The sequence below is a fragment of the Jatropha curcas genome, chromosome 10 (genome assembly GCF_041381405.1).
Source record: "Jatropha curcas cultivar XTBG-Jc1 chromosome 10, XTBG_Jcur_1.0, whole genome shotgun sequence".
NCBI lineage: Eukaryota > Viridiplantae > Streptophyta > Magnoliopsida > Malpighiales > Euphorbiaceae > Jatropha > Jatropha curcas.
In genome coordinates this window covers 862,863-1,133,299 of record NC_143160.1, presented here as the reverse complement: position 1 = coordinate 1,133,299, position 270,437 = coordinate 862,863, and the positions used below count along the sequence as shown (strand labels likewise).

General features: G+C 34.9%; 48 protein-coding genes, 1 long non-coding RNA gene, 1 other non-coding gene and 2 pseudogenes across 74 annotated transcripts; 23 read left to right on the top strand and 29 right to left on the bottom strand.

Moving 5' to 3' along the window:
- Window positions 1-312: 312 nt before the first annotated feature.
- EMB2738 (GTP-binding family protein) lies at window positions 313-6,256 on the top strand. 2 transcript variants are annotated; one of them, XR_005178753.2, is made up of 13 exons: window positions 313-781; window positions 880-944; window positions 1,202-1,285; window positions 1,454-1,747; window positions 1,879-2,018; window positions 2,703-2,790; window positions 3,071-3,253; window positions 3,596-3,757; window positions 3,927-4,120; window positions 4,337-4,487; window positions 4,787-4,952; window positions 5,297-5,470; window positions 5,801-6,256. XR_005178753.2 is itself a non-coding variant. In XM_012234602.3 (12 exons), exons 1-12 carry the CDS (start codon window positions 427-429, stop codon window positions 5,341-5,343), a joined length of 1,929 nt encoding a protein of 642 aa, XP_012089992.1. In that variant the 5' UTR covers window positions 313-426; the 3' UTR covers window positions 5,344-5,718. The 2 variants fall into 2 exon arrangements, 1 of the variants encoding a protein (XP_012089992.1); XM_012234602.3 differs by lacking the exon at window positions 5,801-6,256 and having other exon boundaries at window positions 5,297-5,718.
- Window positions 6,257-6,408: 152 nt separating this feature from the next.
- LOC105648270 (aldehyde dehydrogenase family 3 member F1) lies at window positions 6,409-9,398 on the top strand. Of its 2 annotated transcripts, none has more exons than XM_020684964.3 (10): window positions 6,409-6,539; window positions 7,072-7,140; window positions 7,286-7,382; window positions 7,479-7,685; window positions 7,789-7,913; window positions 8,068-8,172; window positions 8,250-8,422; window positions 8,558-8,648; window positions 8,726-8,875; window positions 8,980-9,398. In XM_020684964.3, exons 2-10 carry the CDS (start codon window positions 7,126-7,128, stop codon window positions 9,229-9,231), a joined length of 1,215 nt encoding a protein of 404 aa, XP_020540623.1. In that variant the 5' UTR covers window positions 6,409-6,539; window positions 7,072-7,125; the 3' UTR covers window positions 9,232-9,398. The 2 variants fall into 2 exon arrangements, with proteins under 2 accessions (XP_020540623.1, XP_012089991.1); XM_012234601.4 differs by lacking the exon at window positions 6,409-6,539 and adding an exon at window positions 6,602-6,988.
- Window positions 9,399-11,030: 1,632 nt separating this feature from the next.
- Window positions 11,031-16,560, top strand: LOC105648269 (origin of replication complex subunit 1B). The gene is made up of 16 exons (XM_012234600.4): window positions 11,031-12,032; window positions 12,119-12,254; window positions 12,685-12,837; window positions 12,941-13,081; window positions 13,170-13,321; window positions 13,402-13,501; window positions 13,600-13,722; window positions 13,808-13,966; window positions 14,066-14,123; window positions 14,237-14,415; window positions 14,595-14,709; window positions 15,045-15,115; window positions 15,569-15,664; window positions 15,901-15,977; window positions 16,088-16,171; window positions 16,265-16,560. Exons 1-16 carry the CDS (start codon window positions 11,170-11,172, stop codon window positions 16,326-16,328), a joined length of 2,571 nt encoding a protein of 856 aa, XP_012089990.1. The 5' UTR covers window positions 11,031-11,169; the 3' UTR covers window positions 16,329-16,560.
- LOC119371192 (small nucleolar RNA snoR28) lies at window positions 12,745-12,822 on the top strand. The gene has a single exon (XR_005178759.1). It is a non-coding gene; the product is annotated as a small nucleolar RNA snoR28 (small nucleolar RNA).
- A 325-nt stretch (window positions 16,561-16,885) lies between the features above and the next one.
- LOC105648268 (RNA-binding (RRM/RBD/RNP motifs) family protein) lies at window positions 16,886-21,245 on the bottom strand. Its single transcript, XM_012234598.4, has 8 exons — window positions 21,030-21,245; window positions 19,787-20,270; window positions 18,953-19,026; window positions 18,745-18,875; window positions 18,293-18,377; window positions 17,762-17,914; window positions 17,408-17,499; window positions 16,886-17,323 (listed from the first exon to the last, which is right to left on the bottom strand). The coding sequence occupies exons 1-8, from the start codon at window positions 21,168-21,170 to the stop codon at window positions 17,233-17,235; spliced, it is 1,251 nt and encodes a 416-aa protein (XP_012089988.1). The 5' UTR covers window positions 21,171-21,245; the 3' UTR covers window positions 16,886-17,232.
- A 199-nt stretch (window positions 21,246-21,444) lies between these two features.
- LPAT3 (lysophosphatidyl acyltransferase 3) lies at window positions 21,445-25,851 on the top strand. Its single transcript, XM_037640872.2, has 11 exons — window positions 21,445-21,987; window positions 23,568-23,690; window positions 23,803-23,842; window positions 24,113-24,186; window positions 24,273-24,332; window positions 24,425-24,502; window positions 24,598-24,756; window positions 24,848-24,973; window positions 25,081-25,173; window positions 25,345-25,434; window positions 25,524-25,851. The coding sequence occupies exons 1-11, from the start codon at window positions 21,679-21,681 to the stop codon at window positions 25,728-25,730; spliced, it is 1,359 nt and encodes a 452-aa protein (XP_037496800.2). The 5' UTR covers window positions 21,445-21,678; the 3' UTR covers window positions 25,731-25,851.
- Window positions 25,852-26,374: 523 nt separating this feature from the next.
- Window positions 26,375-36,921, top strand: LOC105648267 (xanthine dehydrogenase 1). Of its 3 annotated transcripts, none has more exons than XM_012234597.4 (14): window positions 26,375-26,683; window positions 27,656-27,755; window positions 27,841-27,949; window positions 28,815-30,323; window positions 30,621-30,863; window positions 31,171-31,485; window positions 32,169-32,408; window positions 33,146-33,430; window positions 33,534-33,755; window positions 34,266-34,427; window positions 35,158-35,292; window positions 35,555-35,791; window positions 36,001-36,174; window positions 36,519-36,921. In XM_012234597.4, exons 1-14 carry the CDS (start codon window positions 26,545-26,547, stop codon window positions 36,759-36,761), a joined length of 4,113 nt encoding a protein of 1,370 aa, XP_012089987.1. In that variant the 5' UTR covers window positions 26,375-26,544; the 3' UTR covers window positions 36,762-36,921. The 3 variants fall into 3 exon arrangements, with proteins under 3 accessions (XP_012089987.1, XP_020540685.1, XP_020540686.1); XM_020685026.3 differs by lacking the exon at window positions 26,375-26,683 and adding an exon at window positions 26,729-27,533; XM_020685027.2 differs by lacking the exon at window positions 26,375-26,683 and having other exon boundaries at window positions 27,650-27,751.
- Window positions 36,922-39,563: 2,642 nt separating this feature from the next.
- LOC105648808 (Proline-rich extensin-like family protein) lies at window positions 39,564-40,540 on the top strand. Its single transcript, XM_012235316.4, has one exon. The coding sequence runs from the start codon at window positions 39,643-39,645 to the stop codon at window positions 40,303-40,305; it is 663 nt and encodes a 220-aa protein (XP_012090706.3). The 5' UTR covers window positions 39,564-39,642; the 3' UTR covers window positions 40,306-40,540.
- A 2,270-nt stretch (window positions 40,541-42,810) lies between these two features.
- On the bottom strand, window positions 42,811-44,279 carry LOC110010964 (uncharacterized). Its single transcript, XM_089715332.1, has one exon. It carries the CDS (start codon window positions 44,238-44,240, stop codon window positions 43,047-43,049), a length of 1,194 nt encoding a protein of 397 aa, XP_089571458.1. The 5' UTR covers window positions 44,241-44,279; the 3' UTR covers window positions 42,811-43,046.
- Window positions 44,280-46,326: 2,047 nt separating this feature from the next.
- On the bottom strand, window positions 46,327-51,398 carry LOC105648265 (E3 ubiquitin-protein ligase BIG BROTHER). 2 transcript variants are annotated; one of them, XM_089715334.1, is made up of 9 exons: window positions 51,343-51,398; window positions 50,434-50,521; window positions 50,172-50,326; window positions 49,763-50,000; window positions 48,480-48,514; window positions 48,106-48,150; window positions 47,502-47,629; window positions 46,633-46,741; window positions 46,327-46,542 (listed from the first exon to the last, which is right to left on the bottom strand). In XM_089715334.1, the coding sequence occupies exons 3-9, from the start codon at window positions 50,310-50,312 to the stop codon at window positions 46,492-46,494; spliced, it is 747 nt and encodes a 248-aa protein (XP_089571460.1). In that variant the 5' UTR covers window positions 50,313-50,326; window positions 50,434-50,521; window positions 51,343-51,398; the 3' UTR covers window positions 46,327-46,491. The 2 variants fall into 2 exon arrangements, with proteins under 2 accessions (XP_089571460.1, XP_089571459.1); XM_089715333.1 differs by having other exon boundaries at window positions 50,430-50,521; window positions 51,343-51,392.
- A 3,646-nt stretch (window positions 51,399-55,044) lies between these two features.
- Window positions 55,045-57,387, bottom strand: SLO1 (SLOW GROWTH 1). The gene has a single exon (XM_012235314.4). The coding sequence runs from the start codon at window positions 57,091-57,093 to the stop codon at window positions 55,045-55,047; it is 2,049 nt and encodes a 682-aa protein (XP_012090704.1). The 5' UTR covers window positions 57,094-57,387.
- A 56-nt stretch (window positions 57,388-57,443) lies between these two features.
- On the bottom strand, window positions 57,444-59,509 carry LOC105648264 (ADP/ATP translocase 1, mitochondrial). Of its 3 annotated transcripts, XM_020685002.3 has the most exons (5): window positions 59,425-59,509; window positions 59,155-59,203; window positions 58,520-59,035; window positions 58,038-58,409; window positions 57,444-57,938 (listed from the first exon to the last, which is right to left on the bottom strand). In XM_020685002.3, the coding sequence occupies exons 3-5, from the start codon at window positions 59,003-59,005 to the stop codon at window positions 57,642-57,644; spliced, it is 1,155 nt and encodes a 384-aa protein (XP_020540661.1). In that variant the 5' UTR covers window positions 59,006-59,035; window positions 59,155-59,203; window positions 59,425-59,509; the 3' UTR covers window positions 57,444-57,641. The 3 variants fall into 3 exon arrangements, with proteins under 3 accessions (XP_020540661.1, XP_020540662.1, XP_012089981.1); XM_020685003.3 differs by lacking the exon at window positions 59,425-59,509 and having other exon boundaries at window positions 58,520-59,025; window positions 59,155-59,317; XM_012234591.4 differs by lacking the exon at window positions 59,425-59,509 and having other exon boundaries at window positions 59,155-59,314.
- A 269-nt stretch (window positions 59,510-59,778) lies between these two features.
- LOC105648263 (ADP/ATP translocase 1, mitochondrial) lies at window positions 59,779-61,551 on the bottom strand. Of its 2 annotated transcripts, none has more exons than XM_012234589.4 (3): window positions 61,335-61,551; window positions 60,413-61,227; window positions 59,779-60,327 (listed from the first exon to the last, which is right to left on the bottom strand). In XM_012234589.4, the coding sequence occupies exons 1-3, from the start codon at window positions 61,339-61,341 to the stop codon at window positions 60,031-60,033; spliced, it is 1,119 nt and encodes a 372-aa protein (XP_012089979.1). In that variant the 5' UTR covers window positions 61,342-61,551; the 3' UTR covers window positions 59,779-60,030. The 2 variants fall into 2 exon arrangements, with proteins under 2 accessions (XP_012089979.1, XP_012089980.1); XM_012234590.4 differs by having other exon boundaries at window positions 61,376-61,551.
- Window positions 61,552-62,464: 913 nt separating this feature from the next.
- On the bottom strand, window positions 62,465-65,189 carry LOC105648262 (uncharacterized). Its single transcript, XM_012234587.4, has 2 exons — window positions 64,882-65,189; window positions 62,465-64,359 (listed from the first exon to the last, which is right to left on the bottom strand). The coding sequence occupies exon 2, from the start codon at window positions 64,313-64,315 to the stop codon at window positions 62,948-62,950; it is 1,368 nt and encodes a 455-aa protein (XP_012089977.1). The 5' UTR covers window positions 64,316-64,359; window positions 64,882-65,189; the 3' UTR covers window positions 62,465-62,947.
- A 344-nt stretch (window positions 65,190-65,533) lies between these two features.
- LOC105648261 (copper-transporting ATPase HMA4) lies at window positions 65,534-71,575 on the bottom strand. Of its 2 annotated transcripts, none has more exons than XM_012234584.4 (9): window positions 71,277-71,575; window positions 70,407-70,696; window positions 69,475-70,214; window positions 68,854-69,325; window positions 68,583-68,750; window positions 67,554-67,808; window positions 66,852-66,974; window positions 66,180-66,665; window positions 65,534-66,093 (listed from the first exon to the last, which is right to left on the bottom strand). In XM_012234584.4, exons 2-9 carry the CDS (start codon window positions 70,689-70,691, stop codon window positions 65,683-65,685), a joined length of 2,940 nt encoding a protein of 979 aa, XP_012089974.1. In that variant the 5' UTR covers window positions 70,692-70,696; window positions 71,277-71,575; the 3' UTR covers window positions 65,534-65,682. The 2 variants fall into 2 exon arrangements, with proteins under 2 accessions (XP_012089974.1, XP_012089975.1); XM_012234585.4 differs by having other exon boundaries at window positions 65,534-66,081; window positions 71,277-71,573.
- Window positions 71,576-72,897: 1,322 nt separating this feature from the next.
- OEP80 (outer envelope protein of 80 kDa) lies at window positions 72,898-79,813 on the top strand. Of its 2 annotated transcripts, XM_012234583.4 has the most exons (16): window positions 72,898-74,033; window positions 74,365-74,458; window positions 74,788-74,870; window positions 74,997-75,094; window positions 75,212-75,281; window positions 75,458-75,551; window positions 75,957-76,038; window positions 76,161-76,196; window positions 76,579-76,732; window positions 76,826-76,966; window positions 77,092-77,162; window positions 77,302-77,380; window positions 77,477-77,592; window positions 78,534-78,681; window positions 78,864-78,933; window positions 79,388-79,813. In XM_012234583.4, exons 1-16 carry the CDS (start codon window positions 73,362-73,364, stop codon window positions 79,540-79,542), a joined length of 2,163 nt encoding a protein of 720 aa, XP_012089973.1. In that variant the 5' UTR covers window positions 72,898-73,361; the 3' UTR covers window positions 79,543-79,813. The 2 variants fall into 2 exon arrangements, with proteins under 2 accessions (XP_012089973.1, XP_089571704.1); XM_089715578.1 differs by lacking the exon at window positions 72,898-74,033 and having other exon boundaries at window positions 74,369-74,458; window positions 74,780-74,870.
- Window positions 79,814-84,381: 4,568 nt separating this feature from the next.
- Window positions 84,382-87,071, top strand: LOC105648259 (zinc finger protein WIP2). The gene is made up of 2 exons (XM_012234582.4): window positions 84,382-85,292; window positions 86,440-87,071. The coding sequence occupies exons 1-2, from the start codon at window positions 84,681-84,683 to the stop codon at window positions 86,884-86,886; spliced, it is 1,059 nt and encodes a 352-aa protein (XP_012089972.1). The 5' UTR covers window positions 84,382-84,680; the 3' UTR covers window positions 86,887-87,071.
- Window positions 87,072-92,237: 5,166 nt separating this feature from the next.
- On the bottom strand, window positions 92,238-97,041 carry LOC105648258 (ZIP metal ion transporter family). The gene is made up of 12 exons (XM_012234581.4): window positions 96,509-97,041; window positions 96,037-96,095; window positions 95,615-95,707; window positions 95,399-95,488; window positions 95,209-95,287; window positions 94,987-95,042; window positions 94,300-94,356; window positions 94,172-94,212; window positions 93,402-93,469; window positions 93,252-93,308; window positions 93,053-93,170; window positions 92,238-92,557 (listed from the first exon to the last, which is right to left on the bottom strand). Exons 1-12 carry the CDS (start codon window positions 96,570-96,572, stop codon window positions 92,512-92,514), a joined length of 828 nt encoding a protein of 275 aa, XP_012089971.1. The 5' UTR covers window positions 96,573-97,041; the 3' UTR covers window positions 92,238-92,511.
- Window positions 97,042-97,195: 154 nt separating this feature from the next.
- On the top strand, window positions 97,196-98,528 carry G1 (transmembrane protein G1P-related 1). The gene has a single exon (XM_012234580.4). The coding sequence runs from the start codon at window positions 97,417-97,419 to the stop codon at window positions 98,203-98,205; it is 789 nt and encodes a 262-aa protein (XP_012089970.1). The 5' UTR covers window positions 97,196-97,416; the 3' UTR covers window positions 98,206-98,528.
- Window positions 98,529-100,953: 2,425 nt separating this feature from the next.
- On the bottom strand, window positions 100,954-104,140 carry NEK5 (Serine/Threonine kinase catalytic domain protein). Its single transcript, XM_012234579.4, has 13 exons — window positions 103,558-104,140; window positions 103,397-103,463; window positions 103,184-103,249; window positions 103,036-103,082; window positions 102,904-102,949; window positions 102,708-102,788; window positions 102,585-102,627; window positions 102,455-102,504; window positions 102,286-102,367; window positions 102,139-102,188; window positions 101,981-102,054; window positions 101,832-101,883; window positions 100,954-101,740 (listed from the first exon to the last, which is right to left on the bottom strand). Exons 1-13 carry the CDS (start codon window positions 103,674-103,676, stop codon window positions 101,021-101,023), a joined length of 1,497 nt encoding a protein of 498 aa, XP_012089969.1. The 5' UTR covers window positions 103,677-104,140; the 3' UTR covers window positions 100,954-101,020.
- A 706-nt stretch (window positions 104,141-104,846) lies between these two features.
- LOC105648255 (A20/AN1-like zinc finger family protein) lies at window positions 104,847-109,769 on the top strand. The gene is made up of 3 exons (XM_012234577.4): window positions 104,847-104,926; window positions 105,062-105,127; window positions 108,831-109,769. The coding sequence occupies exon 3, from the start codon at window positions 108,835-108,837 to the stop codon at window positions 109,348-109,350; it is 516 nt and encodes a 171-aa protein (XP_012089967.1). The 5' UTR covers window positions 104,847-104,926; window positions 105,062-105,127; window positions 108,831-108,834; the 3' UTR covers window positions 109,351-109,769.
- On the top strand, window positions 104,856-108,427 carry PDE247 (Tetratricopeptide repeat (TPR)-like superfamily protein). Its single transcript, XM_012234576.4, has 3 exons — window positions 104,856-104,926; window positions 105,062-105,127; window positions 106,331-108,427. Exon 3 carries the CDS (start codon window positions 106,420-106,422, stop codon window positions 108,004-108,006), a length of 1,587 nt encoding a protein of 528 aa, XP_012089966.1. The 5' UTR covers window positions 104,856-104,926; window positions 105,062-105,127; window positions 106,331-106,419; the 3' UTR covers window positions 108,007-108,427.
- A 415-nt stretch (window positions 109,770-110,184) lies between the features above and the next one.
- Window positions 110,185-112,006, bottom strand: LOC119369046 (MSF1-like family protein). The gene is made up of 2 exons (XM_037640868.2): window positions 111,846-112,006; window positions 110,185-111,017 (listed from the first exon to the last, which is right to left on the bottom strand). Exon 2 carries the CDS (start codon window positions 110,997-110,999, stop codon window positions 110,442-110,444), a length of 558 nt encoding a protein of 185 aa, XP_037496796.1. The 5' UTR covers window positions 111,000-111,017; window positions 111,846-112,006; the 3' UTR covers window positions 110,185-110,441.
- Window positions 112,007-112,391: 385 nt separating this feature from the next.
- Window positions 112,392-115,682, bottom strand: PLT1 (Integrase-type DNA-binding superfamily protein). The gene is made up of 10 exons (XM_012234572.4): window positions 115,389-115,682; window positions 115,073-115,283; window positions 114,585-114,960; window positions 114,405-114,487; window positions 114,251-114,259; window positions 114,070-114,158; window positions 113,896-113,969; window positions 113,749-113,799; window positions 113,589-113,665; window positions 112,392-113,418 (listed from the first exon to the last, which is right to left on the bottom strand). Exons 2-10 carry the CDS (start codon window positions 115,218-115,220, stop codon window positions 112,667-112,669), a joined length of 1,659 nt encoding a protein of 552 aa, XP_012089962.2. The 5' UTR covers window positions 115,221-115,283; window positions 115,389-115,682; the 3' UTR covers window positions 112,392-112,666.
- A 7,088-nt stretch (window positions 115,683-122,770) lies between these two features.
- On the top strand, window positions 122,771-124,411 carry UCNL (AGC (cAMP-dependent, cGMP-dependent and protein kinase C) kinase family protein). The gene has a single exon (XM_012234571.4). The coding sequence runs from the start codon at window positions 122,775-122,777 to the stop codon at window positions 124,173-124,175; it is 1,401 nt and encodes a 466-aa protein (XP_012089961.2). The 5' UTR covers window positions 122,771-122,774; the 3' UTR covers window positions 124,176-124,411.
- A 6,983-nt stretch (window positions 124,412-131,394) lies between these two features.
- LOC105648250 (uncharacterized) lies at window positions 131,395-138,506 on the top strand. The gene is made up of 12 exons (XM_089726814.1): window positions 131,395-132,582; window positions 133,321-133,523; window positions 133,613-133,810; window positions 134,124-134,195; window positions 134,875-134,970; window positions 135,480-135,559; window positions 135,751-135,826; window positions 136,126-136,336; window positions 136,565-136,761; window positions 136,937-137,042; window positions 137,197-137,286; window positions 137,376-138,506. The coding sequence occupies exons 1-12, from the start codon at window positions 132,078-132,080 to the stop codon at window positions 138,122-138,124; spliced, it is 2,583 nt and encodes an 860-aa protein (XP_089582940.1). The 5' UTR covers window positions 131,395-132,077; the 3' UTR covers window positions 138,125-138,506.
- A 113-nt stretch (window positions 138,507-138,619) lies between these two features.
- On the bottom strand, window positions 138,620-141,253 carry LOC149492892 (UPF0481 protein At3g47200-like). Its single transcript, XM_089726815.1, has 2 exons — window positions 140,146-141,253; window positions 138,620-139,982 (listed from the first exon to the last, which is right to left on the bottom strand). The coding sequence occupies exon 2, from the start codon at window positions 139,975-139,977 to the stop codon at window positions 138,673-138,675; it is 1,305 nt and encodes a 434-aa protein (XP_089582941.1). The 5' UTR covers window positions 139,978-139,982; window positions 140,146-141,253; the 3' UTR covers window positions 138,620-138,672.
- Window positions 141,254-143,229: 1,976 nt separating this feature from the next.
- On the bottom strand, window positions 143,230-145,322 carry LOC105648804 (UPF0481 protein At3g47200). The gene is given in 2 exon segments (XM_089726816.1): window positions 143,230-144,646; window positions 144,777-145,322. A coding segment is annotated over 1 exon segment (1,278 nt). The 5' UTR covers window positions 144,777-145,322; the 3' UTR covers window positions 143,230-143,368.
- Window positions 145,323-146,362: 1,040 nt separating this feature from the next.
- Window positions 146,363-149,076, bottom strand: LOC105648803 (UPF0481 protein At3g47200). 2 transcript variants are annotated; one of them, XM_089726671.1, is made up of 2 exons: window positions 148,842-149,076; window positions 146,363-147,839 (listed from the first exon to the last, which is right to left on the bottom strand). In XM_089726671.1, exon 2 carries the CDS (start codon window positions 147,693-147,695, stop codon window positions 146,610-146,612), a length of 1,086 nt encoding a protein of 361 aa, XP_089582797.1. In that variant the 5' UTR covers window positions 147,696-147,839; window positions 148,842-149,076; the 3' UTR covers window positions 146,363-146,609. The 2 variants fall into 2 exon arrangements, with proteins under 2 accessions (XP_089582797.1, XP_012090700.2); XM_012235310.4 differs by having other exon boundaries at window positions 146,363-147,894; window positions 148,842-149,075.
- Window positions 149,077-151,772: 2,696 nt separating this feature from the next.
- LOC149492891 (UPF0481 protein At3g47200-like) lies at window positions 151,773-154,562 on the bottom strand. Its single transcript, XM_089726540.1, has 2 exons — window positions 153,447-154,562; window positions 151,773-153,283 (listed from the first exon to the last, which is right to left on the bottom strand). The coding sequence occupies exon 2, from the start codon at window positions 153,276-153,278 to the stop codon at window positions 151,974-151,976; it is 1,305 nt and encodes a 434-aa protein (XP_089582666.1). The 5' UTR covers window positions 153,279-153,283; window positions 153,447-154,562; the 3' UTR covers window positions 151,773-151,973.
- A 1,939-nt stretch (window positions 154,563-156,501) lies between these two features.
- LOC119371189 (UPF0481 protein At3g47200-like) lies at window positions 156,502-159,263 on the bottom strand (annotated as a pseudogene).
- A 525-nt stretch (window positions 159,264-159,788) lies between these two features.
- Window positions 159,789-161,305, bottom strand: LOC105648798 (UPF0481 protein At3g47200). The gene has a single exon (XM_012235308.4). It carries the CDS (start codon window positions 161,303-161,305, stop codon window positions 160,028-160,030), a length of 1,278 nt encoding a protein of 425 aa, XP_012090698.1. The 3' UTR covers window positions 159,789-160,027.
- A 2,440-nt stretch (window positions 161,306-163,745) lies between these two features.
- Window positions 163,746-165,132, bottom strand: LOC105650467 (Leucine-rich repeat (LRR) family protein). The gene has a single exon (XM_089715787.1). The coding sequence runs from the start codon at window positions 164,966-164,968 to the stop codon at window positions 163,874-163,876; it is 1,095 nt and encodes a 364-aa protein (XP_089571913.1). The 5' UTR covers window positions 164,969-165,132; the 3' UTR covers window positions 163,746-163,873.
- A 7,206-nt stretch (window positions 165,133-172,338) lies between these two features.
- FBH3 (basic helix-loop-helix (bHLH) DNA-binding superfamily protein) lies at window positions 172,339-175,202 on the top strand. Of its 2 annotated transcripts, XM_012237377.4 has the most exons (7): window positions 172,354-172,523; window positions 172,798-173,462; window positions 173,879-174,147; window positions 174,214-174,384; window positions 174,486-174,551; window positions 174,632-174,700; window positions 174,799-175,202. In XM_012237377.4, exons 2-7 carry the CDS (start codon window positions 172,892-172,894, stop codon window positions 174,850-174,852), a joined length of 1,200 nt encoding a protein of 399 aa, XP_012092767.1. In that variant the 5' UTR covers window positions 172,354-172,523; window positions 172,798-172,891; the 3' UTR covers window positions 174,853-175,202. The 2 variants fall into 2 exon arrangements, with proteins under 2 accessions (XP_020541449.1, XP_012092767.1); XM_020685790.3 differs by lacking the exons at window positions 174,632-174,700; window positions 174,799-175,202 and having other exon boundaries at window positions 172,339-173,462; window positions 174,471-174,551.
- A 2,716-nt stretch (window positions 175,203-177,918) lies between these two features.
- Window positions 177,919-182,121, top strand: LOC105650470 (inactive rhomboid protein). Its single transcript, XM_012237381.4, has 8 exons — window positions 177,919-178,531; window positions 179,117-179,329; window positions 179,469-179,612; window positions 180,254-180,373; window positions 180,463-180,549; window positions 180,882-181,076; window positions 181,158-181,426; window positions 181,877-182,121. Coding segments are annotated over exons 1-8 (1,410 nt in total). The 5' UTR covers window positions 177,919-178,150; the 3' UTR covers window positions 181,878-182,121.
- A 1,657-nt stretch (window positions 182,122-183,778) lies between these two features.
- LOC105650471 (uncharacterized) lies at window positions 183,779-187,021 on the top strand. Its single transcript, XM_012237382.4, has 4 exons — window positions 183,779-184,536; window positions 185,304-185,587; window positions 185,918-186,145; window positions 186,251-187,021. Exons 1-4 carry the CDS (start codon window positions 184,098-184,100, stop codon window positions 186,758-186,760), a joined length of 1,461 nt encoding a protein of 486 aa, XP_012092772.1. The 5' UTR covers window positions 183,779-184,097; the 3' UTR covers window positions 186,761-187,021.
- Window positions 187,022-187,365: 344 nt separating this feature from the next.
- On the top strand, window positions 187,366-188,031 carry LOC105650472 (histone H3.2). Its single transcript, XM_012237383.4, has one exon. It carries the CDS (start codon window positions 187,454-187,456, stop codon window positions 187,862-187,864), a length of 411 nt encoding a protein of 136 aa, XP_012092773.1. The 5' UTR covers window positions 187,366-187,453; the 3' UTR covers window positions 187,865-188,031.
- Window positions 188,032-188,624: 593 nt separating this feature from the next.
- LOC105650473 (Transducin/WD40 repeat-like superfamily protein) lies at window positions 188,625-195,292 on the top strand. Of its 4 annotated transcripts, none has more exons than XM_037640876.2 (18): window positions 188,625-188,809; window positions 188,900-188,996; window positions 189,146-189,199; window positions 189,335-189,387; window positions 189,718-189,751; window positions 190,426-190,528; window positions 190,756-190,847; window positions 190,969-191,043; window positions 191,417-191,508; window positions 191,785-191,914; window positions 192,266-192,355; window positions 192,691-192,756; window positions 192,843-192,934; window positions 193,652-193,717; window positions 193,818-193,884; window positions 194,006-194,094; window positions 194,515-194,641; window positions 194,971-195,292. In XM_037640876.2, exons 1-18 carry the CDS (start codon window positions 188,751-188,753, stop codon window positions 195,019-195,021), a joined length of 1,437 nt encoding a protein of 478 aa, XP_037496804.1. In that variant the 5' UTR covers window positions 188,625-188,750; the 3' UTR covers window positions 195,022-195,292. The 4 variants fall into 4 exon arrangements, with proteins under 4 accessions (XP_037496804.1, XP_037496803.1, XP_012092774.1 ...); XM_037640875.2 differs by having other exon boundaries at window positions 190,753-190,847; XM_012237384.4 differs by having other exon boundaries at window positions 188,627-188,809; window positions 190,438-190,528.
- Window positions 195,282-195,980, bottom strand: LOC105650474 (histone H3.2). Its single transcript, XM_012237385.4, has one exon. It carries the CDS (start codon window positions 195,883-195,885, stop codon window positions 195,475-195,477), a length of 411 nt encoding a protein of 136 aa, XP_012092775.1. The 5' UTR covers window positions 195,886-195,980; the 3' UTR covers window positions 195,282-195,474.
- Window positions 195,981-201,285: 5,305 nt separating this feature from the next.
- On the top strand, window positions 201,286-204,168 carry LOC105650475 (DNA double-strand break repair RAD50 ATPase). Of its 2 annotated transcripts, XM_089715771.1 has the most exons (3): window positions 201,286-201,876; window positions 202,440-202,719; window positions 202,855-204,168. In XM_089715771.1, the coding sequence occupies exons 1-3, from the start codon at window positions 201,628-201,630 to the stop codon at window positions 203,958-203,960; spliced, it is 1,635 nt and encodes a 544-aa protein (XP_089571897.1). In that variant the 5' UTR covers window positions 201,286-201,627; the 3' UTR covers window positions 203,961-204,168. The 2 variants fall into 2 exon arrangements, with proteins under 2 accessions (XP_089571897.1, XP_089571896.1); XM_089715770.1 differs by having other exon boundaries at window positions 201,288-201,876; window positions 202,440-204,168.
- A 622-nt stretch (window positions 204,169-204,790) lies between these two features.
- Window positions 204,791-206,657, top strand: LOC149492890 (UDP-glycosyltransferase 92A1 pseudogene; annotated as a pseudogene).
- Window positions 206,658-207,781: 1,124 nt separating this feature from the next.
- LOC149492889 (UDP-glycosyltransferase 92A1-like) lies at window positions 207,782-209,673 on the top strand. The gene has a single exon (XM_089726673.1). It carries the CDS (start codon window positions 208,037-208,039, stop codon window positions 209,510-209,512), a length of 1,476 nt encoding a protein of 491 aa, XP_089582799.1. The 5' UTR covers window positions 207,782-208,036; the 3' UTR covers window positions 209,513-209,673.
- A 525-nt stretch (window positions 209,674-210,198) lies between these two features.
- Window positions 210,199-214,868, bottom strand: JMJD5 (2-oxoglutarate (2OG) and Fe(II)-dependent oxygenase superfamily protein). Its single transcript, XM_089726674.1, has 6 exons — window positions 214,276-214,868; window positions 213,829-214,038; window positions 213,266-213,400; window positions 213,012-213,155; window positions 211,039-211,131; window positions 210,199-210,794 (listed from the first exon to the last, which is right to left on the bottom strand). The coding sequence occupies exons 1-6, from the start codon at window positions 214,735-214,737 to the stop codon at window positions 210,606-210,608; spliced, it is 1,233 nt and encodes a 410-aa protein (XP_089582800.1). The 5' UTR covers window positions 214,738-214,868; the 3' UTR covers window positions 210,199-210,605.
- Window positions 214,869-215,540: 672 nt separating this feature from the next.
- LOC149492887 (uncharacterized) lies at window positions 215,541-216,868 on the bottom strand. Its single transcript, XM_089715622.1, has 3 exons — window positions 216,178-216,868; window positions 216,051-216,097; window positions 215,541-215,856 (listed from the first exon to the last, which is right to left on the bottom strand). Exons 1-3 carry the CDS (start codon window positions 216,329-216,331, stop codon window positions 215,725-215,727), a joined length of 333 nt encoding a protein of 110 aa, XP_089571748.1. The 5' UTR covers window positions 216,332-216,868; the 3' UTR covers window positions 215,541-215,724.
- Window positions 216,869-217,949: 1,081 nt separating this feature from the next.
- On the bottom strand, window positions 217,950-220,789 carry EIL3 (ETHYLENE-INSENSITIVE3-like 3). Its single transcript, XM_012237391.4, has 3 exons — window positions 220,485-220,789; window positions 218,324-220,086; window positions 217,950-218,223 (listed from the first exon to the last, which is right to left on the bottom strand). Exons 1-2 carry the CDS (start codon window positions 220,517-220,519, stop codon window positions 218,355-218,357), a joined length of 1,767 nt encoding a protein of 588 aa, XP_012092781.1. The 5' UTR covers window positions 220,520-220,789; the 3' UTR covers window positions 217,950-218,223; window positions 218,324-218,354.
- Window positions 220,790-221,753: 964 nt separating this feature from the next.
- On the bottom strand, window positions 221,754-230,208 carry LOC105650488 (uncharacterized). Its single transcript, XM_089726675.1, has 7 exons — window positions 229,530-230,208; window positions 229,241-229,443; window positions 228,703-229,150; window positions 228,264-228,623; window positions 227,992-228,170; window positions 224,912-227,887; window positions 221,754-224,498 (listed from the first exon to the last, which is right to left on the bottom strand). Exons 1-7 carry the CDS (start codon window positions 229,729-229,731, stop codon window positions 221,904-221,906), a joined length of 6,963 nt encoding a protein of 2,320 aa, XP_089582801.1. The 5' UTR covers window positions 229,732-230,208; the 3' UTR covers window positions 221,754-221,903.
- Window positions 230,209-231,590: 1,382 nt separating this feature from the next.
- Window positions 231,591-235,042, top strand: LOC119370913 (uncharacterized). Its single transcript, XR_005178464.2, has 3 exons — window positions 231,591-231,911; window positions 232,922-233,108; window positions 233,177-235,042. It is a non-coding gene; the product is annotated as an uncharacterized LOC119370913 (long non-coding RNA).
- LOC105650489 (uncharacterized) lies at window positions 232,082-239,962 on the bottom strand. Its single transcript, XM_089726546.1, has 6 exons — window positions 239,474-239,962; window positions 238,931-239,378; window positions 238,491-238,850; window positions 238,221-238,399; window positions 235,139-238,114; window positions 232,082-234,809 (listed from the first exon to the last, which is right to left on the bottom strand). Exons 1-6 carry the CDS (start codon window positions 239,960-239,962, stop codon window positions 232,215-232,217), a joined length of 7,047 nt encoding a protein of 2,348 aa, XP_089582672.1. The 3' UTR covers window positions 232,082-232,214.
- A 1,497-nt stretch (window positions 239,963-241,459) lies between these two features.
- Window positions 241,460-244,716, bottom strand: LOC105650480 (multiple C2 domain and transmembrane region protein 5). The gene has a single exon (XM_012237392.4). It carries the CDS (start codon window positions 244,077-244,079, stop codon window positions 241,770-241,772), a length of 2,310 nt encoding a protein of 769 aa, XP_012092782.1. The 5' UTR covers window positions 244,080-244,716; the 3' UTR covers window positions 241,460-241,769.
- A 485-nt stretch (window positions 244,717-245,201) lies between these two features.
- On the bottom strand, window positions 245,202-249,117 carry LOC105650481 (multiple C2 domain and transmembrane region protein 5). 5 transcript variants are annotated; one of them, XM_089726644.1, is made up of 2 exons: window positions 248,865-249,117; window positions 245,202-248,072 (listed from the first exon to the last, which is right to left on the bottom strand). In XM_089726644.1, the coding sequence occupies exon 2, from the start codon at window positions 247,657-247,659 to the stop codon at window positions 245,338-245,340; it is 2,322 nt and encodes a 773-aa protein (XP_089582770.1). In that variant the 5' UTR covers window positions 247,660-248,072; window positions 248,865-249,117; the 3' UTR covers window positions 245,202-245,337. The 5 variants fall into 5 exon arrangements, with proteins under 5 accessions (XP_089582770.1, XP_089582768.1, XP_089582771.1 ...); XM_089726642.1 differs by having other exon boundaries at window positions 248,869-249,117; XM_089726645.1 differs by lacking the exon at window positions 248,865-249,117 and adding an exon at window positions 248,557-248,819.
- A 1,719-nt stretch (window positions 249,118-250,836) lies between these two features.
- On the bottom strand, window positions 250,837-255,155 carry LOC105650482 (NAD(P)-binding Rossmann-fold superfamily protein). Of its 3 annotated transcripts, none has more exons than XM_012237397.4 (13): window positions 254,693-255,155; window positions 254,483-254,614; window positions 254,257-254,397; window positions 253,837-253,885; window positions 253,471-253,488; window positions 253,245-253,360; window positions 253,057-253,170; window positions 252,590-252,640; window positions 252,247-252,335; window positions 252,095-252,155; window positions 251,940-252,017; window positions 251,655-251,765; window positions 250,837-251,276 (listed from the first exon to the last, which is right to left on the bottom strand). In XM_012237397.4, exons 2-13 carry the CDS (start codon window positions 254,603-254,605, stop codon window positions 251,151-251,153), a joined length of 1,077 nt encoding a protein of 358 aa, XP_012092787.1. In that variant the 5' UTR covers window positions 254,606-254,614; window positions 254,693-255,155; the 3' UTR covers window positions 250,837-251,150. The 3 variants fall into 3 exon arrangements, with proteins under 3 accessions (XP_012092787.1, XP_012092786.1, XP_012092785.1); XM_012237396.4 differs by having other exon boundaries at window positions 250,837-251,279; window positions 254,483-254,621; window positions 254,693-255,143; XM_012237395.4 differs by having other exon boundaries at window positions 250,837-251,279; window positions 254,693-255,137.
- A 147-nt stretch (window positions 255,156-255,302) lies between these two features.
- TOP6B (topoisomerase 6 subunit B) lies at window positions 255,303-261,067 on the bottom strand. Of its 3 annotated transcripts, none has more exons than XM_037640009.2 (19): window positions 260,727-261,059; window positions 260,596-260,648; window positions 260,378-260,475; window positions 260,085-260,190; window positions 259,642-259,779; window positions 259,448-259,499; window positions 259,263-259,327; window positions 259,041-259,147; window positions 258,654-258,756; window positions 258,463-258,548; window positions 257,991-258,187; window positions 257,714-257,829; window positions 257,475-257,548; window positions 257,276-257,348; window positions 256,854-256,945; window positions 256,605-256,743; window positions 256,436-256,530; window positions 256,179-256,353; window positions 255,303-255,639 (listed from the first exon to the last, which is right to left on the bottom strand). In XM_037640009.2, exons 1-19 carry the CDS (start codon window positions 260,821-260,823, stop codon window positions 255,493-255,495), a joined length of 2,013 nt encoding a protein of 670 aa, XP_037495937.1. In that variant the 5' UTR covers window positions 260,824-261,059; the 3' UTR covers window positions 255,303-255,492. The 3 variants fall into 3 exon arrangements, with proteins under 3 accessions (XP_037495937.1, XP_037495936.1, XP_037495938.1); XM_037640008.2 differs by having other exon boundaries at window positions 257,471-257,556; window positions 260,727-261,056; XM_037640010.2 differs by lacking the exon at window positions 255,303-255,639 and having other exon boundaries at window positions 256,180-256,353; window positions 256,440-256,530; window positions 257,471-257,556; window positions 260,727-261,067.
- Window positions 261,068-270,437: the final 9,370 nt, after the last annotated feature.

Sequence of the window (270,437 nt, the reverse complement as noted above, 5' to 3'; positions counted from 1 at the left end):
AATGTGATAAAATAATCACTGGAAAAGGAAAAAAAAAAACACCGCTGAATTGTCCATGTGATAACGTGTGGCCAAGCTACAAGTCGTTTCGTGTATAAAAACAAGCGACAAATTATTTCCTAAGCGATTGCTCTTTCTGCAACGACACTAATATTTCGTAAATTATAGCTTTTTTTGGGTAAACGACCGACATTACAATCAGTATTTCTTTTTCTCTTTTACATCCTAGAAAGAAAAATAGATTATTTGGCTAAAACGATTGTCGTTTTTAGTCTACCAAGTCAAAAGTCAGAACTCGGAACCAAGAAACTAAGCGAAAAAAGAAAACCCAAAACCCAAAGAAGGAGATAAACCTCCCGTTCCATTAACCGCCAAACCTTCCAATCTACAGAACAAACTGAAAACACAACCTCAGTATCAGCTCTCATGTCAACTAGCAGTAACTTCTTCTTCCTAAAATCCTATTCTCCTCCTTTTCTCTTCTCTCCCATCCCTAAAATTTGTCTTTCCTTTCTCTCCCCTCCACTTCTCACTCCGCTCGCATTTTCCCTACCAAATACCTCCATTTCTCTTCAAACTCCTCGCTCTTATCTCTCCCTTTCCAAGTTAACTGCTCACAAATACGAAGTTGAAGAATTCGAAGACGAGGAAGAAAATGAAGAAACAGAGATTGACAAATCTGACAGCGAGGATTACGCGATTGATGTGGATGCGCTCGAAGAGGAAGCTGAAGACGCTGTTAGAGAGTACTCTAGCTCCTTATCTCGCCAATTGAGAATCGGTTGTGTTTATCTTTTCCAATTTTAATCACATTTTACTTTTCTAGAACAAGCAATATTCTTTAGTTTTATGTGGCCATTTGTCGTTGATTGTTTGCAGATGATGAAATTGACGATAAAAAGGAAACCAGAAAGCATAAGAGGCAAAAAGCAACTTCTCCAGAAGTTAGTCAACTGATATTTTAACTATTTTCCTGTTCTTTAATGTTTTATGACTCTTTTATTACCGGAGAAAATGGAAAACTCCCAAGTTCCTAGCCAAAAAGAAATATAAAAATTTTGAAGTACAGAGTATTACAAATGCTGGAATTACCAACATCTAACTGGTTCTAAGTTTATAATGACTCAGTAGGTTTGATACTTTTCTGAATTATACAATTGGGGACTGTACTTATTCAAAATGTTAAAACTTCTACCTGCAGATCCCTGACCATCTCCTTCCTAGGGTTGCAATTGTGGGGAGGCCAAATGTTGGCAAATCAGCACTCTTTAACCGGCTTGTTGGAGTAATAATTATCATCTCTATTGGTCCTTTTATTTGTTTCTAGTTTAGCAATTTGATTAAAGATCAGTTTCGCATATTTAGAAAACAGATTCTGGAAGTCATACGTCTGATCCTTATCAATGGTACGTCCATGTTTTAAGAGTATAATTTTGAGCATTATGAATTGTAGGGGAACAGGGCAATTGTGGTCGATGAACCTGGTGTTACTCGTGATCGTTTATATGGTAGATCCTTTTGGGGAGAAAATGAATTTATGGTTGTGGATACTGGAGGTGTTCTCACCGTATCGAAATCACAGGCGACTGTCATGGAAGAATTGGCTATAAAAACTACCATTGGCATGGATGGGATTCCACTTGCCTCCAGGGAGGCAGCTGTCGCCAGGATGCCCTCAATGATTGAGAAACAAGCTACTGCAGCTGTGGAAGAATCATCTGTTATTATATTCCTTGTTGATGGTCAGGTACAACCATTATTCTTCTTTGGCTACTACTACTACCATTTCTGTTGAATTGGATATGCTGTCAGTTCGTATGTTCTTTTCTATTCATCCATGAGAACTTTTGAGTTATAACAGTGAATAGGTTTGAACAGGCAGGTCTAACAGCAGCTGATGTGGAGATAGCAGACTGGTTACGCAAACACTATTCGGATAAATATATCATTCTTGCAGTTAACAAATGTGAATCTCCCCGTAAAGGAATCATGCAAGCATCAGAATTCTGGTCATTGGGGTGAGTTGATCTTTATTTTATTTTATTTTTTATTTTCAATCTTTTTGTATCTCTTGCTTAAATTTGTGGACCTTTAATCATTGGTAATGCATACAGGTCTTATCTTTGATAGAATGAGTTATCTAGCAATATAACATATTTAATTGTTATTAACATTTTTTTTTTATGGCTTGTCTATGTCTCTCGTGGGATTGATATGTAGGGGGTTTCTGAGCTTCATAATGCTATGATTCTTAGAGCACCGTGTTTTCAATTGTGCTATCAATTTCAATCACAAAATTTGAGGATATTATTATTGTGATAAAATTCTTCATGTACATAGTTGAAATTGTTCCAAATATGAGAATGCCATCTTTATTTTGAATGGCATTATTATCTATTCTTTAATTTCTAATGCTTATGTGGCAAATATAAATGCAATCCTCATTGTTTATGGCAATTTTCTTGGAAATTCTAGAAATTTGACCAAAGCAGGGTGGAATAACTCATAGGGAACATAATTTCTGAGATTATGGAACCTTCTCTGTTTCTCTCTTTCTCTGGCTCTTTCCTTGTTATAATCATACATAACAATTGGTTCATACAGTTTTTATTCAAGTTCGTATGTGTTAAGCCTAGATAATCTGTTTTTCTGCATATTTGATTTTGATAAACAGACCATGCACTTTTTGGTTGGTCAACCAGGTTTTCACCACTTCCCATTTCTGCCTTATCTGGAACGGGGACTGGGGAGCTTTTAGATCTTGTATGTTCCCAGCTGGCAAAAATAGAGGTTAGTAATTATCAAATTTATTACTTAAGGTCTTCTATTGTTCATATCAAAGAGCCAGTCAACCTAATTATTTTCCATCTATAATAAGATTGAATATATTCAAATCAAGTATCATTCTATCACTTAGTCAATGCCTATCACGTGCTGAAATTCGCATATGCACAAACTTCAGTCTTTTTTTTGACATTGATGCATCAAATATATATTTTACATATGATCTCCCACAACCACAATTCTCTTGTTTGTTGAATATACTAAGTTCTATAATTCTTTTATGTAGGATCCACAAGATCTTGGTGAAGAGGAAAATTATATTCCTGCAATTGCAATTGTGGGCCGACCTAATGTTGGTAAAAGCAGCATTTTGAATGCATTATTGAGAGAAGATAGAACAATTGTCAGCCCTATCAGTGGTACTACTCGTGATGCTATTGATACTGAATTTTCAGGACCAGATGGCCAGGTTTGTGCAGTTCAAAATTAGGATTCTTTATGTTGCTAGGCACTGTGAATTTAACAGCCTAGTCTTCCATCCTTGAGCATGATTTATCTGATAACTGAAGTTTTAACTTCATTTTGTGAAAGTAAGGAATTTTAGTGAAGGATTAGGAGTCTGACCGAGCAAATTCCACTTCCCCTCTTGCAAGAAGTAATGGAAAGACTATCAATTGTTCTTAAGATAATTAGGGATCAGAACAAAAACAGCTTTCCGTCAAAAGTTAGGGACTTGTGGTTCACAGGCTAACTGTTAGATGCTCCCAAATTATGGTGCAAATTCAATTGAATAGTATCTGTTTGTCTGCAGAAGTTCCGGCTTATTGATACTGCTGGTATCAGAAGAAGGGCAGCTGTGGCTTCATCTGGTAGTGTGACAGAGGCTCTATCAGTGAACCGAGCATTTCGTGCTATCCGCCGTTCTGATGTTGTTGCTCTTGTCATAGAGGCCATGGCTTGTATCACAGAGCAGGTACTTCATCTGTACCCTTTTTATGGAATGTGCTGTTATGTATTTTTCAATCTTCAATGGCATGCTGAGGCATTTCGCTGCCTCGTTGCAAATATTCTGTTTCTTTTCTCACCACTTTAATTGCTTCCATGTAAATTTTTGGTTCTCCTGGTATGCCTGAATGCTCTAGGATTATAGGATTGCTGAGAGGATTGAAAAAGAAGGGAAGGGCTGCCTGATTGTTGTAAACAAATGGGATACAATACCCAATAAAAACCAGCAAACTGCAATGTATTATGAACAAGATGTTCGAGAGAAGCTTCGTACTCTTCATTGGGCACCTGTTGTCTATTCAACTGCAATTGCTGGTCGTAGTGTTGAAAAGTACGCTCTCACCTGCAGTTTCCTTATGTCATATTGTTTATTTGATGTTTGGACAGATGTTTTCCTTCAACTTTGAGAATTAGTTAGTCTTGATCTTGAATAAATTTAATTTTCTGTTAAAAAATCTTATTTCTCTTGTTCTCTCTGTGTGCATGAGAGAGTGTCTGTGCAAGGAGCTTTAATCTTGGCTAAAAGAATCGCTTATCCCGGTTTCAGGATCATTGATGCTGCTAGTGCTGTTGAAAAGGAAAGATCTAGAAGGCTAAGTACTGCCATACTGAATCAAGTGGTGGGAGAAGCATTGGCTTTCAAATCACCTCCAAGAACCCGAGGTGGAAAGAGAGGACGTATTTACTATTGTACTCAGGTACTTTTGAGTTGTAGCACTATAGTGACTTGTTTCTGGCAAGTGCTTCTGTGTAGGGACTTGTTTCTTTCTTTTACCTGACTACTCCAATTAGTTCTGCTCATCTAAAGCTTGGGTGTAGAAATGATTTGGCTTTTACTTGATGCATTTCCTATAGTGCTACTGCAGGAACTTTATTTCCAGTTTAAACATAAAATTACCAAAAGTCTGAATTCTTTTTCTATGTTTTCTTCAGCAGATGACTTTTAGCAATTATTTGCAGTGCATTGAATGTCCTTTTTTTTTTTTTTTTTGGGCAGGCAGCCATCAGACCACCTACATTTGTTTTCTTTGTGAATGATGCAAGCCTTTTCCCTGAGACATACCGGCGCTATATGGAGAAGCAACTGCGATCAGATATAGGATTTTCTGGTACACCCATTCGGCTACTTTGGCGCAGCAGAAGGAAAATGGAAAAAAGCGAAGGTCAGTACACAACTTGGATTCTTGATAAAGAATTTGCAATGTTCTTTTCATGATAATGTGGGGCAATTTCATTAACATGAGAAGCCAAACCCATTCCATTTGTTCAAAATAGATGCAACTTAGATGATTCCAAAATATTAATGATTTGAGTTCAGGCATAAGCCTATAACACAAGTTTTTACTTCAGTCTTCATCTACCCCTTCATTTCTTGGAAAGGATGAAGCCGATCAACATATTTTTAGTGCTTTAGATTTTCTACGTATGATAAGATTGTCTGTATAATGTATTTGAAAACAATTAAACAAACAACTGATCTACATAGTTTTGTTTGATTCATTTTCAGTTAAGGGTACAACACGTCCACAGCTTAATATTGTACAGCGTGGCTGAAAGTCAGCTCTAATGCATGATATATACAAGACAGTTGGGATTTCATTTTCCGTCCCAAAACAAGCTCTTCGTAAGTTTGTGCAGACCGGTCCATATCGAGCCCAAATTGAAGAATGGTGGTGGAGAGGTAGTACTCGTGTAATCTTATCATTTGCCCTCTCATGGAGAGGCCTATGCCATGCCATGTATATTTAAGATTGATAATAACTGATAACTGCGATGATTAAACACTTACGTATCTGTTTGGACAAAATAATTAACTTAAAGGTCCGTGTCGTACGGCTTCTCACTGAACATTGAACAATTGAACACGTGGCACTACATGTTGATAATATACTATTAAATTAATTAAATGGGGTCAGCTTACTTGATTAAGTTATGGAATCGATGTTATTGACAGGTAGTAATATTTATTGTAATTTTTTATAGTTTATAGTATTTTTTTTGTATGATTCAGACGCAAGTTTGTCGTTCACTTCTCGTTGTCCGCCAATACAATAAGGGGAGCTTAAAGTCATTGACGGAGAAAAGACGGTGCACCGCCAATAATAGTCCAACTAACACTCGGCCTATGTAGGGGGTCCATATTCTTTCCATTAAAATGGCAATTTTACTAACGTGTCTACCAGCAGTGCTGCATCAAACATCATCCATCCTATATCAGATGAACAAGATTAGAGGATTTTGAATTTTAAATACTTAATCTAGTAAGTAGTTTTAAAAAACAAGCAATTATTCAGTAATGAAATTGGGTTGGGTTGGGTGGTTGAAGATTTTATTGCGAGGGGAGGGTTCCAGATTCCAAATTCATTTAGCAAAAACTATCATTTATATCTCTTATTTCGTCCTCTTCTTTGTCAACAGTATCAGATTACTGCTATGTGGTGTTGCTAGCGTCTCGAATTCATTTGCCTTATTCATACACACACCAAACCTCAACTACTTTTCGTATGTTATAAATGGCATCAAAATGTCAATCAGCCTTATGTTTCACACACACACCAAACCTCAACTGCTTTTCGTATGTTATAAATGGCATCAAAATCTAGTCTAGTTGGTTTTATCCGTTGTAAAAGTAACGAGAGAAATTTGCGCGTTGTTCTAACAAAGAAAGGCCCCTCCAGAAAGAGTTCCAAATTTGAAGCCCAAGAAAGGAACAATGCTTCTTCTATTTATGATTGACAAGCACAGAACAGGTACACTTGTAGCCCACATCATTAATTATCTTGCAAATCTCTCTTATTAAATAAATAAATAAGTAGGAGCTAAAAATAAAATAAAAAAGGAAAGAAAAAGAAATGTCTATTATCTGAGACCAATTAATGCATGTGATGTGAAGAAGCTTTACATCAAATTGTGAATGAGGAAGTTGAGCAAAAAAACAGTATAATTGGGTAATAGCTCAGCTCAGTTCAGTTCAATAGTCCATAACATTGCTTCGTAGTTTCTTTGTTGTGAGAGCTAAATGGAGAGTGAGTTAGAAGGAATGAGAAAATATTTCAAAAGTGGAAAGACTAAAGATGCTTCTTGGAGGCTCTCTCAGCTCAAAGGTTTGCTTTCTTTTATCAAAGAAAAAGAAAAAGAAATATTTAAGGCTCTGAAGGAGGATTTAGGGAAACATCATGTTGAGGCTTTTAGAGATGAGGTACATATATTTATATTTATATATATATTTTTTAATTTAATTCACTAACTTAAAATTTTCATGATGGATTTCTTGTATTTCAGGTAGGAACCGTAATAAAATCCATTAATTATGCTTTGAAAAATCTGGAAAAATGGATGTCAAGTGAAAAGGTAAATTAACTAATTAAAATTATTATCATTATTTTACTTCACAAGACGTCTGTAGTTCGAGTTCAAAATGGCCCAACTATGTCAGGAAAAAAAAAAAAAAGAAAAAGAAAATTTCTGGCCTCGCCTTAACTGATAATTGATGTAGGCTCCGCTGCCGAAAATTGCACTCCTCTCGTCGGCAGAGTTGGTTCCTGAGCCTCTCGGTCTTGTCCTCATCATATCATCCTGGAATTTTCCTTTAGGTATCTGGATTTGGAAGATTTATACATGATAATTATTCCTTTCAAACACAGGAAATAAAAAGCTGTAACCAAAATGGTACTGATTTTTAATTGCAGGACTGTCCTTGGAACCACTTATAGGAGCAATAGCTGCAGGAAATACAGCGGTTTTGAAGCCATCGGAATTGGCTCCTGCTACTTCTTCTCTTCTGGCAAATACTCTGATCAACTACCTTGACAATAACGCTATCAAAATCATCCAAGGAGGATCATCTGTCGGTGAACAACTCCTCCATCACAAATGGGACAAGATTTTCTTTACAGGTATCTATACTCGCCATGCTAATTATAAATTCATGTAGATGACAATATGAATTAATTATAGATAATACTGTTTTACTGATTTTTTTTTTTTTCTGGCTTTAAGGCAGCGCCCGCGTCGGTCGTATAGTGATGTCAGCAGCTGCGAAGCATCTAACACCAGTTGTTCTTGAATTAGGTGGGAAATGCCCTGCTGTTATTGATTCCTTATCGTCTTCTTGGGACAAACAGGTAATCTTGCTTCAATCCTGTAAAGGTAAGAACACAGGTTCGATATCCGGAAAGTCCGATATCCGGAAGCTACTGCGTCGAGACACTTGAATATTGAATTATTAGTTGTATGATAGTGTCTAATTTTAAATTTGCTGTTTTTTTTAATCAAAAGGTGGCTGTGAATCGAGTTATTGTATCAAAATTTGGGAACTGTGCTGGTCAAGCTTGCATAGCAATTGATTATATTCTTGTGGAGAAGAGATTTGCTTCCACTTTGGTATGGAATATGGATTTTGAATATATATATGGATATACAGACGCATAATATTGAAATGGTGTTTGGTCTATGTTCAGGTGGAATTAATGAAGGTTGCCATCAAGAATGTGTTGGGGGATAATCCAAGAGAATCAAATACCATTGCAAGAATCATTAACAAACAGCAATTTTTGAGATTGAAAAATCTTTTAAGCAATTTGAACGTTCAAAAGTCTGTTGTCTATGGTGGTTCAATGGATGAAGAGAATCTGTAAATGATCCACTCCTTTTCTTCTTCTTCTTCTTCCCCATTTCCCTTTTCTTGCCAATATATTTAAAAATAAAAAATTAAATTCTTAAAGTTTTCTAATGAATGTGTAATTAATTACCTAAACTCTTTTTGCAGGTTTATTGAACCGATAATCTTAGTAGATCCTCCCATTCAATCAGAAATAATGACAGAAGAAATATTTGGTCCACTGCTTCCTATAATTACAGTGAGTATCACACTGATCACCATTTAATATGTTATAATAATTATATTAATTGTTGCTGTTATTTTTTGCTTTTACAGTTAGACAAGATTGAAGACAGTATTGAATTTATAAATTCAAGGCCTAAACCACTTGCAATTTATGCCTTCACCAAAAGTGAACCGTTTAAGAAGAGAATGATAGCAGAAACATCATCAGGAAGCTTAGTATTCAATGATGCAGTTCTTCAGGTACCTAATCAAAAACTTTTCTAATTATTGTTTTCCATTTCAATTTTATTTTTGTTTTTGTTCAAATGGGCAAGTTTTGATGAGACTGATTAACTAAATTGCAGTATGCAGCTGATAGCTTACCATTTGGTGGGGTTGGTGAAAGTGGAATTGGAAAATACCATGGAAAATTCTCCTTTGATGTGTTTACACATTACAAGGGAGTTCTTAGGAGAAGCTTTTTAACTGATTTCTGGTATAGATTTCCTCCATGGAATGACCATAAATTGTTGCTGTTTCATTATTCTTACAATTTTGATTATTTTGGGTTGCTTCTTGTCATTCTTGGCTTGAAGAAGTCCAAAGCTGGGACTTAGAAGTTAGCAAGGCAACTCGCAGATTCTGAAATAAATTGTTTTTCTGTATTGATATTGTCGTTAAATAAATTGATTAGGGTAATTTCATGTTGAAGCTTCAGTTAAGTTTGAACGAGTTCACTGAATTTGTGAAATTTTTACTGTATAAAGTTTTTGAATTTAAGGCATTTCATTTCTTATGTACTTGAAATTATGTGAGAAAATCAATCAGATTATATTTGATTGGTTATTTCAAATAAATTTGTTATTGAAAGAACATTATATCAACAAATTTAAGATCATGTAAATTTTATTATAGGTAAATTGAATAATATATGTAGGATAGCAATAGGTAGGATAGATGGATCCAAACCCATACTCTACCGTTACTCTATCAAGTAAATAATATTATATCCATTTCAAATTCAATGCGATTGAGTATATTCATATATACCTATCTATTCGCATACTCATGTTATTATATTACATTAAGTTTTAAAAAATATTTATCTAAATAATTTATATATTATATAAAAATATGAAAATAAATCGATACAAAATAAAAATTTTTATCTAAATAAAAATGCTTGAATAATAATAAATCAAAATTTTAATTACGAAGTTATTTTTCTTATCATATATGAAAACTAAAGTGCATTACAATAAAAATAAAATTTTAATTTATATACATATACAAGTATCTCAATTTATTAAAATTTTTATATTTTATTTAAAAAAATTAAACTTTATAAGGTTTAGACTTTCGGATTGGATTCAAGCTTATAATAATAATATCTGTGTCCTATCCATATCTAAAATAAAACTTTGAAATTTTGTCCAAATTAGGTCAAAACTTAAAATTTAGATTTGACTAGATTCGGGTTGGATGAATTACCTATCAGTCGGATTGATTTCGCTATCAATAAAAGAAATTACCTATTACTTCTTTTATAAATTCTTTATATATATTCAAAAATCTACATATTAAATTTTCCAAAAAATAAAAATTAACTGTATTTTCGCCTATACGTTATCTAAAATTTAATTAATTCCATAACTAGGACCGACATTATTTTTCCTATGTTTTAATTTTTTTCCCACACTATATGCAAATTTCAGTAGTATAATCTATTGATGAAATCTAGGTAAATATATGGATGATCTAATGTCTCTCTAAGACACGTTATGGACACGCACACATAAGAAAAAACTTACAATTTGTAGATTTTTTTTTTCTCGAGAAAAATTACTAAAGAAAATTTATTTGCTAAGGATTAGATTGGTTTTATAATTTTCATTAAATTACCAATCAGATTCACAATTTAATAAACATACAAAATATAAAGTTTTAGTGATAGTGTTAGAATATAATATTGTGCACAGTAAGCGTTCATAGTCCACTGCTCAAATGATTAGTTTTAGTTATTTGATAATGATAAATTTTCATTACAAGCATTCAGTTCTTAATCCCTAATTTATGTATTACTCATGGTATAAATTCAAAATAAAATTTAATAAATAGGAAATAATTGGTATTTTTTTTTTTCTAATTATAGTAGTGGGAATTTTGAAAAGGAAATAATTGAATCCTTTTGAATTATAATACAAAATCAGTTGAAAAAAAATATTTATTAAGGAGATGATTAGTTTTGATTAGTTAAATTCTAATATTTTTTTCTAAAAGAAAATATTATCGTTGTCGTAAAAAAAAAAAAATCTACCTTAAAAAAAAAAAAATCTAGGTATACGGTTAGAAGTTGCTACAGTAATGGCACTTAACGATTCATGTCTTTGCAAAGGAACAACGTGTCTAGAGTCAAACGGTTCGGCGTTGAACACAAAAAGGGTGGGAACGTTTCCCGCCAGTTCTTCCCAGCCTCCACACACTCTAAAGCTTCTCTCTTTGTCCTACCGCCCTCTTTTCCTCTCTTCTCTCTGCAAAACCCTCACGAACACACAATGGCAGATTCTCCGAGGATAACCCTTCGATCCCCATCGAAGAAGCCCAAACAAACGCCTCCTCTTTCCTCAATCTGTCTCACCCCTCGAACCCCACAAGTGGTTGACCCTCCTCGCCGATCCTCTCGTCGTTTGTCTCTTAAGCTCGACCAAATCACAACCCCACAAAAATGCGCTTCACAACTCAAAAAACCTATCGAGGTTTCACTACTTAACGAAACTCCAGAAAAATTAGTACAGGATTCATTGAAAATCCGAAGAAATTCGAGGAAAAATGGATCTATTAAGACCCCAGAAAGCAAAAGAGACACTGAATCCACAAAACCCCCGAAATCGAAGTCCAAAGTGGTCAACATCGAGGTTTCATTCTCTCCTGTATCACCAGATCAACTGGATACCAGGAAGAGGAAATGGCGTGAAGAGAAAGAGAGGAAGATGATGACTAGAGCAATGGCATCGAAGAATGCGAAGAGTGAACAAAAAGGTAATAGGAAGAGAGTTTATTACAAGAAAGTGGTGTATGATGGTGGTGAATTTGAGGTAGGAGATGATGTGTATGTGAAGAGGAGAGAGGACGCCAGCTCCGATGATGAGGACCCAGAAGTGGAGGAATGTAGAGTATGCTTCAAAGCAGGGAAAGCGGTAATGCTTGAATGCGATGATTGTTTAGGTGGTTTTCACTTGAAGTGCTTGAAGCCTCCTCTGAAGGAGGTCCCTGAAGGGGATTGGATTTGTGGGTTCTGCGAGGCCAGGAAATTAGGTAAGGAGGTTGAGTTGCCAAAGTCGCCTGAAGGGAAAAAACGTTCTAGAACCTTGAGGGAGAAACTTCTTTCCAGTGACTTGTGGGCTGTCCGAATTGAGAGGTTCGATATTTAATTTTGTTTTTGATGTATAGTGTTTTATTGGCTTTTTATTTCTGTACATCTTTTTTTCTCTTCGTTGAGTGCAGTTTGTGGAAGGAGGTTGATGGTAGCTATTGGTTTAAGGGGCGATGGTATATTATTCCAGAAGAGACTGCTGCAGGAAGACAGCCTCATAATTTGAGGAGGGAGCTTTATAGAACTACTGATTTTGCTGACATTGAGGTAATGGTCGTTATCTTGTTTTATTATTGATTGCTGAATTTGATAAGTGCTACTATAAGTGGCATTCTTGATAAATATATGATCTCGCCGTAAGAATTTTTTCCGATTCACTTAGCTTATCAATAGTGACACTTAAGACGATCAGTTTCTGTTCTAGAAGGGATTGCTTGCTGAATTGCTTATTTTTACAGTTGCATTAATGCCAGCATGTATGCATTTGCTATGTTGATGTTTTATTTATTTATTTTATATCCAACCATGATTAATTCTTGAAATGCCTAGATATTTAATGAAAGTGGACCCATGCCTCACAGTGCCGTCTGTTAACTTTTTGACCTTCTTAATGTTCTCTAAATTCAACTTTGCCATGTTGGAGGTTAAATTCTTGCATTGAAGTTCTTAATCACGTGAGTGTTTTTGATGATGCCAGATGGAATCTATTATTCGGCGTTGTTCTGTTATGAACCCCAAGGAATATGCAAAGGCAAGTAATGAAGGAGATGATGTTTTCTTATGTGAATATGAATATGACATCCATTGGCACACTTTTAAGCGTCTAGCTGAGGTTGATAATTGTGAAGAGGTAAGCAAATAAAAGCAACATTTTTGGTTTACTGTCACATTAAAATGGAATTAATCCTAGATATAAGTTTGAGGAAGATGTTCAAACACTATTTATTTGGTAGGATGGTGAAGATGCTGACAGTGATGAAGATTGGAATTCTTCCAAGGACGCAGAATCTGATACAGATGAAGACATTGAGTATGAAGAGGAAAGTGTGAAGAACTTACAAGCCAAAGCATCCTCAACTCATGTCTTGGCTGCTGTAAGGATGTTCTTGTGTTTGTGTATTTGTAGCTTTCGCTTGGTGGGGGTTCACTACTTTTAGGTAACCAATTATTTTATGATGTTAGAACTTACGAAAAGGTCAGTTCTTCGGGCTTCAAAGGATAGGGGTAAAACGAATCCCGGAACATGTGAGGTGTCACAAGAAGACTGAACTGGAGAAAGCAAAGGCAACGCTTCTGCTGGCAACATTGCCCAAGTCTCAACCTTGCAGGAACAAGCATGTGAACATGATACCTTTTTTGTTTTTTCCCTGTTTTCATTTATTATAGTTTCTAATGGAGGACACATCTGATATAGGGAAATGGAAGAGATAACTGCATTTATAAAAGGTGCCATCTATGATGATCAATGTCTGGGTCGTTGCCTTTACATTCATGGTGTTCCTGGAACTGGCAAGGTAACATCTGTTGGCTTTAGTCAATCAAATTTGCATCATGTCAACTATGCCTATACAATGAAAACTCATCAAATCTTTTTTTGGGAATAAAATTGCAGACGATGAGCGTACTTGCAGTAATGAGGAACCTAAAATCTGAAGTTGATGCAGGGAATATGCGACCATACTGTTTTGTGGAGGTCAATGGTCTAAAGTTAGCATCACCAGAAAATATTTATAGGGTAAAGTGTTTGTAAAGTTTTCAAATCCACTGCAATGACTTAACCTCTGGTTGGCATGCAATGTTCATTCTCTTTGTTCTCTCAGGTTATCTATGAAGCATTAAGTGGACATAGGGTTAGCTGGAAGAAGGCTCTTCATTTGCTGAATGAGCGATTTTCAGATGGCAAGAAGGGAAAAGGGGATGACCGGCCTTGTATTCTACTTATTGATGAACTTGATCTGCTTGTAACCCGAAATCAGTCGGTAACTTCTCCATTTCATGACATGACAACTTGTTGCAGTTGTTTTATATTAACGCAATTGTAAATGTTAAGGACTGGTGATATTTTTTATTTTTTCCAGGTTCTATACAATATTCTTGATTGGCCTACTAAGCCACATTCAAAATTGATTGTGATAGGTATCTCTTTCTCCTTCTCTATCACATAAGGCACTTCCAGATAATCTTTAGTTATGATTAGATGGCGATGATGGTGTTCTCGTTTCTCTTACATAATATAATTTGCTTTTCAGGAATTGCCAATACTATGGATCTTCCAGAAAAGTTGCTTCCTCGTATTTCAAGCCGTATGGGTATCCAAAGGCTTTGCTTTGGACCCTATAATTATCAGCAGCTTCAAGAAATCATTTCCAGTCGCCTCAAAGGAATTGATGTATTTGAAAAGCAAGCTATAGAATTTGCTTCAAGAAAGGTTTGTCCCTGTAATATTTCTTTTGCCAAAGATATTTCAATATGCTATTCATTTTTATTTGCCAGTCTTTCTGCACTAATGCATAATATCCCAAGTTGAAAAGTTTCACCTGCATCAACTTGTCAAAAGGTTGAGCTAGCAGCTATATCAATTTTTTTTTTTTTAAATTTGGTTCCCAGGTAGCAGCTATATCTGGAGATGCACGTCGTGCTCTAGAGATCTGCAGGCGTGCAGCAGAGATTGCAGATTATCACCTTAAGAAATTTAGTCCATATTCTGATTCAGGGACTGCAGGTACATAAACTCTTTGATAAAATAGAGCTCGAGTATGATTAGGCAAATAATGAATTTGATCATATCCAATGGTTAGGAGTGGCAAGGCCATGAAATTCCAAGCAGCATCATATAGTTGTGCCACTTTAATAGTTTTGAAGATATTTCATTTGCCTTGGGGGGGGGGGGGGGTGTCATTCAGCTCTTGATCCTATATATTGCACAATTTAGTATGGTTCAGATACTATTCTATTAAACTGCTACATATCTTGTTTGGTAAGCAGCAAAGCTTCCAAACAATATATTCAGTCCCTTCTGAATGCACTAAAATACATCTACATTTCACCACTTAACAGGAAAAGGCCTTGTTGGTATGTCCGAGGTTGAGGCAGCTATTCAAGAAATGTTCCAGGCACCTCATATTCAAGTGAGTTGACTTTCAATTATAATCATAGAAACTGTGTGTAATTGATTTCTTGTGATACTTCCACTCCATTGTCTCACAACATCTTGGTAGTTGCATCAAAAGATAAATATATCTCTGCTAATACAACTGATGCTTAGAGATTGATATAAGTAGTTGAAGAAATTGTCTACTTTATTTAATCATTAGCTCTATAAATTAAGCTTGGAGGGACTTATTTATCTCAGTTACATTATGGAAATTGATGGCAATCTAGCGTTTCTAGGGCAAAATTAGGTCTAGCCGAATCTGCTGTTCCACAAGTGCCATTCATAATGTATTGCTTTCTGGATTTTGCTCTGACATTTGTCCTTGGGAAATATTTCAGTTTCAACTTTGATTTACATATCCTAGTGAATAACTGAGCTTTTCTTGTTTTGCTTATCTTTTTTTCCCTTTTTTTTTCTCCTTTTACAGGTAATGAAAAATTGTTCTAAGCTCAGCAAAATTTTCTTGGCGGCTATGGTGTATGAACTCTATAAAACGGGGATGGGGGAGACAACCTTTGAAAAGGTCAAAATCTCAAGCACCTACTTGAACATATATTATTGTTCTTTCTGGACTGGCAGCATTTTGAATTCTGTGCCTCTCTTTTCTTTTTGAAATTATATATTGACCCCAATCCGCACTGACCTGAAGTGAACCAGCTGGATCCTGTATCTACTTGTATCTCTAGTACAAAACCATCTCAATTTTAGAATTGTAAGGTCAAAGACTTGCTGATTTTTGAAATGTTGTTTCGTATACAGTTGGCAATGACCGTTTCATGTCTCTGTACAAGCAATGGAGAAGCATTTCCTGGTTGGGACACTCTCTTGAGAGTTGGGTAAGTTATCTTCCTTTATTGCCTCATTAGTTGAATAAAAGTACTGATTAAATTTCTCCTTAAGGTGTATGAACAATCAGCTTTTCTGATCAAGTGCTTTGCTTTTGTAGATGCATGCTAGGTGAAAGCAGAATAATTCTATGCGAACCTGGAGCTAGGCATAGGTTGCAGAAATTGCAGCTCAACTTTCCAAGGTAAGTCCCTCCATGGTTCTGCCTCAAATAAGCCCCCATTACTGCTGCCTCAAATAAGCCACATAACCTGACCAACTGCTTTACTCCGTGCAGTGATGATGTGGCTTTTGCACTGAAAGGGAGCCAAGAGTTACCGTGGCTGGCCAAGTATTTGTGATTTAAGACCAAAGAAAATTGCATTCTTCTTCATTTATTTAAACAATTTTGACTCAGTTTCTCATTTTTCGCAATTTTTCATTCCTGTCTGCTTCGACTCTTGGCTGTCAAAGTAGAACTTTAAGTTATAACTCATTTTTTTGATTTCAACTCCGGCAACATACTGTACTCTATGAGACATTGCGTATGGAAATAATAATAATGAGAGAGGATCTCAGGAACATCATATATAATTGTTTCTTATTTTAATCCTTTATTTTTTGGTGAAATTAATTAATAGTATCCTTGTGGTTGACCAAGACGGAATCTTTTCTTTTCCCTTGTTTGTTCTGCAGAGGATGGTAGTCACATGATGGAAAATTTTCCTTGTTTAAAACGTTTTCTAGGTTAAGTGCAGGGCTTTTTGGCTCAGTTGACAACCAAATAAGTCCTTTGAAAGACAACGCCGTCTATGGAAAGAAACTCTAGCTTGCTGCTCTCTCTGTTTTTGCCCAGTGAATTAAAATTCACAACATTGTCTTTTTCTTTGAGAAGGAAAGGAAGATAAAAAGGGAAATATTAGAAAAAGAAAAACGCCATTAATACACCAGTCTTAAACAAGAATTAGTTAAACAAGAATTAGTTAATTACATTAAGGAAAATGTGTTGAGGCTCTACTTTTCATTTACAAAAGAAAAAGGAGCCAACAAAACTCAAATCGGAAATGAAATTATTAACTAAAAAAGCAATAGAGCAAATTGAATGTTCTCCCTCTCCAGATTGCACTTCTCTGTCCTGTGCAGTGAGTGAGCTAAAAATGACAGATCTTGAGCTATTCTGATTGTTTTCCTTCCAGGCACTTCATTTCCCATATTTAAGGATACTCTTCAGAAAATATTAACAAGTTTCATAACATGTATAGATGCCTAAGCTTGTTGGGAAAGTGATGATGTTTTCATCCAAAAGGGCCGGCCTAATATGGCGTTTCCATGAATAGAAACATAAGCAGCATTTAACCTGACAACAAGAAACAAAATAATTAACCAACAAACAGAAAATATGGATCCTAATCACAAATCATAAAGCTGGTAGAGACTTCACTTGTCAACATCAGGAGCAGCCAAGGGATCATAAAGTTCCTCCCTTTGTTCTACAACCGGAACAGCACCAGTCATATCCTGGACACCATCAACCTAGAATCGGGCAACCCAGATACAAAATGAGTTCAAAACTATCAATCATCAATTCATTTGACAAAGCATTTATCTTCCTCAACTGTATTCAAAACAGTTACGAGTTCATGTTATGAATTAGGATAATTAAATTTTAGCTGTATGTGATTATCAAACAGCTGTATATAGCTAAACAACCAAAAATTATCCTTCAAAGTGATTATAGCTTTCCTTCCAGTAAAATACTGGGACAGGCATGTGCTGCCAGTATTAAGATACTCACAGGTTGAGGATACTGTGGGTAACCAGCATATGCACCATATGCATATAATGATGGATCTTGTGCAGCCCCATAAGCATATGGGTCATAACTTTGTCCATAAACATAATAGGCACTCCATTGATCTACTTGCTGACCCCAACCACCAGGTGTGTCCTACAACAAGTCAAATTCCAAATATAACCATGGCTACTGCAAATAGAGGATAATAGGACTTCAAAATTATTCCATAATGTCAATTGTACACGTATGATTCTATGCATATTGACAATACCCTCAGTCACACCCTATCCAGATAAACACTGGTGGTAGACAATAGCATTTCACCTCCATAAGAGACAACAATGATAAAAACAATAACAAAACAAAATACTCAGAAATACACACAACATTCCACTGTATCCTTCACCTTCCCAGGGCACTAAATACTTGGAAATTTTAAAATGCTGTTTCTGGCTTTGAAGTCAAGCACAAGATCTTGTGGGATGCAGATGAAAAGAATATTTGCACAATGCATATCAAAATGAAACATGCCTGTTTCCTGCCCCAATGAATTCGCACAGGCTGTTGACCAATCACATGCCCCTGCATCCTTTGTATGGCTTCTTCAGCAGATTTCCTGTAAAAACAAAACTGGTAGAGGTCAGACGCATCACATAACAGAAACAAAGTATATGAAAACAAGGACTATAACATATTATTAATAGGGGCCAGCTCCTGTTTGACTTTCTCCACAAGAATATAATTATCTGTCTCCTTCCGTTCTTGGTTTCTATGCTTTTCTCTCCACCTATTCCTTATGACAACGAGCAATACAAATAAGTTAACATAAGCCAACCTTCTAACTCTACCGAACCCTTAATCATTAGTAAATGAACAAATAAAAATAATAACACAGATATTACTCCCTGCATGATGAAACATTATAAAAGGAATGGGAATGTGGGAAGAATAACATTTGTTTATTTTCTAGAGCATAAGCAAACCTAGTTCCGAATTGTACAAAACCACATCCTCGACCCACAGGAATCTTGACATAGACAATCTCCCCAAACTGCAAAAAAGTCTGCCTCAGCTCCTCTTCTGTGACATTGGGATCCAAGTTACCAACAAAGATCTGCAATAAGAAAAAATATTAAGAGAAATTTCCAAGATAAAGAGAATCACCAAAATACCAACATCTGGATGACTTACAGTGGTATTGGTGATGTCATTATCAACTGGAACCACCTGGACTGGAGTAGTGTATGCTGGAACTGGATACACGGCTGCAAAAGAATTGATTGATCAGCAAAATTCAGTCAAAGAAGCATCTGAAGCATAAATTTATGCCGTTGAATGCCAGATAATCCCCCTTGTAAGACAGGATATAAATATTTAGAATTCAAACATTGGTTCATTCGCAATTAAAGGTCCTAGAATATATTTTGTTAATAGTACAATCAGTCCTGCCTTTCTTCTCAATTTGTTACATAAAATATTAGTTCCTGGATTTCCGACACATCCACACCCTCCAAAATAATCACAACAGACAGACTATCTTGCACCATTGCAGATAGTGAAAGCAATAACAGTTCAACCATCAATATGTTTTCCAAAACTCAAATTCCAAAATAAAGAGTTAAATCAGATAACCAAGAAAATTATATTATGGACTTGGGAGCAATTTTCAGAATGCTTATTTTCTATTTTTCACAGCCTTGTGAGTGATTGTACCATCATAATTGCATCTCTTCGTCTTTCACTTGTGTATGAGAATGCATGCAATGCACTTCAATAGGGTGGAAATGTTCACATGTTAAACCCATTGTTTCGTATTTTGTGTCAGGTAAATTCTGTCTCTTATATTAACCACAAATGTAATGTAAGAACAGAAAGATCAAGGATGGAGAACTGTTAACTGTGCCAAATGAGGCCTCTAGGAACAAAAATAAACCATGATAGCTTGTTCAAGAAAAATGGAGAAAGAAGAAATGGAATATACAAAAGAATTGGCAGAACTTGAAAAAAAAAAAAAAAGAATATTACCTTTGGTTGCAGCATATTGCAGTTGGTAACTAGTGGTCTTCTTTGGTGTTGCTGCACTAATACGCATTGGTCTAGTTGAGCAATACATACCATTCATTTCACTCATAGCACGGTTTCTTTCATTCTCATCACCAAATTTAACAAAGCCATATCCCTTAGAACGTCCAGTGTTTGGGTCAGTCACAACCTTGGCACCTCTAACTGATGGATAATGAGCCCGAAATGTCTCTTGCAAGAGATAATCTGTAACATCAGGTGCCAAGTCCCCAACAAAAATAGAATGCTCAGGCCCAGCATCAGGACGTCTTTCCCCAATGCCAAAAGAAGCCCAATTCAGCCTAAAAGTTTGTTCAGTTCCAGGCATTTGTGTCCCATTGTATGTCTGTAAAATCCTTTCAGCTGCTGCATGGGAAACAAACTCCACAAATCCATAACCTTCAGGCTGGCCAGTGATCTTGTTGCGAATTATTTTAATTGTAACTACCTGTATTAAGCAGAATGGATTTTAGAATTGCAATGCACAAAGCATTAGAACTACAAGTTTGCATGAAAACATTACAGTCATCAATGTTGTATAACCATTATCATCTAATAATAATTGAAGTCTTAAAACCAGCTAATAACTATCAATCAATAAATCTAAAAATTAGAATTGCAAGGAGAAAAACCATGTACGTTTGAATAAGTCCGTTATTTTGGTTCTAGTTTAATGCCCATTAACAAAGTGAATTGTTCACAAACTGAAAAGAGTAAGAACTAAAGGCTTTTTGTTCAGGAGTAATAAATCAAACAACACTTTTAACTGGTCTCTCATTTTTAGATTTTGTGGATTTCATACAGAGGCCTAAAAAACTTAATTGCAATCCTAGGTCAGCCAAAACTGAAATACAGTTCGAGAAAAAGTTCTCTCCGGTGTTTCCTTTTACCTAAAAAATCAGAATTCCATTTCTAATCGACGAAATCAAAACTGAATTGCAGTCCCGTAAAGTTTTTCTTTTTCTTTTTTTTCTTTTAATATCAAGAAAATCAATTGCTATGCTCTACATAGATAACATCCAATCCCAAGTCATTTATTATGTTCCCTCTCAAAAACGGAAATCAAAAACAAACCCGTAACATTCGCTTACAAACAACAAGTAACATCTAGAAAATCAAACCCCAAAACAAAACAGCTGCAATTCAAAACGCCCACCAAAATTTATACATATATATTGAGAAAAAGATAGAGGGGGAAAGAGAAGACCTCGCCGGTGTGAGCGAAGCAAGAACTGAGGTAGTTTTCATCTACCCAATACTGTAAATCACCAATCCAAAGGGTTCTAACTTCTTCTAGTGTGGCGGGTTGATGGTACCCTCCTTGGCTCATTGCTGTTGGCGCTGCCATTAACGGTTAGCTCCTTAATCCACTGCTGCCTCTCTCTCTCTCTCTCTCTCTCTCTCTATGCTTTCTGATTCTTTCTCCGTATTCAAAGGTTATATCAGCGTGCAGCTGGGCCTGCAACATTTTTTTTGTTGAAACGATGTCGTACCATCAAAATGAGAATTAATAGTTTTTTTATTAATATATTTTTATTTTACAAAATAAAATAAGATTTGAATTTAGGTTTTCAAATTACATCAACCGTCATTGATTTCCTAGAATTATCCTCAGTGGAAATGGTTGGTCGTTCGAGGACCGCATATGCCGTTTCTAAGCGTTATGGCATTGGCATCGAAAAATACCAGACGCGAGTGCTGTGCCGTCTCCTACAGGGGCTGACGCAATTATCTAGAGGAAACGGTTGGTCGTTCAATGACCACCTATGTTTTCGAAACTCGCGTAGAGCAACGAGCAGTCGTACATCTAATTTTACGGTTAATTTCTCGTTCTCTCAAGTTCCTTTTCCTTATTAATGAAAAAAAAAAAAAAAAAAAAAAAAAAAGAATGGAAGGAAAGAGAGGCACCTGTGCGGTCCATGCATGCAATGCAACGGCGGAAGCCAAGGCCCGTTCGTTTTTATCAGAATCCCAGACGCTCGCTTTCTTCGTTGACTGATACTCATGAAATCGCCAAATCCAAAACTTTAGCTTTTTCTTTCTCGATAATTTTGATTTTCTCTCTACAGTTTTGCAGAGTGATAATGGCGGTCCCAGCTGCACTGGCTATCGTCTCTATTGGAGTTCTCTTCTTTGTCTCTGGCCTTATTGTCAATCTTGTCCAGGTGTCATTAAAACCCATTCCCTTTCGTTTTCTATTTTGTCAATCTCTGGAATGGATGACATAAAAGGGTTCAAAACGTGTAATTTAGAATGTTACAATTCGCTTGCTAATTGTCCATCTGAATTTGGAAAATAAGGGCTCGTTTAGGTCATTTCGAATAATTTAATCCATTTCATATTTACATCATCAAGTTTTGAATCATAGCTACCTTTATTTATTTAAACCAGCTTATGATTATGAAGTTCATAGCCCTTTTCTTACAGATAAATTTGCAAATTAAGCGACATTCAATGCAGGAACTTCCATAAACTGCTGAAGCCATTGCACAATTGTGCAAAGATATATTTAGGGCCAAAGTATGAAGACTATTTTTTTTATTTCCTGATTTTATTTAGTGTAGGAAGAGGTTGTATGCTGAAGAGTCTGATACTGTTTTTATGAGCAGTTTAGGAATTATTTAGTTGAGTCTGATACTGTTTTTATGCTACAGGAACCATTAAAGTTATTTTTTTTAAAGAAGGCCTCCAATTAACAGCAGAGCTGATAGAGAAAAAAAAGGGAAAAAAAAAAAAACGAGAGACAGAGAGATGATAGAAAGCTTAAATATGCGTATTAAAAAATGATTTTAAATTAAATTACAGTTTGTCATCTTTGTCTTCTTCTTTTTTTTTTTTTCTTCACTCTGTTCTCTCTCTCTCTCTCTCTCTTTAAAAAAAAAGTAACAGGTTGTGATGTCCTGATCGAGTCTTCTTATCTGTGGCATTGTCAAGTCAATCCAATGGTCAACATTCCTAGACTCATGGGAAGTGATTTCATGTTCTCTGATTTTTTTACTCCTCGTTACAATTGTTATGCAAATTCTGATCCATTCATCTAAATCAGAGCGTTCTACTCCTCCACCCAAACAAACATGTCTGATCAAATGACAGAGAGGTTTCTTCAGAAATGAGCCGAGAAAATATACAAATTTTGGTCATAATATTGAAGCCCGGAAATTTTTGTTCATGACGATTGATTGGTTCATTTCATTGGCTCTCTGTATATTATCCTCAACGCAACTGAACTATTACGGTTAAATTACAAACTACCGGGAACTCCTCATTGGCATATTGCCTCGGCTACTACTGGGTTAATGCTGCTAATTAGTCCACTTCAAAGATAGCATCAGGCATTCATTACAGTCACCTAACTTTAACCTAACCTTAACTAATTTCGTTGTGGAAAATCAAAATGCTTGGAGTGTCTTGTGTTTGTGTAATTAATAAACTAGTTAGCTTAAGGCCCCAAGCTAGCTTAGAGGATCCAAACTAGTTGAACAGTGCCAAACTTCACTTCTAAATTTAAATATAATGATATCCTTCACTTTATCAACCGATCACTAATTCAGTTCTCCCATAAAAATTGAGCAAGCCATGGAAATTAAAACTATACTTTGCAATATGCCTTTTGCCTTTATTTTTTTGTCCTCTGGCTTCATCGTCAATATAATCCAAGTAATTAATTGATTAGTAGCAAGCTTAATCATGTTTTTTTTTTTTTTTACTTTATAATTTAATATATTTATTTAATTTGAACTTGTAGGGATCTTGTTTCCTCCTCATACGGCCTTTCTCAAAAAGTGCATATAGAAAGATCGTCGGAGTGGTGACAGAAATTTTATGGCTTACATTAATATGGCTCATGGATTGGCGGGCAGGCCTTGAGGTGTTACCATATAAGCATTCTTGGTTATTTATATATATATATATATATATATTCACTTGATTATGTAAATTTTAATTAATTTTTCATTTTGATTAAATTGTTCCGTTTGCAGATTCATCTCTTTACAGATTCAGAAACTTATAAATTAATGGGTAAGGCACACCACCAACTTTGTAGTTCATGTTTTATCTTGTTATTGGTATTTGCACGCAACCTCCTAGTCAGTAGCGTTTCCGCATTTTGGAATCCATATCCATTTTCCATATAAAATACAGTTTGTCCGTGTAAAATTACATTTTAAATATTATTCCCGTTTTGTTTCCGCATTTTCATGTTTTGTCAGTTCCATTTCCGTTTCCATACAACATAGTTGGTACTTATATATTGTAGCAAGAAACAATATCTGTTGAATAATATTTCAGGTAAAGAACATGCACTTGTAATGCCTAATCACATCTCCGATGCTGATATATTCATTTTGTGGCTTTTGGCTCAGGTGCTTAACCACCTTCGTTATTCAACTCTATTTTCTTTTTTTAAACGAAAGGTATTTCCATGAACATCTGATGTTGTTTCTTGCAGCGTTTCAATTGTCTTCGCAGTGCACTAATGGTGGTCAAGAAATCTTCAATGTATATTCCAGTGAGTTTTAGATCTAAACTCCATTTAGTTTCATTGTCATGTCGATTACTTGAGGTTTGGTTAACTTATCTCTGAGATTAAACATTTGCTAGATTTTTGGGTGGGCAGCTTGGTTCATGGAGTACGTATTTATGAGTAGAAGTTGGGCCAAAGATGAAAAGAACCTAAAGGTACGTACACATGAACTTTGAAAGCTTACCAGCTGCCTGCATGGATTTGAATAGATATATATACTGAAAATCGAAGGTTGGTTGGTTGTTTTCAGTCACGTTTGATAGGGCTCCAGGATTTTCCATGGCCTTTTTGGTTGACTATTTTTACAGAAGGAACTCGACTCACCCCTGATAAACTTGTAGCTTCTCAAAAGTTTGCAATTTCTAAAGGACTGCCTGTTCCTAGTAACGTTCTAATCCCTCGTACTAAGGTAACATTTTTTTTTTTTTCATTTTATTCTAAGAAATGAATAATATTTTGTACAATTCAATTTAGCTTTTCATCTTCATTGTACCATTCAGGGTTTTGTTGCAGCAGTGCAATATGTGCGTTGGTTCGTTCCGGCCATTTATGATATGACATTGGCTGTGCCAAGAGGTCATCGAACCCCTTCATTTCTGGAAATTTTGAAGGGTCGACCAACTGTTGTAAGTGTGCTAGTTTTAGTTTTCTGTTATTTATGACATTAAAACATTTCAAAACTAACTCTTATACACACACACATATATATTGCTTATATTTGATGAAATTCTAGGTTCAAATTCATTTAAAACGATATCCAGTAAATGAATTACCAGAATCAGAGGAAGGCATAGCACAATGGTGTAAAGATAGATTTGTGGCTAAGGTACTTCATGACTTTAAGTTGTGTCATCGAACTGTAATAGAACGAAATGTAATGTGCGTTTACGCCATAAATGTTTTTTTGATTATATTGCTTTACGTTTTATTGCGACCGAACAAATGTTATATAATGATTTATCCAGTGTTAAATTGTTTTAAGAATTTTTCCTTGCAGGATTCTTTATTGGATGAGTTTCAAGCCAAAGGCAGATTTGAAAGTAATGAAATTAAAAACATTGTTGGTCGGTCAATAAAGACATTAGTGGTAAGTTAATTATAATCAACCTAGCTAAAATAAAATACTACTTTAATATGAATGAATAGTTTTAATTATTTGTTAAACACTTGGAATAGGTATTGGTCTCTCTGGCTTGCATAGATTTTATTGGTGCGATGGCGGTGATTCAACGATTTTCTCTTCTATCGACATGGAAAGGCATCACCTCCATAGTAGCTGGATTGGGCCTTGAAGCACTTTTCCTGCACGCCGTGATTGAGTATACAAAATTGCCACCACAAGCTTCAAAAGCTTCCATGCCAAATGGCTTATCTAAACACTAGTTTTGTCTGCAATTTCAAACTTATCGGAACCTGCTACGCAACGGAGGTTTCTGCATAATATTTTTTTTTTTCGTGCTGTAGGTACATAATAATTAATAAATAAGTTATAGTTAACTTTTTATTCGGATGTGTGGGGCAAGTTAATTTATTATTGGGTTTGTTCGAGGCCCATTGGCCACCTCTGATTAAATAAAAATAATATTCCGGTTATATATCTAATTATGAAAAAAAAAAAAAAAGTAGCTATGAGGATTTGGATTGTTGTTGCCACAATATAAACAAACCAAAAGAAAAAAAAAAAAAGCATTAAGATGAAAGTCCACTGCTTTTCTTTCGATCTAATAACTATTTTAAGCTGTAATTAGGAGTTGCTTAATTCCGATTTTGATATCTATATCCTTGAAAGTGAGGTTTTTAGAATCCGACATTCGGTTAGTATTTATATCTATATTTAATCAAATGTTTGTAAATTGAAATATTTACTAATTACAATTTTATAAATTTAAATAAAAATTAAGGGCGGGTAAGTTTTTGCGGCAAAGTCAATTTACGAATTTAGCCAAAATAGAAATTATCATAGTCGGTCCATGTACCTTGTTTATAAAATTCAGTTACTTTCAGCAAATATTGCCATTTGCCAGTAAAATATTCATTGAATTAAAAAGAAAAAAAAAATTACTAAAAGGATCTCCAAGTGAGCTTCTTACCTTTCCAGCGTATTTCCTAATTAATGGAACCGGTCTGAATTGGATTGGATATAAATATATGATCAATTCGATGTTATTTCCTGCCGGTCCGGAGAAAGGAAGCTGTAATGGGGTCGTTGAAAAACGAGGGAGAAGTGGAGCAGATTGGAGAGGAATCAGCCAAGGAGGCAATCTTGTACGTTAATGGAGTTCGAAGGGTGTTGCCTAATGGATTGGCCCACTTAACTCTACTCGAGTATCTCAGAGGTAACGATTATGTTAAAGTAGCTTGTTACGTTTGGTTGCAAACAAACTGCAAGAAAATGAAAGGTGCGCAGAATAGGACAGGGAGTTTTTGAGTGTTAACTCATCTGAACTAAGTGAAACATGGTCTGGGTTTGGCTTAGTACGGGATTACGATAAAGAAGACCATCTTTCAATGTTAATGCCTTGGTGACTTTTCTAGTATATCAATAAATCGATTGAATCTGCTTGTGAATTTAATTTGGTTTATATGTAATTAATATGAGTACGTGAAAAATGCTCAAAAAAAGTATAATACGTGAAAAAGGAGAAGATGCGAATACAGAGTTTTGATGTCCAAATCTCTGTTCAGTTTGCGATGGTTCTGGGAAGCATAATTATGAAATTGGATCTGCTTGAGGAAGTGTATGACTGAGAACAGCGTATTAATTTATTAGGTTAGAGAAAAGAAGAGAGACTTTTGAATATCTTCCACGTTCTAACTACACTCAGTTGATTTTAGGCAGAACCAGCAAATCAGTTCTTCCTTTGAGTTTGAGAAAATGCTTGATTTTCAAATTCACAGGGAAGATTTCTTGGGTGGTTTTAGATTTGACTAATCAAGCAAACAGTTATCCGCGTTTGCCAGTTGAATCTAAGATTCATCTTAACCAGCTTGCACGTATTCAGAATTACCTATTTCTGGGTTCTTAGTCTTCTCTTTCCTTTTCTGGGCTGCTAAGCTTGGGCTCGTGGTTCTTTTAATTTTGATTTTGGGCGTGTGGTTCTTTTCTTTGGCAGCTAAGTTTGTTTATTGTGATTTGGCTAATGCTTTGTCTCTACTATTTTATTCAGATTGAATGTTTGAATAATGGTAATATGTTGAATTTCTTATTTTCTATATTAGTTAATCTTACATTGTTCAGCATCCTATTTCCTTAAAGTGGCAGAATCTAACTTTATTGCTTATTTTTGCTGTGTGGAGCATGAATATAGACATTGGTTTGTCGGGGACAAAGCTAGGCTGTGGTGAAGGTGGTTGTGGGGCTTGCACAGTTATGGTTTCTCATTACAACAAGAGGCTGAAGAAATGTGTGTGAGTCTTTGTTCATCTCCAGCCCAATTTACACAATTTTCAGCATGTATATGAACTAGATATATTACCCTAATTCTTTTTCTAGGCATTATGCTCTCAATGCATGTTTGGCTCCTTTATACTCCGTAGAAGGGATGCATGTAATTACAGTGGAGGGAGTTGGGAACTGCAGAAGTGGCTTGCATCCAATTCAAGTAATAATTTATATTTTATCATGCTGATTGTTACTACAGCCTTGGGCTTTTTTTTTTTTTTTTAAATAATTCAAAAGCATTACTTTTTATTGCTTGGCACTAGCTACTATATTACACGTTTTTGTATCTATTATTGGGCCCATATTTTTTAAGCTTACTGTTCATTGTTTTCACCAGCTACTGCAGGCATATATAGCTGGACTGAATTTGCTCACTTGCTTATTAGGATTCTACAAGAGAATTTTCCTTCTTTTTTTGTTGTCAAAAGATGAAGAAATTTAATTCTAAATATTTAAGAGCTGAAATAGAGTTGAAATATTATTGCTTAAACTAGTAATCGTTAAAATTTTATGAAATCTGGTTGTATATTATCTAAATATGATGACTGAAGTAGTGTAGTGCCATTGAAAAAATTATAAAGCAGTTAATATCTTAATTGTTGGAAATTTCGGGTATGTGTTGCTGGTTGTGATGGTGATAGTAGTGGTAGATGACAACCATTAGTGGAGGTGATAATAGATGTGGTTGTGGTGGCAACAATAATGCTATAGATAACAGTAGTAGTGATGATACAAAACAACAATGGCGATAGTTGCCAGTGAATTATTATTAGTTTTAAACATTAAGTTTTCACTTTTTATACCAAGTGATGTTTGAAATTAAGAGATAAAAAAAATGTATACAAACCAGTAAGTTCTTCAAATAAATGATATCAAGAACACTTCAAAAACAGGTCACAATTTTATTAGGGAATTAATCAAGTATGGGACAGCACCTAAGTTTATCCATCTTTTGCCATATTCCAAGGCGCAAAATGCATTGATGAGGTTGTTAAGTAAATATGTGTTTCCTTGATTTTCTGCAGGAGTCGTTGGCATGCTCTCATGGCTCCCAGTGTGGATTTTGTACTCCTGGGTTTATCATGTCAATGTATGCACTATTAAGGTCAAGCCAAAAACCACCCACAGAAGAGGAAATTGAAGAGTGCCTTGCAGGAAATTTATGTCGCTGCACTGGTTACAGGCCAATTCTTGATGCATTTCGAGTTTTTGCCAAAAGTGATGATGCATTATATGTTGATAATTCTACAGTAAACCTTCAAGGAGGTGAATTTGTGTGTCCCTCAACTGGTAAACCCTGCTCATGTACATCTCAAGCTGTAACTCATCCTGGAAACTGCATACAAAATACAGCTTGTGGTGAGAGGTATGGACCCGTCTCATATAGTGAGGTAAATGGTAGCACATATACAGACAAAGAGTTTATTTTTCCTCCTGAGTTGTTATTGAGGAAATTAACTCCCTTGAATTTAAGTGGGTTTGGTGGACTCAAGTGGTACCGACCCTTGCAACTCCAGCAGTTGCTGGAGTTAAAATCAAAATACCCTGATGCAAAATTATTGATAGGTAATACTGAGGTTGGAATAGAGATGAGATTGAAGAGAATCCAATATAAGGTTTTGATTTCTGTTGCACATGTACCTGAACTCAATGTTTTGAATGTCAAGGATGATGGCTTGGAGATTGGTGCTGCAGTAAGACTTACTGAAATTATGCAAATGCTCAGAAAGGTTGTAAATGAACGTGTTGCTCAGGAAACATCTTCATGTAAGGCCCTTATTGAACAATTGAAATGGTTTGCAGGGACACAAATAAAAAATGTTGCATCTATTGGAGGTAATATATGTACTGCCAGTCCAATATCAGACTTGAACCCACTGTGGATGGCTGCAAGAGCCAAGTTTCGAATTGTTAATTGCAAAGGTCACATTAGAACAGTCCTGGCAGAAAATTTCTTCCTAGATTATCGGAAGGTGGATCTTGCAAGTGATGAAGTTTTACTCTCTGTATTCTTACCCTGGACTAGGCCTTTTGAGTATGTGAAAGAATTTAAGCAGGCTCATAGGAGGGATGATGATATTGCAATTGTCAATGCTGGAATGCGTGTCTTTCTTGAGGAAAAAGGAAAAGAACTAGTAGTTTCAGATGCTTCAATTGTTTATGGTGGTGTAGCTCCTCTTTCTTTGTCTGCAATAAAAGCAAAAGAATTTCTCATTGGGAAAAATTGGAATCAGGAACTTTTACAGGGTTGTTTGAAAGTCCTAGAAACAGATATCTTACTTAAGGACGACGCTCCTGGTGGGATGGTGGAGTTCCGTAAATCTTTGACCCTTAGTTTTTTCTTCAAATTTTTCCTCTGGGTTTCACATCAGATGGACAGCAAGAAATCAATTGGGAATATTATACCATTATCCCATTTATCCGCTGTACAACCATTCTGCCGGCCCTCAGTTGTGGGAAGTCAGGATTATGAAATTAGAAAACATGGGACAGCTGTGGGTTCTCCTGAGGTTCATCTCTCATCAAAACTTCAGGTATTCAAGTTAGAATAAAAAGACATGCATTAAGTAATTAATTGTAATTTGCTGATATTGTCGATATTATGTGCTTTCTTTTGGGTGAAACCTTATATGAGGATTGGTTTGAAATATTTTTAAAGAAGTTCTAATTTCAAACACTTTCTAATATTTGGTTGAACTGTTATTCTTCTTCTCCTCCTTTACTGGTCTAGTCTCCTTGCATTTCAATTTTCCTATACTAATGTAACCTTAGTCTCCTTATACATTGAAATGAGTATCTCCATGATCTTCTCCAAATATAACATTCTTTAGGTTACCGGAGAGGCAGAATATGCTGATGATACTCCAATGCCTTCTAATGGTCTTTATGCTGCATTAATATTGAGCAAAAAGCCACATGCTCGGATTGTTTCGATAGATGATTCAGAAGCGAAGTCTTCACCTGGATTTGCAGGCATATTTTTAGCCAAAGATGTTCCAGGTGATAATCACATTGGCGCAGTGATTGATGATGAGGAGCTATTTGCTTCAGAGTTTGTCACTTGTGTAGGTCAGGTAAGAAACTTAGTTTTACAATTTTTATTTCAGTTGTGGCAGCAATTTGGTTTCAGAATCATTATTGATGGTAACAATTTGAAATTGCAATGGACATAGCCTAGTTATGGATTGCAGCAGGGTCCTGAAGGGGAAACTTTTTGGTGACAAGCCCTTGATTATTTTCTCATGAAGGGCTTATTCTTAGTCTTCTTATCATTGCACATTTGGTTCTTTACAATAAAGTTTGACAATTCTGAAGATTCTGTGTGACAACTTTGTCTTCCTTCCTTTCTGGTCCATACAATCACATGTATGATTTCTGCAGGTCATAGGAGTGGTTGTTGCAGATACACATGAAAATGCAAAACTGGCAGCAAGAAAAGTTTCTGTGGAGTATGAAGAGCTTCCAGCTATATTATCTATACAGGAAGCCATTAATGCTGAGAGTTTTCATCCTAACTCGGAGAAGTGTTTGAAAAAGGGTGATGTTGAACTCTGTTTTCAATCCGGTAAATGTGACAAAATCCTAGAGGGGGAAGTTCAAGTGGGTGGTCAGGAACACTTTTACTTGGAGCCACAGAGCAGTTTGGTTTGGACAATGGATGGTGGTAATGAAGTCCATATGATTTCATCAACCCAAGTAAGTTGTTCGCTTTCATATTTGTTAATTTATTATTATTACTATTATTTTTTCTTTTACATTTCTATTACATAAGCCATGTGCCACCTTAAATATTTCCCAGAACAAGTCCAGGGTTATAAATGACTTTTAAATGGGGTTCATTTTGGACGGTGATTTGGTGTGAGATTGATATGGACTCAAGTGAGTGAATAGTAACAATGAATATTTATAAAAGCACTTGTGGCTGACAGGTTTGAATTTGAATATGTCGTCTAGTATTGGCAGTTTAGTCTCAGCTACTGTTGAATACTTCAATCTGTATAGCTTACTGAAAGCAATACATAGCTAGTTATTCTTCCTGTTCTAATATTTTCTTTTCCCATAGCCTTAGTACTTTTTCAGTAGGACTATAGGGCTCTAATGATCTTTTAAAATTAATCTCTTAAACATTTTGGGCCTTGTTTCAGAACCACATCAGTGGGACTTCTTTTAAGGTCTTATTTTGACACATGTATATAATGTAATTATTCTAAAAATTAACTTTTTAAAATTATGATAATGCTCATTAATTTTCAAAAACATTACTATCAATTATATATATATTTTTAAAAATTTTTATGTATAGGCTTAATAGCAATTTAAAATGTCATTGCTGCTACTATGACAATTTTGCTAGAAAAGTATACATTTTCTGTGTGCAGGCTCCTCAGAAGCACCAGAAGCATGTGGCCCATGTTCTTGGCCTTTCAATGTCAAAAGTAGTTTGTAAAACCAAGAGAATTGGTGGAGGCTTTGGTGGAAAGGAGACAAGGTCAGCTTTCATTGCTGCTGCAGCTTCTGTCCCATCATATCTGTTGAATCGCCCAGTGAAAATCACTTTAGACAGAGACGTAGACATGATGATTACTGGGCAGCGCCACAGCTTTCTTGGGAAGTACAAGGTAAAAATTTATGGTACTCAACCTGTATTATGATGTTACCTGTATATTCTATTGTAATTTTCATTTTAAGTTGTGCTGTACAAGACTGCTTAGTAACCTGCAAAATGGTTTGACTTTCCGCAATATGATATAAAATGCAGGGAAGGAAATATAACCCCCCCCCCCCCACCCCCCCTAATGACATTTTCTAGGTCTTCTGGCAATGTGGTTTTGGGAGCAGTGGTTTACCAGTTGTAGCACTTCTATTTAATAATGTCCATCAAACTAATAGAGATAAGCATATTTGCATTTGGAATGAGCGTAGGGTGCCATTTCTTTCTTCTTCTTTTTTTGGCACAAAACTGAGGTTACTTTAAAAGCTACATGGCAGCAATACGAGTCCAGACAATATTAAAGAGGTGTTCTGTTAATTTTTCGAATTTTTTGAAAATTTTATTCCGTGCTCTAAAGGCACTAGCTAGAAGGCAAGTCTTTGAGGTTTTAGTACCTAGTCAACTAATGATACATTTATAAGGTAGGTTACTTATCATCATGAAATCAATCTTGATTTAAAAAGCACATTAAGTTGGAAAGACCGAAAGAGGGTTGGAGGCAATAAGCATGGAAGGAGGTTACTTAATTCCCCATACATCTTGAACTGAAATAACTAATGCTGCTCCTGTTAATTCAGTGGATTTATGTTCTTTCTGCTTCTTTGTATTTAAAAATAATGGAATGAAATTGATAACTGATGGCAGGTTGGCTTTACAAATGATGGAAAAGTCCTTGCATTAGACCTTAAAATCTACAATGGTGCTGGAAATTCTCTGGACCTGTCTCTTGCTATTCTTGAACGTGCCATGTTTCATTCTGAAAATGTCTATGAGATACCAAATATCAGAATACTGGGGAGGGTTTGCTTCACTAATTTTCCTAGTCACACTGCCTTCAGAGGATTTGGGGGCCCTCAAGGAATGCTTATAGCTGAGAATTGGATTCAAAGAGTTGCTGTAGAACTCAACAAAAGCCCAGAAGAGATAAGGGTAAGTTAAATGAGTTGGTTAATTTGCTGTTAATTTTACCTGTGATTTATAACCTGTCATCATCATTATTATTATTTTTTTTGCATATTCAATATCCAATCAGGAAACCAATTTCCAAGGTGATGGATCAATAACGCATTATGGCCAACAACTTCAATACTGTACACTAACCCAGCTCTGGAATGAACTGAAGTTATCGTGTAACCTTATGAAGGCTCGTGAAGACACTAAACAATATAATCTTCATAATCGATGGAAAAAGCGGGGTGTTGCTTTGGTACCAACAAAATTTGGCATATCCTTTACAACAAAGTTCATGAACCAGGTAATCTGTCAAACAATGTTGGAGCGGGTCCTATAGTAGGTTCATTGTGTCTTTAGTCAACTAGTCTAGCATTATATCTTCTTAGCTGACATCATTTTGCAGGTTACGAAGCAGTCTCTGCTGTATCTGCAGTAGAGTGTCGAATGTATATGATGTTTTTCCCCATAACTAAGGACAAAAGATCAAAATATAAATTGTGTTATATTGAAATATAATTGCCAGGAAAAAGTTCCATACTGACTCGGCCATCATCTAAACATTTAAAAAAGCACCACTCATGGATCCTCAATAAGCCCACAAATCATATTTTCGTTAAAAGTCATCCTTTTGCATTTGTTGCTATATAAGAGACTGTCTCCTTCTCGAAAGCGAGCTATATCTCTTGTTGCCATCTGGCAAGGAATGACCTAAAATTATGTCTGTATATTATTTTCGGTAGGAATATTACTAACTTTTCTGAGCAGAATTTTTCAGCTTCTGATGGACTGCATCTCTTCTTAATGACTGTAGGCGGGTGCTCTGGTTCATGTCTACACAGATGGAACTGTTTTAGTTACGCATGGAGGGGTTGAGATGGGGCAGGGTTTACATACAAAAGTAGCTCAAATAGCTGCTTCTGTCTTTAACATCCCTCTCAGTTCTGTGTTCATATCTGAAACAAGTACTGACAAGGTATTAAAGCATTATTGCAAAGCACTTGATATTGTTTCATTTTTTGGAAACTAGTTCCATACAGGATCCACTATATGATGCCACAGTTCACCAAAACCGATGGGGCTTTTGCATTGACTGTAATATGCCATTTCCAAATGGGTGTTGGGTTTAGGTTTTGCAAAGAACTTGATCTGATAGTGAGAGATCATGAATAATGAACCTGGATTCTCATCATGGCTGTATCTAGATCAGTAACATTGTTAGCATATTTTGTAAGCGCATTTTTTAGAAAAACATTCATGTTTTATCTAGATATTCATAAAAACTTCATTCTCAAAAAAAAAAAAAAAAAAAAAGGTAATCTGTTTTCTTTGACATGGTATCTTCTTGTGTGGTAATTGGTATACAAAAATATATCTAGACTTATATTTAAATTTCATCTTTCAACATTATTTGTGCAATCATGAAAAATAAATTAATAATTTATGGAAACTAGTAAAATCAACTTTAACAAATTTTATCATTTGATCACATTATCGTTTAAGGATACTTAACAGTCAGCTATTTACCGCTTGATCACATTGTCATTACTATCTTTCATGAGCCAGGAAATATCTGGAATGAATTTCCCAATTAAATATGTTTGTTTTTTTCTTTTTTTTTTTTTTTTCCGATGATATATCATTGAAATTTCCAGGATTTTGAACTTTCAGGACATTTGTTTATATCAATATTCAAATCCTTACAGGTACCTAATGCATCACCAACAGCAGCTTCTGCAAGCTCTGATATGTATGGAGCTGCAGTATTGGATGCATGTGAGCAGATAAAGGCACGGATGGAGCCTGTTGCTTCAAAACATAATTTCAGCTCATTCGCTGAGGTAACTTTATTCTCGTAGTTTCTGCACAACAATTTTAAATGGTCAATAAGGATGATGTGGAATTACGGTCATACCACAAAAAGTAATCTAGTTAATGTATTCAAGTAAATTTTAGAAGCAATGATAAAATCTTCTTTTGTAGCATTGCAGTTAATTATTTCTTCATTTAAAGGTTGCTTCTGCCCTTTATTCCTTGTAAGGTTCTTGGCTATCATGAACAATCTATAATTGTAAATTGAATTTGTTTTTTATATTATTTCAGCTCGCAAGTGCATGCTATATTCAGCGAATAGATCTTTCTGCTCATGGATTTTACATTACACCTGAGATTGGCTTTGATTGGAGCACTGGTAAAGGAAATCCATTTAGGTACTACACCTATGGGGCTGCATTTGCTGAGGTTGAAATTGATACATTGACTGGAGATTTCCACACAAGGGCAGCAGATGTTATCTTGGATCTTGGGTATTCACTCAATCCAGCCATTGACGTTGGACAGGTGCCTTTCTTTCTGGGACTTCCATTTTGAGCCATGCACGATTTAGAAGTTCATCGAACTTACAAACTATATTGTCTACTAACCTAATGCCTTAAATCCAAAACGATGCAAGCTTTATGCATTACCTAAAATGTTTATTTTTTTAACTTAAAAGAGATCATGAAGTTTGTGCATATGATGCTTTGCTCTATGCTTCAATTGCTATTCAGATTGAAGGAGCATTTATACAAGGCCTGGGATGGGTAGCCTTGGAAGAGCTAAAGTGGGGAGATTCAGCCCATAAGTGGATACGACCAGGCTGGTTGTATACATCTGGACCTGGAGCTTATAAGATTCCTTCCATAAATGATGTGCCGTTCAAATTCAAAGTTTCACTTCTAAAGGTATGCTTCAACCAACTCCTTTAAAGATGCATGGAATACTCGTATGCCTAGGATGGTAGAATGTTTGGATTCTCTCTTCGAACTCACCCCAAAATTTCTTCTTTAAATGTGGAGATTGCTATAATCTACAAAAAAAATTATTGTGTCCACTTGGATCTGTGGGTGAATTTAGAATTCAAGTAAATTTGGATCCAGATTGCTAAAATCGTAAAACACCAAATTTAATGTCGAATGCAAGAACTTCTTTCTGCTTTCTTAAAGTCATTGTTCGTATGTTAAAAATTGTGTTTTCTTTTTACAGTTGGGATATAACTTATCTGCTTGGTTTCTTTGTAATCATATAGGGTCATCCAAATGTAAAAGCTATCCATTCATCTAAAGCTGTTGGTGAGCCTCCATTTTTTCTTGCTTCGGCCGTCTTTTTTGCCATCAAAGATGCTATTAAGGCTGCAAGAGCAGAAGTTGGGCATCACGAGTGGTTTCCTCTTGATAATCCGGCGACACCTGAACGTATCCGGATGGCTTGTTTAGATGAATTCACAGCTCCGTTTATAAACTCCGACTACCGCCCCAAGCTTAGTGTTTGATAAGCTAGTGTAGTGGCCATTATTGCTTGGTTGTTGCATCATTGGCATGTATCTTGATCATGCAGCTTTGTAAATACAGTGACATTTTCCGGAACAGTGTATAAAAATAAAATAATCACAAATCCAGGTCAAATGAGAAAATGGGATGATTCAATTGTTACTAGTCCGTTTTAACTTTACATAAACCTGACTAATCCCTGCTCCACTTCGGAGGTTCGCAAGTGCTTTTTACCACTGGACTGCCTCGTTCGGATTCTTCTTTTCTTTATTTTTTTTTAAACATATAATAGATTACAGCGTTTATTATTATTAAATATTATTGACAAGCAAACTGTAATAAGCAAGAATTAATTCAAACAAGTTAAATAAGTTAATTTAGAAACGGTTTGAAAAAAAAAAAAAGTGTAGATTTGGTGTAATTAATAACGGTAAGTAAAAGAATTAAATATAGTTCTTTCAAAATCACAAGAAATAATTAATTTGTATAAATTTGACGATATCTCAAAGGTATTTGCTAGAAAAATTGAAAATTACTTATGGAATAATATTAGTGTGGAGATAAAGATTTGAAGATTTCAAGTGGGAAAGGAATAAAAGGTTGCTTAAAAAGAAAAAGAAAGAAATTTCTCAAGAAATTACTATTAATTATAGCTATAAAAAAATGGAAATCTTATATCAAATCTAGAAACCTTGCCATCCTAAGAGGACCTATTCAAAGTTAATCTAACTGATCTCTTATGAATTAGATTTTCTTTCATTTTTATAATAATTGCAACTACTTCAGAATAAAAAAAAAAAAAATACAACCTTTAATAAACCGAATTAATACTTAAGTTACGTAACATGAATAACTCTTAATTTACCAAATTGGTAAAACTCATTATTGAAAGAAAATCTCCAAAATTTCAATATTTTTCTACCCTAAATAACTAGAATCCATGAGATGGGTAATTATTTTTTAATCTCATCAAGTGTCGTTTAGGAAAATTCAGTCGCAATGAAATCTATCTGAAAGACAACAAATGATTTTACCAGCTAAATCAGACCAGGTCTCTTCCTCGTAAAAGCTGGCTTAGACGGCAATGAAAGGGAAATAATCTTTAACTTTTGCTTTGTCAAATTAGGTTTTTAATTGAGAAGAAAAGTATTTAGGTTTCTTCTCATCTGCTCTCCACTAAACAATCAGATTAGTTATCAACTAATTGACTGCAACTAAAATAACTGGTAATAAAACAATAAACGGAAATGGTGAGGTATGTTTTATGTATAAATTAATTTTCTTTGACTTATTCACACCTAATATCACAGTTGTTTTATTATTTAATTACGTGATTATGTATTATTTTCAATATATAAAAATTAAATAATTAAATTTATACATGTATTATTTTATTTCTAATTTAAAAAAAATTATACGGATCCCACTTCACAAAATTTCTAGATTTTTAGTATTTTTTTTTCTTTTTTCTTTTTGATGTGTAAGCTAAAATCTTAATCTATATTTTTGCAAATCATTTTTCCACTATTCTAAGATTAATTATATCTATTTTATTAGTCCCCATCATTAAAAGAATACACGAAACCAAAAGAAAATAGGTAGAAAATGTATTTGGTTTCTAAGTTGTATTATCGATTTAATACAATAAAATAAAAAAGTATTTTAATTAAAAATATTAGCTAGTATATTTTTCACCCACTTTCCCTCGCATTTTCCGTCTTGGCAAACATACCCTAGCTAACTGTTAAGCCATGAAGGTTCGATGCATTTTCTATGACATCAAGCCTTCCATTGCAGGCTTTATGAACTTCACATATAATATTGTTGATTCAGTGCTAATAAAATTATCCGAAAGGTTTATTCGGCAAAGTTAATTGTTGCAGCAGCTGTTGTTTATTTTAGTAGCTTTTAGTTTAGGGTTAACTTTTTATAAAACGCTACTTTAACCTCTAAAAGCTAATTCAAACGCTATATTACTGAACACTATTAAAAAAAATAGCATTTAATGTTTTGACTAAAAGCTACGTCTTAACCAATTAAGAAGTACGGAAAAAGAGAAGTTGACTTAGAAAAATCTAAATGTGTATTATATATGATGCATTATTTACCTGCCTACTGCTAAATACATAGTAATTTGACGATAGTGACACTCCAACAAGCCAAATTAGTTAAATGACCAATATGTAAGTTTACCACAAAACCAATCGGGGTTAATAATTTAAAATGACTATAGTCGACCTCAAATTAGCTGAGGTAGGTTGACTATACGAATCTTTTATTTCAAATATAAACTTTGCATATATTAAAATAATTCAAGGAAAAGTATAAGTCGACGGAAAAAAAAAATATGAATAAAAGAAGTATATATTTGGAATCATAAAGTTTTTAACATCTAAAATAAAGTTAAAGTGATTGTGAAATTACAAGGTTTTGAAATGTAAATTAATAGTTTAATATCCATTATCTTTACCTACTTATCTCCATCACTTCAAGATGTTATTTTATCATAAAATTAATTAAACTATATAATTCTAATTTCCAATTGTAAATTAATAGTTTATTTTCAAGTGTTAGTTTATTAATTTTATAAATTAGTATTGGATTTGGCCTAAAAATTTTGACTATTTCAAGTTAAATGAACATTTCATATAACATGAGTCAAGTAGATCATGGATTCCACTCATTAAGAAAGTTGCAGGATGTAATAATTTATTTATTTATTTATTTATTTATTTATTAGGTTTGTTGCAAGTTGGAAGCATTGAGCACCAAAATCAGATTATTATTTATCACTATATAAACTGGGGAGAAGCTCAGTTTTAATCCCAACACCCCAAAGCGAGACATACAAATCCTAAGATTGTGCAACTTTAGAGATTAACAATGTTGCCCCAGAAAGTGGCCAATGCATGGCCACACCTACTGTTTGCTTTTGCATTGTGCTTCATGGCCAATATGGTAGCTGCAGAAGTTGAGCCTTATAATTATTCATCACCACCAATGCCATCCTATGAGTACAAGTCACCTCCTCCTCCTCCTTCATCCCCACCCCCACCTTATGAGTATAAGTCCCCACCTCCACCATCCCCTTCACCTCCTCCTCCTTACTACTACAAGTCTCCCCCACCACCATCACCTTCACCTCCTCCTCCTTACTACTATAAATCCCCACCTCCACCATCACCATCCCCTCCTCCTCCGTATTACTACAAGTCTCCCCCACCACCATCTCCTTCACCTCCTCCTCCTTACTACTATAAGTCACCACCTCCACCATCCCCATCCCCTCCCCCTCCGTACTACTATAAGTCTCCGCCACCACCATCTCCTTCCCCTCCTCCTCCTTACTACTACAAGTCTCCACCTCCACCATCACCGTCCCCTCCCCCTCCATACTATTACAAGTCTCCACCTCCACCATCACCATCACCTCCACCTCCTTATTACTATAAGTCCCCACCTCCACCCTCTCCATCGCCTCCACCACCTTATTATTACAAATCTCCACCACCACCATCACCATCCCCTCCACCTCCTATTTACTAAACAAAAGCACAGCCTTTTAAATTCATGTAAGCACAGTTATGTATTTGCTTTCATCTTGATACAACATCTCTTCATGGTTCCACCTGATTCTAGAGATCATTACTTTGCACTGTAGGTTATAAAATTAAAGAAGAATAATTGATCCAAGACGTTCTCCTTGGTGTCACTCTTGTTCATTTTTCTCATACAATATACAAAAGAAGCAGCACCGACTTAGGGTTGCTATATCTGCAGACATGATTATTCTGCTCGTGATTTGATGCATTCCATACATTAATACACGTTCTTTGCGTTCCTTAGACTGTAATAAATTTTTCCATAAAAAAAATTGAAATAAAAAAGGCTACATTAATTGTGGTCACTATATATATTTTGATTATCTTCTAATGCTATTTGTAATATTGATTTCTGAAAGTTGTTTTATCATATAATAAACATGTGATCAATCATGGTGATTTGAGTTAGAAAACTTAATTAGTGAGCTCAAATATATATATATATATATATATATATATATATATATATATAATATTCAATATGGTCATAATTTTTATTTTGGACAAAATGATTAAGTAAGTATTTATAACCTTGGAATTAACAAAATATAATGACAAGTTACCATTGATAACCTTCCAAAAACTAAAACAAATGGTTAAACCACCATCTAGAACAAATTGTAATGTATGTTTGAACATTTCTCCCAATTTTAATTAGTTGGTGCATGAAATGAGCATGCTAATATTTATGACAGATTAAGTTTACGGTGAATCATACATTATCAATGTATTAATAATCAAATAAATAAAGCACAAAAAACTAAGGTAAAAAGGAAAAAGAACAAAGGATTTCTATGTTTCTGGAAATCAGCTGAATTTGATTTGGGAGTTAGGCTATGAATCTATTATTGGAAAAACATTGAGAACACTAGACACAAAAATTTAACTTAGTTATTTTTTGAGATCCACCATCTCATAAATTTTTTCCTCATCCATAAATTTGAAATCCATATCTATGAAAGGTCTGAGCGATCCATTTTTCAAATCGCTCATTTGAAAAAAAAAATTAAAATCCTCATATATGATCATGATACTTCAAAAATCAAAATTATGTAATTTACAGTAAAATAACTTAATTGTTAAGTGTTCCTATTTTTTTTAAGATAAGAAGGGCAGAGAAAATGCTTGGAACAAATATTGAGTACTAAACGGCGTTGAGTGTTTTCTAAGAAGCAAGGCTAATAAATAAAGATGAAGAGTATCACTAGACGAAAATAAAGACGACCTCCATTATTCACAGAAATAGAATTTCATTGATATTGTTCGATCTTCCTGTCTATCTTCACACAATAAATCACACAACGTTAACTTATATATATATTTAGAAAGTCTACCTTATTGCTTCTTTCTTGTTTATATTAAGAATTAGAAAATCATTAGAAAATAAGCAAGTTAAACAAAAGAACATATTATACTATAATTGCAATTACAAACATAACAAAGGACAACTAATCGAACAATTATATTCATATGAGGTTGGCAAACTATAATTGTATAATAATAAAGTTGAGAGAAGCAAACTATAATTGCATGGTTGTGTCATGTTCAATATGTCTACAGGGAGTCAAACTTTGCAGCAGATTTCTTAGCTGGTTTGGCCCATTCCATTCCATTCCATTAGGGACTAAATTTCTAGACTCTACTCCTGTTGGTTTGTGGTTATTACATGATGTAAGTGGGGTGTCATACCCAATATACTGTGTGTAGTTTCTTTAGTGCTTAGCACTCCCCCTTTGTAACAAAAAAAAAAAAAAAAAAAAAAGTTTTAGTGAAAATGTATTTATGGGCCGTCATATTGGACTCTAGTCTAGAAACTAGAATTAGAAGTCCTGGCTCTTCTGGCCCAAAAGTTTTTTAATGAAAAAGCTTTGCAAAAAAAAAAAAAAAAATCTTTCGTATTACTTGGTAGAGTACAATGTTTTAGTATTAATTAAGAAAGATGGAAACGTAATATAATTAGAAAATTAAAAATATTGCAATTTTGACTTAGCAAAGCGAATGATTATAACTGCGAAATGGTAAAGTGTGATTATCCTTTTGAATTATTTAAATTATCCAATTACTGCAAGTATTTTGTGTGGCTAATCATAAGTTAATGGAATAATTAAAAATTTTCAAATATGACTATGTTATTGGATGACAACAACCTTTCACTAATTATTTGCTATTAGCGTATCAGTATTGATTGGACATGAGCAAGTCAAGAAGTAAGAGAGTAGGTACAAGTCTCTGTACGGCTGGCTGGATTTGTGCAAGTGTAGTGTAATGTTCGTTGAGATGGCTTAAGTAATTTTAGATTTTACCTGTTCCACTTTCTAAAGATTGCAACTTGCAAGAAACTGCTTAATCTTTTAGTTTATTTGTGCCCCATTTGACCATTATAGTCTACAATTTTGATTGAATTTATAGAATCTGTATGAGAATATTTCACACCGTCAAGCACCATCACTAGAAAAAACGTACAATTGTCTTGCATTTGTATTTCACAGAAATGATTGCATTAGAAATATGACACAATAAGAACTTGTTTCGTACAAAAGAATTCACTATGGATCTTCATTTAGATCCTTATTGTACACAAACATTTGTTTTATTACAAATAAAAACAATGCGAAATCACTCAAAAAACAACATAAATATTATTTAGTTGTTTATGTTCTGTTTGAAATTGATTTAATAATGTACTTAGTAATGATGACTTGGAGGTGGTGGGGATGTGTAGTAGTATGGAGGAGGAGGTGAGGGTGATGGTGCTGGTGGTGACTTATAATAGTATGGAGGAGGTGGAGACTTTTTAGGTGGAGGAGGTGATGTATAGTGGTATGGAGGTGGTGGGGAGGGGGATGGAGGTGGTGGTGACTTATAGTAGTATGGAGGAGGTGGAGACTTTTTTGGTGGAGGAGGTGAGGTATAGTGGTATGGAGGTGGTGGAGAGGGAGATGGAGGAGGAGGGGACTTGTAGTAGTATGGAGGAGGTGGAGATTTCTTTGGAGGAGGAGGTGATGCATAATGGTATGGAGGTGGTGGAGAGGGAGATGGAGGAGGAGGAGACTTGTAGTAGTATGGAGGAGGTGGAGATTTCTTTGGTGGAGGAGGTGATGTATAATGGTATGGAGGAGGTGGAGATTTCTTTGGTGGAGGAGGTGAGGTATAGTGGTATGGAGGAGGTGGAGATTTCTTTGGAGGAGGAGGTGATGTATAGTGGTATGGAGGAGGTGGAGACTTCTTTGGTGGAGGAGGTGAGGTATAGTGGTATGGAGGAGGTGGAGATTCCTTTGGAGGAGGAGGTGAGGTATAGTGGTATGGAGGAGGTGGAGACTTCTTTGGAGGAGGAGGTGAGGTATAGTGGTATGGAGGAGGTGGAGACTTCTTTGGTGGAGGAGGTGAGGTATAGTGGTATGGAGGAGGTGGAGATTCCTTTGGAGGAGGAGGTGATGTATAATGGTATGGAGGAGGTGGAGACTTCTTTGGTGGAGGAGGTGAGGTATAGTGGTATGGAGGAGGTGGAGATTTCTTTGGTGGAGGAGGTGAGGTATAGTGGTATGGAGGAGGTGGAGATTTCTTTGGAGGAGGAGGTGATGTATAGTGGTATGGAGGAGGTGGAGATTCCTTTGGAGGAGGAGGTGATGTATAATGGTATGGAGGAGGTGGAGATTTCTTTGGAGGAGGAGGTGATGTATAGTGGTATGGAGGTGGTGGAGAGGGAGATGGAGGAGGTGGGGACTTGTAATAATATGGTGGATGCTCTATATGCTTGGGTGGAGGCGGAGAAGCATACATATAAGGCTTATCAGCCACCACACTGGTGGCTACTAGGCAGAAGACTATAGCATGAATCATTTTAGAAAAATGCCCGGGCTGCTCTTCCCGGGTTCCCATCTTTGATTAGAGAAGTATTGTTTTGTGTATTTGCATGGTGAGGCAAAAACCCTATATATACTGGTTTCTCCAATCGTAAGTATACTTGTTTAATCATTATTACAGCCTGGAGTAGACCAGTAAAACATAAAAAAATCCAGTCTTTTTCTCAACTTTCCATTGGAGGTTTCCCACTTTCTCAATTATATGTAGTAGATAATGAAAATGTTAAGCTTAATTTTGAGTTCGGTGAGATGGTCCATCCATGGCTGACTGTGTTAGCAATTTAATATTCAATGTGAACCGCGTTTGAAGCAGACATGTCTTGAATTTTTATTTTTGGATCGGAGAAGATAACAGAGATGATATAGGAGATATGGGGGTATGAGTTTTGAAGTCAAAATCCGAAAAGAATATAATAAAGGCTTTGCAATTGCCATATCCTAAGCTTCTTCCAAATCGCTTGCTAGCAGAAGCAACTAATTTTTTGTTTTTAGATATAATTTTCTATTGAAGTCTCTAAATGACTAAATCTTTGTGTTGATCATGTAAACAACGCTGTCGGTGAAATAAAAATCAGTACCTACTAACTACTTCACAGTTTAATAAATTAAAATCACATTATTTTCAATTATCTTATATATCCTTTAGGAATAATTATGAAATTAGTGTCTTTATTTAATCAATTTTTTAACTTTAATTTTCCAATTTTATTTTTTATCAATCCAATGTTTGAATTAATAAAATTTTCCAATCAGAAACATGTGAACGATGCTTCTACCAAAAAAATTAAAAAATTAAAATGAACTATTTCATCTTATTTTTCCACATAATTATTTCTCTAAGTTATCACATTTCTTGTTTTATGGCATTAGCTCTCTTTTTTGTGGAATTTTATTTTAAATAAAAAATCCAATATAGTAATTGAAAATAATGTATGCATCTAAATACTTAATTGATAAATATTAATTGAAACACAAATAAAAAATATTTGCAAAATCAATTATATAATTATCCAATCAATTAATTATGGCTTCAACTATATTTGATAGTGATGGGCAGAGTGATGTTTGCAGCATGACTTGTCTGTCGTTCGGTGAAACGAGAATAATAATAAAACAGCAACTTGTTTGAGGAAGGAAGACTATTTCTATTTATTTATGAATAAATATAATAAACGAACAGCCGTACAAAAAAGAAAAAAAAAATTAAGCCTCCGTTCTCACCAAAATTAGATATTTGATTTTTGACAATTGGTTATCTCTTCATGGCCAAGCTTGAAAAATATCAAACCAACCAGTGCTTTTCTTCACAAATTAAAACCCGCGGCTCGGCCAGAAACAGGTCTAACCACATGTTACTATCGTGTGAAATTTTCAAAATCATCTATGCCAAGAAGAGTCATTATTGTGAGCTTTTTAGAGAAATGCAATGGTTTGCTTAGCTCCTATTCATGAGAATGAAGAAAATCCTGAAATACAAACTCTCAGGTTACTCTACTCTTGGTTCTCTTTTTCTGATATTAAGGAAGAAAACAAGGCCACTGAGTTCCAAGAGAGTTGAGTTGAAAAACCTTACTGCCCCAGGTGGCCACGTCTTTGACTTGTGCTCTTTTTAGCAGATAATTGATTATTTGACCATTAGGCATCCAAAAGCCTAGAGAATCTCAATTATGTAGCCCGCAGTTATAGGGAAGAGTCCCACCTACCTAACACAATAATCAAATCAAAAACTTAATCTAAAGCATCTCTGAGTCAACCCTGTAAAATTGGGTTCTACGATATGCCTATGACTCGTGCATACACCCAGTTTATCTGCTCCTAAACTTCACCTGTCTATCTCACCAAGTACATGCACATCAACAAATTAAGCAGATGGCCAGAAATTTTGACACTACTAGATTTTCAGAATAAGGAACCTCTCACGACTAGCAGAGATGATTCATCATACTTCTAGAATTCATCCAAACCTGCCCTTTTCCAAGTCCAAGCCCCTTGTAACATTCTGCTGTTAAGCTCCGTGAAATTTACAAAGTGGATGTGGAAGAGAACAGTGAAATGTAAAAGTACCACACACGCTGATACATCTCTGGCCCCGGACATATCAATTTTGTGTAAAGTTTCTAATTTCATTTATTACAAAACCAAGTCATGATTCCTTTCGACACAAGAACAAGGAAAACTGAAACAAACAACTCTGTATGCAGGGAAAAAAAAAAAACCCAAAATCAAAGAACAAGAAAAATTTGACAGTTTATGTCCACCGCTGATTCCTAACGTTTTGTTGCATCACCAAACACATCCACATAACATATGGGGCATGCCTGATAAGATGAACAAAAAGTCAGTTTTTACTCTTTTTTTTTTTTTTTATAAGCGGATCCTCAGGTTCAAAATAAGCTTATATGGCTTACCTTATTGATGCTAAGCCATCTAGTCCCACAACCAACATGATAAGCATGTTTACATGGCAAAGTGATGCGCCGGTCACCTCGCTTATATTCCATTTGGCAAATCACACACCTAATTCCAACAAGAGAAAAAGGTTAAACAATATGGCAGTGCTGAAAAGGCTTGATCATGATCTACATGAAGAGACGGCATATGCTGATCTCCAAATGGATTTGATATTTGGTCCAATCCTCTAATTTTGTCAATTTTGTCCTGATTTAACAAATTGGTTGCAATTTTAGCCAGGAGGTCAAAATTGTGGAAAGAAGTCATTACTGATTAATAAAAAAAATTTATTTTAACAACTCATAATCTTTTTTCTTTTCTTGCATCCTTTTCCCCTTCCTCAAAAATTTTAGGTAGAAGGTACAGGCCTCGGTCATGTGCTTTCGTTCTAAATGAGGAAAGGTTCCATTTTTCTTTGTTTGAAGAAAGAGTGTTGCAAGGGGGTGGATGGAAGGGTAGGGAAAGGAACAAAGAAATAAAAACAAGATCATTATATTTTGAAAATTCCAATCAGCACTAAAATAATTATTTTCAATTTTGACTGGCTGACCAAAATTGCTACCAATTTTCATATTAGGACAAAATTGACAAAATTAAAATGACTAATAAAAGTTGCAAATGTGCACAATAGTTTGAATTTGTTTTATCATTTGGCCTCGAAAAATTGAAGCAGGAAGCATCCTTTTTCAGTAATCCATAACAATTTTTAGGAGAATTTGCAGTCAAGGGCAGATATGAAAGTTGCAAACAAGACATAAACAAGCCATACATAATCAGAAAACCATGGAAGGGAAAATGAACATCAGACATAAGCCCAAAATAGTACCTCTCACATCTTGATTTCTTTCTTGTGAAGAAGCTGCACTTGTACTTTGAAACTGGAAGCAAAGAAATAAGTTCCTGGGAAAGACCCCGACTTTGTGTTCCAACTGTCTCGCCTAATTCTAGTAATTCCTGAATGGATATAATATGGTTAAAAAGTAGAACAAACCAAAAAAGATTACCAATATCAACCAAAAACAAACAACAGACATGTATAAGAGTAGAGAGTTTCAACTGTCAACATTTCCTTTTTAAGTTTGGACCTTCATGTATCCTGATGTTTTCTAACAAGTAAAAAGGCCAACCAATAAAGCTACATATTTTAGTTAGAGAACAACATCATTGCAGCTCAGAAAACATTACTCATGAAAATGGGGCAAAGGGATACAAGTGTATGGGGTTGGGGGGGCATGGAACCTCCATCTGACCTCAATTATGTGAATTAACCTTTTCTCTGCTAAAACATTTTAATCACCAAAAAAAAAAAAAAAAAAATACAACATACAGCATATAGATCCAGCAATATTAAAATGCATGAAACTATAGAAAAAAAAAAAAAAAAAAAAAAAAAAAAAAAAAAAAAGAGAAAAGGAAATTTATGTTCTAACCTCATAACTCATACCATCAGGATCAACATTGTCTTGCCAAATGACCTGCAGAGTTCAAAGATAATAAATTGTATTCATTTGTCTAAAAAATAATAAATATATACTTTATGGAAAAAAGGTGGTGTCTAAGAATATGCTACATCAATGAAGGTTGTTTGTATAGAAAGCACTTCTATTTGAACGTTGATGCTTCCTATTCAAATGTAAAATCTTTTAAAATTTAAAAAGTATGGAAGGTCCCCAGAAAATGTCTAGTGTGGATTTATTTTTGCTGTGTATGTGCAGATAATGAGAGAGAGAGGAAGGCTATTAACATAATCACAGGATTCAGGGATAAATTGCCATATGCCAAGACCATTAACAAGCTAGCGCACCTGAAAATCCTGAGGATTCTGATGTCTCCGCAGACCTGAAAAGTTAAGAAAGACGTTATTTGTCAAGAATCACCAATGAATGAGATACAAGAAAAATAAGGAAATAAAAAATAGTAGATACAGCTCTATGAGTATGATACGATTCAATTTAATCTAACTTTAACCCCAAGTCCAGCTAACCAAAATTAGCAAAAATCAAGAGATCAACGAAGTCTGCTGCACTTGAATTCATATACGATTACGTCACTAGATTAAATCCATTAGTGACAGATCCATTATCATAGGCAGAAACAGTACATGCCAGGTTGGCAATGGCATATTCTTCAAGTTCTATTTCATGGCTTCAGCCATTCAATTTCCAGAAAACCAAATAATGAAAGACACAACATTATTAGAGAATCAACAAGCATAGATAATCACGGTTCATTATGAACTTAATTATAGAACTACCAGGTAAAGATTTATTATTTCATCCACCTGTTTTGAATCCTTGGTCCAACTCACATGGAACAATAATAATCACAAAAAAAAACAATAATGTAGATGGTGACAGCCTGAGATCTTTCCATATCAATAGAGGTTCATTGCCTGGTCCATCACCGTTTGCCTTCCAACAATATGATTAAGCCCCGCTACCACTTAGAACCTGATTATTTAGCTTATTAATCTATGAATAGTTTTAGCATTTCCTCTAATTTTGAGGGGTCATTCAACTTCCAAAAGGTTCAGATTTTGGCACCGTCCCATTTGGCCATCATACATGTCAATCTGGAAGAAGAATCAACTCGGGAGATTTTCTCCCTTTCCCCCACCTCTCTCCCTCTGTTCCTCCTATCCCACCTTACCGTTCCCCATAAGCATTCTATATCCTATCATTTTCAATAGAAGAATCATCAGATTTTTCATCTGAAGAGATAAAACCAAACAAACTCAGAACTTACATTCCAGAGGATTGTTTTGAGTAGTCATGTTTTCATTTCCTTCTCATTCTGCATTTACTGCGATTATTTAGCTTATTAATCTATTAATAGTTTTAGCATTTCCTCCCTCTAATTTTGAGGGGCCATTCAACTTCCAAAAGGTTCAGATTTTGGCACCCTCCCATTTGGCCATCATACATGTCAATCTGGGAGAAGAATCAACTCAGAAGATTTTCTCCCTTTCCCCCACCTCTCTCCCTCTCTTCCCATTTCCCATAAGCTTTCTGTATACTATCATTTTCAATAGAAGAATCATCACATTTTTCATCTCAAGAGATAAAACCAAACAAACTCGGAACTTACATTCCACAGGATTGTTTTGAGTAGTCATGTTTTCATTTCCTTCCCATTCTGCATTTACTGCTGCAGTTGGTCTATCTGCAATTGTTGAAGAATTTTCCGGGGGCCTTCTATAGTCATCAAATTGTGGTTCATGATCATGCACTTCATACGCATGATTATGACCATAATCTGAACCACCGCCAAGCTGGGTCATGCCAAACTTGTAGAAATTTGCATTCAACGAAGGGTACGCACTTTCCTGCACATAAAAAAAGGAATCTTCATTTGCACAAGCAAAAAATTCCAAAAATAATTGTTATAGATAAATAAGTATAAACAAGTAGTTTCCTGCGCTTCTTCACAGCAAATATAGAACCAGGAAAGCTACCTCTACCAATTTCAGAAACAAACGATTGGCAATATAGGGTACCTGAACATGGGAATCAACATCAAAAATGAAATTCACATGTTCATATGTGAGGCCTTCAAAATATTCTATAAAGCTTCCAGCTGAATTATAAGGATAGCTAGCATTCCCGTATTGGACCTCCATTTGTGGATTCCAACTCATATCAGTCCACTGATCTGTTAAACCATAAGCACAAGCATAAATCATCGGAAGTGAATTGCTCTAACATTATCAAGCACATTAAATTGTATACATAGAAATAAAATAGCAGACGCCAACCTACACTACTAAATTTGAACTGGCAGATTCACTCAGCAGACGAATTGCATCATTAGACCGTCTTCTATCTAATTTCCACTTTTCCACTATTCCTGCAAAAGAAACAGGAATGAGCAAATTAGCTACCAAGTAACCACAAATTTATGAGTAAAATTAAATCAAGTAATATAATCAGCATGGATCCCACGCAACACCACAGAATTACTAAAAATATTTTCAAAACCGTAAAACTCAATTGCACATCGGAATGATCAACGTAGTCTCGGATTTCAAAATAAGCACATGTTCTCGAAAACACAAAAATTCACAGAGCATAGAAAAAAAACAGAACAAAAAAAAAAAAAAAGCAATTACATTATCTTTGTCACAAAATCCTAAATTCCTATGAGATACAATCTCGCAACAGAACAAGTACCGACGTATAGTTTCTAATTCCAAAATCTTGAATCTTTAAATTCCTATCGACTTCAAAAAAAAAAAAAAAATTATATCTACATTTCTTGCAGAAGCAGAGAAATTAGAAGAGCAAGTGTCCCATTATACGATTTTGATATGATGAAATGTGATCAAACAGAGATAATTTCAACTCTAATGCAGATATGCTGATAACATCGGTTTTTAGATTTAAACAAAGATAAATGTGAAATTAGAAGAAAAAATGCGGTACCGCGTGAATAAGAAGCGAAATTTAATCGCGAAAATGTGAGAGAAAGCTGAAATGAGTGGATCAAGAGAGAGAAAAATGAAATATATATGAAGAAAAAGGAGGAGGAGAATCAGATGTTAAATTAATTGAAGAATTAATTTTAAAAAAAAAAAAAAAGGAAGGAAAGAAAGAGATGAGATTCTCGAGCTAAAAGAAACGACATTACACTTTCTTTACACATACATGCACTCTTTTTCTTTCTCTGACCTGTTAGAAATGGCTTCTCATCTTCGTTTTGTCACTCTCTCTCTCTCAGCTTCTTCTTCTGTCTCCCCACGTCGACAACACTGTGTGTATGTGGCGCCTTTATGCAGTGGGTTCAGCTTCAGGGTTGGAGAAGAAATGATTCGATGTGACGCGAACACAACTGTACACTGTCCTTCTTTAACTCTTTAACAGTTGGGATTTTTGACACGTGCCTCTTAATGTAGGTTTTGTTTCTTTTCATATATTTAAATTTCTTTTTTTTTTTCTTGAAGAGCATATATTTTAATTCTTTTAATACTAATTACAAAATATTCATCTTTAAAATTTCTAATTGACTTGATAAGTTGAAACATTAATTTTTTCTAATAACCCCATAAGTTATAAAATAGATTTTTAATGACTTAAAATTTATGTTAAAATCATATCATGCTTGTACCCGATTTAAAATTTTTTAAAAAAGATTTCACAATCTATATAAAATTTTAATATATAATTCTACTTGTTTTCAATTTTATTATAAAAATAAGATTTTTTTTTTTTTTTTTTTTTTGCATCTGAATTGGCTAAAAACATTTTTTTTTTTTTACTCAATTGCAATATAATATAACCTACTCCAACAAACCTATGGACTAATTTTGTATCCAAATCGAAGAATATTAAGTTTCTTAACATTATAACTAAATACAAAAAATCAACCTGTTAATCGAAAAATATTAAATTTTTTACTAAAATAATAGATAGACGTTGTCATTAAATATAAAAAAAAATTAACATGAATTTTACAGATTTACCATAAGTAGCATATGTCTCCGAATTATCCATCAAATACGACATTCTTTCTTCGCAAACCACAATTGATAGCAAATTTAAAGCTCTATTTATTTTCCGGAAATAAACAAATAGCAAACTTTAATTTTTTTTTTTTTTTTTTTTTTTTTGCATGAATTGAATTCTTGCCATGTCAAAAATTGGCTAAGCTTCAAGTAATTTCAGGAACAAAGGTTTTCTTGCCTAAATCCATCCATATTATAATCTATTGTCAAAAAAAATCTCTGGTCAAAATTGAACCATGGGCCCCATGGTGTATTCCTAATCCTACCACTGTGGTTGGGGTCGCAGTCAGTGGTTGGCTTGTGCATAGAAAATGGAGCCATGTGATAATTATGGTTAAAGGGAGATGACCAAAAGCCATCTGATCCTCTGAGGGGGAAGAAGTTGTTGTCAGTTAAGTTTGGTTGGTTAGGAATCAAAAGAAAAAAAATGGGTCACTATTGTTTTTGCCTTAGCTGGACTCATACCCATGCTAAAATCAAAAGAAAAAAGAAATAATCAATGGGTCACTATTGTTTGGTATTTCTTGTTGGGGCATCAAATATTCTCCCATGAATGAAGCTAAGTGAAACAAAAAGAAAGAGATAATACCAGCATAAGAAATGAGCAGCCAAATCTTTTTTGCATTTATGATTAAGATTAGTGTAATAGTATATATTAAAGATACTTAATTAAGCATTTATAATTTCAACATGCAAAATCTGGGATGCTGAATTTTTATAACAAAAGAGTGCCGTGGAAAGAATCAAAACCATCGAGAATATTTGGACTTTCCTTTGAATGGGGTCTACTTGTGTTGGATGTTGTGGGCCCCTAAAGGAATTCTCATGTGCTTGTTGGTTAAGGTTCTCAAAGAAATTATTCCAAAAGTACTAACTATGTCCACCACCTTATTAAAAAAACAATAACATGTTTGTTCATACAAGGTATGACCATAATCTTAATTATCCATACACATGAAAAGAGCACACTGCAAACATAATATGTGTATCAAAAATGTTAAAACAGGTGGATACTTTCAGAAGAAGAAAATGAAAATGATTGCACTAGCTCAGGCACTATAATTTCCCAACACATTTTATAAAAGAGTTACCATTTGTTGTTGAAAGGGTAATCTAATTGCTAAATTATGTCCTCCCCAACTTCATCTAGCCTATATTTGATATTCAAGAAATCCCTGAGATTAGATGATATAAAGTAAATGTGGGCGTGACCAGAACTGGAGGGTTAGAAGTTCATATATTAAATTAAGCTGCTAAAGAGAAAAGATGGGAAAAAAAGGGGGAAATGAACTATTTTGTCCCTCTTGGTTATGGTACTATGAGGTTGTTTATAGTAAGACTAAGAAGATGCAAACTGCAAAGCAAGACAAAAAAAAAAAAAAAAAAAGAAGTTTTTGTGCATACCAGTAATTCTGATGTCCAACAATTTTCATGGGTATTTTTGAGCTAGCAATGGCCAAAGGCAATCAGTGGCCTGACTAGAGAGCCGAAAAAGGCTGTCAGGCATGTGGGATAAAAAGAAAGAGGACAAAGAAACAGAAATGAAATGAACATAACCTAGCGTGCAAGCAATGACCTATCATTTATTCCCTCATACGCTTTTTGTCTCTGCTCACCGTATCAAAAGGGCAATTCTGTTTCCATTTAACATTTGATTATTGATGAGACTGATCTAAACCCAACATATAATTCCTACTACTAATATAAAGTGCCTTACTTTCATCTAAACTTATTTATTTTTTCTCTTGCAACGCCAATGAAAATGATACCTCCAATAAACCCAGGTCAGAAATTACAGCTGCATATTTAGAACATAGGTCAACACAATATCCCATATCCCTCAGGTCCCCACCCCCTCACCATTGTTCTTAGAATGATGGCGAAGACCTTTAAGAGATAGTAGTTTTTTAACAATGGCATTCATTGCTATGGTGGTTACATTTAATTATTACTTCTGAAAAAAATTGAGACAAGTTTTCATATCCAAACATATTGCTCCCCATGTAGGAATTCTATGCTATTGACATTATGACACAAGTCCACGCCTTATTGGGGGCTTTTTGGTACAACTCTTGTGATCTTTTATTTGTTATTAACTAAGTCGTTAACCTTAGTCAATGATAACCTTTGAAATTAACATATATGAAAACAAGGATAAGGAAGCTAAAACAGAATATATGATCAAGTTTTATTGCATGACATGCCAAGGAATTGTAGTTTCTGCATAAAATTAATATGCCATAAAAAAACATGAGATGGCAATAATTAAAGGTATGGTTTACAGCTGTACCTGTCTTCCCTTCCATACAGCACGTCGATCACTCATCCAAGGTCAAAGCACCAGAGCCAGCACCACAACCAAATGCAAGTGTACAAAAGATCAGTTCCGGCACACCCATTATCCCAGTGTTTTTTAATCTGTCCAGGCATCAAATAACCTTGAAAGGAAAAATTAAGGTTCATGAGAAAACCTAGTGAAGTAGAAAGCGACAGAAAACTTATGATGCTTATCAGACAGTAGACTTAATAAACCTGAGTGAAGTAACAGATTGATATTAATCTGCCTTGTTCCTTTTTTCATAATGGGAAACCTCTTTGTATGTAGATGCTTCTGCTAGAATAACCTCCAATTCTGTTGTAGGTTGTAGGAATTGATTTTGGTTTCACACCAAAACCAACATCAGCTTAGTCCAAGACAGACATTTTTGGAAATGGAGCAAAATATTTAACCTTGGGATCAATGGCAGGGCTTTCCTGAAGCGGATCAAACAAATATAACCTGCTTTATGCCATCAATGTGCCATCTGTTCTACATCAATAATTTCCACAAGTATGCATCTATACAGAGAAATGCCTTTAGAATTTCGAGTTAAAAGCCTAAAAGAAAATTATCTCCACAGCTTGGACCCTCAGATATGCATTCAGTGAATTCTGATTGTCTAGTTAACTGTATCAGACATTCATAAATTTGTATGGACTGAGGATGCAATTTATCCATAACAATAAACTCATAAACCATACCATTCACCTCAATTGAACTGGAACCAGGAATCTTCTCCAGTCTTCTTTCTCTCATCATCTTCCTCACCTTCCCAGCCTCCTCCAACATATTGGCTTCCCTGTATAGTGTCGCAAGCAAAACATATATTCCACTATCATGGGGGTCCAACTCAAGAAGCTTCAAAGCTGCTCTTTCACCCATTAGAAGATTTCCATGGATTCGGCAAGCAAAGAACAATGCACCCCACACCGTGGCATCTGCCTCCATAGGCATGATTTTGATTAGCAATTCTGCCTCCTCCAATAAACCAGCCCTACCCAGAAGGTCCACCATGCAAGAATAGTGTTTAAGCTGAGGAGACAAATTAAATTTGGATTTCATTTGTGCAAAATACTTCCGACCCTCTTCAACTAACCCTCCATGACAACAAGCTGATAGAACCCCAAGAAATGTTATTTCATCTGGCATCAACCCAAAATCAATCATCTTGGAGAAATAGTAAATGGCATCGTGTGCATTGCCATGGAGGGCTAAACCGCCAATAATGGCTGTCCATGTGAGAGAGTTTCTTCCAGACATCTCATGGAAAACCTGAAGAGCCTTTCTAATATTCCCACATTTTGCATACATGTCAATTAGAGCTGTGCCTAAAGCAACATCTACAGGAAGATCGTGCTTTTTGATATAATGGTGAATCCATATTCCAATTTCAAGTTCTCCAAGTTGGGAGCATGCAGAGAGGCAATGAACCATGGTCACCTTATCAGGCTTAATATTAGTAGCTTGCATTTCCTGAAACAAATCTAAGGCCTCCTTGCTGTGCTTGGCTTTAACATAACTTCCAATCATGGCATTCCATGACACGACATTTTTCTCCAGCATAGCATGAAAAAACTTCTTAGCTGTATCTAAATGCTCATGTTTTACATATCCAAGAAGCATCGTAGTCCATGAGACAATTGTCTTCTTTGTCATGTTTTCAAATATTGCTTTTGCAGCCTCAAGATCCCTACATTTTATATACATATCCATAAGCGCATTGGCAAGTGGAATTGTCAAATTCAATCCATTTCCTTCTATAAGCCGATGAAATTCTCTCCCAAGTTTTAAATTCTCAATCTGTGCACACGAGGATATGACCCCAATCATTGTCACTTGATCCCACTTTACTTGCTCCTCCAACATGTCTTGATAAATCTCTATTGCCTCTCTTCCTCTCCCACGCCTAGCATACCCATTAATCAAGGAATTCCAAGAAACCAAGTTTCTCACACAACCTTCATCAAACACCTTACGTGCCAAATCCAATTCTCCTATAGAAACCAACATGTGCATCAGTGCATTGTGCACAAAAATATCCTTTCCAAAACCCAATACCAGTACATGCCCAAGAATTTGATGACCTATACAACTCAACAATAAACTAGCACTAACTTTAAACAACAAAGGATAAGTATAATTATCAGGCCTTGGACTTCCAGTCCTCAGCATTCTTTTATACAAAACTATGGCTTCTTCAGGGTTTTCACTCTCTAAATACCCTCTAATTGCCAGATTCCAAGTAAACGAATTTACATTTAGCGTATTATTCAAAATTTTGGCACAATAGTCAAGATTTCTTGATTCCGATTGTGCACAAAAGGCAATTAATCGACCTGAGGCAAAACCGTCATTGATCAAGCCTGTGCGTACCATTTGGGCCTGAATTTGCTTCAATTGAAAGAGAGATTTGCAGTTTTCTAGTACAGAAAGAAGTGACTTTGAGAGGCCAAAGTTGTGCGTTGTACTCGACTTTGCGTTGTTCTCTCTGCGAGGAGAGGGAGAACAAATACGAATACTAGAACGAAGAGAAGGGCTCGATAGGGGTTTTGGTATCAAATGTTGAGATCTGATTTTGGTAATGTTAGGATTTCTCATTAGTTTTTGCGTCCAGAGCTTTCTACCAGTGAGGAAATACGCAAATTTTGAAGGCGGGAATTAGTGCAGGGCTGTGGCCGATGTTAAACGGCGACGTACTTAAACTTTTTGTTTAATCCTAAAAAATTAGTTCCCGCCTTCTTCGTGCGTCTCCATGCGAGAAGCGCTGAAGGCAAGCTATATGATTTCACTGAAAGAACGTAATATGGAAAATGGCGTAATTTTCTGGTGAACAGGTTAGTACCTGTCTGCCTAGAAAAAGAACTTACTGTTTAATTTGAAAAAGACGACCAAAAACAGGGGAAGGCAAAGAAGCTAAAGAATAACAAAAAAAAAATATATAGACACCGTTAAATAATTTGCATATATGTATATTCAAAATCAATGAAGTACGTATTACAGGATAAAAAAACCCTGAAAGAAACAGATACTATATTATTTTAATGCGTAAAGAATCCCCCTGAATAAATTCTTGAATTATAACTGCAAAATTTCATCACCATTTGTGGTGGCTATGTAAGGTGGAAAGAAAGCAGAGAGAAGCTAATTCAGGCTCCGCCAGAACCGTACTTCTTTCCGAAAACAATCATCTGAAGCTTGTCATATCCAGCAAGAACACCAGCTCCAGCAATCGCGCGGAGGATATTTGCACCAGCACCCTTGAAGAGAGATTTGGCTCCCTCATTCTTAAGGATCTGAGAGAATGCATCGTATGAGCTCTTGTATTTGACAGCTTCACCTGATGTCATCATCATTCTTCTGCGGACAGTGTCAATAGGATATGAAGCAAGACCAGCACCATTTGTGATAACCCAACCAAGGGCAAAGCTAGCAAAGAAGCTATCCTGAGATCATCACAAGAGAAAAATAGAAATCATAAGAGAAACCTTGTTTTTTTTTCACCGAAAAAATTTTAACTGTTAAGACTTGAAAGAAGTACTAACTTGTAGCTTCCCTGTCAGGACTACAGGCTTCAAAGAATCATACATTCCAAAGTACAGACCACGATATACAATGATGCCAACACATGAAATGTTAAATCCACGGTAAAGCCCAGCAATACCATCTGATTGCAGTGTCTTCCTGTAGACGTCAACCAGGCCATTGAATTGCCTTTCTCCTCCTGATTTTGCAGCCTTGGCATCATTTGCAAGGCGAGTTCTAGCATAATCCAATGAATAGACAAAGAGCAGGGAAGAAGCACCAGCAGCACCTCCCGATGCCAAGTTACCCGCAAACCACTTCCAGTAGCCATCACGGTCCTTCCTAAAGTTAAAGAGCCTCTTAAAGTAATCTTTGAAGGCAAAGTTCAAGGCCTGAAATGGAAATAAGGGACCAACTTCATGAGCAAAAGGGGATTGAAAAAAGAAAAGAATGCAGTAGGTAATAATTCAGTGAAGTATTTATGACAAAAGAAACGACAAACCTGAGTAGGAAAATAACGGATGACATTCGCTGTGTTTCCTCTCCACAATGACATGAAACCCTCATCTTTCATTGTTCGGCTGAAACAATCCCCAATTCCCTTGTAGGGCTCAGAGAGTCGACCAGCCTTGATCATCTCATCTTGGTTTTGGATCAAGAGCTTGACACGCTCAATGGGAGCTGCAGCAGTTTTGGACACAGCTGCAGAAACTCCTCCCATAAGAAAATCTAAAGCGAAGCCAGCAATGCCTTTCTCTGATGGGGAATTCACAAACACTGGCGAGGTTGTCGATCCGACTAATGATAGATAAGGGGTGGCTTGGAATCCTACATTGCAGTAATTTCCATATGCAAACTGCCTGTGATATATAGTAGGCCTTTGAAAAGCCATGGATCGGCATTGAACATCATGGGACAAGATAGAACTGAGATGAACCTGGCCAGCAACCTTTTGCGTGATAGATGGGTACTGTTGCCGATCAGCCATTTCTACTCAGAATGACAAGCCTGCGAAAGACTAAAACAGAGTGACATTCCAAGGAAACACGTTAAGAATTGATGACAAAATTATCAAGTTGTCGCATATTAAATGAAATGATAGAGAGAATACCAAAACAGAGAGAGACTCATACTGACCTTATTGTATTTGGTTCCTTCAAAATAGGAGCAACAGATCTAAACAAGACTATAAAAGAGAGGGAGAGAGATTTGAGAGAAGCAGCGTAAAGGGTTACATATAAACAAGCAATGAGAATTGTTCCGAATCGAATACAAACAACAATATAATACACACAAGCCCCGAAAAGTTAGAAACGCCAAATAACAGTTAAAGCAAAACGTAGTCACCACAAATAGCCCAACAGACGCGGTGGATGCAATGACATGAACTAGTGAGAAAGATGTTACCTTTTCTTGGCCTACGTGAGCGGAGTAGAGAGAAACAAGGAGTGAAGGTGTTTAACAACCAAATGTTATTATGGGTGTTTGCAATTGTTGGGTTGGGGCACAAAATTATTAATTTGGTATGAACAGTTACCCAAAGATACTTGATAAGAATAAGAGCAGATATGTTTTTGATAAGGAGGGAACTGAATAAACTAACCATTTGAATTGAATAGATAAGGATTTTTCAAATTATATATTAGACATTTTAAATTTCATTTTGAATGCATGCAAACTCATTTCAAATCTATATATCCATATAGAGAAAAAAAAAAATCTGTCAGATATAAAAACTAGAAAGTCATTGCACACGTTAGATACTCAAAATCAATGAATTATTGCAGGAAAACAAACTTTTAAAGAAACCACATAACAGCACTGCCTAATGGTACAAACCAGTACTCCAGGTTTGAATCTCCTATCCCAATACTCCAGGTTCGAATCTCCTACCCTAATACTCCAAAAATACAAACCAAATAACCGTGGACCTCCTATAAGCTACATTGCTATTTTACAAGTAAAAGAAGCAAATTTTCATCATCATTTGTGGCTGCATTACATTTACATATATTAGACTCCTCCAGAACCATATTTCTTTCCAAATGCAATAACCTGAAGCTTATCATATCCAGCAAGAACACCAGCACCAGCAATTGCGCGCAGGATGTTTGCACCTCCACCTTTGAACAGAGATTTAGCCCCTTCATTCTTAATTATCTGAGAGAAGGCATCGAATGAGCTCTTATACTTAACAGCTTCACCTGATGTCATCATCATTCTTCTACGAACAGTGTCAATTGGATATGAGGCCAGTCCAGCACCATTTGTAACAGCCCAACCTAGAGCAAAACTTGCCCAGAAACTATCCTGAAAACCAGACACACATACAAAGAATGTAAAAATTGTACAAGAAATTCCTTAATCTTACCGAAAAATCAATTAATCTACTAACCTCTAGCTTTCCCGTCAGTACTACTGGCTTCAAAGAATCATACAATCCAAAATATAGACCACGATATACAACTATGCCTACACAGGAAATGTTAAATCCACGGTAAAGTCCAACAATACCGTCTGATTTTAGAGTCTTTCTGTAGACATCAATCAAACCATTGAATTGGCGCTGTCCTCCTGCTTTTACAGATTTTGCATCATTTGTAAGACGAGTTCTAGCATAATCCAAAGAATAGTTAAACAAAAGGGAAGAAGCACCAGCAGCGCCACCAGAAGCTAAGTTACCAGCAAACCACTTCCAGTAACCGTCGCGGTCCTTCTTAAAGTTGAAAAGTCTTTTAAAGTAATCTTTGAATGCAAAATTAAAGGCTTGAGTAGGAAAATATCGAATGACATTGGTTACGTTGCCTCTCCAGAGAGATAGAAAGCCCTCATCTTTAATTGTTCTGCTAAAACAATCTCCAATGCCTTTGTAGGGTTCGGAGAGCCGACCAGCTTTGATCATCTCATTTTGATTTTGAATTAGGAGTTTTACACGTTCAAGAGGAGCTGCTGCAGTTTTAGACACAGCTCCAGAAACTCCACCCATAACAAAATCTACTGCAAAGCCAGATAAGCCTTTTTCTGATGGGGCTTGGACAAGAACTGGTGACGCCGTCAGCGATAGATCCTGTGTTACTGGATATTGAAATCCTGCTTTATAGTGGTAATTTCCATATAGGAAATGGGCAGGCTTTTCAAATCTGAGATGGACCTTGTTGGTTAAGTTTTGCATGACAGATGGGTACTGCCGCTGCTGTTTTCCAGCCATTTCTGCAATATTTATTCAAAATCATGAGAACTGTCTTAGAAAAAAATTGAAATTAGAAAAGAAAAAAAGGCTCATCAGGTTAATGAAATATGATGTAATGTGAACTTACGCTCCATTTGGTTCACAAAATAGAATAAAAAGATCACTCACAAGGGATTGGCGAAGGTTCTGAATAGCCAAAAGCTGGTGTGTGAGAGACAGAGAGAGAGTAGCCCCTGAAAACTAATGAGAAGATGGCTTATGATGTATGGATTAGAAGATAAAAACAAAATAATGTTTAGATTTTGAAGTCGTTTGCGTGTAGTTAATTGCAGAGGTGGATGGTCTTATATAATTTGATTGGAACTGTAAAGCAAATGGTTGACATGTGTTGCTTTGCAGTTGAAATTTCCTTTGTTTGACGGGTTGTGCTTCTAGTACTAGTTTCCGTGTTTTGACAAGTTCGTTTTCAGCTTTTGCCTTTCCGAGAAGTTCTGCAATTACATTTTTTTTTTTTTTTAAACTTTGGATTGGTTACATATTATGTTATATACAACAATGTCAGTTGGAGAGTTTGAAGATAAGATCCCTTCCTGGTTGAACATTTGTGCTTTCGGGATTGATGGACGTATTCTTCCTTCTGTAACAAGGTTGTTTCCGTCATTCGAACCTCCATAAGCTACCCTCGTAAGAAATCAATATTAGTAATAAAAGAAATAAACCCTTTCTTTTTTTCTTTTTTTTTTTTGCCGTTTTGCATCAAGAAGCGCTTACTTTTATTTCACAGCAGTCACTGGAATGTTGACCAATGCTAAATAAGAGACACAATATCGACATGTGAAAAACTGTTGACAAACTTTCGTTTTCTGGAGGAAAATGTGATATGTCTGTACAAATTTGACTGACCATTGACATTCAACAAAAAGAAAAATATAATTCAAAAATTCCTCAACATTCAATCCCGCATCTTCTCATCTGCTTTCATATTGAATGAATTAACTTAAATTTTAAACATATCTTGAATTTTCTCCTCTTCTTTATCTATAGAATCTTCAATTTTGTACTATATATGTAAGACTTTTCCTAACTCTTAACTCTCCAGCAAATGTGGAAGCAAAAAAAAATGCCATGGTGAAGCCATCCATGTTGCTTCGGCAGCCAAATAAGAATTCAATACCAAGTTACGAACTAAAAATCGCCAACCGATACAAGCAATGCATGGAACAAAACGCTATTAGGAAACAAACTACACGTGTTCCGTTGTCATAAATGAGTGTGTTTGAAAGCACATCTCCTCAGTACATTGAAATCATATACTGAATATAGTAGCAAACAAAGAAGTTCTCCCACATTACAAACAATTTTAATATGGGCAAGAGAGGTAGCCAAATGATACACAAAAAATGGACCTATCCAAGGTTCTCCACCGTTTGTGGGTGCTTCCATTCTCTGTAAGCTTCTGGCTTAAAGAAATGTGCTCGAGACGGGGTGAGTGGACATGATAGTTTTAGCACTACAATGCGAGACAGGGGGTGAGTGGACATGATAGTTTTAGTACTACAATGCTGCAGCAATGAACTTTTCAATTTCATGGAAAAAAGCTCAACTAAACAAAGATATCATATATTACTAAGGTTAATCTAAATTGACACGCGAGGTACACAAGGTTAGTTAATGTATATACAAAAGGCTAAAGAATTTCTTTTGTGCAACATCTTACAGAATATCTGGAGTGGATTGCTATTAATGCCTGCCCAAATCAATTTGATCTCTTCCTTGCAGTCTGTCAATACCAAGGGAAGTGGGTTCTCGAGATGTTTCTGAGCTCCTAAAGTCCATGCCTAGTTGCTTCTGCCTCAGTTGTAATATACTTTGCTCATTTTCTAGTCTCAACCTCTCATTTTCCAGCCTTGACGTCTCAAACTCTCTATCTTTCTTGCTGCAGTATCTCAACCATTTGAACCGTTGCTTCTCAAGCTCAAAAGCTTGAGATTGGATGCTGACTCTTTGCTCTAGTAGCTGCAACTTCTGCTTTTTAATCCACTCCTTTTTCTCCCACAATGACACTGCAGGATCTTGAAAAATCGCAGCCATTTCAACCTCAAAGCCAATCAACCCACCTGATTGAGACCAAAGACGGGCATCCTCTTCATTTACTTTATTCCTCTCTGAATACTTATCCATCCTCACCACATCCTCATTAGCATTATTATCATCTCCATTATCTGATTCATCATCATCATCATCACTATCATCACGTCCCTCAGCTTCCTCCTCCTCTGAGCCATTATTGTCTTTTGAGCACCTTTCAAGAGGTGACAAACAACCTTGTAGATCAAGATCTTGGCAATTGGGTATCCTTTGCCCATTATGATATGCACACATTTCCTTGTAAAATAAATGTTTTGAACTCAATATCTTTCTAACATCATCCTTTGCCTTATCTGAAAGAGGCATTGAGTCCATAAGTGCAGGGTTCTCCACCACTCTACAACTAGTTCCCCTTCCAAGAATCTCATTCAATCTCTTGTACCTTTTATTCAAATCATTAAATTTATCCTCACACTGTTGTGGCGAAACGTGACAGCCCTTACTGATCATCATCTTTGAAACTGTTTTCCACTTGCCTTTCTTTTGCAAAATCCCGGATTTCCTCTTAAGCCCCTCAACGCCCTCAAATGGACCATCATCACCCACACAAGCAACTATTGCTATAAGAAGCCTAACTATATTATCTGTCCATTTCATTCGTTGCCATGTTGATCCGTTCTTACCCTTAGCTGCACTTGAACTCTCCCCGTTCCCATCTTCCATAAAACTCGGTTCATCATCTTCACTCCCATTCCCATTATTTGTGGCACTAAAAGGACTAACTGCTTTCCCTTTACCAAAATTTGTTGAATATCCTTTCGGTGTTGAACCTTTAACTTCCATTAATCCAATGGAGTGATGATCGTGAGCAAGTCCACCTATTAAGTTCATGTGATGTTGATGGGCCAATGAGGGATTTCCCAACTGAGTTTGCTGCTGTCTATGAATTGGTGACTCTAAGTCTAACAATCCACCAGTTGGACCTGACAAAAACCGACCTCCCAGACCTGAACTCTCCATGTGTCACCTCTAAATTCCAAAACCCTAAAGCTGCTCAGCTATTACTGAGAAAAGCAGGAACAGGAAATAATAAAAAAAAAGTCTCCAATTTCACATATTCTAATGTTCAAGAAAGCAAAAAATCCAGTTGACTAAAACTAATGTAAGAATCTGGCTCACCCAAACCGATATCTCCATGATTAGAGACTAAAAAAACAAAAGAGAATAGAACCCCAAAGTTCCACTTTCTTCCATTTTCTTAGTAAATACACAAAAGTATATCTATAGAATTCGAAATCTCACAAAATTCTATAGAACCAATAAAGATTTTAAACTTAATCTCCCAAGCTTCTCCAAAACCTCGATTGAGATTGAATGTACAAAAGTATATATATATATATATAAAAAAGATAATAGAAGTCAAAATCAAGATTCCCGGCAAGACGCAATAATTAATTCCAGTGTTTCACAGATTTTTGGGGATGAAGACTGAAACTTTCCTAATAAATTAGAAACAAGGATTAACCAATGCAAAGACCCGCGTCCACAAATAGTAAAAATATAAAGAGAAGCTACTTCAAGCTTACCTTCTCTTAATGATCCACAATGGAGATTCAACTGTGAGACTGTTTTCGCTGAAGAAAATTTCACTGAGAACGAACGATAAAGTCAGAGCAAAAAGGGGAGAGCTTTTCATAATCGGCGAGAACAGATCCCAATATGCGCTATGTGCTCAGCGGTTTATTGTCGTTGAAATTGCGTTTATCACAGGCACATAACATTCTTAATTCCTTTTGTAAATTTGTCTTTTACAACTTTAATGAAGAAATCACCCCTTATGGCTAATCCGCCCACTACATAAACTTTACGATTTAACTTTAATCAGATAAATACATAAATTCACGCATCTAAGTTTCTTAACTCTCAATTTTGAAAAAACTTACTATCCTTTTAACATTAAAAATTTCTATATCATTATAAATTTTTAGTATTGCACAATAATTTTTAAAATTTTTTATTTTTATAATAGAATATTAATTAATTTAATATATAATTGGCACAATCATCTGAGAGCGTGTTTCATATAAATCAAACGCAACCGTTTGTTTAGCCTTAGGATACAATAAAGAAAAGAACGCCTTGCCGTCTTGCCATTGGGCCTACGGCCCCATCTGTCATATAAAAGAAAGGACTGGACTCGGGCCCCCTTGTCCTTCGTGTCAGTCAAATAAAGAAAACTGGTCCTAACAAGAAATTATATTACTTTAAAAAAAGAGAGATCAGAATTCAGACAGAAAGAAAAACAGAATCCACCTGTATTCTGTAGGAATCAAGAGGATCTTACATTATTACATTGACTGGAGATGCAGATATTCACCATGATAAATTTACCCTCGAGAACTACTAACACGCAAAGGTTTCTTATAAGACTGCAATAAGAGTGAAGAACAAACAACACTGAGCGATGAAGCAGCCATGCAAGCACCGGCAAGCCAAGGGGGCAACCGAATTCCAGTAAATGGGTAAAGAATTCCAGCAGCAATAGGCATACCAAGAATGTTATAACCAAGTGCCCACACATAGTTTAGCCGAATACGGAAAATGGTCTTTCTAGATAGATCTATGGCTGTAACTACATCTTCTAAGTTGCTTTTGATTAGAACTATATCAGCTGCTTCTATGGCTACATCAGTGCCAGCACCAATTGCCATGCCAACATCAGCTGCAACTAAGGCTGGGGAGTCGTTTATTCCATCTCCCACCATTGCCACAATCATCCCTTTTCCCTGCATCCAGCACTTATATGAGTGATTAGCTCGCGCATGATGGGTCATTTTCTAATCATTTTAAATAACGATGCAAAACCAATGTACAGTAAGCATACCTGTAAGTCTTTGATCCTATCGGCCTTTCCTAGTGGATCTGTCTCAGCAAAAACCTCTTTAATTCCAACCTCCTTTGCAATGGCAGCTGCTGTAGCCCAATTATCACCAGTCACCATTACCGATGAGATGCCCATGGAGCGAAGAAAGGAGATGACATGCTCAGCCTCTGGCTTTACTGGATCAGTCACAGCAAAAGCTCCTGCAATTTTTCCATCAATAGAAACTAGCACACACGTTCTAGCCAGCTGCTCATTTTCTGCAATGTAGTTTTCAACTTCAGGACCAACCATGACATTACAAGCTTGCATGAGCCTTCTATTCCCAACCAAAACCATTCTGTCACCCACTTTTCCGGTCACCCCAGCTCCAGTGTGCACCTCAAAATCCTTGACCTCTGTAATATGTTCCGATTTAGCCCCAATATTTTGGCGTAGCCTCTTAGCATGCTCCACCACAGCTTTTGCTATTGGGTGCTCGCTATTCACCTGAAGAAGAAAAACCAATCAAAATATTTCCCATCGTCCTTGTGGCTGCAGGAACTCATTTACTCTCAAATGAACTGGAGAACTATTCAGAAGACTCCAAATAAACACTGTTTTATCAAAAAGAAAATTTTTATTTCAATTCTATTGTTTTCATATCAGAACATCGTTTACAACGTGATTACTGACCTCAGCAGAAGTAGCCATGTCACAGAATTCCTCCATTGAGAAACTGGAAAAGACCACAGCACTAACTACTACTGGTTTTCCAATTGTTAAAGTCCCTGTCTTATCAAAGACAACCGCATTCACCTGCATTACATTAGGATAGTCACGTAAAAACAATCTACAGAGCAATTTCACATGTATGAATCCATCTCCCAATAAAGATTCAATTAATCTCAAGTCAAAGATGCAATAAAAGATAAAATAATCAGTGCTTCCTAAAATGAAAAATGTCATCTCCATCGCAATATAAACAACACCCTTTGTTGGGGGTTCATCGGTGACCTACATTACAAGTAGTCGTCTTCCCCTTCTATACTCTAGTATGATACAAACATGAGACTTCTACTAGAAATCTCAAACCTTAACATCTAGGCCATCCTGTTAGGTAATGCTTTTGTTTTTCCAGTAAGCTTTATCCATTGTGGTTGAATATGAAATACAATTTAATAAAGTCTATTTTTCTCTTTAATTATAAGTGGTAGAGAGATTGATTTCCATAGAAGCAAAGCTAGTGGTCATTCGAATTTGGTATGCAAATTAACAGCATAACAAAGAAAAAAACCACATCTTCGAATGTCCATATTCTGTTAAAAAATCATACCTTCAAAAGTCCATATTGTGTTAACAGTGATTTTTTTTTTTTTTTTTTATAGAGGACTTTACCTTATGTGCTTTTTCAAGTGAACTTCCACCTTTGATGAGCACACCTTGAGAAGCACCCTTGCCTGTGGCAACCATGACAGCTGTCGGTGTTGCTAGCCCTAGAGCACATGGGCATGCAACCACCAGTACTGATATACCAAATTGCAGTGCAAGCTCAAATCTGTCCATACCTTTTGGTACCCAATGTCTAGGGTAAAGACCAGCTTCTCCAGGAATGAACCATCCCAACCATGTTATAAAGGCTGCAATAACAACCTGAGATAGATTGAGCAATCATCAATGAGTGGTGAAAGGTATAACCACTTAAGAAAATAAGAATTTTGAGCCTTTCAAGCTACAACCAAGAAGAAGAGGGTGAGTAAACTGATTAGAAGAACACATAAAGCAGAACCTTCAGATGATGAATGAGAAGCAAATCTAACATTTATCCAGAATTTTAAAGAGGGGACCCCAGGGGGAGAAAAAAGAAGATGATAACCACATTCTACATTGTGTTACACAAAAGTAGAAATGATGTTGCAAGTTAATAAAGCAATGAGAGTGCAGAAGTTTAAATCATAGGGAACACGAATATTCCCTTGCTTTATAATCAGCAACCGAAATTCATTCTCCTGAAAGAGGACACTTTCATCTGAATTTACATTCTAAATAGTCTACCCTTTGTCTTCTATAACTGAGTTGCTTATAATTAGCTAAAATAAGCCTTTTTGGCAGTTGTTCTTGAAGATACCCCCGAAAGATGAAATAAATAACCTATAAATCAAGTTCTCTGAGACTGTTAATGCATCAAAATGGCTTTATTTGACCAGTCTGTCCAAAGGCAAAAAAACAAAATATTGTATTATCGGCCAAGTCTGCAGCTAAGTTGAAAAGAGAGGACTCTTTGTTATGTTCTGATGAAGTATACCTCTTCAAAGTACTTGATTTTCTATCAACAGAATAAAAAGCATACTTTTTGATGGGCAAATAAAAATTAGTCATCATATACAAAAACTAATGAAAAACAATGAAAGGAAATGATAAACTCACTGCAGGAACAAAAAACTTGGAAATTTGGTCAGCTAGTTTCTGAACAGGGGCCCTCGCAAGCTGTGCAGCTTCTACAAGTTGAACAATTTGAGAAAGTGCAGTCTCTGACCCAACATGAGTAGCCTTAACAAGTAAGCATCCATTCTCATTCATTGTACCGCCAATTACCTGTTCATGGTGTAAAAGTGGTGCATTAAAAAAAAAAAAGGCTTTATATTAAGCATTATTATTTCTAAAATACATGTAACAGTATGTTAACTCCAAATGATACCTTGTCACCAGGCTTTTTAGGAATGGGCATTGCCTCTCCTGTGATCATACTTTCATTCACATGGCTTTGGCCATCTATGACAATCCCGTCAACAGGAACTTTTGCCCCTGGAACAATTTTTAATATATCATTCCTTTGTATCAGTTCTGTACTGATTTCACTCTCTGACACAACATTTCCATCACTGTCTAGTGTCAGCAAATATGCTGTATCAGGAGCAAGCTCTGTTAGCTTTGCTAAAGCATCTGATGTCTTGCCTTTAGCTAGAACCTCCAAATACTTCCCCAAAAGGATGAAGGATATCAACATGGCACTTGTCTCAAAGAAATCTTGCCCTTCAAATTTATCTGAAGTCATTGCTTTTATCACTATATATACAGAGTAAAAATAAGCAGCATTAGTGCCTAATGCAACTAAAACATCCATATTCGCAGATTTCCGACGCAATGCATGATATGAGCCCACATAAAACCTGAAAAACACATAAAAAAAGAAAAGATTAATGGTGTCTCGTATTGTCAATGCCATACAGCTATAATTCTCAATAACAAAGATAATCAGTTTGCATTAGAGAGGCATACAAGTAAAATACCAAGAAAGTAAGTTGTGCTTGTTTAGTACCTTCGACCAACAATGAATTGTACAGGTGTGCAGAGAATCCACCTAAGAAGCATTCCAATGGTAAGCATGTTTTGAATCCTGTACTCTAACCAGAAACCGTAAGGATGAAGCATTGGAAGTACCATGGAAAATAGAAAAACTGGAACTGAGAAGAGGCAGCTCAAGAAAAAATGATTCCTATACATCTGAATTTCTTGCATCCACTCAGTTTCTCTTCTCTTTGGGGGTGCATATAAACTAGCATGGTAAATGCCTGGGGAAGCTTCTTCAATGCACTGTATGAGAGATCTTGGACCCATAAGGTCTGGATCATAGCTAACAGTTACTTTATGTTCCGCAAGATCCATTTCGACATGATTCACACCCTGTAATGACTCAAGGGAGAACCGAATAACTGCAGCATCTTCTGTGGATTTAATTCCTTCAAGTTTTAGATGCGCTTTATTCAGATCATTCCCAGAGCTGATAATCTCAGCCCCAAACCCAGCATCTTCTACAGCTTCTACAATGTGATCTGTATCAGTAAGGTTTGGATCAAAGTGAATTTTTGCTTCTTCAAGAGCTAGACCTACCACTGCCTTTTTAACTCCATTAGCCATTAAGAGGGCGCGTTCAACAGACTCAGAGCAGCTAGTGCATGCCATTCCTTTAATCCTGAGCCTGCATACTGATATTTCTTGTTCTGGGAACTCATCAACCGGAAAACCAGCATCTTCTATGGTTTCCTTAATTTTTTGAGCCTAAACAAGTTTACATCATAAATACTTCTAGATTCCAGAATATAAAGAAGTCCAAAAAATCAACAGTAAAAGAGATTCAGAATTAATTTTCAAAACTCGCAACAGGCAAGTTAAACAGCATAAAATATAAATCATAATTGTGCTCCTATAGCTCTAAGACTGCAAACTCAAAAGTTCTTCTAGACAACTTACAGTAACGAACTCTGGTATGTAAGAGATAGCAGCATGGCCATCAAGGGGTGATACCATAGCCTTCTCAACTCCACTAAGCTCTCCCAGCACAGATTCTATGGATGCTGCACAAGAGGCGCACTTGATATCCCCTATTTTGAACCTAATGGTTTTAACCTTCTTATCTCTGTTATCTTTCTGTTTAGGGACAGCAATTGCAACATCATCTGGAGGCTGCAGCAGAGGTGCCTTAAGATCATCCTTCCCATTCACATCCATTTCACCGTTCTGAATGATTAAGCTCATGACCGCTAAAAAGACAAAGCAGCAGGATAAAAAAGCCAATCGTGTTAGCCAAGTAGATAACAAAATGAAACAGAAAGAACGGGCAGAATGGTGGGGAAACAAAAGCAAAAAAGTATATAAAAAGCCCCTCTGTTATACTTCTTCTAGGAGTTATTAAAATTGGAAAAAAAAAATTTCACGATGTAAAAGGCCGAAAAAGTCGCGACAGCTATATTTCCAATGTTCTATTGCTAAAAATAAAATCAGAGACAAAAACGAAATAGACAGTTAAATTAGCATAGGAATAAACGAATCAACTCAGGATAATGTATGAGAACCGCCAGACAAGTTACAATAATTAGTATTAATTTAGATTGGCTTATTCAACAAAATTGAACACAAACAACAATGAATCTCACTGTTGATGATACTTATTTCTATATAATGAATCTCGACATGAAATTACAGTGGTGGCGTTGACTCAAATTCATTCAAGCCCACTCACAAAAGGTACATATATAATACTCTTACATCTCATAGCTACAGTCTTATATATGAATATATAGAATTATGAAAAGCAAGCTGTGATATATGTAGAGAAGATACCTATCAAAAGAAAATCGGCTTCGATTCAACCGTCACGTGAAGAAGATGAGGATTATTAGGGTTTTCCCTTTGGATGAATTAGTAAAAGGTAATCCAAAATTAGGGATTCAAAAACCTGTGATGAAACTCCAAATCAGAGCTCGTGATAAAACGAGAAGAGACGTGTCAGATGTCGGCCACCGCAAAAGAGGAAGAGAGAGAGAGATGCGATAGGAGAGTTGCGCCAGAAAGTTGTAAGAAATGGGATTTGTCGCGTATATGGTTCTTTTGCATTTTGAATTTTTGAAATCTTAACGTCTTATATTGTTCCCACTTCCCACCCTCTTAATAAGGCCCTTTGACCCCCCATTAAGTTGGCGCTTACATTTAACCTCAAAACAGATCAGAATTTTCCTTTTCCCTATTGGGCCTTGGCCCCTTGTTTAGGGGTTAACACGTAGGATTTTTGTTAACATCTAGTTAGCAGCTGGTACCTGGTAGGAATGGAAATCAAAATGGAGTTTTTTCCTATGACCTATTACTTACTCTGTACTTGTATTATATTAGAATTAGAAGTATATTAAGTTTATAAATAAAAATAATTATTGATAAATTTATTTTTTTAATCTTTTTTACGGGTATGTTAATTATGATTATTTAGAAATAATAAATAATTATTATAAATATTTAATTTATATTTTTAATTATATAATACAGTAAACTAAAAAACATGAAATGTATCTTAAAAGATAAAAAAAAGTCCATATGATACATAATAATGTTTTAAAATAATTATATTTTGAATATATATTTTACTGTAATTATTATTGAGAGTTTATGAAATAACCAACACGTATAAATAAACAGTTATCTATAGTTATCACTTGTTAATAAGACAATTAGTAAATTCATTATGATTAAAGGTGTGTAAATGGGTGGTTCAGTTTTAAATTGAACCAAGTCACAAAAACTAAAATTTGTTTTTTTGTTGAAAATCTACACTGAAATAAGTTCGGAAACCGAATTGAATCGTTTAGTTCGATTTTAAACATAAAATAATTGTTTTGCAATAATCAAATTCAAATGCGGAAAACGAAATTATTAAAAATTGATAAACAATTGAACCAAAAAACAAAAAATAATTCGGTTTGGTTTGATTTTCATATTTTTTCCAAAATTACAATTATGTTTAGGACATAAAACAAAAGAATAGATGTATATGCATATTTGGTAACTTGCTCCAAACATGCTCAACGGGGAGAGGGGACCCCTGGTATGGATACTAGTACTCATTTTACGTGTATGGGACTTGTTCTTTAGCGAGCAGCATGCGTGGTTGTACCAATTGTCTTGATAATCCAGCTGAGCTCCCACGCCACTTTCACTTCCACTATAAACATTAACCTATAAGTGCTTAAACACATGAAATGTTAGCTTTTGGAATCTCAAAGACCATGATGCCAAATTTCAAGTCCAAAGACAGACAGAGCATAAAGGTTTTATGATTTCTACTCTCTGCTTTTATAGGTAAACACAGTATCTTTCATTGTCTTTCATTTATCCGCTTCCTCCTTTTTTTCTTATCCACTTCCTCAGGCATCTTTATCGTAGACTTTTGGCCAATTGCAATTGAAAACCGGGGAAGTCGAGTCCTCCATATTTTCAGTATTTCGACGAGGTTTTAATTCCATCCGGCCCGTGCCAATTTGGACTTTATGTTCATACTCTATGCTTAATAGCTACGCCTGGCCCAACTCAAATATCAGGACCGTCTCTGGCGGTCAGGCCTAGATAGCCCGTTCGTATAACCGGTCGACTCAAAGCACCTAGTATGTTTCGGACTCTGCGAAAACGAAATAACACCGTCTACATATGTATGTCGTTTTTCGCTAATTTTCGTCGTCTCTGTTGATTGTTTTCCTGGAAAATTCAACCTCTGGCGAGTTGCGAATTTAAGCTTACTTACCTGCTTAGGGTTTATCCTTTTTAGAAGTTTATCCTTCTTCCTCCTTCTAAACCCAGATGATCTTTATTTAGAGTGCGTATTCTTCTTCAAATTCCATCTGCATAATTCAGTGCCTCAATACTCTACAGTCCATATTCACAATGCCCCAAAACGACGACGTTTTTTTCACTTCATCTCCTCACACAATTCCTGCTTTCCCTCCCCCACAGCAGCAGCAGCAGCAGCAGCGGCAGCAACAGCAAATGCAACTACCTCCTCTGCCTTTCTTTTCTCACACCTTAACTTCTCAATTAGCTAAAACCAAAATCTCATTTACTAATTTCATCGACTCGCTTATTGCTCGCTCTAGAATCCACATACCTCGAAGGTCGTCTACCATATGTGCCAATTCACCTCTTCTATGTTCAGCTTCATTTTCACTTACTCAGTCGAGAGATTCACCACCGTCCGATTCGCATCCAAAGTCGCCGATCCTTTGCTCGGCGTCTTTGTCAGTGAGTCAACCTGGCGAGCCGGGGTCTGAAACCTTGATGACTCAGCAGAAAGGTGGTGGTGCTCATTCAGCTAGTCGACACGATGAAGAGAGGGTTTTGATAAGTGAAGTATTGGTGAGGAACAAAGACGGGGAGGAGCTCGAGAGGAAGGACCTGGAAGCGGAGGCTTTGGCTGCCCTGAAAGCTTGCCGTGCCAACTCGGCTCTAACGGTACGAGAGGTTCAAGAGGATGTGCATAGGATTATTGATAGTGGATATTTTTGCTCGTGTATGCCCGTTGCAGTTGATACTCGTGATGGTATAAGATTGGTGTTTCAGGTATGCATATTTCATACGAATTGGTTCAATAATGCAAATGGTATTGTTAATGTCGAGTTGGATATGAGCAGAGTAGTCGATGAATACAAGTTGACCAACGGTTGATATGATCGTATATGCTACAAAAGCTACGATTGCATACAAAGTTTTTATTTCAAGGGTTGTTTAGTTTACTTTTCCTGAACATGCTGAAGTTTTTTTCCAAATGAGATTTTGTTAACTCCGAGTCAATAGTAAACAATTCCACATTTTTCACTTGCAAAGCAAATTTATGTGTGGAAACATGTTTTGACTTGAATCAATTATTAATGTTGATATCTTGTGGCATAAGGTAGAACCAAACCAGGAGTTCCATGGACTTGTGTGCGAAGGAGCCAGTGTTCTTCCTACGAAGTTTCTAGAGGATTCTTTCCGACATGGATATGGTAGGTTGTTCTCTGTCTTCCTGTTTTTCCTTTTTCTTTTTCCAGTATTAGTAGTGTATCAGGCATAAATGGAGGGTCCGCCATTTTCCCCTCATTCCATTCTCTTTCAATATTATGGGTGCAAATCTTTCCCTCCATCAATTTTTCTGTTTGTTCTCTTTGTTATTTATGTGTTCGGTTAAGGGGCTAATGCGATATGCAGCCTCTCTCTGAACATATATTTTACTCATGATACACAAAGATTATCTTTTTTGACTATTCATGTTGCATGTGAAATCTTTTAATAGGAAACCTTCACTGGTTTTAATTTTTGATGTCAAGCTGTGCAGGAAAAGTTGTAAATATCAGGCATTTGGATGATGTGATAACTTCCATCAATGGCTGGTATATGGAACGTGGTCTTTTTGGCTTGGTTAGTTCATATTTCATGACATGTGGAATTTTAGACTGTTTAGCTTTTCTTGGAGTTAAAACTCTTCAGTTTGTCTGATTATTGTTGCTCCTATATTATTAGGCATTCTTTTTATTGTTATTATAGGTTTCAGGAGTTGAGATCCTTTCTGGGGGTATTATCAGGTTACAAGTTGCTGAAGCTGAGGTGAATGACATTTCCATACGTTTCCTTGACCGAAAAACGTAAGAGCCTACCTTCAATTTGTTTTACAAGTGCATTTGCCTGCTGCTGTGTGCACATGCACACATCAACAAAGTCTTCAAAGCTATAACATAGTTGTGCTTTATTGCTCTCTTCAGTGGTGAACCAACTAAAGGGAAGACGAAACCTGAAACAATACTTAGGCAACTTACAACCAAGAAGGGACAGGTAATTCTGGTTCAAGCCTTGTTGTACCTTGATTTACTTGCAATAAGTCCTCACAAGTGGCTTTTATTTATTCGCGATCTTGCACATAAATGATTCTTTTTTTTTTCTTTTTGCTCATGCATTTGATCTGGCAGTTGCTCACTTAATCGTATTTACATTTGAAATTACCCCTTTAGGTCTACAGCATGCTTCAAGGAAAGAGAGATGTGGATACTGTGTTAACTATGGGAATAATGGAAGATGTTAGCATCATTCCCCAACCTGCTGGAGGTGAAACAAACTTTGTTGTTTATGAATTGTCTCATTATAACTATGATTTGCAACATCATATTTTGAGACATACTAAAGTACATGTCAACTGCTTCTGCAATAAAGTCCTGAAAAATACTGGTGGTCTGCAAAATGTGAAATATCCAATTTGGTTTTTATATTAATTGATATTACCTGATGAATCAAGCTTCACATGGACTAATCTCCACATTTTTCAAATACAAGTATTGAATTTGAACGGGGTCTTACTTTTTACTAGATATTATGTGTTCCTTCTGGGTTACTACATACTGTCAGCTAATTGTTAGCATAATTGGACAGAAGTGCTTGTGTGCTTCATATAGGCTTTTGTTATTTTTGAACCCTTACATTTGAAAACTAACATTTCCCTCTCTTTTGGTGTAGATACGGGTAAAGTTGATTTGGTAATGAATGTTGTTGAACGCCCAAGTGGAGGTTTCTCTGCTGGTGGTGGAATATCTAGTGGGTGAGTGATGCTGACCCAGATGGCAATGGTGCTAATGCCACTTCATGCAGTCTACATGTGTATTAAACTTATATATGTTGTATATCCGACATATTCATATACTGATTATTTGTAATTTTTAGGATTACAAGTGGCCCTCTATCAGGACTTATTGGAAGGTAATGTTACAAATTGCGTAACCTGATATCTTCTATTATCCTGTTTCTTTCTATCCTTCATGGCTTGTTAAGTTTGGCATTTATTTGTTGCTTATCTTAGTGAACCTCTTGGCCCTGTAAAAGGAAAATGCTCTGTGTAGGACAAAAATTGAATAACAGAAAGTCATATTTCTTTCTGGAAAGTATAAACTAGGAAAGGAGGATTTGAGGATGATATTTGGGAATGTTGACAATGCCAAAATCAGTGAATTTTAGTACATGCAGCAGTATAATTGCATTTCTTTCTTACTTCTTTGCGATGACATTTTTGTCAGACAAAATTCATGTGACAATGTATCAGCATGCTGCTTTACCTCAGAGTTTCTTCTATTTGTGTTTGCAGCTTCACCTATTCTCATAGGAACGTTTTGGGAAGAAATCAGAAACTTAATATTTCGTTGGAAAGAGGCCAAATAGACTCGATATTCCGCATAAACTACACAGACCCATGGATTCAGGGTGATGACAAGCGTACATCTAGAACTATTATGGTTCAGGTATTTCTATTTTTTGGTTTTCTTGTGTCTGATTATAATTACTCTTGGTGATAGAAATGTTTTTCTCTTGTGAACTGATTCTGGTTTTACCAGAATTCAAGAACCCCAGGGAATCTTGTTCATGGTAACCAGCCTGGCAATAGTAGTCTTACCATTGGGCGTGTAACCGCTGGTATAGAATTCAGTCGACCACTTAGGCCAAAGTGGAGTGGAACAGCTGGACTTATTTTTCAGGTACTTCACTAGCATTGTTGAGACTTGGCTGTCTTATTCTTGAGGAAAAACTTTATTTAGCTTTTATTGCTCCCATCAATAATAATGAAGTTATTATTTGCTTCTGTTTAATCCCAATATCACAGCATGCTGGTGCACGCGATGAAAAAGGAAATCCAATCATTAAGGACCACTACAGCAGCCCGCTTACTGCAAGGTATGCATTTTTTATAACAGATATTATTAAACTTCTAAAAGTTCGGTCCCTGTTCTGTTTGTTTTTAATTATGTTGTTTGTTTGTCAAATGCACTTGGCTTATGATTTGGTGTTCTTTGCTCACCTCTTTGTGTTGCAGTGGCAAGACTCATGATGATATGCTGCTTGCTAAATTTGAGAGCGTGTATACTGGTTCTGGTGACCATGGGTCTTCAATGGTTAGTCGTCTTTAACCAAGTGAATGTGGAAGAGAGAGAGAAATATACAGTTTTAGCCATTAACATATTCATGGACCATCATTTTTGTCCTTGCAGTTTGTATTGAATGTGGAACAAGGACTGCCCCTGTGGCCTGAGTGGCTGTTTTTCAACAGAGTAAATGCACGTGCTAGGAAGGGCATAGAAATTGGTCCTGCTCTCTTTCTTATAAGGTATGATATCTATCTGTATTATTTTTCGTGTTGGAGGACCAACATAACATAATTTGAATGGCATACTCAGGAACGTGGTCTAACATGGGAAGTAAAGTTCAGATCTGGCACAAAAATTCATATATGATATCCTTGATACCAAAATCTGGTGCAGCAGTAGATTTGACATAAGTCAAGTTGCATTTATTCAAGTTCAGTTCCATATCAGTGGGGCATTAAGCTAGTATGGATAGAAGACAACTTCATAAACTGACAGGAGTTCTATGACGGGGTATTCTTGTAAGAAAACAACTTGATAGTGGAAACTGAGCTATAAGATAATCGATATTATCCTAGCATTATATTCTAGGAGTGCTCACTAAGAAACACTAGGCATTATACCTGGTGATGTATCATAAAATCAAATCAGGGCATGACATTCACTGTACATACAGAGGAATAAAGCAGAATATTTTCATCCCAAAGTAAGATGCTATAGCCATATACAGGTTCTTTTGTAGGTCACTTCGTAAGGAAGTACTTAATCTTTGAGCTAAGATGTTCCTTTTGAGGAGGTGCATATGAAAAGGTCGTGTCTCAAGGTAGAATTTCCAAGCTATTGACTCTCTTAGGGACCAAGTAGCCTTTCGTTAAAGCAACTGCTGGCTTGTTAAGCTCCTCAATCACCAGCTTGCAACATTTTTATTTGGCTTGAAAAAAAAAAAAAATCATAATTATTCCCATGTTCTTTAAAATCAATAAATAGTTTCCTCAAGCTACCCTATTGAATTTGCTGTGCTAACCAGAATGTCAAGACCCTCAGCGGCTGTGCTCTTGTATCATTGTCAAAAAAGTTGCTTTTCTTTCCCCACTGCCTTTTTAGATTCAGCTTTATTTATTATGAAATTTAAGTGACTTCATTCTGATTCAGAATGCTGACACGCTGATGTTCTCATTTCTAGTTTGTCTGGTGGCCATGTGGTGGGCAAGTTTTCTCCCCATGAAGCATTTGCCATTGGTGGAACAAACAGCGTGAGAGGATATGAAGAAGGTGCTGTAGGCTCTGGTCGATCTTATATAGTTGGTTCTGGTGAAATTTCTTTCCCAGTGGTAGGTGACACATTTTTTTTTTTCTTTTTTTTTTTCTTTTAAGAAAGAAATTCCTTGTGCAAACATGGTATGTTGACATAAGCTTGATCATCCTTGTGATGCTCACTTGTAATTGCTCATGGAATCTAGACTTAAAGTAAAAAGGCTTATTCATTGACCCTTTGCTTGTTCTTGTTTCGCAGTTTGGACCAGTGGAAGGAGTTCTCTTTTCTGACTATGGAACTGATATGGGATCTGGTCCCACTGTTCCTGGTAGGTCTATATGATCTTTTCACTGATATGCTGTCTAGGAAATTGGTTGCACAATGCGTACCACATAACATGTTATGTGGTTGGAAATGTACTTTGTTCAGAAGCTAAATGTTCAGTTTTTATAGAATTGGGCAGAGCTTCGTTATTCTGAAATGTTCAGTATTAGAGCATGTGATATTTCTTTTACACATAATCTCTCTTTTGAGAGTCTCATAATCTCTCTTTTGAGAGTCACATAATCTCTCTTTTGAGAGTATATCTGCTGACCAATTTAGTTAAGTTTCAGTTGCTGACTTGGTTTAATTTGGGTCTTCAAGCTTGGTATTGGACAACATATATTGTTGGCTGTCATTGCTTGAAAAATGCTCTACTTCAAATGATTTACATATTCTGCAAAATAGTGCAATGGGACACTAGTTTTTATGGACTTAATGTTTTCATTATTCTTTATTAGGCGATCCTGCTGGGGCAAGGCTGAAGCCTGGGAGTGGATATGGATATGGCTTTGGCATTAGAGTAGACTCCCCTTTAGGCCCTCTGCGTCTTGAGTATGCATTCAATGACAGGCATGCAAAGAGGTTCCACTTTGGAGTTGGTCACAGAAATTAAGGTCCAATTACATCCCATTACCTTTCTAAGGGCTATTGTGTCCCCATTGTATTCATTTACTTGATTTTGTTATAGAGGTAGTCTGTTGCCATTGAATTTCTTTTGTTTATAGTAGTAATTGTATCATCACCAGCCTAAGGCCCGGCAGTTTTTTTGAATATACTGATGTGTCTCAGCATCCTTGCTTGACTGGATCATTTCTGGATTATTGGCATTTTTACGGCTTTGAATATATCCCGTGAACTGGTAAATTTACTGTTGAGTATTTAAACATCAGGCATTCTGTATCATACTTGCAATAATATTTTTCTTTTAAATAAGGAAAGTTTGAATCATCACTTTCCATGGAAAGCGTATGATAATACATGGAAATATGTGGCCTTATCTTCTATGTCCTGACCAAAAAGACTTGCCTATTATTAGCTCTCACTTATCTGAAACATTTTTCATATTATTATGGTCGTCTGTAGCAAGTGGACATTATCCTTAGGGCCCCAAATTTATCATTTTGGTAGCATAGTAGAGTAACGTCAAGAAATAAATGAAGTTTGTTTTATAGAGCAAAATAATTGGTGGGGGCAATTCCAAAGTTCAAAAGCATGAATAACGATGTAAAGAGAAAATGTCATATCTTCAAAAAGGACTTCTCCAGGATAAAAAATTCAAAATAGAATTTTTTTTTTTTTTCTTTTTCTTTCTTTCTAGGAAATTTTGGATTCAAACTAAGAAATGGGATGAATGTCATTTTTCTAAATTACTCTTAAATTGCAAGGAAATATATGAAGATTAATCTGTCATGAAACCAAATGCTGTGCCTGTGGCTGTGGTTGAGAAGTAAGAAATTGGAGCTTCTTTTGTTGTATGTACGGATGAACGTGTAAAGAGAGAGACAACGAAAGAGAGGTCATGTCACCAACTGAACAGCGAACTACTAATAATCAATCATTGCACTTACAACTCCATTTCTCCTCTGCTATTTCCTATCCTATGAGTCCTATCAGTCCTATGAGAAAGTCCTATCCATCTGAAATTCATTTTTCTTTTTTTTTTTTTTCCAATTTTCTCTTACTGCATTCAACACGTGTCTCCTTTTCATCTTTTTACCCCAACTAGCTTCCCACGTGTTTCAGTCTACTTTTCTTTTTCATTTTCTCCTCTCTCTAATTAGCATATTATTATTACACTAAAGAGAAGGGTAATTAATTTTTTTGATTCTCATAGCTAAGCAACAAAATCGCATGAAATGAGAAAGACATAAGTAAGCATAAAATAGAAGAGGTTTATAGAAAAGAGGAGCAGATGCCTGAAAATCGTAGAACAAGGCAGGGACAAGTAGCTTCGAGGAACTGACACGATCGATGCGCTCGTGTTGTCTTGGACGTTTCGACGGTACATACATACTACAATCTTGTCTAAAACTCCAAACTGCTACCACAGAAAAGGTTCTGGTCCTCGTCTGTATATATATATATATATATATTACAGGGGAAATAATAAAATATTAAATTGAAAAAATTATTGATTGATTTGAGTTCTGAATTCATCGTGTCTGAATTCTGATATAATAATTAGTTGCAAGGACTTATTTTAAATCATATAGTAAAAATTTAAATATATAGAATTAATTTTTAAAATATGATTCTCTCGATATTTTAATAATTGATATAAAGACAACAACCACTAATATAATTTTTAAAGTGGATAAAAAAAATATAAAAAAAAGAAAATGAAAATGAATTGGGATACCGATACGTAGGGTATGGAATAAGGATGGATGGTATGAGAATTTGATGCACTGTTAACGTCTCATGCTAATGTTGTGGTTGCATTGAAACTAAGCGTGATTTGTGAATTTCCAAAGGATTCGTTACACACCTCGCTCCAATCCCCAATACCACCACTCGAAATGGCTAAAAGGATATCTTTTTTTTATTATTATTATTTATTTGAAATTTTGAAATAATATTGGAAATCAATTTTGTAGTTCAGAATTTTAGTCTTAATTAATCATTTTACCACTAAATGAGCAATTTTTTTTTATTTTTCCTTTTCTTTTGACCGTATTTTCCATAATGAAAAAGGGAAGAGAGATAAGATAAGGACATGATGTACCTTTCTCTATCAAGTATGAACAATTGACTTGTGTTTGTTAATGGATTCTTGGCTTCCCAAGATACGTGAGGTCTTTTCTGCCCGTGTTTAACTTGGACATTCTAAGGGAATATACTTAATCAAAAAAAAAATATATATATATATAAACATATACTTAATATAACTCTGAAGGTACAATATAATTTTTTTAAAATATTAAAAAAATGAAAATTTGAAATTATTAAAAAATGCAGTTGTTATGAAAATTTTATCTGAATATTATTTTGGACGGTGATTAATTTCTTCTGCATAAGTAAAGTAAATTGAAACATCAACAAGATATACATAAGAAAAGATTGTGGGTAGATTTTTTTTTTTTTTTTTTTTTGAAGGAAGATGTTGTATAGTTAAAGATTTTTTTTTTAATATTTTGATTTCAATTAATGAATTTCAAATTGGAATTATGAAAAGTACAATATAGTTTGGTAACTTTGCTAATACGGACAATATTTTTTCTTAATTTTAGTAGTTATCATAATTTTATTTCTTGGGAATGCACCGACCGGATGCCAACTTTGCTAGCAGAGCAACGTCTTAATTATGTACTACGTACTACTATTGTTCTTTTTGCTACTACTGTCTCATAACTTTGACGTCCCTCTTTCTCTTTCCTTCCAAAAAACATTAATTGATTTTTTTTAATATAAATATCTGGAAAGAAAAAATCACACAGATAATTTTTTTTTTTTTTGTCAAATTTTCATATTTTAAAGTTAAAGTGGAACCTTTAATTATTTCATGGAAGATAACATGTGCTTTCATTTAGTGAGAAATAATGATATATCTAGTCCTTTAATTAACCAAATCTAACAATTGACTTTGTGAAATTTCAATCAGAGCATAAATTAAATTAATGAAACTAAAATATTAAATCACTCATCAGAATATATTCTCTTTATTTACAAATATAAATGGTTTTACAGCGATTTTTTTGTCTATAAATATAAGTTATTTTGAGAATATTAATAGATAATTAATGATTTTTTTTCAATTTAGTTAATTAATTAGTAAACTTTTTATTATGATCTAGCAAAATTACTTTCTTTTTTTTTTTTTTTGCAAAAACTTTAAACTGATGTACGGATGGAGTATATGATACCCCATATATGTTAATGTATGTATGCAATGAAGGGATAGGAATGAGATAAGGGAAGGGATAGGAATGGCGGTCAGGTGTTGCAGTAATATATACATATAACATGATTAAATCTCATCCGCTAGCTTATTACTCTTTCTGTTGATTCAGTAGCAATAAGTTGAAAGAAAGAAACAGCTGTGTATGCAAAATTAATAGCTTTAGAAAGAGACACGGTACTTTAAATTAATATTGTATAGTTTTGTTCTTCTTTTGTATTGGCCCACGTCTAGAGTTCCAAGTATCAGAATCTTTATTACTGAAAAGAAACCATCAAACCCATAAACAAAAATCGTTTTCTATATGTATTATATTTTTCTACAGTAGAATAACAGTGTTATAGGTTAATATGGTAGTTGGAAACCTGCCGTATGAGTTTGCAGCAAAATGATGTTAAACACCATGTGGGGTTCCTGAGTGTCCGGATTGATGCAGCACAAGCATAGGGAAAGAGAGTGCATGTAATGTAATCGGATAGATAGCAAAACAATTGTGTGGCTTGATTCGACTTTTTTTTTTTTTTTTTAATGTTTTTCATTTTTTTGGAAGTTAGAAAATTTTTCTAAATAATTATCTTTTCTGTTGTTTATTCATATTTAAAAATTTCTTATTCAATATAAAATCGTGATAATTATTCAATATAAAAGCTTAAGAGAAAATTTTAATTGGAGTCTTCTATTTATGAGAAAAATTTGTGTAGCTATGAACATGTTAATGCATAGATCTTGAACTTAAAAATTATAAAAAATTCTTAAAATTCAGCTTATAAGAGGATTTATATAATAGTCAATCATATTACTTGAAACATGATCTTATTTCAGACTACGTCAAATCTTAAGAAAGTTGATTAATTAACTAATTAAGCAGTTCTAAGGATGGTTTGGGACAGTCTCTCAGGCGGTTCCAAGCGAAGCCGACCAGGGCGCGCCCACCAAAGCAAGTGCTGGGTTGGGTCGAGACTATTTGTTTCCCAAGGAATGTAAGATTAGTTGTTCTGCTACTCGTCGTAGTTAGTAATATCATTCTATCTAATTAGGGATTAAGAGAGACAAGCCTCCAATTCCCTAAATTAAAGATTTTGTCTTTGCCTTATTTTCCTTCATCACCATGTGCTTCTAATATTATACTATTCATTTAAATATTAGATATAAAGTTAATTAGAAAAACATTTTATTAAACAATCAATTGGTGATCTTGTTGGTTTTCTCGATCTCAAATTTGAGTTATCTCGACTATATTTATTTTTATTAATTTGGTGAGTTAAAGTGAGGGTTACCCTTATTGTGTAATCCGTTGTGTTATTTCAGTACATTGGACCTCTAATGAATTAAAAAAAGAACATTTTATTAAACAATTTAGTAAAATTATACTTATTATAAGATTAAATTATAATTTATTTGTTGAGAAATTTTTTTCTCCTTAAAATTAATTAATTAACTAACTAATAGTACAATCTTTTTCACACACTATTCAATAAGTAGCTTGTTCTTTCAAGTCCCAAGATTATCTTCTCCTCCACTTTCTTACCCTACCCTTTCATCTCATGTATCTTCACTCTCTCTCTTTATCTCTTTCTTTAGCATATTTTTCTCTCTTGTTTAGTCACACCTCACAAGTAATATCTTGTCTCTCCTTTTTAACTCAATTGGGATCACTTTACCAACCTTGATCTTATTCATTTTCCTTCATACCCTTCTCTCTTACACTTCTTTATTTGGCTATCTTGTGAGGACTCCACCATACAACCTTTTGGTCTTCTTTATTTTAGCTGTCTCTCTCCGTCTCTCACAAGATCATCTACTATTTCTATATCTACCCAACTATTCCCTTCCTTTCCTAATTCCAAACAATCATGGCTGATCCCTATTCCAATTACTTCAATGGATGGTATAATCTTAACCATCTACACCACTTGTCTGCTTCAACTTCTTCTTCTTCTCCTTCTTCCATTAATCCATCCATTTATGCTTCCTATGGCTGCAATATGTACACTTCAGGTTCTATCTTTAATAACAACATCTGTAATAACAGCTCGTTACTTCATTACCAATCTTCACCTCCTTCTCCTCCTATAAAAGAAGCTCTTCCACTTCTAAGTTTAAGCCCAACAAGACATGATGATCGGCAAGAATCCTCTTGTACTGTCATGGAAGTAGACAAGAACAACAAATTATTAGAAAAAGAAGAAAGCTTTTTCGGTGATGATGAATCTGTAGGTGTTGCTTTACATTTAGGGCTTCCTAGTCCTAGCTCTGCAGATTTGATCTCGTCAAGTTTATCAATGTCCTCTACAGAGATCTCGTCAGATAAAGAAGAAGTTACTGTTGCTAACTCCGGCTATTTATCAACAAGTCTTAATAAGGGTCAGTATTGGATCCCTACTCCTGCTCAGATTCTGATTGGTCCAACACAGTTTTCATGTCCTCTTTGCTTCAAGACCTTCAACAGATACAATAACATGCAGGTAATTTTGTGTATTGAATGAATGAATATATGAAAGCTTTAACATTTCCTTTCCTCTCCTATCCCTTTCTGTGTTTATCCTTTTGATTTTGCAGAAAAAAAGTGAAACCCTCCATTCCTATCCTTTACATGTACGCTTCTTTTCTGGTTGGATTTTTGAACTTTTACAACTTCTAATAAGCTGGAACCTTGAGTATTGAGAAGATGATAGTAATGAATATGGCTAGGGTTTTTCCTTTTCCTTTCTTTTATTTTTCATTTTAAAAATATTTCGCTGTACTTTTGACATATCTTTTCTTTTCTTTCTTTGTTTGACTATTTTCAATTTTTCTTTCTAATTCTTCCTCTTCTAATTTTTCACTCTACTCTTTTTCGTTTTGCATGATTTATGGGTTTTGGGATTTAAAAAATAAGAATAAATATATTCATAATTAAATCTTACATGGTCCAACTAAGAATAAGATCAGTGGCTCTCTTTATGTGATTGAACTACTCAGGCACTATGCTTTTTTGAACCTTGAAGTTTGTGTTGTACACATTGGCAAGTGTGCAAACCTAAAGAAAATCTCAGTTCTTTCACCGCTCTCATGTTCTTCATCAAAAGCCCTACACCAAATTTTCTCGATCTGAACACTAACACTGATCCACTGCAGAGTTACTAAAAACCCCCCACGATGTATTCAAATTGCTTTGTTCCTCTTCGAACAACTTATGATGTGTATATAACAGAACGTTCTTTCTTTGACCCACAAAATTTAGCCCTAATTCGCAAGTAACAAATTTAACCCCAAGCAGAAAAAAGCAAATCAATTAATGGCAGAGTTAATTAAAACCGTTCTTGATCCCTTCATTTCATTATCTATTGGTTCTTGATTTGAAAATTTTTCCGATATATATTAGATATAGGGTTTGAACTTTCTGTACAAAAGTTGCATGCACTATACATGCAAAAGCCTTTACTTAATTCTGAGCATGATATAGTAACTGAAAATACAGTTTTTTTTAATGATAATCAAGTGGTTGTATATATATTTCTTATACATCCAATCGATAATTACTTTTTCTTTCTTTAATTATTTTTTGTTAATTATATAACTAGATCCTTTTATTACATATAATGATATGTGTTAAACCTTGAATGGGTGTAGATGCATATGTGGGGGCATGGATCTCAGTATAGGAAAGGACCAGAGTCACTGAGAGGAACACAGCCAACCGCTATGCTTAGGCTTCCGTGCTATTGCTGTGCACCGGGGTGCAGGAACAACATTGATCATCCAAGATCAAAACCTCTTAAAGACTTTAGAACTCTTCAAACTCATTACAAAAGAAAGCATGGAATCAAACCTTTTATGTGTAGAAAATGCGGCAAAGCTTTTGCTGTTAGAGGTGATTGGAGAACCCATGAGAAGAATTGTGGGAAGCTATGGTATTGCACTTGCGGCTCTGATTTTAAGCACAAAAGGTCTCTTAAAGATCATATCAAGTCTTTTGGTCACGGCCATGCTGCTTACGGTATTGACTCTTTTGAAGAAGAAGAAGAAGAAGAAGAACCTGCCTCTGAAATTGAGCAAGACAATGAATCCACTCAGTGATTTTTTTTTTCTTCTTTTTCTTTTTTGAAAATGAAATGTCGTGAAAACTACCACCACCACCGTCGTCGTCATCATGTTTTGAGTTGATTAATTTTGTTTCTTCAAAAATCATGGACTCTTAAAAGCAAGAACCCATTAAGCATTAGAGTACTTAATTTGAAATCCATCATCCTCTTTTCTTGTTATTTATCTTCCTTTTTCATTTTCTGCTTCCAAATCTTTACCATGTTCGAATTTATGGAAGACCATGCAAGCTTTCTTTTATCTTTTTCATTTTTTATTTCATGACAATGTGGTAAAATTAGGATTCCAAACTCTAGTTAATAAAAAATTGATCAAGTCTTTGTAATTATCAAGACTACACAAGAAATATTTGCAATGAATAACAGACATCTAACTTCTCAACAAGTTAAATAAATTATAAGACATAACTAAATGTTTGTAATAATGTCGAATAAACTGCATATAATGAAAGTGGTTAGCAAAATAAAGAGGAAATTAAGAGCTATAAGACTCATAAAACATATGAATTCAAAAACCTATATTTTCAGCTGAGCTAGCCCAAGAAAGTACAACTAGTTAATTAATTAATGAGCCAAAGAACAAAGTTAAAAATATATATATATACATAGGACGGATGTAGGAGAAGGAAAAGAAGAAAATTTCTACTTGTGGGAGGGATAGTAAATGCATGAATATTTAATAACCATGCGAGTGTTGTCAAATGTCAACCTTTTGTCTTCAATAATTCCTTTTGCAAGGGTGAGTTTAACAAAATAAGCAATGAAGGGTCTATAGATGATAGCATCCTCTGATAGATAAAGAAGAGAATAAGTATATTAGTGCAGTGAGAGGAGCTTATCAAACACAGATCAGATATATACTATAATAATAAAAAAAAGGAAAAGAAAATCTGGATCAGCTTTTGTGTATGTAAATATGTGATGCCATTTCCATCTGGTTAGTGGTAGAAAGAAGATTTTCACTGATAGACAGATCATATACTATGTTTAGATTCACAAAAAAAATTCAAATCAAATGATTAGGCAGGCTATAAAGAAAGAGAGAAAGCAAAAGAGATATGAATATGAGTGAGATAAATCATAAATGTTTTAGCAACACAGTACACATTTTTTTGTGAGGTAATAATACAAAGGGCTAGAAAAGAATGGAAGAGAATGGATCTTGTTGGCAGCTTTGGCAACAATTAGAGAGAGAGAGAGAGAGAAGCAGTCAAAGAGGGTATTGATATGTCACTTCAAGTCACTATACAGTCAGAGTATATGTACTGTTAAGTTGGTTCAGTGCCTGTCCCATATGAGCCCAAACAAGAGAAACTTGGTTCCCACCTTTTCTTTTTTCCTTTCTTTCTTTCCAATTTTTCTTTTCTTTCACTTTATTGGTGAAGTAAGTCTCTGTTTCTGCCTGTGACTGTGAGTAGTTATTGGTTTTTTCACTATCGTAAAAAGATGGAAAGATTTAACAGAGAAGAAGATCAGTGGAGATGAAATGAAATGAGATAACTGCATTTCTGATTCTTTTCTTGTTTTCTTTTTTACTCAATGATCTGTCACAGCAAATTCATCATTTTTCTTCATTTATATACATATATATGTGTTTAATGAATTATGAACCACCAAATTTTCGACTAACAATGGAGTCAGTACGTACTCTTGATGTATCCTTTTATTGTTTCATGTAAACAAGACCAGCGACTACTCTTCTTTTCCATCTTTCACTTTTCACCTTTCTCCTTCTCTTATCCTTTTCTTTTTTCTTTTATGTCGTATGCCTAATTAAAGCACAGTAGCTTCTAAAATTATTTTTAAAATTATAAAATTTTTAACTTTGAACCCTAATTAAAATTAAATTAAATTATCAAGTTTTGGTCAACAAGAAACAAGAATTTTATATTTATTAATTAGGTTAAACCACTTGATTTATAATACAAAAAACATTATAATGTCGGTGGCCTTGGTTGCCTTATTTTATTTATTTATTTTTCTCCATGCACTTGAATAATTGATGAAAGGATTCCCCGGAAAATTTTAGTTGTAAAATCTGGATTTTAGGTAAACGTTACAGATAAGGTAAGAGTTGAAAATTTAGGGTTATTTTACGAGACCGAAACCTAAAAATACGTGAATAAATTAAAATAAAAGAACATCTTTCACACCAAACATATTGAAAATAAATTTTTATTTTAATAATGATATTTCTAAATATTCATTAAGTAAAAAAAAAAAGAAGAAATAAATGGATCGATTTTTCATGTACGAGTCATCTGTATATTAGGCGTAAATAAGTATTATCTTTTTATATACATGTATATAGATAAATGAATATAAAAGAGGTGAATTATTCACCAACCTAAAGAATGAAATTAATGTAATAATAAATAATTACATGTGATTCCCATAAAATTACAAATTTCGATTAATGAAGGCCACGTGAACAATTCTATATTCGATAGCAACAAAAGAGATGTTGAAAGAAAAAACTTTTCAAGATTCATGCCTCCAAATAGATATATATTTTTTTATTTTTCAAAATGAAATTACTAGAAAAAATATTTTATCTTAGCAAAATGTATTATATATTGCATGCACAATAATCTGTGCTCAAATATGGGAAGCAGCTAAAATTATGAAGAACAGAACTTATATAATTATATATTAATTAATTATCAATAATTTAATTTGTTTTAGTATGATACTATATTTAATTATTCTTAAAAGCTATGAAACTATGAAAAATGGACAGTCACAATACCAAGACTCATGTAAAATGTATTTGGACTTGTTCAATCCAAATGGTCGACAGAAAGTAGACCAAAGTATATAGTCTAATTCCTAAATGGATATACATTAATTATTATCATTATTTAATTGTTATTGTTGTTGGAATGTACGTAAAATATTTTTAGGTAAAAAAATTGTTTGTTTTGAGACTATTTTATTTTCTTTTTTCACATATATTCGGATTAATAATCTAATAATCAATTATCTATTTTATATTAACTACAAACTTAAATACTGCTGGTCACTAATGATTGAGGATTTTTATCAATTTAATAAGAATTACTCGATTGTTCCAAAATATATATATAAATTGTTTAATATTTTTATACGAGAATTAAAGAAACAATTAATTTTTCTAAATTAATTGAAATTTAATTAAAATTTACACTAATGCGTCGTATAAGAGTAGAATACGTTAGAATTTTCATTTAATTATATATATATAAATATAATTTTGGTTATCTGAGGTAACGTTGGTTTGGTTGAGATGTGATAAAATTGCAATGAAGGAGGGGACATGAGCATGCCAGAAATCTTCTTGAAAGCATATAAAGCCCTATTCACATTCCAGCATGAAGGAGACAAAATTTGTCTCTATCTACTCTTCTCTCTCATTCTGCAATTTCTCACAAATAGTCCATATTCTTGTCTTTAAATAAATCTCAAAACTACAGTAAACCAAAACCAGCTTGAATTTGAGGAACATGAATACTGGTCTTTTTCTGATATATTCAAGATTTTGGGAAAGGAAATTTAACAAGAAAGTCATTTCTAAAGAAATAATAATAATAATAATAATAATAATAAAAGATAAAAGAAAATGATTTCTTTAAAAAAAAAAGAGAAAGAAAGGGTAATTAAAATTCTTCCTTTTGGACTTCTCTCTGTCTGAATGTCATTGTATATGCCATATTCTTGCCTTTGGATGTTTATGGAGATTGCCTAATTGAGTCTTATTATTGTAGTGGAGTGGAATATGTATGGACAAAAGCTTGAGATAGAAGAAAGAAATCATATATAATGGATTGTCTATTTGGTTGCATGTGTGTGAGAGAGAGAGAGAGGCTTTATTCATTTATTATTATTATTATTTTTTTAATTATGGAAAGCAACATAGCTAAGAAAAGGAAATTCTTTAAAAAGGCAATTTAAACTTAGTTGCTTATTTGAATATTTGATAATTTTTATCTTTCGTTTTCCAGAGCAATGTATCGCTTTCAGAAGGTTAAAGAGTACTAATTAATTTTAACTAATCGAGATAAAAAATCATTTAATAAAGTTAAAAATATTTTACTATAATTTATGTGATTTGATTTCTTTTTTGTTTATTATACAAAAAATTTTAAACGAAAGATAAAAGTAGATAAATGAAGTACTATATATTGTCTCATAATATTTATTACATTTAAAATTTTATATCATTTAAGAAAATTATTAAATTTGTTACAATAAATTATTGAGTAAATTGACTATATTACCCTTAATTTAATATATCCAAACACTAAATAATTACTGGCAGTATATAAAAATAAATATGAAAAAAAAATTATTACTCTTTAAAACCACAAATGTGATAAATATTTTGAAATAATTTATTTTATCAGACATGACAAGTATTATGGAATGGAGGTAGTAATAAATGAAATTTGACGAGAATTGGGATTAGTTTTTCTGTTAGGTCTGTAGAGGGTACAGTAAATGAAATTTGAAAACTAATGAGTGATTAAAGATGAGTAATTAAGTTGCTCATGTTCCCAATAAAGCTTTGCATGAAACTTTGTCTTTCCTTTCTTTCTCCTTTAGTTGATGCTTTATTAAGTGAAGGTCTCTTTTTCTCCCTCTTCTACCATTTGCCCCTTTCTCTCATTCAACTTTGACATATCCAATCAAAAGCTCACTTTTGCTAAATGAATGCAAAATAGGACTGGACAGTGAACGCCTTTAATCCCATGAATCTCTTCATGAGATCTTTGTTTCCCATATTACTCGTTTCAAATTTTGCATTTCCCAGATCCTGTAATGATGGTTTCAACTGTAAATATCAAAGGAAAAGCAAAAGAGAGTTAAAAAAAAAAAAAATAGAAGAAGAAAAGACAATCCCCAAATTTAACTCATCTTCCCTTTCCCCAGAAAAACAGACACAATCAAAGTGACAATTCAACAAATTTCAAATCTCAGGTAAAGGTTAAATTCCCAAAAATGTGTTAGTGCTCAATACAGGGTTTAAAAGGTTATTACACTACATGCCATAGCATGCAGGGCACAGAAGTTATTGTCCAACACTCCTAACTCTGCCCTTTCTCATTTCCTTGCTTTCTTTTTAACGTTGTAATGATTAATCTCTGTAAAAAGCTAAATTTTAGATTCGTTAGAATGTTTAAATTTTATAAAAAGTCCGCTCAACCTCTAAAAGCTAAATTACTTAGCTAGCATATATAAAATTTTGACTTTGACTTGGTCAAAATGCTAGACTTGGATTCTTCAATTTTATCGGAACAGAGCTTTACGTTGCCTAACAAACACACAATTTCAAACCTCATGGTCAGAAGCTAAGAAACGTAAATGACATTTAATTTTATTAAAGATAAAAAGATCCATTTTTTTTTTCTCTGCGCTTGACTACGGACTACCACCTTCCCCAAATCCCTTACATTTTCCCGTTTTAAAGAACGAAAAGAAGTAAATTGGTTGGCATCGATTAATGATAAAAAGCACCCAAATTTTGAGGACATCCCTGCCTTCTTAGCCTTCCAGTGAGATGAAATCGCATCAGGTCCCAATTCGAATGCTGTTGCTTTAGAATGTATAACATTGTGGTTGATGGTTATAAACTCATCTCCTCAGGTAAGCTGATTTCGAGAAAATATAGACTGCAGAACCAGTAAAGGTAATATAGATAAGATGATGGTAGTCAAGGCATTGGACAAAGAACAGAAAATTTGAACAAAGTAGATTTTTGTTTCATATAAGATTTACTATCTCAATATTCCCATAGAATGACTAGTTTAGGTGATCGTTTAATAAAATGGCTTGTGAAAATAAGTTACCTAAATTGACCGATTCTTTTCAAAATTTCAAATTAATGTTCAAGAAAAAAAAAAAGATTTTGTGAATTTAAGCAAAATAGAATGAAAATCTGATCTATTCTCGTTTTCTAAAAAGAAGTTTTTAAAAAAGGGAAAAGCAAAACAAAACAAAAGAACAAGCAGGACCCAATAAGAAGCCTTTTTTTCTCCTTTCTCTTTGGGGTTGGGAAATTGAATAGCAGCCAATTGTCTTATAACAGATATAGGCAGGGAACTGCATTAAACAGAAGCTTTATGGTTGATTCTTGAAACAGCAGTACATGTGATGAGTTTTATTACCTTGCTGACATAAAAGCCATCCCAAGGAATACAGCCTTAACGGCTTGCTTCTGCCCAGCATAATCAAAAGCCAATGGCAGCATTTCATGCAAGGTTAGGAAAGCCATAACTCCACCGACTGCAAATTTAAATCAATCAGTGCAGAGAAATTAATTAAGTAATTTTCACTAAACAATTGAGATGCGCAGGTAGTGCGAACCTGATCCTAATAGACCCTCAAGAATTTCAGGACTCAAGCTGCTTGGAAATAGATATGCTGTGATTATGGGAAAAGACATTCTCAATACATATAATACAAAAAGCATATCTACAGCTTGGCATTAAATGCAACAAATAGTTGTCGACGTACCTACAAGTACCACACCAAGTGGTTCAGCAAGACCAGAAAGTGTTGCCAATTTGAATGCCTGCCACTTGCTGAGTATTTATCAAACCAATCCGTTAGCTATCTTCTTAATATAAAAAATCCTAATCTATTGAAATGGATGCACAAAATGGCTAGGTTAGCAGATAACTAGCAGGGGAAGAACATTGCAGCAACATAACATGGGCCATTAATAGATCTCGCCACCCTCATCACTTATCAATGTGATAGTGTTGAAGCCAAAAACAACTGCAAATATACACCAGAGTATACCACATTAACAACACAATGAACATGCAATAACTACACGAAATTACTAATGGAGTTCTGCCTTTCCTTGGGATGAATAGTGGGAGAAAAAGGAATACTACCCATAATTTATAACACCAATATGGCCACTATAACCAGTACTGTCAGTATCCACAATACCACATAGATCCTATAAAAATTTTTAGCATTTGGCCACAAACGTCATTTCCACAAAGAAAAGAGCTGTTGTACTGACCTAAATCTCAACCTCCACACATTCCAGCACCATATCTGCCAACAATAATCATCTTCAGCGTTCCAAAAACCTATATTTGCTAAGTCTGGATGTCAACATAACATGTTATTGGCCTGATTTGATCTCCACAATTTCACATTCTAATTTCCACTAAAATACCAATTAGCATGCTATCACATGATGCTTTTTATAGGAGACTCATCAGTACTTTATAAGGATAAACTTCAACAGTCTCTCCAGATATTCTTACCTTTGAGTAGCAAAATAAACAGGCAGTGCAACAGCAACACCCTGCACAAATTAACAAAATTATCCATTTATTTGTTATCCATAAGAAGATCACTTGTTTGTTCAAAGAAGGGATTTGAAAAATTGTACCTCAGGGATGTTGTGCAAAGCAATGGCCAAGGCCAAATTAAGACCAACACGTAGGCCCTGTAAAAGGAAGCAAATTTCATAACAGCATAAATGAGTTGTGCACGAATAAGTATAAATGTTTTTGGCTCTGAAGAGCAGAACTTTAAAAGAGTCAGCATTGATGCTAGTTAATTGCATATAATTAGAAATTTGTACACATGAACTGTAATAAATTTCCACTAAAACCATGTGAAATCAATTCAATGACTCTTGGAACTATGAACTATTTTGGTGAAGTTTGGTTAATAGTTACAATGTAGAAAGAATAATTATGGCACATGAAAATCAAATCTTGGTAGAGCCAGGTTGGAAAACCATAATGGCGGTCAGAAAAGTAATACATATGGTCCTTCAAGAATATGAAATGACAAGCTTCCAATCTAGAAATTGAAACAAACTACTTCTTGGCATTGAAAAATTACAATGAAATATAAATAGCAGACAGGAAGATCTTCACTTCATAACCAACATAAATGCCTAGTAAAGTACTTAATAACTGGAAGATGCTAAATGAACACCCTAAAACAATCAAAAGTAAAAGGATGCTAGACTTTAATCCTCAAGACTATATTTCAGTCAAAGTGAACACTGTCATAACTTAAAACATATACAGAATTCAAAAAGCAATCTGGATAAGGCCAAGGCTACCTTAACAGAACCAAGGAAAACTGCCATTCCCTCTGGAAAATTGTGCAAGCTTATGCCTGAAATCACAAGCAAGAAAATTCCACCTAGTCAGACCACTTTATGAATGCATTTCTAGTAATATATATAATCAAATGAATTTCTAGTTTACACATCACAATAGAAATTATATTACATTATGCTACATCCCATAAGATAATAAAATCAGAGACAAGGAAATCATACCTATAGCTGTAATAATCCCACTGAAAAAAACTTGGCGACGATGCTTTTTCATGATGTCCTTTCCTCCATCCCCATTTGTCTGCTCCAAAGCACAACATCAAATCATCAATCATCTCCGTAGATAATGAATCAGCCAACATCAGCTTGAGTAACAGAATGCTTAAGGAAAATGAGAGAAGATAATATAAACCTTTTTACTTTTAACATCTGAACCCGGAATAACTGTTGGTTCAGGGATAAACTTTGCAACAATAGCGAAGAATAAAACTCCTCCGAAAAACTGTTCCATTGAGAAATTAAAATAAAAAATAAAAACTGAGATAAATAAATGACGTCTAAAAAGAAATTATTATTACAACAAGACCAACTAGAATTAGGATTCAAACAATTGAATGACGTTACTGACCCATAGGTTGCCTTTTAAGAAGCCAATTGCGTTGATAGCATTATGAGCCAGATCTAGGAATGATATGCTCAACATTAGGCCTGCAGCAAAACCCTGCACAAAAAAGGTATAGACATATATGCAGCAATCAATTATCAAGCTTATATCATCAATGGTTACTCAATTCTTTAGTCAGTCTCATGGCATTCTTTAATGATTAAACATACACTGATGAAGAAATTCCAAACAAGCAAATTTGTTACGATATGATAAGCAATAAAACGTGAGCAATAATGCAAAACAAGAACCTAATCAGCACCTATCCATTCAAGATTAGTACTGCAATCATAAGTGGCTTTCTTTCTTTTTATGAAGAAATAGAGAAAGGAAAAAGAAACCAGCTTTTTAGATCAGATGTAGAGGGTTCGACCACCCAAAATCACCTGTAATAGTCCAAGCATCTTCAAATTGGGCGCCTGATTTAAAACGACAAAAAGTGCACCTGTTTCATAACACAAATATTACAATTAAATTACAGAACAAGAACTAACCTTGAACGAGGCTCATCTAATTGGAGAATTACAAAGCAAGCAGAAATAAGTACCCAAAAAAGTTCAGAGTCCTGGTCTGGATAAAGAGCTATCATTTAATGTCAAAGCTTTGCAGATTCATCCCATATTGACATATGCATGCTTGTATTATGTTTTGGAGCATTATGTTTAAAACACAAAATGTAAATGGACTTCTTAAAAGAAAAGAGCAATAATAGAATCTCAACTAGCCAATAGAGTGTCAAAAAGGCTGTTAATTCAGAAAGCTTACATTACCTCATTTTTTATCCTCTACGAGGCTAGCAAACAAAATTTTTGAACTAAACCAACAATTAAATCAAAAAACAAGAATTTTGAAACATACCAATAGAAGTGCTTAATCCACCCACAAGAGAGAGAGCAAGTGCTACAACCACTTGAGAATCCATCGACTTAGCTCTCGGTTTCTTTCAAGGCAGATAAAAACGCGAAAATGGCGTAGTTTGATGGTAAGACGACAAATTGATTAAATTTGAAGGTTGTAGTAAACAAAAAAAAGGTGTATCTGTAGCAGTGAGCGAGAAGAGAAGAGAATACAGTTAGTGGCCGATGGAAGAAAGGGATGGTTTGATAGGGACGTCCAAGGAATCCAATCTAGGTCTGCTTCTGGTTCTGGCTATGGCACATATGGCAGGTGATGGATGATCGCTTTCCTTCCTCTCCGGTATTATACCTAACTTTCTGCTGTAATTTAATCTCCGAATGACTTAACGGAGATGGTGTCTGTTTCGCTCCATAAAGCATTTGAAGGGTTACTACTTTCCAAGTGGACGTGGATCATGCCGTGACCCGAACCTGCAATTGTAAGAAGACTAGATAAACGGCATGTCGTTCGAAGGTCACTAATATCCGATCGTTTCGTAAAATTACATGGGTCTTGTCCGGCCAACAGATCAGTTTTCTTAAATGAAAGCAAGCGGTCGTTCGATGGAAACTTTTTTCCGTTTGTCACGACGTTAATTTGTTTATAAATGGCAAAAAGATCGTTAATATTTCCATGTAAACAATCGACTGGGGACAACTCGCTTGTACCTTGGTTACAATTTTTAAGAATAAAACGATAGGGCGTTTTGTACGTTGATAATTATAATTTATGCCTCGGTCTTCCTGCGATTTTCAATTGGCCGCCATAATATCCGCCTCCTTCACAAAAACCCCACAAAGAAAAACCCTTTAATAACTACTTTTTGCACTTTCTCTGAAATTTTCTCCAACTTTCCCGAGAAAAAAAACATGGCCTTTCGCTCCTCCCTACTACGCCTCAGATCCCATCTCCTCCGCTCCACTACCACGATTAATGCCAGCAGGCTGTTCCACTTGAATTCTCCAATTCTTTCAACAATAAAATCAGAACGCTTGATTCTCTCCCCTGTTTCAGATCTCCGCACAATCTCTACCGAATTTCCTTCACTTTTCGGTCCTCGATTCTTCTCCACCGTTCGCCGTCAGCCCACCCGGTCAAAGACCGTCGACATAGGGGCCCGAGCCCGTCAACTCCAAACTCGCCGCCTATGGACATACGCTTTAACGTTCAGTTGCATCGCGGGTTTTATCGTTATCGTTCTAAACAACTTTCAAGACCAATTAGTCTTTTATGTGACGCCAACAGATGCAATGGAAAAATACAAAGAAAATCCACAAAAGAACAAATTCAGATTAGGTGGTTTAGTTCTCGAAGGAAGTGTAGTTCAACCTGCTTCTTCACCAGAAATGGAGTTTGTGATTACAGATTTGATCACTGATATTTTAGTAAGGTATCAGGGATCGCTACCGGACTTGTTTAGAGAAGGACATTCCGTGGTCGTGGAAGGGTTTGTGAAACCATTCACAGAGGAATTAAAGAAGGAGGTCGGCGCAAAGAGCGTTTCAGGGAAAGCGAGGAGCATAGACTGTTACTTTTCGGCTACAGAGGTTTTAGCTAAGCATGACGAGAAGTATATGCCTAAAGAGGTGGCAGCAGCAATTGAGAAGAATAAGAAATTAATTGAGGCTGGCGAAGAAATTAAAGAGGAAGCTGGGTGAACTAAACTAATTGGTAAGCTTCCAATTTTGATTAATGATAGTTGAAGGCAATGGATTAATGGATACCCATTTTTTTTATTGTAATGCTTTGTCTGAAGTCACACATTTATATGAAGGAGGAGAGAGAGGTCATAATTGGGTGCTTATAGAAATTGTTCTTATAATTTTTTAGGTCAAAGATACACAATTGATTTTATGGAGAGATAATTGGACCATTTGGCATCTACATTTCGTGTTTCTGATGTTGTAATCCCATATTCATTCATGAACTGACATTGCAGTTAATTTAGAAATGAATAATTCTTCCAATTAATAGCCATAAAGATTTTTAGTGGGTGTGACTCTGTTGTTGACTAATTTTTGCAGTATTTCCTGGTTGAAATTATTTAAATTTTGCTATAGTTGTTTGATGAAGATGATTTGGCATTTTTGTTGTTAATGGTAATTTTTGCTAATGATGTGTAGATGATTTGAAAAGTGAAATGTATTGATAAAGGATGATTAGGGATACATTTGATGGATTTTCAGATTAATTTTTGTTTTGTACTGGGGAAAAGGTTCTATATGAAGAACTTAAGGGTTAAGGCTCTTGGTTAATTGTGATTTTGTATTTCCTTTTTGCAGTTTCCACTCAGTTCTTCCTATATATTCATATATTGACTTGTATTCTTAGTCTTTCTTTTATCTTCTTGAGGCAGAACTGTGGTGTTAATAGATAGGCACATTCTTTTGGCCAATAAAAAGCAAGACTTCGTTTTAAAAAAGTAAACTAACAACATTTCAAGCTTAGCCAGTTTCAAAGGAGCAAGTAAAATTAAACTATCAACAGAGTTATGCTTCACCTGTGTCTACTTTGATATTGTTAATTGTCTACAGTTTTGAACTTCAGTGACATCAAGAAAAGGAAAGTTCAACTTCTTTCATATTTTTGCCCCTTTTCTTCCTTTCCATCTTTTTTAGCCTATGCTGTTTTCTATTATGAATCTATCCAAACAATGGTTTTCCTTGGAAGCGTGTCACTTTTGATAAGATTTGGAGTGGCATCTCCAAAATTGCTATCTAGAAACATCAGAGCAAGAAGCAGAAGAGTACCTAGTGTAAAACAGTGTCTCGTGACGAGTTCCTTATAACCTTCAACTCTTTTTGAGTATTTTGTAGGGAATCACCTCACTGTAGGTTCTGCTGTCCTTGTAATGCGTGGTGGTTATTAAGTGAATTTCATGTAGTGTAGATGGCTGGCTTTTCATAATATGCAGAATGTTGAGTATTAGTTATCCATTGAAGGGTTTTGCCACTGTGTGTGCTTCTGCTGGGTAAGATGATTTCAATTGATTGGCTCTGTATGGTTGAAAGTCCCAAAAAGGGAGGATGCATATTCACACTTATTTAATTTTTGAGAATAAAAAAAAATTATTATTCAAACTTATTTATTTGAATAAAGTATAGAGTTTATTCCAACATGTTTGACCTTGTGAATTATGTTTATAATTTTAAAATTTAAATAATCTTATAAAATTCTGCGATTAAATCTTGCAAGAACATGATTCCCTCAAAAATTTTTTTTTAAAAAAAAAAAGGAGGAAAAATCTCTCAAGGACATGAACATATAATAGAATAGCATAGTTCTTCTTCATTGTATACAAGACAATAATTATCATCACACCTCCCTAACCAAAGATTAGGGCTAACTCCGCTCTCCACTCTCGTCTCTCTCAAAAGAAAAAAACAGAGAAAAAAAGAAAAAATCTAATGCCAAAGAAGCGCAGTGATAGAAATTAACAGTTCAGAGCAAATGCAGCCAACAGAAGATGTCACTAGAAATCCAGCTCCAGCGTCTATTCCCGGTAATGGTGACGGTGACGGTGACAGCTTAGTGCTCTGCTCGGTGACTCCCGTTACAGATAAAAACACCGAGACCACAACCGCACAGAAGAACATAATGGTTTCGAAATTGCTAACTTGCGCCATTTCTTCTACGGACGATGAAAAGAGAGATTTTAGCTACAGAGGGGGAGTTTTAGATTTTTCGTGTGCCCAAGTAATGACGACGAGGATTTTATTTATAGGCGGGTGCGTCTTTTAAAAAGATAATTAATTACCTAAATAGTTAAATTGAATTGAATACTAATTTGTGATTAATTTTTCTAATTAATTTGCAACGTTTTGGTTTGGTGGGAGCCACTACTACTGGAGTGAAGACGGGACAGGACAACTTTCTATTTCATTTCTTTGTGCGCAGCGTAGTAATTATGGTCCCCAACGCAACGTCTCTCTAGCTATTGACTCAAGTGATAAGTTTTCGGTGTTACATACATACAATTCAGCTAATGCGACGGTCCATGATTGAATGATCAACTTAGCATGATGAATCCGCAATTTTCTGGAATAAATAGGAGGCTGATGATAATTGTTCAGTGGAATTAATTATGGTAATACGATTTTTTTTCAGTTAATATCTAGCCGTTGTGGACCTACTACTATCGCCATCTTATATCTCCTTATCAAGTACCAAGAGCAAGTCGTTTCTTGTTTGGTAAACGACCATTGTCGACGCTGAGCGCTTCGTTTTACCAAACAAACATGAAAATGACGACGGCAACCGAAGCCGCTTACCATCCAATGCGCTCTTGGTATCGTTTTGATGACTAATCTACTGAATGTCATGAAATATGACGGTTTTTTGGTTAACTTTCTGGTCAGAACAGTTCAAATATAACTCCTTAGTCCTTACTGTACATAGTCACAAAGAAAGAGAAATGAACTTGAGAATTTGATATCTAACAAGCTATTTTACTTTATCAGATTGAATTTGAATTTAGCCACTGCTATTCTTTTGGTTCATTAGGCTCTTTGTTAACCAGATTGCTGTTTCCCTTGACGACACAACTTCTTCTCCAAATGGCCTCAAAACTCCCGATAGTTCCTCAAATCTTTCCTGTCTAAGCAAACTTGCACAAATCTCAAGTAGAGATTCCAGAGCTTCTGCTCTTCGTAAGCTCTGTGGATCCCATTCAATTCTTGTTTCTTCCCCATTAACAAACGTTAATGTGCTCATTGATGATATGTCACTAGAAGCTCCATGTGTTTCTTGATTATTTTCTTTACTTGTTTGCTTCTTGTTCCTTTTCGACTCTGATGCCTTCTTGCGAGCAGAAAGAAATGTATTTCTAGTTTGTACTATTTTGGAATGCTCAAAAGCCAACTCTTGCTTTGGATCTTCATGGCGAGTGATAGTCCTTATTAAGCTTTCTATGGTGATTTCCGAATTTCCACTGTCAATTTGGTCTGCAGTGCTGTGTAAATCGTTTGCTGAGAGCTTTGGTGCAGGAGAATAAATTTTTGCTTGCGGAATACATGCATGCTCTTTTAATGGGATTGGCTTCTTATCTTTATCTTTCTTGTGAATATTTGACTTTTTAAACAGTAGAATTTCTTTGCAGCCACGTTCAGACTTTACTGGGAGAAAGACTGGAGAGAGATTGTGGCATTGAGCGAGATAAGGTTGTAGAATGGGGTGTCTTAGTAATTCTGCAGCCTAAAACATGGTGAAATGTAAATACAAGCACAAGTTCTTGTCTTGACTAAGAGAAAGACTGAGAAAATGGAACTGAACAAAATAGACTCACTGTAGGTCTGTGTTCTGGATTTTTCCTTAACATGGTTTTGATTAATTGTTTTCTGCAGGCAGAAAGAAAGACACCTGATCAGATACACTTTTGTTGTTATTATTTAATTTCTGTTTGGTTACGACTCTAATTGAACATATATTACTTACAATTGAGACGAATACATAGTTGGGAGAGGAGAAATAGAGGAACGGTTTATCTTATTAACGAGACCAGCCATATCCTGTTATTCAAGATTGATAAACTTATTAAATCCCTTTTTTTTTTCTTCTTCTTCTGAGAAATGTTATTCAAAGGTAGAACTTACAGGAGCTCTAAATGCAGGTTGATGTGCAGCTATCTCAAACATGCAGCAACCTGTCAAAATAATAACAAAATGTCATTCCATGAAAAAAATCCACAGTAGCTAGATACCCCACAATACCATGAAATAGCATCAGAAGGTTATTATGACCTAGAGACCAAATGTCTGATTTGTAGCCATAGGGTATGTCAGCAAGAAGTTCTGGGCACATGTAGTTTGGAGTGCCCACAATCTACAGCAATTAGCATATCCTAAATAAGCAGTCAGATTTTGCCAAAAAAGTTAAAAGTTCAAATTCATAATGTAGTTTTTATCTTACTGTAGATGCAAGATCTTCTTTGTTCAGCAATTTTGCAAGTCCAAAGTCACCTGGAAATATAACGTGAGATAACAAAAATATTCCAGTACGATTAAAATCAATCCACTGCAAAAGATTTCCATGTTCTCACCAAGCCGGATTTCGTTTTCTTTTGTAAGGAAGATATTTGAGCACTGAAATTGGAAAACAGAGTTATTTCAGCTTCATATCATGGCTAAGTTCACTTGAATTGAAAAAAGCTGCAGGTTCTTACTTTCAAATCCCTGTGAAGAACACGATTTGAGTGGAGATAGTCCACAGCCAGCAACAGTTGGGTTAGCCATCGGCAGAGTTTCTAAAGGAGAAAAGAATAAAATTTAGCATTATTAGATGGGAAGAAAAAAGACTTGTATTAGAAATTTGCTACATTAAAGAGCTCCAGTTTCTTACTGGTACTCCGTGTCCCTTACCTCTTCAGGAAAATATGTTCCTCTAGCTTTCTTTATCACATGAGCCCTGTATCATCAATATAATAGGTATCATTGACAATATATTTCTGTAGTCTAGCATCTTAAAAGGTTAAATTCGTTGTATTTACTTACATATCTCCTCCCTCGCAGTAACTTGTCACAATGCATATATAGCACTCCTGCAAAACAAGCATATAAGCAAAAAGTTGTGACAGTAATTTTCACGGGCAATGGTTTCTCTTGATTATATTCGTTCCTAAGTTCAAGTAAACAAGATTACCTTTTCCACCCATGCTTCTTTATAGTTAACTATGTATGGGTTATTCAGCTTTGCTATTAAATTCATCTGCAACAGAAAAGTTCGAACTGTTATTTATAAAATTTAACTGCAAGATACTAATTATCTCAGATTACTCCGAATTAAAACAGTTTTGTCATTCTCAGGTTGAAATATTATTAAGGGAATGGTAGGGAAAATGGTCTAGGGACTAACCTCTTGATGTGCTGCGAGCTTAAACTTTTCTGTTTGTTTAGCTAAACGAATCTTCTTCAACACATACCTACAGAACACAGAACATAATCATTTATGCTTATAATTTAAATTGGAACCCTCAGAATATGAGTCTGAAGAAATTGAGCAGAGACTTCTTTTACCTCTTATTTTCAAACTTACGAAGAACAAGAAATGCAGCTCCAAAAGTTCCTCTTCCAATCTGTTCTATGACTTCATAATCATCCATCTTTGATACCATTTCTTTGTTCTTAGCCTCCATGTGAGCTCTTCAAAGCTCAAGAAAGTTTTTATGCTATATTTTTGCAGGTCACTGCAAGCTTTACACTACATATCAAGCAAGGCATGCATTAAATGGCTACGAACACCATTAATTGAATCCATACGAGCAATGTCACGGTAAAATTTATGTGATGCAGAGATCTTATACAGAACAGTACTCATGCAGAAATCATGAAGGCATGTAACAATAAATCTTGTTACATTTACTCCTATGACTACATAGAAAAAAAAGATCTGAAATAAGAAATATTCTTGGAATTGGCAAAGCTCGAGAAAAATGTGAAAGGTTGAAAATTTATAAATTGAAGGAGAGTGATAAAGCAAGAAAATGTAAGGAATATAAAAATTCAAATGGAGGATAGGAAATTTGAGAGAAAACTGCAAAAGCAAGCAAAGGAGAAAAGAAAAAAAGTTCCTGTGACAAGTGTGCCAACCACAGTTTTAAAATAGAAAAGGAAAGCTTTACTTGCATTTTGGGATTCCAAGAGTATGATCATATCATACCATTACAACCAAGTGGTTGGTATGTCACTATCTCCTTAACTGAAAATTTCTTCAATTTTTATTGACCTTTCAACAGCCATAATTTTTTCTGGCAAAAATAATATTTTCTTGGAGCAAAACATAATTTATAATTGATTCGAATCACAAGTAGGTTATACACGGGATATAGAAAAGTCTTTCCCGTAAGTTTGAGGGACAACGAGAAGAATTGAGCCTCATATTCTGTAATAACTCACTGCCACGTGAATCAAAATCTGAACAAAAAGAGAGTACCGTGAGAGCCCAAATTTTGGAGGGTATGCCTCAGTAATTTTGGAAACTCACAGTCTCATTTACCGCGATAAATAACTTTCACAGTTTCACTTTAACGCCTAATCAATCCACCGTCATATAACCACATAGGTGGATGACTATTGGCCCGTGAAGTTTGCATCCCCTGAAATTGGCCGATCTGTTATTTAACCACCATCTGAAGGGCAAAATAGGATACCGAATGTTACACGCGCATCCAGTAGAGAACCGACACGTCACTCTCTCATCAATAAAGATAGTTCGTTGGCAAGGGACACCTCGCCTTTTAAAAAATCAAAAGGGAAAATGGTAGAGAGAGAAAAAAAATAACAAAAGAGAAAGGCAACTCACCAAACGCCTCTCTCTCCGTTTGGCTTTGCTCTCTCTCTCTCTCTCTCTCTCTCTCTCTCTCTCCCCTCTCTCTTCGGCGATCTGGTACGTTTTCTGGGGTTAGGGTTTTTCATCTCTTATATCTAGATACTTTCGTTTTTTATCTTTTTTTTTTTTTTTGGGAAATTTCATCTGTATCTGTTGATTGTAATTATGTGTTTGGCCTATTTGATTTAACAGGTCATATCTGATGCAGTTTTGAGCTAAGAGATCGGTCCAACAGAATCATTTCTAAAAACGATTAAGGTTTGACTTTGTATACATATGTCTGTTTGCCTTTTTGTAATTGGATTTCATTTCTCAACCTTTTTGGGGCGGGGATTATTTGAGATGGAGTTATCTTGTTCTGGGTATGCACAATTTTTAAGTTCTCTGATTTAATTTGTGCCACCATAAGGAGAATGGTATCAAATCGTAACACGACAAGGTTCTGCTTATGGCTCTCAGAAGAAATATGTGTTGTGTGTTTGGATAGATTTGTGATGTTTCATGACTGATAATTACAGTTTGGTATGGATTTTGGGAAGAAAAGTTTTATTTATTTTTTCACTCGTTTAGACTGGGTGAGACTGAGAATATGCAGTCAAATTTTGAGATTTGGGGTAGTTGCTGCATGTCATGTATGTTTGTGACTACTAGTGTTGATTGATATTCTATTGCTAATTTGCTTTTCTTCAATGTTGTCGCGTATGCATTGACTAAAATAGCCAATATATAAGCGTAGCTCAGTTTGATGAGAGGAATATTTTGTAGTAGATGTCAACTTGCATGTATGAATTTGTTAATGTACTGCTGGTAATTTGATCTTCTGTCCAGTGCAAAATTTCTTTCGCATGCAATCTCATTTTGTTCTTCAGAGCATAATAATTTTAATTTAGTCGTGGAAACTGATTTATTATCAGCTGACGAAAATTAGAATAGAATCCCACAACTAGTTTATGATTGTCATTTGCATCTTCATATCTTTGGATTTGTTCTGTATAATATTTTATTACAAAATTAACTACTACTCTGGAGATTGAATGGAAATCTTGAAGTTTAGTGCTCAAATTATTGGTGAAGAGGTAAATACCATTTGTAGTACGAGGAATATTGATGGTACTTTGAAACTAGCCACAAAACTAATGCTATCACTACCACTGTACACCACGTTAAAAAACACGTCCTTTTCTCTCCAGCTTGCTGATGGTTCAATCATTTGCATGCTATTCACTTTCATTGACTTTAGGAACAAAGCTAAATAATGCTACATATTGAGACAAAAAGCTCTAGCATCATAAATCTGCTCAGTTTCTGAGGTTTGTTACCAGCCACAAGTCATGAATGCTGCATAAACTTCAGGATCCTAATTACGAACTTTGATCCTCAATAGTATATGAAATCCATTTTACTTGATTATCGAATGTTACTAATCATTTAGAAACATTAATTGAAGTGCTGTTTGGACAGGTTTGGAAACTAATCTCATGAATTCAGAAGAAAAATTTTCGTTTGCACTCATTGAGCGGAAGTAAAAGAGGGCAAAGCCTAATCTGTATATGGCATTTGAACAAATGGCTCTTACTGCCCTCACATCTGTACCCACCATCACCCAACTCCCTCATCATGCAAACAACAAACCAACATTGGCAATGCCACACCTATCACAACATCAGAATAGATCTCAGTTCATTAGTTGTAAACCCAATCTTTCTGTTAAACAACAATCCAATAAACCCATAGACCTCACTGTTGCATTTACCTCCTCCATTTCCCGTCATTGCCGCAATGGCAAGCTACCTGAAGCTGCCTCACAATTCATACAAATGCTTCTTTGTGGCGTTGAGCCCAATCACATCACATTCACTACTCTTTTATCTGGATGTGCAGATTTTCCATTAGAAGGAAAATCTTTCGGCCCTTCTATTCACTCTTATGCTCGAAAAGTGGGTTTAGATACATGTAATGTGATAGTGGGTACTGCACTTGTTGACATGTATGCAAAGTGTGGTCATATAGAGCTAGCAAGATTGTGCTTTAACGAGCTAAAGACTAAAAATTCAGTGTCTTGGAACACAATGATTGATGGTTACATGAGAAATACTAAAATAGAGGACGCGATTGAGTTGTTCAATGAAATGCCTGAAAGGGATAAAATTTCTTGGACTGTACTCATTGATGGTTTTGTCAAAAAGGGGCATTTTGAGCAAGGACTGCAATGTTTTAGAGAAATGCAGGTTTCAAATGTGGAGCCTGATTATGTAACCATTATTGCTGTTTTGTCTGCTTGTGCAAACCTGGGTGCGCTTGGGTTAGGCATGTGGATACATCGATACATTCTAAAGCAAGAGTTTAGAGACAATGTTAGGATAAGTAATTCATTGATTGATATGTACGCTCGATGTGGATACATTGGATTAGCACAGGAAGTCTTTCACAAAATGTTGAAGAGAACTGTGGTCTCATGGAACTCTATTATTGTGGGTTTTGCTGCTAATGGGTTAGCGGAGGAAGCTTTAGAGTACTTTGAGTTGATGCAGAAAGAAGGATTCAGACCAGATGGAGTCAGTTTCACTGGAGCACTTACTGCTTGTAGCCATGTTGGATTGGTGGACAAAGGGCTTAAGTATTTTGCTGACATGAATAGAGTGCACAAATTATCTCCTAGAATTGAGCATTATGGATGCATAGTAGATCTTTATAGTCGTGCTGGGAGGTTAGAAGATGCACTGAGTGTCATAGAAAAAATGACGGTGAAGCCAAATGAAATTGTCTTGGGATCATTGTTGGCTGCTTGTAGGACTAGTGGAAATGTAGGGTTAGCTGAGAAGCTGGTGGACTATCTTGCTGATTTAGATCCTAGCATTGACTCCAATTTTGTGCTACTAGCAAATATATATGCAGCAGTTGGAAGATGGGATGGTTCAAGCAAAGTTAGGAGGACAATGAAGGCCCTTGGTATACAAAAGAAGCCAGGGATTAGTTCAATTGAGATCGGATGTGCGATTCATGAATTTGTGGCTGGTGATAAATCTCACATTGAAAACGAGCATATTTATGAAATGCTAAAGACTTTATCACATGATCTAACATTATTTGGCTATGTTCCTGAAGCCACAATAAATGATTTGTACGGAAATGATTGAACCATTGGTAGTAACACCAATCTTATTAACTTAAATAATCAAGTTTTAGATTTTTAATTCAATCTCCCAATAACTAACGGAGTTGATGATGAAGTTCTATGTTGAATCATATCTAATGATTCATCACCTTTTCCTACTCTCTTCCTAGTATTAGCATCCACGTTTGATCTCACAAAACAACTTCAAGAAAACAATTTATTTCTAAGAACCAAATCTCAAGTCCTATTGTTCACCTCTCTATTGTGCACTGCTCTCTCTCTATTGTGCACCTCACAGTCACATTTTTTCTTTTGAATTTTATTTGACTTGTAACAGAGACAATTTGCGAACAAATATCAGAGTTTTTGACTGTATTTTATATGTTCCTGTACCATCTCTAAGCAGAGGCCTCGATTGAATTATGTTTAATATGCTTCTTTTATATGCTTCTCTATTTATTATGATAAGTTATGTACTGTGTTGTGAAAGTGTACTCAATAAGAAGTGTATCTAGTGTACTTTTCTAACAGTAATGCGCATGGGGCTTCAGCCATTTTGCTGACATGTTTATTTTGAAAATTAGTTGTATGAGAAATGGGCAAGGACATTTAGTGACTTTCGCTTCATTTCTTGCTTAAGCATATGAACTATGCATGAATCTTGTTGGCACTGATGTTAATGCATTTGGCTGGATGCATTTTATTCGCACTTGTATAGATGTATCCTTTTTTTACATGTACTTATCTCTTGATGTGCATATGAATGGTGGAGCGAACTCAACCTTCTGCTGATGACGTAGTTATTTCCTTTACATATGCACCTTATTTTTGTTGATTTTGGCATAGGAACATGGACCATGATGAGACAGGATGCCAAGCTCCTCCTGAACGCCCAATTTTGTGCATTAATAATTGCGGCTTCTTTGGAAGTGCAGCAACAATGAACATGTGCTCAAAATGCCACAAGGATATGCTGTTGAAACAGGAGCAGGGTAAGCTTGCTGCATCTGCAGGACATATTGTGAATGGATCCTCAAGCAGTAATGTGGAACAACCTACTGTTGTCAACACTGTTGAAATTCAAGTCAATACGGCAGAGTCAAAGACCATCACAGTGCAGCCATCCTGTGCTTCAGCTTTGGGGGAGTTTGTTGAGGCAAAGCCAAAGGAGGGTCCAAACAAGTGCAACACTTGCAAGAAACGGGTTGGTTTAACAGGGTTCAACTGTCGATGTGGCAACCTTTTCTGTGCATCTCATCGGTACTCAGACAAACACAACTGTCCATTTGATTACCGTAATGCTGCCCGTGAGGCTATAGCAAGAGCCAACCCTATTGTCAAGGCAGAGAAGCTTGATAAGATATAGATTTGAATTGGAAGTTTCTGAGTACTAAAATTTGATGATCATTTCGTCTTTGAGGCTTCTGAGTTGGCCGAGTATCTTATCAGGTCAGGTGTCCTTTTGTATTGTTGTGTACGGGGAAGCAAGACAGCATAGGACATCTCTGCAGTATGAAGAACTCTATATCTTGTGATTGGCGAGAGTTTATATGTTGGCTCCAGTGTTTTAAGTCTAAATCTGTGCTGGTTTGATGGACTTTGTTGTGGTTACGTTTGTAATGTGTCATCCTGTTTCATATGGCATTTCTCTGGTAGTACAGTACGTCAAAATGGCTTGTGCAATTTCTAGATGATAAATGGAAGTCATCCATGAACGCTCACGTGCGTAGCTTGTAAATTTTATTCATGGCTTTCAGGGCAGTAATATCGTGTCATTTGAATTTCTTTTGTGGTTCGCAGTCCTAGTTTTTAATTCCTGATTTTCATCTTCCTCCTAGGAAATTAGTCATCATCTGCCAGCAGCCCATCTATGTTAATAGATTCACCCTTCCACAGGGTGATGGTCGGAAGAAAAAAGTTGTTTAAGAAGGGTGTCTACATATCTCATTTTTCGAAGTTTTGGGTGGCTTTATATCTCATTTTAATGCACCGTACCGAAGCTATGGATAAAAATATAACCTATCATTTTTAATAGAAATATCTTCCCAAATGCAGACAACAGGCTCAAGATACTCGTTCAAATATCTTTGAGCAAGACAAGGGCCTTTTACTGACGAAGCAACAACCGGTACACAAAAGCTATAGTTTCAACCTCCAAGATTTTAAAAATCTACTTCAATGGCCAGTTTACTAAACGCAGTAAAGAAGAATTTAAGCAACATCTTATTCAAACACCTACTAAATGCATTTACAATCCATCAGATCTTCAACATTTAAATGAAAGGCAATGCACCAAAATTTACTGTTTCAAAATTTGCAATTACATCTGTAAAGTATTTCAAGGCGGATCGTCCATCCATTGCTAGATGTGGTTCCTTTATTAATTTCTATTCCTAAGAAACTCTGAAGCCTAACAGCCACCACTAGGGAAAAGTCTAAAACAGAAGTGAGAAAGAATTACAGGGTGATTCCTCTAGATTCAGCTTCAAGATACTTGCAGATCCTCTCCATAACCTCTCTACCCTTCGCACTATTCTGCAAGAACTTCTCAACACATCGTTGTTCTACCTTTTCTGCCATTGATGCTAGTGCCGATAATGGTTTGATCTGTATACTAGTCTCCTGCCGACAAATTGTCCATTCGCTTGGATTATCAGGGTGAGGATCATAGCGGATCTTCTCCTCAACTTCTATGAACTTCTGAAGACTAATGTTGCGGCTGGTGAGCTGCATGGAGTGTGTTTCGGCATCAACAACTGTTGATTCAATACAGTGGCAAATCTCCTGGCCTATAATTTTGCGGATGAACCATGGTCCCGGAGCATGCACAGTAACAGCACGAGTGGTGTAAAGCTTCCCAGATTCACGATCAAGCTTCCGGTTCAAAGTATCAACTTCAAGAATATGAGATAAAATACGCTTGTTCTCAGGGTCAGTAAACTTGCGCCAAGACGCAGAAGTTACTCTCTCCCATGGGTGCTTGTAAACATGCTCTTGTTTATATGTTCTCACCATGCTGTTTAACTTGGTGTTCTTCATTTAGATAAAGAACTTCGTAAGTAATCATTTACAAGCCCAGAATCAAATATAGAAGAACATTCCTTAACATAAGGATATGAAACCTTCTCAGCAGTCATTCCAGTCTAATAAATAAAACTATGAGTTCCCTAGAGGTAGAAGTAGACTTGATTCACAAAGGCGCATGCTCATATCATTCAACTAAATACATTTTCTTCATATTGGAAAACTATGAAACCCAAACAAAACGTGAAGTTATTTACAGAGCAACAACCAATTCATTAGATGCAAAAACTGATAAATATTATACAAACTGCCCATGCTACTGTTCTGCAGATTAATAGATCCATTAATAGTAACACTGAGAAGAATTATTGCCTTAAATTAGATTCAACCCGTAAATCAGAACAATAATTACAGCAAATAACAAAACCACAACTGCGAGGGAATTAACACCCATAAACTAATTGGGAAGCAATGGCAATAGGATCCTAAAATTGATCTTGCAGGTACGCGAAAACCCATCACTCAATTATGCTAAAAATAAACACACAACATGTGAAGCACTAAATCTAGTCAGAGCAATTAGGATCGCTATCCAAGGCTTGACATTTCTAAAAAAACTCAAATTTCTCTAAAGAAACCAGAAAACAGTAACCGATCCTTCAACTAAAATCACGACACAGAGACAGACGAGCGTAAAGATGGAAGTTTGGATTTTGATCAATATGATGACATCGAATTCACAAAAAAAAAAAAAAAAAAAAAAAAAAAATCACGGGATAACAAAAATCCAAATTGGAGAAGAAATGAGAGGAGAAATTTAGCCAGAAAAGTACATACCTTGAAAAGAGAAACAATGAAGAGCCGCAGCTACTGGAAAACCCTAGAAGAGATCTCTCGGAGAGACCGAAAAAGAAGTTAGGAATGTGGAATTCTCATTTTGATGATCGTAAACTGGTCTGTGTGGTTCGGTGGAGTACGTACTCCGCAATTCTCTTGCGACACAATCGATAGGCGGTGTTTATTTGTCTTAGCCATCAAGCAGCTGTACGTATAAGACAATATTGCCCCTTGTAGAAAATTATGTGGGATCTTTATTTTGACTTTTTTTCCAATTTTATTCAGTCAGTGACTTTGCCATTCTCTTTTTTGAGAATACAATTAATTCGTTAATTATTGAATATACCTTTGTTTAAAATTTTTTTTATTAAATTAACATCGAAATTATGTGACTTAAATATTAATGTGGAATATATTAAAATTTATTTTAGGTTTTTATTTATTTATTGGGACAAACTTATATATCAAAATTAAAATATTTTAACTCACAAATTTGCTTTTTTTGGTCTATAGAAAGATATAATTATGGAGAAGAATTATAATTAATGACATTAGAAATAAGTAGGATTTCATAATATGGATATTTTTGCATACAAAATTTGGGTCCATAAACTGACATGCCAAAGGTCATCAGTCAGTTGAACTCCAGCAGTTAAAAACCCTAGCTTATATATATATTCCTAAACAAGAAATATAACAAAAATTAAAAAGTATAGGCCTTCTTCTTCAACTTACCAAAGAAGACCCTCTTCTTCTTTTATAGGATTTGAATTAAAAATCATCTTCTTCAGTTTTCTTTTCTTTTTTTTTTTTTTTTTTTCCTAATCGTTCCACATTGTAAAAACTCCTGGATTTGATCCCTGCACTGAATCACCACACCAATTGCCATAGCCGCCAGAAGCCTGCATATCATAATCCACCTTAACAAGAGCAAGTTCTTCTGCTGATCCAACTGCATTTGACCCCGTGGAATTTGAAGCCATTCCAAGACTATTTCCCAAATACCCACCACTATAACTTCCACTAGAACTTCCATTGTTCTCCACAATTGAAGATGAAGAACCCATGTTAAAGAGCCCATGAAGCAAAGCTGGATTGTTTTGTATATAACTATTGTAGAACTGTGGGTTTTGATGACTTGACTGTTGCAAGTAATTACTACTAGCTGCAGATTGCTGGTGCAAATGAAGCTGAGTTTGGAGGTAATTTTGGTGATTAAATGAGGCTGTGTCTTGTGTATATTGAGAAATGTCTTGATTTTGTAGGGTTAGTAATGGTTGAGGTTGCTCAAAAGGTGATTGCATTAAAGAGTAAGCTTGCAGTCTGTTATTAGAGCTAGAGCTTCCATATTGAAAACTTGAACCAAGAGCTATCATTTCCTCTCTTTTTCTTGATGATTCAATTGCCTGTGCCTCCTTCAGTCGCTTCGCTGCTCCTCCGCCAATCGGTAAAGTGTTGCTTTCAAGAATGCTTTTAACATCATACCGGCTCATGTCAAAATTAGTCACTGCGTTTAGCCCCCTAAACTTAATCGCTGCTATGTCATAAGCTTCGGCAGCCTCCTCCTCAGTGCCTACATTAAATTATTTATGGAATAATCTATCAATTACTTAAGACATTTAATCAAATAATTTATTATAATTAATTTTAGGATAACCTAATAAGCTACGCCAACGCTATATATGTATAGTGTTTTTCTATATATATAACATATATATAAAAAGAGAGATATGATTGACTTACTAAAAGTTCCCAAATAAAGATCCTTGTTTCCTGCAACTCTACCGATCCTTGCTTGCCATCTTCCATGCTGGTGATGCCTGCTTAAGAATGTTGATAAGAGAGACAGAAAAAAGAAAGAAGGATGGTATATTATTTGTATATATAATTCATATAGTTTTACCTTGTAACTCCTCTATACATGGATGCACCCCTGGAGAAGCCACTACTCTTCCTGTCCGTGAAGAAATTAATCAATTTATTTAACAGCAAAATAGATCTTCAATATGGAAATAAAATTGAAAAATAGTTCAAGAAAGTAAAGAGTTGCCTTCTAATAGAGGCCACAAACTCCTGTCTGGTCATGTGCTTCATCTCCTCTAGTTCCTTCTCATAGTTACTGATCTACAAAAACAAAATCAAATTTGGTATTCACAGTCATCATATATAAGCATTGTTATGCAACTTATAATTCATTACAGTTTATAGAACAATAGAAACTTACGGGAAAATTGGTGGTAGTAGATGTACCCCAGTACTTTAATGCAGCAAGATCATATGCCCTTGCAGCCTTTTCTTCTTTGTCATAACCACCTAGTTAGACCAAATATAAGATAATTATGTATACAAAGATTTATGAAAATGAATACAAACTAAAAATTTTGAAAATTACAAAATTCACTTACCTAAATAGACTGCAAGCAGTAAGTAACCAAAGATGATCCATGAAAATAGAGAGAAAATGTTAGTACTTAATTAGTAGAATGTAATTCGTTATAATAAATCTGAAAAAATGATTATGAACCCTAAAAAAATCAAACCATATATTGTTTTATTTACCTTGTCGTCCTTTCCTAGATTGTCCTTCTCTCCTACAGCTATTATCCCACAAATGAGCTTCATACCTTCCTGTCCATCGATGTCTATACATTTGCAAAGCATATAAATTTAGGAAAATGAAAAGGAAACCAAAAACAAAAAAACTAATAATTAATTATTCACACAGCAAACGAACTCAACCTTGTGACACCGCGATATATTGAAGTTCTTTGCCCAAATGTATCTAAAGTCCTTCTTGGGGCGGTCGCTTCAACGGTGTTAGTGCTATTATCGCCGCTAGTTTCACATGTAGAAGCCTTGCCGCTAGCACTACCCATAGATAATGTTAATGACTGTAAATTGTTGGCATTTTCTTGAAACTCATAGTTGGTAGAGGCAGCTACCACAGCGTTATGCACTGGCAAAAGACTATTGCTTTGAAACATGTAATCAGAATCATTAGCCTGAAGTCCATTGAAGGCAACAAGATCTGATTGATTCTCGGATTTGCTCACACCAAGAAAGTCTGCAACTTTTGGAACTTCACTGCTGCCTTGGGTGTTGACAAGACTCCATTCTGTAAAAAAATATTTAACAATCCAAAGAAGAATGTAATTGTTAATAGAAAGAGTCAGAAATATCAGTAATATCAAAAAGAAAGAGAGACAGGGAAATATATATATACATACCTTGGTTTTGAAATGGGTTATCCATAGTTTCAGTGACTAACCCTAAAGAAAACTGTTGAGGGTGAGAAGTATGTAAGTGGGGAGGCAAAGAAGAATGAGTGGGAGAAAGAGGAAAAGACAGCCAGTTGTTTGAATTCATGGAGCCCATTGTTAATGTGTTATGTTTCTTTGAAGATTATCCTTCAGCAAATCAAATTAAAAACTCCTGCTCCTGCATGTAACAAAACCCACTTTCAAAATTAATTTCTTGAAATAGAGGACTTAAAAGGAAGAATCAAATTAAATAAGCAAGGAAAAAAGTATGTAAAGGATTTACAGGTATAGGGTTTGCCCCAGTTAGCCTCTCCCTCTCTCTTTCTTCTTCCTCTCTCTCTCTCTCTCTCTCTCTCTCTCTCTCTCTCTCTCTCTCTCTCTCTCTCTCTCTCTCTCGCTCTCAGTTTTTGACCTAATAAGTGAAGTTTGAGGGGAACATGAGAAGAGAAGAGAAGAGAAGAGAAGAGAAGAGAAAGGGGGAGAAAGAGGGGAGGGTTTAAAAAAGAGAATTTTGTAAAGGGCTATGAACAAGTTAAAATGGAAAGCTGTGTCCTTTACACACAGAAGAGAGAAGAGACACACAAATCAACCAAAATTTTCCTTTATCATGACCCCTTTTGCAATGGTGATTTTAAACGGTCTGATCCTAATCACCATTTTCCAACATATGAAAACCAAGTCATTATCATACTATAATAATAACCATTTAATACAAGATTATCACTATTCTATAGGCCAAAAAGTACACGAGTTTCATATTAAATTAAAGAAATAGTAACAAAAATTGAAGTCCATTCTGTCTGTGTATTGAGACAAACCCACAATTCCAACTGGAAAAATCCATTTTAATATCCAATTCTATCTCTATAATTTAAAATTAAACCCCACTTGGCTTCTTGGAACTCTCGTTCTCGTTCCTTGCAATATATGACTCCCCAAAGCCCAGCATTCCCACACTCAGCAAATCATCTCTTAGTCTAAATATCCGCCATTCTACGTAAAGTTACCGACCTCTCTCTCTCTCTCTCTCTCTCTCTCTTCTTAAAGAAACTTTACAACATTAAAATTATATATATACACGATCAAACCCATGAACCACAGAAGATCTCCCATCTCTCTATCTTTCAAATGGGTTAACTCATCAAAAACCTAATTTGTAGATCCCCGAGTACCTGCATGTGTTAAAGATGCATGTGTACGGACATTATATATTTTAATGTAAAAATCCGACATATAAAACTTTTTTTTTTTTTTTGAAGTATCAGAGGACTAAGAATTGCCCTTGTTCAAAATAGGACCATATTCTGTTCAGTAAAATATTTGTTTAAAGAAATTTAGAAAACCCTTTCTTTCTTATTTTAATCAGAAGGATTTCATTTGGTTCCCCAAGTAGAAATCTGTTGACCATCCAATTGATATTCGTGCCTCGTCAAAATTTTTTTTATAAAAAAAAGCCTGAAGATTAAAATAACTTCTAATTAATTAATAGAACTGTCCTTTTGTTTATCATCTACCTCATGCCTTACATACAAGTAATAAAAAAACCACAGCCATTCCTTTATAAGCACTCCATCCTATTAATGCAGTCACCAAAATAATAACAGGGCGATGCGTTTATAAAATTTTTCAACCATGTCCATCTTTCTTTCTGGTCTTTTTTAGTTCTTATACCTATAAACATGCAAACAAAAATTAGAAAAATTAGTTTTGACATGTGTGTGTAAGTTTTTTAAAGTGAGAAAGAGAGAGAATGGCTAAAACCTGACAAGTGACAGGACTTTAAATTATGGAAGGTTCATGATATATTCGCTGTTATATCTTGTGTTTCCATGATCCTTTGAAAAGTGAAGCACTCAGAGGATTACTACTTTATAATACTATAAAGTAATGCTAAGAATCTAAACCCATAAGAATAAATAAAACAAAGTTGTTGCAATCAAATCAAAACAGAAAAACGAAAAGAAAACAAAATCACCTGCCATTGTTGATGATGACACAGTTCTCCCCAAATTCTTGAACAGTAAATTATTATATAAATATAAAAGATAAGACTAGGTTGACTGAAGTGCACGACAAAAAGGAGGCAGGACCCACGTCTCTCGCCTTCTCTCTTCAACTTTTTCTACCCTAAAAACCTCTAAAAACATTCAGTCTTACAACCCAAAACCCACTCAAATCAGGTATCTTCTATCATTTATTGAAAAACAAATACTCCATTCATTAAGAAAAAAACTGATCAAGAACTGGAAATAAAAGAAGAAGTTAAACAAATAGTTATAGGATTAAAGAAAGAAGCATTAATTAGTTAGTAGTTAAACAAACAAAGAATCTGGCTCACTTGTTCTTGAAAAGTGTGGAGGGAGAAAAGAAAGAGATGGGGATTAGCCACCGCCACCGGCCATTTGCGGTAAACACATTTAATCAGAGGGTTTCACGTCGTTTCAGATATTGCGGCCAAATGCGGAGGAATGTGACTGACACGTGTCGGTTAGCCTTTTGGCTTTTTATTTTTAGAAGAGGGGACTTTGAAAGTTGCAACCAGGCGGGCCAATTATCCGATTTGCATGCTTGCACAAAAAAACACAATTTAGAACCAACTTTGACCATATTCGATGACTATGAATATGATCCCAGTGCCGTTTTTCCTTTTATTACTGTATTGCCCTTCATTCCCACCCCAATTTTTGACTGATAAGCTCTCTTCAATAAATATTTTGATTCGTAGGTATTCTCTAGTTCGTAAATTTGATAGTAAAGTTGGTTTTTTTTTTTTTTTTTTACTGGTTCTTCCAACAATGCTGATTCCTCATTTTTGTGGGATAAAATTTCTCTAAATCCAATTTTTGGGTCTAATATAAACTAAATCAAAGAAAAAAAAAATATTCCTACTCTCCTCCTTTTCTCTCAATGAATAGTTAGAAACATTCCCATTTAAAAAAAAATATTATTTTTTATCGGTTTAGTCTATAAATAGAGTTATAAACTAAATCTGTGGCAAGTCATTTTGGTTTTTATAAATGAAATTTGTATTGAATCGCAAATTGATTGATAATATACATAGATATTTATTAATCAAAGTAATTTAAATTTGGGAATCATAAAAGCACGAGTTAGGTAGAAAATATAAGTTGAATCTGACATGGTTGTTTCGTAAAATAAATGCAAATAGTCATAAACTGAGGATTGAGGATTGAATTGAAGTGCATATAATTCGTAATGTTGGATAGCCTGTTATAAAATCTATGCTTGAATTAGTGTGCAAAGCCAAAGACCATACGTATCGATCATTGGAAGTAAATTGGAGGGAGGAGCAGGGCCATTTTGGGGCAAAGAAGGTCACGAGAATCCAGAGGAAAGTTTTTAGAATTTCCAAGAGGTGGGAGGAAACGCCGGGAAAGTGCTCGTGTCGCCTCGAAATGAAGCGCTTAGAAGGCCAATTTAATTTTTTGGGAAGAAACCTTGTTCTCTTCTCAACACACCCTTTTAGGGTTTGGGTTAGGGTTAGGGTTGTTTTGTAACGCATTACTAATGCCAGCCCAACCAACCACACTGCAAAAGACAAACAAATTGAATTGAAAATTCACAAAATTATAAAAATAAGACTATTTTGCATTTTACTCTACTAATAGCTAATTAAATTCACGTTAAAACCAAAAAATCATAGATTTTTTATAATAATTACTTCCCTCCATATGGTTCTAAGTTCATGTTCTACTGATAGATTTTTCATAGTTTCCTTTTCATTTTCTTGGAAAAATCTAGGTTTCCTTTTCCACTGTTCTTGAATTTTGCTAAACAGAACCTATATATGATAGCCTAATAATGTTTTAATGTCAGCATCGTTTATGGTTCATGAAAAACTCTAACAGTGGCCAAGGCACTATTTGTAATGTACTTTTTATATACAATCTAGACATTTGATTTTAAATTTTGATCCTTAATTATTGGGATGGAACAAAAGAGCAAAGCAAGGATATATGTTTTATATACTGAAAATTAATTTGCATCATTTGGACTAATAACTTTTCTTTTTGAAATTGTAAACTAAAGTTTTTTCTTTTTTTCCTGATGAAAAATGAAAATAAGAAGTTTACAGTTGACAGTGGAGAAGTCAGGGTTCCAATATTCTTCAAATACTAGTTCAAATCCAATGAATCTGCAAAATTTCAAGAACTCGTACATTTGTAACTTCGACAATCTCACAGAAGCAGCTGTAACTTTTTCAATTTGGAAAGTATATTTATGACCAACAAGCTCCATGTTATGTTAGGTTAGTTAATTAATTACCTAATTAATTAATAGGACGTATATAAGGCATGTGCATGGCATTATCTTGTTTTATGTAATCAAAGATGCATAAAATAAAAAAATTAATTAAGTTTAAATAATTTATTTATTATAAGGATCCATCACAGATTAACAAAAAAAAAAAAAAAAAATCAACTATCTATATTGATTGATTCAATGGGATTTTTGCCATCTTAATATCAACGTTCGGATCTGAGCTTGAAGGATTTTATTTATGGTATCGAGATGCTATAAATTAAACAACTGACTTACCTTTATCATTTTATACCCAAAACGCTTCCAATTGCTAAACTTCTCGAAAATTGAAAATCCACAACCGTTAGGATTTAGAAACTTGACTCCGTATAATTAACGAAATTTAGATTTTTGTTTTTTTTTTTTTTTTTCGATATCAAAACTTACCATTCAATCACGATAATAATTAAATCCTAATCTGATCAAACTAATTGGAGTCAGGTATATGAATAATCTGTTTTCGATCTACTTTACTAAATTGTTGTATCTCTCTAATTTTGTCTCCATTTCCCTTTTAGCACCATTAGCATCTCTCTAATTCTCTAATCCTGTCTTTACATACTCGTTCCCAATAAAGTAGGAGCATAGTTTTGGGCTTATGACAAGGGCTATTGTAGCCAGCATATGGGCTGGATGTTAAGGCCCGTTGGGTTTCCAGAAAAATTATCCAATGGGCTAGTATTAGTAATCTTGAATTAATTAGAAAAGTAATTAAGGATTTAACTAAAAGAAACAGCCAAACCTGTAACAACCAAAACATAATAATTAAACTACTTCCATCATTTAACGCGATGGAAATTACTAGAAAAAGCAAGGTTTTGCAGAATATGATCATAGCAATATACAAAACAACTCGATCATAATTCTGAGAACAATTGGCAATCTGTGTGTAATCGTTTGCAATGATCATATACTTGAATTCCTTCGTGTCATCAATGTCCAGTACTCCACGATCATATGATTTTTAATTATTAAATACACTGAGCAAGAAAAGAGATAAATGGAAACAAAAAGAAAAAGATGTAAAACATATTATAGATATATGTTGGCTTCCATCATGAAATTGCAGAGATTATATAGTGGAGACAGCCATTACCCAACATGCAAAAAATATATATGCCCACGACTTTGAAGAAACCTCAATTATGACTATGAAATTGGACCCAAAAAAAAAAACAAAAAGAACTGTAAATATATATTGAGAGATCAATCAAGAATCCACGGACCCACTCTTCAGGACCCAAATCAAAGGGCGGTAAAAAGAGAAAAATAGGAAAAAAAGAAAAAAGAAAGAAGAAGAAGAAGAAGAAGACAAGTTCAAATGTAAATAATGATAATAAAAAACATAATTTAAAATAATTACTGTAATATATGTTTTTAGTTAGTGGGTCCTTGTAGCAATTAACTTACATTAATTATATATATATATATATATATATATATATATATATATATATATACATATATGAGCAGAATATATAAAAGTAATTTAAAATGCTTGGTGTCCACTTTAAGCATTATTGAAGGAGACTCCAAATAATCCAAACAAGTTATTATACAATAATAAATTTTCTTATGATGGGAGTATTGATATGCAATGTTTGTGTACTTGTATAATTTTTTCTCGGCAGTGCTTCATCCATTTTCATCTATATTGCCTTATGATCATCACATATATGGTAAAATAATAAAAATGGATATATAATTATTTATGAATATTATTATCATTAGGTCTTAAACTAATAATAACAATTACTTTAAGACCTAATTAATTTATATAAGTATAGATATTGATTAATTAATTAACAAGAAAAAGAGATTATTAACTTATACATAGTTGTTTCCCTTTCCCTTTGATTGATCAAAAACCATTTTGAAATGATAAAATATTTGTTTTGTGATGGTGAAATCATGGCCGACAAGGGCATCATCAAAGCATACAAACCTTTTTTTTCCTTTAAAGTACATTTGTTCCTAACTTTGACATGGGTGGAGGAATATAATTAGTAGTTTTAAAAATTTTTTTTTATCTTTGAGCTTAGGTGGAAGCTTACATTTTCTCCCACCAAATGATGGCAGACAGGAACACATTTTATGAAACTTCAAAAAAAGTTTTAAAAAATAGTGTTGGTGGGGTTATTATGTTTCCAACATAGCTCCAAACGCATAACCCCAAAGAAAGAAAACAGTGAAAAAGATTTTGTGTAACCTAAAGTTGGAATATATGGGGTTGTAGGTACGTGGATCCTTTTCCAAAGTATTACTTCTATATGCTAGGAGATGCCAAATTTTAAAGCCCATCTATCTCTATCTTTTTCATTCATATCTACCTTCGAAATTAGCTTCAGTTGTTTCAACAATATTCACCAACCATAACCAAATGTCTTTTTTCTTTAATATATGTATCAAAATACAATTATATATAATTCTTATTACACAAATGCTCTTAGTGTGAAAGAGATTAATTTTTTATCAGACCGTTAAACAGAAATGGATGGTATTGATCAGATAGTCTTATAATTATCAATCAAATATTACCGACTTATCATTTTTATAATTATTAAAAGAAAAATAAAAGAATTTAACCCTCAGCTATAGAATGATGCTAATACGACAATAAGCTATACTCCACTTATTGCTTTAAGAGAATTTGACAAGAATAGATACCAACCCAAGTTTATTCCTAATAGTTATGTTGATCAAGATTGACATTGAGTCTACAATAAGGTTAAATATTAGACCTTTTTTTATATTAAAAAAAAAAAAAAAACTATATATGGCACATCGCCTACCTAAGTGCAGGGAGTAATTGATTAATACTAGCTTAGAAGGCCTTTTAGGCTAAGAAAACTAGCTAAATACTAGCTAAATGTATGATTAGAACCCATCTCACCCAATTAATATGATTTCATATATTTAATAATATTATTATTATTATTATTTCGACTCATGAACACGTAAAATTAACTTAAGATTTTTCTTAATGAACAAAATTATAAAATGAAAAGGAGTTAATTAGAAAGTAGAGCCTGCATGAAACAAACATGATTTGGCATAAAATTATGAGAGGGGTTACTGAAAATAATTAAGAGAAAAACGTGTAAGCTCATATGAACATTATGCCATACACGTGAGGAAGCACTCAATCATATTATATTTGCTTTCAGTTTCTACTTTGGATTATACAAATATCATCACTAATAATGAACAAAAGAAATATATATATGCCTTAGATCAAAAAAAAAAATCCTCTAAACTGAAAATTGACAAATTGATATAAAAAAACTGAAAATGACAAAAAAACCGAAAAACAGATTTACATGCCCTTTACTATATAAATGCCAAAATGCAACTCGCTCTCTCTCCAAACCCCCACTCTCTCTCTCTCAAAATCCTCTCCCTCTCATCTTCTCTCTCAAAAATGGACACATCGACACCGCCCCGGCCACCGTACCGTCCACTATCATCATCAATGGAGTTAGACTTTGACAACCTTCGAGCTATCAAAGTCTTAGGAAAAGGAGCTATGGGCACGGTTTTTCTAGTTCATGACAGGACAGCCGACCCTTCCGCCCGAAGTCCTTACGCCCTTAAAGTCGTAGAGAAATCCACTCTCCATACAAAATTCGACGCCGAACGCCGTGCCCGGTGGGAGATCCAAGTCCTCTCTAAACTCTCCGGCCGGAATAGCCACCCTTTTCTCCCTCATCTCATATCGTCCTTGGAAACTCCAGAATTCATCGCTTGGGCTGTCCCTTTCTGCTCCGGTGGTGATCTCAATGTGCTACGCTATCGTCAGAATGACCGTGTTTTCTCTCCGGCCGTGGTTCGATTTTATTTGGCCGAGATAGTTTGCGCTATAGAACATCTACACGAGATGGGAATCGTGTACCGGGACTTGAAGCCTGAAAACATTCTCGTACAACAATCTGGTCACGTTACTCTCACGGACTTCGACCTTTCACGTACCTTAACAAAAAGAACCGTTAAAACAATATTGTCTTCTGCCGATCACTGCCATTTTGATCAACCAGGGAGCGGTCAATCTCTCTGTCTGTCTCTTCAGTCTCAAAAGAAACACCATCACAGCCATAACCGATTCCACCGAAGAAATATAACCCGGTGGCTCCCTCTGCTTCCCAACAACGATAAAACAGGCTTGAAAAAAGCCAAATCAGCCCGAGTTAGCCCTGTGAGTCGCCGGAAACTCAGTTTCAATAACGGAGAAAGGTCCAACTCGTTCGTGGGTACCGAAGAATACGTGTCCCCGGAGGTTGTACGAGGAGATGGACACGAATTCTCCGTTGATTGGTGGGCGTTGGGGGTTCTTACTTACGAGATGCTGTATGGGACGACACCGTTTAAAGCGAAGAACCGGAAGGAAACGTTTCGAAACATTTTATCAAAGCAGCCGGAATTCATAGGCAAAAGAAACGAGTTGACGGACTTAATCGAACGGCTACTAGAGAAGGATCCAACGAAGAGGCTGGGCTATCAACGAGGCGCGTGCGAGATCAAGGAGCACGCATTCTTCAAAGGGGTCAAGTGGGACCTACTAACAGAAGTATTACGGCCACCGTACATTCCGGCTAGAGACGACACTAACCTAACGGAAACAGTAGCTGCAGGGGGAATGGATATTAGGGAGTACTTCCAGAATTTAAGAGCGCCGACGTCTCTTCCTCCATCGCCATTACCGTCGCCGTCTTCAGACTGCTACAGAAAGATGTCATTAACGGAGTTCTAACCGCACGTGTTACAGTTAGGCACGTGTAAGAGTTAGTTAGTATAATTCTTTTTTAAATACACATTATACTGTATTTGTGTACATAATAAATAATGGGTAGAACGTGAAAAGGGCTTTAGTGGGAAGAGATTATTAGTAGTAATGGTTATTATAAAAGCTATAAATAGATTAGATTCTATTTTGCGATATTAATTTTTTTTAATTGATTACGAAGCCTCCTATTATTGGCTTGCAAATGTGAATTACAAGAAATGGGCGACGATGGATTTCTTTTGGACAAAGATTTTGTGCTTCGCCTCTCGTTAAAAATTTTGAATTCGCATCATTAACTTACCGAAAGATGACATGAAATAATTATATAATACTATTTATTCCGCGAAAAGTGGCCGGAATTCTCAGTTAAAGTTAAAGATATTCTCCCATGTCACGTGCTCAAGATCAGATGTTTAATCACTCGTGTTCGCCTTCCTCCATTATTCTACCGCTTCAATGATTTTTTTTTTCTCCTTATTATTGTTGACTGATATATTTTTCTTAAAATTTTCTGCAAAATATTAAGGATGTTATGCACAAATTTAATTGCTTTAGTAACTATTTATGAATAATTAAATTAATATTTTGATTAAATTAAAATATTAAAAGGTTCCGTGAAAACTATCACTAAAGATGACCTAAAAGAGGAGAAATCAGATTTAGTGCAGAGTGGTTTGCTAACTCTGCTGGTAATCTTATCAAGACTCATAATTTTTTTTTTTATCAAAATTTTTAAATTCTTGGCAGTTATATAAGTTCCCTATACAATTAAATTAAAGATTAAACTTTCTGTTTGATAAATTAAAGAAATTAGATAATTTGTTGGTCCCAAATATATATATATATATCTTTGTTGTGTGGGTGAGGGATCTTAAAATTCTTTGTTAACAACTAGTGAAAAAGGAAGGCGGTGCTTGTTGGTAGGCGACCTCTTTTTAAGAAAGGTTATAAGCTTCTGAATAGTTTAAAATTTTCAACATGAAAAAGGTTAGGCTTCATATGATTACCAGACAAAATTTTCTTAATTTACGGGCTTTGCTGGTGGTTTAATCCCTTATTCCCATCTTTGCTTCCCATAATCATAATTACAGCTTTCCCTCCAATTCCCTTCCATCATTTTCTTTTCTTTTCTTTTTTCCCCTTCAACACTCCAAGTTTCAATCTTTCATCTTCACAAGCTATGCTGTTCTTGAGCTCAATGCCAATCTCTCTGTTTAACTGTTTTTTCCTTTTTAATTACTTTTTTTTAGGTAATTTTATATTTTGAATAATTAAGAAATAAAAATAAAGAGGATTTGAGTTATAAAAGGAGATGGATGAAATTCAGAGACGAAATAAGGGAGATTGATATAATTTTATCATAATACAGGGGCCACCCGTGTGAAAAAAGCTAGCTGCCTTTGTAGGCTGCTGACTCATCTTTTACAGCAAAGTATGTTAAAAGGAACTTACTTTTCTTAACTTTTGTAAAATAGACTGTACCCCACGTTTTTAGGGCAATTTATTTCATTTATTCTTAAAAAAATGTCTAAACAATTATTTTGTAATATTGAAGTCATAAACGTCACAAGAGTTGGATATGACGTCATTATTCTTATAGTACGTGGCTATTTTTCATTAATTTTGATCCGCACTCCATGTGTTATGCTCCCTTATATGACCAACTTATGCTTTAAATATAAAAATTTACATCCATTGGATTTAAATATTCAATTTCTATCCTTGATATAACTTTTGTATTTATACATAAATTATTAATTCTGTAAGGTAGTAAAATTTATTTAAAAATAATAGTATATATTTTTATTAAAAGTGTGATAATTTTAGCTTAAAGTAAATCAAATTTCATAACAATCACACAAATAAGTTCTCTCGTATGATTAAATCATGAGACTTGGAAAAGCATTAAATAGAACGAAAGCTATAATTCTTCTTCTCTTCCTCCTCCTCCTTTTCTTCAGAGGCTATCTTCATACTAATCATTAATTTTACAGTTAAAAACTCCAATAATTTCCCATATACAATAACAATACATGAGGCTTGTTCAATGATTATTGCAATTTTGTGCAAAAAGAAAGCGAAAATGAAGAGTAGGGCCATGAGGTCTGCCTCTATTTAGACACTACCACCTGAAAATAAATGAGACACACTTCAAACTCCATTGCCACAATTGCAATCAACCCCTCTGCAAGTACTTACTCCAAACAAGCTCCTCTCTTAATATATACCCATCTGGTTCTGGTGGGTGAGATTGATTAATTACTGAGAAGTGAAACTGGTTTGGTGGCAGGCAGAAGATGGGCTAACATTATTCGATTTGTCGGCCAATTTGAGGCTACAAGTTAGAATTTTTTTCTCATTGGTCCACATTTACTACTAGAAACCAAAATAACTATTTGTCATTTAATATATGTGTATAGAGTCCAAGTGTTCTCAACAGATCGATCTTGTCATTTTTCAATTTAATGAATAGTTTTCCCCCTCCAAAACCTATAACTTTGTCTGCCTATTTGGATAGGATAGAGAAAGATAAGCATGTGGGTGGCCCTTTTGCATTCCCTTCTTCAACAACAAGGAAGGGTTGTACCTATATATTACTACTGTATATATGTTTGTTTTATGCAAACCTATAATTTGCATCTTCGTCTTTTTTTTTTTTTTTTTTTTTTTCTTTTTCTTTAAAGTCCAATAATATTTGAATTAGGGTTTTCTTTAAAAAAGTTGTTCAAAGTAACTTTGAAGAAATGGAAATCAAAAGTACTGCTTTAGAGGTTAAAATTTATATATCACAATTTGATGTTCCTGGATCCTGCAACTCAGTAAGTTGAATGTTTAAACCTCTTTCAAACACTTGATGCATGGCTTTCCTAAAAGCAAAGAGAGGACCAGTCTAAGCTTATTTGTAATTATTTTCACCTAACTAGAGTAGTTTTTACCTATGGCTGCACCTGTTCAATGTCATGTTTTCACCATCTCATAATAATGTAGTTCATTTTCACTTTGACACTAGATTTGGAAAATTGATTTCTTTAAGTATTTTAATCTTTAACCAAAAGTAGTTAAGTAGTTGACCATATTTTTACTTGTTGACTTATAATTAACATAAGAAAGTAGACAATTAATATGAGATATTCCAAAATTAATAATGTAAACTATTGTTTTAATAAAAGAAGAAATATTACTATGTAAATTAGAGGTATGGGCAATTTTGTTATTTTTTATTGTCTTTATAAATTTACGTTGTATGCGTTAACTATTTGTCTTCTTACTTATTACATCACAGAGTCCTAAAACACGGATTTTAATTGTTGTCTGTCTTCATTAATTCCACTTCTTTTGGAAATTCTATTAATTACTAGAAAGAAAACCGAAGGGAAAAATCAAAAAATTTTAATATTTGTAACTGTGTGAATTTCCTTAAGGGAAGACTCTGTCTATTGGTTTTTTTTCTCTCTCTGTCTATCTCACAGAAGTTACGGTTGGCTCATCGCAAGAAAAAAGAAAAGATGGGCTAAGATTGGCCCAATTTTACTTGTTTAGTATTGATTTCTATCCTGGGTCAAAATTAGGGCCCAAGGAGCCTTAAATTCTAAAGAATCGAGCCCTTTTTTGGGCTCAGTGACCTCTCTAATTTTTTTTTTTTTTTTTTTGTTGTTGTTTTTTCTTTTTTTTTTTTTTTGGCTCTCTTTAATTCCTTCCTGTTTCCTTGTTAATCATTGTTCAAAAGTCAAAAAAACTTCTTTCTCACAAAAAAAAAAAAAAAGTAAAAATACTTCTTCCTTAAAGACGATCGTAGGGAACCTTGAAAATACCCATATTTATCCCTTAAAATTAAATATATGTTCATCTCTTCACTTGTTTCACATTCAAGCGAGTTGGATTATATATATATTAAATAAAAATATATTATGTTAGATTTTTTTTAGCATTGACATTTAGTGTGTTTTAAATGGATCGAGTTTTATTTACTTTGTTTGGAGCTAAATTGTAATGAATGGTCGATAGGGCATGTAAAAATGATCATTTTTATTCCATTCCGTTGAAGGCTAATTTGTATGCATTACATAAAGTATTATTTCGGTATTTGATTTTTATAATCTTACATGATAAATGATTTAGTGATAATTAGAGTGGTAAGGCCTTAGATCTTCATATCACTTGTTTGTTCTTAGGCCATTTAAATAAAAAATATGTAAAAAGGGAAGGAGAAATTGAAGTTGTCCCTCGATGGACAGAAATTTCAAAAAATAATAAATGGAATGGACAAATTGCCCGCTGCAGTATTGAAGTCTTTTCTATGAATCTGAAAACTCGCAGCCCAGTGTACGTAAATGGGCCTAAGCCCAATTGAGTAATATTCAGTTTTGGATTTACTTTTTTGGCTCCATGAAAATATAACCAGATTCAAAAATAGTCTCCATTTGTATCTATGGAGATCAAAATCAAACCATACATATCAAAAATCTTTTTAACCATTTTACCGCACGTGCTATAAAAAACAAACATTGAAACCTATTCTTAGTAATATAATTCTCAGACAAAGATATATTTTGAACTTACATTACACCACACTTCACTTTTGATTTGATTTGATTTGCCTGACAAAGCCAATTAAGGATTTTGTTCTAGTTGTTAAATTAAGTAAATTAAGCCAATTGATTAAAAAAAAAGAAAATTACCCAAATGCACCCCAACATAATTAAGCTGGTCATTTACTCTTGTTGCACGATTTGCCTTAAATATGGACACATAAATGTACTAATTAGGGGCTACAGCACATGTTCTAAAATGAGAAGCATGAGATTAATTATGATTTGGGATTATAGGTCTCATTAAAATTGAAAATGATATATATGTAATTATTGTCAAAAATGAAAAAAATCAAACAAGACATGAACTGCATTATACTTATTTATGGTTAATTTTTAGTTTTTTTCTTCCTTTTAAATTTTCTTTTTATTTACTGAAATTATATGAAAAATATAGACTCATATAATATTGATATTTTATTTTTAGAAATGCTTTTATATATTAGATTATCACTTATTCAAAATTCGATATTTAATGAAAATGACAAATAACTTAATCATAAAGCAGGACATAAAAAGATTTCTCAATTGTAATTAATACGTTAATATTCTTTGTCACATTTGTATTGAAGTAAATTTTTATGCAAATTGAGTAGTTTGCTGTACAAGCAAAGCAAGCATTTATAGAATTGCTTATATCCTAAATAAACGTGCATAATTTATTTTTATTTTTATTTTTATTTTTTTACACTAAGGGTTATTTTCCTTCTTTTTAATAAAAAGTAAAAATGAGGAAGCAAGGACAAAAGTGATTGTTTTCTTCTTGAGTGGGGTGAAAACTAAATTTATACATTTTACAAGACCCCACTCGTGAGACTCTCTTTCTATTTTTATTAGATTCTTGCTTGACTTAAGCATCACCTCCTCAACAAACCTGTCCTTTTCCACCGATACTCAAAATCTACCCTAAATTAATATTTCTTTTCAATCATACCCCACTTTACAAAAGAAGTATCCAGATTAAAATTTGTCGCTATCTGAGCACGCATAGAGACAAAGGTGGAGAGATGAAAGTTGCAGAAAAGAGAAGAAGGAAAAGAAAGTATTTTTGTTTCAAAAATCAATCTTTCTTTCTCGCCTTTTCTTTGAAGGGAAATTGATGAATATCCATTTTTAACTGGTGATGATTGTGCTTGCTCAAACCCATAACTTACAGCCATTTGGCCGCAACCTTTCTTTATACCTACTTCAATTTAGGTCCACTTTACTTGTTCAGACACATGAAAACAACAGAAAACCTAACAAACCTAATCTTTCAGAAGTTAATTATTATCTAATCTTTCAGAAGTTAATTTCGCACTGTTATAAGAGACTTATGAAGAAGTTTTTTCATGTGAGAATTGAGATAACCTAAGAACAAGTTGCATCGTGAGATGAGACAATCGGTGGCATCGCAACTTGTTCTTTAACCTGGTATGGCATGCAACTGCAAAAGTAAGTTCAGAATGGATAATTATAAAATAGAAATTATTGCTTTTTTTTCAAAAAAGAAATTAATGAAACTGCCCCACCTCAAGAAGACACCACCATCGTGACCATTCCTTCAGATATTATTCTCCAATGCATATTCTAATTGACGGTTGGAATTAATATCAGATTGTTACACTCTGTGTTGATAAGAAAGGTAGCTGAACTGGTTTCATCGGTCCATTTAATTGTTTTAGCACAAGTTAAATATGATATTTTTTTTTTTTTAATAATTAATGATATTAGTAATCTTATAATTAAATTAGTTGCCATATTGGTATTTCAATGATTCTATTTATTTAATCTTTCTTCTCATAATACAAAAATAATTATATTTTTAATAGTTATTTATGTTTTTTAACAGTAATTATTATAAAAATTTTATTAAAAAAAAGTTCAACTGTGCATGTTCAAATTATTAGTGTACTTGTCACTAATTTGATATTTTAATTTTAATGATTGTTTTTTCACCATATAATAATATGACATTTAAAAATTAAATATATAAAATACAATCCAAAGCTGAAAAATCCATAAATAGAAAGCTTAAACCTCACATCACACATGGATTGCTGGCTTTCTCATGATTATATTTCCTCATCTTGCGGAATGAATGAATATTCTTTATTTAAAAGAAAATCACATGAACTGAATGCTATTTTATTATTATGAGTTGAGCCACTCATAAATTATTGAAGACTTCTATAAAAGTTAGTTTTTTTATTTTCATACATACACATAAATTATTATTCTCAATTCAAATGCTATTTTTTTATTTTCTTTATCTCAATCCTAAAATAAGATCTTTTTAAATCACATCAAATAGTAAAATCAATTATTTAGAAAATAAATTCGAAAAAGTTAAAATTTAAAAAACTTTGAATACCTTATTATCACATATACTAGAATAATTAATTTTAAATAATAAATAAAAGTGGACATACAACTAATTTTGGAAATAAAAATAGTTTAACCTTAATATAATCATTACATTAAAAAGAAAAAGAAAAATTAATATAATCATAATCACATGATTACAAGCAAAAGGTAGGACAATAGGAATTTGCCGAATTTTGCCCGTTGCTAGATGCAGAATCTTCTTCACTTGATCATGTTCCCGTGCCTCGCACTTCAAAGTAAAAAAAGCAGAGTTTCCCTCTCACCGTCTCACAGTCAAACTCAAACCAAACCCCAAGAAAACGACACCGTATCCGTGATTCTCCTCTGTCTTTTACATACCTTGTTCATCGGCTCTCTCTGTTAATATCTGTATATATCCATATCCATTCTGTGGTTTCGGTTCTTTCTATATATAACAAACCAAATTCTTGCCTTTCACGAGATGAGAATTGCTTTTTAGTATTTTTTTTGCTTTTATCTTTTCTTTTCAACCCATTCTTTCTCCTGTCTTGTGTTGATATATAGGGGCTTCACGTCCGAGACTTTTTGCCTGTGATTCTTATTTGCTTTGAATTGAGCGTTTTTTGGTTGTATTTTCAATCTGGTTCTCATTTGCTTCAAAGAATTTTAGAGATTTTTTACTCTTGGTTATGAAAATAATAACCAGTTGAATTTCTTTTTTTTTTAAAAAAGTTGAGTTTGATGTTCTTAATCTCTGTTTCTTTTCGATCAAGGTCACTGCTTACTGGTTTTTACTTCAAAAGCGAATGTTAGTGCTATTCTGGTCGTCTGCCCTGACTTTACTCTAATTTGGTCTACTTTTTAGTCAGGGATCCATACTGGAATAGTTTGAGCTTCAAAAGATCTTGCCTTTTTTCTTTTTGATCTTCATTGACTTAAATTCGCTGAAAAAATGAGGGTATTTGCTCTCTTAGTTTTAGTTTTTCTATTTTTGCTGTGTGGTTTTGGTACGAGTAAAGAGTGTACAAACATTCCTACTCAGCTTTCATCTCATACATTAAGGTATGAGCTCTTATCATCACATAATGAATCATGGAAGGAAGAAATGTTTGCAAACTACCATTTAATACCAACTGATGATTCAGCTTGGTCTAATTTGCTGCCAAGGAAGATATTGAAAGAAGAAGATGAATATGGTTGGTCAGTGATGTATAGAAAAATGAAAAATCCTCTTATATCATCTGGAAGTTTTCTCAAGGAAGTGTCTTTGCATAATGTGAGATTGGATTCGAGTTCCATCCATTGGCGAGCCCAACAAACAAATTTAGAGTACTTGTTGATGTTGGACGTGGATAGGCTGGTCTGGAGTTTTAGGAAGACTGCTGGTTTAGCTACGCCTAGCAAACCATATGGCGGCTGGGAGGCTGCGGACTGTGAGCTTCGAGGTCACTTTGTAGGTTAGTTTCATATTTGTTTTTTGCTGACATTGATGGATTTAAACTTTCTGTTAGTATGATTATTACGTTCTGTTTGGAATTATATGCATTGCCTTTCTTTCATCGTACATACAAAGTGGTAGATTCTGGTAGATTTCTTAAAAAAAACTGATTAGATTAATTTAAAGCAGGGCCCTTAAACTACTCTTTTCAAAAGCGAATGATCAAATCATCAAACTATTCTTACCATTTTTTTTTTTTGAAAAAAAATTATCTGTTCTTCACTTTTTCTTTTTGGTAAAATGATCATTTAACCTCCTTTTTTTAGGCCGTTCTGCCTTCTAGAATATCTGTTCTCTCTCTGATTTATTTGTTGTTTTGCTTACAGGCAAACATTTCACTGTTTGGATTTTCTGATTTTTCTCATTTGCCTCTTCCTATGGTGAATTTGCAGAGAAAAACAGTTTAGATTTATGCAGTATGAGTTTGTACTGATTAATATGTATTTGATCCAGTGTGGTATATAGACTATGATCAGGTGGCCTTTTGTATCTAATATGTTTTTGTTTAGGCTGCAAAATGGTATTCACTGAGTTTTAATATCATATTATAGTAACATTGATTTCCTTTCAATTTTCAGAGTTTTCTTTTTGCAATTTTGACCGTATTTTCTTTAGCGGTTCTGTCCCCTATAATTTTTTCTTTTCATAAGATTTTGACATGCCTCAGAATGAATAAATTGATTTCATCGTTTTGAAGGTCACTACTTGAGTGCATCAGCATATATGTGGGCTAGTACTCATAATGATACTATCAAAGAGAAAATGTCAGCAGTAGTATCTGCTCTATTTGCCTGTCAGCAGAAATTAGGCACTGGTTACCTTTCTGCTTTTCCATCTGAGCAGTTTGATCGTTTTGAAGCTATAAAACCTGTCTGGGCTCCATATTATACTATTCATAAGGTAAAGTTCTACTCTTAATTGCTTTGTAAGACATTCATTGTTGTTTTTAGAAGTTATATAATTAACCTTTGTCTTTCTGGTTTGAACAGATCTTGGCAGGTCTCTTGGAACAGTATACAATTGCAGATAATATTCAAGCTTTGGACATGGTAAAATGGATGGTTGATTACTTTTACAACCGTGTGCAGAATGTTGTGACCGAACACAGCATTGAAAGACATTTTCTGTCACTCAATGAAGAAACTGGGGGTATGAATGATGTCCTTTACAAGTTATTTAGCATAACAGTAAGTAATCTAATCTAAGTTGTTGTTTTGACTCCTCTTCGAATTCTGCAGCTCATGAACATGCTTTGTGTTGTGTCTTAGTTTTGTTCCAAAAATCCTTCGTTAAGTCGTTTGGAACTTTGCTTTAGTATAATGTTCCAAAAGATCCTTTCATAAAGCATCTAGCATAACTGAATTTAGATTGCCCATGGAAGATGGGCTTTTCCATATCTGTGGCAAGATTGAGACATATGATAGTTGTTGTTCTATGCAAAACAAGCTTGTTTCATAATCTCCAGTATCTAACTTGAGACTCTTATGTCACTATATGCAGGGAGATCAAAAGCATTTAATACTAGCTCACCTTTTTGATAAACCATGCTTCCTTGGGTTACTCGCAGTACAGGTAACTACTATTATGTTTTGCTCCTAATCAGTTTTTGGCTTGTGCCTAAACGATTTTAGTTTTCTCCCTTTGCTGAGAACAATCAGATGAAAGTAATTTTTTTTTTATTTAAACAAAAAAAAGTTCTCTTCTCTACACTAAAGGCATTATTAGGGCTTCCTTCCATTCTCCATCCACAAGTAAGTTTGACCATAGTCTAGTGTGTCATGGAATTTTATCCATAAAGCAATAATTTTGTTATCTGATAGATTTTTTTTTTGTCGCAACTTTAGGTAAGCTGGCATAGTTGAGAAGTAAAAATGGCAATGAATTGTCCTGTGGTCTAATGGTGTTGTTGATGCTCATAGCTGCAGGCAATTTTAGAACTAAGTGCTGTCATGCTCTTTTTAGCTTTTGAAAGTTATACACTACTGGTTGCGTTTGAACGTGTCAAGGGTTCTCACCCATGAAATGAAAAGACACTGAAATGCTAGTAGCATTTTCTTCTACTGAATACCCTGTTTTGATGATTAATATAATTCATTTGACGTTTCATAGACAAGAAACTGCTAGTAACATTTTCTTCTGTAGGCTTTAGGAATGTAAAAGAGAAACATAATTGTTTAGTAGATGATAATAAGTGAGAATTTTGATCTATGCTTGATGTTATCTTCATTGAAGTTCCTTCTTTTGCTTTCAGGCTGATGACATAGCTGGTTTCCATGCCAATACACATATCCCTATTGTTATTGGATCTCAAATGCGATATGAAGTCACCGGTGATAAACTTTATAAGGTACTCTCTCCGTCCCATTAAAAGTGCAGGGATTAATGTTTAAGAGTGTTACAAGGATTAAGAAAATCAAACAACCTCAATTCTATAAAATAATATTTATAATTGACTATATTAACCTTTTCGATTGTCTAATATTGCTTAGTGGAGATATTAACAGATAGGGGTAAAGTTGGAAAAAAATAATTAATGTATCCTCAATTTTCTGAAATGACAAATAAAGTGGGATAAAAAAAAAAAAAAAATTAAAATTGCAAAAATTTTAATGGACGGTGGGATTATATTGTCTAATGCCAATCATGGATCATCTAAAAAGCAAATGTTCTTATTTTTGCTGCATTGCTATTATACCATATAACAATAGCTCTTCTTGTTAAATTTCTGAGATATTGAAACTTGCCATTTAAATTCTGCATTGATAGTATGATAGTTAATTAGTCAATGGCATTATGTTTCTCACTGAATGTTTAAACCTAAGTTCCTCCCCTTTCAACATAAATGTCATGGACCAGGAAATGGCGAGATTCTTCATGGACACTGTTAACTCTTCTCACAGCTATGCAACTGGAGGGACGTCTGTCAGCGAGTTCTGGTACCGATGCAGGCCTTTTAAGCTAATTTTGATAGACAATTTTAATATTTTCTGTTCATACATAGAGGACCTCTTTCTCATTACAAACAGTTGAAAGATTAGCATGGGTTCTTTTTTCTAATATTTCGTGGAACAAGCTGGTCCTTCATCCTATCTTTTTTTTTTTTCTCCCTTTCCTTTGCTGTGAGCAGGTCAAACCCAAAGCGCTTAGCTACCACATTATCAACGGAGAATGAAGAGTCATGCACAACTTATAATATGCTCAAGGTATCTAAACCTCATCTCTCTCTTTCTATCTTGGGATCTTGATAAAGGTAGTATATCTTTGGATTTGTGGTTCTCTGGATTGTTTTAAAGTTATCTTGGTGAGGATATTCTTTCTCATTTCTTTGTTTGCTTGTTAAGATTTTCAAGCACAACATGGAACTAGAAATTTGTATAGATCTTTCAAAAGGCTGATTTTGGTACTTGTTTTCTGTGGAATTCTTATATAAATGAATCTCAATTCACTTTACAATTTTTATTTTCGTGCACATGTTATGCTCATCACACATTTGAATGTGCAGGTCTCTCGTCACCTATTTAGATGGACCAAAGAAACGGCATATGCAGATTATTATGAGCGAGCCCTGACAAACGGCGTGCTAGGCATCCAAAGGGGAACAGAACCTGGGGTGATGATTTACATGCTGCCACAAAGTCCTGGTAGTTCCAAGGCCATGAGTTACCATGGATGGGGAACACAGTTCGACTCTTTCTGGTGCTGCTATGGGACAGGTGTGTCAATGATTATGAATTTTCAACCCTTGTTTCTGGGAGATGTTAGATCATAGTAAATTTTTATTTGATTCTGCTGCGAAGATTTTCTTTGTTATTTTTCCTTTGTTGTTTTCACAGTCTAAACTGCTATTTGACTTGCCATTTTGGTAATTACTGCTAACTGGTATAATTTTGATTTCTATCACTATGCTAATGTATAACCACTTGATACCTACCTAATTTCAGGAATTGAATCATTTTCAAAGCTGGGAGATTCCATATATTTTGAACAGGAAGGAGAAGTACCTGGTCTTTATGTCATCCAGTATATATCAAGCTCTTTTGATTGGAAATTGGGACAGATTGTGATTAATCAGAAAATTGATCCTGTTGTTTCCTGGGATCATAATCTTCGAGTGTCACTTACCTTTTCTTCAAACACGGTAATAGCTACAAATAGATGATAGCCTTAGCAACATAGTAATAGTTTTGCTCTTTGAAGGACTTATTTGATGATAGCCTTAGCAACATAGTAATAGTTTTGCTCTTTGAAGGACTTATTTGCTAAAAATAATTTTTTCTGTATCCCCTTTTTGGTGTTGTTTTCTCTTTCTGCAGGGGGCGAGCAAGCAATCTACCTTGAATTTGCGCATACCAATTTGGACACACCTGGATGGTGCCGAGGCAACATTAAATGGTCAAAGTTTGGCTGTTCCAGCCCCAGGTGTGAAGAACAATCATATTCCTGTTTGGTTTATACAGTTGTTTTTTTTTTTTTGTTAAATATTAGTTCTATCCTGATCAATAGGAGAGTTTATTTTCCATGGCATGTTTTGGAGCAAACCTGGATTCATATTTGATAGTTTATGCCTGAGCAGGTAATTTCTTATCAATCACTAGAAAATGGAGCAGTGGTGACAAAATTACCCTTCAGTTGCCTATCAGTTTAAGAACAGAATCTATCAAAGGTATTTTCATGGTAAAACTTATTCCATACATATGCGAATTCTTGCTAAATATTTTATATAATCTGTATGACCTTTGATTAAATATTCAGACGACCGGTCTGAGTATGCTTCTATTCAGGCAATACTTTATGGTCCTTACCTGCTTGCTGGTCATAGCAGTGGTGATTGGGACATCCGATCTAGATCAGTCAACTCTCTTTCGGACTGGATAACTCCAATTCCTGCCACTTATAATAATCACCTAGTATCTTTTTCCCAAGAATATGGAAATTCAGTTTTTGTCTTGACAAACTCGAATCAATCAATTACAATGGAAAAGTTCCCTGAATCTGGCAGTAGTAAATCTGTTCATGCCACTTTTAGAGTTGTCTTGAATGAATCTTCTTCCCCAAAACCATCATCAGTTAAAGATGCAACTGGAGAATATGTCATGCTAGAACCGTTTAGTCTACCAGGAATGTTTTTAGTACAGCAAGGAAAAGATGTCAACCTTGCAGTTGCAAGTTCTGATGGTAGCGAAGGATCATCCTTGTTCCGCTTGGTTTCTGGATTGGATGGAAAGGAAGGAACAATATCATTGGAGTCAGCAAGCCAAGACGATTGCTTTGTGTTTAGCGGTGTGGATTATAAGTCAGGAACAAGCCTGAAGCTTAGCTGCAAGTCAGAATCATCAGATGCTAAATTTAATGCGGGAGCCAGCTTTGTAATGAACAACGGAATAAGCGAGTATCATCCGATCAGTTTTGTAGCAAAGGGAGCAAATCGGAATTATCTTCTGGCTCCATTACTGAGCTTCAGAGATGAATATTATACTGTTTATTTTAACATTCAAGCTTAACCAGTTTGGGAAGAGGTACACAGAAAGCCAATTCATACCCTAATAGGGCAATAAAGTGCTTCATTTATTTTCTTGTCTCCATGGGAGTACATTCATTATCCCATTCTGATAGGTTGAAGCAGATATAAAAATTAGTGTCTGTTCAGAGTCGCGCCAAGAGTAAATTAGGGAAAGCAAGTCAGGCTGGTTTGTTTTTTTTTGTTTTTAAGTTTTATATCTATGCCTCTGATTCTTCAAATCTTCATCACTGACAAGCTGTGCATGAAGAGGGTAATTCTTAGTATTTTATAGGTATGTCAGAAGGAATTGTCAGCTTTAGAAATCTGAAAATATTGGTGGAGGCCATTTTAAATACAAAGTTAAATAAATTTATCTTCTCCTATATTTATTTATCTGCTCCTATTTGAAAACCAAGTGAATCTCTATAACAGTGCATGTGCTTACTCCAGTACTGAAGCCCTTTTTTTTTTTTTGTGAAAGAACTATAACAAGACATAAAGGAACCAACATTAATAAAAGAAATAAAAAAGTTGAAATAGTAGAACCTACTATATCAGTTGAAGGATGGAACAGACGGATTGTATGACAGTGAATATGAGTAGAAACCCAGCTGCAATCACAGAGATAACTGCCCATGGAGTATTGAAATAATCTTGTTTCAAGGTTGCCTTCCACTTGTTCCAAGGGTTTTTGCAATATGAATTCAGATCTTCAACAAGAGAAGAAAAGTAGAAGTCATCAGGAAAGAGAAGGTTCTCCTGTACAAGTTTCTGAAACAGAGTTGACACCCCTTCGCTATTCACTAGCCAATTCTCCATTATTCCATTTCGAGCAAGTATTTCCACATCTTTAGGACCCTTGGCAAGCATTGAGACCAGAGTAATATAGTCACTTACATAATTGTCCCGGTTGCAAAGGCATTGCTCAAAGGCTTGGAGATTTCTCAACAAGATTTCAGAATTGTCATCTATTTGTAATGGCGGAATTTCCAAAACACCATTTTGGAATTTTATGTTGAGTAACTTTTTGCTTGAACCCAACTCAAATTTGACTCCAGCTTGAAGGAGCTCTGTAACACTGGGTACAGTTAACTTCTTGAGTTTCTTTCTGTTCTGCAATTTTGGAGGCTGTTGACAAATCCTCAGAAAGTCGACCATATGTTCTATTTTAGAAAAATCATGTTTATCTAATATGCGCTTTGCCACCCAGGAGCCAAACGTATCTATAAAGAAGTTATGGGTAAGCATAATAATGGAAAGTTCATGACCCTCAGGAGGTTTATTCGATAGCTTAAACAAATCATCCAGAATGAAGAATGGAAGCTGATTTTCGAGCAACAAAATGTCGAAACGCACCTCACCTATCATCCATGGTTTACTGAATACTCTATCTTTCTTACTTCGAAATTCTTTCAAACTTTGTTTCAATAGCACCATAATGATGAAGGCAGCATCTATCAATATTATTTTCACAAAATCCTCACTTTTCAAGCCAACTGTTTCTGAATAACAATTGCGCAATCTGGTCTCATGTTCTTTTATTTGTTTAATATAATCTTCTATACTTACTTCACTCCATTCAAGAAACTCATTCAAATACCTTCTCTTGTGCTCTTCCATTGCTTTTAATTCTTCTTTGCCATGGTGAAGGGGCCCAATGGAGACTGCCCGAGGGGTGTACGCTTTTTCATTTAACTGGCGCAGTCGTTTGGGCACTCTGGAGATGCAACAATCGTCAGATAAAGAATGCAAGTTTTTCAAATCGCTTCTCACAGACTTTGCTAGTTCATTGACATCAAGTAAAACTTCATCATTTCTCTTGATCTGTTCAGTTGATGTTACACTAACCTCCATGATAACTAGCCATAAGAGTCAATAACAGTTAGTATAATTACATTCCAACTGAGAAAAGAAATTAAAATCTTCAACCAAAATGATGACAATTCACATTTAGTGGCCAAGGGAAAATGTGAATAAATTTTTCGTTCAAAATAAGTTAAAAATAAAGAGGACAGTGCTAACCCTGTTATCTTGCACCATTAAGGAGATCCTGAAAGCACTGTGAGAGCAAACTTGGCTCCTTGATTAAGATACAGGAGACGGCTAGACCTGAGATGTTGATGAGATGGAATTGGGCACAGCTACAATGTCCATTCTTGTGTACAGTTTTATATATCCAGGAAGACATTCTCTCTTCGCCAAAGGACCTTGTATAATAATTTCTTCGCAGTTAATGGAGAAATCGCATTGAAGGAGACCAGCGTGTTATTCTATGTAACAAGCTGCAATTTTTGTCCCATCTTAGGAATTTCTCGAGTTTTCCAACTCGAGAAATTTCGGTTTTTTTTTTTTTCTATCCAGTGTTCTCATTTGTCAAGACGTGGGATTCATAGTTTCCGATGTCTATCCATCCAGCCCACAACGCCACAGCATATACTTGCAGAGCATCTACTTTATTTCATGTTCTAAATGTGGAGACGAAGACCAGCCGCTCCATTCGTTTTTCTTTTTTTCGGATCATAAAAAAAATCTTAATTTCTAATTTATCCAACTCCATCACAGCAGACCCCTGGGCTGGGATCGAAAATAAAAGCAAGAGTTTCTCGTTCCAGAATTTCAAGGTCAGGATCCTTATTGGTATTAATCTTCTTCAAAATGGTGTCAATGCGTTATGACACAGGATGTCTACTTAGCTACCACAACTGTATTAGGAGAGTTTCAATGCGGACCTTTCATCGAGCAACTTACATACATATCAAAAGATTGTGAGAAACTTTAAAACACACCCGAAAAGAATATTGAATGAACAAAAACAAATTAGTCCACCAGAAAAGAAGAATTCAACTAATATCAAAGCCCTTTCCGTCTGAGATATTGGAAAAATGGAGAGATTGTAAAAAAAGATAAAAAGAAAGAAGGTGGGATTTCAAACATTTGAAAAATAGAATATGAATCGAAACTTTAGAAAATTGTTCTCTCGATTTTGTAGTATGTATGCTGAGGTGCTGATAAAACATGATGCACCCAGTTTGGCAAAAAGATTTGGCACCCCTATCATGTAAGAAACTTACAAGAAGTCCCTTCTGAACCAGTAATTCCACTTTGTTCGGAGAATTGGCAAGTAAATTCATAAATATAATGTAGTTCTTATGACAATTATTAATTAACGTAGGGTTTTTAAGAAATTATTACTGTTTTTTTCTATAAATGGTCAAAATTATGTAAGTAAAAATTGTTTTTACTTGGTTTGGTATACCGATGTTGTATAAGTTCATCGCTTCACATTATGCAAAAAATACTTATTTAGATCGGGTCTATGATTCAATTTATAGATCAAATAAATGAAATTAAATATTTTTTAAAAATTATTTGTAACTAATCTTTTATTTTTAAGTATATGGTCATAAATACTTTCATTTTAAAAAAAAAATACTTCATCCGTCCCAAAAAAATAGTCTACTTTCTATTTTGATACAGATTAAAAAATAATAGTTATTATGGTTAAAGGAAATTTTATGCGTATAACTTTCTTATTATATACATCTTAAATAAGACATGAGTATTTATTATATGAAATAATAAGTAAGAATTAATGAATGTTATTAAAAATAAGATAAAATTTAATAAGGGTATAGTGAACAATTTAACGATTAACTATAATGCATAAAAGAAAAGTAGGTTATATTTTAGGACAAACAAAAAAAAAGATAGACTATATTTTTAAGACGGAGGAAGTATATTTTTATTACCTGTTTGAAACAAATGAATCTAATTGTAGAATTCATTTGGAATTTCTAAATGAATTTATCATATTTAGTATGCTACAATTTAAAATAAGAAATTCAATTAAATTCCGTAAATTATGTTTGAAATAAATTCTTAAATAAAAATTCATTTCTCTTTATTTCATATAACACCTTGACATAATAATTTAACAAAAATAAATAATAAACACCAATTATATTTATTATGTACAATATAATTACTTGTCACTTTTTATTAAAATATAAATAACAAATTTCATATAAATAAGTACACTAACATTTCACGCTAATTAATTAATTAGCTACTTAATTAATTATATAAGCAGTAAAATTAATCATAATAATTATTTTTAATTGATGTAAAAAATTTTGTTGATTTAAGTAATTAATTTGAAAACTAAAAAAAATATTAAGAATGTTACTATTGTTTTTAATTACATTTGAAAATAATTATTGATATTCATTTTTTATAGTTTCATAGTAATAATAACTAACGTTATTACTATACTTAAAAAAAACGTTATTACTACTTTGAAATTTTTCAAAGAAAAAAAATAAAAATATAAATTAGCGTTATTACTGGATTAAAAAAATAATGTTGTTATAGTTAGGATTTTTCAAAGAAAATAAACAAAAAGGAAGAAAAAGTAAAAATAATTAAATTTATATCAAAATATTTTAATGGTCGATTTTGTGAAATTCATTTATAAATTCTATCAATTTTAATAAAATTTAAGTTAAATATGTTCAATTTCATAAAATTTAATTTGTAAAAATTAAACTTATACTTTTTCATTCCAAACACAAAATTTAATTTTTAATAAATTTCATAAAATTTTATAAAAATTATTTATTATAAATGAACTCTTATTATTTTGGTCTATCAATGGAGCCATGGACGAGGTGGTAAGTTTTTTCCATTTCACTGGAAGATTATGACACGTTGTAGAATGTTAACCGAGGAGTGATCAAATGTTTTAACCATGGCTAGAAAGGCCATAAAACCCGACATAATTCTGGGTGGCAATTTTTTATTGATGTGATGTGGTTCATTACGTTACGGCATCTTTTTTCTTCTTCGTACATTTACACACAAGAAGCAAACGCCTGTTCATTGACAAAGTTATTTTCTGCTCCAAAATATAAATTATTTAAAATTTTTAAAAAATTAAAAAAAAATTAATTCTCTTGATTTATTATAAAATTAAAGATAATTTGATCAAATTATTTTTTATTTCAAAATCAATAATTACTTATCTAGATAATTATTATATCTGATGTAAATAAAAATAATATTGAAAAAATATCATTTATTACTCATTTAAATATTTAAGACAATATATATTTTAAAACAAAATAATCACTTCAAAACCAAATATATTTTGGGACAAGAGGAGTAATTTTTAACGCACAATACAAGAGCAAACTTTGATTCACTGAACAGAAACAGAGAATTAGACATAGCTAAGGCCTAGGCACGCCTACAGTTGAAGGATAGAACACACAGTTTGAATTATAGTGAGAAAGAGAAGAAAAGCAGCTGCAGCAACTGAGATCCCCGCCCATGGAGTGTTAAAATAATTTTGTCTCAAGTTGGCATTCCATTTGTGCCAAGGATTTTTGCAATACGAATTCAGATCTTCAAGAATTGTAAAAAAGTAGAACATCCTACGATTGACATTCCAGTCAATGCTACCTAAAAATGTTGCCACGGCTTGGTTGTTCTGCATCCAATTTTCTAGAATCCCTCTTTGCTCTAGTATTTCCACATCCTTATCAGATCTGATAAGATAAGCAAGCATGCACGCGTAGTCATTCACGTACTTGTCTCTGCTCTGAAAATGACACTCCTCAAATATCTGTAGATTTCTTAACAGAATTTCTACTGCCTCCTCCATTTTAAAGCGTGGGATTTTTAGAATCCCCTTTTTACTATCAAATTCAATGTCCAGTTTGTTTCTGCTTGAATGCAACTCAATCTTTACACCAGCATGATGGAGCTCTGTTATTGTTGGTGCCACTAGGTCTATTATTTTTTTGTTTGAGGGCTTAGGCTTTGGCGGTCGCTGACAAATTCTTAAAAAATCAAGAAAATGTTCTACTTGAGAGAAATCTTGTAGCTGTAGAATGTCCTCTCTCACCCAAGAACCCTATCTACCTTCAAAGAAAAAATAAGTGAGCTCAATCATAGAGATCTGCACGCCCTCCACACGTACACCTATTTTAGACAGCTCAAACAAATCCACAAGAATAAAAAACGGAACCTGATTTTCCAGCAAAAATATGTCAACCCTTATATCAAGAATCAGGTTGGGTTTGTTAAATATACGGTCACTACTGCTTTGCAATTCTGGGAAATATTTTTTAAGTAAAAGAGAAATGAGGAAGGCAGCGTCTACCAACATCATTTTCACAAATTTCTCACTTGCGAGTTCAATTGGCTCTGCATAGCAATCACGCAATCTTCTCTCATTTTCCTTGATACATGTGATCATATCCCCCATGCTTGCATGGCTCCATTGAAGAAAATCCAGCAAGTACCTCCTTTTATGCTCTTCCATTGCCCTGAGCTCTTCTTTCCTATGGTGAAGAGGGCCTGTGGAGACAACTCGAGGTGTGTATGCCTTTTCATTCAATTTTCTTTCTTTTTCTGGAACTTCGTAGATACTACACTTGTCTGATAAAGGTTGCAGGATGTCCAGCTCCTTCTTCACACACTTTGCTAACTCTTCAACATAAACTTCTTCTGCGTTGTTCATCTGCAGGCGATCATCAGATATTTCAAAAATTAATTATAGCTACCTTTACAATTTTTCTTGTTCAAAATACAACCAAATAAATACTAATTGATAATGAAATCCAAAGAACTAATGGGTCGTAATAAAAAACCTTCCAGATATATATAGACTTTGCAGGAATTATAAGCACTGGTTTTTCTTCCCTTTTTTTTCTTCTAAAGTACACACATCAGTGTGAAAAATATCAAAGAGAAGTTGATGGGAGGATTTGCTTGCTATCCCAACCATATATATATATATGAACTAGAAATTTAACAAATATAATTATTACAAGTTGAATTAATCTCCAAAAGAGGCGTTGGCTAATTAAGTAAGAGAATCATGGCAGCTGTTGGAATTTCTCCTTTACAAACACAACAAGCAAACTCAGCACCAAAAGAAAAGCAGAGGATTCTCCTTTACTTTACTTATATTTATGGTTTTAGTAGTTTCAATATCACAACACTCCTCCTTGAGATTTTCACAAATTCATGACTAGTCAGATTAATGATATTGCGCAGTCTTGTTTCATTCTTTGCAACAACTCGAATCGAATCTCCCATATTTACCTTGCTTCTTTCAGGAAAATATTGCAAGTACCTTCTTTTATGCTCTTCCATGGGTTTTAACTCTTTTCTGCCGTGATGGTAGGGACCAATGGAGACTAACTGAGGTGTGTAGGCCTTTTCATTCAAGTCTCGCAGTCGCTTGGGAGCTCTGTAGATGAAACAAGTGTCAGATAATGGCTGCAGGGTTTCCAACTCTCTGCTTACAATTTTTGCTAACTCGTCAATATCAATCAGAACTTGATTATTTTCTTCTTCCATCTACTCAATTAAAATTCCTGAGAGAATGTAATTCGGATTAAAGAAGAAGCCAAGTATGAGAGAGGCTGAAAAAACAAATTCTGAGATCCATTAATTCTGATGCTCCTTGTGAAAAAACAGAACAGGAACTGAAGTGAAAAACAGAACAAGCTTTATCTTATGATTTAAATAAATCTTTAAAAAATTGAAAGTTTAACAGGGAAAGAATCTGAATAATCAGAGTGGTTCACAACTGGAAATTCTTTTTTTTTTTTTTTTTTGAAAGATACAAGTGGAAATTCTTGAACTAAAAATACAAGAGGAAAACAAGAATCTGAATAATCTTTATGTTTTCTTTATTTTTTAGTATATTATTATTATTATTTTTTTTTTTTTTTTTTTTTTTTTGGTGTTGTAAGGTTACAATCTTCATATGGATATAATGCTAAGTTGTCATTGACTAGAAAGACTTTGGCACTCAAGTCTTGTATGGAGTAGGTAAGTAATTTCCCTTCCTTCGATAAGCTAATTATTCTGTCTCTGTTTTTAAATATTTAATTCTCGATGGAAACAAAATCTTTGCCACATGCTTTTTTACCTTGTAAATGCTATTTTCTTATTGGGCGTGAAACTGAAAATTATTACGATCTCCATACAGTGGGCCTAGTCCGACAGATTTTTTGTTTGGGCCTTTTGGTGCTCAACCCAATTCTGGCTTTTATAAATGTGAAAATTGTTAAAATCTGCATAAATTTTAAATTTGGTTTAGATTTAATCATCAAACTTAGTTGTTTTATAGCTGAAAATTTCACTCTAATTTCACGTCTGCAGCAGCAAAAATGTAGGACTTTAACAGATTAATTGTTTTAATAATAAAAAATTAAGAAATCAATTATAGACTAAATCAAGAAACCATGAAATGATATATCTAGAGTTTACAATTGAAAGATAGATCTTACAGTCTGGATCATAGTGAGGATGAGAAGAACACATGCTGCGAAGACACAGATTACGGCCAGGGATTTTGCAGTACGCATTCAATTCTTCAATAAGGATCCTGTAGTAATACTTCTCTATTGCGATGCATTTCACATGGGACAATTTCAGAAAAAGATTTACATTTTACAGTAGAGTAGAATCTAAATTTGCAGTAGGGAACACACAGTTTGTACGACAGTAAGCATGAGAAGAATAAAAGCTGCAAGAACAGAAATCCCTGCCCATGGATTATTGAAATAATCCTGTTTGAGGGTTGCCTTCCACTTGTGCCAAGGGTTTTTGCAATACAGATTAAGAGCTTCAACTATATTGGAGAAGTAGAAGCTCTTTCTGGACACAAAATTTCCTTTGGCAAGATAGTTAAAAAGAGTTGACAGACTATCATTATTCCGTAGCCGATTTTGTATAATTCCATTTTCAGCCATTATTTTCACATCTTCAGCTGTCTCAACCAGAGTACTGATCAATGCAATATAGTCATTTAAATATTTGTCTTTGCAATGGCATTGCTCAAATGCCTGTAGGTTCCTCAATAAAATTTCAGACCTATTTGTCATTTTCAACACTGGAAGTTTCAAAATGCCATCTCTGAACTCAATGTCAAGAAGGTTTTTGCTTGACGCCAACTCAAATTTGACTCCTGCTCGGTAAAGCTCTGTAACACTAGGTGCATACCATGTGACATCTGATTTTATTTTATTTCCAGCTTGCAAATTTAATGGTTGCTGACAGATCCTCAGAAAATCGAGTAGATGCTTTGTTTCTAAAAAGTTCTGTTTCTCCAACACATCATCTAACACCCAATAACCCCATTTAATTTTGAAGAAGGAGTGAACAAGCTTGATCATGGAAAGTCCAGGTTTTTGAAGCTTATTAGGTATACCAGATACATCATACAAGTCCTCAAGAATAAAGAAGGGAAGTTGATTTTCAAGCAACAGTATATCATACCGAACATCGCGTGACATCCATGGTCTCGAGTATATACGATCGTTGCTACTTTGGAGCTCTGGGCAACTAAATTTCAAGAGCACCATAATTAGAAAAGCAGCATCTGTTAAAATCATCTTCACAAAGTCTTGAGGATTAAGTTGAATGGTTTCGGCATAGGAATTGCGTAACCTTTTTTCCCTCTTCTTTATGAATTCAACATATTCCTTCACACTAACATGACTAGTGCTGAGTTGAAGGAACTCTTTCGTATATCTTCTTTTATGTTCCTCCATTAACTGTAGCTCTGGTTTGCCATGGTGAAATGGACCGATGGAGACCACTTGAGGTGTGTAGGCCACTTCGTTTAATCGATACAGTATCTTAGGCACTTTATAAATGCAACATTCATCTGATAATGGATGTAAAGCTTCCAGATCCTTGCCAATGGAAATTGATAAATTTTCAACATCAATAATATGATCAGACAACATCCTGTCAGAATAAAAATTAGGGTTATATACATCGCTAACAAGTGGGAAGTTTTAAGAATAAGCACTTGTTTGGAGAAAATACGTTTGAATAATATTATTATTATTTGCCATCAAATAACGCTAATTGCTATGATTCAAGTAGCTAGCCAGGCCAAATCGGCAGCCTGGACTGTGCGGGGTCGGTCCCAAAACGGGTCGAGCTAATAAAAACTCATTAAAGAACGGATCTCCAATATTCAAGCTCAATCCAACTTGTAACATGCCTATCTTTTAAAAAAAATTTTGCGCATTTTTTTATTTGCATTTTTTTCAAGCAAAAATTTAATAATACAATAATCAAAATTTAAAATCAATACCGTTACAATCTGAATTTAAAATCGACAATAATAATAAAGTAATCTAAATTTAAAATCAATAATAATGATAAAACAGTTCAAATTTAAAATCAACAATAATAATAATAAAAAAAAACCTGTTTTGTAAACAGTTCTCAATTCTTTTGTTGAGATACGGGCGATCTCTAACCGTCTATCGGCGTAGATTTGTTTTGATAGTTTTAGATTTAAGCAGCATATAATTGTTTCTTAAATTGTATACTGTGAGTGGATTAGGAACTAAGAAAGGATTGATTCCATGCTCTGAGTACACCTATGCTTGATTGGTGTAAATGAATGGATGAGATTCGATAGTTAATCATTTAATATGATAGAATATAGATTAACAAAATTTCTATTGTTCGTTTTTTAGTTTTTAAAATAAATAAAATTTGAAGAAGCAAATAGCTAAGAACTTGGAAACGACTGGAATATTTAAAAAAAAAAAAAAAAAAAAAAAAAAAAAAAACTTCTACTTTCTAATTTTCATGAAAATTTAATAATATCATTTTCCAGATCTATCTAACTAATTATACATGGAAATCAAAATAGATAATGGATGTAAAAAACAAACCTGTTATCGCTGTCGGAGATCAGACAATCTTTAATGCTCTCTTCTCGGAATCAAGACAATATTTATACATATAGCATGGAAGATTGACTCTCCTCTTCCAAGAAATCGCTATATATAATCATATTTTGCATCATTTTTTATTTTTTTATTTCATCTGTGGTTGTTGTAAGGTTACAATCACCAATTGAAATCATAATATAGTACCAAATTGTGATATAAAACCATTGACTTCGAAAGACTTCGGACAGTATTATTAAACCCTTTAGCAAGTTCATTTTTTCAAGAAAGGAATTACACTCACTACTTTATTAGCATTTCATCACACGTTAGATAGCATATGATTTCATAATTAAATCTTTTTTTTTTTTTGAAAGGAAAATCTTTTAAATTCTAAATATTAATATAAATGTTACATCTTTAAATTTCTTGACTACTGCCGGTATGTGGGTGGTCTCATACATTAAGCCAATTAAATTTTTTTTTTTATAAAATGTCACTCTTTTATTCTTTTTTTTCTCAATGCATGATCGAAAATACTCTCGTTTAAACTAAAACATCATTGTAATTTTATTTAATATCGAATTTAGGTACCTTTCCTGAATATTATATAATTATAAATTATATTTACATTTTTTATTGAAAAAAAAAAGAATGATACAAAGATGTATTTAAAAAAAAAAATTGTCATCACCTATTAATTAAGTGTATAAAACATGTTCTTACATTTCTTATAATATTAAATATGAAATTTATTTATAATAAATTTAAAATAACGTATCATAGGGGAAATAAATTTTATCTCTAAGATTTTTTTTTTCTTTTTTTTTTTTTCTAAATTTACTTATAGACTGTAATGCATGTTGAAAATACTCGTTTAAACCGAGTTTATTTCCTCACCCACGGATCGGGTCCATGCATGGTAGGCCGAAGTAATCACATACATAATACATGGGGATATGTTAAATTGTATGCAAGCGGTCCAGAAGTTAATTCTTTTGGCACCGTTGGCCCATTTCCTTTAATGCAAACTGAGGTCCAGTCCTTATCTCACTAATGCTTCACGTGCGCTGTCTTTTTGTTTTTATTATTTTCTTTTTCTCTTTCTAAGAAAAAAATTAATTGAATTAATTTATAAAAATTAATATAGTCTAAAATTTATAAAAATTAATTTATATAATATTTATTTTGCGTTCCAATTAAATTAAAAATATAGTTGAAGGATAATTATATAATGCCTAAATTACTAAATAAATAAAAGGTAGATTAGAAAAGAAAATATTAATAGAGTATTAAAATTTATAAAAAGGACATTTTTTAACAAAAAAAATGATATTTATTTCGAAAGGGAGAGAGTGTATGTAAGTGTTCAATCACATTGAGATTAATTATATTATACTTGCAATACAAATTAAATTATTACGTATTAATTTCATATGTACTAAACTTTTTGATATATGAAAAGCTTCGAAACATGCAAAATAACGTGCATGAAACCTTTTGAATCCCATAATAATAAAGTACCTAAACACATAAATAATCAAATCCTAAAAACCATACACCTTTCTCTCTCATTTTACAACAAACATAGTATTATACTACCAAATTTCCATATCTAACAAGCTCTAAGCGGCTTCCCGCACAGACAATCATTATGTGCAAACGACGAAGCTTCAAGATGATCAAACGGCGAGCCTACCGGGATTCTTCCACAGAGATGGTTGTGACTCAGATCCAAGTGTCCGATATACGACGCTTCTGATAAAGATTTCGGTATCGGCCCCCGGAAATTGTTATGCGATAAATCAAGTACATTTGATTAAATATTCAGACGACCGGTCTGAGTATGCTTCTATTCAGGCAATACTTTATGGTCCTTACCTGCTTGCTGGTCATAGCAGTGGTGATTGGGACATCCGATCTAGATCAGTCAACTCTCTTTCGGACTGGATAACTCCAATTCCTGCCACTTATAATAATCACCTAGTATCTTTTTCCCAAGAATATGGAAATTCAGTTTTTGTCTTGACAAACTCGAATCAATCAATTACAATGGAAAAGTTCCCTGAATCTGGCAGTAGTAAATCTGTTCATGCCACTTTTAGAGTTGTCTTGAATGAATCTTCTTCCCCAAAACCATCATCAGTTAAAGATGCTACTGGAAAATATGTCATGCTAGAACCGTTTAGTCTATCAGGAATGTTTTTAGTACAGCAAGGAAAAGATGTCAACCTTGCAGTTGCAAGTTCTGATGGTACCGATGGATCATCCTTGTTCCGCTTAGTTTCTGGATTGGATGGAAAGGAAGGAACAATATCAATGGAGTCAGCAAGCCAAGAGGATTGCTTTGTGTTTAGCGGTGTGGATTATAAGTCAGGAACAAGCCTGAAGCTTAGCTGCAAGTCAGAATCATCAGACGCTAAATTTAATGCGGGAGCCAGCTTTGTAATGAACAACGGAATAAGCGAGTATCATCCGATCATTTTCGTAGCAAAGGGAGCAAATCGGAATTATCTTCTGGCTCCATTACTGAGCTTCAGAGATGAATATTATACTGTTTATTTTAACATTCAAGCTTAACCATTTTGGGAAGAGGACACAGAAAGCCAATTCATATCCTAATAGGGCAATAAAGTGCTTCATTTATTTTCTTGTCCCCATAGGAGTACATTCATTATCCCATTCTGATGGGTTGAAGCAGATATAAAAATTAGTGTCTGTTCAGATTCGCGCCAAGAGTAAATTAGGGAAAGCAAGTCAGGCTGGTTTGTTTTTTTTTTTTTTTTTTAGTTTTTAAGTTTTATATCTATGCCTCTGATTCTTCAAATCTTCATCACTGACAAGCTATGCATGAAGAGGGTAATTCTTAGTATTTTATAGGTATGTCAGAAGGAATTGTCAGCTTTAGAAATCTGAAAATATTGGTGGACGCCATTTTAAATACAAAGTTAAATAAATTTATCTTCTCCTATATTTATTTATCTGCTCCTATTTGAAAACCAAGTGAATCTCTATAACAGTGCATGTGCTTACTCCAGTACTGAAGCCCTTTTTTTTTTTGTAAAAGAACTATAACAAGACATAAAGGAACCAACATTAATAAAAGAAATAAAAAAGTTGAAATAGTAGAACCTACTATATCAGTTGAAGGATGGAACAGACGGATTGTATGACAGTGAATATGAGTAGAAACCCAGCTGCAATCACAGAGATAACTGCCCATGGAGTATTGAAATAATCTTGTTTCAAGGTTGCCTTCCACTTGTTCCAAGGGTTTTTGCAATATGAATTCAGATCTTCAACAAGAGAAGAAAAGTAGAAGTCATCAGGAAAGAGAAGGTTCTCCTGTACAAGTTTCTGAAACAGAGTTGACACCCCTTCGCTATTCACTAGCCAATTCTCCATTATTCCATTTCGAGCAAGTATTTCCACATCTTTAGGACCCTTGGCAAGCATTGAGACCAGAGTAATATAGTCACTTACATAATTGTCCCGGTTGCAAAGGCATTGCTCAAAGGCTTGGAGATTTCTCAACAAGATTTCAGAATTGTCATCTATTTGTAATGGTGGAATTTCCAAAACACCATTTTGGAATTTTATGTTGAGTAACTTTTTGCTTGAACCCAACTCAAATTTGACTCCAGCTTGAAGGAGCTCTGTAACACTGGGTACAGTTAACTTCTTGAGTTTCTTTCTGTTCTGCAATTTTGGAGGCTGTTGACAAATCCTCAGAAAGTCGACCATATGTTCTATTTTAGAAAAATCATGTTTATCTAATATGCGCTTTGCCACCCAGGAGCCAAACGTATCAATAAAGAAGTTATGGGTAAGCATAATAATGGAAAGTTCATGACCCTCAGGAGGTTTATTCGATAGCTTAAACAAATCATCCAGAATGAAGAATGGAAGCTGATTTTCGAGCAACAAAATGTCGAAACGCACCTCACCTATCATCCATGGTTTACTGAATACTCTATCTTTCTTACTTCGAAATTCTTTCAAACTTTGTTTCAATAGCACCATAATGATGAAGGCAGCATCTATCAATATTATTTTCACAAAATCCTCACTTTTCAAGCCAACTGTTTCTGAATAACAATTGCGCAATCTGGTCTCATGTTCTTTTATTTGTTTAATATAATCTTCTATACTTACTTCACTCCATTCAAGAAACTCATTCAAATACCTTCTCTTGTGCTCTTCCATTGCTTTTAATTCTTCTTTGCCATGGTGAAGGGGCCCAATGGAGACTGCCCGAGGGGTGTACGCTTTTTCATTTAACTGGCGCAGTCGTTTGGGCACTCTGGAGATGCAACAATCGTCAGATAAAGAATGCAAGTTTTTCAAATCGCTTCTCACAGACTTTGCTAGTTCATTGACATCAAGTAAAACTTCATCATTTCTCTTGATCTGTTCAGTTGATGTTACACTAACCTCCATGATAACTAGCCATAAGAGTCAATAACAGTTAGTATAATTACATTCCAACTGAGAAAAGAAATTAAAATCTTCAACCAAAATGATGACAATTCACATTTAGTGGCCAAGGGAAAATGTGAATAAATTTTTCGTTCAAAATAAGTTAAAAATAAAGAGGACAGTGCTAACCCTGTTATCTTGCACCATTAAGGAGATCCTGAAAGCACTGTGAGAGCAAACTTGGCTCCTTGATTAAGATACAGGAGACGGCTTGACCTGAGATGTTGATGAGATGGAATTGGGCACAGCTACAATGTCCATTCTTGTGCACAGTTTTATATGTCCAGGAAGACATTCTCTCTTCGCCAAAGGAACTTGTATAATAATTTCTTCGCAGTTAATGGAGAAATCGCATTGAAGGAGACCAGCGTTTTATTCTATGTAACAAGCTGCAATTTTTGTCCCATCTTAGGAATTTCTCGAGTTTTCCAACTCGAGAAATTTCGGTTTTTTTTTTTTTTTTTTTTTCTGTCCAGTGTTCTCATTTGTCAAGACGTGGGATTCATAGTTTCCGATGTCTATCCATCCAGCCCACAACGCCACAGCATATACTTGCAGAGCATCTACTTTATTTCATGTTCTAAAGGTGGAGACGAAGACCAGCCGCTCCATTCGTTTTCCTTTTTTTTTGGATCATAAAAAAAATCTTAATTTCTAATTTATCCAACTCCATCACAGCAGACCCCTGGGCTGGGATCGGAAATAAAAGCACGAGTTTCTCGTTCCAGAATTTCAAGGTCAGGATCCATATTGGTATTAATCTTCTTCAAAATGGTGTCAATGCGTTATGACACAGGATGTCTACCTAGCTACCACTTCTGTATTAGGAGAGTTTCAATGCGGACCTTTCATCGAGCAACTTACATACATATCAAAAGATTGTGAGAAACTTTAAAACACACCCGAAAAGAATATTGAATGAACAAAAACAAATTAGTCCACCAGAAAAGAAGAATTCAACTAATATCAAAGCCCTTTCCGTCTGAGATATTGGAAAAATGGAGAGATTGTCAAAAAAGATAAAAAGAAAGAAGATGGGATTTCAAACATTTGAAAAATAGAATATGAATCGAAACTTTAGAAAATTGTTCTCTCGATTTTGTAGTATGTATGCTGAGTTGCTGATAAAACATGCCGCACCCAGTTTGGCAAAAAGATTTGGCACCCCTATCATGTAACAAACTTACAAGAAGTCCCTTCTGAACCAGTAATTCCACTTTCTTCGGAGAATTGGCAAGTAAATTCATAAATATAATGTAGTCGTTATGACAATTATTAATTAATGTAGGGTTTTTAAGAAATTATTACTGTTTTTTCTATAAATGGTCAAAATTATGCAAGTAAAAATTGTTTTTATAACTTGGTTTGGTATACAGATGTTGTATAAGTTCATCGCTTCACATTATGCAAGTTTCTTAACTTTGAAAAATACTTGTCCAGATCGGGTTTATGATTCAATTTATAGATCAAATAAATGAAATTAAATATTTTTTAAAAATTGTTTTTAACTAATCTTTTATTTTTTTAAGTATATGGTCATAAATACTTTCATTTTTTTAAAAAAATTACTTCATCCGTCCCAAAAAGATAGTCCACTTTCTATTTTGATACAGATTAAAAAATAATAGTTATTATGGTTAAAGGAAATTTTATGCATATAACTTTCTTATTATACACGTCTTAAATAAGACATGAGTATTTATTATATGAAATAATAAGTAAGAATTAATGAATGTTATTGAAAATAAATAAAATTTAATAAGGGTATAGTGGACAATTTAAGGATTAACTATAATGCATAAAAGAAAAGTGGGTTATATTTTAGGACAAAAAAAAAAAAAAAGATAGACTATATTTTTAAGACAGAGGAAGTATATTTTTATTACCTGTTTGGAACAAATGAATCTAATTGTAGAATTCATTTGGAATTTCCAAATGAATTTATCATATTTAGTATGCTACAATTTAAAATAAGAAATTCAATTAAATTCCGTAAATTATGTTTGAAATAAATTCTTAAATTAAAATTCATTTCTCTTTATTTCATATAACACCTTGACATAATAATTTAACAAAAATAAATAACAAACACCAATTATATTTATTATGTACAATATAATTACTTGTCATTTTTTATTAAAATATAAATAACAAATTTCATATAAATAAGTACACTAACATTTCATGCTAATTAATTAATTAGCTACTTAATTAATTATAGAATCAGTAAAATTAATCATAATAATTATTTTTAATTGATGTAAAAACTTTTGTTGATTTAAGTAATTAATTTGAAAACTAAAAAGAATATTAAGAATGTTACTATTGTTTTTAATTACATTTGAAAATAATTATTATATTCAGTTTTTATAGTTTCATAGTAATAATAACTAACATTATTACTATACTTAAAAAAAAACGTCATTACTAGTTTGAAATTTTTCAAAGAAAAAAAATAAAAATAAAAATTAGCGTTATTACTGGATTAAAAAATAATATTATTATATAGGAATTTTTCAAAGAAAATAAACAAAAAGGAAGAAAAAGTAAAAATAATTGAATTTATATCAAAATATTTTAATGATCGATTTTGTGAAATTCATTTATGAATTTTATCAATTTTAGTAAAATTTGAGTTAAATATGCTCAATTTCATAAAATTCAATTTATAAAAATTAAATCTATACTTTTTTATTCCAAAACACAAAATTTAATTTTTAATACATTTCATAAAATTTTATGAAAATTATTTATTACAAATGAGATCTTATTATTTTGGTCCACGTATGGAGCCATGGACGAGGTGGTAAGTTTTTTCCATTTCACTGGAAGATTATGACACGTTGTAGAATGTTAACCGAGGAGTGATCAAAGTTTAACCATGGCCAGCAAGGCGATAAAACCCGACATAATTCTGGGTGGCAATTTTTTATTGATGTTATGTGGTTCATTACGTTACCGCATCTTTTTTCTTCTTCTTACATTTACACACAAGAACCAAACACCTGTTCATTGACAAAGTTATTTTCTATTCCAAAATTTAAAATTTTTAAAAATTAAAAAAATAATTAATTCTCTTGACTAATTATAAAATCAAAAATAATTTGATCAAATTATTTTTTATCTCAAAATCAATAATTACTTGTCTAGATAATTATTGCATTTAATGTAAATAAAGATAATATTAAAAAAATATCATTTATTACTTATTCAAATATTAAAAAACGACATATATTTTAAAAATCAAATAATTACTCAAAGATCACATATATTTTTTTGGATAAATGGAGTAATTTTTAACGCACAATACAAGAGCAAACCCAGATTCACTAAACAGAAATAGAGAATTAGACATAGCTAAAGCCTAGGCACGCCTACAGTTGAAGGATAGAACACACAGTTTGAATTATAGTGAGAAAGAGAAGAAAAGCAGCTGCAGCAACTGAGATCCCAGCCCATGGAGTGTTAAAATAATTTTGTCTCAAGTTGGCATTCCATTTGTACCAAGGATTTTTGCAATACGAATTCAGATCTTCAAGAATTGGAAAAAAGTAGAACCTCGTACGATCGACTTCACAGTCAATGCTACCTAAAAATGTTGCCACGGCTTGGTTGTTCTGCATCCAATTTTCTAGAATCCCTCTTTGCTCTAGTGTTTCCACATCCTTATCAGATTTGATAAGCTGAGCAAGCATGTACGCGTAGTCATTCACGTACTTGTCTCTGCCCTGAAAATGATACTTCTCAAATATCTGTAGATTTCTTAACAGAATTTCTACTGCCTCCTCCATTTTAAAGCGTGGGATTTTTAGAATCCCCTTTTTACTATCAAATTCAATGTCCAGTTTGTTTCTGCTTGAATGCAACTCAATCTTTACACCAGCATGATGGAGCTCCGTTATTGTTGGTGCCACTAGGTTTATTATTTTTTCGTTTGAGGGCTTAGGCTTTGGCGGTCGCTGACAAATTCTTCAAAAATCAAGAAAATGTTCTACTTGAGAGAAATCTTGTAGCTGTAGAATGTCCTCTCTCACCCAAGAACCCCGTCTACCTTCAAAGAAAAAATGAGTGAGCTCAATCATAGAGATCAGCACGCCCTCCTCACGTACACCTATTTTAGACAGCTCAAACAAATCCACAAGAATAAAAAACGGAACCTGATTTTCCAGCAAAAATATGTCAACCCTTATATCAAGAATCAGTTTTGGTTTGTTAAATATACGGTCACTACTGCTTTGAAATTCTGGGAGAGCTTTTTTAAGTAAAAGAGAAATGAGGAAGGCAGCGTCTACCAACATCATTTTCACAAATTTCTCACTTGCGAGTTCAATTGGTTCTGCATAGCAATCACGCAATCTTCTCTCATTTTCCTTGATACATGTGATCATATCCTCCATACTTGAATGGCTCCATTCAAGAAAATCCAGCAAGTACCTCCTTTTATGGTCTTCCATTGCCCTGAGCTCTTCTTTCCTATGGTGAAGAGGGCCTATGGAGACAACTCGAGGTGTGTATGCCTTTTCATTCAATTTTCTTTCTTTTTCTGGAACTTTTTAGATACTACACTTGTCTGATAAAGGTTGCAGCATTGCCAGCTCCTTCTTCACACACTTTGCTAACTCTTCAACATCAACTTCTTCTTCGTTGTTCATCTGCAGGCGATCATCAGATATTTCAAAAATTAATTATAGCTACCTTTACAATTTTTCTTGTTCAAAATACAACCAAATAAATACTAATTGATAATGAAATCCAAAGAACTAATGGGGAGTAATAAAAAACCTTCTAGATATATATAGACTTTGCAGGAATTATAAGACTGGTTTTTCTTCCCTTTTTTTTTCTTCTAAAGTACACGCAGCAGTGTGAAAAATATCAAAGAGAAGTTGATGGGAGGATTTGCTTGCTATCCAACCATATATATACATATATGAACTGGAAATTTAATAAATATAATCATTACAAGTAGAATTAATCTCCAAAAGAGGCGTTGGCTAATTAAGTAAGAGAATCATGGCAGCTGTTGGAATTTCTCCTTTACAAACACAACAAGCAAACTCAACAACAAAAGAAAAGCAGAGGATTCTCTACCTCACACTCAAACACGTGAAAAAGTTGTTAAAATTAAGAATTTACTTTACTTATATTTATGGTTTCAGTAGTTTCAATATCACAACACTCCTCCTTTAGATTTTCACAAATTCATGACTAGTCAGATTAATGATTTCTGCGTAACAATTGCGCAGTCTTGTTTCATTCTTTGCAACAACTCGAATCGAATCTCCCATATTTACCTTGCTTCTTTCAGGAAAATATTGCAAGTACTTTCTTTTATGCTCATCCATGGGTTTTAACTCTTTTCGGCTGTGATGGTAGGGACCAATGGAGACTAACTGAGGTGTGTAGGCCTTTTCATTCAAGTCTCGCAGTCGCTTGGGAGCTCTGTAGATGAAACAAGTGTCAGATAATGGCTGCACGGTTTCCAACTCTCTGCTCACAATTTTTGTTAACTCGTAAATATCAATCAGAACTTGATTATTTTCTTCTTCCATCTACTCATTTAGAATTCCTCAGAGAATGTAATTCGGATTAAAGAAGAAGCCAAGTATGAGAGAGGATGAAAAAACAAATTCTGTGATCCAGAAATTCTGATGCTCCTTGTGAAAAAACAGAACAGGAACTGAAGTGAAAAACAGAACAAGCTTTAACTTATGATTTAAATAAATCTTTAAAAAATTGAAAGTTTAACAGGGAAAGAATCTGAATAATCAGAGTGTTTCACAACTGGAAATTCTTTTTTTTTTTTTCTTTTTGAAGGATACAAGTGGAAATTCTTGAACTAATAATACTAGAGGAAAACAAGAATCTGAATAATCTTTATGTATATATATATATATATATATATATAATCTTGAACTATATATATATATATATATATATATTTTTTTATTTTTTTTTTTTTTTTTGGCGTTGTAAGGTTACAATCTTCGTATGGATATAACGCTAAGTTGTCGTTGACTAGAAAGACTTTGGCCCTCGAGTCTTCTATGGAGCTGAAGTAGGCAAGCAATTTCCGATGTTCAATAAAGCACTTATTCTGTCTCATATAGGTTGTTTTTAGATATTTATTTCTCCACGGAAACAAAATTTTTGCCACGTGCTTTTTTACCTTGTAGATGCTATTTTCTTATTGGGCGTGAAACTGAAAATTATTAGGATCTCCATACAGTGGGCCTAGTCCGACAGATTTTTTGTTTGGGCCTTTTGTTGCTCAACCCAATTCTGGCTTTTATAAATGTGAAAATTGTTAAAATCTGCATAAATTTTAAATTTGGTTTAGATTTAATTATCAAACTTAGTTGTTTTATAGCTGAAAATTTCACTCTAATTTCACGTCTGCAGCAGCAAAAATGTAGGACTTTAACAGATTAATTGTTTTAATAATAAAAAATTAAGAAATCAATTATAGACTAAATCAAGAAACCATGAAATGATATATCTAGAGTTTACAATTGAATGATAGATCTTACAGTCTGGATCATAGTGAGGATGAGAAGAACACATGCTGGGAAGACAGGGATTATGGCCAGGGATTTTGCAGTACGCATTCAATTCTTCAATAAGGATCCTGTAGTAATGCTTCTCTATTGCGATACATTTCACTTGGGACAGTTTCAGAAAAAGATACACATTTTACAGTAGAGTAGAATCTAAATTTGCAGTAGGGAACACACAGTTTGTACGACAGTAAGCATGAGAAGAATAAAAGCTGCAAGAACAGAAATCCCTGCCCATGGATTATTGAAATAATCCTGTTTGAGGGTTGCCTTCCACTTGTGCCAAGGGTTTTTGCAATACAGATTAAGAGCTTCAACTATATTGGAGAAGTAGAAGCTGTGTCTGGACACAAGATTTCCTCTGGCAAGATAGTTAAAAAGAGTTGACAGACTATCATTATTCCGTAGCCGATTTTGTATAATTCCATTTTCAGCCATTATTTTGACATCTTCAGCTGTCTCAACCAGACTACTGATCAATGAAATATAGTCATTTAAATATTTGTCTTGGCAATGGCATTGCTCAAATGCCTGTAGGTTCCTTAATAAAATTTCAGACCTATTTGTTATTTTCAACGCTGGAAGTTTCAAAATGCCATCTCTGAACTCAATCTCAAGAAGGTTTTTGCTTGACGCCAACTCAAATTTGACTCCTGCTCGGTAAAGCTCTGTAACACTAGGTGCATACCATTTGACACCTGATTTTATTTTATTTCCAGCTAATGGTTGCTGACAGATCCTCAGAAAATCAAGTAGATGCTTTGTTTCTAAAAAGTTCTGTTTCTCCAATACATCATCTAACACCCAATGATCCCATTTAATTTTGAAGAAGGAGTGAACAAGCTGGATCATGGAAAGTCCAGGTTTTTGAAGCTTATTAGGTATACCAGATACATCATACAACTCCTCAAGGATAAAGAATGGAAGTTGATTTTCGAGCAACAGTATATCATACCGAACATCGCCTGACATCCATGGTCTCGAGTATATACGATCGTTGCTACTTTGGAGCTCTGGGCAACTAAATTTCAAGAGCACCATAATTAGAAAAGCAGCATCTGTTAAAATCATCTTCACAAAGTCTTGAGGATTAAGTAGAATGGTTTCGGCATAGGAATTGCGCAACCTTTTTTCCCTCTTCCTTATGAATTCAACATATTCTTTCACACTAACACTACTAGTGCTGAGTTGAAGGAACTCTTTCGTATATCTTCTTTTATGTTCCTCCATTAACTTTAGCTCTGGTTTGCCATGGTGAAGTGGACCGATGGAGACCACTTGAGGTGTGTAGGCCACTTCGTTTAATCGATACAGTGTCCTAGGCACTTTATAAATGCAACATTCGACTGATAATGGATGTAAAGCTTCCAGATCCTTGCCAATGGAAATTGATAAATTTTCAACATCAATAATAATATGATCACACAACATCCTGTCAGAATAAAAATTAGGGTTATATACATTGCTAACAAGTGGGAAGTTTTAAGAATAAGCACATGTTTGGAGAAAATACGTTTGAATAATATTATTATTATTTGCCATCAAATAATGCTAATTGCTATGATTCAAGTAGCCCGGCCAAATCGGGCAGCCTGGACTGTGCGGGGTCGGTCCCATAACGGGTCGAGCTAAAAAAAAACTCATTAAAAAACGGATCTCCAATATTCAATCTCGATGCAACTTACAGCATGCCTATCTTTTAAAAAAAAAAAATTTTGCGCTTTTTTTTATTTGCATTTTTTTTTCAAGCAAAAACTTAATAATAAAATTATCAAAAATTAAAATCAATACAGTTACGATCCGAATTTAAAATCGACAATAATAATAAAGTAATCTAAATTTAAAATCAATAACAATGATAAAACAGTTCAAATTTAAAATCAACAATAAAAAAAAAAAAAAAAAAAAAAAAAAAAACCTGTTTTGTAAACGGTTCTCAATTTTTTTGTTGAGATACGGGCGATCTCTAACAGTCTATAGGCGTAGATCTGTTTTAATAGTTTTAGATTTAAGCAGCATATAATTGTTTCTTAAATTGTATACTTTGAGTGGATTAGGAACTAAGAAAGGATTAATTCCATGCTCTGAGTACACCTATGCTTGATTTGTGTAAATGAATGGATGAGATTTGATAGTTAATCATTTAATATGATAGAATATAGATTAACAAAATTTCTTTTGTTCGTTTTTTAGTTTTCAAAATAAATAAAATTTGAAGAAGCAAATCTCTAAGAACTTGGAAACGACTGGAATATAAAAAATAAAAAAATAAAAATAAAAAAAAAGAAAAAAAGAAGAGCTTCTACTTTCTAATTTTCATGAAAATTTAATAATATCATTTTCCAGATCTATCTAACTAATTATACATGGAAAGCAAAATAGATAATGAATGTCAAAAACAAACCTGTTATCGCTGTCGGAGATCAGACAATCTTTAACTCTCTCTTCTCGGAATCAAGACAATATTTACACATATAGCATGGAATATTGACTCTCCTCCTCCAAGAAATCGCTATATATAATCATATTTTTCATCATTTTTTTTTATTTTAATTTCATCTGTGATCATTGTAAGGTTACAATCACCAATTCAAATAATAATATAGTACCAAATTGTAATATAAAACCATCGACTTCGAAAGACTTTTAGCAAGTTCATTTTTTCAAGAAAGGAATTACACTCACTACTTTATTAGCATTTCATCACACGTTAGATAGCGTGTGATTTCATAATTAAATCTTTTATTTTATTTTTTTTGAAAAGAAAATCTTTTAAATTCTAAATATTAGTATAAATGCTACGTTTTTAAATTTCTTGGGTGATCTCATATATTAAGCCAATTACATTTTTTTTATTTATAAAATATCACTTTTTTATCCTTTTTTTTTTTAATGCATGATCGAAAATACCCTCATTTAAACTAAAATGCCATTGGACTTTTATTTAGTATATAAATGGATACATATATCGAGTTTAGGTGCCTTTTCCTAATATTATATAATTATAAATTATATTTATGTTTTTTATTGAAAAAAAAGAATGATAAAAAGATGTATTTTTTTAAAAAAAAAATTGTCATCACCTATTAATTAAGTGTATAAAACGTGTGCCTACTTTTGATGTTCTTATATTTCTTCTAATATTAAACATGAAATTTATTTATAATAAATTTAAAATAACGTATCATAGGGGAAATAAATTTATCTTTTTTCTTTTTCTTTTTCTAAATTTACTTATAGACTGTAATGCATGTTGACAGTTTAAACCGAGTTTATTTCCTCACCCACGGACCGGGTCCATGCATGGTAGGCCGAAGTAATCACATACATAATACATGGGGATATGTTAAATTGTATGCAAGCGGTCCAGAAGTTAATTTTTTTGGCACCGTCGGCCCATTTCCTTTAATGCAAACTGAGGTCCAGTCCTTATCTCACTAATGCTTCACGTGCGCTGTCTTTTTGTTTTTATTATTTTCTTTTTCTCTTTCTAAGAAAAAAATTAATTGAATTAATTTATAAAAATTAATATAGTCTAAAATTTATAAAAATTAATTTATATAATATTTATTTTGCGTTCCAATTAAATTAAAAATATAGTTGAAGGATAATTATATAATGCCTAAATTACTAAATAAATAAAAGGTAGATTAGAAAAGAAAATATTAATAGAGTATTAAAATTTATAAAAAGGACATTTTTTAACAAAAAAAATGATATTTATTTCGAAAGGGAGAGAGTGTATGTAAGTGTTCAATCACATTGAGATTAATTATATTATACTTGCAATACAAATTAAATTATTACGTATTAATTTCATATGTACTAAACTTTTTGATATATGAAAAGCTTCGAAACATGCAAAATAACGTGCATGAAACCTTTTGAATCCCATAATAATAAAGTAACTAAACACATAAATAATCAAATCCTAAAAACCATACACCTTTCTCCCTCATTTTACAACAAACATAGTATTATACTACCAAATTTCCATATCTAACAAGCTCTAAGCGGCTTCCCGCACAGACAATCATTATGTGAAAACGACGAAGCTTCAAGATGATCAAACGGAGAGCCTACCGGGATTCTTCCACAGAGATGGTTGTGACTCAGATCCAAGTGTCCGATATACGACGCTTCTGATAAAGATTTCGGTATCGGCCCCCGGAAATTGTTATACGATAAATCAAGTACTGTAAAATAAGATCTCACACTGAAAACATCGGGCAAATATCCTTGAAATGCGTTCTTGCTCAAATTCAAGTTACTAATCCCTGAATTGAATAAACTTGGCGGTATTTTCCCTGAAAGCTTGTTAGAATCTAAATTTAGTGTAGCTAGAACCGCCATTCTACCCAGAGAATCAGGTATTGCACCCGAGAGTCTATTTACCGAAAGATCCAAATCGGCCAGACGGTAAATTTTCGAAACTGAAATCGGAATTCTTCCGCTAATGAAATTCTGACTGAGCAAAGCGCGGCTTAACATTCGGAGACGCCCAAAATCTTGGGGAAGTGGTCCTGAGATTCTGTTATTACGCAAATCCAGGTGCATCAGGCTCGACAGATTCGTCAAAGAACGGGGGATCTCACCGGAAATAAGATTATCGGCAACGTTCAGCACGGTTAATCTGTGTAACCGTCCTATATCTGCAGGTAGGTCGCCGGAGATCCGGTTCCCGATCAAATCAACAATCCTTAGAAACGGAAGCGAAGTGATGCACCGCGGAATCTCTCCGGAGATCCCTTTCCAATCAGCGATTGTGAGACTCGAGAGTCGCTCTAGCTTACAGATGGAAGGCGAGATTGTACCTGTCATGTAACCGGACCGGCCAGCTTTTTCAAAAATGGGGTCTTCGGATTCACCTCTGAGATTTATATCGGCGACCCTGTGGGTCTCCGGGTCGCAACTAACGCCGTACCATTTATGACAGCAGTCAATTCCGGTCCAAGAATTGAAGATTCCAAGGTAAGGTTCATGGAGAGCGGCTCTAAAAGCAAGCAAGGCGGCCCGGTCTGACGGCGGGCAGCTTTTAACTGTTGAAGAAGAGATTAATATCGTTATCAATGTAATGTATAAGAAAGCGGCCATGGCTTCTCTGTTACTAACTCTCTGTATCTCTTTATTAGTGTATAGGTTTCTCCCTGTATAATTGAAGTGAGTAATATAATACTATTGACAGTGAATCTCTGAGTTTCTTTCTGGTTTAAGTTGAGAAATGAAACGAAGTATGGCAGGCAGGACCTGACAACGTCGTCGTGGTATTTATATGCAGTGAGATTGTTTGTCATGACGGTTTTGCCCCTTAAGTGGATTATTACGAGGTAGCGGCTCTCGTTGTTAGTTAAAAAAAAAAAAAAAAACAATGAATTATCAGTAAGAAAATCATGTTCTCTTTATTAGTTAAAAGTTACCTAATTACCATATGCTAGGAATTTTATGAAATGGATGAAGAATACACTAAACCTTGCGGTAATTGACGTTGAAGAAATTTATACAAGCTGTCGCGAATGTGGATTAAAGAGCCATTATGGATATAGATTTTGTAATTGACCACGTACCAAACAAAAGAATTTCTGAACATCAAAATGATAGTCTCTGAACGTGAAATCTAATTGTAGAATTGATAGTTTAACAACTTGCTCAAAGATTAATGGTGAGTCTCCACTGCTTTTAAATTTGGGTTGCCTAAAAAACACATACACGGTGGAAATTGGAAGGGGGAGCTGAATCTAATAATTGAGTATGAACATATATATATCAACAAAAGAGGAAGAGATAAGCTCGATCTGAAGTTGAAAGGTGAGAGCATGGGTGATTTTGCGCACTGTACGTGGCTTTTTCAGGACCATGTTTTGTTCTTTTATGAATCTAGAGAGAAATAGAATGTAGGGTTTATTTCCATTTCCATTAATATGGTAAAAGAATGTTCTTAACATGGAGGGTAACTCTACTTCGCATTGGAAACCCTAATCTAAGATAGATTGGATGTATTGATGACGACTAATTAATGATCATTAACAGTTTTTTTAAGTTGTAAGAACTCAAATAATTAGAGAAGTTAGGACAAATTAAAGCATTTTAATCTGGATTCAGAAAATGTCATTGTAGAAGAATGATTGCCCCACTAGAAACTGAATCTTTGTCCCCGAAAGTGGAGTCATCAATCTGGTCCATGAGGAAATAGTCTATTTTAATTAATGCAATGCAAATAATTTTTTACCCATTAGTCCAAAAGATTGCCAAAACAAAGTACTCTCTGCATTATTCATATCCATATGCTCTATTTATACACTGCTGGAAATGGTCCACCAGAAGATGAAGATCACGATTCATGTATTTGTGAGTCTTTAGGGTTTTGAAAGTAAATTAGCAGACGACAAGCAGTCATTAGTGTCCATGTCATCAAGATTTCAAGTATATATATGCATATCAAGATTAAAAGTTAAAGCTTTATTTTGATATCCATAAGTTTCTGCCTGATTGGCTGATAATTTGAAGGTTTAAAATAGTAATAATTATAGTAAGAAGTAAGAACAAAACCGATGGCATGTGGTAAATAAAGAAGCCGACAAGTGAAGTGATCTGTTTTGCTTAGGTTTCTGAAATAATGGAAGACAAGATTTACAAAAACCTTATCCACAAGATCATCCCAGGCTAGTACTGTAACAATTAAACAATGTCAATAATAAAATGAGTTGCTTCTGTCCTACTTCCTACATAACATCTTATATCTACTCTCTTTCAAAAGATAAATTAATTAATTAATCTTATATCTACTATTGTAAATCAATAATGGATCCAATGATGCCTGAAAATTTCATCATCATTAAAAAATCAAATATCAGATTTATAATATTCGATATATATATATATATCAACTGTCTAATCCAAGGCAGTTTAGTCTATAATGGTTAAATACATTAGACTCTATACTGGTGATAACAAGATTAAGTAATGGAGTTAGTATCTTGAGAAAAATTTTAAACATAATTACTTTTGATATGGAAGAAATTAATCTCTCATCTAACCACAAAATAAGGAGTGGAAATACCCTTATTAATTATTAAGTCTATTGTAGGTCTGGTTAATTAGTCTTCCTGAAGAAAAGAAAGTCATACTCATTTTATTTTATTCTAAAATAGAATCTTTAGGCATTCAACAATTTCAAACTTCAGAGATTTTAGAAATTGATTGAATTCTCACACTACAATTGTCTCATTCGACTTTTCTAGTTTACAAGATTGGAACAAAAACATGCATGCACGTGGCACATGTGCAAGAGGGTCCATCAAAGGAAAAAAAAAAATCGAATTATTAGTGATGCTAAACAGACATTTGATAAGACAAGGAGGAAGCCAGTAAGGTGAGATTTGAACTTTCCAATGCTCAATCTTTAATTTTCAAGTTCCACCATCGCTCTAAGAGGAACGGGAGCTGGCCTATCAGGATTTTATAGTGAAAGAGGCTCCGATGTATAATCTCATGAATCACTCAGATTCTTTCGATCGATGTTCTTTGTCATCAAATTACCTCTTCGAATTTAGTAATTAATTAATTAATTAATTACAAAACCGGACATTGATTTATGCTATTCATGAAAGCTCTAGAGACATGGTAGTTGATTTTACTATTTTCACCATATATGACAAGAAGAATTATGGCAATCACATCATCGCCTACTGGAGACAGCTCACGGATCCTGAAAATACCACCACCATTACTAGAATTCTGCACCCACCAACTGCTTTAATGCTATTCCTGGAATATTAGATCCAACATTTAGGTTTGGCGGAAATTGGAGATTTGAGATTGAGTCTTTGTCCATTGTCCAAATCATATGTACAGCTACCGCCATGCAATTAAGCCTTCAGATCAGTGCATATAATACCAATGGCCACTGATTATAGTTTATATGGCTGTTTAAATATTACATGATTTTATATGAGCCATTAAAATCCTGGTTGTCTAAAAGCAGGTGGTATCCAGGGGAGTCAACAACAGGAATTCTGGGCTGACCAAGAATTTTTGAGCCAGATACCGGGGATTATGCACATGTGCATTTGCTTCAAACATGGCATTCAACTAGGAGAGACCTATTGCTTTTTGCTATGATTGAGGATTTTGTGGAGGAAATTATTGAAAACCTACCTTTTTTTAATACAATATTTAAAACACCTTCAAATGTGATATGCCATATAGAAGGGATTTACTTATTTAGATCAGGTCTGTAGCTCCACCCATCAACTAAATCAATGAAAATAAAATTTTTATAAACAATAATATTTCTAATCATACACTTACGGAAATAAATAATAAAATTTTTAAAAAATATATTTTTATTAATTTAATTCATACGAGACCGGAAATTCAGTTGAAGCAAGTATTTTCTTACGACAGATGTATTAGCTGGTCTTCGGCCAATGTTTGTTGCATTATAAAACTCGAGTCATCGGGTTGAGCCTTTTCTACTCGAAGGTCAACTTGCGAAGTCGAAGACCGTGTCCTGTTCTTTAATAAGAAAACACTAGAACATAGCCCATCTTTGTCACTTTTCGAGCCCAAACCCATTATTATTATAAATAGGCCCTGTGCTGGAGATTTTCTTTGTTGTTATGCCATTTGCGTTCCCTTTTGTGGAGGCCCATGGGCTCAAATGCTTTCTTTTGGATTAAATTTGAAATTTCCCAATTTACATGTTTTAATCCTAATTTTATCGATAAAGGAGCACAGGATTTCCTAATTCAAAATAAATTTAGTTCCATACACAAGCTAAACAAAGAAAGTTTTTTTTTTTAAAAAAAAATATTACTATTTTGTCTTTTTTTCTAGTATATAATTAAAAATACTCTCCTTTAAACCAACACATTATTTATCTTTTCTTTTTTTCTTTCTTGGGTCTAACTTGGCTTCAGGGATATATGCAAAAGTCTTGATTGATAAGTTAATAATCATTTCATTACCTTAACAAAATCATAAATGATAAGTTTGTATGTCAAAGTCGTTTAATTTCTTGGTCTATAATGTGAGTCACTGGGGCCTCAGAACGTGACTTTGGCGGTGAGCATCAACATTAAATGACAAAATTAGCCGCCAAAAGAATGTTTAATTAACTAAAAGAGGAGGAAAAGAAGGTGCAAGTCATGAATTCGCAAAATGAAAGCTATGTGAAAGTTTCTGATTTAAAAGATTTGACAACTGAAGAGGTAATTGTTCTGAACTTGTTTGGTTTTGCATTTTTGGAGAGAATCTGTCCTTGTACAATACAGGCCCCCAGTTTTAGAACAACTACCCAAATTTGATATATACAATATGTGCCTTCCACGTCATCCACCCAGTGGAGTATTTGTTGGACTCTCTCTCCTCACAGTTCCGAGCCTTTGATGGATCCTACTCTATCCTATCCGTCTCGTGTTAACACGCAAAACACTTATCTACACTCGACGTATATTTACTTATTCTTTATTTTTAATTAAGTTTGAACAAGTATTCAATAGAACCAATGTGATCGTCATCTCTAAAGATTATTTTTAATTTTCAAGCAATTTGATTGATAAAAATAAAAATACATATGTTTATGTGAATAAAGTTATACATTCAAATTTTCAAACATTGGATTTTTTTAATAAAAATTTAATGATCAAAATAATACTGTAGACACGATTGAAATTTATGAGAAAATCAATCAGACTGTACTTTCTAATCTCTCATCATGTTCACGTAAAATTCAACTATTACATAATTCTAAATGAAAATGGATTTTAACTTCGTTTTGTAATAATTAAAAATGCAATTATGTACGAGGGAGTGGAAGAAGATGAATGAGACACCTACAAATAAAGAGAAGTCATCGAAATGATTTCAGATGTTCTCTGTTTGTTATTAGAAAAGTAAAAAATATTCTAATATATTTATTAATATTCCCATTTAAGTAAAAAAAAAAAAAAAAAACAAATCTTTTCCTTAATAATTTATGTAATGGATCCCCGATCCCGATAATGATGGAGAGGAGCCAATGATAAAGCCACAGAACGACTAAGAAAACGACATCGTTCACATCAATGCGCACTTACTGCCGCTTTTGATGGGCCCCAGTTTTTGTCACATGTAGTGGAGTGGCACAACATAATTAACAGATGAGTAGAAAACCCTTTAAATGAAACGGGTCCAACTTACCTTTAAATAATTTAAAATTTGAACGTACAAACTTTACTTTACTCTAAATAAATAAATCATTTAATAAATAAATAAATAATTGCATCACGGTCCTTATAATTAATCTGCTTAAGTTGCAATCACGTTTACTGGTTTTAATAGGGCAAAAACTAAATAAAATAATCACCAATTCATTACCACTTTTTTAAGTAGTTGAATCGGTGACCCTACACGTGTACTTTGAAACCCATTTTAAGAAAAAAAAATGAAAATCACCGCTATCGAAATACATAATATTAATTATTATATAAAACTATTCAAATTCCTAGCTTTCTAAATTTATCCAAATATAATAATAATAAAAAAAATCTCATTTTCAGAAAAAATTAATAATGAAATCAAACTTCACATGCAGAATATATTTATTTATTTATACTTACGAGAAAAAGTAATTTTTTATTAGGTACACAGTGAAAAATGCACAAGCCTCTGTCAAAGCAGATTAATAGATCTTATTTGTTTAAAAAATAACTAAAAATAATAATAAATATAAAATAAATCTATGGAGGCATTGTTTTTGTAAGAGAAATTATTACATGAAAAAGGTATTATAAACTTTTTACTAAAATAATTTATTTATTTTTAATAAATAAGGTTGTACTCAAATGATGGACACTTACCCTACAATAATTAGAAGAAAGTGAGTGTTGTTTTGATAAAATGGAAACAAACACCCTTAATTACTTATTTTTAAATATGTAATTAAATATTCATAAGCAAATTTTTTTTTTTTGCTTCTAGAACAATGAAAAATAAATGGAAAAGTGAAGGAGTCAAAAGTCTTTTCCGTAATGTCGTTTAAAAAGAAATTTTCAAAGCGCAAATAAAGAAAAGGGCAAACCGGAAAAAGATATATATATATATATATTTTTTTTAAAAAAAAAAAGGAAAAGGATCCAGAAGAAGGGACATGTTGAATTATGCGACAATTTTCAAATGTCCATTATGACACTTTTGCCACAGTGTCCTGACGCAGCCACTATAAACTTTTCTAGTTTAAATTATGTTATGCTAAAAGGCTTAACTTAAATTATGATTTGGGTAGAAATGTAATATTATCAAATCTTAATAAAGTTTTATATTCTTTTTTTTCTAAAAAAAGGAACAAAAAAGAAAAAAATTCATGTGACCTTTATATCGTAGTTGATTTTAACCACATATATCTCGCATATATGTGCACGCGTGCGATCTAAAATTCTAAGAAATCATATAGAGATATATTCATATTTAAATCTATTATATTGTACTTCACGTTACTATTTTTATTACTTAATATTGTTAGAATTATTATTTTTTTCTTTCATATCAATTAAATTTCTATTGCTTTCAATGCACCCAAGTATATAAGAAAATTCATGATCTTATTTAATCCATTCATTGCATTAAATTTGATAGTGCTTCACTTTACGCAGCAATTAAAAAAAATAATCAATTTGATTTTAAATTAATTGATTAAATTTTAGAGAATGAATAGAGATAATCGATTTAAATTATATTTCAATTATTATTAATTTAATTAAAAAATTTTACGATTATTTTTCAATACATAAATACCTTTTTTGAGATTACTTTTATCTTTTAATACAAAATTTACGGTTACTTTTAAAAAAATTAATTGATCTTTTATCTTATTTTTTCTTGTCAATCCGAACTATAATTTGAGCGTATATAATAAGTCTATTAAATCTATTGACTTGAGTGTAATCGCTCGAGCGTGATAAGTTTCCCTTTTAGCATTTTTAATAAATTTAATAATCTGATTGCCCATAAAAGAAAATTTCTCTTATCCCTTGTCAATTGTTTACATAAACATTGCACCCCAAAAACATTTTTTTTTTAAAAAAAAAAACAAGGGATAAAATTCCTCTGTTTCTGCAATTGTACCTAACAAATATAAGCAACATAAAAGGGCAGTGAGGGTGGGTTCCCAAGAAAAAGAAATCACACCATCTATTAATCAAGGGCACAAAAAGTAAAAATTGTCTGTTTGTGGGTCAAGTAGACCCCAGGGGGACAGTGTGGTCATTTTAAAACAAGGGGGTGCCCCATTTATCAAAATCCTTCCAAAATTAAGATTAGTTTTTGTTTTCCTTCCTGATGTAATAATAAGTGAAAACGACAAGCCAGACATATGTTACCTCACATGCATTTTATAATACAGCCCTTTTTTAATACAAATCTGTGCCACTCTTGGAATAAACTAACGGTATCAAGGGCATTAAGGTCAACGAATTTGGTGGATAGATATATCAATTTTGCAGTGCAGCTCCAATTTCTGGCCTCTGTTGCTTTTCGTTGCCCGAAATGTAGAAGAGGTTTTTATATATTTAATTTATTTTCTTTTTTCCCCCCATTTTTTAGGAATTTCCATTTCTTTTCTTGCTTTACTCACTGGCATCATCAACACCATCCTTTGAAGCATCTTTCAGAGGTGAAGCTTTAGAGAGATTGGTTTTGTCCCTTTTATGTGCTTGTTCTGATCTTGTTCTTTTACCAGTGGTTTCTTTATTTTTTTCATATTATCTTCTTGTGTTCAGTGGTTTCAAATTCAAGAATAGCTAAGTGGGTTCTACCAGAGTTGATAGTTTTTATTCTTTTATATAACAAGATTGTGGTCTATGGTCTCTGTTTTGTTCTTTTTCATCTGTTTCACTTGAATTGAATCAAATCGATGACACCGCTTCACTATTGGTGCTTTTTTATAGATTTCTTTAGATTTGTTCCTGATCTGATCGAAAGAAAAGCTCAATTTACTTTTTCATTTTCGAAGTCTTAATCAAGAAAGAAATAGAGAAGAAAATGGAATCCGAGTTTCAACACCACCATCCTTTCATTCAAGATTATCATCAACAACAGCAACATCACCAGAAGCAAATGAATTCTGGGTTGACGAGATACCAATCTGCGCCAAGCTCTTATTTCTCCGGTTTCTTAGACAGGGACTTCTGCGACGAATTCCTCAATAGGCCATCAAGCCCTGAAACAGAACGAATTTTCGCCAGACTTTTGGCCAGTACTGGTGGCAACACTGAAAACGTACCAAGTCAAAATTTTTCAGCACTTAAGCCAGATTCTCCAGTTAAAGAAGAAGTGCCACAAGTTAACCAGCAACCGCAGATTAATGATACAAGGTTACAGCGACAGAGCAGCAATTACTCTGCTTCGCAGAGTTTTTACCAGAGCCAATCAAAACCACCATTACCAGATCACAATTCTGGTTCTGCTATGGATTATAGGATGGTGACACCAATGGGAATGGAGCGGTTGCCACAGATGAAGAGTTCTAGTAGTGGCAATAATTCGAATCTTGTTCGACACAGTAGCTCGCCTGCAGGGCTTTTCTCCGACATAAATATTGAAATGGAAAATGGTACGTTCTTTTTCTTTGGAAATTAGTTCAAGTTTTCTTATGGGTTGAGTTGTTTTTTTTGTTCTTAGGAAAGACTGAGACAGCTGAGATTTTCTTTCAGTATGATTTTCCAATAACTAATACGACATTTATCCAACCAAGGAATAGTTTCATTTGAAAAGTGAAAGAGAAAGGAAGAAAACAAGAGGAAAACAAAGAAAAAATGAGCCAAGACAGATTTTTGTTTCCTTAACAACTCGTGCTACAAATTGATAGTTAATATATTTTAGTTAATTCTTTGTGCTTTTCTGATTACTAATCATTCGAATTAGCAAGTTGAGCTTAAAAAATTATTTTAGTACAAAAATGGACCAAAATAGTTTGATTATATTGCTGTATGTTCGAATAATATATAACTAAGTATTAGCAATTGGCAGGATATGCTGTACTGAGAGGCATGGCAGATTATGGAACAGCTAATAGAGAAACATCTTATTCTGCAGCAAGTAGGCCTCCAGCTGCTCCTCCTTCAGGGCGAATGAGTCTAATTGCTGAAATTGGGAACAAAGAAAATAGCTCTGACAATTATGCCGCAGCAAGCTTCTCTATTGCATCCTGGGATGATGCGTCTGTTATGTCTTCTGGTGCAAAAAGACTAACAGATGATGATAGGACACCCTCTGGCCTAAACACATCTGAAACTCAGGTACTCAGAATCAATAATGTTATTTCATTTTATTCTAAAGACTAGTAAGATTTTGTTATTGAATAGAATGCAGAAGCAGTAACTCGCCCGCCATTGTTGGCACATCACTTGAGTTTGCCAAAAACCTCAGCTGAATTTTCTGCTATAGAAAAGTATCTGCAGTTGCAAGATTCAGTGCCTTGCAAGATTCGAGCAAAGCGAGGATGTGCTACTCATCCAAGGAGCATTGCTGAAAGGGTAAATTAAAGTTGTTTTCTTTTTGTTCTTTTCATTTTACTGCATTGATCATTTCTTGATGCAGTAATGAATTATTTATCTTCAAGATTTGCAATCTTTAGGTGAGAAGAACTCGAATTAGCGAAAGAATGAGGAAACTTCAGGATCTTGTACCTAACATGGATAAGGTAGAATTTTCTCTAGTTCTAGGTACATCTGATAGGTTATGTGTAGACGAAATATCCTTACTTTGTTTACCTATTTTCAGCAAACAAACACAGCGGACATGCTAGATTTGGCTGTCGACTACATTAAAGACCTCCAAAGACAAGTGAAGGTGATATATATGTGCTATAAGTAATTAATATTGGATCAAAACTAACTCATCAAAGACTCTAAAAACAAGTCTTCTTGCGTTTTTTTGGGTTGTTTCAGACACTATCAGAGAACCGGGACAAGTGTACCTGCACAAGCAAGCATCAACAGTAGCCAAAAAATGGCAGAGTATAACGATATAACTCGGTCATCATATGTATAGAACTGATTAATATTAATTAATAAGGAATTGCAGAGGAGGTGTAATCATAAAGAGGGAACTAGGGTTATGGTTTCTTTTGCACTGAAAGAGAAGAAGATAGTAATGTGGGTAGCTACTAAAAGCTAACTTTAAGATCTAAATTCAAACTTATTTAGAAAATAGAAATGAAATAGCTGTACAGTACTTTGTTTGAGTGTATGTTGTAACATGTGTTTCTACTTCTGGAAGCTTAGCCAAATTAAGATAAGTTTATGTGTTTAAGAAAACAGAGAATAATTGCATGTTTTTACGCGTTTCTTTCCTTCTTTTTGCTCTCACTTTATCTGAGTTATGCACTTTAAACTTAGTGTTTCTTTCCATCTTCAAGTAAAGAAAGCAGAAAGGTACTTTCAATGGCTGTCCCTTTTGATTTGGCAATACCAATACGTGGATGAATGTGGGACATACTTTCCTTCTTCGACATTAGTTGATGGAGGACTTTTGGTGAAGCCTTGCAGATTAACTCTCATTTAATATTATCGAAGGGTTTTTATGATTTTACGTGATCAAATGAGCTCCACATAATTTCTTTTTTTTGGTTTTCCTTTGTCTTCGATCCTGGGTCATTGTCACAGAATTAATGGAAAGGAGGTGACTTCTTCCCCATTTTTTATTTCCCTTAAAAAGAAATGGTTGGTTTTACTGATTTCAATGCTTGGAATGGCAATGGATGGATAGGGAGCTAGTTCTCTCTCTTCATCATAGTCTCCATGAAACATTTTCATTTCTGTCTCCGTCCTTTTAACAGTGATTACTTAAACAAATAAACAACGACTGCGAATCTTTACTTCCACTATATGAATTCATTATTTTTAAATATCCATCCGATCAGTTATAAATAAATCTCTTGAAAATTTAAAACCAGATTAATTTTATATGATTAGTTATAGACTTTCACACTAGGTGATCAGAATCATCTTGTTTCTTAATTAAAAAAAATTATATATTAACAAAATATTAATTAGAGTGATAAATGATTTTAATTCTATAAAAGTGAAAACATAAATTTAATTTCGCAAAATATATTTTTCTGACATCCGAGGATTACAGCTCGTTCTTATATACATATATTCATTCCCTTGTGAATGTCAATTTTTATGGAGTGCCCAAAAAGGAGTTATTCTAGGTGAGATTTTTGTTATTCCAATATCCAAGCACTAATTCCTAAAGCTTGAAAAGGCAAGGATCAAAAAAAAATAGGTACAGTGTTAGTTTAGTAATTTAGCGACATGGACTTTATACGATGAACAGGCAGGGTCAAGGTTAGTTGATAGGTGCTGGGTGGTGAGTGGTGCAGTGGTTACAGCTGGATGCGATGGACGAGTCACTATCCGAGTCGGGGCCCAAGTCCACGAAGAAAGTGAGTGACATGTCATTGCTGACCTCACCATCCCTTAATGCCCTGCCCTTTATTGCACTCAGAAGGAAATTTTTAATTTTCCTTTCTTTTCTTTACTTGATTAATATCGTTAACGTGAGGTGAGGGCAACGTCTCTCAGCTCAAGCTTTGTCCATAAACAAGTAATCCGACAGATGACTTGGGATGATATTGATTTATTTTTTCTTAATTAGTCTCGAATTTGAACTTTTAAATACGAAGTTCTTTTAAATATTTAATAGAAAAATGATTTTTGTCCTCTATAAATTTATTCAGTGTAAATCGAGATGAATAAGGTGAGGTCAACGAGTGTTTAATGTTAAATGATTTAACATTAAAAAAAAAAAGATTAACTTATTTAAACCGGATTTATAACTCTATTTGTGGACGAAACCAATAAAAATATAAAATTTTGTTAAAATGAATATTTTTTTAATACACCAAAAAAAATGATAAAATAAAAATAAACAAGTATTTTCCATAAAAGAGGAAAGAGGAAAAATGATTGCATTGATAAAGATAAAGCAGTTTGCTGTTGAAACGTTCCCCCAACTGTTATTGAATTTCTTTGCGAGCCCAATTAAGGATTGTGAAACCCAAGTTTTATTTTGAACGAGTCTTCTTCAGTGTTAAGCCCAATTCACCCAAACATAGACCTTAATTGGGCCAATGTAAAATCATCGGATATCTATTTGTAAGAGCCATAATGAACTTTTCTTTTTTTTTTTTTTTTTTTTTTTTTTTTTTTTTTTTTTTTTTTTTTTTTTTGAGGATGTTCTACTAAAAATAATTTATAAAGCTGTTGTTTCCCTAAAAAGTTTATTTAAGATTAAAACTTTACTATATTTTCCTTGAAATAAAAAATATTTCCAGAACATTTCAAAAATAATAATGTCCACAATTTTTGATAAAGACCATTTTCACCTTATGCTATGCTATAAATCGGATAAAAATCATTATGATTTCTCGTATATTGAAATAACAAATATTTATAAAATGGAGGGAGTTTTAATGATCAAAATGTTATATATAACTACCCACTCACAGTAATAGTAATTAATATTAATAATATGCTTGTTTAGTTTATTTTTTCACTTATTTCAAATTATAATTTTATTTTTTTTAAAAAGCTAATTTTTACAGCTTTTTATTTTATCCCCGATCTGACGTGGTTTTTTAAATAAATATACTTCAATAATTATATTGTCATTACCATAAATCAAAGGTTAAAATAAATAAATAATATATCAGTCTTTATAGATTATGAAAAAAAAAAATGCAAGGATATTAAAAAAAAATAGAAAGAAAATTATGATTGTATTGACTACATTTCCTAAAAATGTAAGAATATAATAGAAAAAATCGAAGAAAAATGATTTATCAATACCTGCTTTTCTATTTCAAAAAAATATAATAAACAAGGGTTTTTTTTTTTTTCCAAAAATGTATAATAAATAGGAATAAAATTACAATTTTAATTATTTTCCTATAATTTCCCTTCCATGCTCTCCGCCCAATTCAAACACAGTATCAAGACATTCAAATTCAAACATAAGATCCTCTGAAAAAAACGAGAGTAAAACATCTAGTAAAGGACAAAAAAGGAGCCAAAATGGGAAAAACATCAAACTGTGAGTAACGTCCATGTATTTAGGTTTCCCTCTCAGTTCAGAAATTTGAATTTGCATAAAACCAATCAATTACTACTGTTCAAAACATGAAATTTATTTTTCGTCCCAATTTCCAATGGATGAGTTAGCGTTCCAAAGAAAGAAAGAAAATTGAATACAGGAATCCCAGCAATCACGCTTTCATCCTCCTCTCTTCTCTCCATGGAAGAAGCGGAGGATCAGCTCTGCTTTGCCTCCTGCTCGGCTGACTTCGCTCCCCCTCCCTCTGTAGTTTCTCTTTCCCCATTCTCTTCCGTCCCCTCCCCATCTTCTCGCCGGCTTTCCAGTCACTTCACTCCTAGCCGTCCAGTCCCATCTGCTCGAAAGCTAGCTTGGCTGTCTCTCCAGGGACGGCTTGTTAATGCGGAGGAAGCTAGTTCAGCTGAAGCCATTGGGGGTGGCCTCAGCCGAGAGCAAACTATAGCTTGGGAACTGTTTAGCCCCGTTCAAAGGTTCCTCATCGTAGCCGTGATAGGCGTCGCTGTTGCGGAGTCTAAAAAGAATAGGATCATTTTGCGGCTTTCAAAATCTGTCGAGCTTAGGGTCAGTGATTATACTTTGATTTGATAAAATGGTTTTGGGTGTATTTCAATTTTCAGTTCTGGTTTGATAGTTTGCCTTTGATTCAATTGTTTTGGGTTCAGAATTGATTTGATGTTCTGTTGGACATTTCCCCTTTTAACGCTGCATTATTTATGATACGTTAGTTCATAATAGTTTTGTTATGACGGGTTTTTCTTGTTTTAATCTCCGTATCTTTCTTCCCTTATATTATGATTTTGATGATTCTGCTTATAAGTTCTTAGCTGAATTAATATCTCTGCTATTATATGACTGAATATAGACTTGCTGCATGATTTTGCGTAATGGACAACGTAAATAAATTGTCTAATCTTCATCAACGGAAGTTGAATTAGACTTTCTTTAATGCTAATTTTATGACTGAATTTTCTCATCAGTTACAAGAATTATATCACCTAGAATTTAATGTCTAATATTTTTCTTAACTTCACATGCCCTCTTGTCTTATTCTACTTATAGTCTTTTGTTTGAGAGGGAGCAAAATGTAAAACATTCAGAACTTATATAGATGCTTTCATATAACTCTCCTTTGCATTCTGTTTTCAGGATCAGGTGCTATCGGGAATGCAGCAGAAGCTAGATGATCTATGCGAGCAGCTGAATAGCATTAAGAACCATTCAAGGGCTGAGGCTAATACATTATTAAACGAGAATGTAGAATCATTATCTAGTAATGTTTTTGGTTGTGCTAGAATTAAATTTGTTGACTGCGGTTGTTGGCATTGTGATCATCACCAAAACCTCTTTGCTGGTTTAATGGTGAGGTTCATACTATGTGAATTTTAAGTTGGGGTCATCTTTTTGAGTTTTAGCATTGATAAGCTTAGAGTTCGTCTCATGATATAATATGCTTATCAAGTGCTAAAATTTCTTTCCCCCTTTTATTATATTGCATCAGGACAACTCTGTTGAGAAACTATCTCAAGGGGATGAGGTGTTCGAGTATAAAGTGCCTTTAGTCAATGGAGCAGACCAAGAAGAGCGCCGCATGTCAGATTTGTCAGATTGGGCTTCAAGTGTTACTTCCTCGGCAGATATCCAGGTGACAAAAAGTGCAGCTGCACACATTTACCTTTTATAGTTTTTTTGTTTGTTACATAATTTACACATCATGAGGTAACAATCAAAACTGAACTTGCTTTAGAGGACTTGAATTAGCATATATCAGTTCGATATAGACGTCCAGTGAATTGCATACTACATAAGTTGAGGATGCCACAGTAGATTTTGAGATAAAGCTATTAGTCTCTTCTGAGCCATGTTCTCCAACTCGAGGTGTCTAAGCATTGCACCAGATGTGTGAAAAATTGCTTGTGACCTTAAATTGGAGAACAAGACCTTGGGACATCCTGCATTTAAATATATGCGTCTTCTTGAACCTGTTATAATAGATGAATGTGTTGCCAGAAAAATTAACGTGTTAATATCTCTTGTATGTTCTTAGAATTGCTTGCTTAATAGATTATGATCACTTTTCGTTGTTGTGCATTCTTACAGCTTCATGGTTTATTCTATCTCATCCATTAGCACAGTATACTGGAAACTGATTTTATGACTTGATTGCTAAATGCTCATTTTGGATTTTTGAGCAATGAATAGGAACTGCTGAAAATATACAACAATGTTCACTTTTGTATAAAGTTTGAAGTTTTTTTTGTACTCATGTGGTGTGTCTATTTGCAGATGAACTCATCTTCAGTAGACCTAGATATCTCCAATCTCAAGAGAGAGAATGAAGAGAAGGATGCCACCATAAAGGAGCTTAGTAGTATTCTTCAGTCAACTAATATGGCAGGTTCAAAGGTATTGCCATTACAGTTACTTTCCCTTTGCAATTTATACTACCAAAATTTTCAATCTGATATTTGTGAATACGTTTTCGTTGATAATAGAGAACTGCAGAGCTGGAGGATATTATACGCAGGAAGAACACTATCATTACAAAACTTAAGAAGGACATAATGGTATTGGAACAAAAGGTAAGTCGGTGAAATTTCTTCTTAGCAAAGAGTGGCATACTTCAAATGTGATTTATTGTCGTAATGCATGTCATACAAATCATAACTGGCTTTTCTCACAGGAAATGAGTCATGAAGTGTGCAAATGCTTTTCTTCTTAGAAACAGAAGCAAGTGGTTTGAAATTTTATGTTTGAATTGAATACTATTAAAAGTGATGGCACATATGTCATTCATAATAATTCATGAATGTGTATGCATCTGATTTACATGTGTTATAATTGGCTGCAAATAGTATCTCTGAGGTTTCTGTTCACAATTGCTTGAACTCATGATTCCTGAAATCTATTACAGTTGGTTCACTTTACGAGAATTCGGAGACCATCTTCCTCTCCACCTATCTCACACAGTTGGCATTTTCCTCTTATGATGGAAAACATAGTTTATGATATGGACAGTAGTACCAGCCCTTCATCTTCTGATTCCGATTCATCTCCTGTAAACAGACCAAAAACAACCGATACTAAAAATCAGTTTACCCCTGTTCAGGTTTGTAACAATATTCCTCTCTTTTCTGAATCATATTAACTCTTATTTGACAAACAAGAAGCTCATGTCTTACAAATTCAGGAGACACCTCTTCAAAGTAGTGACTCTGCCCCAGCAACAAAGGGGAAATCAACATCTGCAACAGCATCAAGTTCTTTGGCAAAATTAACTGAACAACACATGGAATCGAGATCAGCTACTCCTCTCAAAGAAATATCTACAAATCAGAAGTTCAGATCACTTTCTTCTTTGAGGCTAAAACAGTTGTCAGCTAATGGAGAATTTAAGAAGATTAGAAGGCGAAGCCAAACTGCATGTAGTGATGCAGCTCCAAAGAAGAGATGGATGTAGTAAGTAATCCACAGTTCTGGAAGTGTAATATTAAATTACATCATTAGAACAAAATTTCCTTTTAAATCCCATGACCCAGTTGCAAGTCTAGTAAAAGGTCATCTTCAGAGCTAACTATTATTGAATTTTACTGAGATTCAAATTGCATCAGGAATTTTTGAAAAGGGCTTCAGGTCAAAACTTTATGATGGTTTGAAAATTTGACTTGCTAGCTAAGCTTGGAACCTGTCTTCCTTGGGTGACTGACCATTGAATTTCTCATTGTAAATCTGCATCCAACAGTCAATCCACATAAATCGCCATCACATCCCTATGCTTCAGGGCAAATGAGATAATTTCTGCTTGTTGATTGATTTGGTTTCTGTATATGCTGACTGATTAATATTGATCTAAATTCCAAAGCATAGCTGTTCTCCTTCTTATGTTATTATTGCTGCTTGTTTTTGTAGGTTTATGTGGTACACATGTATGTAGAGATTATATATACGTAAATCTGGCATTTTGGGGATGAACAACTATTGCCTTTCGCAAACTGAGGTAAAGGCAATTTCATCTAGGTTGAATATTCACCTCCCTGTTATATCATATTTGTGTAGTTAAATTAATGTAATTGCTGAACTACATTACTATAGTTTTCATTAGATTCTCATAGACTCGGTGATCATAGTTTATTTGTGATTTCTGTTTCTTTGAATTGGCGGTGGTTGGCTTTTTCTGAATTGATCAGACCTAAGGTATAGTAGTTAGTACACAATCTGGTATTAGATATGGAAATGATTAAACATAATCACCACCCACCATTGATCTTTGAATTGTGGTATCAATTTCATGATTGAAAATATTACTACAGTGAGAAATGAGATCACATGAAGGAGCATACACACTTGACATTGCTATGGTTATAGATAAGTGAACCCTTGAGTTGATTCAGCCTCTCAGCTTCTCTTTCACTGGAACAATATGAACAAACTCTTTCAGACCTAACTTCAGTTGACTCTCCCACTTTCAGCAGCCTTTTCTTTCTTCTTATTTTCAATTTTCAAATTATTGGAATAGGCCAAGTTGGTTGGTATCTGCACTGCACCAAAAGGTATTATACATATATTTTTTAATTGACATGAGTTAAAGTTCTTTCATTTTCAGTAATTTTTTTTTCACACTTGATTCAAACTTGGGCTTCAAATGAAATTATCGAATTTTATTCTTTTTTATTTTCCAAAATTTCCTTTTCTTTTAGTTAGTATTAATTGTAATATACAAAAATAATGATTTAGTAAAAAATATAGTTTCATAAATTTTCAAAGTATCTTTGCTCAGTCTTCCTGATTTTCAAATGGAATCAAGTCATATATTTTCCTGCGTGTGGTCTCAGTCAAAACAGGTAATGATATTAGTAAAAGGAGTTGCGCTTTATATTATTGAATGAATATTCGTTGTTAGCCTAGCCGCGTTTTACGAAACTTCAGTTTTAGTATTAATTGGTCAATTACGGTAACCGAACTAAAATAAAAAATCAAATAATTTTATGTATTCAAATTAATTGATAATTAAATTTCTAAAATAATTATATAATTATGATTAAAATGATTTTATTTTTTTGGTTTGGATCCAAGGATTGCTCCCTTGTATAGAACTTTTTATGTTTTACACATTGTTTGGAGGAAGTAAAATAATGATGTAAAATGATATTATTTATTTTACCTTTTTATTTTACACTCATTGTTTGGATCGATGTAAAATAATTTTATTATTATTATTACAAATGAGTAATAACTTGGATTACGTAGCGTTGCGTACATCTAGGACCATGGACTCGCAGGTTTTATTAGGTTGTATGTGTGCGCACGTCATAATCCTGTCATTGATTTTCTCCTCCCACGTCATATCTAAAGCCACGCAGAAATGACGCGCGTGCTTTCACTCGAGAAACCCCACAGTCATGTGTCTCCTAGTAGCTGGGCCTGTTCTTAATTCTTTGGTCAGTAGCGTGTGGGATCTCAATCCTCCATTTAGTCAACCGTTTTCCATAGAAACTTCCATGTATTATGACTTTTATCATTCTCTTATTGGAGAGAAAGGTGGGAAGTTCCAAATAAAATTAAACTCTCCTAATACAGATCAAATAATTTTTTTTTATTCATTTAAATGTCCTTGAGCCAAAAGAATACTATAGTGAAATTAAATTTTAAAATTTATTTAGATAAAGTAGTAATTTCAATAAAATCTCAGGAATTTTATAATAATTTACCTTTTTTTTTTTTAATTTATTTGTACCACCTCGGTAATGGTAATCTTTCTATAAGCAGATGGTGAATTACTAGTTACTGCTAATAAAAAAAAGATTAAACCCCCACATAAAGGTTACAAAGATGGTTGTGTATAGCATCTTTTTCCCTCCCGTTTGCATGCCAAATTAGAATTTTCTTATTATGTGATGTACAAGGTCCCGATCTAAATACTTCATATAAATATGTCTATAGTTACCTCCAAAAAAATCAACAAAATTCCAAAACCCATCTCAAGTTTTTTATTTTGACTTTTATGTATCTTCTCTGTCTTCTCCTTGCTTTCTCATACCTTAAACTCTCCGTCAGAACAATCTTTCTGATACCCGATAAGCTTAAGATTAACGAGAATCAACAACCATGAGCTTATGAAAACTAGACCAAAATGACCATGGACCGAACTTCACCCCCCGAAACCCCAAATAGAGACCCAAAATCTGTTATAGTCCTTTCTATCGACTGTCTTAAAGGTAGTTCCAAAGCCGATGAATGGACCGGAGACATGCTCCAAACCGGCGACATAGTTGAAGAAATCAGGATCGGCTCCGCTTCTTCTTCAGGATCAAGATCGTCTCAGTCGTTTAAAGCTCCGTTTAAAAATGGAAAGAGTGGGGTCCAGAAGATTCTTCATGGCTCGTTTAAGAATAAAGAGACTTCGATTCTCGTCCGAATCAGGCGAGGCCGAGACGAGTTCGCTGAGTTGCAAGCTTGTATCGTTCCTGAATCGGGGTCTAAAAGGCAATACATTTTGAGGTCTATTGCGGATCCGAATTATACTGTTGGATTCTCTGATCGGTCCGAGGCGGATTGCTTCGAGTTGCAAGGTGAATTTTCATTTTCTTTTGCTTTTGTTTTTACGATTTCTGTGATTTCGGAACTTTTTTTTTTTCTTTTTTTTGACTTTGACTTGGGATTCTATGCTAGTTGTTGGATTCTCATCCGCTGAATTCTGGACACGTGTTATGTTTTTATGTTAAATTTTTTGTTGAATTTTATGTTAAAAAAACCGGATAAAAGAGCCTCCAAATGAAGTATTGAATAGGATGACAGGCACCTATCGACAGATGATCCAATTTTTCTCAGGGAAAAAAAAAAAAAAAAAAACAAAAAATAGGGTTTGAACATTGAATTCGAACCCACCAAAGCTAGAATGATTTGTGAAAAGGTCATATAAAAGCTAAAGTGAGATTCGTAAATTGGAATTTCCTCTTGGCCCACTAGCACCAGGCATGTTGGATGAGTTGGTATTCGGCCCTGGTGTATTGTTAAATGTCTTTTTCAATCTAAATGCACATCCTTGTTTCTTCATTGTCAGCAGCTAATTGCGTGATTATCATGTCTTACTTTTAGATTAATTGACTTTGGTAATCTTGGCATTATAAATTGCATTTTGTGGTAGTTGAACTATTTTGTTCACACTCCTTTTGGTGCTTCAAATTTTGATTCTTCTTTATCTTTCACACTGTAAATTTTAAATTTTGGAATTTGCCTTGTAACTTCATTTGGAACTTAATCCAGTTGACACTTTTCTTGTCCGTTGCGATTTTTTTACTTAATCTTGCAAAACAATAAAATTGATTGAATTTTGCAGCTTCAAGAAGCTCCAGAATAGTCACTGCATTATCCAGTGCTACGCTTCAAGATGGATATGTCTCGTATCCATGGACGAGGAGGATGCAGGAGGTTCTGCCTGTTACTAATTCAAGCTGCTTTCTTTCTATACTTCTCCTTCCTAAAGTCTCTGATCGAGTTGCTTCTCGGTATAATGACTTGGATGACACTCTTGCCAGGGCAAATACCTGGCTGTATGCGTCTCAGGCTTCTGGGGTCCCGATTGTTTTCATGAATATTCAGACGGAGTCTCTGCTTACAAAGGTAACAATCTCTGCCTCAGTTAAATTAGATTACTTTATGTGCTTAAAGCATAGGGTACGTGTGAGACAGGAGAACTTCGTGATCCTTTGTTCATCTCACCAATGAAGCGGAAATAAACATGGTTATACATTTCTGACTTTCATGGGTTTAAAAAAAAAAAAAAAGAGGAAAAAAAGCTACTTCCGAGTTGGGTACTCTGCTTTAATGTAATTGTTTAAACTTGTATTTGTGTTATTACATTTGCACGCAAACTTACAAATCCTCAAGTTCCTTTTTTTTGTTTTCTTTTTAAACTATAGAAATGTTTATGTGGTTTCTATTTTGGCACAGATATCTGGAGAGACAGCCTCTTCTACGGTGAATGCCGGGTCATTATCTGATTTGTCTAATCTAGCACATGCAAGCTTGTATGGCTTCGAGGATTACCATGGAGTTGACATTGGCGTTGTTAGAGCAGTCCGTCTTTGGTATGCACCTCTGTGTGGAGAGTTTGCAATAGAGATGAAAATAAAAGAGGATGATTCAAAGCTAGGGTTTGCCATTAGTCGCACAGAAGAGGTATCTTATATAGTCTGGGCTTTTTTTTCTCTGTTTTTCTTTACAGGTTTATATAACTCCTTTAATGAACACAATTGCTTAATTAATTTTCTTATGTTCCTGCAGGGGTTTATCTATATTTCATCAGTCATTGAAGGTAATGAAAATACACCCTCAACAAGGTCAGGTCTCAACAATCTATACAGAGAGGCAACAAATAAATCAAGACTGCTAGTTGTCTCAAGAGTATCAAACCAGAGGGTCCTTCCTTGGATGGTATCTTCAACAGGAGCAGTAAGATGCTTCGACACGGTTTCCCTCAGCCAAAAACTGTCGCTGCATCGGCATGCCAAGGTGCCTATCCTCATTCATGTCTTCTTATGGGACCGATCATTGGCTTCAATTAGTACAGCCAATGCTAGGCTTAGGTCTGTCTCCCCTCCTGTCATGTCATTTCCACCTGAAATTCAATTGGCACACCCTCCCAACGAGAATCAAATAATGCCTCTGCCACCTGAAGTTCCAAATGAGGAAGAAGTGATTAGGGATCAGCCAGAGATTAGACTTGAGCGAGACACAGCCGGAGAAGCCTCCTTCAGATTCCATGATTTTTCACTTCCGAACAACTGGGTTTGACTATTCTTTCAATTTTTCTCCTTGTCAGTTGATCTTTGTATAGGTTACCACGGAAGTTTATAGTTGATTCATTCAGATAGCTTAAATCAGAAAATTAGGAATAAGATCCTAGAATTATTCATACCCTTCTTACGTGGGGTTTGTGTATATGCCAAACGAATGTCTACTTGTGCCTATTACCTGTTATAAATACTTGAATGGGTTGGCAATTTCAATTTTGTTAATTCAATAATTTTGAATCTAAGTTTGTTAATTTTAGAATGTTGTTTTGTTCTCCTACTATTATTTCGTATTTTGTTAAACGTGCTCCTATTGAAAAGCAAAACGACACCGTTGTTAGATTTCATAGCAGATCGAAATTGGAACGCTAGATAACTTTCGCCTCCAAACGAAAAGGAAAATTTCAAATTCCCGCTTAAGAGATAAATCCCATTGGCTATTCCTCTTCGCACAAGGATTGCGATCCGCGTGAACTTTTCATAATGATTTCTCACCGTGGATAAGTTCGAAATCCAACGGCTAAAGTTAACGCAAACAAAACTACGGAGAAAAGCACCGCAGTTGCCCGTTTGTTTCCCTCTAGTATTCTACCATAAATAGCCATCAAAATCTTGTTCCTCATCAAGTTTCCCTCTCAAAATCATCCATTTTCTTGTAAAACAAACACACTGCGTTTCAATTTCTTATTCGTCGATGGCTCGCACCAAGCAAACAGCAAGGAAATCAACAGGAGGGAAGGCTCCGCGGAAGCAGCTGGCTACAAAAGCTGCTCGGAAATCTGCTCCGGCGACGGGAGGAGTAAAGAAACCTCACCGTTTCAGGCCAGGGACAGTGGCACTGAGAGAGATCAGGAAGTATCAAAAGAGTACTGAGCTTTTGATTCGAAAGCTTCCGTTTCAGAGGCTGGTGAGAGAAATCGCTCAGGATTTTAAAACCGATCTTAGGTTCCAAAGCAGTGCTGTTGCTGCGCTTCAAGAAGCTGCCGAGGCATACTTGGTGGGGCTTTTCGAGGATACCAATCTCTGTGCTATTCATGCCAAGAGAGTTACCATTATGCCTAAGGATATTCAATTAGCTCGCAGGATTAGGGGTGAAAGGGCATAAATTTTCTTTCTTTGGTCTATTAGTATTACCTCTATTTCTAATTTTCCCTCTAAATCTTTATCTAGTGCTAATTTCTTTGTATTTTTGGTACTGGTTGCTTGTAGTTGCTTATGTAAATTTACAGAGATTCAATTTAAATTTTGAATTTTGCTCACGCAAATTTATAATTTTCCCTCCAAATCTTTTATCTAGGGCTAATTTCTTTTCGTTTCTTTTGTTGAACTATTTTTCGATGCATTATATTTGCGGGATTGCATATTTCTGTGTTTGCTTCAGTTCAGAAAGTTGTAGATTGAAATGATTGTAAAGGGCATGGCGTTTAAATTATCACTGTGGTTTTATCACCAAGTCGTTTAGACAGGATGTCTAAGTTACGCAAAGCATCAAATTTCAATCCCCTACCGATTACCTTTGGTTCTGTCGCCGGGTCCTTCAACTCCGGTAAAATGTTAGGATTTGAGCGAATTCATTAACAATTATACATCTCAAATTTGTCCATCTCTTTAATTTCAAATTGCATAATATTATCATGAGTTGTATATTTAAATAAAAATGTAAGATTTAAGAAATCTGTAGACAATAATATCAAACAATAAAAAATTGATTTTGAGCTATTTTTATTTTTTTTATTTAACGTGATATAAATTTTAATAAAAATCGTGGATTTTACATTTTCTCAATAAGTAACCTTGAAAATTTGACTCAGAAATTAAATGGGAATTTATTGCCAGGCCCCCACGTAGGCGTCAGCAACCCGCGCAAATTAGCATCACAGCCAATGGCGGGAAATCGGATAAAGAAAAAAAGATAGCAGTGGGTTTTCTTTTTGGCCTATGTCCTCAATAATTCCTAGTGATTGTATTGCACGAAGATTTTTTTGGCGAAGATGAAGAAATACCTGATTCCCCTTAAACCCTCCCCTGAATCCCCTAAACCTGTTCTGAGGTAAACCGAACTCAAATTTCTTTGTTTCTTAGACCTCAATTTGTAATTCAAGATGCGTTCCTAATTTTTTTGTCTCTCGGAATTGAAAAGCCATGGATGGAAGAGGAGCCTAATTGAATTGAAAGGGAGGTTTGAGCCTAAGTACCGCCACCATCTTGCTGCCTTACTTATGCAATCCTACTCCGAGGTCCCTCCATTTTCGTTAAATTTTCCGTCTTGCTTTTTCAGTAATTACATTGCTGATTCTCTTCCGAGCTGAAACTTCTTGTTTTTTTTTTTTTTTTTTTTTTTTTTTTTTTTTCGTTTTGATATATTTTTTTTGCTTGATACGAATAGGTTGGGGCATTTCCACATTTTTATCACGTAGACGGAGTTCCTTGTCAAACTCATGTATGCAATATTACAATTCAATGTGATTTGCTGTTTGCTTTTGTTGGCTGACTTTTGTTCTTATGTCTTTTATTAATATTGAAGCCTTATTAGTTTGTTTGATGTCACGTGATTATTTAACATAATGTTGCACAGATGCATTGGATCGATAGTGTTGCTAATGCGGATTCCCCAGTTCCAATTACAAGGTCCACGCTTCCTCTCCACCTTGATCATTTTCCTGTTGACAATTCTTATGAATATAAGCCTTGTCGTTTATTATGTATCTTTTGCTTTTCTATACTAGCCATTTGAATAACCTTTTGCTGGGTGTGTGTGTGTGTCTCTGCTGCTCAAATCTTTCTCATGTGTTGCATTTTCTTGAAAAATGTGATGTTTCTACTATCTCTTGATTATTGGAACTTAATTCTAATGCTTCATTCAGTTTGTCAATTGCTATTCCAGTGATAGTTTTTATGAAGTTCCATTTATTCAACCTTAGTTAATATTAAAGAGATATCTTATTATGATCTTCGCAGGCAAGGTATCTCTGCCATGGAATTTGACACTAAGGTGAATGCTTTTGTCACTATTTGCTAGTTAAAATATTGGATTCTCAAACATATTATTTTCCCCTCTATATCAAGCCTCTCTCCATATTAATTTTCATCAGTATGGACATGTTGGGCCTGCTTGTTTTTGTGGATTTGGTTTGAGAACCTTGTTCTTTATGCATTCCACGCTTTTTTACCTTCCTGTTACTTTCTCATCTTGTGGTTGTTGGATGAAATATGAAGATGGGGTCTCTGTTTCATTATTGTGGATTGGTAGTCAATGGGGTCATGCCTGAAACCTTTTAAATTGGTTTGCACATATTTTGTAATTTGAAAAATTTTTCCAGACTGTCTATATTGGGGAGAAAGAGAAGAACAAGATAAAATAAAAACAAATAGCTAGAAATTTAATAAAATATGAGTATTTGGTTGGAAGTTGAAAAATATTATGATATCGGATTATGTTTCCTCGATCGATTTTTGGGCTTGTCCGAGCAAGGTACTCGTCTCTCTTCTGTCACAAGTGTGTGCACACTCAAAGATTGTTGTGTATTCTGTCCTCCTAAGAACCGATATCAGTTAGTGTGATAAGATGAAAGTACAAATAAGTCCAAATTGTTGCTTTCATAATTGCCATTCTTTTTTTAACCTTTCATTTCTGTTATCCTTCTTCCCTATTTTTAACATTTGTAGATACATGTCCAGGGAGTTTACTTAGTGTCTGTGACAAAATCGGGGTGCTTAACAGTTCATGACTTTGAAACTCTTTATAGCCATACTAATGGCTCATTGCCAAGTAAGTTTCCCTTTCAGTCTGCAAGGAAATTTTCAATTGTCTGGTCCATGTATAATAGTCACCATGGGATCTTGTGGTTCTGGCCATTATAACAAATATGATGATTAAATATATCTATCACAGGCCACCAGCTCTTCTTACTCAAGACAGTTATCTCTCTTAGTTGTTTTTGTACATAGTATAATTTTTTCAGTGGCTGCAACGTTTCTGCTTCCTTTTCCTAGTAGGCTCAAAAGAAGATGAAAGCAAACATGTAATGCACCTTTCTTTGCATCGGCAACTTGATGTTGTCCGTTGGAATCTTGCTCACCAAGATGAGGTTTGGAAGCATTTACTTGTCCGATTGGTGTTATTCATTTTAGCAATCATAGATGAAAGTATATTGCTTAATATTGTACTAGAAATCTAACCTTCCCAACACTTGATGTTCCAATTTCTAGGTTGCCTGCTCATCTATGAAAAGAAATGAAGTACTCATTTATGACATTGGTTATATCTCATCTGAACCAGTTGAAGTAAGTAGATTTCATTCTACATTTTATCTAACAGAAATTTGAAATTCTTTTGTACCAAAATTTGTTTCAATGGATCTACAGTTCCACTACTTTCAATTTTAAAGGGCATAAGTGGATCCCTCTTCTGCAAATATTTGAAAATGCCACTTAGGAAACTTGGTTGTAGGATTGGTAATTGGTTGGGCCTGAGACATTTGTGTTATTTGAGAATCACAGTTATCATAAAAGAAAGAACAGAATTTGCGTATGATGGGCCCCGCACTGAATTACTTTACTATTCACCTTTTTCTTTGCTTTGATATTGTTTGCTGAAGTTCTGGTGATAAATAGTTTTGAATGTCCAAGAAATGAATTTTGTTTGTTGTGGATGCAGGTTTTAAGAACTAAGTGTACTGTCACGGTTCATGGGTCTGAAGTTCATAAAGGTCCAACTGATATAGCTTTTACAATAATTGACAAATCAAGGTTGGTGAAACAATAGCTTTTGGTGTGATAATTTCCCATTCTTTTCCCAAACTTGAGTGCTGGGATGCTGATTACTGGCAAGCAAGTAATATATATCAATTTATAATTAAGGTCATACAATATGATGTCTATGGTAGGATGAATGCTTAATATGAATACTCCAAATATTATTGTACTAGTCTTGTTCTTTGACCTTGTTTATCCCATCCTTAACATCTCTTGTCTTTTAGGTTTGTATCAGTCTTCTTTTAGCTCATTTTCCCTCTGTGATGATAGGTTAATTGCTTCTGACACACATGGTGTAGTTAATATATGGGATAGAAGAATGGGTGTTCTTCCATGTCTTGAGCTTACAACTAATTCCCGCAGCACGATCAACAGCATTCAAATGAACGCGGAAAATCAGGTAATTACTCGTGGAGAACAGTTACTGATTTATTGTGAAGTTATAAGCTTTGCAAGAGGTGAATATTTATGTAGCTCTATATATTCTCATAGCAATATTTGTGGAAATGCCATTTGTCTTAGAGCAGCAACTAAATTTGGGAATTTGGGAGGTTTAATATTATCTACGATCCACAATTTAGTTTTAATATTTGTTCCATTGAATTTGTTTTATTTTATAAGCATAAGTTGGAAAATGTTTATTCTCTTATATGGTAGATTCTCTAAAAGTGAAAATAATTCTCATTATTTGTAAATTTTGTTGATCTACGTTCTGAAGGAGCTTAAATAAAAATGAGTTATTTTGACGCAGATGGTTTTTGGGGCTGGCAGGCATGGAATTGTTTATGCATGGGATCTTCGTGGTGGAAGAGCATCCACTGCCTTCCAAAGTCATAAAGAGGTACTTTTTTGAATTCTTGTTATTTATGGCATGGTACAAGAACTGGACTTGCAAGTGGACAGGAAGCAGCTTTCAAACAGTAGTAGTCAATACTCAAAACTAACTACGATGTTATCATGATTTTAAGTTTTACTGGCTAGCCACACTTAGGCACAAACAAATGTTTATCACAGTAGTTTCTATTGAAGCAAGCAGCACTAACAACTTTCTATATCAATATTTGCCCATTCAGTAGAACATATATGATATATATATAAATTATTTGTGGTAATTGATAGAACAAGTGCATCAACGTTTTCCTTTTATCTGCAATACTCTGAATTTTGCATAAACAGGTGTGCCATCCACCAGTGACATGTTGGAAGCTAGCATCAATGTTAGAGAAAATTGCGATGTTGAAGGTAAGTAAAATATTTTTTGTTGCCATTTTAATATTATCACTGCTCAAAGGTCAATCTTGCCTTAGTTAATCCTCTTAATGACACAGGCTCAATCAGCTATTACCCCCAAGGAAGTGCACTCCATTGATTTTGATCCATCTTGCCCATATCAGTTGGCATTTCATCTTGATGATGGTTGGTAGGTCAGGAAATGAACACATTTACTGTTTTTGTCATGTTTCTAGGTGTCAAATTATTGTGGCAGTCACCTATCTAATCTTGCTGACTTTCATTGCTAATATTTGCAGTATTATCTATTTATCTAGACTATATTTCATTACTGGATAAAAGCTTAATATTTTACTTATTTCCTTAACTATTCTTTTTAGTTTACTTCTTCCTTTTTTAGTTTTTGGGGGCGTGGTAGGTGGGAGGGTGGGAATGTGGAGGATTTATTTTGTTTTATTTTTTTGAAAGCCACATATTATAGTGACTTGGCAAATATCAGAAATCATGGTCAAAGCTTGCTGTCGTGGCATTTTCTATCTCATATTTGCTAGGTTGTTTTATTTCTTATTCTGTTTGAATGGGAATGAAGTTGAAAGCCAATTAATTGAACGTAGCCATATAGGAAGAAAAGGCTGAATGCATGATAACTATGAGCTCAACTAATAATCAGAGTCTTGACCATGTCAACTGGAAGATGTGCTTTGTCAACAGAATGAGCACTAAATAGAACAGATTCTTATGACGGGTTCTAGTAAGACTTGAGAGAAGAAATTTTAGAAGCAAATTTCAATACTTTTGATGCATCAAAGAGTTACTGCTCTCGTTCAAATGAATAAGCTTGTATGCAAACAATATGGTTGAATTATTATAATCTTATTCTGAACTTTCAGATCTTCAAGTAATGCAGGTCGGGTGTCTTGGATATTTATAATTTTAAAGTTACACATGTTCATTGCCCTCCTCCAGCTTGGTTGTAAGTAAATTTTGTTCATCCTATGTTGCAATATATTGTAATTGGTAACCAAATTGTATTCCCTAATTGTTAAATTACTTTGATGCTTTGGATTGAGCAGGAATGATTCCAACATTTCAGCTGATCTTTTATACTTGAGAAAACCATCATGGCTGCCAACATATTCGGTATGAATCCTGTACCCAATCTCTTTTATTCACCCACTTAAATTTGGTTTGAAGCCAACTGGGGCTTGACTATGTTTGGTTCTCGTGTAATTTGGGTGGAATGTGATGTATTCCAATGCAGGTGTATGTGGTTGGATCATCATCTGCCAACGGCATCCATCTTTTAGATTTCTATCCTGACCCTAGTTCTCCCTGCCATGTAGACAACAGGTAAAATATCTATTCATGTAAATCTGGTCCATCAATGGCTGAATTTTGGTTAATGACCTGATTTTTCCTTTGCTGGTCAGACAAGAATTGTCATCCTTTCTAATCAGTTATTCATAAATATGTAAAATACATTTATTGTGTTTCCAAAGATTCCATCAAATCAATTCCTTCAATACGTGTGACCTTATCATTTTTCTTGGAAAGTTATTATCTCTTTGTACAGTCGCCTTAAAGGTGCTTCATAAAGTGGTATCTATTCTATGTCTACCCTAAAAAGAAGATTCATGTCAGTTTTTTATTATCCTACCAACTCCCCCTCCCTAAAAAAGAAAGAAAAGCTTTCTTGTCTGTGCTCATTTTGTTTATTTGGATTTCATTTTCAGATCATTTACTGATTAGTTGTAACTGTTGTTATTTCAGTGAGGATGTAGAGAAGCATTCTGGAACAAACAACAAAAATAAACAAAATAAGTTTGTTCCATTATCTGAAGCTGTTACTGCATGCGCTGCACATCCCATGAATGGAGCCATCATTGCTGGAACTAAGGTTTGTGGTTTTGGATGATCTAATTATGTACCTTTCTGAGATCTTTCTGTAGTTGTGTCTTTACATCTGCATTATAGATTTTGTTAGTTTGCGATTTTCGATGACTTGAGGTTCACAAGTGATGAAAAATAGCACCTTTATTTGGTTGCTTGACAATTTAAGCATAACCCGTAAGCACTTATCTCATATTAATGTTTCATTGCTTGACCTGCAACTTGCACAATCATTGACATCATAACTATTAATCTCAGCCTTTTTCAATGTATCATTATCTTCCCATTGTACTTCAAAATATGGATGCTGAGTTTTTGAATAATGATTGATTTCAGCATTCGTCTTTACTGGTTGTGTCCCAACAAAAGCAGTCGCTAAGAAGCTAAATCAGAACGTGAGGAGTCGCACAAAGATCAAAATTCAACTGCCGATCATTTATGTTACGCCATTCTGATTCTGTCAGACACCGGATGCAGAAGAAACGCATAAAATGCTCATTATAAGCTGCAGAGCAGCACACCCTTTAACGCATGTATCTTCTCATTTCAAAGACGCCATCTCTTGTGCTGTAATGTTGAATGAACAGATGAATTTTAGTGCCTTGCCAATTGTATATGGTTTTTAGTTTACCTAAAATAACATGCTATTAGCTTTCAATTGCTATTTCATTTAACAATTTGGACAAATACATCAAGGAGCCAGAACATCAAACCCAATTAGGTATTAGATTTGAAAACAATTTACAACCACGAAATCTGAATATTTATAACCTAACCAATCATCAAATAGAACCATAAATGTAACCAAGGCAATACAGTATTCTAGTGAGATGGACTGTTCTATGCCCTTTCACCCCTAATCCTCCTTGCAAGCTGGATGTCTTTAGGCATAATGGTGACCCTCTTAGCATGAATAGCGCAGAGATTTGTGTCCTCAAAGAGACCGACAAGGTATGCTTCTGCAGCCTCTTGAAGAGCCGCAACTGCGCTGCTTTGGAACCTTAGATCCGTTTTGAAATCCTGAGCAATTTCTCTAACCAACCTCTGGAAAGGAAGCTTACGGATCAAGAGCTCAGTACTCTTCTGATACTTCCTGATTTCTCTCAATGCGACCGTCCCAGGTCTGAAACGGTGAGGTTTCTTCACTCCCCCAGTTGCCGGAGCTGACTTCCTGGCTGCCTTAGTTGCCAGCTGCTTGCGTGGCGCCTTTCCTCCGGTTGATTTCCTCGCTGTTTGCTTGGTGCGAGCCATAGCAGTTGATCGAAAAGTGAGTATTTGTTTCTTGAGAAAATATGCAATATCAAACTGATTCTGTGAGCGATGGCGATGAGATTTAGTGTTCCGGATATCATTTATAGCGGTTAGTTTCGGAACTTTTGTGCGAGTGAATGGCTTTTTGGAGCGTTGATCGGTAATATTATGGACGGTTAGGATGGCTATCCGCGTGCTCTTTGAATCGACCAATAGGATTTTTTGTTTAGTAAGCGGGAATTTGAAAAGTTCTCAGATGGGGTGTCTGGACCGTGGATGTAACAGTAATCGACGGTTGAAGTTTCATTAGAAAGGAGACAGGATTGAGACTTGAGATCCTCTCGCCGTCTTTTTAATATAATATAAACATAAAAGGCGGCAATATTTAACCTTTTTGGCTGACAGGCTTTCAAAATTTGCAAACTGCGTGAGCCGTTCAACTTGACCCTTTCTCAGGCCCATTTTGATCTTGTATGGGCCATAGGGACCTGTCTTGATCCATTTCTCTTGGATAATTTTCTGAGATTAAAAAAGAAGAAGGGAAAGTCCATGCATTGGGCTTACACTTGGGGCCTGGGGGCATCTAAGAAATGGGGTTGGTAATTTCACCTGTCCCGACCTGGATAGACGATGTGAAATGAAAGTGAAGATATTCTTTTTCTCGATGTAATTGGAAATAAAATAAAATTTTCGAAATAAAAATTAACCTTTTAAATTTATTCATTTAAATATCACAGAATTAATTTTATAATTACATCAATTTTAATGATCATTTAAAATAAATTGCATTAAATTATTTAAAAAATAAATTTTTATAGTTTAGATATTCTTTAGGAGAGGAAGTGCTTAATTCACGGGTCATGAATCCTACCATATGAGGATAAGCTTTTTTATTTTTTATTTTTTCCCCCTTGTATCCCAGTTTGAACGACATTGACAAGAAATTCATAAATACTAACTCAATTATTTCATTCATAAAAAACAAAAATAAAAATAGATTACAACAATCAGCAATAGCAGAAGAAAATGTTATAAAGTCAGTATCAAAATAATTAATGAGAGGTACCCACGACACAAACTTATAGCTACATGTTTTTCTCTTCCCCATTCCCCAGCATGCCAACTTATGTTTTGCTTATATATTATTTATTTATTTATTTATTAGGTTCAATCAATCACCAATGCACATAAAAAATAACCTCTCTAATCGTATTTAACATTCAAAAAATAGCCAAATTTCTTCATTTTAACTTAAATTTAAAAAAATATATAACTATTACATACACCAGAGAAGAGAATATGGAGTTTAAGAAACATCCAAGAGATTGGAGTATTGTTATGATCCTCATTCCTCAATATTAGCAATTTTCAAGGAATATATTATTTTATGAAACAAGACAAACTATGAGCACATATGTTGGTGACTGTGTTCTGGAAATTGGAGATGTTGCAGGGCTAAAAACATATGGCTTCTAACCTAATTTTATACATATGTTTTCTTTTTTTTTTGTCTGAAACTGTATTTCATTTTTCACAACAAATTAGATTCCCAACTACCACCACCTTACTGCTGAATTTTATTATACATTTTTCTTGTTTTAGCGTTGTACTAAATTATTGTCTATTTAAGCAAATTTAAATATTCGTTAGTAAGTGACGTAGTAAAATTATTATCAACAGAATAAGCTAAAATAGACTGCATTTAGAGGCATATTTTATGTTAATCAATTTGCGGGTTGCACTCTCGTGATAATATAAAGAATGTCAATTAAAATATAGAGGCAACACTTTCAGGTTTTGGCTCATTTGGCAACACATATCGAGCATGTGAGAAGAACTATCTCCACTAAACACACTTACAAAAAGAAGTGAAGAGTTTTAACTGTGATTAAGTCCTGAACTAGATCAGGCGGTTCCTGATAATAGAGTTCGGATACCAGTAGTTTATACCATGAAAAATATATAGAGGGCAGCCAACAAATGACTTGGCATTTGTGCAAGAGATAGGGATTAAGAGAGCATATTCAGTAAGACAATTACCAAGGATAAAAAGAAGCCTACATAGCTACATATACATATATATGAATATGGTAAAGTATTAATATGTAATAATAAATTAATATGGTGATTTATAGTAATAATGATTAATTAAACTTATAGGAAATTGGAATCAAACTTCTAACCAAATGGAACAAAGAAAAGAGGACAAAAAGCCAAAACACGATACTGAGGAAGAGCCAGAAAGAATGGCTTAGCTTTCTACTTTCTCTTCAAATGTAAAATTTTCACTTGCATAATAAAACTGGCAAAAAGAATAAAGTAACCAAAATTGATGGAGAATGTACATTTTGTGGTCACCTCATAATGAAAAAGATATAGGCATGCTTGCTTCTTCATGGCTTCTATTGTATCTTTTCCTCTATTAGTTGCTGTTTGTATTCTTTGTCAGTCCAAAGAAAGAGACATTGCAATCCCTATCTCTCTTGTTTCTTTCAGACAAGGCTGTAACTGAAAATGAAAGCTTAGATAGAAATAATGAAGCACACTCTATTAATTACTTACCATTATCTTCACATTATATAATAAAGCTTCAATCATGCAGATTTATTTAATTATAGATTTCTTTTTGAAATGTTAATTAATTGCTAATTAACTATAGATTTGGCTTATTTGTAAGTAACCCTAAACATCATTTTATAGATATGATTGCTTATAAGCCTTTTAAGTATGGAAGTGATAATGGGATACAGAAGAAAATAGACTGGGGTGAGGTGGTTTTGATCATTACAAGTGCTTCCACCAGATTTTTTATATATAAATGAATTTTCATTTTATAATTATAATTTGTACCTTAAACTTTACAGCCATGCTCTAGCTTTGGTAGTGATACCCATCATGTGCCTAGACATATATATATATACACACACATGTATATCTTACTCAGCAATGGGACAAATGGGTACTTCCTATACTATCATGAGAGCATGTATTGGGTCCATATATATGTGGTTCTCACATGCTATGTAATTGGTTTGGTGGCACTGATATCTTTGATTTCTATTTTTTTTTTTTTTTTTGAGTTTTCTTACAAAATAAAAAAGAAAACCTCTAAATTTAAATCTCTTATTGAAATATTAATAAATTACTATTTTTTTTTTCCCTTTCAAAAAAAAAAATTACTATTTTTTTATTTATTTATAGGAGACTCAATATACAAAATTAACAGTGATCAATTTGATATTTCACTCTCCAATATTTCTACAGAACTTGAGAAAATCACCTAAACCTAAGCAGCTAATTAATTAAAGATTTGAACTTACACTTTGGTTTCAAGATTAGAATTTAGAACCTCATACTAACTTTCCCAACAAAACAAAAGACTTTTCAAAATTTTAACTTTCCAATGTTCCAATCATAATTACATGTCTGCTTTGACCTTTTAATCATCAAATCAGATAGTAAGACCTAATTTTGATGTTTGGTTAGAAATGTTTCTTTTCACTTTTCATGTCTCAGCTATACATGTACAGTGATGAGCATATGAAGGAAGTTAAGAGCCCGGTGGCTACTAGCTGTATAAAGAGTTTTTGCATGAGAATTAAAAAAAAATTATTTCTTTTTAATTATAATAAAATCAAAGGTAATTTGATAAAATTATTTTTTATTTCATATTATTATTCATATCTCATATCCTTGTATTTAATATAAATAAGAATAATAAAATTAAAAAAAAGATCATTTATTATTCTTTAAGACACCGAAAACGATATATATATTGAAATTAGAATAATTTACATTACATAGTTATTAATTAATAAAACAATAAGCACTGTGTTGGTGATTTGATTAAGCAAGCTGACCACTTTTTGCATGTGGAGGTTTTGACAAACCATACTTACTTTTGAAGGGGTGGTTGCCTCTCTAACTTAATTTTGGATAAATTAATAATTACTTTTCTAATCGAAGTAGTTATGGGAAACAACGACCTCTGTATTCATTTAATACTTTAATTTTTCATAATCCTACATGTAATTCCATTTTCAATTATACAAATATTCTAATTATTATAAATAAAACTATTGTTTTCCGATTCCAACAATACCCTTGCCTTCATGGTGTACTCCCAGGGATTCCTCCACTTAGAGAAAGTGACTGGCAATCCAGTGGAATTACATGCAGTGTCAAGGATTAATATATTTTGTATTTTCATGTAAATTTTACCTGTATATCACCCTAATTGACTATAAAACACTTGTGCAAATTAAAGAAAAATATAATTATATTATTTGAAAATTAGAAATTTAAAAATAAGTTTAATGCTTGCTTGGAGTTCTCCTTCTCCAAACGTTAATGTTCGTATGAGGAGAAAGAGCTCTGTTTGGTCCCCACGACGGCACTATACTTCACAAGATTCACTGTTTTAAATAAAAGAGAGAGACAAAGACCCTCTGGAAGGTATTGGATTTTTTCTGTCCCCCACATCAGAATTCCCTTTCAGCCAGAACCTGCATTGGGAAATTGGGACTCGGTAAGTTTTTCATTTTTACTTTCTGTTAATATGTAATTAAAGACAATTGAAAAAAAAAAAAAAAAAATGAAGAGGTGATATTTTCGTCTATATTGTGTCGCCTTGGCAGCATGGCCTAGCGGTAAGGCGGAGGACTACAAATCCTTTTTCCCCAGTTAAAATTCGAGTGTTGCCTGATCAACAAAAGGCATAAAATATATATATCTAAGAAAGACTTACCTATACTCAATGTATGAATCAATAATTTAATTTTCTTTGAAAAGAACAATCTCATGTGGAAAAGTTGACAGGTGGTAAAATTTTCCAATGGCAAATGATTTCCTCAACTTTCTTTAGTAGCACTCAATGGAAAAAAAAAAAAAAAAAGTGTCTTTTCTTGTGTCAAACCACATCAATGATTTCAAGGACATTTATATATATAAATGTTGCAAGTTCCACATAACTAGTGGTGCTTCATTACTTATTTCTTTTTCAATGTAAATATGCTTCAAAAGTTCTCTCATAATATGCAATTTTCTTTCTACTTTTTTTTTTTGGAGGAGAACTTCCATGTAAAGATGTTGATAGTATATAATTGATAACATGTAATCTTGGAGGAGTAAACAATCACAATTCATGTAAAAGTGAAAATACAAATTTAATCCCAGACAGAGCAATTTGCTAGAAGTTTAAAAAAAATCTTAAAGATATCAAATTTGAAACTTTATAACCTTTCAATTATGGCATGATTGAGAATTTGATATGGAGAGATATCACCACTTTGAAACAGTTGTGATTGGTAGACCAGTAGCTGTGTAATCTTGTGGATAATTGTAACACATTTTGATGTTGGCAATTTTTGTTACTTTTAGAAACTATGGGCATTTTAGTCAACCCAAAATACAATACAGGCCTTGCCTACATAGAGCAAAAACTACTAAAATCTCCTCTCTCTCTCTGCTTCACAAGCTCACATTCTATTCATCCATATTGAACAAAGACAAAATCTCATTGGAGTTTTAAGATATCTTAACCCACCTCCCACACACTCACTCTCTTTCTATTTTATAAGATATCATCTCCATGTCTGCAAACCAAATCCAACCATTAGATACCCAGTTTCGATTCCAATTTGTTCTTTTTCTATCTTGAGGGAAATCCTCCACCATATAAAATTTTTTCTCGTTCTTTTCTTTGGATATATATGCTCTGCTCTGTATTTTGCTCTGTTTTTCATGGCTGCCGCTCCTACTTCTGCTACTACTCAAATCTTTCAAAGCCTTGACAATAACAATGACAACAATAACCATGAAGTTAGCAGACAAGAGATACAAGCTGCCATTGCTAAAGCGGTGGAGCTTAGAGCTCTTCATGCTGCTCTGATACACGGAAACAGCCCTGCCAATCTCAAATTCTCTTCTTCCTCCCCTGTTTCACGCCCTGTTTCTCACTACTCTGCTCAAGATTACCCTGTTTTTACTCCTGTAAGTTTCAGCGTCTTTCTTTCAATTGTTAATTTTCCTTGTTCATTCCTACATTTTTTTTTGGGCTTTCTTGCAATATGGTTTCTTAGTCTTTACTCCATCTTATACTTTGCTTCTACTTGAAAAAATAGGTTCTTTGATGTAATTAATAAAGAAAAGGAATTTAATTTCACCTATTGTTGTTGTTGTTGTGATTATGACATGTGTGTTCAGCAAATTATTATGTGCATTAATTGATTTTCTATTTAATGATTTGCTTAATAAATTCTGGCAAGTTGCAGTGACGGGATATTTTGGGTTAATAATCCAAAAGAATTTACTCTTGCATTTCATTATCATCATAACTCTCTTGTCGTTCAATATTACCTCCAATTTCCAATTTTAAATCTTGATTTTTTTAACCGGTTATCACAAATTCTTTTACTCCCTTTTTTCAATTTTGTTTTGATTATATGATTCCTTTCAAATTAATTGATGCATCTTCTTGTCTAGTTGAACTGTTGAAGTTCTAACTTTAAATAACTCCAATGCTATAAATTTGTAATTATTTGTTTCCTCCACAGAGTTATGAAGATGAAACATTGACTGGACAAGAACAAATACTAGCAAAATCAAGAACATTATCAGAAAGTTGGGATGACTATGAACTAGGAGGAGGAAATGGCTATGAAAAAGTTTTATCGGACTACAAGAAGGAGAATTCATCATCATCGAGGAAAGGAATTTCTTCTGGTTTCGAATCCCATATTTGCCCTGCTGAAGATCAAAAATCTGTTACTGCTTCTTGTGCAAATAATATTACCGTGCTTCAAACATCGCCCGGAACAGAATTCTATAAGTCTGGTAGGAGAAATAGCCTGGCAGATTTCAAATCTGTATCTTCTTGCAATAGATGCAAGCCTGCTACTGTTACCTCTGATTATGAAAATGTGACCACCAAGAACACCAAGCATTCTAACATTGTTGTTCCATGGACAGATTCTCACTCATCCGTTCAACCACAACAACCAAAAAATCGTGGAATGATTTCTTGGTTGTTTCCAAAGTTGAGGAAAAAGTACAAGAATGAGAATTCACCTAACAGAACAGAATCTGAAGAAGTTTCGCAGATTTTCAAGGACATAGGGATATTATCAATTGAAACATTGAAAAGAGAATTGACAGAAGCAAATGAGAATAGAGATGCAGCCTTAATGGAAGTTGCTGAGATGAAATCTTCATTAGGGGAACTGAGGCAGAAGCTCGAGTACTTGGAGAGTTATTGTGAAGAGCTAAAGAAAGCTCTCAGGCAAGCAACACTAACAAAAGGCTCACCAGTAATTGACAAGATGAGTAAGAGAGGGAAATCCAACGGAGAAAATTTAATGCCGGTAAGTGAAGAAGTAATGGTGGAAGGGTTTTTGCAGATAGTATCAGAAGCAAGATTGTCTGTTAAACAATTCTGCAAAATACTTGTGGGACAGATTGAGGAAACAGACGGCACTCTTATGGACAACCTGAATTTGCTCCTTCAACCATATAAACTCTCTCTCAATTCAAAGTACTCTAAAGCAGTATTATATCATCTGGAAGCTATTATAAACCAATCTCTTTACCAAGATTTTGAGAATTCTGTATTCCAAAAGAATGGTTCACCAAAGCATCTAGACCCTCAACAAGACCGCCAAGCGCAGTTTGCATCATTTGTTGCATTGAGGAATTTAAGCTGGAATGAAGTTTTAAGAAAAGGGACTAAATATTACAGTGAAGATTTTAGTAGATTCTGTGATCAGAAAATGAGTTGCATCATTACAACTATGAATTGGACAAGGCCATGGCCTGAACAGCTTCTTCAAGCATTTTTTGTTGCTGCTAAATGCATATGGTTGCTTCATTTACTTGCTTTTTCATTCAATCCACCACTGGGAATTTTAAGGATTGAAGAGAATAGGAACTTCGATTCACATTACATGGAAGACATGTTCATGGATAGGCAAAGGTCAACGGATTCCAGCCGGGTTAAGATAATGGTGATGCCAGGGTTTTATGTTCAGGATAGGGTTTTAAGGTGCAAGGTTCTTTGTAGGTATAAGCCTGCAGCTTAGTGAAATTTCTTGTAAGGATAAAATTTACTTTTATAATAAAAATATTGGAGAAATTGGGTTTCTAGTGAGTTGTAATGCTAACAAAAAAGGGTTGGTGTTGTATTGAGGATTAGGTGAAGATTTTGGAAGATTCAAATGTTGAATGATGTAATTGAAGTCACCAAGATTGTTGTAGTAATATGAAGTGATAATATTCTTCTGTTTCTAATTGATTATAAATCATCAATCATTCTTTACCTTAATGTCTTTTAGTACCTAAAAATATTGTCCTTTGTTAATATCTTTACATACATATCTATTATCAATTTTGATGGGATTTGGCAAAATTTCCTTTAGTTCAACATATAGACAAAGCTTCTCCCTCTATCTGGCTTCTTGTTTAGTAATCTCTGTCAGCGTAATGTGACCCAGTCAATATTCTCCTTTCACTCTGTCTTTCATCACAAGAGTCCAGCCGCTTGTCTATTTGTCAATCTTTAAAATTTTTGGGGCCACTAGCAGGCCGAACTACTTATGGTAATCATGGGCATGGGCTTTGCAATTCAGATATGATGATTTCTGTTTACAATTACCGGCCCATGTTTGGAAATGCTGACTTGTTGTGTTTCTTGAAAAGTAAGCCATCGTGGCTGCTTTGTGACCTTGAGATTCGAAAGATGATTCTTTTCTTTCTAGTTTCAATTGTCTGAGTGTAAATCCCGACTGCATTTAATTAAATCCATCCAACCATCTTTCTTTCCTTTCAAGAAACTGACAACCTTGAAAGGAAATTTCAAGTAATTTCATTTCGTACCGAGGAATGAGGACAACGGCATTAACATTGTATGAAATTAATTAGGCTCTGGTGCAAGAGGTTATCGGCATTCATTTGATTTTAAAATTGTACCATGATAAATAAGTATGGTACTGTCTGTTGAAGCTTCAAAGTAAGATACAAATTTGGTTTCTCTTCCTCCACCACTCCATTTTTCTCTCAGAAAACAATGGCAGAAAATTATAAGGATAGAATAGTAATGATCCCATTCATGGCTCAAGGCCATATAATTCCTTTCCTAGCTTTAGCTCTTCAACTTGAACAAAGGAAAAATTACTGCATAACTTTTGTTAATACCCCTCTTAATATTAAGAAGCTAAAATTATCTCTTCCTCATAATTCTTCCATTCACTTTCTTGAATTTCCTTTCAACAGCTTAGATTATGGCCTTCCTCCCAATATTGAAAACACGGATTCTCTTCCTTACAGTCTCATCTTAACATTTCTTGAATCTTCTTTAGCTCTAAAACCTACTTTCAAGAAACTAATTTCTGCACTTGTTCAAGAGCCGTATGGCAAGCCTCCATTGTGCATCATGACAGACATGTTCTTTTCGTGGTGTGCAGAGATTGCACACGAGTTTGGAATTTTCCATTCAATATTTTGTGCAGGTGGTGGTTATGGCTTTGCTTGTTTCTACTCTTTATGGCTAAACCTACCTCACAACAACACAGACTCTGAAGAATTCATTTTGCCAGATTTTCCAGAAGCTTCTAAAATTCATGTAACTCAAATGACAGATTTTCTCAGAGCAGCTACTGGAAAAGATTCATGTTCGATATTCCAGAAGAACATGCTTCTTGGATGGTTAAATGCTGATGGGATTTTATTCAACACGGCAGAGGAGTTGGACAAGCTTGGATTAATGTATTTTAGAAGAAAAATTGGAAAGCCAGTTTGGTCCATTGGTCCAGTTCTATTATCTTCAGCAAACAGAGCTAAAGCGGCAAATACAGCTGAGGTATGCAAAAAATGGCTCGACAGGAAACCTTTGAATTCTGTCTTATACATATGTTTTGGTTCACAAAACACAATAACAGCATCAAATATCATGCAATTAGCAAAGGCATTGGAGGCTAGTGGCAAAAATTTTATTTGGGTTGTTAGACCACCATTAGGGTTTGACTTAAACTCAGAATTTCAAGAAAAGGAATGGTTCCCAGAAGGATTTGAAGAAAGAATAAGGAGTTCAGGCAAAGGATTACTGGTGCAAAAATGGGCACCCCAAATGGAAATTCTGTCTCATAAGTCAGTATCTGCATTTTTGAGCCAATGCGGGTGGAATTCAGTGCTTGAAGCTCTTAGCTGCGGTGTTCCTATAATTGGGTGGCCATTGGCAGCAGAACAGTTCTACAATGTTAAGCTTTTAGAAGAGGAGATCGGAGTTTGCGTGGAAGTGGGTAGAGGAAAAACATGTGAAGTTGGGCATCAAGTTATAGAAACAAAGATTGAGTTGGTGATGAATGAGGAACAGAAAGGAAGAGAATTGAGAAGGAAAGCTTGTGAGATAAGAGACGTTATCAAAGAGGCTATTAAATGGGATGAAGGATTTTTTAGAGTTACTTCTGTAAAAGCCATGGATGAGTTCTTGGATTCTGCATTGCTTATGAGAAGGAAGATTAAGATGTGCCCAAATGGTGAGGTTCAAAGTCAAAATCTTGAAAAGAACAGAACCAAGGTTCTGAATCCGAACTCCAAAGAAATGGTAGTAGAAAGCAGTAACAACGAGAAAGCTAGGGAGACCAACAATATTGGTTGGAATGATAATCCTCCTTAATTCCTGTAAGGATAAGCTACGATCTTATTTCCATTTTATTGTTGGTTCAGAAAAATAGAAAGTGATCGTTTCAGACTTTAAATTGATCAGAAAAACTTATTTGCAATCTTTATCTAACCAATTTCGTTTTTATTGCTAATGCAATAATGTGAATATTGAATAGAAAAGAATATCATTCTTTAAAAAAAAAAAAAAAAAAAAAAAAAGATATCATTGTATTTTTTTTTTCTACATGCAAGAAGAATATCATTATATTATTATTATTAGTATAAAAACAAGAATTCATGGAGCTCGACATTGTTGTTAATGATAATTAGTTTTTTAGAGTTGCAAGTAAATTAATTTAATTTAATTTATAAATAATTTTTATTATAAAATTATTTAAATTATTTAGTGTCAATAATATTAATAAAAATTTTTAAAAATATTATATTTTCATCATATCTAATATAAACCTTATTTAGTATCCATCAATAATTTTTATTATAAAATTATTTAAAAATATTATATTACTATATTTTTAATTAAATGCAAAGGAGGGATTAAAACCCAGATGAACACTTAGTCTCCACGATACCGGACTGCCCCAACACTTTCTGCCTCTAGAAGCTCACGAGTCATGGGCCAGGGATCAGACAACACACCATAACCCCTGGGACCTAACAGCGCCTCTTTGGCAATGGAGTCCGCTGCATAATTTGCTTCGCATGGGTCACTTGCCAATTACTATATTATATTATATTACCATATAATACTTATATGTTACTATATAATATTATTATCATATTATATTACCATATATATATATATATATATATATATATATGTATGCATATTATCATATTTAATATATCCATTATGTATATTATTTAATATTATTTATATAATTTGATATCGAGACTTTGATTCAAGTTATAAAAAAAATTAAATTGAATAATAGTATCATATGTTTTATTTTATCCAAAACTTTGATGTAAATAGAAAATTAATATTTTCAATCAGAATTAATTTATATTTTTCACCCAATCAAATTAAAATACTTAATGACAGATTTTCGTCTATCCATAAATTTAATAGAATTCTCTTTAGATTATAAATAATAATATTGGGTGAATAATAAGAAAATCGGTACATTCTGCGTGTTAATCGTGTCAATCACTGAAACTATAAAAGCAAATTTTAAAGAGAAAAAATATAAGTAATTTTTTATTAAAGAAGACTAGAGAGAGAATCTTTTTGACTGTTGAAAAATGGAAGAGAGAGCTCGTTGGTTGGAAGTTGGACGATGAACCATGGTGGAAAGTGGAAACAACCTCCTAGGAAGGGGCATTTATTTTGCCAACGTAGAAACTAAAGACAAAAGATTGTCCTGTGCGAAAACATTAATTATTTGCTGCTTCCTGCTTGTCCTGGACACAGTCAAAGCTGAAGTAAACAAATCTCTCTCTTTTCCTCTTCTCCTTCCTCCTCCTGCTAGAGTTTGAAATGGCACCAAGAAAAGAAAGCATAGTGTTATTCCCATTCATGGCACAAGGCCATATCATCCCTTTTCTTGCATTAGCCCTTCACATTCAAAAAACAAAAGTTTATAATATAATCCTTGTTAATACTCCTTTTAACATCAGAAAACTCAGATCATCTCTACCTCCGAGTTCCTCTATTCGTCTTCTTGAATTACCCTTTGACAGCTCTGATCATGGCCTCCCTCCAAATACTGAAAATACTGATGTTCTTTCTTACCCACATATTATCCGTCTCCTTCATGCCTCTACTTGTTTAGAGACTGGCTTTAGAAATCTCATTAAGGATATTACTAATAAGCAAGAAGAAGAACCTCCTCTTTGTGTTATTGCTGATATATTCTTTGGATGGACAGCTACTGTTTGTAAAGAACTTGGGGTTTTTCATGCCGTCTTTAGCGGTGCAGGTGGGTTTGGCTTGGCCTGTTACTACTCTGTTTGGTTAAGTCTTCCTCATAGGAATACCAAATCAGATGAGTTTGAGCTTCAAGATTTCAAAGAAGCATCAAAGATTCATTTGACTCAATTGCCATTATCAATTTCAGAGGCAGACGGGACTGATTCTTGGTCTCTTTTTCAGAAAAAGAATTTACCAGCATGGGTTGATTCTAATGGGATTTTGTTCAACACAGTAGAAGAGTTTGATCGGGTTGGTTTATCATACTTTAAAAGGAAACTAAACCGGCCGGCTTGGGCAATAGGACCGATATTGCTACCAACGGAAAACAGAACTCATGCAGGTAAAGAAGCTGATATTTCACCAGATCTTTGCAAGAAATGGTTAGATAATAAGCCTATCAATTCAGTTTTGTACGTGTCATTTGGCTCGCATAATACAATATCTGCATCGCAGATGATGCAATTGGCTTTAGCTTTGGAAGCAAGTAGCAAGAATTTTATATGGGTTGTGAGGCCACCGATAGGGTTTGATATAAACTCAGAATTTAGAGGCAAAGAATGGTTACCTCTTGGGTTTGAAGAAAGAGTAAAAGAATCAGGAAAAGGGTTGTTAGTTCATAAATGGGCAGCCCAAGTGGAAATTCTATCTCACAGGTCTGTATGTGCATTTTTGAGCCATTGTGGATGGAATTCTGTGCTTGAAGCACTAAACTGTGGGGTTCCATTGATCGGGTGGGCAATGGCCGGAGAACAATTTTTTAATGTCAAGTTCTTGGAAGAAGAGTTAGGGGTTTGTGTGGAAGTGGCAAGAGGGAAGACATGTGAAGTTAGGTATGAAGACATAAAGGGAAAAATTGAGTTGGTAATGAACGAGACAGAGAAAGGAAAAGAAATGAGAAAAAAAGCATTTGAGGTCAAAGAAATGATAAATGATGCCATGAATGATAAGGATGGTTTGAAAGGTTCTTCTGTAAAAGCTTTGGATGATTTTTTCCAAGCTGCAATGTCAATGAGAGAGAAGACAGGGAAAGAAAAACGATGATGAGACACAGATTGGAGGTCTTTGCTGGTCAATATTTGAAGCTTTTTTTTTTTTTTTTTTTTTTTTGACAATAAAAAATTGTAATGAGATCATGGTTGGACAAGAAATGGGGATGTACTGTTTAATTAGCTTAAATAATAATAAGATTTCTATCGATGTAATTTCATGTAATTTTTGTTTTACACTAGTATATGCAAATGCAACACCTGTCCTGACCTAACGCCACAAAAGTTAGAAATGGTGGTGGTTATGAAAAGAAAAGGGAGTGTTGAAATGAAAATTGGAAACTAGTGAGCTCAACTTTTTATATTTTTGTTTCCAGGTGGCTGTGGTTTTATTTGTGTGATTTTTGCTTAGTTGGTTTCCATTAGCATGCTAATGGAAAAGACAGAACACAATTAACGGAATTGGTGACCCCATTTTTGAATAAGGACGAATCATTGTTTGATCTCTATAGTATAATATAATGTGATGAATTTGTAAGTTTATCTTATACTAATGTGAACCGAATATTATTTTTAATAAATTACAATTGGTGGTGTGTACCATAAATGTGCATAGTAATAGTATCTTAAAAAGGCTAAACTCTCCTCGTGCAAACTAAATTCTCTTTATTGCCCCTAAGTGTGTCTATCTACAACACGACGTACACAGAAGATGGTCAAGTATCATGAATACCAAGAAAATAAACAAACTCCATCATCATCTTTTACTAGGAGAAATCAATACAGTTTCATAGTTCATACTCCAAAGGTTAACATTTCCACTGTTCTAAAATATTGCATAAAATGTTACCAACCAGTACCAAATTCCTATCAATTTTATAAAAAGAAAAAAAAAAAAAAGAAAAGAAAAGAAAAAAAAAAAAAGAGCAAACTTCCTCTGAGTACAACATTTTTTTTTTTTTTTTTTTTTTTTTTGAGTACAACATCATTGACGCCTTGCCATAAGATCTATATGCGCATATTATCATTGTACCAATCATCTACTTTTGACTCTCTGTATAAACACGTGGCAGTTAATATATCTTTTTATTTTCCAATGCAACCATCTGATGTTTTAGCAGTATGACAGTCATATAAAAAGAATAACTTCAAGACACATCAGAGCTTCCAGACTCGCTCCACCAAAAGCTAACCGAGAGACTTGTTGTTAAAGATCGGACATAGTGCCACCACTTTGGTGGGATGTAAAGCATTTCACCTTCCTCTAATATGCAGTCCAGGAATTCCAAGTCATGAACCTTTGGAAATTCTTTCTCATCCATGTTATCCAGATCAACCTTCAAAAAGAATTCGTGAATATTGAAAAACAGCCTATACCAGAAAAAACTAACTTATCTATGTAATGGATATCAATACTAAGAAAGGAAGAGACAGAGAGAAGCAAAAGAGATTACATGCATCATAAACTCGTAGAAATTTAATGCACTATCCAGCTACAGCATGAATTTCAAAATTATGGAAAAATAAAAGGTAGGTTCTCCAGATAGTTCCAGAGAACTGGGGGGGAATTCAACAAGTTACCTGGCTGGAATTATGAAGCATGGTTTCACTGTATGGGTAAAGTTCTTCTGACAATGAAGCAGGGTATAGCCGAATATATTTTTTCCCAACAACCTAAAAATACAGTGCAGCAATTCTGTCTGAGTGAGCAATTACATACATACAAACAAAAACATGTTATAGTAGTAAAATTGAAAAGAAGCACGCCATAGCAAGATGATCAAAGCCCACAAATGTTTTATAGAGATAGATTAGTAATTCATAAAAGTACTCTTCAAGTTGAAAGGAAAAACATTGAATAGGATGGGCGGGTAGGGGAGAAGTTAAAAAGCATTGTCATCATCTTCATCAAAATAGCAGCATGGTTGTTAAAGGTCTGCCCCGAGTGCCCCTTGCATAAGGCTGTAAATGAGCTGAGCTCTGGTGAGGGTGAGCTCGAGCTCAGCTCATTAAGTATATACTTGATGTCGAGCTTGTTTTGAGCTTAGAAATCTAAGTTTGAGCTTGGCTCGTTTAAACATAGTCAAGCTCGAGATCGGCTCAATCACCATAAACTAGCTGAGCTTGAGCTCGAGCTTCGAATCTATCAAATCAAAATGATATTGTCTTAATTTAAATTTAATTAATTTTAGCTAATTGAGTATGAGCTTAATTCAACTCAATAAAGCTGCTCGCGAGCTTGGCTCGATAAAGCTCGCTTGCAAGCTAATGAGCTAAGCTCGAGAAGCTTATCAAATGAGCTTTATCGAGCCGAGTCTCAAGCAGCTCAAGGGTGACTCTTCTCATTTGGAGCTCTAGCCCTTTCACCTCAAACCTTGAGAGGCGAATGATGTCATTGAGGGTCGTGACTTTTGCAAAGGTGCACACCTCAGTCTAGGAGAAAAAGGAATATCTACTTCTGCAAATCATGTCTCCTTTTGCCCTAAATTTAGAATTCAACCTTACCTCACTCAACCATTTGATTAGGGCAAATCATGTCCTAGATTTTAGAAATAATTGCTATATATGCATAGGATTCAATATTTTCTTGATTACTAAATTGATTGGAGCAAATCATGCCCCAAATCTTCGGATGATATTACCATGCAAGTAGAACATACAATCAATTGATTGGGGTGAATCATGTTACCAGTCCTCTCAGAAATCTTGAGACAATTAACATATATGGTACGATCTACAAATAAGATTATGGGTTAAAGTACTTTTATGTTCTTTTAGATTTATTGATGCTAGAATTTAATTGTTTTATGCACCTCATGTCACCCAGGTAGGCGCTTGCCTACGCTTGCACTTTGTGCCCAGGCTCCAGGAGCCCTTTATGCCTTGCGCCTTTAATAACTACAGCAGATCTACTTTCTCTATCATGGATTCAACTTATAGATAGGTAGAGGCATTGCTTATAACTGCATTTAAGAACAGGGTTGTCATTGTAGCAACTTAATTCAACATTCATTAAAAACAGGGGAAAGCTTAGTAACATGCTTTTAACTGCAACAAAAACTAGGATGATGCTTGTTTGATAGTACTAGTCTATTACCCATTAAAACAATACTACTTAAGTAATACAAATAAAGTCATAAAGCTGAAATTCACCAATATGGAACTGCTATACACATTCCATTACTCCAATGATCCAAACAAAAGTTACAAATTTCTAGAACAAAGTATAAAATAAGAACTCAAACACACATACACCGATTTGTTACATGCTAGTCCCATTAAAATCCATCACACGCACTGGCTGGAATTTAAACAGTTAAAAACATAGCTCATGCCTTAGCTAACACAAGGAATATAAGGTGCCTAGCAACATAGCTAAACTTCTTTTCTTGGCAAATGGTTGAGTGTGAACAATGCGTCAAAGTTGGTTAGGGGCAGAAAAGAATAAATTCCATGAGCAAAAATAACACTAAAGGCAAGAAACAAAATCTAGAAAAAGATCCATGGTCAAAGAAGCATGCTGGAATGCAGTTTCATCATGCAAACTTTAATACCTGGGCAAGTATATTATGGTGTGGATCATGGTGCAACGGTGTAACTGTCCCAGCTGGACCAAACCAAGCATTAAGTGATCTAAGCTCCCCACCTCCAGCAAAACAGTAGTCAGGAACGCAAATGTCATTCCTCAGCTCATTTATCTGCAATTTAAATATAAAATATAACATGAATCGCTGACAGACTTTAATATGTTAATGTAAAGTAATTACTATTTGAGGACAGCTTCATATGAAAAAACAGTAGAACACACCTGATCAAACAATGGATGCTGAGCAAGATAGGTGGGGACAGCAGAAAGAGAGTTGTTGGGCTGAATCCTCTCAAGGAACTGGGAAAATGTTATGAGTTCTTGCTTCCACTCTTGGCATAGATAGGTTTTCCCAACCTGCAAAGCATTTAGAAGTTCCCCATCTCGTCTTATTGAATAACAAACACACACCAGCATCACGACCCTTCTCATATGCACAGATTAGCATATTCAAATATATGCATAGTCAAGCATTTATATCCAGGATCTCAACTTACTAGACTCAGATTATCTTCCTGCCAATATCTTGGTTAGCATTGTGATTCCACAGTTTGCCAAAGGAAAGCAGGGAAAACTATTGACATTGAATTAACGAAACAGGTAATGTCCTGTTACTCAGTTTTTCAGTAACTTATAGGTTGATCATGTTATATCCAGAATATGATAAGAAACAAAAAAGTGAAACAAAAATGAACTCTATCAAAATATCATGTCATTTCTTTATAGGTAAAAGTAAACTGCAAATCTTGCTAAAATTTCATCGCAAGAACTAGAAGAATAATCACCTCAACTGGAACAGTGCGGTCACCAGCAACCCGTTTCAGGTAATCCACGTCATTCCACTTTATCCTGGCAGGCCAATGAGCCATACAATCACTAATTATAACTGGAGAACTAGATAAAAGATGTTCACGTAGAAATGCCTCCAAAGATAAGGCAGATCTCTTCACCACAATCTTACAAGATAAGGACTTCATCGGTAATAAGCGAAGCGCCTGCAAATTCAAAAACCCACAAAAAAAAAAAAAAAAAAAGACCAATTAACAAAAGTAAACCACAAGCATACATTACAATGTTGCAGTTATGCAATTGATTCCTAAATAAAATAAAGGAGAAGTTACAGCATGTCAAAATTTTCAGAATTCTAAAATCATTTTCACTACTATCAGAAATTCCATAATCACCATTTACAAATCACTGAGCACATAGAGAGAATTGGAGACAAACCTCACCTCCGCCTTATCAAACTCTGTTTCCCGAACCAATTTGCGATCCGATTTGTCAAAACCCAGGCTTTGGCCTCCATTTTCTCTCGCTTTCGCCGTCACTGTTTCAACAGCCGAGTCCAAATCCTTCCTCAGCAACATCCCACCCATGATCAACCCCATGTCCAAAACCCTAAGCGCATCCTTGAACTCAGCGTTTCGATAATGGAACTTGGCTACATAGAGACACGCCATTGAGTAAGCGTCACGCCAGACAGGAAGAACGGAATGCCAAGGACCAGAATGGAGCTGCTCCCAAGCCATCTCACGCGCGGCCTCAGCAGCTCGGAAGTCGCCAGAGGCCGCCAAAGTGGCCATACTGACGTAAGCATAACCGCCGTGGGAGGAGATGGATTGGAGAAGAACAGAGGATTCGGCGTCTAAGATTGGAGTGTAAAGGTGATCATTGACGGCAGCCGCAGCAGACATGATAACCGGTGAGTGGTGGTGGTGGGGGTGACAGAGTACAGAGAAAGTGAGAGATCTTTTGGTTTTGAATGATTAATTGGGTATATTAAATGATTGGGAGCTTGGGATATTAATAAAGCGAAAGAGATATTTATTGCTTTATTAGGATATTTTTTTTATGATATTTTATTTTTGGATTTTTATTTCTACGAAACAAAACAGTATGTAAAGAAAGATAAGGACTAACTGAAATATAACTGTTGTGTCTTCTGGACCGGCTGTAGTTTCTTTAATGAAAATTTATAGTAATTGTTACAAAGAAACAGTGAGAAGGAAAGAGAGATTAGAGAGTATAGAGATATTTGGGAAGCAACTAACTGCAACTGAAAGTTCTTGCAATGTAGAAAGAAAGAGATGTAAATATAGTATTGATCGTGACTATTGAAAATAGCATTCAACAGAAATGGAGGCCTTGGCCTGGCCCTTATTAGTTAAAACATCAGTGTGGATGATTAGGTGGATTTGGCGTTTGGCCTACATATAAATTAAATTTTTTTTTTCCGTTAATTTTCAATATTACAACCAAATAATAAAAAATCCAAACTCGGCTGAAAATAAATTTTCTTTCTTTTTCTTTTTCTTTTTTATTTTTCTTTCATAATTTAAATAATTTTGAATTTATGATAATCCGCTTTAATCCAACAGTTATTTCCTTTCTGCTCCAGGCAGGCCCATTCAGAACTCAATATAAAAAAAAAAATGCAAAATTGTAACTGGCAGATTAAATATATATAGAGAGAAAGACAAGTAGAAAAATATAGAAACAAAACCCAGTTAATTAAAATTAGTAGCCTGGCTCTTTCTGTATCCATAGCAAAAAAGATAACGAAGAAAGCTATCCTAAATCAACATATGAGCTAATATTTACATAATCAGTCAACAGCTGAATAAACCTAACATTGTAACAACTCTAACAAAAGATCCATTAACAGAGGGGTTCTTCGCAAGTCATGGTCTTGTGGGATTGTTGTTGTGGTGAAGAGGGTCTGGTCCAGTTGGGACTTCCCTGGCCGAGTCCTTTGCGATAATACCTGAAGCATCCTTTCCCAAACTCTTAATCATATAGCTTATTCCAAGATCCTATTCAAAGCAAAATAAACAAAGAAACCCGTTAAAGGAACAATCTTGTTAGAAATCAAAAACTGTACCCATTTCAGTTATCACTCTCTATCTCTAAAAAGATTTTTTTTTTTTCCTTTTCTTTTCTGGTTTTTACTTGTGTACAACATTATGTGAGGGCCTAAATTCTAAAAAGGTGGAGTCTTCTCCAATACCTCTGTAGCTCTAGCTGTTTTTTGATCTGCTGCGTCACCCTGGAAACCTGAATGCACCTTGGTTACGAGTTAAGACAAGTTAAGCAAAACTTCAAACTTGACAGAGAATAAAAGAGAGAGAACTTACGGGTACGAGAAGAATGGACAAAAGATATTAAAACCACCATAAAGATAACCGTGAAGATTGGAAACCCTGATATAGCTTTTCCAAACGCCATTTTTAATGTAACCCGCAAGCAGCCAGAAAGAAAGGGTTTTGAAAAGAGAAAATAAGCATACATGAAAGATAAAACCCTCTTTTTGAATGCTCTTATAGCTTGAGAGTTAAGATAAACATGGTGATGCGGCTGAGCTGCTGACGAGTAGTAGATGTACTGTAAATATCGGAATCACCCCTGTTAAAACAGGGTAAATTATCAACTCGCTTCGCGTTCTTTCGTGAGTGACATATGTGACCTTACAGAAAATACTATGCTACCGATTGAACTGTTGAAAATAGCCACGATAAACAAGGGTATTGTTGTCTAAAAACTGAAACTTTCAGATTTGCGGTTAATATTATTAATAAGGAGCGTTTGCAGGTTTTACAGTTGGCACTTGGCGACAGACATCCTCGTACGGAGAGTGGCGGCGTGGGAATTGTATTGACATGTGGCGTCAAACGATTGAAATCGATTTCGGACCCACGCCACCAGTGTGGGACTACTTCTGCGCCGCTTGAAGTGATTGTTTTTCGTGTCGTTTGGGAGGGCACCGAAGGGACTTTCACGTTTGAGAGGCAATTTACCGTTAACGTAACTTTCTCCCAAAGAAACAAAAATCAAAAACATGTAAGAAAAACTAAAGTCACTATATAGAATTTTATGATATAAAAATAGTGGAAATGAATTAAAAAAAAAAAAGGTTTAGATTACTGTATATCTCAACAACAATAATATTTTTTAGTTAATCTGTACATGTCCAATTACGTTACGTCAGTTAAATGTTAAATCACGATAATGATTGTGGCAGCGGCTGATCATTGTTTGTATTTTGAAGGGTATTAGTCACGATTCAGGAGGGGTCAAGCATGAGCCAAACTGTGTCGGCTTAGCACCTCCCGCACCACTTCGATTTGGGTACTAAGACCACTAGACCTATTAGTACAAAAATACAACATGAACCAATCTCATTAGACATTCATCCAAGCTGCCCTTTGTCACTCCAACTTCTCTCTCTCCCTGTCGGCTCTCTTTTTCTCACATATTTGTCAAATCTGAACACTTCCCAATAGAAAAACTGCTTCCCATATCATGCAATCCCCTCTCTTAACAACACAAGTTTAAAATGCAAATGATTACTGTAGATAATTGTTGGAAATGATAGAATAACCTTTTAAACATTCATGATTTTTTCCCATTTGATTCTACCATACAAGAACAAGCTAGGTGTTGGAAATTGAGTTGCTTAGTGGCAGCGGTTGGCACAGAGAAGATGAAACATAATTGTCGACTTTTGATGTTCTGGCTGACCAGATTACCAATTCAGTTAATCAAATTCAACGTTGATCAATTCAGTTTGAAAAGCTTGCTCAAAGTCTAGGTAACTGAAGCATGAGCACCCCTATTCTGAATACAAACAAATTTATAATCTTTTGAATTCTCCTTGCTCAATTTCAGCAAAGAAAAGCATCAAGCAATTCAGAGAGACTGCTCAATATCACTAAAGCGAGCACATTCATCATTGCCAATAGGACCAATGCAAACATTTCAGTGATACAATAATCAAGCAAAGGAGTAGGGTACAAAAAAGGAGTAGGAATCCATCTGTGTGTTCGTTTGCATGCGTGTAAAGAGAGATTAAATGCATATTTTGTATTTATCCAGTCGAACACATTGATTCTGGATATCCCCAAAAACATTCTTGTCAAAAGGTAGTGAAATATATCATAATTTTGTATTTATCCAGTCGAACACATTGATTCCTTTACATCAATTCCTCAATTCTAATTCTCATTGAGGAAAACTCTGGCCAGCTATGAAAAGATAAAAATTATTTATCCCGCCCCTAATTTCCTAATAAAATAAATTAGTCATGGAGAATAATAAGGGAAAAATAAGCTCATAACTTACATATGAAGACAAATTGACAATTGTAGTATCAGCATGTCTAATAGGTGCAGTTTCAACAGTCCCTGAATCATAAAAAGATAAAGATAAGACTTGGAATGATAAAAGTTATGTTATATGAGGACACTGAATTTAGATTACAAAATTGATAGAAGTATCACTTACCATCTATAATCTGAAATATGAAGTTTTGAACCTATGCACCAAAGTATGAGATCAAATCGTCTGGATCAATAATGAATTCACGTCCAAGATCTAATGGACTTGCAAGTCCTCCATCAGTAAATTCCCATGGGAAGGGTAGTGAAGAATCAAAAGTTCGATCTTGTTCATCAGGAAATTCCTCAACGAAATGATGCAACTGCTCTCCAATAATCTCATTTTCACCCCTATGTAGTGCTGATGCATGGCCTTCATCATCCTGTGGCCTGACTGGAGGCAATTGAGATGACTGCATATCATGAGCAGGCCCATAGTCAACTGACGGATTATAGACATTATAAGAAGATCCATTATGCAACTCCGAATTATGTAGGACAGGATAAAACATGGAACTTCCATCGACTTGCATGCCACCAATAGAACTACCATTGGCACCAGAAATGGCAGGGTAATAGTTAAGTGCTGGGTTTAGATTGGATTGATCTTCGAAACCTTTCTTCAAAAGCCTCAAATCAGTGGTCAAATCATTTTCCTGCCCATCGCCATTCATTTGATATTCCATTGGCAGTAAATCAGCATGGTTGATATCAGGCAAAGTGTTACTCTGTTCAGCATGTGAATGCTCATTGAGAGGCATCTTGGACAGCCTATCTTTATGAATTGATTTCAAACGAGGCCTTTTTCTCGAATGTTGCTTTTCCTCTTGCTCTTTATCTTGGGCAGGATGAGGGGTGTCATTTTGGATAATTCTTAATGGCTCCACATCTGTTGGTGTATTTGCCCTGTTATCTTTAGATGAAACAGAACCCATACCATCATCTACAGCATCGACATCATAATCACTGTCACTACTAATGGCAAGTTGCTTCTTCTCACCACGTCCACGTCGAGGCATTTCAGTTATGCCAGAAGTGCCATTATCACTGCTAGGCTGCTGAATAAGGGATTCTTCTTGACTCAATACACTCAACCAAATTGCACTCTCCTTTGCAGTCATCTTATCTTGTAAGCACTTTGATTGGCGGACATGCCTCCTGATTTTTGCAATGTCGGGTGACATGTGCTTTATTACAGCTGTTAATACACCAACTTTCCACATCTTCTTTAAATCATGTGGCTTCTTATAAGGAGGACTCTGTCCATGGGCTAGCCCTAACTTTACCCACCACTCTTCATTTCCAGTTGGCCACCAAGGTGGCGGAACTCCTTTTTCTAAAGGGTATTTCCTTTGAGGGGGATCACAGTGCTGCATTAGAGAAGACAGGAGAGAACCCAAAGTTGCATCTTGCAGGTCTTGAAGAACGTTCTGGGAGTTTCCATTTCGATTTTGATCGGCCTTGCCCATGTCTAAAGACTCAGCTTCATACTTTGCAATGGCCGCTGGTCCATTCTTATCAAACTTGACCTTTTCTTTCCACCAAGCTCTTATATTGTCAGATGCACCACTTACTGGCTTACCCTTTTCAGGAATGATTCCATACACAAATCCACGTGCTTTGCATACTTCCATTAGTTTCAACATGTACTTTAAAATTCCATCTTGGGCTCTTGACATCTTCTTCCGTCTTGCTTGATCAGACGTCTGCTTGGGCTTTTGCTTTTCTGCAGCTTGTTGAGCTGCAAGCTTCTGTTGCTCCTTAATCCTTTTGAGCTTGATTCGATCTTTCCACATCCGTCTCTCCAATTCTTCTGCTTCAATTTCTTCATCGCTGACATCTTTCTCCGCAATATTGTCACACCTTATGTCGTCAACTTCGATATCCGAGCTGCCAATGAATCAGCCAACGTTAGAAAGTGCCCTCACTTATGAGAAAATTTAATTTTTGTAGGAGATGGGGAGGAGGATAGAGCCACGGAGTCGTCGTATCCATTTCACATTCTCACTAACCCAAATAACTATACTAGGGCCAAGGCAAGGGGAATTTAGAATTCTCTGAAGCAAAACAACGATAAACTTCAATAGAATTTTCTGACGCCAAAGAAACAAAATATTTCAATACTAAACATTTAATAATTTCCTTTCTATAAATTTTATCAGAGCCAGAGAATACAAACTTACGGCCAATAAAAGCCCTCCCTCCACTAATTTGCGATGGGAATTGATGGAACAGATGTAACTTCAATAAAAAAAACGAAATATTTGGGCATAGAAAGAAACTCTTACCTGATATCAGCTCCAATCTCTTCCAAATCAGCCATCAAATCCTACGAAATTGTACAGAGGATGCGAAATTAACAAACCCTAACAACTTGGGATTTCGATAATCTGGGCGTTTTAGTAGAAAAGTGAGAAGACGACAATTTGTATAGATACTGTACACGAGCGGAGAGATAATCGAAGAACCCAGAGGAGGTCAAAAAGGAGAAAATCCGTTTCGCCAAATTCAATGTACAAAATTTTGTTAATGGAGAGAGAATGGGTGGCTCTGTTTAGAGAGAGATAGAGAGGGGCTGCAAAAAAGAGTCCAAAGTGGACCAGGCACCTCGAGTTTTGCCATGCTTGGGAGGTGTAATCACCTACAATAACGTCTATGGAAAATAAAAATCCTATTCAATGAAATTGCTAAACACGTCAATTAAAACCAGTTTATATATTTAGGAAGCTATATAAATTTCCAAATTTAATGGCTAAGTTTTAATTTTTCAAAAAAAGAACATTAAATTAAAATAATTGAAAATTTGGAATATCATTTTAACTGTACTTATTTTATTTTTTTATTTTCGTCACTTAATTTTAATTTTAGTGTTCTTTTCAAGCAATAAATTTATGTAATTAATATGTTTTCAAATACACTGTAATCACATTCCATCGTATTTTTTATTTTGGATGAAAAATAATTTTTTATATAAATCTGATAATTTTGATAATTTTTTATATTTTTTATGCAATGTTTTTTATTTTATTGATTGTGAATCCAACTTGTTTGGTGCAAAAATAAAATCTGATATTGAATTGTGATTTTTTATAAATCAAGTGCATTTTTAAGATTAATGAATGTTATTCTAAAAATAACTAAAAGAAAAGAAAATAACAATATACTTTTTCATTACTTTTGTTGAATGATATAGGAGGAGATAGAAAATCAGAAGACTGTGTCTCAGATGAAAGTTCGTTTTCGTTTAGGATCTTAGCTCCTGTCCAAAACGGAAACTGCAGATTACAATAGTCAATCAACACCAAATCACACGCAACTTGCTTTCCATTTACTAGGACGGTGTTTCACTTCTTCTCTCAAATTTGCAAATTCAGTTACTTCATCTCTGTCCGTGCTGAAGTGAAAGATCAACTGGCTTCTCTGGTTTCAATTTTCATTTCATATTTTATTATTGTTTTGCATATGTTTTTTAGTTGAATTGCATTCACCAATTCATTCAATAGCATCTCCTATTCTTTAAAAAAGATTAACAAAAAAAAGGTTAGTTCAGAGGATTTGGCCCAACACTCATAATCAGAGTTCCAATAAAAATTATTCATTTCTTATCAGTTGCTATAAAGCTGGTAAATTTATTCGGGAGGCCAGCCAGATTGGTATTACAAAATGAGTAAATTAGGACAGACAAAACAGCATATGCGACTGACACTTTACTTGGACCTAACTATTTCTTCTTTCATGGCAAGTGAAAGAGAACTGAGATTGCCTCCACTTTCCACTACTACCCCTGGCATGGCAATTGCTCTGCTTCCCACAAACCCACTTTCTCCAACTCTTATTTTTCCGAACTTAACCTTTCCTTCATCTCCTTCATATATGTGTCCAAACAAAAGAGCTTCTTTTCCAACACAACCACCTTTCTGTATCTCCACCATTTCTGGATTCAATGAAGCTCCCATGCTATCTATGTAGGCCCCTTGATCCAATTCAATTTCTGCACCCATCAATTTCAACCATAAATTGAACAGGATGGACCCACTTGTCATTTCCATGAAATACTCCCCAACTACGGTTCTAAAAGCCTGCCATATCGTATCCATGAAGACCCCTTTACTCCAAATCAATACTGTTTCACCTTCTTTCTTCTTTCCAACAAGAATCCATTTGACCAGAATACAAGCTATTGCAGCAAGAATCCCTGAAGAAACCCAAACCAAAGGAAGTAACCAACGAAGTGAAAGTTGCTTGCTTTCCTTCAAGGAAAAGACCCAGTTTAAAGGAGTAAAGATTACCAACCCCAAGAGGAAATATGGAAACAATGTTTGTAACAATGGCTGAGCAAAAATGGCCCATGAGGTTTGATACCAATTTCTTGCTAGAGTTACTTTTCCTGAATCTTTTCTCTCCAACATTGCAGCCATAGGACAACCTGAAAGGTCTACTTTAACATCAGACTGCTCTATAAATATTCTCCAAGCCTCTGGAAAGGGTTCCCCATTTCGCAAATGCTGACAAATTTCATAGATCAAAGAACGACCATGATCAATTGATGCACTTTGGGAGCATGATGTGGCTCTGATAACATCCACCTCAGAACATCTAAGGTAAGGATTGAACTCGAGTCTTTCTGATTCTTCACTGGTGAGATTTTGATCAATAATAATTTCCCCAACGTCAATGTATGGGAATTCAGTCTCATCCCATGGTCTGGTGCAGTCAAGTGCTATGTCACGAGTGGCTTCATCGGTTGGAACTGCTCGGACTTGCAGCTGGAAAATGTAGCGGACCCCACCAGGTGAACTTACTCGCCTATGGAAGTCTTCTGCAAGGAAAAGTAAGGGGCGAGTGTCTTTATCATCCCTTGGAATTGCACCAGTTTCTGGTGGGAGAATTCCAGTAGGCTCCACCTTACCCGAATCCTCAGTGATGCGTTCATCACAAGGACGCAGCTTGAATTTCACATACATCTCCTGTCCATCTGTAAACCTGAAAAGCCTGCAAATATTGGAGTAGTAATGTAGCTCAGCATATGAAGCGGCATTGCGAAGAGACGTCCACACTGCATTACGGACATGTGGGGCCCGTTTCACAAATTCCTCCCTTGCTGGAAGTCCACACACTAGCCATGTTGCAAAATCAGCAATTGTTCGGGCATAGAATGCGTTGCCTGTTTTCAGTGTCAGGTCAAGGATTGAGGCCTTACCTCCAAGTTCTTTTTCATTTGAAAGTATTCTTATTGATGCACCACGGGCATCTATTCTTGCATCATCATCAGCACTTAAGCTATTGCTGTGGCGAATTACAATGGGATACCTCTTACCAGCATGGAAAATATTGTGTTCAGGCAATCCTTTGATGTTGTCATAAATGTGCAGGTATCCCTTCCCACTAACACCAATTCGATGGAAGTACCTTGATTTGACCTTCAAAGTTGTGGCGGCCAAATTTGCAGCTAGATTACCAACTATCTTCTTATATTTAGTGTCCATCTCTTCAATTCTGTCATCCAAATTATGCATAGTGTTCTTGATCATAATAGGAGTTTGAGATCCAATATAAACGCCACCGCTATGAAGAACTGAATTCAATGGAGCAACTGAAAGAGCACCAAGAATTACATCTTTCTGAACAACTGAGCCAGGGAGAACCAGACTCTGACTCCCAACAACTGAATTGTCCTGCACCTCAATTTTCCCTTGTGTGAACCCATTGGCTGAATAGAACCCGGCAATTATCCGACTGAAGTCACCAAGATGAACGCCAGCACCTAGTGTAATCAATTCTGGATCTGATACAGGGTTGATGGCCCTGATAGAACAGTGTTTCCCAACCTTTGCACCAAGGAGGCGTAAGTACACGCAAAAGGCTTCTGTTCCTGACAGGAGTTTGGCGAATCTAAGGTGGCAGGCAATAGTAATTCGATGGCGAAGCCAAGTCTTAAGGTGGGATTGCTCTTTCTCTTGTTTGCCAGAAAGAAAAGGGGTCAAAGTGCATGTAAGGATGCTAAGTATCAAGCCATGAGTTAAGTAGGCAATAGCAACTGAGATTGCAAAGTGTACTGGATTTGACGCAACATTAGCAAACATTGTGGCGTAAGCAACAAGGGTGAATGGAATCCAGTGAAAGGCTCCACAGATGCAAAGAAATGAGAAATGTTGAAGGGATGCAGGCCTTTGAGACAGCCAAATGAAAAGGAGGTAGACTGTGGCTGCTGCGAGAGTGCTGAGGAAAACAGTCATATAGATGCCCATCAAGTGGTAAATGACATCATTGTGAGACATATTTGGATTATGCTGCATTGCACCCTAAAACCATGGAAGAAAAAAGTGAAGTGTTAAATATGCTGAAGGACTAATTCTCAGTATCATAAAATACACAAAAACTAAGCCGAGTAATATAACAATTTCAAAACATTATTTATATAATTAAGTTTGTTTTTTCATTTTAGAGAGAAAATTTTAGATTAATTTGTGTTTTTATTTTAATTATTTATCAAAAAACAATTGATATTTTTCTAATAAAAAAAAGATAATTGATATTTTTACTGTTATTGAACAATGTTATTAAAAAATAGTGGTTAAAAGATAATAATGACTTGTTTTATGGGTAACAAGTTATTAGATGTTTTTAAACAAACCCTGCATGTTTAAGCAGTTTAAATTAACGGGAAATAAGCACCTGTATAGATATAGAAATCTTTTAATCTGAAAGAATTTACCTTTTGAATATTTTGAACCTTGACATATTTAAATGGAACCTTGCCTCCTTCACATTTTTGCAGGGGTGGTACATGTGCATCTTCTCCCAATACATTTCCTTTCTGGATTACAGCATATGGACCAACTGAAGAATTTCGTCCGATTCTAATTGGGAGGAAGCTTAAGATTCCATTCTTCACCTCATGGGCTTGAATCAATGCCCCTTCTGCAATGACAGCTCCATCTCCGATAGAAACCAGAGATGGGTCTGTTATGGCAGTAGTATCTAGTACAACTGATGACCCAATCTTGGCTCCAAGCATCTCAAACCAATAATTAAGGAATGGTGTTCCTCTCAAATGTTCTGCAAAAACTTTTGAAGAAATTTCCTGAACCTTATAAAGCGCCCACCACTTCACAAAATCTACTGACCAGATGGAGATATCTGGGTTCAGGGCATAGTTTGGTCTCAAGAAAGAATTTCCAAGGAAAGCAATACAAATACAGGTAGAAACCATGCAAAATATCCAAGCAAGAGGAGCTGAGGCCAAAGGAATTAAATAACTTGACCAGTGAATTTTATCTATTGATGCATGGTCGGTTGAGGTCAAGGTTGTAAAACCAGAAATTGATAAATAAGCAGGAAAGCTTAGCATGATTGAAACATAAATGAGAGCAAGAAATTGTAAAATCCAAATAAAGATTTGGTGAGTCTTGGAAATTTCAGTTACCGGATCAATAGAATCAATATCAGGTTCCGGGAGATGGGATGAAGAGTTCATTAGATGAGGTTGAGACTTCATCACAAGATTTTCTGAAAAGCTTGCCAATTCTGCAATGCAAGTGGCCGTGAAGATATCCACTGCTCCAACTGGTACTCCTACGAAATCTGAAAGTTTTTGAGCTGCTCTAACTACACCTATTGAGTCGATTCCATAAGCTACAAGATTCTCTGTTGCGGAGATGTTCTTGATAGGAATTCCCGTTTGCTCAGAAACAAGCCCTTTTAGAAACTCTACGATTTCTTTGTTTCCCAATTTGGGAGTCTGTATATGAGAGCTCAGTAGCTGTGGTCGCCGAGGACTTCCTTCCTTACATTTTCCAGTAGCGAATGACCGAACCAATGCTCTTTTTGGTAAAATTGGGTCTGGTAGAACATTCAGAGTTCCATCAGTGAAAAGCTTAAGGCATTCAAATCTCTTGATTTTACCTGATGTTGTTTTGCTAATGGTTCTTGGCTTGATCAACTTGACACAAGCCACAGAAACACCATGTTCTTCTGTGACATGGGTTTTAATGTTTTCAACTACATCCTTATCAACTGATTTACCATCTCTAACCTCTGCAATTACAACCAAGCCGACCTGATCAGAACCATCTGGAAGTGCAATCCCTTTAGCTGACAAGACTTCTTCTGGAACACCAATCACTGCACAACAACCTGGGCGTAGAAGTTCTGATGCACTTTCAACTGTCTTTTCTACATCTGCCAAGTAAATGTTTCGTCCTGCTACAATGATTAGATCTTTGATTCTTCCAGTAATGAATAATTTCCCATCAATAATTCTTCCCAGGTCTCCAGTACAAGTGTATATTCTTCCAGGATGATTTTGAAGCACATTTCTAAAAGTTTTTTGGCTGTCTTCTTCCCTGCCCCAATACCCAATTCCAGCACTCGGACTACTAATCCATATCTCTCCTTCCTTTCCAACTTCCTGTAACTCGTCACGACTCTCTGGATCAACAATTCTGATATCAACATCTGCATCATCTGGATAAGCATAACCACAACAAACTCTTCCTTGCCAATCAATCAAGATTGGCAAGCCTTCCCCATATGCGCAACTGACAAATACACAATTCTCTGCCAAGCCATAACCAGGAGCCATCACCTCTTGAGAAAGGCCAAATGGACGAGTGAGCTCTACAAACATTTTCAGGGTTTTCTTCCTCACCGGTTCAGCAGCAACCATTAGGAAAATCATGGAAGAGAGCTCATAATCATGTACTTTTCCCCTTTCTGTCTGAAGTCGCCGAACAACTAGATCGAAAGCAAAGTTGGGACCAGCGCTATGAGTAGCCTTGTATTTGCTCATGATATGAAGCCATAAGAGTGGATTCTTGATGAAGGTCATTGGTGAAAACAGAAATGCGGATCCACCACTAACTAGAGCAGTAAAAAGTCCACCAATTAATCCCATGTCATGATACTGTGGAAGCCAACTTACTAATACTGTCTTTGAAGTGCTACTGTACCTCCTCCTCATCAACTTCACATTATGAATGAGCCCACCATGAGTTATCATGACACCTTTAGCATCACCAGTAGATCCTGATGTAAATTGCAGAAAACACAAATCATCAGGTTGAGATTCATATTGATAACTCATATTTTCTGGAAACAAATCTGTGGAGTTCTTTATCCAAACATCTGTATATAACCACGGAAGATTAGGCCAGCGAGCGGAAGGTTTCCCTTTCTTTACCGTCAATGAGATCAAATTCTTCACAGAACCTACTCGAACTGCTGAGCGATAAAGACGGGTAGATAAAATTGCCACTACATTACAATATTTGGCAATGTTTTCGATCTTCAGAAGCGCTTGGCCTCCTCTTTGTAGTGGATCTGGCGGAAGAACTGGCACTGGTATGACTTTAGCTATTAAGCACCCGAAGAATGCATCAACGAAGTCCAAGCCTGGTACATGGACTAGGAGGACCCTGTCCCCAGGTTTGATAACTGGTTTCTGGCTGGTCAATAGCTTATGAGCAATGCAAGAAGCATTGTCAAGAAGTTCTGCATATGTTCTCTGGAACACCACTGCCCCTTCTTCATTAATCCAATTATAGAGGGTTTTATTTTTTGTGTGTCTATGTGTTCCCCAGTGTTTCAAGTAGCCGGTAAGCGTAGATAGATCAGGAAACTCTACACCTGGAAGCTCTCCTAGTTTTTTTGGTTTTCTGTCCCAGCGATCCGATTCCAATGTGAACAGACTCTGCAGTAACACAAGCAACAGACATGGTAAGCTCTAAATTACCAATGTTCAAATATTATTACATTATCTGATTATCCTACTGTTACTTACAGAATGCCAATTACCTTGACATATGGAAACCGTGGCAAAGGATTGTTATTTGCAAAGTGTTTGCACATCAGAGCCATAGCATAAGATGAATTTCTCTCTGTAAGCTCAAATGCCATAAGCCCACCTACATAGTAAGTGTTATGCAGACCTTGAAGCTCAGATTCCAATTTCTGATAGAATCCATCCTTCATATCTTTTTTCATATCAAAATAAAGAAAAAGATATTAATAACCTCATCTGGAAGAGTTCAACGTCACACTTGTAGGAGTAGTTCAACCAGCAATACCTTGGCTACTAACATGAGGAAAATATCGGAATCTTCTTTGTAGAACCACTTCCTCAACTTCTGCTCCTATGTTTTTAACTACTTTGATGGCAAGATCAGTGACAGTTGGTCCCTTAATGTCAACAGAGTTTCCATAAGAAAAGAACAAGAAAATATTACTGTCAGCATAGAATTTCTGCATTGCAACTGGATGTCCAATTGTTGATGGATCGTCCATATATTCCCTAAAGTAATAAAATCCATTTGGCATATCTTCTAGTCCTTTGATTTTTAAAACAGTGGTGTAATAGTCGATTGTCTGAACTTTGCTGAATAACTCTCTTTCAAGCTCTTCAAGCTCCATCACTTCATTTTCAAGTTCTGCAACAAGAATTCCACCTTAGACTGTTCTAAACAAATGACTAGAAATATAAATTAAGAGGTGAAGTGCTCAAGAAACCTGTCAAATTTGAAGTTGGTGATCTGTAAGTTTTTCCATGTTTGAAAGGAAAAGCACCAGAAACAATTATCTTGTCAAACTTCATCACTTTGACTTCCCCATTGCAGTTTCTTACATCAACACTAACATTGTCAGAATTGCGTCTGACTGCCAGTACTTCAGTTCTGCAAAGAACTTCAATTGGAAGTGATTCGATGAGCTTCTGCCAGAGACTAGTGTATCCACTCTTGAAGCGCCGGATCTTTCCAGCCATAGAAGTTCGAGTGAACTCATGAATGTACGCGTAAGGCATGTCCTGAGGAAATCCATAACCTGAAGCAGTGTATCCATGAGCCACAGATTTGGGAATACATTTAAATCCGCGACACTCAAGAAATGCTGGAGTTGAATCTGAAGCAAATCCACTCACAGCATGGACTCCAATATGACCTGAATCTTCTGCCTTATCCTGGAAAGATCAAAAAAGAAAGTTACATTGACAGCCAAGATTCCAATATGAAGCAAAAATCAAGAACTGCGCAGGGTAAGTGAAACTAACCTGGAGTTCTAAGGTCAGTGAGATTAGAGATATATAATCATCTGCAACTTCAATGTCCTCATATTTTCCTGTGGAGCTGTCAATTAGAGCAAGCTTGTGTAAGTCCATTTCTTCCAATTCAGTCTCGGTTTCCTTTGCAAGTTGAAAGATGACTGGCGCGCTATTTTTAGCAAGCACTTGACCACCCACATCATAAATCTTTCCTGCAGATAGAACAACACTTTTTGAATATATTCACACATTTTTGTTGTCAAAGCCGACATTTTTTAATTTTTTGTGCATTCTGTACCTTCAATTTCGACTGATTCACACATGCCACCTACTGTATGATGCTTTTCCAATACCGTCACGTTAGAGTAACCAAGCCTAGATAGTGCATAAGCAGCTGATATGCCACTTGGACCTGCTCCTATTATTCCAATTCTTGTATTTACAGGTAGACATGGATGTAACTTGGAAATTTGATCTTCTATTGGTATTTTTGGGTCCATCTCTTGTAACAAATGCACTTAATAAATTATATTATCAATCAAAGTTCCAAAACAATAATATCAGAGAAACCAACTGATCAAACAAAGATTTGAAACACAACCAAAGATTTGAAAAACAATTACTGAACAGATGAAAACAGGTAATTTTGCTTTTATTAAGTCTTAACCAAAAATGTCAATAAAAAAGTGGTTAGGAGAAACAAACCTTAAGAGAAAAATACAGAAAAGCACCTTAAGAGTCCTATTAACGTGGTTGAGAAATTTCATGCACTCTGTACAAACACCATTGTATTTGTCTCCAGAAGTTAAGAAATCAATTTTTAAGTTGTATTTTTTTTCACATATTAATTAATATTTTCTCTTTCCCACTTAACAGGAGCAATAAGAAACTGTTGAAGTTGATCGACTATAGAAACAGAAGGGAAGATGATGGCAATTGACAAAAGAAAAAGAAAAGAGAGGGAAAGCAAAGGCAAGTACTTGTATCTATTAATGGCAATTGACAAATGAATGTTAAAAGAAGAGAAATATCCTGATATATAACAAAAAAAAAAAAAAGCCCTCCGTTTCTCAAATACTTATCACATTTCAAAAAGTAATATTTTTTCAAAATAATAATTATTTTTTCCATTTTTAATCTTTGTAATATGATAAATTAAGAGTAGTACAGTCTATTCAATAGATAATTTATTATAACATATAGACAAATTAAATAATTTTTTAAGGAGTCTAAAATATCCAAATGTTACAAGAAATTTGAAAAAAGACATAATATAGTCAATTCATACCCACGATCCTCCATAACTCTACTCACTAAATCCACGTGTTTTATGCCCTTGCCTTTAAGATTTTTCTTTCATATTCATCGACAATTATCTTATCTCGTAACATAGTGCATGTTTGCAATAAATGGATTATACAAAATTTTTTAGTTATATTTTTAATATAAATTTTAATTTTTATGTTGGAATAAAATTATCAATTATTTTAATTATCTAAAATTATTGCCATATGTATTTTAAAATTAAATCAATTTTAAATTTTAAATTTATTTATTTTATATATAAAACCAAATCAATGTGTTTTATCTTATCTCATTTTGCCAGTGTTAGCTCCACACACCATACACAGACAAAGGCATCTTTTATGAATTTTAACTCTTGGCCAGAGATATCGTGTTACGGGATAAGATAATTGTTTTTTTCCTACAAATATATTACGGACAACATAGTGACACTCCAATTATTCTTGTTGAAATATCTTTATTGTGATATTTTTTTTAGATATTAATAATTTATATATTACGAGTTTACTATAATATCGTTATAGATTTGCAGGGAATTTCTTTTTCCCTTCCAAGTGTTTGGAAATCTAAATAAGGTTTGATTTTGTTAAAAAAATGTCGTAAAATTATAATTGTTTAGGTATAAACATATATATTATCCATGTATATTCTTGAAATTTGATATTTCAATATGTTTAATGTGATAATTGTGTTAAGTTATTATCAATTTAGAAAATAAATGTGCAATAGAGTTAATATAAGGTGATTTGATAATTTCTTTAAAGCTTTGTTTGGAAAGAATAATTTTTTTGTAGAAAGAAAATATGCAAGAATAATATTAAGTTTAATTCCTCGTTTGCAAAAGGGTGAGAAAAATATCAAAAACAATGAAAATATCTCTTCAAATTGGAAAAAATAATAATAAATGAATGGAGAAAATTGAAATATCTAATATGAAATTTATTTCCATTATTATTTTTTTCTTTTTTGTTTCGTCTCTCCATCAAAATACAAGAGTGGAATATAATTAAAATAATAATATTTTAGGAGAAAGAAAAAAAAAAAGGTAAATCTCAATTAATTAGATAGATCCACGATTTTCGTATAAAAAGTCAAAGTAACAAATAATAATAATATACTAATAAACTATAATGAAGAAGAAGGTTACAGACATCGATTGCAATGGAGAGCAAGGCAGCAGTTGGACATGTTTGGACTTTGGAGAATGGAGGGAAGGAAGAGTTCGACAATATATGAGAAAACGTGAAAGGTCGTTTTCGTTTATGATCTTCCCTCTTGTTTAAAAAAGGAAACTACAGAATATAAAGAAAACCAAATCAGTAGCAAATTGCTTCCATTTTCTCGCACTGTGTTCTGCTTCTTCTATCAAATGCAGGTACTTCCTCTGTCTCTCTTTGTACTGAAGTGAGAGAATGGCTTTTCTGGTTTCAATTTTCAACTCATGTTTTAAACAATAATTCGCATCTATTTAAAGTTAAATTGCATTCACCAAATTCAATAGCCTCTCCAGTTCTCTAAAACCGAAATAAGCTAGTTCAGAGGATCTGGCCCAAGCATAAAAATTATTTATTTCTTCTCAATTTCTATAAAGCTGGTAAATTTATTTAGAAGACCAGCCAAATGTAAAATGATTAAATTAGGACATCATAAACGCCAAGCTGCATATGGGGTTGACACTTTACCTGGACCTAACTATTTCTTCTTTCATGGCAAGTGAAAGAGAACTGAGATTGCCTCCACTTTCCACTATTACCCCTGGCATGGCAATTGCCCTGCTTCCCACAAACCCACCTTCTCCAACTTTTATTTTACCGAATTTAACCTTTCCTTCATCTCCTTCATATACGTGTCCAAACAAAAGAGCTTCTTTTCCAACACAGCCACCTTTCTCTATCTCCACCATTTCTGGATTCAATGCAGCTCCCATGCTATCTACGTAGGCCCCTTGATCCAATTCAATATCTGAACCCATCAATTTCAACCATAGATTAAACAAGACGGAGCCACTTGTCATTTCCATGAAATAATCCCCAACTACAGTTCTAAAAGCCTGCCATATTGTATCCCTGAAGACCCCTTTACTCCAAATTAATACTGTTTCCCCTTCTTTCTTCTTTCCCACAAGAATCCATTTGGCCACAACACAAGCTATTGCAGCAAGAATCCCTGAAGAAACCCAAACCAATGGGAGTAACCAACGAAGTGAAAGTTGCTTGCTTTCCTTCAAGAAAAGGACCCAGTTTAAAGGAGCAAAGATTACCAATCCCATGAGGAAATATGGAAACAACGTTTGCAACAATGGCTGAGCAAAAATGGCCCATGAAGTTTGATACCAAGTTCTTGCCAGAGTTACCTTTCCTGAATCTTTTTTCTCTAAAATTGCAGCCATTGGACAACCTGAAAGGTCTACTTTAACATCAGATTGCTCTATAAACGTTCTCCAAGCCTCTGGAAGGGGTTCCCCATTTCGCAAATGCTGACAAATTTCATAGATCAAAGAACGACCATGATCAATTGATGCACTTTGGGAGCATGATGTGGCTCTGATAACATCCACCTCAGAACATCTAAGGTAAGGATTAAACTCGAGTCTTTCTGATTCTTCACTGGTGAGATTTTGATCAATAGTAATTTCCCCAGCATCAAGGTATGGGAATTCAGTTTCATCCCATGGTCTGGTGCAGTCAAGTGCTATGTCACGAGTGGCTTCATCGGTTGGAACTGCTCGGACTTGCAGCTGGAAAATGTAGCGGACCCCACCAGGTGAACTTACTCGCCTATGGAAGTCTTCAGCAAGGAAAAGTAAGGGGCGAGTGTCTTTATCATCCCTTGGAATTGCACCAGTTTCTGGTGGGAGAATTCCCGTAGGCTCCACCTTACCCGAATCCTCAGTGATGCGTTCATCACAAGGACGCAGCTTGAATTTCACATACATCTCCTGTCCATCTGTGAACCTGAAAAGCCTGCAAATATTGGAGTAGTAATGTAGCTCAGCATATGAATCGGCATTGCGAAGAGACGTCCACACTGCATCACGGACATGTGGGGCCCGTTTCACAAATTCCTCCCTTGCTGGAAGTCCACACACTAGCCATGTTGCAAAATCAGCAATTGTTCGGGCATAGAATGCGTTGCCTGTTTTCAGTGTCAGGTCAAGGATTGAGGCCTTACCTCTAAGTTCTTTTTCATTTGAAAGTATTCTTATCGATGCACCACGTGCATCCATTCTTGCATCATCATCAGCACTTAAGCTATTGCTGTGGCGAATTACAATGGGATACCTCTTACCAGCATGGAAAATCTTGTGTTCAGGGAATCCTTTGATGTTGTCATAAATGTGCAGGTATCCCTTCCCACTAACACCAATTCGATGGAAGTACCTTGATTTGACCTTCAAAGTTGTGGCGGCCAAATTTGCAGCTAGATTACCAACTATCTTCTTATATTTAGTGTCCATCTCTTCAATTCTGTCATCCAAAGCATGCATAGTGTTCTTGATCATAATAGGAGTTTGAGACCCAATATAAACGCCACCGCTATGAAGAACTGAATTCAATGGAGCAACTGAAAGAGCACCAAGAATTACATCTTTCTGAACAACTGAGCCAGGGAGAACCAGACTCTGACTCCCAACAACTGAATTTTCCTGCACCTCAATTTTCCCTTGTGTGAACCCATTGGCTGAATAGAACCCAGCAATTATCCGACTGAAGTCACCAAGATGAACGCCAGCACCTAGTGTAATCAATTCAGGATCTGATACAGGGTTGATGGCCCTGATAGAACAGTGTTTCCCAACCTTTGCACCAAGGAGGCGTAAGTACACGCAAAAGGCTTCTGTTCCTGACAGGAGCTTGGCGAATCTAAGGTGGCAGGCAATAGTAATTCGATGGCGAAGCCAAGTCTTAAGGTGGGATTGCTCTTTCTCTTGTTGTCCAGAAAGAAAAGGGGTCAAAGTGCAGGTAAGGACGCTAAGTATCAAGCCATGAGTTAAGTAGGCAATAGCAACTGAGATTGAAAAGTGTACTGGATTTAACGCAACATTAGCAAACATTGTGGCGTAAGCAACAAGGGTGAATGGAATCCAGTGAAAGGCTCCACAGATGCAAAGAAATGAGAAATGTTGAAGGGAGGCATGTTTTTGAGATAGCCAAATGAAAAGGAGGTAGATGATGGCTGCTGAGAGAGTGCTGAGGAAACCGATCATATAGATGCCCATCAAGTGGCAAATGGCGTCATTTTGAGACATGTTTGGATTTTGCTGCATTGCACCCTGAAACAATGGGAGAAAAGAAGTGAAGTGATTAAATTTCAATCATTTTTTTTGTATTTTAAATGTATAATACAATTTATCTAGAGGACGAATTCACAGTATCGTCCGTATAGGAAAAAAAAAAAAAAAAACAAATGCTTTACTTGTAAATAGGTTTTCAACTTCTAAGTGCATTTTTAGGCTATATACTTACAGAATGTAGTAATAAAGGGAAAAGTGACGTAAATGGACCATTTTATCTTTCCTCTTTTATAATTTTCTTTTGAAAAAAAAAATGTCGTTGGACTTTATGGGTGATTATATAAAATCAATAACCTGAAAGAATTTACCTTTTGAATATTACGAACCTTGCTAGAATTAAATGCAACCTTGCCTCCTTCACACTTTTGCAGGGGTGGTACATGTGCATCTTCTCCCAAAACATTTCCTTTCTGGATTACAGCATATGGACCAACTGAAGAATTTCGTCCGATTCTAATTGGGAGGAAGCTTAAGATTCCATTCTTCACCTCATGGGCTTGAATCAATGCCCCTTCTGCAATGACAGCTCCATCTCCGATAGAAACCAGAGATGGGTCTGTTATGGCAGTAGTATCTAGTACAACTGATGACCCAATCTTGGCTCCAAGCATCTCAAACCAATAATTAAGGAATGGTGTTCCTCTCAAATGTTCTGCAAAAACTTTTGAAGAAATTTCCTGAACCTTATAAAGCGCCCACCACTTCACAAAATCTACTGACCAGATGGAGATATCTGGGTTCAGGGCATAGTTTGGTCTCAAGAAAGAATTTCCAAGGAAAGCAATACAAATACAGGTAGAAACCATGCAAAATATCCAAGCAAGAGGAGCTGAGGCCAAAGGAATTAAATAACTTGACCAGTGAATTTTATCTATTGATGCATGGTCGGTTGAGGTCAAGGTTGTAAAACCAGAAATTGATAAATAAGCAGGAAAGCTTAGCATGATTGAAACATAAATGAGAGCAAGAAATTGTAAAATCCAAATAAAGATTTGGTGAGTCTTGGAAATTTCAGTTACCAGATCAATAGAATCAATATCAGGTTCCGGAAGATGCGATGAAGAGTTCATTAGATGAGGTTCAGACTTCATCACAAGATTTTCTGAAAAGCTTGCCAATTCTGCAATGCAAGTGGCCGTGAAGATATCCACTGCTCCAACTGGTACTCCAAGGAAATCTGAAAGTTTTTGAGCTGCTCTAACTACACCTATTGAGTCAATTCCATAAGCTACTAGATTCTCTGTTGTGGAGATGTTCTTGACAGGAATTCCCGTTTGCTCAGAAATGAGCACTTTTAGAAACTCTACAATTTCTTTGTTTCCCAATTTAGGTGTCAGTATGGGAGAGCTCAGTAGCTGTTGTCGGGGTGTTCTTCCTTCCTTACATGTTCCTGTGGTGAATGACCGAACCAATGCTCTTTTTGACAAAATTGGGTCTGGCACAACATTCAGAGTTCCATCGGTAAAATTCTTGAGGCATTCAAATCTCTTGATTTTACCTGATGTTGTTTTGCTAATGGTTCTTGGCTTGATCAACTTGACACAAGCCACAGAAACACCATGTTCCTCTGTAACTCGGGTTTTAATGTCTTCAACAACATCTTTATCAACTGGTTTACCATCTCTAACTTCCGCAATTACAACCAAGCCAACCTGATCAGAACCATCCGGAACTGAAATCCCTTTTGCTGACAAGACTTCTTCTGGAACACCAACCACTGCACAACAACCTGGGCGTAGAAGTTCCGATGCACTTTCAACCGTCTTTTCTACGTCTGCCGAGTAAATGTTTCGTCCTGCTACAATGATTAGATCCTTGATTCTTCCAGTAATGAACAATTTCCCATCAATAATTCTTCCCAAGTCTCCAGTACTAGTGTATATTCTTCCAGGATGATTTTTAAGCACATTTCTAAAAGTTCTTTGGCTGTGTTCTTCCCTTCCCCAGTACCCAACTCCAGCACTCGGGCTACTAATCCATATCTCTCCTTCCTTTCCAACTTCTTGTAACTCTTCACCAGTCTCTGGATCAACTATTCTGATATCAACATCTGCATCATCTGAATAGGCATAACCACAACAAACTCTTCCTTGCCAATCAATCAAGATTGGCTTACTTTCCCCATATGCACAACTGACGAAGACACAATTCTCTGCCAAGCCATAACCAGGTGCCATCACCTCTTGAGAAAGGCCAAATGGACGAGTGAGCTCAACAAATCTTTTCAGGGTTTTCTGCCTCACTGGTTCAGCAGCAACCATTAGGAAAATCATGGAAGAGAGCTCATAATTATGTAGTTTTTCCTTTTCTGTCTCAAGTCTTCGAACAACTAGCTCGAAAGCAAAGTTGGGACCAGCACTATGAGTAGCCTTGTATTTGCTCATGATGTGAAGCCATAAGAGTGGTTTCTTGATGAAGGTCATTGGTGAAAACAGAATTGCAGATCCACCACTAACTAGAGCAGTAAAAAGTCCACCGATTAGCCCCATGTCATGATACTGTGGAAGCCAACTTACTAATACTGTCTTTGAGGTGCTCTTGTACCTCCTTCTCATCAACTTCACATTGTGAATGAGCCCACCATGAGTTATCATGACACCTTTAGCATCACCGGTAGATCCTGATGTAAATTGCAGAAAACACAGATCATCAGGATGAGAGTCAGATTGATAACTCATATTTTCTGGAAGAGAATCTTTGGAGTTCTTTGTCCAAGAATCTGTGTATAACCACAGAAGATTAGGCCAGCGAGCAGAAGATTTCCCCTTTTTTACTGTCAGTGAGATCAAACTCTTCACAGAACCTGCTCGAACTGCTGTGTGATAAAGACGGGTAGATAAAATTGCCACTGCATTACAAGACTTGGCAATGTTTTCAATCTTCAGAAGTGCTTGCCCACCTCTTTGTAGCGGATCTGGTGGAAGAACTGGGACTGGTAAGACTTTAGCTATTAAGCAGCCGAAGAATGCATCAACAAATTCCAGGCCTGGTACATGGACTAGGAGGACCCTGTCACCAGGCTTGATAACTGGTTTTTGACTGGTTAATAGCTTATGAGCAATGCAAGAAGCGTTGACAAGAAGTTCTGCATAAGTTCTCTGGCATACCACTGCCCCTTCTTCATTAATCCAAGTGTAAAGCGTTGTGTTTTGTGTGAGTTTATGTGTTCCCCAGTGTTTCAAGTAGCCCGTAAGGGTAGATAGATCAGGGAACTCGACACCTGGATACTCCCCTAGTTCTTGTGGTTTTCTGTCCCAGCGATCCGATTGCAACGGAAACAGACTCTGCAGTATAACACGGGTATGCTAAGCTCTAAATTACCCATACTCAAATACTATAGTACTATCTAATTATCCTACTGTCACTTATAAATTTCAGAATGTCAATTACCTTGACATATGGAAACACTGGCAAAGGATCGTTATTTGCAAAGTGTTTGCAGATTAGTGCCATGGCATAAGATGAATTTCTCTCTGTAAGCTCAAATGCCATGAGTCCACCTACATAGTAAGTGTTATGCAGACCTTGAAGTTCAGCTTCCAATTTCTGATAGAATCCATCCTTCATATCTGTTCTCAAATCAAAATAAAGAAACATATTAATATCCCTCTTCTCTTAGAGTTTATCATAGACTCACAGGAGTAGTTCAACCGGCAATACCTTCGCTACTAACATGAGGAAAATATTGAAATCTTCTTTGTAGAACCACCTTCTCAACTTCTGCCCCCATGTTTTTAACTACTTTGGTTGCAAGATCAGTGACAGTTGGTCCCTTAATGTCAACCGAGTTTCCATAAGACCAGAACAAGAAAATGTCTGTGTCAGCATAGAATTTCTGCACTGCAACTGGATGTCCAATTGTTGTTGGATCGTCCATATATTCACCAAAGTAATAAAATCCGGTTGGCATATCTTCTAGCCCTTTGATTTTTAGAACAGTGGTGTAGTAATCGATTGTCTGAACTTTGCTGAACAGCTCTCTTTCAAGCTTATCAAGATCCATCACTTCATTTTGAAGTTCTGCAACAAGAATTTATATCCTCTGACTTTCCTAAAATCATGATAAAAATATAAATTAAGAGGTAAAGCACTCAAGAAACCTGTTGGATCTGCAGTTGGTGATCTGTAAGTTTTTCCATTTCTGAAAGAAAAAGCACCAGAAACAATGATCTTGTCAAATTCCATCACTTTGAATTCCCCATTGCAATTTTTTAGATCAACGCTAACACTGTCAGAATTGCGTCTGACTGCCAATACTTCAGTTCTGTAAAGAACTTCAATTGGAAGTGATTCAATGAGCTTCTGCCAAAGACTAGTGTATCCACTCTTGAAACGCCGTATCTTTCCAGCCATAGAAGTTCGAGTGAACTCATGAATGTATGCGTAAGGCATGTCTTGAGGAAACCCATAACCCGAAGCAGTGTATCCATAAGCCACAGATTTGGGGATAGATTTAAATCCGCGACACAAATAATATGCTGGAGTTAAATCTGAAGCATATTCACTCACAGCTCGGACACCAATGTGACCCGAATCTTTAGCCTTATCCTGGAAAGATCAAAATAGAAAGTTATAATTAATATTGGCAGCCAAGACTCTATATATGAGGCAAAAATCAAGAACAGGGCAGGATAAGTGAAAACCTGGAGTTCTAAGGTCAGTGAGATTACAGATACATAATCGTCTGCAACTTTAATGTCCTCATATTTACCCGTAGAGCTGTCTATCAGAGCAAGCTTGTGTGAGTCCATATCTTCTAATTCAGACTCAGTTTCCTTTGCAAGTTGAAAGATGACTGGTGCACTATTTTTAGCAAGCACTTGACCACCCAGATCGTAAATCTTTCCTGCAGATGAGCAGAATACTTTTTCAATGTATTTACACATTTTTGTTATGAAAGCTGTTTTTTTCTTTTTTGAGCATTCTTTACCTTCAATTTCGACTGATTCACACATGCCACCTACTGTATGATGCTTTTCCAATACCGTCACATTAGAGTAACCAAGCCTAGATAGTGCATAAGCAGCTGATATGCCACTTGGACCTGCTCCTATTATCCCAATTCTGGTATTTGCTGGCAGACATGGATGTAACTTAGAAAATTGATCTTCTATTGATATTTTTGGGTCCATCTCTTGTATTTAGGTCTGTGACTGACAGAAACTGTTGAAAGCGGATAGCAAACTAAGTTATTGAGCTCATCTTCTCTCTACTTCTGATTCTTGGATATAAAATAATTAACAAGACACAATACGAGTGTCTTTGAATAATCCAAATTCTTAACTTAGAAACTTTGCTTTGACAATATTCTCGATGGTTCAATCAATGCTCCTAATCATTTTTATTATTTCTTTCTTTTTTCCATCTCAGCAAGAAAAATAAACAAGTGAAGAGAGCATTTCCTGAATCTTAACATGATTATTTATTTTTTTCTTTTGTCCATGTAAAACAGGCAGAATATATTTCAACCGTTAAGCAATTATAACATATTAACTAAAGATGCCAGAAAAAAGAAAAAAGTGTTCAAGAACCTTAGAGACAGAAGAAATGCAGAAAAGAACCTTTTAAGTCCTAAACCTGCTTGATAAATTTGCTGCACTCTGCACAACACCACTGTCTCCATAAGTTAAGAAACCAAATATTTTGTACGTTTCAGACATTAATCTTTTCTGTTTCGCACTTAGCAGGAGTAACAAGAAACTTAAAAATAAACAGAAAAGAGAGCGAAGCAAAGAAAGTAACAAACCTTAAAGCTGAAGTAGGCAACTGGGTACGTATTTGAGCATTGAGTTAAACAACTAGTGACAAATGGCATGCAATTGAGAAATGTTAAAAGAAGGAGGCCGTTTCACCACCCATAAAAAAAATGCTTATATCATACCCGAATTTATAACACAACAGATCCTCTAAAACTACACTTACTAAACGACAAGTCTATCTCACTGTTCCAATATCTCGGTTATTCCGATAAATTTCAATTAAGGAATTGCGAATTATTCCAGGTTTATGCTTGTACGTGGCACTGGTAACTCCGTCCTGATAAGAATAACCTGTATAAAAGCAAACATGACTGTGGATTGTGGATTATATAAATTGTGAATTTATAATTACATTGGGTGCGTAAAAGGTACACAGGGATTTGGCTCGGATCTATGGATATGAAGCGGCGAACCGGCCAATGTTAAACTAAAGTTGGATTTTTGGGAGACATGATCGTTTTAGGAACCCATCTCTGCAAATTCAGTTGAAAGAACTTTGCAAACTAGAGTATTTCTTGTTTTTTTGGTTCTTTTAAAGTAAATTTGACGTTTGAGCGGTTTTACAAGGAAACTGCGCGGGAGGGAAACGGTGACCGTTAAATACCGGTAGAACACTAGTGCCATTCCGTCAAATAATTATTAGTTCAGGTTAATTAATAGATAATGAAAAGTTGAAAATATTTAATGATTGAATTAAAAAAAATATATATGTTAAATGATTGGAAAGCGAAGTCTCATCGCATCCTTTGGTTTTTAAATAATACGACGACAATTACTATAGTTAACTTTAACATTAATTACCATAACCACCCGCCAATTACTATGTTGATTTTTTTTTTTTTGGGGTATATTAAAGGTGTTCAGGATCACTGTCTCAAACAATCCGATTATTCTATTTTGCCTTGGTATAATCTAGAAAGGCACAGAACAGGCAATGAAAGCTGCTCAAGTGCATACATGAAAACCAAATTGACCAAAGAGAATATTTAACTACAGGTGATTGTTCTCCTGAAGGTAGGCAGGATTACGAAATTTGTATATTTGGACAAGCTAAAAAAAAAAAAATGCTCTGGAAGTTGAAAATTGGACCCTGAAATTGGCACATGTTGCCTTGCTTCAATGACTGCATAAACAGACATAAGCAACAGATCAGGAACTGAACAAGGACCCAGAATTGTGTTCATAGCAAGCAGTCAGATCTTGAAGGCAACCTAGTCAAGAAGTTGAGGGGACTTAGAGGAAGCTTGCTGCGAAACCAGCGATGTCTTAATACATAAATGCCAGTGAGAATGACCACAATTCGGAAAGGAATGTAATAAAAAAATGCAGCAGCAATCAAACAGAATATCGTGAATATAGTGGTTGCCCTTGGATCTCTCCATCGTACCAGATACTGAAATCTTTCCCCTTGACTTGCCAGGTCTTCAGCTATTGTGGAAACCTTTCCTCCCCAACTCCTGAGACGGTCATATCGCATTCTAACGATATCTGATGGCTGGGAAGTTGGATATGTGTCAAATTCTTCGTCAAGTTCATCAATATGTGAATCATTAGCATGAGATACCAGACTATCCTCCACCCAAGGAGGGTGTCTAGGCCTCCAAAAGTAGTTCCAAATCCCAATCATTGAAAGGCAGAAGAAAAATGCAGGAGGTATTAGCTTGGGATGAAGAACAGAGAAAATGAATACGATGTGAATTAAAATAGTGGTAAAAGGATGCTTCCAGTTGCATATATCATCAAACCCCTTTCCAATAGCAATTAGCCTACCCACAAATCTGAAATAATTAGTTTTGCTCCTCCGCATACTCCACATATGTGAATGCTCTTCTAGCATATTTTCCACAACTTCCTTCCTCAGAGGTGGCTCAGCTCGGCTCAAGCTCAAGGAGACAAGTTGCATGGTTTGGTGCCTCGAGTTATCAAGTTGCATCACAGACAATGGGTGGATGTAGTGCATTTTAGGTAACAATGGATGTGAATAACTAGATAACATATTAATGAATGATAAGCATGTAAACCTCATACTTAAATGAACTTCTCCCATTTTCTTTACTCCAGAAGAATGTAAAACTAGAAGAGGATATGAATTTGTGTAAACTCTACCAGTTTCGAGTGTGGATAGCTGAATCTGAACTTTCCCAATTTTTATATCCTCTTCCCCTCCAGCATTCCCATATATGTGACCATTATCAAAGACACCTATTGTAATGCTGGTACATAGGTCAAAAACCTCCCAAGTGTACTGTTCATTCCACTTCGGAGACAAGCTATCAACAATTGTCCTTGTTCGGACCCATTTCCTCCCATATTTAGCCACACAATAGGCATCTGCAGTTCCTCGTCCATCCTTTGACTTCATATTCTTCAATCCCACAGCACCTATAATCCCGAGTTCCAAAATCCCAATGCTGGTCCTCCACAACTGCTTTGCTGTTGGCCTAAGATCACTTCTATAGTGCCATGATTCATCCAAAACATTATAACCACCCTCTAAACAGATCCTCAAATGGATCCTACTGGCAAACTTTAACTTTGGCTCCCGTGCGCCTTCTTCAATACGCTTTTCGAGATTAAACCACCTAGTGTTAACCGGCCTATGGTCTATCCTCCTCTCCACAATATGTAAAGGGATCACACACCTCCCCAAAATTTCATCTTTGTTTGGTCCTACTCTGTCTTCCACAGAAAAAATCAAATGCTCCTCAAAAGGTTCAGCAACTACAAATATCAAGTCTTCATTCCACATTGGATGGATACTCCTACTTTGGGAAATTCTAGTTCTCAATGCTTGATTTCCTCGAATGACCTTCACAAAAGCTTCAGGGAGCCTAGTTTCATCACCAGGTACCAAATCCTGAGCTTCAATCACATTGACCCTAACATACCAAAGCTTAGGTGAAAGATATACCTTTGATCGGATGCTTGCAATCCAATCAGGACCAACAGCTGCTGCATCTGAATGCCAAGCATCGGGGAATGACTCATCAGCCTGAGTTCCCATCCAGACAGCCAACATCAGCTCTCCAGCCTTAATTTTATCCCCCTTCTGGTCTTCCAATCTATACCACTGTGTTGCCAAAGGACTATCAGGGGGAACACGCTTTGGGATTTCATTTAGCTCAAACAAAACCCTTCCAATCAAGTCATCTAAAACAACATCCTTATCTTTCACTGAGACCTCCAAAACCGAAGCTTGAATTGTATCTTTGGAGAAAGCAAAGACCTGATTCCACTCAGGGTTTAATGACTTCTCAAAATGCTTAGTTATTCCCTTATAGTTTCCAAGCTTTACCTCAATATAAGGATTACAGCCATCAGTATTATTATCTGGCAAATCCTTTGCTTTCACTACACGAACAAATAGATATTGCATTTGTTCAACAAGGTCATAGGTGCATGCAAGCTTATCAGTTGTGACAACTCCTGCACCAATGTTTGGCGAGGTCTGCTTTAGACCAAAATCAACAAGTTGTGGAGGTTTCTGCATTTCCCCTAATTGACACTAGTGAAACCAGAGATACAGAAACACAACCCCAGAATCAGGTTAAAACAAACACGGATAAGTTTCAATAGAGGTGAATGCAGTGTCAGGATTTAAAAAGGCTTCAAAGACCAAAGCCTCAGCTGTTTTTTCAAATATCAGTTTATCTGGAAAAATTCAGTGGCGAAGATGCAATAAAGATGACGATATTTGTGAGCGTAACCAACTCGAAGGTGGCAGCACAAAAAACGTGAAAGCATGCAAAGTAGACGCTTTTAGAAAAGGGAACCGAAACAGGAACTAAATGGTTTAATACCAGAAAACCAGATAAATTATCATACAGAAATAGAACATCATAGCAACTCCTTCTGCGAAACCTCTTGACCAAAACCACAAGTAGTGACTAGTTGCAAAGGCAGAGCAAAACTAACCCCAGGGTTATATATGATTCAGAGCGAACAAACACAGAATCCATAAGAAATAAAAGAAGAAGAAGAAGAAGAAAAAGCACCTCCTTATTGAAAATCTCCCACTCAGTCAGCAATGAATTAGACATGTAACTTCTTTTGTATTATCGCGTCGGTGATTCAGTTCAGTAGATTTGCGAGACTCAGATGAGTCTGAGTCAACGCCAGAAATTGAAAATCTCAAATTATCAAGGTTAATTAAAGACTAAAACGTGATGTGACGTCTCATAAACAAAACTTAAGTTCATTTTATATGATTGGGCCTAACTCAGCCCAGATCAGACCAGACCAGGCCAGGCAGTCGCTTTTGCTAGTTGGGCCAGAACAGGTCCATTCCTCTGGCTTGATGAAAGATACACGAGTGGGATATTTTAACAAAAGACGCGGTAGTCGAACGACCTGTCATTTTATATACAGATGACGACGTGACATCGTTCAAAGATTATTTTAAGTTTTTAACGATGATAGACGACGTCGTTGAATAAATGAGCTTGTTTTATCATATTACCATACAGATTAGAAGATTTAAATGCAGAAAAAGGAACCACACAGATCAGTTTAATTAACCACACAGATCAGCTTAATTAAACTTTTTTTTTTTTTCATGTCAAAAAAAAAAAAAAAAATTTAATTAAGCCAACATACTTAGTACCCACATTAATTGATTGCAATGAATAGAAATCAATAAAGTCATCAACGAGAGAAACTACAATGTTAAGGATTTTAACAGTACAAATAGGCAAAAAATGACATTGTCCCTGCAGCTTTTGCCTTGCTAAAATGCATATTTTTGTTTATTATATCATGCTATCTGACCTTGCAGGTAACCTTCTGAAGAAATTGAGATGAACTGAAGGGAGCTTGTGGCGGAATCTGGGATGTCTTAACACATAAAGACCAACCAGTAGAGCAACAACTTGAAAAGGAGTAACATACAGGATTACAGCAGCTTTTAGACAGAATATCACAAATAGAGTAGTTGCTCTTGGATCTCTCCAACTAAGCAAAGACTGGAATCTTTCACCTTGAGTTGCCAAGTCTCCGACTACTGTCTGTACCCGTCCGGCTATACTTCTAAGACGATCATATCTCATTCTGACAATATCTGATGGCTTGGTGGTAGGGAATGTATCAAATTCTTCATCAAGTTCATCAGGATGGGCTGCATCAGCATGGGAGAGTCTGATGTCCATGTGAGGAGGGTGTCTGGGCCTCCACCGGTAATTCCAAATTCCAATCAAGAAAAGGTAAAGAAAGATCGTTGGCAGTATTAGTTCAGGATAAAGGACTAAGATTATGAAAAGAATGTGAATCAAAATAGTTGTAAGAGGGTTTTTCCAGTTACAAATTTGGTCGAACCATTTTCCAACTGCAATCAAACCTCTTAGGACGCCCATAATTCTAAAAAAATTGGCTTTGCTTCTCCTCATACTCCACATATGTGAATCCACATCTAGCATATATTCCACAATCTCCTTCCTTAGAGGTGGCTCGGCTCGGCTCAACCTCATAGAGACAATTTGCATAGCTTGGTGCCTCAAGCTATCAAGTTGCACCACAGATAATGGATGGATGTAGTGCATTTTGGGTAACAATGGATGTGAATACATATGTAACATGTTAATCAAAGATGAGCATGTGAACCTTACAGCTAATTGAACTTCACCTGTCTTTTTAACACCTGAAGGTTGCAATACTATAAGAGGATATGAATGTGTGTAAACTCTATCAGTTTCAAGTGTCGATAGCCTAATCCTCACTTTCCCAATTCTTGAATCCTTCCCCCCTCCACCTCCCCCATGTACATGACCATTATCAAATACCCCTATAGTAATGACAGTACAGGGGTCGAAAACTTCCCAAGTGTATTGTTCATTCCATCTTGGAGTGAAACTGTCAACAATTGTTCTTGTCCGGATCCATTTCTGTCCATACTTAGCTACACAATAGGCATCCGTGGTTCCTCGCCCCTCCTTGGTCTTCATAGGCATGAGCCCCACAGCATTGAGAATCCCAAGTTCCAAAATCCCAATGCTAGGCCTCCATAGTTGCTTTGCTGTTGGCCTAAGGTCACTGCTATAGTGTGTTGATTCATCCAATACATGATAACCACCATCTAGACAAACTCTCAAATGGATTCTACTAGCAAATTTGATCTCCTTCTTTTGTTCCACTTCTGCAGTCACATGCTTTTCAAGATTATACCACCTAGTGTTGACCGGCTTATGGTCTAGCCTTCTCTGCACAATCTGCAAAGGGATCACACATTTCCCCAAAATTTCATCTTTGTTTGATCCTACTCTATCTTCCACTGTCAAAATCAAAGGCTCCTCGAAAGGTTCAGCAACTACAAATATCAAGTCTTCATTCCACATTGGATGGATACTCCTACTTTGGGAAATTCTAGTTCTCAATGCTTGATTTCCTAAAGTGACCTTCACAAAAGCTTCAGGGAACCTACTTTTATCACCAGGTACCAAATCCTGAGCTTCAATCACATTGACCCTAACATACCAAAGCTTAGGTGAAAGATATACCTTTGATCGGATGTTCGCAACCCCATCAGGACCAACGGCTGCTGCATCTGAATGCCAAGCATCAGGAAATGACTCGTCTGCTTGAGTTCCCATCCAGACAGCTAACATCAGCTCTCCTGTCTTAATTTTATCCCCCTTCCGGTCTTCCAATCTATACCACTGTGGTGCCAAAGGACTATCAGGGGGAACACGTTTTGGGACATCATTTAGCTCAAACATAACCCTTCCAATCAAGTCATCTAAAACAACAGCCTTGTCTTTCACTGAAACCTCCAAAAAGGAAGCTTGAATTCTCTCTTTAGAGAAAGCAAACACTTGATTCCACTCAGGGTTCGTCTTCTTCTCAAAATGCTTAGTTGTTCCCTTATAATTCCCAAGCTTTACTTCAACATAAGGATCACAACTACCAGTAACATCTTTACCGGGCAAATCCTTGGCCTTCACCACACGAACATACAAATATTGCATTTGTTCAACAAGGTCATAGGTGCAGGCAAGCTTATCAGCTGTGACAGCTCCTGCACCAATGTTTGGTGAGGTCTCCTTTAGAGCAAAATCAATAGCTTGTGGAGGCTTCTGCATTTTTTCTCTAATTTACACCAATAAAACCGTGATGCAAAAATGCCACCCAACAATTAAGCTAAAAGAAATCAGGACTTCCAAAATTAGGATTTTGAATAGGCTGGAATCAGAATGAAATATCAGGAATTGAAAAGGCTTCAAAGACTTCAATTCCAGTAATTTCTAGGCAATTCGGTTATGCAAACTTGATGAAGGGGTAGAGAGGAAGCTAATTAAGGCTACTATGAATGGAACAGCTCAAAGCGCTAACATAAAGAATTTGGAAGCAAAATACAGGCATGTGATCTTACAGTTTCAAGATAAACAGATACAAGGATTAAAATGAGAAATATTGAATCAGAGAACCTCCATAGAATATCCTTCAAAACGAAGTAACAAAGCAACTCCAGGAACCTCAGCGAAAGCTCAAGTCTCTGCAAAAGCAAAAGAAAACACCCGCAGTTAGCATTATTGCTCATTATATTTGTTTAGGTACTGAGAAAATGAAAGAAAACTCAAGAAAATGACACTAAGACACCATACGAGGTTCTAAAATATGAGAAGTGAAAAACAATAAAAAAAATAATACCAAATTAAGCCAAGCAGTAATATTAAGATCAACCATATGGACCCAAATGATTTATGTTCCAAAGTTTAAAACAGAACCAAACTGGAAAAAGTTTCTTCCTTTTGTACATTTTTCACAGCCACCAAACAGCATGTACTCAATGGTAATGGTTTTTCAGTTTCTAACACTAACCAACAGATCTACTGCAATGAATAAACAAATACTGATATTGAAATAAACCGACAAGTAAGCCCAACTTTTCAAAGCTACAAGGTATTCCATTACTTTACGAGTGAACAAACAGAGCTTAACTTTCAACAACTACCAAAACTAACTTCAAACAACACTACCCTTTAGTCTTTACATTGCATTCTTAACAGCACAAGAAACTTAAAATGCACCTCAAACGCTAGTCTAGAAGACAAGAGAAGGAGCTCTTCTAGGCGCAAAGCTGAAAAGTCGTTGAATTTTTATTTTTTGGTAAAATAGAATAAAAAGAAAATGTGGGTAATGTAATGGAGTTAAACTGTTAAAGGAAGTTTGAAGAGTGAAGTAATATATATATATATATATAAATAAGCACATTAAGTGAGATAGGTAAAAGACTGAATCTCCTCCCACTACAGAGGCAGTTCAAAAAAATAAAGAAACAGAGTACCTACTCATCAGTACCAACTTCATTACTGAGAGCCTTTATTTACTATTTTGATGATCAACCACGTACAATTTTCCTTTCTTGTTTCCGCTCATACCATTACTATTGCTCAGGGAACTGAGGCACACGTGGTGGTCGGTTTGTTTGGGAGCTGGGTAGTGGTCTGGTGGGTTTTTATTTCTTGAACTTCGGACTTGGATATGAAACGATTCTTTTAATCTCTTCCTTTTGGTTTTCTCATGGCTCATGATATTTGAATATCTACCTAATTAGATTAATTGTCTTATTAATCATCTATAAATAAAAGTTCAAAGTTGTAAGTATCATTTTCATTTAAATTAAACAAGTTATTCATCTTTGTTCTAACCTTATTTTCATATTTCCTTACCTTCACTACACGTGAATATTAATTTTCATTATGAAAAAGACATTGTAACAGACGTTCTTATCATGGCATCAAAAGTCAACTTAATGCCCATTCTTGTAAGAAACACCGTCTAGAACTAAAATATCATTAATAAATTTATGAGAGAGTGACTATGCCCAGCCCAGCCCAGCCCAGCCCTTTTATATAGCCACCGGATCATTAGGCCGAATCGGGTCAAAGCCCAATCCAATACAATTTCTCGTGTGAAAATATCGTCGATATGTACGGGAAGTACGGCCGCATTAACATAAAAAGTAAGACAGTGCAGTCCAGCTCAGCTTTAACTATTCGTAGAAGACAAAGGTAATGATATTGTCTAGTAACAGTTACTAGGAGATTTTCTAAACAGAAGCATAATCATTTTGACATGGAAGGGTATTATAGTCATCTCAAATGTTATTGTCCTCTAATATTTTGACAGCTGGTCATTGTAACGTCTGTCGATGTAGGATTTTGAACCACTGTACTGTATTGGGTGAACTCTGCAGGCTCCCGTTCTTTGTTTCTCGCCGAAACTACGGGCTACTGCGACGCGTGCAACTTCATCTAATAAACAATTTAACCCTAAAAAAGAAAATAAATTACGGAGGTCTCTTTCTTCTCAAGCTTACAAGATCACAAAATTTAAACATTAAGTTGAAAGTTGGTACAAAATACAAACAGCATCATGGAGTGAATATTGAAAAAGAAAAACAACCAAAAAGATGTCCATACCCAAAATTCATAGTCTCCATGATTAGCATTTAATGGGGCCAAGTATATTGAAACCTTGAAAACAACAGCTAACTTCTTGCACCCTAACCTCATCAATGCAAAATTGCAAATTGCCCTTCTTCATGGTTTGACAACAACATCCAAACGCTATGTCTATTCTTTGTATATTTAGCAGTTGAGAAAAGTAATGGATGCGAATCGGTGTTAGGTGCAGTTGGTTTTGAAAGAGTGTACAAATTAAAGGATTTAAAAATGTGGACAAATCAGATTTTGGGTGTTTAAAATTGGTACATGCCAACTTGCCCCTTGAAGAATTTTGAAGTTGGACATTCATAAATTTAATTTAATGGGCATTGCCAGTATGCTGCAATGTATCATGTCATTATCTAGTGAGGCAAGCTCTTAAGTTTATGATTGGGACTTATCATATAGATGTCCCCAGATAAGACATATCATAGTAAAATCGAATGTGCTATACAGTTCTTTTTTTTTTTTAGTAATTTATTTAGCACTTGCACTCTTTCTCCATGTTTCCGCTAGATCTTATATTCTTATTTACTTTTTTATGGAAAGTTTTGTCTCGATGATATTAGAAAATTGAGATTTCGATTTTGACCTCCTTTCAAAACCTAATTAACTAAAAAGGGTTCTTGTGCTTCATTGCTTCTAAAGCTGTTTTCACAATTATGGCCAATCTAAATCTGAAATATTCTGCCAGGATCACTATGCCTTTGTTTTCTTTTTAAAGAAAAACTCAAAAGTTCTTTAGTCTTTTTTTTTTTTTTTTTTTTTTCCTTTTTCTATAAGTTTATTCAGTAGATATAAAAACCAAAATTACCAAAAGAAATCCGAACTTGATATAATTATTTCTGCAACTTATTAGCATTCCTTTACAAGAACAAGCTCTGTGATTTATTAAAAATTAATTCAATTACATTAGGTCAGTCCCAGAATGATACCTGCCTGCCCCACATGCAAACCCAAAAAACACAGCTTTTCAAATTAACAACATAAATCAGCATTAACTGTTATATCTTGAATTAATGACAATAAAAGAATTCAGAACTCACAAAGCAACATGCAAACCACTCCCGCTTCTTTACTGGACCTCAACTTGTTGATAGAATCATGTTCAGGCAATCCTCGGCCTAAAACTTTTTCACTTGAACCAAGGCCCCATTTTTCATTCCAGATTCAAGCATAGCATCTAAAACAGCAACATCTCTAGCACCTTCCACAAAAGAGATGCGAGGTTCTGCTTCATAGCTACTTCCCTTCTGTAACAAGCATATATGATTAAATCATGATTAGTGATAAAAGCAAGTTAGCAGCCTAACGGAATATTTCCATTTTATGCTATCTTAAAGAAGTCAAAGCTGTATTAAGGAATTTAACAACAAAGTAATGTAAGAGATAAAGTTTGATGTTAAGGGAAAGAGGACAACGATGAATCAGGTGTATATGTTTCAAATGTCTGAAAATAAGAAAACTATAGAACCCATCAAATTGGAAAATTTGCCCTAATGCATGCCCAAAAAGGGCAATGTGCATGTCATCCATAGAAAAGATAACAAACAAGAAAGGCTAAAAGTCAAACAGAACAGTAAAAAGTATACGGTTGAACATGAAAACAAAGGAGCATATCATAATACCTTAAGGTTGGCCTGTGAAATGTCATGTATAAAAGTTTTTAATTCTTCAGTCACTCCACTGAATGGGTAGAATGTACTTTTGCAGATCCCATCAGCACCATAAAATGAAACCTGAGATGGTAATATACAACATCACTGATAGCATATAAGTGTCAGGACTCATGGGCAAATCAGTCCATTACTTTAATGTTCAGGGAAATTTAGTTGGAAATTCTGGGAAATTAACTAACGGCTCCTAAAACTGCACGAGATCTTATAGCTGCAACAGAGATGTTTTTAACATACCACGTAACCATGTCGTCCATCTTGGCTTCCCCGATCGACTTGTAGTGTTCCCTTCAAGCCAACAACGCGCCACAATATCTAAAAAGAGCTAGAATCTATGAGTAAAAATAATACATATGTTCTGTGTGAATTGGAATTATTACTTTATCACATGCCTTTGGTGATCTTGAGGATACAACCATTACAAAAACTCCAGAACACCCATTCTCGAGTTGACTGAGAAAAAGAAATACAGTCACCTTAGACTTGCAATCACATAAAAATGCAATTTCCTGGACAATCCAAGTCCATAGTGTGAGAAACTTACAAGACTGAAGATATGTTATCCGGAGGAGGTAAAGTTTTGTCTACATGAGAGGTCATAGCTGATACTGAAATCACCTCGCATCCAACAACCTGTTCAAACAACAGGAAAATCAATTTAGATTGCAGAAAAAGTGCAAGAAGCATCAATTCAGAAGCACTAAGCAATGCCATTAAGGTAAAACTCTAGCATGAAATATAAAACAAGTGCTCTAAATATCAATAGAAGTATGGTATACTAAATCAGCAGAAGAATGTTCCTAATTAAGGGCTGACTGTGCTATCTGAGAACCATTACAAGTTTACAACTGATTTTCAGTGACATTTATTGAAATATGTGAGATTACCATTCTTAATCCTGCAATGAAATGTACTCCCATATCTAGAATGAAACCCCCCTGCCAAAAAAGAATACACACTATTAAGTAATTTGACAACAATTAACTATCTCAAACATGGTAGTAGCAGTAAATGAGATACCTAAACTTACAATTAAAAATTAATGCCTGGAGTATTGGAATTCATCATTAAATTACATGCTACAATGAACAGCAAAATGCTGTGATTTTTGTCACTGTAAAAGAACATAGTTCTCTTACAGGTTTGCATCATTGGGAATCGCATGGCATTAAGAATCAATTATCTCATATCTTAAATGGAAATTCATTCATCTCATGCATTATATGGCAGAGAATATTCCAGTGTCAGATATGTAACTTGCAGTGAAGCAATATAGAAATGATGTACAATAATCACGTTTATAATTCCATAAAACAAATCCAAAAAAAATTAAGTATACAACAAAAATACCTACAGTAAAATTGCGTCGCCATGAACTTGAGAAATAAGGGTTTGCACTATTCATTGATCCTTCAACAATAACTTCAACTGTCATCATGTCCCCAATTTCAGCCAATAGTTTCTTGCACTGCAGGCTCAGCAATGGGTTTATACCTAGAGTAATTTGAATACAACAACATGTGGCAAGTAAAAAACAAGTACCTCTACAAAAGCTGGCTCAAACCTATAATTCTCAGCCACAGCCCAAATTGGTTGACCAGGGGAATTGGCATAAATGGATTTGTAGCTTGACAGTGCAGTTTCTATTTCACTTGCAGCTGGATTAAATCCATAAAAATTTGAAATCATGGAATGTCTAGGAGTTTGAACATCCGTAATATATCATCTCAACAAACAGAGAGAGGGAACAAAACAAAATCCTACTCACAAGCTGCTGCTGGTTTCTCTGCAGGTTGGCCATGTTATCCAAGCAATGCATGCCAAAAGAACAGGGAGATTTTAGAACAATGCACAGAAGAGAAATATACAGACAAAAAGATTATCAGTTATCAGATAAATGAACCAAGAAGAGGAATGGTGTAAAGGCCCTTCTGGAATCCACATGACTTGTTTTTGCTTTTTTCTCTCACTTTCATTATCTTATTCATTTTTATCGATTTTTTTTTTGGTTGCATGCGGGATAGCTTCAAAAATTCTCACATTAATCAAGACTTCAAGAATCTTGTCGGCTGTCATAAAAACACTATAACTAGCAAATTTGACTTCAACTACGTCTCTTTATAACTTATATCACCTTGAAGGACATGCTTCCCAGCCTTTAGTAGCTTCAATGAGATATCAACCTGCACAAATTGGTTTATAAAGTTTATGATCTAACCAAAAACTTATAACATGCTAAACCACAGCCACTTTAAGAAAGCAGGCGTAAGAAGTTAGTCCCAGATTCAAATTTTGTACGTTCTCATTTTGTTTTCTGATTGTCTATCTAACTGGAACCACCTAACTGAAAACTATGCATTTTAGATTGGCAGGCAAGTTTCACGCTTCCACATGAGACTGAAGGATATCTTGTGGAAGGTTTTATGGAAATTCGGTTTGTGTAACTGTAAACTTTCGTGCACAGGAGGCATAATTAACAAAAACATAGCAATATTAATAATGATAATCGGAGACACAGTTGATAGAATTAGGGTACTTCCAGGACAGAATAAACCTGAGCTTGTCCAGCAAGAACCACAGCAACACCAAGAATTGACTCGTCTTGGATAATCTCATCGAGACCTTTATCACCCCATTTATACTCTACCCCTGGAAAATGCTTACGCGCTATCTCCACCGCTTCTCTGGCAGATTCCTACACAGATAAACAAAACATGTGTATAGCAATGAAGGAAAAAGAAAAAGATACAGAATAAAAGTATAAGAAAGTAACTGGTGACCTCAGTTCGGCTCCAAATAGCCTTAAGAACGAAGAGATCAGAGATTTCAGCTAATCTGGGAAGGTACTGGGTTCTAACGAAGATGCCAGCTCCGAGAATTGCAAGATGGGGCGGGTTCGCCATTTCAAAATCCTGCAATCTAGAAATGAGGATGTATACAAATATTCGAATTCCAAAACAGACAGTTTCAGTCTGGAAAGAAATCTTTACCAGAAGAATAAAGAGGTTGAAATTTGAGAGACTGTGATGGGCGCTATTTCAGGTCAGCTCAGTTGCGTGGGCACAGAATTGAGTGCGAATCGTTATTAAGCAGAAATTTCGATTTTTTTGGACCAGTTAATTCGTCTTTCTTTGTAGGTTCTGCCGTTCTGGTTCTGGGGACTTCCAATTTTTTCTTTTATTTCATTTTTTAATCTGATCTGACACCTTACAATGATAAAAAAAAAAAAAATGTGAAATCCAATAGTAGAACACTGAGCGTAGGCAAAACTATTTTCTATAATTATAAACTTCCCTTGAAATTTTTAAAAAGAAATGAAAACCCTGGTTCTAGATTCGTATCGGCTCTCCCGGAATCATTGATTAGGGGGAAAAACTGAAGATGAGAGACACAAAATAAAAACAAGATTTAAATAAATTAGAAGGATGCGTAGCATGTGGAAAATTTAATAATATTCATCAATACTGTGTAATAATAACTGACTTCTCATCCTGTTATTCCACCACCACCAAAAGTCTAAAACTCATTCTCCAAATACGCAGGTATGATGAATCTCTGCTTACAGTTTCTTCCACTTGATTTATAGTAAAGCACCAATACTGAATAGAATAATTCTTCAAATTTCAATCAAATGCAAGATTACAATTCAACTCTGAACATCGAGGCTCTAGTTTCTCTCATCGGATACAAGATTAAATAATGTAATGACCTGTGCTATGTGTAACAACAATTTTAAACCTATAGAGGACCAGCAAATGGTCCTAGATAATCAAAGAATGTCCTACAATTCTTAAGAGATAAGTCTGAAAACAAAGATGGGATTGTGAAATTCAATGAATTTATTTTCAACTTCCAGTGCTTGGATATATATATCTTCCCTAGGTTCCTCACTCACTCCACTTTGTGTTGCATATTCCAAAGCCATTTCATAGTCCACCTGCAAAAAAAATCAGGACATGTATTAATACCCACAAGCAATATTGATATCTCCCACTTCACATATATTTCCAAATCCATGACGATTGAGTTTTTACCTGATCAGTTGAGGAGGAAAAGGAAATTAAAGCTTTAAAAGCTAAAACAGAGAAATGAAGTTCAATATGAATATAAGCATATTACTGGCTTGCCTTCCCATCTGCTGGCATATTACAACTTCTAGGAAAGATTGTTGGGTATGCTAGTATGAAAAATACCAAAGATGATGAGCTTCTTAAACAAAACATTCACTCGAAGGTTTGTCTTTCCATAGGCATAATCTTTCTCTTTTTGTCAGTTCAGATGAATAGATTTCATATCTATCTATAATAAATTCAACTACAACCATTCAGTTCACAAGGGTCACCTCATCACTCCAACATCAATAGCCATTACTTAAACAAACATTCAGACCACAACTCCTCACTAGAATGCCTCTAGAAAACTCTACTCAAAACAGTCAATAGTGGTGCATCAAAACTAATCTCAAGTAAAATTCACCTTTTCAACATGCTGAGCAAGCTTTTCTCTGAGTGTGTCTTTCGTAATCGAACCTGCTGATACTTTTCTGAGTATCTCAGCATCCTCTTCCTCGTAGCATCTCCTCTTCGATGCATGTGACTGCGCCATTTCTCTCAGAACATCATAGAGAGCACCTGTAGCATCAGGGATGTACCTGCCATTTTATCAAATAATGATTTCAGTACAGCAAATAGGAACTGGAATATCATTGAGCCTAGGCAGATGGTTGAAATTACTTGCTTAAATTTCGCTTACGCTCCTGTTGTTCACGGGCCTGCATTTTCTTCATAATTTTCGATTTTAGCTGGATGCAGCATTGCTGGATGGCATACTGGAGAATCAATAATGTCAGCTTACTCAACTTTTTCCGGCATGCAATAATATATGAAAAATAAAGAACTTCACCTTGACAGCAGTAGCTATCTCAGTGATATCATCTCCAATATACTCTTTTCCAGTCCCTTTAAAGGGTATTTTTGTGCTCACAATGCTTACAAATACTCCTATCTTATCTTGCATCTGGTTGATCTTGTAACTAACCCAACTGAAAAAGTTATTTCAGGTAAATGTTTTGGTTAACACGCCAACATCATTGTACTCGCACATCCCCTACCACATTATTACTAAAGAAATCATTGTACTTGCACATCTTACTTGATTCTCTTAAGGGCGGTCCTGGTTACTACATCAGCACCTTGCTCAAAAAGCAGAGGAATGCGGTTTGCAAACCGAAAAATATTCAAACCCTGCATTTTATATTGCAAGAATGAAGAATCAAACTTAGGTTTGAATCGCACTTTGGTTAGCTTTTTGCATTATGCATACAAAAGCAGTAGGCTTTAAGCATACAAATCTTGTTGTTGCATCAGAACTTCACTAATTTACAGGCATGCATACACATGCATATGCATATATGCTTCTTTTTCCAGCCACACCTGCTTTAGCTTACCATTGCCTACTACTGATGGCAGATACAGTAAACATAATATTTTTCTTAAGATCCTTGAGAACATAACTATGCAGTACCATCTTATATTTATCTTCATAAATAGAAGAAAATATTAGAATTAACTTACATGCTTAACATCCTTTCCGCCAACACTGACACCAGCTTCCACAAGAAAGGGGTGCCCCTCAAAAACTTGAGCACTGCATGATAGGAAAGAGAGAGGTCAAAGTTAGCAATGGGAAAAATTCCAAATTGTTAAATATAATTTTACTTTCTACAACAGAAAAAAGCAGAAGTTTTGCAAACAGATTTTAAACACAACCTGCCTGAATAAGTGGCAACCATGTCTGGATGCAGCTCCTTTATAATCCCAAGACGAAGATTGTATTCGCCTGCAGGACTAAGACACTAAAAGCAGTTCTTAGAAAAATGTTTAAAACTATAAAGTTGCACAAAGTTAAAGGACTATAAGATATAAACGTTAGGAACAAAAATATATAATTATCAAATTAAAGGTACACTGCAACAGAATGAGCTAGAAGGTTGACGACCAGGAGAAGCTTACATCACCAGTAGGGTCATCAAATTTGGCTTGACGAAACAACTGATGGATCCGAACTATCTGCTGATCAGTCAGAGACTTAGCAGCCATTTTTGGGCTAAATTCTGGACCCATTTCCCCTAAAAGATAAGGATAGCCACTTATGCATCCAAGAAATAGGAAAAAGAAAAAAGAAAGATATTTTGCTTGGTGTATCATATTATTGATACAGACCAAAGAATTTTGTTCCATACTTGAATAACCATTTATCGGATTTTAACTTTTAGGGACAAATTATTACCAATTAATCGTTCAGCAAGCGCTTTTCCTATATTTACAAATTCATGCTGAAGAAATTGCAAAAGGTTCTGTTTTGAAGTTTCTGCAATTAGGCGTTTGATCAATAGCAAATCAACAGACGATGGATGATGCTTTGTCTCAAGAGGAACAGGTGGCATTACGTCTGTTCTCCTCGCAAACTTTATAGTTACGTTTTTTCTGCAGAAAAAAAAAAAAAAAAGAAAACAGAAAGAAAAGGTTGGAAAAGTATAAATGTGGATCAGGTAGAACATGCAGACACTAGATTTAGTTGGATATGCACACTACATTGCAAACGTATGCGATAGTGTGCATGTCCCAACATCAGCAGCATGTCAGCAGTTGTGTTGTTTGTGTGTGTGTGTGTGTGTGTGTGTGTGTGTGTGTGTGTGTGGTGGTGGTGGGGGGGGGGGGGGGGGGGGGGGGGGGGCGGGGTTTAGAGAGAGAGAACATACTCAGATGTATTTGATATAAATTTGAAAAGAAATTGGGCATAAGGGGTGATAACTGCCATTTGTCGCATGTAGTGCAATATCTTGGACTGCACTTCACCAAACATAAACCAAAAGTTAATTAAATCAAATGATTTAGATTGTATGAAGAAACTAGGAAAAATTAATATATATGCAAATTATTTTCAACATACACGATAAGTTGTCCAATTTCCCTCAATGACCACTTGAATTTCAGCTCCATGCCACCCATCATCATTCTTCCGTTTTTCATGTAAATGTACATGAGGAATGTTCCTGATCATTAATTACAAGCACTAATATTAACAAAATGTAACCCATGTAACCCCAAAGAATATATACATACAGTTTAATACCAAAAAATGTTCCAAGAAAGATTATTAAAATTTGAAAACAATAATTCAATGTGTATGCATATATTTCCATATACACTGAGGAATATAATAGATATAAAAATGCTGGCACATAATAAATTAATGGATGTCCAGTATTTTATCACAAAAATTATTGAAAAAGAAAAAACATAATGCTTTCTATCTTTCCATATATTTAGGCCCTACCGATGAATATCTATATCCAGCCTGCAGAATGAAACATAGTTTTGGCCTTTCATTGATGATGAGATCTCTATAGGAAGCCCAGTACTCATTTTTGACCATATCAATGCCTACATTAGTAAAATGAACTACATTAATGGTATTCTTTGCCACAAGTGTCAAGTAGAGAAGAGCAGTAAGCATAAAGCAGAAAAGGCATATGTAAAGCTTTAATAAAATTATTACCATTTTTGCACCAAGACCAAACTTCCCACGCGTCTGCTTGAGACCATATTTTGTTCCAGACAGGACTGCATGCATAAATAAACTTAAAAAAATAAGCAGATACAAGTGTGATTCTACAATTGAATTACTATTAATTAAACAACTAATTATTATATAGAAATATGAGCTGAAAATTGAAAATGTACCCCGTCCAAACATATTTGGGATGTCATCATGTGGCATTCCTCTTCCATTATCCTGTATTTAAAATCAGTTGCACTCGTGAGTCTTCACACCAGAGTAAAATTTTGAAGTCTATTTAGAAAAAATCAATAGATCCAGGAAATTAATAAGATGAAAGGAATGCTAGAAGAAGATGGAGTATAAAAGTATATCACACCTTGCATGTGACTCTGTAAAATGAAGCCTCACCTCGACCCTTCACGCCCTTTGCAGCTGACTGTTCCCTGACTTTCTTCCCAAGTGCAGCATTCTTTGCTTGTATTTCCTGAGCACGAGCTTCTTTTGCTAATCTTTTCTGCAAGGCATGGAGCACATTGCGAAGAAATTAAGATTGAAGAACTGACAAACTAAATACTAGCAACAAGCAGTTGGTAGTCAGTACCATACTTCCAAGAATGCACAACATCCACACACAAAAATCCAGACAAGCAAACTAACAGTTAACAATGTTGAAGCAACTTTACAAATCGTGTTAAACCATAAGCAAGTTTAAGTTATCAATAATCAAGCTTCATAACTAGCAGAATCACAGAACTGCAAAAAAACTCAACAAAGCAAACGACACAAGGTATTCATGCCATGCCAGAAGCAAAAACACACCTCACGAGCCTTAGCTGTCTCATAATCATCATAAAGTTCCTCATCAACACGCTCACGATCAACAAGACCAATCATTGAATTGAACTTGCTTTTCCCTATCTCTTCACTGCAACAATCAATTGAAGATAAGACCAGTGCTGCCTGCACTCTTATATGGCTTTTGCCGAAAAGGAGAAGAGCATTGGAAAGAGCATGCAGGCCTTCCAACTAAAATGCCACTAACATGGCTACACAAGTATGTCTAAAGCATGCTAACATTTATAGATTTGCAATTGCAAATACATAAAACTTACAGTGTAATTTCTACAACGGGAAGCTCAGATATGGACTCAGCTGAGTCAAGCGAATTTTCAACAAGTTCTCTCACTGTAGTGTACAGGCATTTCCCTGGCTGAAGTACACGCAACGGAAAAGTATTAAAAGGAGGAACAACATTATTTCTCCCTCAGATATCTGATTCATTCATTTTACATATACACATACAGAAATGTTGTCTAAAATTGGAACTCACGTTATCAAAGCCAGCAATGTTCTTGTTCTCTGCGAAGAACTCCGCTGGAGATTCTGCTCAACCAAATAAATCCGAAATAAATCATTCATGCACATACATATACAGGAAGAGATCGAGAGAGAGAGATTAACTTTGCTTGAGAATGCTTTCTTTGGGCTTTCTTGGAGTCTTAGATTTGCCTTTTTTCGGCTCAGTTGGGCTTTCACTGCTACCTCCTCCAGCTTCCATGGAAATACCCGCCACTGTAATCAATCTCGAGATTAACAAGCTTTAATTTGAGCTAGAATTTTCAAACATTGTCTACTGTGATTCCAATTTTAAGAAATGGAATACAAAACCCAGACCAGCTACAGCTAGGGTTTCTGATATCGGCAATTCTAGGACTGGTGATCAAAATTTTGATAAAATTGTGGTACGTATAATAAGTAACGACGGTGTTCCTTTGATGCTCTGCCGTTAGATGATCGCTGGTCCTATATTTTCTGAATGTATACCCATCGAGTGGTAGTGAAACTCGTTTGGTTGTTGAGATGCGATCTTTTGTGCTACCGAAATCGACGGTTTGGATTGGAGATGGCTATTGATAGAGATGCGACAACACAGAGTTCATTCATTTTCAGGTGCAGCCGAAAATTTCCCTATTAAGAAAAACTTCCCCTAATTTTCCCGCCAATATTTAGCGTTTCTGTATCGGTCAATGGAAAGTACGAGAACTAACTGAGTAATACGTGTAATAACAATTCCATGGCAATTTAGGAGAAAATTTATTTTTTTAAAGTAAATTATTTATATGAGTCCTTGTTTGAAATGATAATTGAATAGTGGTCAATTTTTTTATGAAAAATAATACTATATCAAGTTTTCTTTTTTATAATTATTTTTTTGAGATTTATTTAGATAAAGGAAACACCAACATTAATCTATTTATCAATGTCAGATGAGAGATGCATTATTATTCATATCATCAACTTACTAACATACCATATTTATAATTATTTTTTATGATATAACATTAATATATTTATATTTTTTAAAAAATGAAGAAAGAAACTGCACAGGTTAGGCATGACCACAGTTTTAGAATAGCCAAAAATTCCGGTTCTGGTTATAAAAAAAGTGAAATCGAAATTAAATTGCTTTTAGACGATTTCTAAAATAATTTTGGAACTGTCAATTTCGATTTTATACCGATTTTGAATTGAAATTAAATAGTATATTTTAAACTTTTTAAATATTTTTTAGATTTGTGGCTTGAATAAATAATAATAATAATAATAATAATAATGGTAATAATAAACATTACTATTAAAAAAACTAAATCAATTTAATAAAAAATCTTTAAAATTACTTTAAAAATTGTAATAAAACAAAAAAAAAAAGTTGGAAGTTTCTTTAATAACATGTTTTTCACAGTTTCAAATCGAAATCGTCAGTTTTTATTTCAAAAAATGAAGAATCAGAATTAAACTTTAAGTATATGATTTTAGTTACAGTTTAAAACTAAAACCATTGACTATGTATTAGTGCCGATTTTGATATTTTCAATTTCGATTTGGTTTTAATTTGAAATCGAACCATGATTATCCCTAACCCAAATAAAATAAACAAGAAACTTGATTTCTTGTGTTTTACTTGAAATAATATTATGATCGTATAAACAGCTTTTTTAATCATGAATAAAAAATAAATTGCTAAAATCCTATGATGTGTATTTTTGAAAAAATTTAAATATTTTTCGTGTTCCATAGAGATAGAATTGTTTTTATTTTCACATAAATTAAGAAAAATTAATTAATGTAATTTTAATTCTATTTATATTTTTTTCTATACTCTTGTATTAATGTTAGAGCCACTTTTAATTAGAAAAACTATTAATAATAAGACACACTAAATGGCGATATATTACAGAATTAATAAATTAATTATACCTTTAAAAACACAGTAACCTATAATTCGAGACAAATGAAAATAAGAAAATAAATGTATCTTTATGATATGGTGGCAATATTATTATTTAAATTTTGCATTCATTAAGAAAAATATTGAACAATTTAATTGAAACACCCCGAATTTTTATTTTTGAAACTTTTAAATTTTTATTTAATTAAAAATCGAGAATTTTGACCGTGTGGGCTGTAAATGTAATACAGTCTCAATTCGAGCCCAAATTTTAGAATTTGGTCCAAGCCCAAGAGCAGATTATTCGGAAATTTTCGATCCGAGAATACTTAAAATTTTTGACAAATCAAAAGAAACTCTAGTTATCAATCGAATATGATAATCGTTCATATTTTATTAATATTGAGAAAATGGAGAAAATATTATGGAACCGAGCTAAATAAATAAAATAAATCGAACCGGGCCTTAAAATCAAATTGATTTTTCGAAAAACCACACGAATAATCCAAAAACCTAGTGGAAAACCTGTAAACCGAGCAAGAATCAAGCCAATCAGTGAAATAGATCGAACCGGTTCGAATCGAACCGGAATCATCTAGAAACCGACATACCTTTCTTTCTTTCTTTCTTCCCTCCTCTTCTTCTTCTCTCTCGCGCGCGACTCCCTCCTCCTTCCCCCTCCTTCTGTCTCCGGCCACCAGACTGACGATGGCGGGTGACGATCGATCCCTCTCATGCCGCCGGTCACGTGGCCAGTCCTTCTTCACGTCGATCAGGCCTTCAGCGGCGACGACGCGAGCCTCTTCTTTCCAGTGACGCAGCAGCAACTCCGGCGAAGATCGAATGATTCCGGCGACGAGAAGCTTCTAGGTGAGCTCCAATCGATTCCTCCATCCTGTGTGAACGTTTTCCATCCAAGAAACGACAGCTTTGGTGGAAGGAAGTGAAAACGCCATGGCCGACGGCAAGGAAGGAACTGTCGAGCTTGTTCCGGCCAAGCGAGCCACTAGCTCAACAAATGATTGTAGATTTGGACTCCTCACAAAAATTGGAGTCGGGTGGTGGTAACCTTGCACGTTTCTGGGCATTCGCGAACTTCCGGCCACCGTGGACGGCGGCGGCGATGGCGGTACGGTGACCGGCCGGCGAGCCTCCGGCGAGGCACTAAGGGACAGAATCTCCCTCTCTTTGTGAGGATCGTGGAATCGTCACTTGAATTTCGATCGGTACGCTCTAAGTTCCATTTCCCGATTCGTGTTGTAACTTGCGAATTTAGAACCATCACTTAATTAAATTGAATTCAAATAAATAACCGATCAAATATAATCCTTGTTAGAAATTGGATAATTGGCATAATGTAGTTACAAATTAATTTTTAATATTGTTAAATAAACTACATGAATTAATATTATAATTAGGCGACTTGAGGAGGAGATAAATTAGAATTAATTAATTAGTTAATTAGATGATCATTAGTCTAAAACTAGTTGGTTGCGCATAAGACAAAGTAAGATAGTTTTAGTAGGTTGACGGTTAGATGCGAAATTTTGAGGACCTAAGGTTTCTAAAGCCTAACCACTTCCGGCATTGATATAAGAATCGAATCTGAATAAATAGTAGTTATAAATAGTTATTGTTAAAAATGATTTTTAACAACTTAACAGATTAATTACCATAAAGCTATTAATTTGGTCAGTTTATGATTTAACGAATAATCTTATATGAGTATTGTTGGAACAGGTTGAAAGTCGTTATAATTATGAACTTATGGTTGAGATAGTTGGGTGTTGACACTGATGTTAAGGAGGATGGGATTTTAAATTGATTGATTGCCCGACGGATGGGCTGTGTGCATTGATTTGATAAATATACAATAATATTGTGATATTGAGCAGGTAGATAGTCCAATTTTTAGGGGAGGTGCTGCCGAAATTTCGATAGAACCTAGACTAGTTTTAATTCATAACATAATTAATAGGTTTATTTAGATTAATTCTATAACTTAATGCATAATAAATAGAGTGCTCTAATTATTTATTTATTATCTTTATTATTCATTTAATTATCTAAGTATTTAATTATTTTCATTGTTATTGTTTATTATTATCATTTATTTTATTGTTGTTTATTGTTAATGGTATTTATTTAATTATTTAATTGCATTTGAGAATGGATGTCTAATTGTGCATTGCATTATGATGTTCAACTGATCAATATGTCTGCATTTGATTGCAATGTTTGATTAATTGTGTTGTGAAAATGCTATGCTTTGTTTGTGTGGAATTGGGATGAAGTGGACCACCATGGGTTTGTGAGGACGGTCTGTGATATGGATCCGGTTATGATATGATACTTGACCGTCGGCCGGGAAAATGGGAGATCGGCGCCCCCTTGTGCACCTGATGATATAGATTATATGGGAATTCACAGGATGGCTTCTTGTTGTTGCGCACCTGATAATCTAGATTTGATTGTAGCCCGCAGGGTGGCCTCCTGTTGTGAGCACTTGATGATCTAGATTGGATGGAGACCACCGGGTTGCCTCCTGTTGGTATGGAAAAGAAAAGAGAGAATGGGAAAAACAATGAGAGGACTGGTCAGTGAGGATTAGACCAGTTGGCCGTATGGGGGATCGGCTCCCTGGTGCACATGTATGAGAGGGCGAGCCATGTGTGAGGACGGCTCGTTGGGGTTTCAGGTGGTGCCACTGACTAATTTCCACGTGATGTGATTATATGAAGATGTTAATAATTGTGAGTGCTGGTGATATGCCATTTGTGTGACTGGCTGTGTGAGCATATAACTAGTCGGATGACTAGATTGATATATTTATACATTTGTGTGAATGCGTGTGTTGTGCAATAATTATTATTCATTAATAGACTCACATCTCTTTTGTTTAAATCTTTCAGGAAGTAGCTCTTTCTAAGTCCCAGCTATAACTCTGCTCTTTCACTGTTAGAAAAGACTTCTCTAATTTTAGTATTGATCTATTAAATAGATAAATGTCCGACGACTTATCTGTATTCATTTGTTAGTGAACTCCGCAGTTATAGAATTTGTATATTTATAGTCGTATATTATTATAGAGACAAAAATTTGGTGAGTCTATATTATAAATATAGTGTATTGTAAGCAGGGTAATTTGTAAATGTTTAAGATGTTTTAAATTTGGGCCGAGATTTAATAGAATCTTGAAGTTTATTTTCCTATCAGTATGGGCTGAATATTAACAAAATTATATTGAGATAGTAAATTTTTAGTGTTTCAGGCTTACTACGGGCCTCGGGAGCCTTAAGCTTACCTGGGCTCTAGTGCCGGTCCGGCCCATGGAATCGGGTCGTGACAAAGTTGGTATCAGAGCGTAGGTTAGAAATTTTAGGACACAACTGCGGAGTATAGGGAATTTCTTTATGTTGGGATCGGCCGTAACCAACATAGGGAAAGAAACCTTGTGATTTTCCTCCCTAGGGATGGTGGACGCACTAGACCCTATGAGGTGGGAAAATATCTCACTTATTATGTAGATTAATAGACTATAGAGGTTTGAAGTGAAAGTTGGGAACAATAAGATAAGTCTATCACAATACTTACAGGGGCCTGAGCTAATATCAATCTTTAGGTTAGGGAATAGAGTAATGCCTGGATGGTAGTGGATTGGCCTGATCACCCAGTGCACTACTTTTCATGTGAGCTCTATTCCTATCAGTGAATAGGATGGTGTAGAGAATAAATAGGTTTTTCATTTGTATGGTGGATTGATGAACTTTGGGTGGTTAGGAATCGGTATTTTAGCATTCAGCTCAGCTACTAAATTTTTTTAGAATTTATTCAAAAAAAAAAAAAAAAATAAATAAATGGAAAGAATAACATTAGGAATGGACTTGAATGGTTTAAGGGAATAGAAATGGTATATATAACAAAGTGTAATATATGTTAGGAGCAAGTGGTAGACAAATTAGAGTAATTTATAAATATCTTACTCGACTTGAATAAGAGAATATTGATTGATTAAGGACAAATGAGATAGGAAAGTTAAATATAAAGTCGACTCAAGTTAGTGATAGGTAGACGTATGGCTAATTAAGACTTTTAAATAAATGTTTAAGACTATAGTTTAGAAAATTCTAGTCCATGAGAGAGAGAAGTTGTTAGTATATATGCATTAGGCGATAAGAAGCTAATGAGATTGATTTGATGCGATATTTGGGTGTTAAGATAGCATTAGGTCAGGACTTAAGAAAATTTTTTATAATAGTGAGATAGCTAAGGGCTGCAGTGATCTAGGAGCTATATAACATATGAACTAGTCTATGGTAAAGATATTATAGGGACAATTGAATTTGTATAGATGAGAAACAAAGACAGTTATTTCGAAGTGCCCTATGATATAATAGACAACGGAAGTCGCAGACGATTTTTCTTAAAGTTTTGAATTAAAGTAATAAGTTTTTGAATTTTTAATCAATAAGAGTTTTAGTAAGTGTATATGTAAATTAAATGAGATAATTCTTATCACTATAAATAAAATCAAAGTTCAATTAATCGCTTTTTGTAAAATTATATGCTTGGTTTTCATGAAGGAATGTTTAAATTTTCAAATGAATCATATAATCTTGAATATATATATATATATATATATATACACCTATAAATGTGCAACTTATTGCTAAACCGGTTTTAAGATAAAATATTATTCAAAGAAAGATTTCCTAAAGATTTCAGTAGCTGTCTGAAGATAGTAATTGGAGATTTAGACAATAAGCTTAAGTTTCTTGTAAACTTCAACCAATTGGCACTAAATAGGATGGTTGGCAATAGAAATACAATTAGGATACTTGACTCTTTTCTTTCCTAGGTTCATATTATCCACTCTTGAGCTGTGTCCTTGGTGTTGGAAGGAATTTCTTATGACTTTGAAATTCTCTGTGTGTGTCCATTCTTACTCTCTCCTACTAGATTCCAATTCGAGGACGAATTGTCTTAAGGGGGGGAGATTGAAACACCCCGAATTTTTATTTTTGAAACTTTTAAATTTTTATTTAATTAAAAATCGAGAATTTTGACCGTGTGGGCTGTAAATGTAATACAGTCTCAATTCGAGCCCAAATTTTAGAATTTGGTCCAAGCCCAAGAGCAGATTATTCGGAAATTTTCGATCCGAGAATACTTAAAATTTTTGACAAATCAAAAGAAACTCTAGTTATCAATCGAATATGATAATCGTTCATATTTTATTAATATTGAGAAAATGGAGAAAATATTATGGAACCGAGCTAAATAAATAAAATAAATCGAACCGGGCCTTAAAATCAAATTGATTTTTCGAAAAACCACACGAATAATCCAAAAACCTAGTGGAAAACCTGTAAACCGAGCAAGAATCAAGCCAATCAGTGAAATAGATCGAACCGGTTCGAATCGAACCGGAATCATCTAGAAACCGACATACCTTTCTTTCTTTCTTTCTTCCCTCCTCTTCTTCTTCTCTCTCGCGCGCGACTCCCTCCTCCTTCCCCCTCCTTCTGTCTCCGGCCACCAGACTGACGATGGCGGGTGACGATCGATCCCTCTCATGCCGCCGGTCACGTGGCCAGTCCTTCTTCACGTCGATCAGGCCTTCAGCGGCGACGACGCGAGCCTCTTCTTTCCAGTGACGCAGCAGCAACTCCGGCGAAGATCGAATGATTCCGGCGACGAGAAGCTTCTAGGTGAGCTCCAATCGATTCCTCCATCCTGTGTGAACGTTTTCCATCCAAGAAACGACAGCTTTGGTGGAAGGAAGTGAAAACGCCATGGCCGACGGCAAGGAAGGAACTGTCGAGCTTGTTCCGGCCAAGCGAGCCACTAGCTCAACAAATGATTGTAGATTTGGACTCCTCACAAAAATTGGAGTCGGGTGGTGGTAACCTTGCACGTTTCTGGGCATTCGCGAACTTCCGGCCACCGTGGACGGCGGCGGCGATGGCGGTACGGTGACCGGCCGGCGAGCCTCCGGCGAGGCACTAAGGGACAGAATCTCCCTCTCTTTGTGAGGATCGTGGAATCGTCACTTGAATTTCGATCGGTACGCTCTAAGTTCCATTTCCCGATTCGTGTTGTAACTTGCGAATTTAGAACCATCACTTAATTAAATTGAATTCAAATAAATAACCGATCAAATATAATCCTTGTTAGAAATTGGATAATTGGCATAATGTAGTTACAAATTAATTTTTAATATTGTTAAATAAACTACATGAATTAATATTATAATTAGGCGACTTGAGGAGGAGATAAATTAGAATTAATTAATTAGTTAATTAGATGATCATTAGTCTAAAACTAGTTGGTTGCGCATAAGACAAAGTAAGATAGTTTTAGTAGGTTGACGGTTAGATGCGAAATTTTGAGGACCTAAGGTTTCTAAAGCCTAACCACTTCCGGCATTGATATAAGAATCGAATCTGAATAAATAGTAGTTATAAATAGTTATTGTTAAAAATGATTTTTAACAACTTAACAGATTAATTACCATAAAGCTATTAATTTGGTCAGTTTATGATTTAACGAATAATCTTATATGAGTATTGTTGGAACAGGTTGAAAGTCGTTATAATTATGAACTTATGGTTGAGATAGTTGGGTGTTGACACTGATGTTAAGGAGGATGGGATTTTAAATTGATTGATTGCCCGACGGATGGGCTGTGTGCATTGATTTGATAAATATACAATAATATTGTGATATTGAGCAGGTAGATAGTCCAATTTTTAGGGGAGGTGCTGCCGAAATTTCGATAGAACCTAGACTAGTTTTAATTCATAACATAATTAATAGGTTTATTTAGATTAATTCTATAACTTAATGCATAATAAATAGAGTGCTCTAATTATTTATTTATTATCTTTATTATTCATTTAATTATCTAAGTATTTAATTATTTTCATTGTTATTGTTTATTATTATCATTTATTTTATTGTTGTTTATTGTTAATGGTATTTATTTAATTATTTAATTGCATTTGAGAATGGATGTCTAATTGTGCATTGCATTATGATGTTCAACTGATCAATATGTCTGCATTTGATTGCAATGTTTGATTAATTGTGTTGTGAAAATGCTATGCTTTGTTTGTGTGGAATTGGGATGAAGTGGACCACCATGGGTTTGTGAGGACGGTCTGTGATATGGATCCGGTTATGATATGATACTTGACCGTCGGCCGGGAAAATGGGAGATCGGCGCCCCCTTGTGCACCTGATGATATAGATTATATGGGAATTCACAGGATGGCTTCTTGTTGTTGCGCACCTGATAATCTAGATTTGATTGTAGCCCGCAGGGTGGCCTCCTGTTGTGAGCACTTGATGATCTAGATTGGATGGAGACCACCGGGTTGCCTCCTGTTGGTATGGAAAAGAAAAGAGAGAATGGGAAAAACAATGAGAGGACTGGTCAGTGAGGATTAGACCAGTTGGCCGTATGGGGGATCGGCTCCCTGGTGCACATGTATGAGAGGGCGAGCCATGTGTGAGGACGGCTCGTTGGGGTTTCAGGTGGTGCCACTGACTAATTTCCACGTGATGTGATTATATGAAGATGTTAATAATTGTGAGTGCTGGTGATATGCCATTTGTGTGACTGGCTGTGTGAGCATATAACTAGTCGGATGACTAGATTGATATATTTATACATTTGTGTGAATGCGTGTGTTGTGCAATAATTATTATTCATTAATAGACTCACATCTCTTTTGTTTAAATCTTTCAGGAAGTAGCTCTTTCTAAGTCCCAGCTATAACTCTGCTCTTTCACTGTTAGAAAAGACTTCTCTAATTTTAGTATTGATCTATTAAATAGATAAATGTCCGACGACTTATCTGTATTCATTTGTTAGTGAACTCCGCAGTTATAGAATTTGTATATTTATAGTCGTATATTATTATAGAGACAAAAATTTG

What these genes read in the sequence shown, in the direction of transcription:
- EMB2738 (XM_012234602.3), top strand. Translation starts at nt 427, where the DNA reads ATGTCAACTAGCAGTAACTTCTTCTTCCTAAAATCCTATTCTCCTCCT. An exon ending in TCTTTAACCGGCTTGTTGGA is followed by an intron (nt 1,286 to 1,453) that starts GTAATAATTATC and finishes TATGAATTGTAG; the next exon opens with GGGAACAGGGCAATTGTGGT. An exon ending in GAAAATGGAAAAAAGCGAAG is followed by an intron (nt 4,953 to 5,296) that starts GTCAGTACACAA and finishes ATTCATTTTCAG; the next exon opens with TTAAGGGTACAACACGTCCA.
- LOC105648270 (XM_012234601.4), top strand. Translation starts at nt 6,809, where the DNA reads ATGGAGAGTGAGTTAGAAGGAATGAGAAAATATTTCAAAAGTGGAAAG. An exon ending in TTGAGGCTTTTAGAGATGAG is followed by an intron (nt 6,989 to 7,071) that starts GTACATATATTT and finishes CTTGTATTTCAG; the next exon opens with GTAGGAACCGTAATAAAATC. An exon ending in TCAATGATGCAGTTCTTCAG is followed by an intron (nt 8,876 to 8,979) that starts GTACCTAATCAA and finishes ACTAAATTGCAG; the next exon opens with TATGCAGCTGATAGCTTACC.
- LOC105648269 (XM_012234600.4), top strand. Translation starts at nt 11,170, where the DNA reads ATGGCAGATTCTCCGAGGATAACCCTTCGATCCCCATCGAAGAAGCCC. An exon ending in TGGGCTGTCCGAATTGAGAG is followed by an intron (nt 12,033 to 12,118) that starts GTTCGATATTTA and finishes CGTTGAGTGCAG; the next exon opens with TTTGTGGAAGGAGGTTGATG. An exon ending in TTGTAACCCGAAATCAGTCG is followed by an intron (nt 13,967 to 14,065) that starts GTAACTTCTCCA and finishes TATTTTTTCCAG; the next exon opens with GTTCTATACAATATTCTTGA.
- LOC105648268 (XM_012234598.4), bottom strand. Translation starts at nt 21,170, where the DNA reads ATGGCAGCGCCAACAGCAATGAGCCAAGGAGGGTACCATCAACCCGCC. An exon ending in GCAATATGCTGCAACCAAAG is followed by an intron (nt 19,027 to 19,786) that starts GTAATATTCTTT and finishes ATTCTTTTGCAG; the next exon opens with CCGTGTATCCAGTTCCAGCA. An exon ending in ATGACATCACCAATACCACT is followed by an intron (nt 18,876 to 18,952) that starts GTAAGTCATCCA and finishes TTCTTATTGCAG; the next exon opens with ATCTTTGTTGGTAACTTGGA.
- LPAT3 (XM_037640872.2), top strand. Translation starts at nt 21,679, where the DNA reads ATGAAAAAAAAAAAAAAAAAAAAAAAAAAAGAATGGAAGGAAAGAGAG. An exon ending in AATCTTCAATGTATATTCCA is followed by an intron (nt 24,333 to 24,424) that starts GTGAGTTTTAGA and finishes AACATTTGCTAG; the next exon opens with ATTTTTGGGTGGGCAGCTTG. An exon ending in AAGATGAAAAGAACCTAAAG is followed by an intron (nt 24,503 to 24,597) that starts GTACGTACACAT and finishes GGTTGTTTTCAG; the next exon opens with TCACGTTTGATAGGGCTCCA.
- LOC105648267 (XM_012234597.4), top strand. Translation starts at nt 26,545, where the DNA reads ATGGGGTCGTTGAAAAACGAGGGAGAAGTGGAGCAGATTGGAGAGGAA. An exon ending in GTGGCTTGCATCCAATTCAA is followed by an intron (nt 27,950 to 28,814) that starts GTAATAATTTAT and finishes GATTTTCTGCAG; the next exon opens with GAGTCGTTGGCATGCTCTCA. An exon ending in ATTTCAGCTCATTCGCTGAG is followed by an intron (nt 35,293 to 35,554) that starts GTAACTTTATTC and finishes ATATTATTTCAG; the next exon opens with CTCGCAAGTGCATGCTATAT.
- LOC105648808 (XM_012235316.4), top strand. Translation starts at nt 39,643, where the DNA reads ATGTTGCCCCAGAAAGTGGCCAATGCATGGCCACACCTACTGTTTGCT.
- LOC110010964 (XM_089715332.1), bottom strand. Translation starts at nt 44,240, where the DNA reads ATGGGAACCCGGGAAGAGCAGCCCGGGCATTTTTCTAAAATGATTCAT.
- LOC105648265 (XM_089715334.1), bottom strand. Translation starts at nt 50,312, where the DNA reads ATGAGTTGGAATCCACAAATGGAGGTCCAATACGGGAATGCTAGCTAT. An exon ending in AGAATCCTCAGGATTTTCAG is followed by an intron (nt 48,151 to 48,479) that starts GTGCGCTAGCTT and finishes TGAACTCTGCAG; the next exon opens with GTCATTTGGCAAGACAATGT. An exon ending in CTGATGGTATGAGTTATGAG is followed by an intron (nt 47,630 to 48,105) that starts GTTAGAACATAA and finishes ATATCCATTCAG; the next exon opens with GAATTACTAGAATTAGGCGA.
- SLO1 (XM_012235314.4), bottom strand. Translation starts at nt 57,093, where the DNA reads ATGAGAAATCCTAACATTACCAAAATCAGATCTCAACATTTGATACCA.
- LOC105648264 (XM_020685002.3), bottom strand. Translation starts at nt 59,005, where the DNA reads ATGGCTGATCGGCAACAGTACCCATCTATCACGCAAAAGGTTGCTGGC. An exon ending in TCCGTTATTTTCCTACTCAG is followed by an intron (nt 58,410 to 58,519) that starts GTTTGTCGTTTC and finishes TTTCCATTTCAG; the next exon opens with GCCTTGAACTTTGCCTTCAA. An exon ending in TCCTGACAGGGAAGCTACAA is followed by an intron (nt 57,939 to 58,037) that starts GTTAGTACTTCT and finishes TGATGATCTCAG; the next exon opens with GATAGCTTCTTTGCTAGCTT.
- LOC105648263 (XM_012234589.4), bottom strand. An exon ending in TACTGACGGGAAAGCTAGAG is followed by an intron (nt 60,328 to 60,412) that starts GTTAGTAGATTA and finishes TCTGGTTTTCAG; the next exon opens with GATAGTTTCTGGGCAAGTTT.
- LOC105648262 (XM_012234587.4), bottom strand. Translation starts at nt 64,315, where the DNA reads ATGGAGAGTTCAGGTCTGGGAGGTCGGTTTTTGTCAGGTCCAACTGGT.
- LOC105648261 (XM_012234584.4), bottom strand. Translation starts at nt 70,691, where the DNA reads ATGAGCTTAATCATTCAGAACGGTGAAATGGATGTGAATGGGAAGGAT. An exon ending in CACTTGAAAAAGCACATAAG is followed by an intron (nt 66,975 to 67,553) that starts GTAAAGTCCTCT and finishes AATGTAATGCAG; the next exon opens with GTGAATGCGGTTGTCTTTGA. An exon ending in ACATGGCTACTTCTGCTGAG is followed by an intron (nt 66,666 to 66,851) that starts GTCAGTAATCAC and finishes TTTCTTCTTCAG; the next exon opens with GTGAATAGCGAGCACCCAAT.
- OEP80 (XM_012234583.4), top strand. Translation starts at nt 73,362, where the DNA reads ATGCCCCAAAACGACGACGTTTTTTTCACTTCATCTCCTCACACAATT. An exon ending in TTACAACCAAGAAGGGACAG is followed by an intron (nt 75,282 to 75,457) that starts GTAATTCTGGTT and finishes TTACCCCTTTAG; the next exon opens with GTCTACAGCATGCTTCAAGG. An exon ending in GTGACCATGGGTCTTCAATG is followed by an intron (nt 77,381 to 77,476) that starts GTTAGTCGTCTT and finishes TTGTCCTTGCAG; the next exon opens with TTTGTATTGAATGTGGAACA.
- LOC105648259 (XM_012234582.4), top strand. Translation starts at nt 84,681, where the DNA reads ATGGCTGATCCCTATTCCAATTACTTCAATGGATGGTATAATCTTAAC. An exon ending in ACAGATACAATAACATGCAG is followed by an intron (nt 85,293 to 86,439) that starts GTAATTTTGTGT and finishes GAATGGGTGTAG; the next exon opens with ATGCATATGTGGGGGCATGG.
- LOC105648258 (XM_012234581.4), bottom strand. Translation starts at nt 96,572, where the DNA reads ATGGATTCTCAAGTGGTTGTAGCACTTGCTCTCTCTCTTGTGGGTGGA. An exon ending in CAGATGTTAAAAGTAAAAAG is followed by an intron (nt 95,288 to 95,398) that starts GTTTATATTATC and finishes GCTTTGGAGCAG; the next exon opens with ACAAATGGGGATGGAGGAAA. An exon ending in CTTTGCACAACATCCCTGAG is followed by an intron (nt 94,213 to 94,299) that starts GTACAATTTTTC and finishes TAATTTGTGCAG; the next exon opens with GGTGTTGCTGTTGCACTGCC.
- G1 (XM_012234580.4), top strand. Translation starts at nt 97,417, where the DNA reads ATGGCCTTTCGCTCCTCCCTACTACGCCTCAGATCCCATCTCCTCCGC.
- NEK5 (XM_012234579.4), bottom strand. Translation starts at nt 103,676, where the DNA reads ATGGAGGCTAAGAACAAAGAAATGGTATCAAAGATGGATGATTATGAA. An exon ending in TTCTTCACAGGGATTTGAAA is followed by an intron (nt 102,628 to 102,707) that starts GTAAGAACCTGC and finishes TTCCAATTTCAG; the next exon opens with TGCTCAAATATCTTCCTTAC. An exon ending in ATCCAGAACACAGACCTACA is followed by an intron (nt 101,741 to 101,831) that starts GTGAGTCTATTT and finishes ACCATGTTTTAG; the next exon opens with GCTGCAGAATTACTAAGACA.
- PDE247 (XM_012234576.4), top strand. Translation starts at nt 106,420, where the DNA reads ATGGCATTTGAACAAATGGCTCTTACTGCCCTCACATCTGTACCCACC.
- LOC105648255 (XM_012234577.4), top strand. Translation starts at nt 108,835, where the DNA reads ATGGACCATGATGAGACAGGATGCCAAGCTCCTCCTGAACGCCCAATT.
- LOC119369046 (XM_037640868.2), bottom strand. Translation starts at nt 110,999, where the DNA reads ATGGTGAGAACATATAAACAAGAGCATGTTTACAAGCACCCATGGGAG.
- PLT1 (XM_012234572.4), bottom strand. Translation starts at nt 115,220, where the DNA reads ATGGGCTCCATGAATTCAAACAACTGGCTGTCTTTTCCTCTTTCTCCC. An exon ending in TAACCCATTTCAAAACCAAG is followed by an intron (nt 114,961 to 115,072) that starts GTATGTATATAT and finishes ATTTTTTTACAG; the next exon opens with AATGGAGTCTTGTCAACACC. An exon ending in TTTGTGGCCTCTATTAGAAG is followed by an intron (nt 113,800 to 113,895) that starts GCAACTCTTTAC and finishes CTTCACGGACAG; the next exon opens with GAAGAGTAGTGGCTTCTCCA.
- UCNL (XM_012234571.4), top strand. Translation starts at nt 122,775, where the DNA reads ATGCAACTCGCTCTCTCTCCAAACCCCCACTCTCTCTCTCTCAAAATC.
- LOC105648250 (XM_089726814.1), top strand. Translation starts at nt 132,078, where the DNA reads ATGAGGGTATTTGCTCTCTTAGTTTTAGTTTTTCTATTTTTGCTGTGT. An exon ending in GCTTCGAGGTCACTTTGTAG is followed by an intron (nt 132,583 to 133,320) that starts GTTAGTTTCATA and finishes ATCGTTTTGAAG; the next exon opens with GTCACTACTTGAGTGCATCA. An exon ending in CATATTATACTATTCATAAG is followed by an intron (nt 133,524 to 133,612) that starts GTAAAGTTCTAC and finishes TGGTTTGAACAG; the next exon opens with ATCTTGGCAGGTCTCTTGGA.
- LOC149492892 (XM_089726815.1), bottom strand. Translation starts at nt 139,977, where the DNA reads ATGGAGGTTAGTGTAACATCAACTGAACAGATCAAGAGAAATGATGAA.
- LOC105648803 (XM_012235310.4), bottom strand. Translation starts at nt 147,893, where the DNA reads ATGTTGTCTGATCATATTATTGATGTTGAAAATTTATCAATTTCCATT.
- LOC149492891 (XM_089726540.1), bottom strand. Translation starts at nt 153,278, where the DNA reads ATGGAGGTTAGTGTAACATCAACTGAACAGATCAAGAGAAATGATGAA.
- LOC105648798 (XM_012235308.4), bottom strand. Translation starts at nt 161,305, where the DNA reads ATGTTGTGTGATCATATTATTATTGATGTTGAAAATTTATCAATTTCC.
- LOC105650467 (XM_089715787.1), bottom strand. Translation starts at nt 164,968, where the DNA reads ATGGCCGCTTTCTTATACATTACATTGATAACGATATTAATCTCTTCT.
- FBH3 (XM_012237377.4), top strand. Translation starts at nt 172,892, where the DNA reads ATGGAATCCGAGTTTCAACACCACCATCCTTTCATTCAAGATTATCAT. An exon ending in TAAACACATCTGAAACTCAG is followed by an intron (nt 174,148 to 174,213) that starts GTACTCAGAATC and finishes GTTATTGAATAG; the next exon opens with AATGCAGAAGCAGTAACTCG. An exon ending in CAAGGAGCATTGCTGAAAGG is followed by an intron (nt 174,385 to 174,485) that starts GTAAATTAAAGT and finishes TGCAATCTTTAG; the next exon opens with GTGAGAAGAACTCGAATTAG.
- LOC105650470 (XM_012237381.4), top strand. Translation starts at nt 178,151, where the DNA reads ATGGAAGAAGCGGAGGATCAGCTCTGCTTTGCCTCCTGCTCGGCTGAC. An exon ending in ACCTCTTTGCTGGTTTAATG is followed by an intron (nt 179,330 to 179,468) that starts GTGAGGTTCATA and finishes ATATTGCATCAG; the next exon opens with GACAACTCTGTTGAGAAACT. An exon ending in CTTCCTCGGCAGATATCCAG is followed by an intron (nt 179,613 to 180,253) that starts GTGACAAAAAGT and finishes GTCTATTTGCAG; the next exon opens with ATGAACTCATCTTCAGTAGA.
- LOC105650471 (XM_012237382.4), top strand. Translation starts at nt 184,098, where the DNA reads ATGACCATGGACCGAACTTCACCCCCCGAAACCCCAAATAGAGACCCA. An exon ending in CGGAGTCTCTGCTTACAAAG is followed by an intron (nt 185,588 to 185,917) that starts GTAACAATCTCT and finishes ATTTTGGCACAG; the next exon opens with ATATCTGGAGAGACAGCCTC. An exon ending in CCATTAGTCGCACAGAAGAG is followed by an intron (nt 186,146 to 186,250) that starts GTATCTTATATA and finishes ATGTTCCTGCAG; the next exon opens with GGGTTTATCTATATTTCATC.
- LOC105650472 (XM_012237383.4), top strand. Translation starts at nt 187,454, where the DNA reads ATGGCTCGCACCAAGCAAACAGCAAGGAAATCAACAGGAGGGAAGGCT.
- LOC105650473 (XM_037640875.2), top strand. Translation starts at nt 188,751, where the DNA reads ATGAAGAAATACCTGATTCCCCTTAAACCCTCCCCTGAATCCCCTAAA. An exon ending in GAGTTCCTTGTCAAACTCAT is followed by an intron (nt 189,200 to 189,334) that starts GTATGCAATATT and finishes AATGTTGCACAG; the next exon opens with ATGCATTGGATCGATAGTGT. An exon ending in TCCCCAGTTCCAATTACAAG is followed by an intron (nt 189,388 to 189,717) that starts GTCCACGCTTCC and finishes TGATCTTCGCAG; the next exon opens with GCAAGGTATCTCTGCCATGG.
- LOC105650474 (XM_012237385.4), bottom strand. Translation starts at nt 195,885, where the DNA reads ATGGCTCGCACCAAGCAAACAGCGAGGAAATCAACCGGAGGAAAGGCG.
- LOC105650475 (XM_089715770.1), top strand. Translation starts at nt 201,628, where the DNA reads ATGGCTGCCGCTCCTACTTCTGCTACTACTCAAATCTTTCAAAGCCTT. An exon ending in ATTACCCTGTTTTTACTCCT is followed by an intron (nt 201,877 to 202,439) that starts GTAAGTTTCAGC and finishes TTTCCTCCACAG; the next exon opens with AGTTATGAAGATGAAACATT.
- LOC149492889 (XM_089726673.1), top strand. Translation starts at nt 208,037, where the DNA reads ATGGCACCAAGAAAAGAAAGCATAGTGTTATTCCCATTCATGGCACAA.
- JMJD5 (XM_089726674.1), bottom strand. Translation starts at nt 214,737, where the DNA reads ATGTCTGCTGCGGCTGCCGTCAATGATCACCTTTACACTCCAATCTTA. An exon ending in CAGAGTTTGATAAGGCGGAG is followed by an intron (nt 214,039 to 214,275) that starts GTGAGGTTTGTC and finishes TTGAATTTGCAG; the next exon opens with GCGCTTCGCTTATTACCGAT. An exon ending in AGCATCCATTGTTTGATCAG is followed by an intron (nt 213,156 to 213,265) that starts GTGTGTTCTACT and finishes TTTAAATTGCAG; the next exon opens with ATAAATGAGCTGAGGAATGA.
- LOC149492887 (XM_089715622.1), bottom strand. Translation starts at nt 216,331, where the DNA reads ATGTATGCTTATTTTCTCTTTTCAAAACCCTTTCTTTCTGGCTGCTTG. An exon ending in TGTCCATTCTTCTCGTACCC is followed by an intron (nt 216,098 to 216,177) that starts GTAAGTTCTCTC and finishes AGGTGCATTCAG; the next exon opens with GTTTCCAGGGTGACGCAGCA. An exon ending in AAACAGCTAGAGCTACAGAG is followed by an intron (nt 215,857 to 216,050) that starts GTATTGGAGAAG and finishes TGCTTTGAATAG; the next exon opens with GATCTTGGAATAAGCTATAT.
- EIL3 (XM_012237391.4), bottom strand. Translation starts at nt 220,519, where the DNA reads ATGGCTGATTTGGAAGAGATTGGAGCTGATATCAG. An exon ending in GAGATTGGAGCTGATATCAG is followed by an intron (nt 220,087 to 220,484) that starts GTAAGAGTTTCT and finishes ATTCATTGGCAG; the next exon opens with CTCGGATATCGAAGTTGACG.
- LOC105650488 (XM_089726675.1), bottom strand. Translation starts at nt 229,731, where the DNA reads ATGGACCCAAAAATACCAATAGAAGATCAAATTTCCAAGTTACATCCA. An exon ending in CACTGACCTTAGAACTCCAG is followed by an intron (nt 229,151 to 229,240) that starts GTTAGTTTCACT and finishes TGATCTTTCCAG; the next exon opens with GATAAGGCAGAAGATTCAGG. An exon ending in TCCTCATGTTAGTAGCCAAG is followed by an intron (nt 228,171 to 228,263) that starts GTATTGCTGGTT and finishes ATATGAAAAAAG; the next exon opens with ATATGAAGGATGGATTCTAT.
- LOC105650489 (XM_089726546.1), bottom strand. Translation starts at nt 239,962, where the DNA reads ATGGACCCAAAAATATCAATAGAAGATCAATTTTCTAAGTTACATCCA. An exon ending in ACCAACTGCAGATCCAACAG is followed by an intron (nt 238,851 to 238,930) that starts GTTTCTTGAGTG and finishes TTCTTGTTGCAG; the next exon opens with AACTTCAAAATGAAGTGATG. An exon ending in TCCTCATGTTAGTAGCGAAG is followed by an intron (nt 238,400 to 238,490) that starts GTATTGCCGGTT and finishes ATTTGAGAACAG; the next exon opens with ATATGAAGGATGGATTCTAT.
- LOC105650480 (XM_012237392.4), bottom strand. Translation starts at nt 244,079, where the DNA reads ATGCAGAAACCTCCACAACTTGTTGATTTTGGTCTAAAGCAGACCTCG.
- LOC105650481 (XM_089726644.1), bottom strand. Translation starts at nt 247,659, where the DNA reads ATGCAGAAGCCTCCACAAGCTATTGATTTTGCTCTAAAGGAGACCTCA.
- LOC105650482 (XM_012237396.4), bottom strand. Translation starts at nt 254,605, where the DNA reads ATGGCGAACCCGCCCCATCTTGCAATTCTCGGAGCTGGCATCTTCGTT. An exon ending in TATCCTCAAGATCACCAAAG is followed by an intron (nt 252,018 to 252,094) that starts GCATGTGATAAA and finishes AGCTCTTTTTAG; the next exon opens with ATATTGTGGCGCGTTGTTGG. An exon ending in ATGGACGACATGGTTACGTG is followed by an intron (nt 251,766 to 251,939) that starts GTATGTTAAAAA and finishes TTACCATCTCAG; the next exon opens with GTTTCATTTTATGGTGCTGA.
- TOP6B (XM_037640008.2), bottom strand. Translation starts at nt 260,823, where the DNA reads ATGGAAGCTGGAGGAGGTAGCAGTGAAAGCCCAACTGAGCCGAAAAAA. An exon ending in TTGGTCTTGGTGCAAAAATG is followed by an intron (nt 259,148 to 259,262) that starts GTAATAATTTTA and finishes TTACTAATGTAG; the next exon opens with GCATTGATATGGTCAAAAAT. An exon ending in GCTTGCTGAACGATTAATTG is followed by an intron (nt 257,830 to 257,990) that starts GTAATAATTTGT and finishes CTTATCTTTTAG; the next exon opens with GGGAAATGGGTCCAGAATTT.